The sequence below is a fragment of the Castor canadensis genome, chromosome 4 (assembly GCF_047511655.1).
Source record: "Castor canadensis chromosome 4, mCasCan1.hap1v2, whole genome shotgun sequence".
In the NCBI taxonomy this organism is placed as follows: domain Eukaryota; kingdom Metazoa; phylum Chordata; class Mammalia; order Rodentia; family Castoridae; genus Castor; species Castor canadensis.
Genome location: NC_133389.1, coordinates 68,056,802 through 68,316,045, shown reverse-complemented (window position 1 = coordinate 68,316,045; position 259,244 = coordinate 68,056,802). Strand labels below are relative to the sequence as shown.

Sequence of the window (259,244 nt, the reverse complement as noted above, 5' to 3'; positions counted from 1 at the left end):
ACATCTGTGTTTTGGGGGAGCTATGATAATTTTATGGCAAACAGTAGGTATTGTTAACTTTTTATGGTCATCAAAAGTACATAAAATGCCATTAATCACCATATTCTTCTATTTCCCTTAACTCTGGTATATACAAAAAAGAAATCTTTACTTTCCCTGTTTTGTCATTATAAAACTAATAAGAATATTTTGCTAGTATGGAAAAAAAAAGTTTTGTTTCTTTCCAATCTCTTTCTTTCTTTCTTTCTCTCTCTCTCTTCCTTTTTGATGGTACTGGAGTTTGAATTTAGGGATTATGCTTGCAAGGGAGCACTCTACTGTTTGACTCACACCTCCAGTTCCTGGCTGTCTTTTTGTTTATGTGTATTTTTATTTTATATTTTTACATTATTATGCTGGCTTAAATCTCAATATACTTGCTCAATTGCTGTGGTAAAACCATAAATTATTGTTGTATCCCTAAGCTTATGGGGAAAGAATTTAGTTTTTCATCATAGGGTATGATGCTAGCTGTAGGTTTTTGTAGCTACCCTTAGCCAGGTTTGAGAACCTTTCCTTCTGCCTTAGTTTGCTGAGTGCTTTTTAATCAGGGATGAATATATTACTACTTGAATGTAGATTGTGATAAGCTAAATATGTTAAATTGGGTGATTATATTTTTCATGTCTTCCATAACCATTGCTATTTTCTGTTTATTTGTTCTACCAATTAGGAGAGAGGTTTCAACAATCTTCTCCAACTACAGAAATTCTGTATCTGGAGTTCTATAATCAATTGTTTCTCTAACTATAATTATAGATTTGTTTATTTCTCATTGCAGTTTTCTCCATTTTTATTTGGTATTCATTAAGTTCAACTATTATACATCCAAACATTTAGAATTAGTCTGTCCTCCTTTATCATTATAAAGTAAATTATATCTGGCAGTATTCTTGCTCTGAAATCTATTTTGATATTAATTAAGTTACTCCATTTTTCTTTTGACTAGCATGGTATTGTTCTTCATTATTTTAACTTCACTCTTTGTGGTTTTATATTAAACGTGTGTATTTTATAGGCAGCATATAACTTTCAAAATTCTAATTGGAAAATCCATCTTTGAATATTCATTTTTCTTTGTTCCTATTTTCTTCTTTTATGCCTTCACTTGAATTAAGTGAGTATTTCCTATGACTCCATAAATGTAAGTGATTGTTTAAGGTTGATGGTTACGTCAATGACATTATACCACTTCAGGCACTATGTTACAATGGCACACTTACTTACATTTTTCCTTACCAGCCCTTGTAACATAGTTGTCATATGTTTTGATTTTATAAATGTTATAGTCTCTATTATACATTATTAGTTTTGTTTAAACAGTCATCTTTAAAATTTATTTACTTGACTTTTGTGTTTTGGGGGGTACTGGGTTTGAACTCAGGGCTGTGCTTGCTAGGCAAGTGCTCTACCACTTGAGCCACTCCTCCAGCCCTAAAACGTATTTAAAATATTACATATTTACCCATGCAATAAACCATATCTTGTGCTATTCAATCTTCGGTGTAGATCTAAATTTTTGCCTAGTATCAAGCATTTTTAACCTTAAAAATCTTTTTGTTATGGAAAACTGCAAAGTACAAAAAAGGGGAGAGAACAGCATAACGAACTGCCATGTATCCCCTACATAGCTTCAATAGTTACAAACGTTTTGTGCCTTTTATATTTTATACCATATGAACATAAGGAATTTAATTATGAAAGGAAATTGCACGTGCCAAAGCACACTGCAGGACTATAGGGACAAGATCTTGGAGCTGGGGTCAAAGAATGTACATTTTAGCAAACCTCTTGTCCAACTTGTATCATTTTCCTTCCTTTTGACTTCTTGTTCAATTTTATATAGTATATAGTTCCTATATGAACTTTTGCAACATTGAAAGTTCAGTTTCAATATAAATATAAAATAAGTATTAGGTAGTATCACTCATCTTACAGGATGACATGACATGACACGAAGACAAAGTACCAGGCAGTTGACAGTTGTTATTATCATGATCATTGGTTCTATTGCCTTTCTGTGTTTTCTCCTAAATCAGGGCTCATCTCCCCAGTGGAGACAATATTTGCCTTTCTCTACCCATACTTCCTTTTAAGATGACTGTTAGGTTTTGTGGCAGAATCAGTGATGTTAAATCAAAGCACAACTCTCTCGTTTGACAATGAACCCACCTTAATTAATTATCACTGTGTTCACTGGAATTCGACAGCACATGTCTTTGATGGTAGTGATCATTGTTTTTATTAGCATAAATTAATTGTACAAAGAGGATTTGTTGTGATATTGCCATACATGTATATAAAGCACTTTGATCAAATTCACCCTATTATTCTTTCTTGACTCCCCTTTTCCTCTCCCCTTAAAAACAGTTTTGGTGGGTTTCATTATACTATTTTCATATACATGTATAATGTACTTCAATCATATTCACCCCCCATCACCCTCTGCTTCTCCCTCCCCCATTTTCCATCTGCCTGAAGGACTTCTTTAATATTTCTTGTGTTGCATATGTGCTAGTGATGTCTTTCCACTTTTGTGTGTCTGAGAATGTCTTTATTTCACCTTCATTTTAAAAAGATAATATTACTGGGTATTGAATTATATAGTTCAACAATTTTTTTCTTCTTGTATGTTAAACATGGACCAGGTTGTGGCTCAGGTACCACAGAACTTCATTGTGTTTAGTGAGATTTAGGGTGTTTTTGGTTTTTTTTCATGTTTATTTGTTTGCTCTATGGCCTTAGGATAACTTTCAAAGACTTTAAGTAGTCATTGCTTTATCATTTTCACTAGGTGTTGTTGTTTTACTAAGGATTGGACCTGCAGACTGGCTAATGCCACCATTCTTGGTGTCATCCCACTTTGCTTTTTCTGTTTGTGGTACTATTGGGTTTGAACTCAGGGCTTCAAACTTGTTAGACAGATGCTCTCCCACTTGAACCATGCTTCTAGCCCTTATTTGCTTCAGTTATTTTTTCAGATAAGGTCTATAGGGTCTTGTGTTTTTGCCTGGGTCAGCCTCCTGGTTAGGTCACATTCTCCTACCTATAGCTTCCCTTTTAGCTGGGATAATAGATATGTGCCACTGTGCCTGACCGACCCTTCTATATTTTTTTTGGCAGTACTGGAGTTTGAACTTAGGGCCTCATGCTTGCTAAGCAAGCACTTTACCATTTGAACCACACCCCCAGCATCCTGCACTCTACTGATTTAAAAAATTCTTTTGTTCCTCTGGATTTCATTTTTTATGGTTTCCATTGCTATGTCTTCAAACTCAGCAATCTTTTTTTATTTGCTGTCTAATCTGTCTTTAATCCTACTTAGTGAATTTTTCATCTCAAACATTGCAATTTTCATCTGTAGAAGCTCAACTTGAGTGTTTTTGGTATCTTTTTAGTTTCTGCTTAATGTTTAGAATGCATGCAATATAGTTGTAATAACTTCTTTAATGTCTTTGTCTTCTAATGCTAACACCTGTGTCCATTCTGTGTCCAATTTAGGGTTTTTTTTTTTTTCTTCATCCTAGGTTGCATTTTCCTGATGTTTTGCTTAAGTGGTTATTTTTGATAGGATGCCAAATTTTTACAAGTTTTGGATGCTATAAATATTTTGAGCTTTGTCTAGTAACATAGTTATGTTACTTAGAAGCAATTTGACCTTTTTAGGTTTTAGTTATTTGCATTAATTCAACAAGATCAGTAAGTGTTGAGTCAAATTGTCCCCTTTACTTTATATCCTACCCAATGTCCTATGCATTAAGAGGTTTTCAAATCTGGCTAGTGGGAATAAGCAATATTCTTAGTCCTCAGAGTGCACTTCTAACCTCTAATCCTTTCAGATAGTTCTTTGCCTGGTTTCTGGTAATTCCCTCATGCGAATGTGCTGGCATGTAGGTCCTCTACGGAACAGTGGAAGGATCCTCTGCAGATCTCCAGAGGTTCTTCCCTCTCTGATCAGTCCCATGAATTCCAGCTGCTTTATCCCCCTGGACAATCATGTGTCGCTACAATCCAGGAATGAAGGCACCGGCTTTGCCTACGTTCTGCTCTGTACTATAGTCCAGAAAATGCCTCAGGACCACAGATGAGGCCACCCCTTAGGGGTCATTGTAATTGTTGCATAAATGCAATGGTTTGAAACTTTTTTCCCATTTTTATTAGAATATATTCCTTGTACAAGGGGATTCATTTTGACAATTCCGAAAAAAAACTTTACTTTGTACATTGGTTAGATCACCATCTTCCCCCACCCCATAAACCCCTCCCTACCCCACTTAAAGCTTTACAAGAGGTTTCATAGCTCTAATTCATATATGTATATGAAGCCCATCAACCAGATTCCCTCACCTTCATCTCCTCCATTTACCCTTCTCCTTAAAAGTCTCCCCCAACACAGTGTACCTTTTTCACAGTCCTGTCTTTTGTTATTAATTCCAAAGTCAATGTTGAAAGGGGTTACTCAATGTATCTCTGCTGTAAGTATACTTTGGTCAGTTCAACTCCTTCCATTGTTCTACCTTACCCCTTCCCTCCCACCCCCATTATTCAACAGATTTGATTATATATCATTATATGAGACTTCTTTTAAAATTCAGTTTTTGTTATTGTTGTTTCAGATAGGCACATAAATCTGCTTCCTGTTACTCCTTCTTGGCCAGAAGCTGAAGTTCTGAACTCCCTTTTAAATTTCTTTATTTCTCTTTGAATCCATAAAATAAAAGTATATTATATGTGCATGTTGGTAAGAAAATAAAAAGTATAGGTAGTAAGATTCTTTTTGTATATAAATAAATGCAGCATCTGGACATATATGTTATTTTAATTTTTTTATTTTTTATTTTTTGATACTGAGGTTTGAACTCAGGCCTTCATCCATGTTGTTTTAACACATCAAAATGAAACAAACAAATGCAAATAGCTGCTCTAGACAAATTCAAACTTCTCCTAGTAGTTATACTCTCTGGAAAGATCTCCACCTCCTCCTCCTCTCCCTCCCTTCCACCCCTGTCCTTTCTAAAATTGCAATATCTGGAGCTGACTTTAGAGTGAAAAAGGAGAGTAGTTACAGCATTTAAGTTAGTAGCTGAAAATTTGTTTCCACATAAGCAGTACCTCTTTAAGGCAATAACAGATTCAGTATTTCAAAATGTTCCTGTTTCAAAACTCAAGCAGCAGTCTTTGAATACTCAACTCCTGTGGCTGTTTTTTACCAGATGCTGGAAAACATTGAACCAAACCAATCCCTCAGAAATGTGTTCCTAACCACAACCCCATGTACGCAGACAACCAGAATTTATGTCAGTTCCTGGAAAAGAGAGGCTTAGGAAGCATATTTAATCATCTAAGCTTCTTAGTTCCTTTGCTCTTGGTCTGCTTCTCTCCTTTGGAAGCAGTGAAGGCCAAGCATTCAACGTGTCAGTTCTCTTCCTGTTGCTGTTCTGATGGTGTTTCTGGGTTCTCACTGGACTGCCCTGGATTTCCTACAGGGCTTTCCCTGGCTCCTTACCCCTTTCCAGCTATGTCCAGAAGGTTCTTTCCTTGATGACCTGATTCAAGCCGGGACAGAGGCTCAGCAGGATCAACACTGTTGTGAACATGAAGACATCTCTTCATGGTCTGTTTTGGGTCTCCTTTCTCATTGTTCAGAGTTCTCAGTAGCCTCACCTCTTAGTGCCCCCATTCTAGAAGGTGCCAAGATCAGTGCAGACCACATGGAGTGTCAGGAGATTTTGAGATCCAGCTTTAGTTGTATGTGGTTATAATTGTAGAACATAAATTTCAGGGCTAGGTGGGTCCTAATATTTGGACAGGAGAGGCAGGGAAGGCTGCTGGTAGACAGAAAGAAGAGCAAAAGCAAAAAAAAGTTCCAGTGGCTTTGCTCTTCTAAGGAAAGCCTCTTCCTGTTTCCTAGATGGATTGGCTACCTCGACTTTGTGAGTTACCTCTGAAGCACTCGGTGAACCTCCTTAGCTGCTGGTCTAAAGCACCAGCTGTTTCCTATTACATGGCACAAAAGTTGCTCCCAGATTGCTTCGCTTCAATGTGATCATGACTTATTTCTTTGAAATCCATACTAATTTCTCAGAAGATATTAATGATGTAGTAACCATTGGGTTTTAAAAGTTATGTGATAGAGAAGTGCTACCCAATAAAGATACCATGTGATTCATATATGTCATTCTAGCTGATATAAGCAGCTATATTTGAAAAAGTGAAAAGAAACTTGCTAAGTCCATTTTCACAGCATTTTAAACCCAATATACTCAAGATAGTATTTCAGCATGGAATCTGACTATCAATGTCACAAAAAGGTCCTTGTCTTAAAGGCTTCGTTCACAGGGTGGTACTCCTGGGAAGTGATGTGGAACTTTAGGAGTTGGGGCCTAGTGGGAGATCCTTAGGTCATTAGGTGACTGTCCTCCAAAAGGATATTGGATCCCAGTCTCTTCCTCTTTTCCTGTTTGTTTTTTTGCTTTTGAGGTGAGCAGTTTTCTCTGCTACAAGCTCCCCACCATTGCTTAAGACCCACAAAGCAAAGGGTCTTATCAACTGGAACTTTCAGAACTGTGAGTTAAATAGACCTTTTCTCTTAGAAATTATTTCTGGTATTTCATTATAGTACTGAGAAGCTGACAATACAGAATCAATGAAACAATTAATAACATATTTTGCAGTTTTTCATGCTAAATGTTATGGTTTAAATCTGAAGTGTCCTCCAAAATGGTTCATGTGTTGAAGGCTTAGTCTCCAGTTGGTGGCGCTGTTTTGGGAGGTACTAGAAACTTTAGCATGTGGGCCCTAGCTGGCGGAAGTGAGTTACTGGTGCCATGCCCTTGGGGGTGATTGTCTTGGTCTCTCTCTGTCTCTGTCTTTCTCTCTGCTTCCTGGCTACCATGAGGTGAACAGCCTCTGACACAGGCTCCTGCTGCCAATCATGTACTACCTCACCACAGGCCTGGAGACATGGAGCCAAGACACCATGGCCTGAACCCTCTGAAACTGTGAGCCAAAATAAGTTCTTCTTCTCTTAAGCTTTATCCAGATGTTTGATCACAGTAAGAAAAAGTCTAACACACTATGTCTTTAATACGTGGGATATTTATACTAAACAGCTCATCTCTATTTGGACATTTCAAGTGCTCAACAGCCACATTTCTTCATTGTGAAGTCAGCTACCAGACAGCACATTTCTAGTGGTTGGGCTTCACAACTAACAGAAAAGTCTTGAACAGTAGGAATATAAAAAAACATAGCAAACTTTAGTTAGTTTAGGACAAAGGTCAAAATTCTGAAAAAAATCTGTGTATGTACACTCCATTGCCTCGTCACCCAGGCCTCCTAGTTCCTCAGCGAGGTCATGTGCCTTACATGGGCTGTCTACCCGACAAAGCCTTCTGCATCTACCTGGAAGTCACCCATTGCCTTTCCTTTAGATCAACTGTCAATTCCTCAGCATGCATTTCCTGACCCCTCCTGACCATAACCCCCACAGCACCATTACCTTACATTTCTGGCATTTGGAGCAATTATCAGTTGCAGTTTTACATTTATTTGCATCCTTGTTGGTTTAATAATTGTCTTTGTCACTAGAATGGAAGAGTATTTTTTTTTCTTCCAAATAGACTTTACTTTGAAGAACAGTTTTAGGTTCTTAGAAAGTTGAGCAGAAAGTACAAGGAATTCCCATATGCCCCTCCCTCCACGATGCACACAATCCCTCCGACTATTAATACCCCTCCAAAATTAGTTATGATTGATGAACCAACACTGGCACATCATTATCATCCAAGGGCCACAGTTTACATTTAGGGTTCACTCTTGTGTTGTGTATTCTATGGGTTTGAACAAATGTATACTGACACGTATCCAGTATTCTAGTATCATACAGAATAACCTCACTCATTGTCTGTAAAGCCCCTGTGTTCCCCTCTTCATTCACCCCACAGTCCACACAAATCATTGATCATTTTGCCACCTCCATGGGTTTTGCCTTTCCCCAAATGTCATATGGTTGGAGTCACACAGTATGTACATGTAGTCTTTCCAGATTGGTTTCTTTCCCCTAGTGCATTTAAGTTTCTACTGTACCTTTTCATGGCTTGAAATGGATCTTTGCCTATTTTTAAATTGGATTTATAGCGTTGAGTGTTCAGGGTTCTTTGTGTATTCCAGGCTGTTTTTGTTCACTGTAGTGTACAGTGTCTAAGAATATACTTAGTGTGAACTTGATAAATGCTTACTAAGTGAAGAGGTAGATCATGGATGCTATGGGTAAAGATTAAGATCTAAACAGAGAGTATAAGAATGAGATGAGAAGAGACTACCCAGAACCAAGATATTGCGAATTTCTAATATTTAATGCTTGAGTAGATAAAACTATCCAAACATAGGGACGATACCACCAAACATAAGGAAATAGGCTCAGCCTCATTAGAGAAATGTAGACAAAAGCCACAGATCATACATCGCCACCCAATGGCTAAATTCTTGAAAAGAATGGTCAACATCAAGTGTTGATGAAGACATAGAGCAGTTGGAATGGAGGGGTGTGTGAATTCACACAACCAATTTGGTGGCATCAATGAAAACTGAAGCTATTCATGTCTTATGACCTAGCAATTCCACTAGGAGGCACATTCCAAACACTCTGCATACTTAGAACTTAAAGATTCTGTTTAAACAAAATTCAAGGGCAAGCAAAGCTACTCTATTGCATTGAGAGCCAAGATGATCATTGCTTTGGGGATGTAATGACCTGGAGGAGAACAGCGTTTCTGATATTCTGATATTTCCTGATCTGGAGTTGGCTAAATGACTGTCTTCTATTTGTGATGATTCTTCTAGCTGTTCATTTTATGATTTGTGTACTCTTCTACATGCATGCATATACCTAATTACAGATTTATTTTAAAAAGAAAAAAATAAATATATTAAGAACACTCTAACAGGAAGCAGGAAAGTTTTCTTTCTATTCTTTCATTTTCCAAAAGAGTGAGTCTATGGGCCATTATATGAGCAAAGAAAGAATGAACCAGGTATCTAAACACTGATATTTAAGTTACCTCTTTATGGAAAATTTGTCACAAATTGTGTGATTTGTTTGTTTGTTTTGGAGTGCTAGGGATAAGCCCAGGGCCTCCTGCATGCCAGGCAAGCTCTTTAACTTTGAGCTACTTCCCCAGCCCTTGCCACACATTTTAAATGCTTACTTGGAACCTAACACTGTCATCAAAAAGAACGTTAATTGATAGTTATGGAATGATATAAAAAAACCTTAGGAAAAGAATTAGGAGACCTAAGGAGTCATGACAGAAAACACATGGATGTCCAGACTGGGTTCTGCTGCCAGTTCTTATCAATATAAACCTTGTTAGCCAAGACGCTTAATTATAAGATGCAAAGGAAATTTGCTTGAACCCTTCCTTTGGTTTTGTAACGCCACCATTGTTGGTGAATATTAAAGAAACTCTTAAAGTGCTCTCAGCTGAGCCTGTTGTCACTGCTCAGAAGTGCAGTGATGGTGTTGGCAAGCACAGGTTCTGAGTTCAAACCCCAATACCACCAGAAAAATAAAAAGTGCTGTGAAGCAGGGCAGAGTGTGGAAAGTGGTCCGTAGAAGCTGGTTAGTTTCTTACAAAGGTCTCTTCTCACTCTCTGTCTGAATAGAGTGTAGGGGCCACTAGGTGAATATTAGTGCTGGGGCCAAATAAACTAATGGAATTTAATAGAGCAATATGTACACAAGAGTTCTAGTCAGAAGAAATTGCCCAATCCTGCTCCTTACAGTGTGGCATATGGGTAATTACTAAGAACACCCTCTGAACTTCAGTACTCTCAGCTAGTACCTGTGGATGACCCATTGCTTTGCTGAATGGTATAATGACCTCTCCTCATTCCTTTCATTTTAAAGGAGAAATGAGGAAAAACCATGATTCATTCTATCTATCTATACATCTATCTATCATGTATTTAATTTTTTTGTGGTCATAGGAATTAAACTTGTGCAGGCTAGGCAAGCACTCTGCTATTTGAGTTATACTTTTTGTTAACAGAGTTGGTAAGTTATATAATATATTCAGTGACATAGTCTAGTGAAAAATTACTTGACATCAGGAACCTTGGTTCAAATCCTGTCTTCCACTTATTAAATCCATTATCCCTCAGGATCCTTGGGAGTTGGCTCCAGGATTCCTGTTGACACTCAAACCTGAAGATGCTCAGGTCCCTTACATAAGGTGGCTGAATTTGCACCTGATTTGCATATAATCTACATACATCCTCCAGTATGCTTTAAATCATCTCTAGATCACTACAGATATACCTACTCTAATGTAAATTCTAGGTAAATAGGTTTTTTTTTTTTTTGGCAGAACTGGGTTTGAACTCAGGGCTCCATGCTTGCTAGGCAGGCATTCTACCACTTGAGCCACTCTGCCAGTCCTTTTTTGTGTTGGGTATTTTTGAGACAGGGTCTTTGGATCTATTTGCCTCGGCTGGCCTTGTATTGTGATCCTCCTGATCTCTGCCTCCTGAGTAGGTAGGATTACAGAAGGCATGAGTCACCTGCCTGGATGTAAATAGTATTTATATTGTTTAGGAAATAATGACAGGGGAAAAAGTCTGTACATATTTCAGGCTAAGTGCATTTTTTTCTATTTTCTGTCCACTGTTGATTGAATCCACAGATGTGGAATACATACGTGTGGAGGGCAGACTGTATTTGCTCCTAAATAAGTTACGTAAGATATGTGAAATATAATTTCCTAGTTCCCAAACGGCAACATTACTAGCTTCCTCAGGAGGTGCTGGTGTTCTATGTACTAACTGAATGGTCTTTGCAAATGGCAAAATCCAACTAGGACTAGCCTGGGCCGTAGGAGAAATTTATTGTCTCAATTAAGAAAGGGCAAAGGTGATCAGGCCTGGGGAGGGGGTACCTGTGACCTTGCCTTGTGACCTCACACATGCTTTTGTTTTCTGATCTGTCACCAAGTGTTAGCACATCCATTCTTCTGACATAGTTAGCAAAAACAGGACCAGCCTAGGTTGTCCAGATCCTAAATGAGAGTGCTGTTTCAGGTGTACATGTCAACGGGTTTTGGAGGCAGCTTTTGTAGGAATGTGTGCTGGAGGCAGACTGCTCTTCACAGCTCTACCCCCGTCTCAAAGGCAGGAACTTGAAGAGAACTTGAGCTTTCCTGGACTGACTTATACACATCAGTTCTTTCTTTCCTAAGGACAGGTTCTTTCCTACCACATGCATTGCTGAGAGAATAAGACAAGGGCACCCACGGGGAATCTTGGTGTGGGGACTGGCATTGACCCCGGTGCCTAGTCATGCTCTCTCCTAATGCAGACAAATCCAAGTCACCGTGTTCCTTCTTCCTTACATGTATCAGAGCATGCATTATATACACATTTACACGTATGTATTTATCTGTTGCTTATAAATACACAGTGGATGATTTTTTACAGGCTCACTGAAACTTTTTATTAATCTTTACTACTTTTGTTTATTGTGGTCTATCATGGTATTTTAAGGCAAAAACTTTGGATCTAGGGAAAGCATGACTTTCAATCCTGGTTTCATCACTACCCAGTGGACATTTTAGGGTAACCTCTTTCTTGGATTGGTCTTCCTATAGAAATATCTCATGTACTATCTGACTTGCTCCAAGTCCAATGATGTATTAATAACCATAATTTATTTGGAGACATCTGGTGCACATATGCCTGCTGGTTTTTGTTATTCATTTTTGTGTTCATTCTGGCTATGACCCCTCTTTTTAGAGAGGCCAAACAAAATGTAAAAGAAAACAAAATGTGAAAGAAGAAAGCAAAATAAGCAAAAAATTATACTAAATTGGATATGAACAGACACTAATAAAGCTAACTGTGTATGAAATGATGACATCAGCACACAGAAAGAGCAATCATTCAGTTAGCTTTTGAACATGGTGCTCTTATTGTACACCCTTACTAGACAGGAAATATATTTGAATTTTGAACTTACTTGGTGGGTTTGAGGTTGGAAGTAATTCTGGACTGTTTCTGTATATTGCAGAATGGATAATGCTGTGTGTTGTAGCAAACCAGGGCTCCCACCAAGTGGAAAGGGAAATACAAGTAAGTCATGAGTGAAGGCAAGAAAGAAGTAGTGCAGTTGTATTAATATGAACTAATGTTTGCTTCTTTCTAAAAATCTTCTTCATTGAAAGGCCTATATTGCCTTTCCAATATTATCTAAACACCTAGCACCAAAATCTTGATGTCTAAATCAGGTTGAGGGTTATCAACCTGATTGTGTGCCTGTAATCCCTGCACTCAGGAATCTGAGGTGGGAGGATCGTGAGTTTAAAGCCAGCCTGGGATACATAGCAACACCCTGTCTCAAAAGGAAAAAGAAAGAGAAAGAGAGAGTTAGTTACTTGGGAGACTGAGGTTAGGCCAGTCCAGGCAAAAAGTTTGTAAGATCTGCTCCCCCACAGCCATGTCAACCAATAGCTGGGTTCTGTGGTGTGCTCCTGTCATCCCAGCTACATCAGGAAGCAAAAATAAGAGGATCTCGGTTTAGGCCAGCCTGGGCAAAAAGTGAGACCCTATCTCCAAAATAACCAGAGCAAAAAGGGCTGGGGGCATGGGTCCTGGCTCAAGTGGTAGCGAGCCTGCCTAGTAAACATGAAGCCCTGACTCTAAACTCTAGTACCACTGTGGCAGAGATCTGATCTCACAGGTGTAGTGATTGCCAGAAACGTCGTGATAGAAGAATGAAAGTCATGCACAACAGGGTGAGCAAAAGAGCAGAGTTTTATCAGGCAGAGAGGAAAGGCTGAGTTTTATTTAAGCAGAGAGGAAAAGAGAGAAGAAACACTTGTACAGGTGGGATCTCAGAAAGGCTAAGCTCATGAGGCTCTTTGTCTAGCGGTTTTTATAAGTATTTTATTTCCTGGTTGCAGGGAAGCTGGTTGTGCCTCTGTGTTGTTGGTCCATTTAGGGTATGTGTGTCATCATCTCAGTATGTTCCATGGGGACACTGTATGTGCCCCTCTTTCTCTTTCCAGTGGCTACCAGGCAAACATCCTATAAATGCTCACATACCATTGGAATGTTTGAGTAGTTTCAAGGCCTGGGTGAGCAGTTCTAAGATTCCCAACTCTCCACACCTGTTTATCTTGGTTTTGTGTCCTTGATATGTTTCCATTGAGTCCCTCTGTTCCTGTCCCTGTCCCTGTTCTTTCTGACCACTTTTTATCTCCTTTTAGTCTCACCATTACCAAAAAAAAAGGAATCAGTGTTCCTCAGAAAAAAAGCTGACTACTGCAGGTCTGGGACAGGCCTAAAAGGTAAATCTGCAAACTTCATTGTGTTCAATTATCCATTAAACACAGAGAAAAGACAGCTCTAGTGGAGAAATCTCATGGATACCTCAACCAAGTCAGTGTCACCAACAGTGGGACAGACCAAGTTTTATGCCTCCTGCTGTGACTCAGTGGGAAGACACAGCTTCCCCTTTGCAATGTTCTGGCCTAAATGTTTAAGCTGAGTCTAGTTAGAAGGATGCAACCAGGCATGTTCAGACTGAGGAGTATTCTAGAAGACAACCAGCTCTTCACAAATGCCAGAGATCTTGGAAGGGAAAAAAGCCAAAACAATGGTTCTAGATTAAGAGATTCAGCGATACAACCAGTAAATGCAGCAGGCAACACTTGACTGGATCTTAGCTCAACCAAAACAAAAGCAATTTTAAAGGCAAATGTGGAGTATCTATTAGATAACATTAATATCAACATTAAGTACCTTGGAAGTGAAAATGTTATTTTAGTTTTATAAGTTCTTGGGAGACAGAAAGACATGCTGAAGGCTGAAGTACTTTAGGATGAAATGAGACATCTTTCAAATATTTCAGACAAAAACATACACATGAATGTTTTATATTTAATATAAGAGAGAGAGTGCACAAATGTGGTGAGGTTAGCAATTGGTGAATGCACGTAAAGGTGCCTGGTTGTTTCATTCTTTCAACTCTTCTGTAGCTTTGGAAATCTTCAAAATTAGGGACAAACTTCAACATGACTTCTGGTGTAACATTATCGATTACTCCTTCTGGCAGCAGGCACTTGACAAGAGTTACCCTGACCCCCTCACTTGTCCATGTACTGTTTTAAGATAGGGTATAGCCAGGCACCAGTGGCTCACACCTGTAATCCTAGCTACTCAGGAGGCGGAGATCAGGAGGATCATGGTTTGAAGCCAGCCTGGGCAAATAGCTTGTGAAACCGTATCTTGAAAAAACCCTACACAAAAAAGGGCTGGTGGAGTGGCTCAAGATGTAGGCCCTGAGTTCAAACCCCAGTACTGGAGAAAAAAAAAAAAGATAGGGTGTAAAGTTTGTTAGAAATTAATCCAGCATCCAGAATTGGAAGGAGGCTTAGAATCATACAGTTCAGTGGTTCCAGACATAGATGTCATAGACACACACACACAAACATGGGGACGGGGGTGGCAGAGAGAGAGAGAAAGAAAACTGATAAGAAAGTGGTTAAGCCTATGTTATCAAACATAGTTAATGACTGACATAAAAACTGTTTTTAAACTTCATCCATTATCCCATCTGTTATCATACTTATATAATTAAATATCATTTTTACCTCAAATAAAGAGGTAATTTATTATTGCAGTGAAGTTTTTACATAATTGGCTAAATTCAGCCTTGTGAACTCACATTCCTTCCTTCCTTCCTTCCTTCCTTCCTTCCTTCCTTCCTTCCTTCCTTCCTTCCTTCCTTTACTCCTACTTATATAAATATTTGTGGTGTACAACATGATATTTTGGAATATAGATACATTGTGGAATGGCTAAATTAAGCTAACTAACATATGTATTTCTTTTTTTGAGGACATTTGAAATCTGCTCAACAGTTTTTGGGTACTCATTGCATTGATGTTAGCTGTACTCATCATGTCGTGAGCACCTTTCCTCAAGCACCTTGTTATTGCGCAGGGCTCAAGGAAGGTGGTGGTGACCGACAAGAGCCATTATACAGGGAATGTCACAGTGTATGATCCTGAACAACGGCCCCTCGATCCCAACTACAAATCACCAAGGGAACAATAGCCAAATCCCCACTCCAGAACCTTTTCCACCCTGGCCTTCTCCATCAAGAGTAAATCTCTCCTTTAGGTGAACTGGCATGGGCTGCCAGGTGTTGCTTCCACCTTTTGGTTCTTACTTTGCCCATGGAGCACCTCAGAATTTGTAACCCTCTCAATTTCAGAGATACAAAAAGAAGTTAAGCTGGAACCAAGCTTTTCCCCTCTTTCATGAATATGCTGGCAACATCTGAAGATTGCTGTCAAGTTTTTCCTAATCATCTTTAGAGCTAACACACAAGTCTCTCAAAAGTCCTTCTTAAGCTCTTGGTTGGTTACTTGATTTTTTAACATTTTTGAAGCCACCACTAACTTCAACTAGAACTAGAATCATGGGACTAAAATCAAGACAGCATAGCTGGGAAGCTTTCCACTGCAATAACAATACCACAGCTGATGTAAGTTATGAAGTAAAAACATTGACTTTGCCTCACAGTTCTGGTCCAAGGTGGAGAGCTACATCTGGTGATGGCTTTCGTAGTGGCAGAGTCCCAAGGCAGTGCAGGGTATCACATGGCACATAGGGTGTACATGTGTTTGTGTGTCTTTCTGGTCTTTCCCTCTTCTTATAAGCCACCAGATTCAACCTTGGAGGCTCCATCCTAATGACCTTATCTTATCCTAATCACTTCTCAAAGGCACCCTCTCTAAACACCACAGCTGGATTTTTCACCCCCTAATACCTCAAAATACAGATTAAATATCAACACAGGAAACTTTGTGGACACTCAAACCTTATCCAACCATAGCATCTACAGAAGCTCCATTCTACTGTGGTCACCTATGGGAGAAGGGGAGTAGATCGGAAGTTTCTGGATAGTTCAGAGATGGGCCATGAGGACATGCGTGTGGCCCCATGAGAGGTGGGAACAGAGCTGGAAGGTTGACAGCTGTTTCCTCCCACTCTCTCCCTTCAAGACATGTTCAAATCCTGTTTCTATCTCTCCCAGGCGACATTTTACCGGTACTCTTCCTTCTTCTGTCTGGGCCTGCTCTATGACACCTGAGCTCAGACACCCTTAATTCTAGGAGTGCATTGCTGTCAACTAGACTGTCAGCATCAGTTCAAATCCCCAGGTGCAAGGGATAGACCTCAGCTGGCCTCTTTCAAACCAGACACCGAGCTGTATTTGCTGGTGGACACCATGTTCCTGCCCTTTCAATAGAAGGAGCATTCCAAGGAAACGGTCTTTTTGAACTGGGCTGAGTTTCTACAAAAGCATCTGCCATGGGACTCTTTAATTTAGGAGTATAAATAAAGCAACAGGAATACAGGGGAAAAGGTGGACTTACACTTTGGAATGAACACACAGAGTGCATCAAGCAGTTAACCCAAAGATAAACCTCTCAAGCAAGTGATTACTGTCCCTAGTTGTGGCAAGGAGAATGACACGTATCCCCATCCTGCTCATTCATCCTTTCCACCTGCTTGCTCAGTTGTGGGTGGACCTGGATATGCTGACTCCTGCTGGAAGGGCCCAGGGATCGAGAGTTCATTTAAATGAATCCCATGGACTTCCTTTCTCCAAGGCCTCTCTAGTTCTAGTTAGCTCTTGTAAGTTACATCAGAAAGCTGGGAGGCAGGAGGTTCACTGTCCTTCAAAATGGTCTCTGTTGTGCATGTTGCTGGGCCACGGCATCCCAGAGATGGTTGGTTTGTTTGTGTTCTGTCTTTCTTTCTCTCTCTCTCTCTCTCTCTCTCCCCCTTCCCTCTCCTCCCCTCCCCTCCCTTCCTCTCCTTTCCTCTCCTCTTCTTTCCTCCTCTCTCTCAGCAGTCCTTGGATTTTGAATTCAGGGCCTTGAACTTGCTAGGCAGGTGCTCTACCACTTGAGCCACACCCTCAGCACTGTTCTCTCTCTTAGCTGTGCTGCCTCTGATCTCCCCAGAGAGGCTCTAAGACAGTTCAGAGTAGGTTCTGACATTTGGGAAGAAGAGCAGTTGAATATGGCCCAATACTGGCTGCTGATCTCTGCAGAAGCCAGGAACTCCTAGATAGTCTCAGAGTGATGCCACCAAACTCTGACTGCAGCTCATCTTGAGCCAACTCTCTTTATAGGCCAGTGGGTTCCCACATGTAGAGCAGTAAATGAAGATATCTGACAATCTAACAATAGGCTTGCAAGCAACAGGAAAAAAAAGAAGAAACTATCTAAACATCTTCTCTCCTATCACTATCGCTTATAAAAGAAAGAACATTTTCCTGCCCACAAAGTAGGAAGGTTGTATTTTCAGAATAATAGAACTGGATACATTTGGTGCCAAAGAGAGTTTATTACATTATCTTTTTCTTCTCTCTGGGTTTGTTATAGGTGTGTTATAGGTTGGTGATGGCTTGTCACAGGGAAACTGAGAGCCACATTTTAGCCTGTGATGTGCTTCAGAAGGTACGAGGAGGTGCCAAGCCTGCCTTTAGGGAGCTGGAGTCAGCCATCAATGCCATCTTGTCCAACTTCCTTCTCGGCGTTCAGAGGACACGACTGACACAGCTGAAGTTTAATCGTGAGTTTGGGGTTGTGACACAGTATAAAATGTGAGAAGTCTCCTCAGGGAAGGGAAAGAAGAGAGAAGGCAGAAAGGTCAAGGAAGTAGCAGAAACTGGACTTTGAGAAGCACTGTGGTTTAGACCAGTGGCTCTCAGATTTCAGTGTGCAGGGGAATCACCAAGGGCTTGTTCACATATAGTTTTCTAATTTACTAGGCTAGAGAGGAGCCTGAGAACTTGAACTCATAACAACTTCTCAGATTATACTGCTGCTGCTTGTCGATTATGCTTTGAGAACCCCTAATTTAGTTTATTGATTTGGGATTTTGGCAAAAGCACAGAGGCAAGAAAGTAGAGTAGACTGTTGATAAGAAGGGAAGGTTGGATTTTGTAGAGCAATGAATGCCATGCTAAAGAGTTCAGACTTTATTTGGATAGGCAATGGAAGCCACACAAGATTTCTGAGCAGACGAAATAAAAAGGAACAAAGTGGTAATACATGATACGACATGGGTGAAACTTGAAATCATTATGTTCAGTGAAAGAAGCCAGACACAAAAGGACACACAGCATATGAGTGCATTTATGTGAAGTATCTGGAGTCAGCAAACCCATGCAGACAGAAACTGATCAGTGTTGCCTAGGTCTAGAAGAGGGGAGGATGGGAGGGAATGCTAATGAGTATGAAGTGTCCTTTTGGAGTGAAAATGTGCTGGAACTAGATAGTGATGATAAATGCAAGGTACTGAGTATATTAAATATCACCAATGTTATGTGTACTTTATTATAATAAAAAGTATCATATTCTTTACAAAGGTTAGGTATATCATAAGAAATTACTTGGGATACAATGTTGAGAAATAAAAGATACAAAATTGCATATGTAGAGTGGTTATAACCAGACTCAACTTTAACACACTGAAAACTGTTGAACAAACCAGGATAGCAGGAAAAGGGTGAGGAAGTACACTGGAGGAGGGTTACATTGACTTAAGCACAATAAATTTATAGGTAAAATATGAGGGCAAAAATCCCACTGAACAATGAACAGACACCTAATCAATGAAGGACGAGAATGTAAAACAGGTCACACATTGGTGAGAGGGGGAGAGTAAATGAAGAAAGTAAATGAGATGTATATGGTTGATGTATTTCCACACAAGTATGAATATGGAACATCCAAAACTGTTGAGGTACCATAAGAAGGGGACTAAGGTAGAAAGGAGAGTAATGGAGGGGATAAATAAATTCAAGGTATAATACATATGTACATACATATATGTATTTCCATAGTTTCACGATGAAACTACCTGTATAATTATCATAAACAAAAGTGTCTTTTTTTAAAAAAAAAGAAGGACAGGAAGGTAAAACAGGTCCTGTCTGGGGGTTGGCACCAGTGGGAGGGGGCATAAAGAAAGGGTGACTATGGTAGAAGCATTATGTATTCGTGTATGAAAACGGAACAATGAGACCTCTTGAAACTGTTCTAAGTCGGGGAGGGGGAAGGGAGAAAGATGGAGGGGGTGAATCTAATTAAGATATATTGTAAGCACTTTTGTAAATGTCACAATGTAACCCCTGTATAACAATAATATAATAAATATTTTATGAATAATTAAATGAATAATATGATAATAAATAAGACTCAACTTTATTCATAAAAAAAGAGCAGAAATAACGTACTATAATAAATGTTAGTTCTCTGCCCCCGTGTGTGAAAATGTGATTTCCTTCCTAACAGTTTTTCTTAATTTTCAACAAATAACCAAATATAACACAAAATTTCAAAGATATTTTAAAAGACAAAGGAAAAGGAAACCTGCCTGATCTGATAATGTCACTGAGAATAACTGGGTCTTGTCTAGAAAGGTGGTATTGAGCCTAAGCAGGGGGCAAGGTCTGTGACTTAGAGACTCCAGAAGGGACCAGCCTTGAAGGCTGAAATGGTAGCAAAGTGATGACAGGTGGAGGCCTTCAGAGCAGTAGTGACTGTCTACTGTCCCACCTGGGGCACTGTGGTTGCTCTGGAGGTCTCCTCCTGGGTATCTGGTCCTTCCTCTTTTGTCTCCTTTGGTTTTGTTCTTGGATTCATCTGTCAGCAGGGGTTTTGTTCACTTAGCCATTCATTATGAGGGAGACAGCACTCATTGAGCATCTACTTTGCCCCAGCATAGCACTGCTATCTGCCTAGCTAAGTTGCAAGCCTACAGTCTTGTTATTCTGGCCAGCAGGGCCAGACTCTGTATTCCTTCTCTTTCATTTGCTATATATGCCTGATTTCTAGTCTCCCTCAGTTCCCATGGGTAATGAAGAAGTAATGCCTTTTTGTCTTTTCTCTGGATCATGTCATTGAGGAAGGCCAGACAAGGGCCTTGGCCTACTGATATCATGGCCAGTGAAGCTTTCCTAAAGTGGGTCTTTGTACCCTGGCCCCAGCCCACTCAGGTACCTGCTGTCATGTTCTCAATGACTACTCTCAGCTCTCACATCTGTGTTTCTCCAACAGCCCTGTTCTCCAGTTCTGCCACTTCTTATGGACCATATCTTCTTTGCTCCTTACCTTGACCTATCACCTCCAGTTTTTAGTTTTAGTCATTACTGTCCTTCCTTGAAACATGAATGTGGCCCAAACCATACTCCTGACTTCTTACATTGTGGCCACAGCAACAGAAGGTTGGGAAACAGTGTGTTTCCTAAAAGGGTCATGGTCCATAGTGGGCTTAGACTTTGGGCTTCCTAATACCAGGGCTCTGTGCTGACCTTCCACACCTCTAGCTCCTGGCCTCCAGGAACAGAGTTAAAACCAGTACATGTACAACCTGAAGGGTAGATTCCAGGCAGGGAAAAATTATCTCCATATTGTATACATTAGGGTTCTCCAGAGAAACATAAACCAATAGGAGATGGATAAGTAGAGGGATAGATAGATAGATGTGTGTGTGTGTGTGTGTGTGTGTGTGTGTGTGTGTGTGTGTATGTGTGAGAGAGAGAGAGATTTTCAGGAATTAGCTCATGCTATTGTAAAATCTGGGAAATTTAATCGGGTAGGCTGGCAGGCTGGAGACCCAGGGAAAAGGTGATATTACAGCTTGAATCTGAAGATGCTAGCAGAACTCTTTCCCTGAGGGTTTCTCAAAGACTCAGCCTTTCACAGAAATATCCACAATAATGTTTCACCACATTTCTGAATATTAGAGCCTAGCCAAGTTAACACATAAAATTAACCATTATAAATATTGTTGGGTTTATTGGTTTCTCCTCTGGTCAGGGGGAGAACAGTGACATCACTGGTATCAGGTATTGGCAGGTGGACCTGGTACCTAGGTGGCAATTAAAGCCAGAGTCTGCTCTCGTGGTGACTGGAGTCGCTCTCCCCTTCAGGTTTTCATACTCAAAAGAGTATCCTGTTTTCTAGATTGAAAGCTTCTTACTCAAGTCCGTTTTCTTTCTCTGCCTTATTGTCTATATGGAAATGGGTATTTGGCAAAAAGCAGAGAGCTTTCAGATTTTTATTCCTTATATCCACCAGAACCTAGAATTAAACTTGTTAAGAAGAGAGTATAAGTTTGCTTATGGAAAGTAAAAACTAAAATGCATATTGCATCAGAGAAGAGAAAAGTGAAGGCATCCACATAACAGAGAATGTCTGTATAGCATCAGTGTGCTGACCAGCTGACCCAGCCCTCTTCCCACTCTACTTACACCAGCATGCACTTTAAGTTTTACAAGTTTGCTAATTTGATGTGGAAAATTATATCTTGATGTTTTAATGTGCGTTTTTACTTGCAAAATTGTGTATTTTCTTCATGTATGCATGTTCTACTTCTGAATTGCCTGATTGAGTCTGTTTCATTTTCCCTAATGGATTTTAGTGGTTTTACAAAAAAAATGAATTCTATTAGTTCTTTCTATTTTAAGACCATTAATAGAGTAATTGTTGTGTCAAATATTATCCTAGGTTGTAGTATTAAAATTGTGCTTATAATATTTCCTCCATAAAATAGGTGTTAACTTACATGTGGTCAAAACTGTCAGCCTTTTTCTTTGTGATTTCTGGATGAAAATCTGCATTTTCCTCTCTCTGTTTGGGAAAAATAGAGCTTGGGTTCCTCCATTCCCACACTCTTTACATAAAACTACCAGATAATCTCGGCACCTCACTTTCCAACCATCAGTGACAGTAGAGCCAAGGGTCGTTCTGTCAAGTTGGCCTCCTTACATATTTTAAGTTTGACTTAAAGGTTTCTTAGCACACAGTAAATGGTAACCTAACTTGATGTGTAAACAAGCTGTAATCTATACTTGTAGTAAGTAGCTGAGTTTTAGCCAATCAGAAATGGCCAACTGTTCCTTGAACTGTAACCAATCATTTTGTCGCTCCTTCACTTCCAGTTCTTGTAACTTCCTTTTGTCTGGCTAAAAGAAAACCTGTAGGGAGGAGGAATATTCTCAGTCGTTTTTGATCCAAGTTGCTGCTTGATTCTAGAAGCAAAAATAAAGCCAATTATGAGCCGCAATTTTTTGTCATTTTCTCTTTTTTAGCCATTCCACAGCTTGAAACTCAGGGATCATATGTGGGCTAAATGAATAATTGAAGGAAGATGAACTTCCTAGAAACGTTTACCTAAGTCCCCTGTGCTGGGTTACTACTGATTGTTGGTACTGAAAGAAAGGTTCAGTTCAGTAGAAGAATTTGACCTGGGAGACTTAAGTGTGTAAGAGCGTCAGTGGGTGGCTTAGTGAGGGAGAAAGGCAGATGGGAGTGGGGCATTGGGCAGGGCCCCATGGCCAGAGGGAAATGAAGCCATCTTTTCTTATTTCCTGTTTTTGTTCTGGTTGGTTTTTTTTTCAGACATGATATGTCTTTCAGTGAAACAATTATTTAGCTGAGGTTTTAGTTTGTGTATTATGCTTCCCATATGAACTGAGTGTGAGATGGAGAGACAGTCATGGTACTTGAATTGTTTATACTCTGTGCAAAGTACTGAAACTGTTTTCTAAATCTGAAGGCTTTTCTACATTCAGAACTGAAAAACTGAGGAAGGAAGTGAGGGTGTTTGGAAGTTAAAACTTCCTTTTTTACAGCTAACGATTCAAAAAACTGTTTTATAAGCTTAGGGAAGGGAAGAGGGTGACAATCATTACCTTTTACTTGTGGCTGTTTCCCAGGATGCAGGACTTTCAGTGCTGGAACACAGAGGTCCCATGCCAACTGCAGTTCCTCATCTAGATTTACTGTGCTGGAGTTACTGATGGTTGGTAACTAATGGCTATCCATGGATCTTATGTAATCCCCCTCACCCCCCCCCCAAAATGCATCTTTTTATGTCTACCTTTGATAGAAACTATAAGTTTCTTAAATCCACACAAAGTGGAGATAGAGAAGCCTAAATATGTACTTACTGTTGTCTGATGTCAAAGTGCCTTCTCTAGTACTACACTGGAGATTCCTTAGTCATGTCCATTAAATTACTCCTGTCCACCCACTCACTAAGGATTTTCAGAGTGCAGAATGTGAGCTGTGCTAAGGACTGATTATAGATTATTTCTAATAGTCTCTGTCAGAGTGGTAAACGGGAAGAGAGTCAAAGAAGAACAGTGAGAACAGTGCTTAGGTAATAATGCAAATAAAATTCATGGGGGGCCATTGGTTTGAACTGAGCTCCTTCACTAGGACAAGAACAAACCAGAAGGGCATTGCTCTGCCAGGTGCCACAAAATCAAACTGAATTTTTAAATGATCCACTTTTCCAAAGCACAGTAGATTCACAGTGACCAGTTGAATGGGACCCAGTGTACTTGGGCCAGTATAAGAAGTCCTCTATGTCTTGACCCTATGAGGGAAGTGGCTTTTAAATGACCTCTGTGCTTTTTTTTCTGTTTCTACATCTTTTGCCCTTTTCTGCCAATAAAGCCAATTCCCTCTGCCCAGTTCATCAGAGGGTTTTTCCTAAACCTTTAGATCATATGCTGCCTGGTTCATGAATCGATAATAAAAGTCAATTAGATCATAGGTTGGGGAGTGGTTCCAGTGGTAGAGTGCTTGCCTAAAAAGTATGAAGTTCTGAGTTCAAATTCCAGTACCACAAAAAAGAAAAGAAAAATGGCAATCAGATCTTTAAGTTAGATTTGTTGAAATTTTGTGTTATAGTTTGAATCTGAAATGTCCCTAGTCTCATGTGTTGAATCTTGGCTGCTAGCTAGGGGGCTTTTGGGAATTGTTTGGACCAAGAGGGTGCTGATCTCATCAATAGATTAATTCTTTGATGGATTCATAATAGAATGGATTTCTGGGAGGTGGTGGAAACTGTGGCAGCTGGCCCTGATTGAAGGAGGAGGTGGTGGTAGGATCACTGGGGATGCTCATTTGCAGGGTATTTCTTGTCCTGGTCTCTTCCTTTGTCTGTCTATCTCTGCTTCCCAGCTACTATGAGGTGAGCAGCTCTGCTGTACTGTATGCTCTGTGCCATGATGTTTGGTCTCATCTCTGGTCTGAAGTGATGGGATCAGGTAACCATGGAGTAAAATTTCTGAACTCATGAGCCAAAATAAATCTTTCCCCACTTTAACTTTTTTCCCTTCAGGTATTTTTCCCAGGATGAAAAATTAGCACTTTTTTTTTTTTTTAGCATTAACAATGGAAACAAAATTTTCAAGAATTCCAATGTAATTGGAGCCTTAAGGCAACTTGGTCACTCATTAAATATCCTAGTACTTTGATATTCTTGGTATAGCACAGTACTTAGATATTCTTCTTTTATTTAACAATACAGAGGCTTGAACTCAGGACATTATGCTTGCTAGGCAGGCACTCTACCACTTGAGCCATGCCTCCAGCCCTTTCTGCTTTGAGTATTTTTTAATAGGGTCCTGAAATTATGCTGGGGCCAGACTGGACCTTCTATTTATGCTTCCCACATGGCTGTAATTACAGCCAGGTACCACCATACCCAGCCTTTATGGATTGAGATGGGGGTCTCCATAAATTTTTGCCCAGGCTAACATAGAACCTTGGCTGTCCTGACCTCCACCTTCTAAGTAGCTAGGACTACAGGCATGAACCACCATGCTGCTTCCTGCCTTTTTAAAAACAGGGTCTTGGTATGTAACTCAGGATGACCTGGAACTCACTATGTATCCCAAGCTGGCCTCAAACTCACTATCCTTCTGCTTCAGCCTCCTGAGTGCTGGGATTACAGGTGTGCCCCACCACACTTAGCTCACAGTACTTAGATATTCTTAAACACATTTTAAATGAAGGAGAATTAGCATTAACTTTTTCCGCATCTAAGGCAGTCTTGGGAATTCACACAGAACAAAAATCTTTCTTACACTTGCACACACACACTCACACACATTTTCTCTCTCTCATCCCCCCACCCCAACTCATGTTGTATTTGACAAGGTTCAAACTCTAGCTGGTTGGTTATCTTAATAAACTTTACTTGGGAATGGTTTTAATTGTATTCAGCTTGTCAACTTTGGAAATTATATTAATCTTCTTCATGGGAAGAATAACAAAAATGAAACACATATGCAAAGGTTCAGACATTTAGCTGCACATTACAGTTGTAGGTTTGTCCGCTTTTTCTGCTCTAGGCTCCATGCCAGTGAGTGTCCTCTTTCTCACCTGGTTGTGGCCCAGCATCCAGCACAGTGGCATCTGTTGTTTGCTGAATGGGTAAACAGACAAAACCAGGGATTCCTGAATAAAAATTATTGGCAATAAGATATTAAATCAGCTTTTAACTTGATACCATACAATACTAAAGTATAAAAAAGTTAAATATGACCTATTTTAAGAAAAAAAAATCCTACACTCTATAGTATTACTCTGAGCAATTGCAGTAAAACTTACATGACTATTCAGAAAGAACAGCTGTTGGTGGTATTTGCCTTGACTTTTATCTGCATTATTGTATTTTAACTTCCTGATTTTAGTACAGGAATAGAATAGGACTGGCTGGGCCACATTTACTACAGCTTTCAGGAGGTGGGCACAGCTGGATCAGTCTGTCTGTCTTTCATAGAGATGTATTTTATTTTCTTTAAACCTAATACTTTCAGCTCAACCAAGGATTCAAAGAACAGCAAGGCCAATGGGCAGGAGTGACCACAAAGAGGCCACTTCGATGAAGAGGCTGTTGTAAGCTCCCCAGTGCTGGCACTAAGGCCGGAGTATCTGGAAAATTTTACCGTTATCACCTGACACCAATCCTTTGTGAGCCCTATAGAGGCCTCCCTTGTTGTGTGTGAGGGTTGGCCACTTGTTCTGAAATACTTTTGATCACTCCCGTTCAGGAGGAAGAGAAAACAGAGGATAGTTCCTACCCTCCTCTGCTCCCATGTGTCTGTCTGTCCACTTGAGTGCTTAAAAACTCCTTGGCAGCTGCTGCTGAGCCCTTTCCACATGGCAATGAAGACATCCTAACTTCGAGGGGAGGATGGCTCTTCATGGAGGGTGTTCTATTTCTGACCTTCCAGGCCCTCTTCTGAGCCACCACGTATATTCCTGAGGTTTTCTTGCCATAGATCCAGGCTCCTTCACCTCCCAGACTGCCTTAACTTTCTCTATTTTCCAGGTCTACAGATGAATTCTGGGCTTCCCTCATCTCTGCTTTTCCAAGTCCCACTCTAATTCTCTTGTGTCCAGGAATCATCTCCTCAAATTTTGTTTCAAGGATCTTTAAAAGATTTTAAAAGGATCTGTGTTTAGCAGATGGTTAAAGGAGTTACAAACAAGGCACGTATACTAGTTAGGAAGTTTCTGAAGACAAGGGAAGGAAGGAAGAAAGAAAGGGAGAGAGGGAGGGAGGGAGGAGCTATGCAAATGACAAATATTAAAAGATTATTTAACTGATACTACGGTTCCATAAGATCTAATTATTAAAACAGGGTTCATAAATGTGTTTATTTTTTCCTAACTGTCCCTTGAGCAGACCAGATGACTTACCACTTTGAGGAACTGTGACAAATGTGTGCTGTTATACTATTTAACATGTAGGATCCACTTGGGATCATATTACTTTCACAGGACCTTATTTATCACAAACTTCCCTATAAGTCTACATGGTACATACATTCCCTTTAATACCTAAGTAACATATACTAGTGTCACCATAAAATATATGTGCAGATATATGTAAAGATAGATGGCTTAGCCATTCTCCAAATGTTGAGGTCTTTGTGTTAATTTCTCCTCCTGTTTCCTCTCCTTCCTCCCCCTCCTCCTTCTTCTTTAGGCAGAATGGGGGTTTTGAATTTAGGACCTCACATTTGCTAGGCAAGTGTTCTACCACGCGAATCAAGGCCCCAGCCCCCTCTAATGTACTTCTCTATGTGCATGTATTTGTGCACAAACAGGCAGGTTTTTATTTACTTTTGTTCTATGGTCTCAAAAATAATTTCTTGAATAAAAAAATGATCAGTTTTATGATTTATTACCTTTAGCCAATTTTTAAGGAAAGAATGGGGTAGTTTTTCCAACACTTCAGTTGATGAATTGCTCTTTTCTATTGAAAGAAATTTCCATACAGAATCTTCTGAGATGAAGAATCTTCCAAGGTTGAGATTGAGAAGTGCTCCAGGCTCAATACCCCTACTATGTAAACAGCTGCTGGTGTAGGGACTCGATTCTTGGACCCTACCATGATGGCTCTGTGGTCCCCTCAGACCCTTGAGAAACAAACAAAAAAAAAACCCCAAAAAAACCCACAAAAACCAACTTTAGTCTTGTTTGAACTGTATAAAGCGGCTGAAGATTTGGCTTGAAAAAGTCCTAGGTTAGCTGCAGACAGAAAGATTCAATCCTACTTGCTAAAAATGACTAGAACATTTTTAAATGTTGGCAATGCAGAGACCATTATTGGTTAACTTCTCATACAGATAATTACAATTTTGTCTGTTTAGCTCCTGGTGTGTTATAGAAGAGATTTGGTTGCTAATGTGTCGTTCCTGTTGTGCTGTGGCTAAGAGGGTTGTGAGCAGAGTCTATATAAAGATCAGGGGAAGACTTTATGATAGGTGAAATTTGAATGAGTCCTTGAAGGATGATGGGGCTCTACAGATGGCTGGAGAAGAGGCTGGTATGGGGAGGGAATTGCAAGACATGCTGAAGAGTTTGGATTTCATCCTGTAGATGATATAGTTTTCAGTCAGCCCAGGTTCTTTTGCTGAATGTGAGGTAGAAATCACAAACTGGCAAGTAATGCCAACTCAAAGAGGGGTTTCTGGACTGGCCCTCTGAGGTGGGTCAGACAGCTCTTATAGCCTGGCTGATGTCTCTGCACAGGGCACTGGTGGTTGTTGCACATGGTTCAGATTTCTGCATACATTGTTGCCTTATTTGTGCTCAGCCCGGTGATCTGCCAAGATGTGCTTGATTGCTCAGGTTTTAGCTTATAGAAAGATGGAGGAGGGCTCACTGCTGCCACCCCAGGAAGGTCATACAGAAGTTGGTACTGGGCATTCTGTGCATATGGGCTTTGTGGGGAAAAGCTTTTGAGGAACTAGCAGTTTCTGGACCTGGTTATCTGTGAAAACAGCTAATGTCAGGGAAGAAAACAGAGAAATCTGGGCCTTCTATTCTGTTGTCCCAGTATGGTGCCCTTGGAGATGTAGAGGCAGCAGAAAAGTGGGCCTGATTTAGTGCAATGACTTTTCATTTTACAAAGTCCTCATAAGTAAAACTTACAAATTCTTTTTATTTGACAAATTGTCAGTTATATATCATTGCATTTTTATCCTGCTTAAGTTATATTAGAACATGTTCATTTTTGCAAAACATTCCAAAAGAGTCAGGTTGGGTGCTATGGTTTGGATATAGTTCTGGTATGTCCACCAAAAGTTCGTATTTTGGGAGACTTGGTCCTCAATGTGGCAGCACTGGGAGGTGGTAGAACCTTTAAGAGGTGGGGCCTATTAGGAGGTCCTTAGGTCACTGAGGTCCTTCCAAAGGGAATAAGGAAGCTCTCTCTGGAGTGAACTGTAGTAAGAGTGAGCCTGACCCTTGAATTGCTCTCTGGCTTCCTGCATCAGGAACTCTTGAGATGCAGAAAAAACTCCTCTCACATGTACTCTTGTACTCACCATCCACCCTATTGTTCTCTCTAGAGCTGGCCAGACCATGGCCTGTGCTACACAGTTTGGACTTACAACCTCCCAAACTGTGAGCTATTTATTTCTTATAAGTTAACCTGCCTTATGATAGTGAGGAAATCCTGACTAATACAATGAGTCCTTAGTAAAGTAAACATAGAGTATAAGGACAGAGAACATTATGCTTTTACAAGACCTGCCATTCCTAAAAGATGTTTCATGCAGCCATCTTGCCTTTGAGCTAGAGCTCTATGCGCTGCCATGGCTTGATCATGGGGATCTGGTTTCCATGAGACATGTGAAGTCTCTAGGGGTAACCTAGCTGCGGAGGGGATGTAAACCCATGAACATGGTCTACTTGACATACTAGAACTGCCACCTTGTAAAGCAGAGAGCAAACCTTGATCATAATGAGATGCAAGGGAGGTAATTTTTAGTGGCAGTGAGGAGAAGACAAACAGGCTAGGTGAATTTCTGGGAGGCAAGGCTTGGATAGGGAGCCCTCAGGGAAGCCTAGAAACCATGCAAGCATCTCAGACAATCAGGCAAGTGGAGAAGAGGGCAGACTGAGAGAAATGATGAAAAAGAACAAAGCAGCAGAAGTTTTTTCCTTTCTGCCTGGGTGTGGCTCTGTCCTCAAATTCCCACTCACTCCAAAGGAAGTAGAGAATGGAAAATGCTTCTTCCACCCTAGTTCCACTGGCTTTGGGGAAAGTTATTAGAAAAGCCAAAGGGACTCACTTCTGTATGGAGAGTGAAGCCCTACTTGTGCTGGAGCCAGTGAAAACCTGGGAAGGCCTTGGCCAAGCATCTCTGCAGCTGTGTAGCAGTTGTTCGGGGTTCAGCAGATCTGAGCACAGTTGGGGTGTTCTACTGGGGCAGAGCAGTGCTGGGCAGGTCTCTTCACCCTGCCCACAGAGAAGACTGTCTACTTTGGATATCGAATCAAGGATGGATATTGACAGAATGGAGAAGTTAAGTAGGACCTGTATTTGACCAGACAGGGCTACTCTTTGATTAATTTTGTCCAGATAAGTAGCTCTCCACAAACTGCACCTGCTGCTCTGGGGAATCTGTTATTTGTCTGTCTTGGGGCCTGTTTTGACTCCAGGGCCTAGGACTGTTTTCTCTGGAAGCTTTGCTTTGGATGTCTCCATTGCATCCAGCTACTCTGGTACTGTTTAACCTAGCTTCACTAGGAGCAAAGCCAGTGGGACTGCAGGGAGAATGGAAAGGCCGTGCATTAAATGTGGAGAGAGGCCTGAGAGGTGGAGATGGTGAATGAAGTGTGTTAAAACTAGGTTGTCAAAAAAAAAAAAAAAAAAAGATTTCGAATCTGATATGCCAGTGAATTGATTCAGATTACATTCAAAGGCTGACATTTCTGTTGCAGTAACCCCTGGAGTTATCTGAGCTGGTGAGGTACACCAGGCCATACATGGCTGAAGTCTCAGCCTTATGATTTTTGTAGCTCACGGGGCTGCCGAAGGATGGTGGGGAGCTCCACTTTCTAGCTTTCCTTCTGAGGGCCGGGTTCCTGCCCACACAAGTTCTATACCAAGCCAGGGAGGGTCCTCTCCAGCATACCCTGACTTGCCAGTTTTGGAGGGAAAACCAGTCCACTGCTTCAGCTGCCTACAGACATGAACTTAGGGCTGGGAGTGAGGCGCCACAGCAAGCCCCTTGCAACCCCACTATTAGGAGGGGCAACTGCAGGCTGGCTCTTCGGTGCTGCTCCTTCAGTGGCTTGACTCCCACTTAATGGGGGCACCACTCTGGGTAGTGGTGGGTAGTGGGTCGCGGGCCGGGCTCGCCCATGCCAGGTGTCGCCTCACCGGGGCATTTCGGGGTGACGCTGGGCCGGGCGGCAGGGGGGCGGCCGCCGCGCTGGCGCGGAGGGAGCGGGAGTGAGGCGGCCCCGCGTCCGGGAGGGGCCGCCGGCGCACGTGACCGACCGCGGCCGGCGCGGCCCAGAAATAGCGGCGGCGGTTCCGCCCGCGGGCCGGGCGACGCGGGGAGAGGGCGGGACGCAGGCTGGGCGCGGCGCGGACGATGCTGCTGAGCCCCGGCCCGGACCGGCCCCGAGCACATGATGGCGATAAGGGAGCTCAAAGTGTGTCTTCTCGGGGTGAGTCCTGGCCGCCATCCGCCGGGGCCCCTCGGCCGCGCGCCCCCGGTCCTGGGCGCCCCTCGGCCTGGCGCCCCTTTGTCCCCGCGCCGCCCTGGTCCTGCGGCCTTCGATCCTTCCTCCCTCCCGCCTGCTCCCGGCCTGAGGTCGGTCCCGCGGTCCCCGTCCGCAGCTGCCTGCTGCTGGCTCCCCGGGTCCCTGACCGGACACTCTTTCCTTCCGCGTCCCTCGGCCGCCCCGGCTTTGCCTGGCTGCCCGCACGGCGCGGGGACCCTCGGCCGGGACCGGGACCGGGACGGCGGCCGCGTGCCTGGTCATCGCCGCGACCCCGAGGGTGTCGTCCGCGTTTTGGTAATTTCCTTCTGGCCGAGTGTTGAAGTTACTCAGCCAAGCGCCGTTCTGACTTGCCTCCCGGGCAGTAGGTTTAGTCACTTATTATGAATATGTATATATATATATATATTTATAGTTGTATAAAAAGCCCTGCTGAGGGCGAGGAAGCCGGGGCATGGCCAGGCTGGAAGGCCAGGAAAGAAAGTACTGTGGATTGGGTAGCCCGGCAGACTTCGTGCTGAGGATAGAAAAACCTCCCCTGCCCAACCCCCGCCGCCACTTCCCCTCCAAACCCCGTCCTTCTCGGCCAGAAGAAACCATGGAGCCACCAGAAACAAAGAAGCCGGCTCCAGTCTAAGGCTAGTGGCGGATCTGCCCCTCGAGAAGTGCCCCGTATGAGTCCTAATGCCCAAAGTATGTTAGAAGTAGGGAATAATCCCTACGTAAATAAATGTCCTTTTGTTAGTTTTTAGAAAAAGTGACCTTTATTAATCCACCTCTTGGAGCCAGTGTCTTCCTGAAGTTAGTCACTGGAGGGGTGAGGGAGGGCTCTTTGCTAGTGTCTGCACATCTAGAAGATGGATCTTAATTATAACCAAAGCCCATATGTGCATTTTAGGTAAAGTACTTGTGTTTATTGTGCACAGATTTCATGGATACACAACCTCTGAGCTTTATAGATGTCCTGAGGTGACAGTGTATGGGTAAAAAGTAGAGTTAGTGAATTAGCCAACCTGTAAATAGGTTATGATCAACAGAAAAGATGCTTCTTGAACATGAAATTGTCACCACCTCTGAGCAATGTGAGTAGTACTTGTTCATTAGTCGGGCAGCAGAGTGGCCAAAGAAGCCTACATGGAGAGTTATGTGCAGGTGTGCTCAGATTTACAGTTTGATGAGAGCCACTGATGTGTATGTATGTTCTGACTGTACTATAGAGATACATTAATTCATTGGGAACATGCCATCTTGTTAATATTTTGATTGTATAGATATGATAAAGACCTGTCTTAGAAACTATGGTTAGTGTATTCTGTTGCTTTATGTCTCACTGTAAATGTAGCATTAAGGGAATGCTGTATTGTAACCCTGCCAATGATTCTGTCTAGAGAGAGGCCTGTTGCCATGTCTGTCAGTGAAATTTTTCTTCCCAAGGAAGGCAGGATTACAATTTTTTCCTAACAGATTGAGTTGGTGTAGTGTATTCTTGGTTATCAAAATATTCATGTAGCTTTGGGATTCTGAGTTGGTGAATATTCACAGTGTGTGGAAAAGCATGACACAGACCATATGATCTCAGTTACCTAAAATGGATCATTGTGTGTACCCACAGGATTTAGGACATTCCAACTGCTTGTGGCTATGGATGATTTTGTCCTTTGCTTCGTGTATTTGTTTCTTGTAATGCACATGTTAACTTAAAAAAAATAAAGGTTATTTTAAAAACCTGTAAAAAAAAAAAGAAAAAAAAAAAAAAAGAAAAGTGCCCCTGTGAATTCAGATAATATGTAGAGAGTTCCTTGGGGATGTCCACATCAAGTACCAGAGTTCTTCCAAAAGAAGAGCTGCTCTTAAGCCATGTTTTGTTCACTCAGCCTTTGGCATTGCTGCCTGGTATACCTCCAACATTGTTTTCAAGTCTGGTGTCCCCAAGAAAACCCTTTCCTGCATTAAAGAGCTGGGAAAGGGTAGATTGTGAGACAATCAAAAGGTAAGCTAACTGGTCTGTCAAGATGGATGTACACGAACTTCCTAAAGAGGAGATGGTTGTAGATTAGGATTGAATTGTATAGGGCAAAGGCATGTCTAGACTTCAGAAAGATGTTCTCCTAACTGTCTCCCACCACTGTCATCTGCCAAAATGTTGACTTACACTAACCAGTTAATCTGGTTGATTGAGATTTCCAGAGGGCCTGGCAAAGGCCCTCTCTTTCCCCAGTAGTCCCCAGCACAGGCTCCGGGGACTTGCCCAGCCTGGCCAGCATCTGGGTAGGATACAGTTCTGGGCTTTCTCTGTTGACCTTTTGGTGTTACTGGATTGGGTCTCATGTGTGCCACGCTGTTCAATATAGTCCAGACCTAAATTCCAGGAATCTCATGCTTCCTCAGAAGCCATTTCAGCTTCAGAAAGGCCTTTAAAAGCTTAGAAGAAATGCCCTGTTCTAAAGAATCAAGGGGCAGCTTTGACAGCTGTTGTGTCACAACTGGCCTTGGCAAGCAGTGAAATAGGAAACACTGTTGTTCTTTTTATTCTTTCTTTTACTTTTGGACACTTTCTCCCTCCTTATCTACTTATATGGCACAGGCTCCTACTCTAGCTTGTCTCTTTATTTTCGATTTTAATACTTAGTGACAAGTTTCTATATCTTTCTACAAGGACAGTAATCAGGAGGCAAGAAATCTGGGTCCCCTGTGCTTCCCTCTAACTAGATGTGCAGTTTTGGATGAGTAACTCTGTTGCATCATTTGTAAAATGGACATAATATCATCTTCCTTTTTAAGGCAGGGAACTATACCAGATGATCTTTTAAGATAGGTAGTACCATATCCTGCTAATCTGTGAGGCCAGGGTGACAATGAACCAACCTGGAAGATGAAGAAACTGAAGAGAATCTCTTCACTTCTTTTTCTCTTCATCGCCAAGAATGGAAGACACTCTATCAGTGGCTCCTTGGAAGTCAGGTCTCACTTTGCTTGCTCTTTGTTTGTGCTGGCTCTGTGAAGAGGAATTTGAATTTGAAGAGGGAGAACAGTGCCAAAGCCGAAAAAGAAGTGATTCCTGGGCATATGGAAGCTTTGAAATTACAGTCACATCACACCACATTTGTGGCCTCCTGGTTTTGAGGGGAGCTATATGTTTTAGTCTTACTGAGGTCAGAAGATATTTTATTTGAAAGTGCAAATGATCTTATCCATACCAAGTACTACTTGTTAAGTCACCTGGTTTGACTGTTCCTTTCCTGAGCCAGATATGTGTGACAGATTGTATTTCTGTCTGCTCATCCAGATAGACTGATTTTCTGGGCTAGATAGAATTGAGAAAGGTCAAGGCCATTTTAACTTCCCCTGTGTTCTGACTCCACTTGAGAGACCTGCGGGTCAGTGGATGGAAGAAGGAGTCAATTCTGTGTTCACAAGTCCTTTCAGATTTTTAATAGGACAGGCTCCTTTGTTCTTTCTGTAGGGAGGTCTGTCTTTTCTGGATGAAGTTCTGCATGCAGTTGACACTCAGCTGCCTGGTTTTTAGTGATGCCACACCTCCCTGAAGCCTTAGCGTGATCAAGATGCTGGCAGTTACACCTTCATTTGCCCAGAAGATGACAATGTATGAAGCAGAGTCTTTCTGTCTCACTGAGAGGCTTGGCTAGGCTTTCTGTTCCTGGTCACTTGAACAGTGATTGCTTGGGAACATGCTGCCCAGTTAAGGTCCCGGCTGTTTTAGGCTTAGGCAGTGCATACTTTTATACCAGGCTTGTTGCTGATGACTCTTCACTGCAGTTTCCTGCTCCTGCCCTGAGGTTGGAGGTTCTGTCTCCTGACATTAGGATCATTTACAGCAGGTGGAACTGATGGGGGGCCAGGTGGCATGTATATCCATCCACATTTCAGAACCCTGATGCTCCATTCTCTTGGCTTGTTAGGAATATGCAGTCTTACTTTTGGTGAGTGCTTCCAGACGGAATTGGCAGTGGCCTATGGAACATTCTGTGAATATTAGTGTTCAACAGCATGAAGCTTATTTATGTTACCTTTTATAAATTCTTTACTTGCATTTTTTCAGGTGTGGACTTTCTCAGTTTATTTCACAAGGGGACAGTGGAGCAAACTTCGTGAATGTCCTTTCTTGGGGTAACCAAGCAGACTGGAAGCTAACCATGCTGAGGGATGTGTTTGACCAGGGAAAGCACACTGGATAGGAGTCAGTGGACACTCAGGAACCCATGAGTCTCAGTCTTCCAGTCATACCACAATGGAATCTGAACTGGTATTAGTAAACATGTGACTTAAAAACAACACCCAGAAAACCAGCACAAAGTATAACTAACAGAAATAATATTGAGGCAGCAGCTGTTTCAACCTCAAAGGTGGAAACTTTCCCAGTATGCATTTTTAACACCCATCACCATGTGACAAAAGTAGGGGAGGGAAGAAGGGGGGAATGAGGAGGAGGAGGAAGGTCTTTATTATTTCCTCCACGTATGTGTGTGTGCACTTAAAAACTGCTTCTGGTTGGAATCCCAAGGCATTTATATTTGTACTTTGGTTGTCTTGACAACAATTTAGAGATTTCTGCCACTTACTCAACAGCTGAGTGAGTAAGGGACAACTGAGGGCTTCTCTGCCTCTGTAAGCAGCTTATAGAAACATCTCTTGGCCTTTTCTAGCATCTGTATGGTGGCTCATCAAAGAGTAGTCACATACTTCGGATTTAGTGAGACATCTGGGCAGGGGGGATTTCAGATTTGTGCAGGGCTGCATGTAGAAGGGCTCTGTGGTCCCAAGGACACTAGGACCTGAGAAGCAACAGGTTTCTGCTTAACATAAAGCAGAACAATCAAGGGTTGTACAACCTCAAATGAACTCCTTTGGGTGATAGGAAGCTTCTTATTATCTAGAGCATCCAATAAAGCAGTATAAATTTGTTAAAATTATTGTGTTCTAATGCATGGAATAGTGGCTTGGGCTAGGTAACTGTCTTAGTCTGTTTTCTGTTGCTGTAACAAAATACCTCAGGCTTGATACTTTAGAAAATAAGGAGGTTTATTTGATTCATGATTCTGGTGACTTGAAGGGTCAAAGAGCATGCCATTGATTCTCTGGCTGCATCAAAATTTGGTGGAGAAAACATGGAGGGACAGCAATTCACAATAAAAGGTGCCTTGCTAGAGAGGCAGTGGAAGAGGGATCAGGCAGGGAGTGGAAGACCAGAACCTGGAGTCTATACTCCCTCTCTTCTCTTGTCAGAGCCTATAGTCAGGCCCTGTTCAGATCCTTTCTATTCCAAAAGACCTTCTCAGATCCCCCCTTTCTGGCTTCCACTGTATTTCATTTAATTTTATGACCTCCCACTGCTTTGTGTGACACCTCGGCATGGTCCATGGATACCCCTTCCTGTGCACGCAGCTTTCCTTGCTGCCCAGCTAGTTCCCTCTCTACTCCAAATGGGCCAGGACCCACCTTGCCCACTTTCTATCTTCAGAAGAGTTGGCCTCAGTAGGTACTGAAAACAGACCTTGAGCAAGAACATTCTGTTCTCACGTCTAACAAGGTGGATGACAGTCAGTATCAGTCATCACACCACAGCACCAACCCTTCTGCGTGTTCCCTTCCCCTGTGCTTTATTTTGAAAAAATTTCAAACTTACAAAGTAGTTAAAAGAATTGTATAGTATTCACCCCCAACCCTTATTCACTGTTTCCTTCACTCACAGTCAACTGAGGTCTGAAAATATTAAATGGAAAATTCAAAAAATAAAGAATTCATACTGTTGTTTTAGCTTCTTGAGATAGGGTCTTGCTATGTCACCTGGGCTAGCCTTGAACTTGCTACCCTCCTACCTTATCCTCCTGAGTGCTAGATGACAGGCACGTTCCACCACACCTAGCGGAATTAGTAAGTTTTAAATTGCATGTTGTGGTGCGTGGTGGGAGGAAATCTCGCCCTGCCCCTCTTCCTTTGGGCATGAATCACTTATCTATGCTGTGAGTGCTGCTAGCCAGTTAGCCACTCAGTGGGCTTCTTGACACAGTCGTATTTTACTTACTAGTGACCCCAAAGCACAGAAGTATTAATGTGGGCAAGTCATGTATGCCAGAGAGAAGTCATGAGGCGTTTTCTTAGGTGTCATCTCACATCATCACAAGGAGAAGGGTGAGTCCAGTATTAGATATTTTGTGAGAGAGAGATTTACATAGATTTTATTACAGTGTTGTTGTAATTGTTTTATTAATGTTGATAATCTCTCGCTGTTCTTATTTATAAGTTAAACTTTATCATAGATAAAACAGGAGAAAACAGTATGTACAGTAATAAGTACTATCTGGGGTTTCAGGTATCTACTGGGACCCCCACTTACCTGTGGGGGACGACTGTGAACATCTGTATACTTTGCCTCTGCATTCAGCAGGGATAACATTTTGCCACTCCTCCTTTATGTACTCTTTCTCTCTAATGTATATAAACAATACACTTGAAAGTAAGTTGCAGACAAGAGCCTTCACTCCTAAATATTCCAGAATGTGTGTTTTTTGTGTGTGTTTTTGGCTATACTGGGGCTTGAACTCAGGGCCTAATGCTTGCTAGGTAGGCATGGCTAGAGCCATGCCCCCTACCCCGGTCCTCCAGTCTGTGTCTTTTAGGGTAAAGGGCATTTGTCTACACAATCACAGTACCATTATGTCACTCAGAAATTGAGCATAGCTACAGTTATCGTATCAAACATAGTCCATATTCAGATATTTTCAGTTATCCCTGAAATAACCTTGTACAGCTGTTTAAAAGCTTCCAGAGTCTAGTCAGAGGTCGTGGGTCACATTTAGTTGTGATGTTCTTAGGTCACTTTTCATCTAAAACAGTTCCCTCCAACACTAGCATTTTCAAAGAATCCAGAACACTTGTCTTGTAGAAAGTTCCAAGATCTATCTCTGTGTCTTTCAGTCTGTGTGTTTTGGTTGAGAATACAACATGGTGGTGTTTAGTAGTCTTAGTTTTTATTTGATCATTTATAAAATTAAAATGTTCTTCCACTTGTCTTTATGGTATTCACTCAAATAGTTCTTATTTGAGTGGTAGGCGGTGAAATAGACACAGGACTTTGGTCATGTGGAGCCTACATTTTACCAGGAAGGTGGGGAAAATAATTAGAGGCTCAGCATCCTTACCTGAAAGCTTGGGGCCAGAGGTGTTTCAGATTTTGGAGTTTTTTTTTTTTAATTTTGAAATATATGCATAGACTTTACTGATTGAGCATTCTTAATCCAAAAATATGGTATCTAAGATGCTCCAAAATCTAAAACTTGTGGAGTGTCATGATGGTGATCAAAAAGTTGCAGATTTTTAAGCATTTCAGATCTCATGCTTTTGGATTAGGGTGCTTTGCCTGCATATGGTCTGTTCAAATGTGGTATGTGCTGTATGCAAAGCACACAAGAAAATCAACTAAAGCAGGGACCTGGGAGCCCCAGGAAGGTGGGAGCAGGGTGGTGGGCAATTGGGTAAGTTCAGTTTTTGTCAGGGACCAGGGTGGAAACATTGGCCTCTCGTTTTGCTAGAGGTTAACTCTGGTTCTTTGGCTTCTGCCTGTGGCATAACTGTCAGCTGAGCTGCTGAGAGGAGTGTGTGTCCTGGGGGCGGCCACAGCTATCTTTCTCAATGTCTAACTTCGTCAGCAGGAATAAGGAAAAGAAAAGTGGAATTTAACCATTGTATCAGTGTGGAATCCTGTTTCCATGAATGTTTGTCTAAAGTATTTTCTTGCTTTTGGTGCCTGTGATGAAGCAGAGCATCATGGCTGAAGGGCATGATGGAGCAGAACTGCTTACTGAATGGTGGTCAGGAAGCAGAAAGATATACAAAGGAATCTAGAAAAAGATACATCCCTGAAGGATATAACTCCAGTGACCTCCTTCCTCTAACTAGGTCATCAGATTATGAACCCGTCAGTGGATTAATCCATTGATTAGGTCAAAGCCCTAATGACTGGGTCCTCTCAATGATCTGCATCCACCAGCGAGGCACCAAGCCTTCAATATATGAGCCTTTTTGGGGGACAATTCATATTCAAACCACAAAAGAGGGAAATGATTTCCCCTTTATTTTCTCTTCTTTGAACATGATACCAAAGAAAGCTAGATCCCTTTATATCAAAGTATTTGCTTTTCTGGAAGAAAAAGACATCTAAATTCTTCAGTATCACCCCCTTTTCTGCCTGCATGGAATCAGCATCCTACCTAGGATCTGCACAAAAGATTATCCTGAAAGCACCGGACGTGGGTGGCTCATGCCTGCAATACTAGTTACTCAGGAGACAGAGATCAGGAGGATCACGGTTCAAAGCCAGTCCCAGGCAAATTGTTTGTGAGACCCTATCTTGAAAATATCCAACACGAAAACAGGCTGGCAGAGTGGCTTAAGTGGTAGAGCACCTGCCCACCAAGAGTGAGGTCCTGAGTTCAAATTCTAGTACCACACACACGAAAGCACCTCTGTCAAGAACTTTTCTCTTTCTTTGGGAAGGAAGGCAGAGTGAGAGAGGGAAAGGGAAAGGGAGAGAAGGAGGAAGGAGCGAGGAGAGCACACGTGCATGCATGCATGCACACACAAGTGCACAGAGCACCACATAAAACTAGCCCTTTTCTGGAAAGAGTAAAGAACAGAGCATTCCTGGGTTGTTTTCATGATCAAACTATTGACAAAGGTATTTACATTTATGGCAAGTTTAATAGTCTATTTTTTTTTTTAAAGAACATCTGTCTCATAGCATCAATACTACATACTTGATAAGCTTATCCCTTATTTTAGGAGCTAAAATATTTTCTAAACTTTTTTATAATTCTAAAAAGGTAATTTTTAATTGTATCTTAGTATGTTTTGGTTTCTAGAACAGAGTAACATACCTGTGTGTTATAAACAACACATTTACTTCTCACAGCTCTGAGGCAGGAAGTGTGAGATTAGGGTGCCAGCATGAGGATTCTAGTGAGGGATCTCTTTGGTCATGTAGCAGGCTGTAGACCCCTGTCTTCTGACTGTATCTTCATATGACAGAAAGTGTTCGAGAGCTCCCTAGGGCCACTTTTATAAAAAGAACTAACTCATTTTGTGAGGGATCCACCCTCATGTCATAATGGCCTCCCAAAGCCCCTGGTGCCTAGTGCCATCACCGAGGGGCAAGGATTTCAATATAAGAATTTTGAGGAGACACGAGCATTCAGACCATAATGTAATAAAAGTAATATGTACTCGTTGTAATTAAAATTGTAAATTATGAGGTAGAGGACATGATTAAAAAGTGAAATGATAGATACCGATTGTAGCTTTAGGTTACAAGGTGAGGGAAATGGGGTAATGCCTTAGCTTCCCTTGTCTGTGATGATTTGTACTTACACTGACTTCCAGCATCCAAATGGATTTCCTCTTTCATTAGTTTGCCTCCTGAATCACAGAGAAGGTACCTTCCTGCCTTTAGCTTTTGACTCACCACCTTGTTTGCCACCTTCCTTTCCCTGTCCCTTGTTCCATGCTCAGATGACCACTTTTTATTTTTTTGACCAACATCAAACTCACCACTGCTGTCTTTCTTTTGCAGTGGGTCTGTGTTTTCCTGATATCAGGTTCATTTTCTTCCATCACTTTAACTTGTTTTCTTGTGAAGGATCATTGGTGTGTCCTCCCTGGGAGAGGCAGTGAGGGTTGAGCTCTTACAGGAAGATGGGTCTAGCCTGCTTGTCACTGTCCTTATTCTGTGGGACTGCTGATATGTCATGCCAGGGTGCTCAGCAAACAGCGGGGTGTGGCAAGATGCTGCTGGAGTTGCTGCCAGACTCGGCCAGGCTCAGCCTTAGAGAATAGCTCAGGCATTCCCTGAGTCGTGTAGAGTTTTAGTCACATACACAACAAAAAGGGATCTGAATAGAGTTGTGAGGATGAAGGGGGGAAACCCAAGCTCCCACTATATTCTCACTAATACCAGGAGTTGCTGGGGGGTTTTCCCTCACACTAAGAAAGCAGGAAATACTGCAGCAATACACACCTGCTAGGTGTCTCTGACCCAGTTTGTTACTAACACTGGTACCAGTGTCATATCCCACAGGCTGAAGGCTCAGTCCCAAAGCTGCCCCCACTCCACTTCAGATGCCAGTCACAAGGTTGTACCCATGCTTCTGACCAATCAGCTAAGATTGGGGCTCGTGCCCCCCAACTTGGGTTCACTTAATTCACTAGAGTGGCTCAGAGAACTCAGAAACACACTTGCTAGTTTATTATAAAGGATACAGCTGAAGAGATGCACAGGCAAGGGATGGGAGAAGGGGTGTAAAGTCTCTATGCCTTCTCCAGGTGCCCCACCTTCCAGGAACCTCCGTGGATTCAGCTCTTGGGGAGCCTACAACCCTGTCCTTTGGGTTTCTCTGGAGGCTTCGTTATGGGGGCATGATTGGTTACGTCATTGGCTATGAGTGATCCACTGAACCTGTAGACCCTCTCCGTTCCTCAGAGGCTGCTGGGTGGGCTGACAAGTCTTAACCCTCGAGTCCTGCCTTGGTCTTTCACACAGCCAGCCCCATCCTGAAACTACCTCACTCACACATAAAAAGACACTGTTGCTTTGGAGTGCCTGGGGGTTTTAAGCCGGAGCCAGGAAGTAGGGATGAAGACCAAATACACATTTCATAGTATCATGAAACTAAGGTAGGATTTTATTGACATGTAATGGACCAGGTGCTGTGAGGGATAAATAGAAATCTTCACCAGGGATGTGTTACATGGCTACTATGTAGTAGGCACAAGTAACAAAAGAGAAGGGACTCTGACCTTGAGGTATCCAGCTAACTAACCACTTGTTCTGATAGGCATGAGAGGAAAAAGTTAATAAAAACAATACTCCATCAATGGGATATTATGTGAGGCTTGGTTGCCAGGTGTCCCAAAGTGAGGGCTGGCAGAGTCTGGAGGTTGCCAGGGAGGGCTGTAGGTGCCTGCTGAGAGCTGGAGGAATGACTCCAGGAAAAATGAGGTTAGAGCTGAAGAAGGAAGTGTGCAGGAGTGAACCGGGTGGCTCTACTCACCTGGCATGTCTTGTGCAGGATGAAGGTTCTGAGAAGACTCCAGTGCCAAAGTGGTTGTCAGTGTGGGGTGGGCATGTTTGGGCTTGTAAATAATTTATATATATAAAATATAGATTCTATATATAGTAATATTCAGTTACTATATATTACTTGTATAATTAAATTAAAACCTAGAAAAAATGTACTGCAGGCCCAAGGAGCTGCCTGACAGATTAGTTCTTTCTAGAATAATTGCTAAGCTGAAAATAACATTAGAAAGTAAATTTGGGTCAGGTGGCCAAAGGGTCTTGAAAGTTGAATTTTGGTCTGGCAGGTGAAATGAGAGGTCTGCCACTAATAAGAGAAAGACTGAGTCACGGTGGGGTAGTAGTCTGTTTTCACCTTTGCAGGCTGTTAACTGGGCCCTGCTCCATCCTGGAGGGCACCTCTGCAGGTGCAGGCATGTGGTCTTTCTCACTGTTCTTGAAGCTCATATTCCTCAAAATGGGGTCTAGGAAAGGTTTAAGTGTGTCCATATGTTCTCAGAGTTAGGCAGGTTTTCTGTGAGTGTTCATTTCTGCTTTCAGTGTTCTTGGTTTTTTGTTTGCTTGGTCTTACACATGTGCTGTACTGCTGAGCTACGCCCCCAACCCCAATGTGCTGTCTTGTGAAAAATAAATAAATAAAATCACATCCTGTATTCTGGGTCATTGTCTGTAACAGAACTGTATGCCACAACTTTAAGGCCCATTTAAACTGGGAAATGAGAAAACGGAGAGGCAGAGTTACTAAGAAATCATCCCCTGGAGCCACACAATACTCCCAGTAGGTGGCAGACATCATTCTAGGGGTGACGAAAGGGATCATGTTTCCTGGCTTAACAGAGCTGACATTCTAGTAGCATACAGATGCCGAGTATGACAGATGGAGGAAAAGCAAGCAAGCAAGGGCCTAGGAGGGGGGATTGGGGGCATAACTTTAGGGAGGGGTCTTGGAAAAGCCTCACTGAGAAGGACCAATTAAATAAAGACCACTGAGACCATATTGACTTCCAGGCAGAAGGGATGGAGGCTGGGTTGGGGGGATTCCTGGTGAGCTTGAGGAGTGGCAGGCAGGCAGGTGGCAGGGTGGGGGATGAAAGGGGAGGGGGAGAAGCAGGTTAGATTGGTGGTTTGCTGCCTGGATCTGTGGGATCTTGTGGGCTCATGTTGGGACTTTGGCATGGGGGAGGCGATTGGAGGTTTTTGTGTAGAGCAGTGACACCTTTTATTTATTTATTTATTTGTGCAGGATGGGGGTACATTGTGGCATTTAAAAAAGTTCTTAAAATATGTCACACTTGAGCTCATCCCCTCACCAGTGACACCTCTTTATCAAGCTCACCCTAGCACCTGTGTGAGGCATGCATCACAGAAAGGTGTAGGGAACCACAGGTGATAGAGACTGCCAGAGCCTGGCAGCCATGTGGTAGGCAACACCCCTCTCTGGCTGTGTTTTGAAGGAGGAGATGCTGAATGTTGCCTGTAGGCTGTGCTGTGTGGAATATGGGGGAATTAAACTGTGACGTAGATGCACGTGGTACCAGATCCACGTAACTTTGGAATCCAGCCAGAGCACAGCATGTCATCCATCATGTTAATTGAATATCCTTGACTTTATAGCTTATTCTGTATTTAGCTAGTACATTTGTCTGTGTTATGTAGTTTTAGAATTACATAAGCAATTTATGTGTACTCTTAGTATTTGAGTATATTTGTATAATAAAGTAGTTAATGTCTGCATTAACAGTCCATGGGACTGTTTTTTCCTTTAAAAAAGTCATCTTGAAGGACCTGATAAGTCCTGCTCTGACCACTGAAACTGGCTGTGGGCTCATGGGTGCTTTTGTTCCCTCAGCGAGGGTCAGTGGACTGGCAGGACTCTGGACAGGAAAAGTAGAGGACTGTTCTGAGAACATCCCAGTGTCTGTCCAGAGGCTGTTCCTGCTGGAATAGACTCCAGCTCACCATTTCGCTACTTTTTCTGGTATCATACAACTGATAGATGACCTTGAAAATCCTAGATACACCCATTGTTCTCCGATGGTCCACAGAGACCACAGTTTGACAGTTCGACGGTGGAAAAATAAAGCAAAAAATGCATTAGACATTGTTTATGAAAGTGCTTTTTAAACTATATGAATAAAGTCTTCTAAAATAGTTCATTTTTATAAGTAGCTATTATAAGGAATATGACAAATCAATTTTTTTAAAAAGACCTCTTTAAAAAAATGAGTGGCATTATTTTTAGACTTTATCTCACTATTTTTAGTAAGACAACTTAATTTTTATGTGATGTACATTGAAACTAATGTTAACTTGAATGTCATTGGCTAAAGCCAGTCACAACAAATATTTTAAAATGCTGACATGATGGTTCATGTAATACGTAGATTTGCGTAGGCTACTTGGGTGTGACTTGTATGATACACATTTTACTTGCTTTGGGGCTTTGCTTCTGATTTGAACTGTTTTGTGCCACTAACTGAATATGGGCATCCCTGTTCATACTTATGGACAAGTAGTTACATTCTACAGGTGCCTTCTTCAGATGTCCTTTATTAAAAATATCCATGGGTGAAGGAAAAACAGTAGTATAAGCGCATAAGCACTATAATAATTTGCCTTGGCTCCTACGGTGGGTCTTGGCGAGTCCCTGGTGGTTGGGAAAGACTGGCACATAGCTGAAAGTCAAAACCAGAACTCTCTCCCTTTTTTCCACTCAAGGAAGTACTTGAGAAATCCCTGTGATTAAGAAGGATGTCATTGTACTCCTTGATGAGCTTGTAATCACTGTAGACTATTGAAATGTAACATCCTGGAACCACAGTAGTGGACATGTGCTGAGAATAACTGCTGAGAGATTCACAGGTGAACTGCTGTGTAACACCCACTCCCAGTTTCAGAGTCTTGGGTTACTGCACTCACATGGGCAATTCTCACTTGGTGTAGCTCATGCAGTTTCTGTCTGATGACAGCTGGGGCCAGGGCCACCTAAAGGCTTGCACTCACATGATTTGCCTGGGCAGCAAGTCAGGCATCTCTGTTCACGTGGCCTCCTTATCCAGTTGGCTTGTATGTCAGACTTGTTCATTGCATGATGCTGGCTCCTTCCACAAATGCCTGGGTGGGTGGTAGCTAAAAGGATTCTTAAGTCCTGCCTCATAGACCCCAGAATGTTTCTGCTACCTTATTGATCAAGAGTATCACTAAGGCCAGTCCAGAAGCAAAGGGAAGTAAATTAAACTCTGGATGGAAGAAATAGCAAGAATTTGTGGTCATTCTTTTTTTTTTTTTTTTTTTGAGACATAGTCTTGCCTTGTAGGCCTGGCTAGCCTTGAATTCACAATCCTCTTGTTTTAGGTAGGATTATAGGTGTGCATTACCACACTAGCTTGTGGTCATCTTTAACCTACTGTACTGAGTAAGTGCTTTCCATACCTCACAACACTAAAGTACTTGTAAGGGGAGTTCTGTTATCTGTCTTCCTGATGAGAAAGGTGAAGCTCAGAACTGGAAACCGCACAAGGTTTCTGCTTCAGAGCAGAGTTAGCTTTGTGTGATTCCAAAACCCAGCACTCAGAATTACTTTACTGAACAGCAAACTTTAGCTTTAATAGTTCCACGAAGTGCTCAGTGGTAAAGCGCTGCCTATTGTGCTCAAGGCCCTGGGTTTGATCCCCAGCACCACAAAAAAGAAAAAAAACAAGGGAGAAAGGCTTGTATTTAAACAATTTTAAATATAATTTAACTGAATAACTGGGCCAGGTTTGAAATTGTAGAAGGAAAAGAGGCAAATCCTCACAATGTCAGGGACCTGGTCAGGTGTTCTGAAACATAAAGATGACTGTTTCTCTCCTTAGGGCATCTGTGAGATGCAAAGAGGTGAGGTCCAGGATCAGTCTGACCTTGAGAAAGGTCAGCAGGGCCAGTCCACTGTGGTAGCCCCTACTCCTTAATTATTCTCATAGTCACCCCCAAAGGTAACTGTGGGGTTAATTAACAGGTTAATTGACTTGATTGTGGTAAGTATTTCACACTGTACACCTGTATCAACATGTGGTACATCTGAAGTAGGTACAGTTTTTGTCAGTTATACCTCAATAAACCTAGGGGGTGGGGAGACTGACCTTAGCAAAGTTTTCTTAATTAAAGATGGAAATCAAGACCATTTTATACCCCAATAACCTTGTCTTAAAGGAGTTTGTGTGTGTGTGTGTGTGTGAGAGAGAGAGAGAGAGAGAGAGAGCAAGAGAGAGACAGAGACAGAGAGAGAGAGATTTGGGTTTGAAGTTAGGGCCTTGAGCTTGACTTTGTTAGGCAGGCACTCTGCCACTTGAGCCATGCCCCCAAAATTGGCTTTACTAATTTTTCAGATATTTTTCATGATTTTGCCTTGCCTTCTGAGTAGGTGGGATTATAGATATAAACTACCATGCCTGGCTACTTATGGAGATGGGGGTCTCAAAAACTTTTTGCTGGGTCTGGCATCAAATCTTGATTGAGTGTCTGGGATTACAGACATGAACTATGTTACCCAACTTGTTTCCATTTCTGATGAAGAAAAGTTTTGCTAAGATCAGTCTCCCCCAACTCCTGTATTAGCTTTATTGAGGTATAATTGACAAATACAGCTGTATATATTTAAGATTCACACCATGATGTTTTGATGCTTGTATACAGTATGAAATGCTTACCATAATCAAATTAATTAACATACATCACTTCACATAGTTATCTTTTTTGTGCCATAAGGAGAATTAATAGCTCTTTTAGAAAATAGATCAGTCTTTTTACCTCTTTACTGCTTGAGCCATGCCTCTAGCCCTTTTGGCTTTGGCTGTTTTGGAGATTGGGACTTGCTTTTTGCCCAGGCTGGAGTGGACTGTAATCCTCCTATTTTATGCTTCCACTGTAGCTGGGATGACAGGTGTGCACCACCATGCCCAGGTTTTTCCATGGAGATGAGGTCTTGTGAACTCCCTGACCAGGCTGGTGCAGAACTGGAATCCTACCAATTTCAGCCTCCCAAGTTGCTGGGATTGCAGGTGTGAGCCACCAGCGCCTGGCTTTTGAAGTTGTTTTTAATGATGGAACTTAATTATTACTTGAAAAGAATAAAAACAGTGCAGAAAAGTAAAAAATAAAAAGAATAAAACGATTTTCCTCCGCTAATCTTGTATTGATCGCTTGTGTATATTTTAGGCATATATGTGCATTACTTTCTAGTCTTTTTCTCCTAAAGGTAATCTTGAGTGTTTTTCCTTGGTAGTAGGTATACCTTGATGTCATTTATTTATTTATTTTTTAAGTAGCTCACAATACTGTTCTATCAGCATAGTATGTCATGATTTGGTAATTGGTGCTCTAATGATAAATGTTCAGGTAATTTTCAATATTTGGCTATTATGAACAATTCTTCAGTCCAGTCCTTGTACCTGAATCTTATTGGAGCTAGGTGGAGGAAGATTGTAAAGTGTGCTTCAGGTCCTGGACTAGATGCCTTGTTTCCTTTTCCCAGGAGGACTGGCGCTTGAACACTTTTGATGAAAAGAATTTTGAGGCAGCCCACAAAGTAGGAAGGGACAGATTTTATTGGTTAATCCAGAGCAGGTGGGAGGTTGCAGGGAGTGCAGGCCCCTGTGGCTCTTCCTGGGGTTTCTGTTCTGGCTGAAGTGGGCAGGGGGAGTTCAACTTTTACTCTTCTCCAGAGAAGCTTGCTCTTAATGCTCCACCCACATAATGCTACTGTCATAAAATGTTGACGTTATGGTTATGAGTTGATCTTACTAATTAAAGGGTCTTTATAACCTGAGTGCCTGTTTCTTGACTTTTATTGGCATTCTGATTAAATGTCAAGGATGTTACTCTCACCTGGGGCAAGGTCAGAGTGACTATATCATGTGTCCTACTTAACTGGGTAATGGGGAGTGCTAAGGAAAGAAAGGAAAGTGTGTTCTGTTGATAGTGTTAAATTTTGCAGTCTTAACAACCCACCTCTAACTGTATCATATGTTTTGGAACTAATTCAGGATTCTCAAACACCTAGTCTCCTTAGTTGACATGGGTGATAGATGTTTGAGAATCTGCAAGGTACTTTCTTTTAGAATATGTTGATTTAGGGTAGAAAAGCTCACTGTTAGGAGATACTATCCTTTTAGTCCAAATGTTAACCCTGCTGCTGCAGTCTGATCAGAAGATCCTGGTTTTTGTGCTCCAAATGGAAAAATCCAAGCAGAGCACATGGATGGGGTGAAGTAGGATAATTTTATTGAGAAAAGGGGAATCACCCATTCTGTCAGGTGAGGAAAGGGAAGAAGAAGAAATGGGCATGGTGGGTGCAGGTGGAGTCTGCTGTCAGAGTGAGAAGGCTTTTCTTTTTTAGATGCCTTTAAAACCTACACTATCCCAGGGGAGGGCCAGCAAGGAGGTTCCCACCCAATAATGAATGAGTGGGGAGGGGTATGGTCAGTTCCCAGCCAGGTGAGGGTGGTCTGGTCCATCCCCAAGAAACCTGCATGAGCCCAAACTTTCCCTTCTTTCATCCCCAGGCAACCTGCATGAGCCCTAGACTGTCCCTTCTTCTAGCCTGCCTCAAACTCTCCCTGAGAGACAATATTCCAAACAATTCTGGTTTTTGGGGGTTTGCTAAAGGGGGATGATCCAACTTCAGTATCTGCTTCAAGCTGACAAGGGGTGGCAGACCCTACCTAGAAAGGGAAATTGTCTCTCCTATTTCTTTCCCTAGGTACTCATTTGGAAGGTATCTGAATTATTGTCCAGCATAGTTAAGGTTTCTCATTGAGATCTGGGTTGTTCATGGAGATCTCACTCCTTTGTAGACCTCGATAGCCTTGTTGCCTCATGATTTGAGTCCTAAAGGAATTTATTCTGGAAGAGATAAATCGGATTTAGAAGGCATGACCTGAACATTTAACACTGATAGCATCAGAAGGGGCCCTACCAGATGTGACAGGAAGGACAAAGTAATTTTGAAAAGTGACAGGGAGTCTGTTAACTTTTCCTATAGGTGTGTATACCTGTAGCTATTTTTAACCCTTAAGATGGCCCTCTGTTTGGGCTGCAGTTAAAGGCTGACTACATTAGGGGGCAGGTGTAAGTCCAGGTAGAGAGTGAGCAACGATGAGTCAGTTCCATACAGAAAGAAGACTCAAAGTCCCTAAGCGGACGTTAGATCCATTGAAAGTCATATTGCCCTTGCTTAAGCAGAAGGCCTTGGCCAGAGACATGACTTTGCCTTTTGCCAAAAGCCTAGAAGGCTTTAATAGTAGAGCACATGCAAAAGAGCCCCGTTTTAAAATCTCTCAGCTTTGGTTACTTTTAAAGATCTGGCATAATTGACTCCATTTGCATATCTGGAGAAGTCCCCTCACTGGTGCAGTCCTTGAAGTCCCCTCACTGGTGCAGTCCTTTTGAACTGTCTTGGTGGCCGAATGCCTCTTTTTCCTCTGAGAAGTTGGGGGATGCTGACTGCTTGGGGGTTGCGTCCTCTTAAACCGTTTCTCTGAATAGTCATCTCTGAAGATTTTGCCAGTTTGGTAGTTCAGTCCCTGGAAAGTTCAGAAAGTCAGATTCTGTCCCACACAGGAGGCAAGACTAACAGATCAGAAGTCAGTGCCAGTGCAACTTTTTGGCCAAATTAAGCAACAGAGAGATTAATTAAAAAGTAGCTTTTAGGCTGGGCTTAATTAATCTAATTGCTTGTTCCATAGGGGATTACTGAGACCTTTATATTGCTGTAAAGTGTTAGCAGGTAACAGTTATAAAGTTTTTACAAGGAAAATACAAAATGACTTTCTTAGGAGAGTTTGTCCTGGTTGATTGATAAGCACTTGTCAGAGTCATTTTTTCTGGACTTGCCTGTGAATGTTCTCGAAGGATCAGAACTGTAATAACAAAACTCAAAGTAACCATGGTTAATTACAATTTAAACCTTGAATTTTGGTTAGGTAAAGTAACAATTTAGTGGTTGTCATTTAAATTCTCTAAAGCATGTTTTCTAAAATTAAAAACGGTGCCATTTAAGGATTTAACATTGGTCACCATAAAGTATATCTATTAAAAAAAAAAGGATTGTAACTTATTTAAAATTCATTTGCTGTAAAGGCAAAATTAAAAGGAAAAAAATTATGAATACAATGTCATCTTTTTACACCATAATACAGTGCTAATTAATTATTATTCTAAAATGCATTTACAATAAACCTTTAAAAAATTCTAACCTTAACTGCTCTCTGCTGATAAAATTAGGCTTACAGTCAAGAGGTTAAAGAAAATGGATTTTTATATGCAGACTTTTTTTAAATAGACAATTTAGAGGTTTTATTCTTAACAATTATTTTTGTTTAAAAATTTTGTTCCCCATAGCTCAAAGTAGTATGTTAAATTCTAAACTTAAAGTCCTTTCCAAACTGTGTCTCTGTAAATGCCTGGGTTCTACAGGGTTTAGATTCTTGGCTTTCCAGGAATAACAAAGCCCATTTATAAGAAACTCCAGGCTCTAATTATAAACACCTGGAATAAACTGGGAAACTGTGCATGGATGTCATGAATTGTGGGCATGGTTACCTTGAGTGGCTAACTGAGTAACCGTGTCTGGGCATTGTAGTGAACTGTTGTTGTAGTTCCCTTGAGTGGCCAGCCGGGAAGCCGTGCAGCCTGTGCCACACTGCGCTGCGTGTACCTACTTCAAGGGGTGTCCCAGGAAGCCATGTTGCATTTCCGTCCTGAGGTGCCAGCAGCGGCCAGGACGCTGTGCTTGGAATGGAGCAGCAAGGCTCTGTTCCCTTTATTGCTGTTGTGTTCCCTGACAGTGTAAAACCTATAGTTTTTGTGTCCCCTCTGCCCTCCATCCCTGCAGGGGTGATTGCAAGCTTCCCACCCCACAGGTAGCAGTTTATTTGCTCCCTGCCCGCACAGCTCTCTCTACCATTTTTTGAGCAGCTGTGCTTTCCCAAGGCAGGTGCTTTTTTTCTTTAAAAACAAACAAACAAACAAAAAAAGTGTTGCTGGATGGGCTGACCGAGGTGTGCTTCCTATTTGTTGTTTTAAAACCACCAGTTAGGGGGAGAAAGAAAAGAAGAGAAGAATAGAAAAATGGTGGAGGAGCAGAGAAGAGTAGAAAGATGTGTGGAGAAGCTCAGCCTCTACAGCAGGGGCATTTCAAATTTTCCCTGGCCACTTCGGCCACCTTAGAGTAGTAGGTCTCCCACAGTGCAGCGAAGGAAAGGACAGGGAGGTAATTCACGGTTAGGAAAGGTAGGGTGGGGAAGGGGCCACTAGCTTTTAATGTGGTCCATTCCTTGGGGCAGGACCAGGGGAACTTGGAAATGAACCCTGTGCCTTGGGATGCTTTTGGGAGCTCGAAAGTCCTGCTGGCAAATGTAATCCTGCCAGTCAGGGTGCAGTCCATCTGCACCAGGGCTCCAAATGAGTCCTGAGCATTGGGTGAATGCCCTGGTGTGAGGGTGCCCTACCACCCAAGCTGTAAGTGGTGCTTGGTTCTGAAGCATCAGGTGGTGAGGCGTGGTACCAGAGGGAAGAGAAAGATGGGTTAAAATAAAGATTGGCAGAGATAGCATATTGGGATCTCACCTGTCAGTTTCTCCTGGCTGTCTATGCCACAAATGTTAATGGTGCTGCTGCAGTCTGAGATCAGAAGATCCTGGTTTTTGTGCTCCAAATGGAAAAATCCAAGCAGAGCGTGTAGATGGGGAGAGGGAGGATAGCTTTATTGAGAAAAGGGGAGTCACCCATTCTGCCAGGTGAGGAAAGGGAAGGAGGAGAAGAGGGCAGGTGGGCCCTGTCAGAGAGAGAGGGCTTTTCTTTTTCAGATGCCTTTAAAACCTACATTACCCCTTGGGAGGGCAGGCCCAGGAGGTTCCCACCCAATAATGAATGAGTGGGGAGGGAAATAGGTGGTTCCCAGCCAGATGAGGGTGGTCTGGCCATCCCTAGGCAACCTGCATGAGCCCCAAACTTTCCCTACTCCTAGCCTGCCTCACAAGGAGGAGTTTTGCCCGATGTTTTCTTGAGGTATTTCCTCAGGATGTGCTTACCTAGAGCAAATCATTAATGCAAGTCCAGGGTGAAAGCATGGTCACCTGCTGTAGACTTATGGGAGTGGTGGTGAGGGATTTCAACTTACTTAGTAATGTATTTCTTATTCTTAGCTACTAGCTCTTAGTTCGTTTTTTTTCCCCTTCATTCTCTGGATTCCAACTTGCTTTTTTTCTCATTCCACCCTTCCCTATGCTATGCTGTCCTGCCACACACATATGAAGTGTATTTTTGGGATAATTTCTAGACAACATTGGGTCAGAAAATTGTATCTTTAAGAAGATTTTGCAGAGTTAGCCTCCCAAATATTGCACTGGTTTACACTCCTTTTAAATGTTTAAAGAGATGTTTTCCTATGCCCTCCAGCATGGCATAGTATCAGATTTTAATAATTTGTAATATTATACAGATCTAAATTGCATTTCTTTACCAAGGACAGTGAGCATCTTTTCACATGTTTATTGAGTCATTATATTTTTCTGTTACCATCTGTGAGATTTTGAAGTAGGTATTTTGGTCTTCCTTCCTGGTTCCTGCATCCTTGGAGTCTTCAGAGTGACAAATGCCTTTTGTATGCAAATGAGTTGGCTGGTGCCTGGCAGCCTGTAGGCTGGTCATCTAGAAAACCTAAGGCGCATTAACCTCGAGGAGGGAGAGCCTTGAAGATTTAAGTTGACCTCCAGCGACTAGTGATTTAATCAGTCTTGCCTATGTGATGAAAGGATTTTCTTCTGGGTAGCTGAACACATGGATGTGTCTGGAGGTTGGGGTGCCCAGAGAGGGTGTGGAAGCTCTGCACCCTTTCTCCCATCCCTCATCCTATGCATTTCTTCATTTGTATGCTTTATAAAGTCCTTTGTGATAAACCAGTACATGTAGGCTTTTCTTGTGAGTTGCTCCAGCAAATCATTCAAGCCCCAGTAAGGCTTGGGGTTATTGATCTATAGCCCATGGTTTAGAAGCACAGGTTAAACTATTTTGGGCTTTGACTGGCATCTGAAGTGTGTGTGGGCAGCCTCGGGACTGATCTTCACCTGTGGTATCTGATGCTGCTGCAGGTGGACAATGTCAGAACTGAGTTGAATTTTAGGGTTTAGCTGGTGTCTGCTGCTGCATCTTTGCTTGCTTCCTGGGTGGGAAGGACTCCTACCCCCACCCCCTGCCCCACACACACCTGGTGTTGAAGTTTGTTGTGAGACATTGTTTTTTTTCCTACACACCTACCTATTTCATATCATTTGCCCATATTGTGATACTGATTTGTGAGTTTTTCTTCTCCTCTGCAGATTTGTGAGAAATTTTTGTATATTAATAAAAGCCAAGCCCTGTGTCATTTGTATTGAAATTGTTGGGTCTGGAGACCTAAAGGAAAGATGAGTGGGTATCCCATCCCCCATGGAGAGCACTATGAGCCCTGCACCCTGCGAAGGAGTTATAAATCTGCATTCCTGCACCCTGGGAGGAGATACAGGGTCTCATAAATCTGCCATGGGGCTGATGAACAAAATGCTCTCAAGGTTGTTCCCCTCCCCTTAATAAGGGGCAAACAGACCAGCTCATCGAAGAAAGCCCGAGCGGGCAAAACCACAGCCAATGGAAAAACCCACCTAACAAATACCCTAACCCAGAGTTAAAGCGTCCACAAGAAGCCCCAGCCTTCACCTGAGCAGCGAGCTACCGGCTTCCAGGCCCCTCTGCACTGCTCTAGCTGTAGCCTTTCCTTTCTCTCTAATAAATCCTACTTTATATACCTATTTGGCTCATCATTCAGCTGCCTCATGAGCCACTTCTCTGGCCTGTGAAGACAAGGACCCTCCTTGACACTGGCCCGCAACACTTCGACACTGGCACGTAACAAAATGTTTGTTTGATTTGCTATTTTACTTTGTTTACTACATTAAAAAATCATACCAATATTTAGAAGTTTTTATTTAGCAAGATATGTTAGTTTTTCTTTGGTGTTTTTGTTGTCTTATATATTGCTTAGAAAGACTTTGTGTGCCCCACTATAAAAAGTTTTACATATTTTTGGCTCTAGTACTTTCATATTTTCTTTTTGTTCTTTCTTACATTTTCTTATTATTTGGTTTTGTACATTTTGGGAACCAGAAAGGGATTTAGTCTTTTAATGTTTTCTCCCCCAGTCTAAATGCCTAGCTAGTTGTTCGAATGCCACTTTTGATTAATTCATCATTATCTACTGATCTGGTCTGCTGTCTTTACAGTAAATAAATTCCCATATGCATGTTGCGTCTGTTTCTGGACTGTATACTGATCTATTAGAAATCCATTTATTTCTGAATTTTAAAAAAATTGGAGAGTCATTAGAGTCTGGTTACCTTTACTCTTGAACATACCTCTTATATGGCCTTCGATTGCACAAAAGGAAAAACATAATTTGAAGGACAGATCTAAAGAAGGAGATTTCCTACACATGAAGTTCATAGTGGATTCTGGGTGGTTTCTCATCTGCTTCAGGTGAAAATCTCGGGAGAAGCAGTGAGAATCATCCTGATGAACCTTGTCTCAGTCATCTGTAGGGAGCAGGTAACGTACTTTTATGCTTAAACATAGAACTTGTGAGTTGTTTGGAAGTATTCTTTATTTAATTTCATAGCCAACCCCAAACTTAATGTGTAAATTTAAAATGTGCACATAGAATTTCAGTATTTGAGAAATATAGCCTTCTACCAAGTGCTGTGAGTTTCCCTCTTTTTGAAAACATGGCTACAGAATGTGCTGAATCTGGAGGAGCTGAAATTCTAAACATAAATCCTGTTTCCTGATGGCAACACCCTCCTAATGAAAGTGGGCACAGTGGGATGGAGAAAGGACATGAGAGCATTTGGAGTTGGGGACATTCTGTGTGCAGATGCCCAGCGAGGTGGTATTTTGCTCAGGGTAGCTGAGTTCGGGTGGAGAGAAGGATCTTAGCAGTTACCATCCCCGGGAGTTGAGTTTGCAGGATCCTGAGCCTCACAAGAAGTGAAACCAGAGCCACAGGGCAAATGGCTGCTCTTTGCCCAGTCGGCTGGCTTCTGGCACCTTTACTCATGGATATCTTCTCTTTCCACTGCGGCAGGCCTCAGCTTTTCTTAGCTGGGTCAGTGTTAGCCCTGGGCATTGTCTGCTCTTTCCTAATGCTATCCTTCTCAGGTCTTTTCTTCCATTTTGGACAGTTTTTTGGATATCAAATAATCCCTTTCCTTTACTGGGTAGTGGATGCTGTAAGTGGGAATAATTACATTGAAAAATTAACTCTTGCAAGATGATATATGTGCTGGGGCTTGCCAATCACTAGGGTGACAGGTGCCCTTCCTAGTGGATCTCAGGAGCTGCCGCCTGTGTGGCAATGTCAAGATGAGGACATTTATGGGAGTTTGTTTTTAAATCTGATGATGTGCCCTCTTCTCTCAAGTATGTGAGTCGAAATTAAACAGGTTCTCATGTAGGTGCATTTGTAAAGGTAGGCTTACAATTCTAATCCATTTCCTTTTTTCTCTGCAGATATTCTGTGACTTACAGTGGGGATACCTACTGATAAGCCCATCTTTAAGTTGAAAGTACACTTAACACGCCTAACCTGAGCATCCACATTCATTCCTAACTGAACATCCCATTTGAGTCACACAGCATGCTGTAGATGGCCCCCCTTTCACCCTCGTGATTGTGGGGCTATTAGCAGGTGCAGCTTGCTGTTATTATTCTGCTTTGGGAGATGGAATCAGACCCTACATTGCTGGATTAGGGAAAGATTCAAATTCAAACTTCCAAGTTTCTGCTGAATGTGTATGGCTTGGGACCATTGTCAAATGGAAAAACCAGAAGCTGAACCATAGCAAGTCCCACCTGTGTTTGCAGCACACATGCGCTGAGTACAGAATGAGAGTGAGCAACAGTCCTGACCCCTATCTTCCTCAGTTCCCAGAAACCCAAGTTCTGTGGCCCAGTGGGACAGGGCTGCAGCTGATGAACAAATAGATGGCAGCCCCTGGGAGTGACAGTCATGATACCAGTTGCCAGGCCCCACTCTGAGCACTCTTAGGTATGACTCTGGTGTGACAGATTTAAAACACCCATGAGCTAAACAGGGTGCCTTTAACCCCAGGAATGTGAGTCAAGGATTTATAGAGTCACTATTTTTTCTTTTCTTTTTTAACAATTAGCATATATTAACTGTACAATGGAGTTTCATTGTGATATTTCCATACAAGCATATACACACACACAGCATATATCTATGCACTATACCCCTCTTCTGCAGCTGCGATTTGGGCCCAGGACCACCAGTCAGAGGACACAGATATGCATTGGGAGCAAGCCCTGTGCTGGGTACATCTGTGTTGGGTGGGCAGTGACCACAGTGGGCATGGAGGGTTGTTACACACTGGGTAGACTTTTCTTGCAGTCTGATAGGGTGTGATTCTGGCTGTGGTTACTGGCTATTTAACCAACCTGCAATTCCAATTTCCTGAAGACCCTGTGAGTTTACTACTTACCCCCTGCCCACCTTGCTTTTGTGGTGCTGAGGACTGAGCCCAGAGCCTCACACAGGCTGGGCAAGTACTGTATACTGAGCAACACCCAACCCATATCACTCTTACTCGCCCTGCATTTGTGTCCTTCCAGTGCAGAGGCTAAATGAATCAGATTCCACAGGTCATTCTGTACCACTAGCCCAGGTCCAGGGACGTCATCTCCTTTGTTTTCTCGCTTAATAATTCATTTGTGTCTCTTTACTCCACTGCAGATCCTTGACTTAGCTTTGAGCATTCTGTTGCGCTTATTGTGTATCTTTGTGTTTCTTTGCCGTAATCTTCACAGTAAATTCCTTTCTGCTTAAAAGCACTTTTCTACCTCCAATTCTACCTACAGGATTAGGAGGTTGTCAGCCAGGTGGAAATGCAGGTACCAATGCAGTGCATCCAGCAGTGTGCCATCTGCAGAATGGAGGAGTGAGTCATGCAGCGTGAAGGCCAAGTGCGGCAGAAGGAAGAGGCAGGAGGAGATAGACCACACAGATGGCTAGGAAAAGAATGCCTAGAGAGCCTTCTCCTTCCCATGGAGAAAGCACTTGTAGAGTTCAACTGCGTGGTGCCTCCATGTGGCCTTGGGCCTCACATTGGGCCCTGCGGCTGGCCAGCCCACCTAGGATATGAATTCACCCAGCTCAAGACAACATGACCCTTCACCTGTCTAGCTCTCTAGAGAGGAGGCTTCTGGCACTTCTTATCTCTAGGACCTAATCGCTGTGTCCTTAGGCTGCTCTGGGGGAGGGACTGTCATGGGATCAGAAGGCTATCTCCTGATGCCTCAGCATTCTTTTAAAGAGGAAATTCTCCCTACTCTTTACCATCCTGACATAGAAAATAAATAACATCTTTGCCAATATGCAAATGTTTTCTTTCGATTCTAGCATCTTGTTCCCAAGCTTAGGACTGCGCCCTAGTCACACATGGCCCACTTGCTCACGCCTGTCTCCTGGTCTAGACTATTCAGGCCGAGTCAACCCCAGGTCTCCCTTCCTGCGCTACAGTCTGGACCCCTCTCTGATGACTGTGCAAGAGACCTTCCCTCCCACATTCCTTCAGTTCCTTTGTTGATTGGTAGAGCTAAAACTTCCCAATATATGTGAATTTGTTTTCGTTCACTTGTGAATCCTATGATAACTTAGTCCATCAAAGTAGCAGCATTCATCTTAGGAATTTCTGGTAATTATTTGCTGATTGTGTTAATATATCATATTTCTAAAGCCAACTCAGTTAATGTTTATAATAAGATTGGCCAAAGTCAAGAGAAGTCTTAAGTGGACTATGCTTTCAATTTCTAAAAAGGCTTCAGACTATGATGGTAATAAACTTGATTTGAAAATTGTATATAATTTGTATTGGAATACACAGATTTATTTAAAAAGTGTAATACTTGCTGGGCACCAGTGGCCCATGCCTGTAATCCTAGCTACTCAGGAGACAGAGGTCAGGAGGGTCACAGTTTGAAGCCACCCGGGCAAATAATTTGCAAGACCCTATCTTGAAAAAACCTTCACAAAAAGGGCTGGTGGAGTGGTTCAAGGTATAGGCCCTGAGTTCAAGCCTCAGTGCTCCAAAAAAAAAAAGTGTAATAGTTGTCTGTGGTAAATTTCTGAGTTTCCCCTAATACTTGAAAATATTCTGGTGCCAGTGTTTTGAGAAGTTCTTGGGTAAAAGAGGGAGGGCTCATTATTTTTGTTTAAAAATTTATATCATCTTGTGTACTCTCAAAGAGTTGTTAAAATTTATTGCATATTTCTTGTATAAATATTTTATATACCAATTTGAAGACTGGATCAATAGATTTATGTTTAGCAGAAAATCGGTTAATTAGTTTTGAATAGTAGTATGCCAAGGTGACTTTCTCAGCTTTATGACTTTCCATAGACGATGGATTCTGCTTTGTGACAAGGCCAGACTCATAAAAATTCCAATCAAATGCCATAAAAAGCATTCTTCCATATGTCAATTTAGTTTTATAGCCGTCTTTGTCAGCATGGTAGTGATTCCATCTGTTTCAGTTTAAGGCCAGCCCAGTCATGCTCTGAAGTAGATGATACACACATAGAGTTTCCTTACACAACGCATATAACGTAAATATATAGTACAGTGTTAATACATTTGTTCAGGCTGTAGTAGGGGCTTAGTGCATGGTATAATAGAACATCTGTAATTCAATCTATAGAATAGAAAGCTGTTTTTTCTTTGTCAAATGATGTGTTTTCCCATTATCTGCTTGGTTTTGGGTGGGTAAATAACGCTGTTACTTACATGTCACCACTAATGAGCAAGTTACTGTCATCTCTGCTATGGGTCTTGTATAGAAATGTTGCTGCCAAGTGAGCTGCTGGTGTTTATTATTCTGGTCATGGGTTAGCACCAGGTGTCACAGTCAATCAGTCTTGGATTGGTAATAGATTGTCATGAAGGCAGAAAATTGCAGATGAGAACAAATTGTCCTATACCTATTATACAATCTCAAGTAATGATGGCTGGTTATGCACCGAGGAGCTGAAATTCTCTGATGGAAAGAAGCCAAGCAGAGGTCGCTAAATAGGTCAGAGGGTTCTAATAGATACCCCGCCCCCTTCTGCTTCTTTTAAAAGCCCTTTTTACTGAATGGTCATAAAAAGAGTTTTGTGCAACCAACAAGACAAGATTACCAACCACGTGGTCCTGGCAGGCAGCCAGCCTGATGACATTTAAATGATGGTAGCTACCATGGCAACCCACTGATCCTTTCATGGTGAAAGTAGATGCAGCTTCCTAAGCCGGACAGGCACAACCTGCAGGGCAGCAGCAGGAGCACAGCCCTGGTCCCAGTGATGCTATTGGGAACCTTGGAAGGCATGCACACCACCTGCTGGACAGCTAAATGTGGGGTACATGGTGTGATATTATAAGATACGTGTTTGGTCTTTATCCCCGTTTCCTGATACAAAAGGAGTTTAGGGTTCCTAAAAACCCTTGTAATCTCCAGAATGATGAGAGTATCTTTTTATGCTAATGAGATGACTGGTGGCTGGTAGTCTTTTAGGATAGGGACTGGTTACAGGAGAGACCAGGGCATGATTAGAGCGTTGGGACTTTTCAGCTGGGTGAGGGGCTGAAGATTGAGGTGGTCACCAGTCTTACCAATGGCCAGTGATGTAAGCAATCATGCCTATGCAGTGAAGTCTCCATAAATATCCAAAAGGACAGGGTTGGAGAGTTTCTGGATAGCTGAACACATGGAGGTTCCTGCAGAGTGGGGCCCAGGGAAGTTCTGGAAGCTCTGCATGCCTTCACCCTTGTAATGTCTTTTATAATAGTGTGTTTCCTTGAATTCTATGAGCAAATGAATCAAACCTTAGAAGGGGTCATGGATCCCCATATATTGTAGCCATCACAAGTGTAGGTGACAACCTGCCACTTTCAACTGGCATCTAAAAAGGAGGGGCAGCCTCTGGACTGAGCTCTCAATCTTCGGAGGTCTGACATTATCTACAGGTGGATGGTGTCAGAGCTGAGATGTATTACAGGATGCCAGCTGCTTGATGTCTATGGATAAATTGCACATTTGATCACAGAAGTGGCCTCTGTTGTGACAGTGTTATTCTAGGAAAAAGAATATCTTTCTCTTCTACTCAGGTGGCAGTTTCCAAATAAGGAGATTGGGAAGAACGTTAGTTCAAAGGAATTAATTATTTAAAGGAGTGGGTGTTCAATATAGTATATAAATAAATCTTCTAAATTTGGGTTTTACTGCTTTAAGAATTTGTGAGAATTCAGATGTGGGTACAGGATGAATTTGCTCCTTGTGAATAAGCAAATAAATGTGTTAAATAAGCTTTCAAGATAATTCTTGGGCTGGTGGAGTAGTTCAAGCAGTGGAGTGCCTACCTAGCAAGCATGAGGCTTTGAGTTCAAACCCTAGTACTGACCCCCCAAAAAAGATAATTTTTAACACAAGGTGAGGAAAACACAGGTTTTAAGTTCTTAGCTACACTTTTTTTTTTTATCCAAATGAGACAAGTGTCTCACAAGTTTACCCAGGCTGGCCTTGGATTCCTGGGCTCAAGCACTTCTTGTGCCTCACCCTCCCAAGTAACTGGCACCCCAGGTACCTGGCCCGCGATACACTGACACTGTATTAAGCTGCAAGCCAAGCTGCTGAGATAAGAAATCTCAAATATAGTGCCTTCATCAGTCCTAGCAGCCTTTGTCAGTCCTAGTAGCTGGTTCAGGGCTGGCTTGGTGGCTTGTGGGGTCAGTACATTACCCATGTTTCCCTTCCTGTTTCCTAGAACCTAGTCACACCTCCACCTCTATTTGTAAGGAAGATGAGGAAATCTGATTTTTTTTCTTGGGTGAACAAGAGCCCTTCTAAAACTTGGGATTCCTTCCTAGCAGATGAAATAGAGAGTGGTGTCACAGACTCCAAACAGTATCTTTTATGAGCACCTTTTATACCTGAAGAAGCCCATTTACTGGGACAGCAATCTGCTGTTGCAGATTTAGAGTGGATTATTACCTTGGACTCTGGACTGTAAGGAAGAGAAATAAGATGAGGTCATGGGTCAGCTTTGTCATTCTTGTTAAACCATGCCAGTAGCCATGAGTCCCAACTCCACCTCATGTGCTCCTGTGCTTATGCGGCCTCAACTGGGCTGTAAACCCTTTTGAGATTCAGATTCTCCAGTTGCAAAATGCTGAAAGAATAACTTTCTCCCAGTGGCTGTAACAGTTAAATAGCACAAATCACATGAGAACATCCAGGAGAACGCCAGTTACATGGTAAGTTCTCAGTAAACATGAGCAGTTCCTTCCTCTCTGAGTTGTAGAAGTCATCTGCTTCCCAAAAACTTCTAGAACAGCAAGTTGATTTGCTCTGAAACTTGATTTAATTTGCAGTATTGCACCAGGATGACACTGATTTACAGTAAAGATATCTACTTCTCCAAATGCAAATTCAAAAATTCTACTTACAGGCTTATATTTACCCAGAGGCAACTCTTTACCGTCATCTCACGCCTTCTTCTGGCCTTATATTACCAATGCCAGATTGAACAGGTGAACAAAACAGTAGGTTTTTCTGGGAAGTGATGTTGGCAGCTGCCCTGAAGGATCTTGAGAGGCAGGGTGTGGCCTCTAGGGGGCACTGTGGTGCATATGTCCTCCTGACCGTAGCAGAGGACTCGGGGTTCTTAAACTTATAGACCCTATTGTGTTTGATGCTGAACTTAGGCAAGCCCCTGACAGGGGCTGCACTGAGGCAGGATGACTCTCATTGGGATTCGCTGTTGAGTGTGAGAGGGGATTGCTCTGGGCACTCCTGGGATGTGGCAGACATCAGAAGGGGCACCAGCACCCCACATCCAAGACAGATGGGTGGATCAAAAGGATTGAAGAACTTTACTTGAGCTGCACTGCCTTTCCATTTTGGGTAGGTGGTGGGCCGGCAGGAATGCATGTTTGACAGGGTGAAGCCAGTTTTGCCTGAGTGCCAGTGCCTCCTCCTTCCCTGTGGCCACATGGGTGTGCCCAGGTGTTCATGCATGTACAGTGAGTTCATGCTGCTGTCTGTCCTGGACCATGGAGGTCGGGGGAGGGCCAGCCTTAGTTTCCCTGGTGCTCCTCCTGCAGCCCCAGTAAGCCCCTTTAGAGGCTTGAGCTTGCTGTGGAAGGCTGGAAATCTTGTCTTGTTTTCCTACACAGCTCTTTTGCCCCTTTCATGAGTGGAACATACCCCTTGGTTGTTCTGGAAATCCTGGGAGAGAAAGGGAAAGTGAGTCAGTGGCCCCCCCCAAAGTGGCTGCCAGGCCTATAAGTGGCAAGGCTTGTACACAGCCTAGGGCAGTCCCCAGATCCTACCAGCACTGCCTGTTAGAGAACAGAGTTGCCTTGATTGTCACCACATGCAGACTACCTCCTGAAGGGCCAGCAGCTCTCAGGAGGCAAGAGGCAAGGTCAGACTTTACTGAGAATGGCAGGCTTGTTTACAGGTCTTTCTAAGCAGAGGCTTGGTTAGGATTGGGGAGACTTATCCTACTGCAGCACAATGTGGGTGGAATCGGTAAGGCCTCTGGTGCAGACTGTGCCCAGGGTTCCTGTGCACACTTGCTGGGCTTCTGGGAGGCTCCAACCATGAACAGCCATCCTGTTTGCCTGGGAAGACAGTCTCTAGAGAGCAGATGCTACTGAGAGGCGGAACAGCAGGTCCTAATAAAGTAGATAGGAAGGGGCACTGTCTCCTTTCCCTCAGGCTTTGCATGTTGACATCTCAAGGACATTTGATGTGTTTTCTCCTTCTATTAAAATGTTTTTGTTTGTAAATGTTGTAGATAGGAATACTCATTTAAGAAGCAATGTGAACTGGAGGCATGGATCAAGTGCTAGAGCTGCCTCACAAGCACAAAGCCAGTTCAAACCCCAGTACCATCAAAAAACAGCAACATGACCTGCTCTGGAATGCTGTTTTTTTCCCAGTGAAACTGAAGACTGGTAAAAACGCTTTCAAAATTCAGTTCCTAGACCTAATTTGCTTAAAATGGTTTTGCTTGAAAAACTTATTTTCCATGAATTTTGTGACTTATTTCTTCTGTCCTTTCTGGTAACTTTCCCTCTACAAGCATTGGCAGCATTTGAGGAAGAATGATTAATAGATGTACAAATAACTTTATTACACTTGAAAGCTATAAAACAATATGTATTATTGAAAATAAACAGGATAGATGTAATATCTGAATTATATATTTCGGTCACTTGAACACTTACTATCTGTGTTATTACATAAAGGTTTTATTTTTGTTGTTTTTGCTTTGCTAGAGATGGAACATAGAGCCTTGTTCAAGGCAAGCACTCTACCACTGAGCTTTACCCCCCAGGCCAATATTTTCAAGGTGGGCCCACAGGACTGCTAGTTGGTGAGGAAGGGAACTCAGGCCACACTGTTGTCACAGCTTCCTGCTGATGCTGAGATGCAGAGCCTGCCCGGATGTACTTCCTGCTTCCAAGCTTTGGGATCTGCCACCTACGAAACCAGTTCTGTTAGTCATCCCTGACACACTGTGAGTCACCACCCCCAGTGGGAAGCTGGAGGAGACCTTGGCGGCCACCAGCAGTTCTCTAGCAGCCCAGATAGGTACGTGTGCCCTGTGCCTTGGGGGCTGCCTCTTCCTGTAAAGCAGGTTTCAGTTGCAGAGATCTGATGTTAACTTTCTGATCCTTCCTGTGGCCTCCTGAAGCATGGTCCTATCCGAGGGCAGGCAGGCAGCCACCATGTCACCATGGGGCTCACCCTTCTTTCCTGTGGACTCAGGCTCCTGTCACCATGGTGGTGCATGGAGGCACAATGATCTTTAATCATAAGTTCCCATTTTTATTTAGTGGGGAACTCCTTTTTCTCATTCACACCTTTAGTTTTTGTCTCTTCTGTTTGTTTTTGGTACTGGGGTTTGAACTCAAGGCTTCACGCTTGCTAGGCAGGTGCTCTACCACTCAGGCCACTCCATGAGCCCTATATTTTTGTGTTGATTATTTTTGAGATAGTGTTGTGGGACTCTCAAGCTGAGATACAGGACACTGAGGCAGTTTAGCAGGAAGCAATATTTTATTGTGCTGGCACAGACCCAGTGGACTCGTGTCCAAAGGCTCAGCCCTGAGAACAAAGGGGTCTCACCTTTTATACCCTTGCAAGCAGGTTACAGAAGCAAAAAACAAGGTCTAATCCATATATGGTTATATTCAGTTCTATAGGCTACTTTACCCTAGTGCTACGGAATTTTCCCCTTCCCCAGTGGTATGTGACCCTCTCCATGTTCAGATTCCTCAGGTTTTATCTCTCTGCTATGCCATGCCTACCTCCCTGCTACTTTATCAGAACTCAGGCCTAGTCTGTTCTCTTTTGATCCTCCTCCCTGCTACAATAGGGTCTCTCAAACTGTTTGCTCAGACTGGGTTTGAACTGCAGTCTTCCTGATCTCTGCCTCCTGAGTAGTTAGGCTTGTAGGTGTGAGCCACTGGCGCCTGGCTAGTTTTTGCCTTTTTTTTTTTTTTTTCCCAGTGTCATATTGAGAGGAAATTCAGAATAAGCAAAAATAATGACTGAACCCTCGAGTGGAAAAGCATGTATATGTACTATTCCAAGATGGCTGATTCTAGCCTTCCTTGTCTTGGACAAATTTTTAAACCTCTAGGTTGTTAACTAGTAGCAATACAAAGTAATTATTGTCCGTATAAAAAAAACCTGTTTGCAATGGTTAAGATGCCCCACCTGAAAAGCCAGTTTAGTATTTGTAAATTTATTTCAATATTCATTCTTTTACTCCATATACATTATGTTTCCCCGACTTCTTTTAATTGGTTGTAACATCTTGTTGATTGTTTCACTAATAATGAGGGCAATAAAAATCTTCAACACCAATTTATTCTATATCTGTGTAACAGTTGATTTTGCCTTTGATAATTATTCTTTAACAGTCCTTATAAAAAATAACACAAGTTCCATGCTTCCTGGTTACCCAGTGACAAGAATGGACTTTCTTAAGAGGAAATTTGAATGCAAAAAACAACAGTGAATTAAGCCTAAGAGTTTAAGACACTGGAAATTTTTGTCTTAGTGTAAAAACAAGTGTAGATTTATAAATAACCAATTACAGTAGAAATTAGAAAATGCTTTGAGATGAATGAAAATGAAAAGATGTATTAGTACTTGTAGCTTGCTGTGAAAGCAGAGCTCAGAGACTTACAGCTGTAAATATCTACATTAAACAAGAAGAATATTTCAAATACGTAACCCAACTTCACACCAGAAAAAGAAGAGCAAATTAACTCAAGGAATGGGAAATAATAGATTAGAGTGGAGATAAATAAAACGGAATAGAAAAATGGTAGGGGAAATCAGTGATACCAAACGTTGGTTCTTTGAGCATCAGAAAAGACAAATTTTTAGCTAGATTACTAACAAAAAAAGAGAGAGGATACAAATAATTAAAATTAAAAAATGAAAATTAGGGGCTGGTGGAGTGGCTCAAGTGGTGAGACCCTAGTTCAACCCTAGTACCGCCCTCTACAAAAAAGTTAAGACATTACTACTGACCTTAGAAAGGAAAAAGGATTATATGAGAGTACTGTGAGCAATAATATGCCTTCAAGAACTGTGCAAGTCCCTAAGAATGCACAGGCTACTAACTGTCTCAGGAAGACATCTACAGTTTGAATAGACCTGCAACTAGTAAAGAGACTGAATCAGTAATTAACCCTCTTCCTACAAGAGAAGTTGAAGACCAGATAGATGGCTTAATTGGAAAGTTCCACCAAGTATTTAAAAAAGAATATCAGCTTTTCTCAGACACATTCAAAAATAGAAACGAATGCATTCAAACTCATTTTATGAGTCTGATATTACCCTGATACTAAAGCCAGACTACTATCCCTTATGATATAGGTGCAAAAATCCTCAACAAAATACTAGCCAACTTAACCTAACAGCATATTAGAAGGATTACACACCATAACCCAGTGGAATTTTCACCAGGAGTGCAAGGGTGGTTCAACATAAGGAAATTAACCCATGTAGAATACCTCAAATAATAGGATGAAGGAAAAAACAGCACATTATCATTTTGAGAGATGAAGAAAAAACATTTGATAAATTCCAACAAACACTATCAGGATACAAAACACTCAGAAAACTAGAAACTGTCTAAATACAATAAATGACAGTTATGAACAATCTATAGCAAACATACTCCATAGTGAAAGACTGAAAGCTTTTCAAGCCAAAGGTGCTCATTTCTCCACTGATAACATAATACTAGAAGGCCTGGCCAGAGAAGTTGGGCAAGAAAAAGAAGTTAAAGGAATTAAGTTGGACAGGAAAAAGTAAAACCATGTTTGAGGATGACATAATGCTAAATGTAGCATTTTGTGGTTCTCGAATAACCCACAAAAAAAAAAAAAAACTGCACTCAGCAAAGGTGCAGGGTACAGGGTAGACATACAAGTCACCAGCATTGAGCAATCTGAAATTAACAAAATGATTCCATGTACCTGGGAATAAATTTCACAAGGAAGTGAAAGAGTTTATGGAAAACTAAAAAACATTCCTGAAAGAACTAAAAAGGCAGCTAAGTAAATGGAAATACATTCCTCTTCATGAATTGGAAAATTTCTTAATTGAAGTTAATAAGTTCAGGTATTGATATTACCCAAAGTGGTCAGCAGATTAAATACAATACTGTCCAAAACCCAAAGGCCTGTTTTGCAGAAATAGAAAAATCTGCACTTAAATTTATAGATTACAAGGGGCCCACAGTAATCTAGAAAAGAACAAAGTTGGAGGACTCACATTTCCCAATTTAAAAATTTATTGCAAAGCTACAGTAATCAAAACAGAATGGCACTGGTTATGTAATTCTGATTAACTTTTTCCACAGATGCTACAACATTGTATGTGTTCATCAGCCATAGATGAGCATCCAGTTTCTCCACATCCTCACAACATTTATTATTTTCCTTTTTTTTTAATGACCCAGCAAGATATGACATGTAGATCAATGGAATGGAAAGAAGATTTCAGAAATAAACCTGTATATCTATGGCTGACTGATTTTTGACAAAAGTGCCAGAATCATTCAATAGAGAGAAATAGTATCTGCAACTAATTGTACTGGGAAAATGATGGTGCACATGTTGAATGGACACCTGCCTTCTAAAGATAAGAGCTAAATCTATAAAGCTGCTAAAGAAAACAGGGTGGACTCATCATAATTTTGGAATTGGCAATGAATTCGTAGATACGATAACAAAAACATGAATAACAACAGCCAGGTGGCTCACGCCTGTAACCCTAGCTACTCAGGAGGCAGAGATCAAGAGGAATGCGGTTCAAAGCCAGCCTGGGCAAATAGTTCATGAGATCTTATCTCGAAAATATTCATCACAAAAATAGGGCTGATGGAGTGGCTCAAGGTGAAGGCCCTGAGTTCAAGCCTCAGTACTGCAAGACAAAAAACAAAAAAAGAATAACAAAGGAAAATACAAAAAAATGCTTTTATTTTGTGTATCAAAGGGCAATATTAAAACAGTGAAAAGACAACCTATAGAATGAGAGAAAATATTTGCTGGTCAAGTGTGTCTGATAAGGGCATAGTATCCAGATACATAGAGTATACTTAGAATTCAACATAAAAGGGAAAACTACCCAATTAAAAATGAGCAAAGGATTCAAATAAGCACATAAAAACATGCCCAACATAATCAAGGATATGGGAATTACAACAATGAGATCACTTACACCCCTAGGATGGCTGTGATTTAAAAAAAAAAAAAAAGGGAAACTTGTGAGGTTGTGGAGAAATTGGAATGTTCATTTGTGGCTGGTGGATTTAAATGGAGTTACCTGTGTGGAAAACAGTGATTTTTTTTTTTGTGGTTCCCTAAGAAGCTAATCAGAATTAAACAGCCCAGTAATCCAGTCCTAGGTACATAATGCAAATAATTTAAGAGAGGTATTCAAAAAAAGGAAAAAAGTATGCGTAAACTTTCATAGTAATACTATTCGTAATAGCTAAAGTTGGAAACAACCCTAAATTGTGGTACACTGAAATATTATTCCACATAAAAAGTAATGAAAGACTGGTAACATGCCACGATGTGGATGAACCTTGGAAACTATATGTTAAACAAAAGAAACTAGACACAGAAGATTGCGTATTGTCTGATTCTATTTAAATGAAGTTTCTAGACTAGATAAATCCATGGAGATAAACATCTCCATGGGACTGTGGGAAGAGAGGAATGGAGAGTACTTAATGAGTATGGAGTTGTGAAGCAACTGTTTGGGAACTAGATAGTCTAGTTGATGACATTGTACTAAATGTGATTGAGTTGTTCACTTTCAGACAATTAATTTTGTTATGCAAATTGTACCTCCATAAAAATGATTGATATAGTTTATTTGTTCTTTGGCAGTAGAACTGAGTGCCTAAGTGTTTACAAGACAAGCGCTCTTCTACTTGAGCCAGACCTCAGGCTTGATTAATACAGTTTAAATACTTCCCTCCAAAAACATGGCACATATAAAACCTAAGACCAAAGACATCCGTACAGGAAACACACTGCCAGGAATTCCCAGGGTTAGGTACAGTTTCCAGTGAGTCTCCTGAATAGCCATTTTATTAGCTTTGGTAGGTTAACTTTGATTAATACAAGTTACAGAACTCACAGAGGTGACGGTCTCTGATATAGGTGATGGTCATTTTATTTTTATTTTCTAAATTTTATTCAAATCATAAAAGTTATACATATTAATTTGGGTATCATGTAATGCTTGATACATTGCATATATGTTGCATATTATTTTCATTGAATTAAACATTATATCCTCCAACATTTATCAATTCTTTGTGGTGAAAACTTTCAAAATCTTTTGATATTTTAAAAATAAAGATGTCTGCATAGGGTTGCATGTGGCTCCTTTCCTTTGACGTATCTTGGAGCTCCTTCCATAGTGCCTGCACCTACAGATGGGCTTTAGCTAGAAGCTACTGACTGAGCCTTTGCTGTTAATCATCACACAATCCTAGCAGACAAGGACTGCTCTCGCTTCCTTTCTACAGATGAGGGAGCCTCGTTAGAGTTTTAAATTCTGGGCATCTGATCCCAGAGCCCAGGTTCTGACTGCACAGTGGGAGAGCTGAAATTCTTTACTCACATTTTACCTTAGGATTGTTTTCTGTTCCAGTTTTGTGAAAAACATTTCCTAAGATGTGTGTCTCTGGGAACTCCTGGAATGTCTGCCTTACAAGAGTTTTCTTTATGCTGCTTTCCTTAAATTTGAAAAGATAGAAATAACATAAGGGTAAAATAATTATAATTAAAGTCTGCAAAATTATTTCCAAGCATGACCAGACCTAATAGCCTGAAACACACTATGTCTTTTTAGCTTGGAGTGTATACAAAACAGGTCTTCACAAGCTACTACTCTGTGCCATGAGGGGGACAAGTCATGGTTGTCCTATGGGATGCTATCTGAGTGAGCTTCTGAGTGAGCGACACACACAGATCACTTGGATGCCCTGCTACACAGCAAGGGAATGAGTCACGGAAGGAAGAGCAGTGGCAGGGAAGGTCCAGCTCATGACCTCTGGCCTTTTGTTCTTTCCCTTTTTCACACTGGGTTATTATCTCCCCGAACTGAGCTCCAGGCTGAAATGCAGCTGTAACCCCAGCTAATAAATGAGCTTCACTTGAACAGGTCAAAGAGGAGGGTGGGAACCTATTTTGGGATTTTGTAGAGATGAGTAGTGTGGAGATGAGTAGTGAGGCTATGGTCTATCAGGAGTCTTTTCTGGTGTTTGAAAAGGAGAGAAGCAGAAAGCTGCTAGTTTGAGGGAACATAAACTAATTGCTGGTTTGAATCTAGGATCAAGAAGAAATGCAAAAAAAAAAAAAAAAAGACAAAAGAAACTCGGGCTGTGATGTTTTTCCCCGCATGGTTGGCAGAATTGCCATTTTCTGTGCATCCCTACTAACCCTGGTTGTTTTCATGGCTGTTCAGATTGCCATTTAGATCCAGTTAGCAAAAAAAGTATTCATCTAGAAGCGTCCCGCCTTGTGAGAATGCAGGCTTGGTGTGTGCTGGGGCTCTGGTAGCTTCTTCTTAATATGCTGACAGTTACACACTATGTAGGGACTCCTAGAGCAGATTGGCCAGCAAGTGTTCATGGGCGGGAGATACTTGAGAAAGTCTTTTTCGTGTCTGTTTGGGTAGGACACCAGATTAAGGGGTAGGGAACCAAAGTTCCAAGTTTACTGCTAAAGTCATGTGGCCCATTCAGAACAGGATAGAAGTTGGCTCTGTGAATTCAGAGAAGGTCTGCAGTAGCTTTCTCAACCTCTGAAGCTGTCCAAACCACGAAATGAAGAAATATACTTGCTTTGGTTCATCTGACCAGATTATCTGTAAACTTCTGCTCAGGTTGCCTCAGTCTAACTGCAATCTTCCTGTCTGGTTGAGAGAGGACGGGTCAGGGAAGGAGCAGTGTATGGTTGCTCCCCAGAGTCAAAATTTGAACAGACAAAAAGGTCTAAATTAAAACTAGAATGACAGCTTCACTCCTGGAACAGGCCATCTTTCTTAGCACATTCATTTTTCTTTCATTGCTTCTTTTCATAAAGCCAGTAGTTGTGTTTTATAAAGCTAGAGTGTAGAAACAAACATTCTCTGACAGATGAGATGGTGAACCTAACTTTCTGTAACTTAAATTCTGTAAATTAAGTATGTGTGTAGCAGTGCCTTTGGACCATGACCTTTTCTCCCAGTGCAGGATGAACATTTGAGTATAAAATGTGGCCTGGTGAGGCTCCAGAAACTTTGGTGAGAGACAGATGGACGTTGATGTTGGCAAGTCCCAGATATCAGGCCATACTGATGGTTTCCAGGCTCTGCATGTCAGCTTTTTTTAGGCGGGAAAAGACATTATGTTGCGTTATTGCTGTCCAACCATGTGGTAGAGTACCACATTGTTATGCTGTTGTCTGGACATAATAAACTGTACTCCTGCTAGAAGCTTGAGCTAGTGCATGTAAAAAAGTGGTGTGTTTAATTACATCGTGACAAAAGGAAGGGGACAAATGCTGAGGAATGGGACCAGAGTATGTCTCTGAAATCTTGGGACATTTCCTCTTGGGAGCCGGGGTCAACCATCAGATGAAGTACTCAACTGCTGGTGACCATCAGGAGGGGTACAACATGCCTCAGGCTTCAGTGAACAAAGCAAGGTGTCCCTTGGGAATGCAAAGGCAGGAGTGCATGACTGGCAGCTCTGGAGTGCTGTCTTTGGGCTGCTTGGTCAATCTTCTCTCTGCACACCAGCTTCCTCCTTCCTCCAGACTCCTGCAGGAATTAATGGGGCCCAACTCTAGCCTTTGCTCACATAGGAGCTTCATCCCTTCATGTTTCCCAGCCTCTGTGTGAAGGGTCCTCTGAGTCCCTTCCCTTTGCTACACATTCATCTGTGACATCAAAAAGGCTCTTTTGACGGGTAGAGTTGTAAGGCCTGGAATTGTGATAGGCACTTACAGCTTATATCTGTATTTCAGCTTCATATTATAATAACAAGGGACCTGAGTTGGGCTACTAGTGATGAAAATAAGTTTTTTGTTTGTTTTAGCTTACAGTTTTGGAGGTTCAAGTCCAGTATTGTTCAGCCCCAAGGTTTTGGGCTTTTGGTGAGGAAAGTGGATGGCAATAGTGGGAACATGTTGGAGTGAGTGGTCACATCTTGAGCCAGGAAAACAGAGAAAGACAGGACTGGGGTCTCACATCCCTCTTGAAGGTATACCCCCAATAAGCTGAAGACCCCTACTAGGTCCACTTCTTAGAGGTCCACAATGCCGCCAGTAGTTCCATGCTGGGGACTGAGCCTTTGTAGTTGACCTTTGGGGAACACTGTTCATACTCAAGTATAGTGATCAGCTCCAGTTGATTTCTGAATTTTGATGTATAGCAGTGAGGAGATCCTGACTGATAAAATACTCTATCCATTACTTATTGTTGTGCTGGGTGGGGTACATTGTGGCATTTGCCAAAGTTCTTACAGTATATCAAATGTATCATACTTGAATTCACCTTCTCTACATTCTCCTTTATCCCCCTCGCCAATAAAATACTCTAATCATTTCTATATGTTTTATATATCTTGTACTATCTTAGCGTAGTAGAATGTGCATGCAATTTATAAGAAGGCACACAAGCATTTTTATGGTTAAGGATGTGCAGTCAAAGCTGTTTGGGCCTTTACTTGATAGGATGTTTACACTCTATATAGGCTGTTAATCCAAAATACCTCTGTGAATATTCAGCAACTCATACAAGGGACAGATCATATCTTGGTAAGAACATACTATATATTTTCTTTCCTCATGTTAAAATAAACTTTTTTTTTTTACACATTTTAATTAAAAAAGTATCTCATGACAGCATGGTTAAGCAAAAGTGAAAAACAAATTGATATAATAATTGATCAATGGGAAAAATCAGTAAGAGAAATACGGAATTTCATATAACAATGAGAATGAATTAATTCCGGCATGCAGCAAGAGGAACGTGCATTTTATACAATGCATTCAGTGAACGATGACAAACTAAGTACATTCTCCCTTTATATAAAATATGAAAAAATATAGTTTTTAAATTTTTATTGTTTTTATTATTTATTCATATATGTATACATTGTTTGGACTACCTCTCCCCCCTGCCCCCACCCCCTCATCGCTTCCAGGCAGAACCTATTCTGCCCTCTTGTTCTCCAGTTTTGTTGAAGAGAAAACATAAGAGATAATAAGAAAGACATAGCATTTTTGCTAGTTAGAGATAGAGATAACTATACAGAGAGATTCCTAGCATTGCTTCCATGTACAAATGTGTTACAACCCACATTGGTTCATCTCTACCAGACTGCTTCACTACTTCCTGGTCACCTTCCCAAAGTGGCCTCTGCCAGTTTAAGGTTACTGTATTTGCTTGCCTACAGTGAGCACATCAGCCACATTCAAGTTTTAGGTTTCCTTCCCTTTCCCTATTCCTCCCATACTCGTTCTGCCCTTAGCATGGGACCTATGTCCAATAATATTACTGCATTTGTTTTAGGTCTATAATCTGCATATGCGGGAGAACATGCAATTTTTGGCCTTTTGAGCCTAGCTAACTTCGCCTAAAATGATGTTCTCCAGTTCCATTCATTTTCTTGCAAATGAAAAAATTTCATTCTTCTTTGTGGCTGAATAAATTCCATTGCGTATAAATACCACATTTTCTTAATCCATTCATTGGTAGTAGGGCATCTTGGCTTAAAACAAACTTCTTAAAAGAAATTTACATCTGTAGATCTTGAGGTGTGCACAAGTGGAATTTCATGGTTCAGACATTTACTGATAATCATATCATCTTGAAAAGGAAGTGGTTGTGCTGTGGGATTGTTATCAAGTTGTCTATTCTTTAAGCATAAAAATTATTTTCTACTATCAAAATTAACCAAATTGCTCACTTGTAAGAAATGAGCAGTTGTTACTTTGAGACACCTTGGCTCTTAACTTTTCCTCCCGAGGTTTTGAAGGTGTCTCCTAGTCCGACGTGCTGAGATTCTTTAAGGTTTTGTTGACTTCTTTAGGAAGATGTGGACTGAAGGTGTTTTAGTGTTGGGGAAAAAAGTAACAGGATATGGAGGCCTAGGAATTGGTTCCTCTCCATATCTGCAAGTTGGTGTGGCTGTGAATTGTAAAATGGAAATAGTAATATGTTGATATATCAGAGTCATCATGAAGATAAATGCAATAATGAATGTGATGGTGCTGTTTGAGCTATAAAGCCTTTAAAACTAGGTTAAGATAAAGCAAGACCATTGTTCTGGTTTCTTATAAGCTTTTGATGAAGGTGTATTCTAATATATCATGCACAAGCAGTTCTTTGCCAGTTAGAGAAGAACTAGGAGGTGCCAAGTAAATCACAGCCTCACTCCAAGACAGAAGGGGTGATTGTCTCTGTGTGTGGGGCACAGCTGTGTCACTGTGCATCATGAATTCCAACCCCGGTGAAGGCCATGAGGTCTGGGCTCACAGGGTAAGGTGACACAGGGCCCAGAATGGTTTGGTTCAGGATACCTATTTAGTGAGTGGCGGAATGAGTGTATCATCTTACCTGTTTGTGTCTCTGGGACTTCTCACTGGAGTGGGGACCTGGATGATGTTTGGGAAGAGGTGGGAGTTGGTATAGTATGGAGGCCAAGAGCTGAAGTTCCTGAAGTATGGACCAGGCTCAGTTGTTTAGTCTCCCTGTGCCTGTTTTCCTAACTCTGAGGGTTCACAATAGTTTATCATGGAATTTGGTTAAAGATGAAATGAGTAAGTAACAAAATGTTACTTACTGCTGAGCATGATGGTGCACACCTGTAGTTCTAATACTTGGGAGGCTGAAGTGGGAAGTTTGCAAGTTTGAGGTCAGCCTGGGCTACATGGCTAGACCTTGTCTAAAAAAAAAATTACCTGTCATCATCATTACTAGTAACATGATTAGTGTTGAGAATAGCTCATTGATAATTGTGATTCAGAGGTTGGAAGCTCAGGGGCTCCATTTCGCCTTGATACTTTGGTCTGCCTTTTCTTTCTTTTCTCCTTGTCACCAGTTTTTGTTGCAATTCCAACTGAGCTGGCTGTGTGCTGTACACCAGTGCCCTTGTCCTAACCTCTGTCGGCAGACACTTTGTGCTCTGAAGGTTGTAGTCTGGTCTATGTTGGAGGTCATTTTTCTGAGCTGGGACTGGACTCTAGGACTGAAGTATCGTGCTAGCCTGCAGTGTGCTGTCCCATTCCTGGGAGAGAAGCTGATCACTGTCACTTGTTTTACTCTTTGGCCTAAAGCTCAGGTTCTACTGGGCAGCAATTGAGGACACTCATTGTCCAGGAAGCAGAGGGTGTATTTCCCTGGCTTTCCTGCCAAGTGTCAGCAGGACACTGACTAGGTTGTTACAGGGAAGCTTGTCCACCTCTGAGTCTACCTGTGTTTTCATCCTGAGTTCTAAGCAGCCATGCCTCACTCTCTGCTTTGCATGACCGACATAGATGCCATCTCTGCTCAGATGCTGTGGCACGGGGTGGATTCTTCTGGGAGCTGTGATTAGGCTGCCCTGAATTTCCTGGCAAGATTTCTTAAACTAAGAATAATATTTTAGCATTTATTTCCAAAGATCCATAGATTGAAGGTAAGGGCCATAGTAATTTTCCTTGATTTGGAAATTCATTGATGGTTTTTATTTGTGTTTTGTAATGTCTGTTAAATACTGGGAGAGTGCTGGGTTACCAAAAGAACTTTAGGACATGAGAAAGACACGAGCATGATAGCTTCATGGGATGTGTTAAACAGAGAGTGAGGATTTACAGCTTCTTCTTTTCTGACATACTTACTTCCTTTCTTCTAAGCTCTGTTCCTGAGGTACTGTGACAATCAAGTGTAGCTTTTGACACAGTTAACCTTCATAGGCACAGGATGATTCCTGCTTTGTCATGGGCGAAAACCATTCTTAACAGAACTAGAACAGCAATAGAAAAGGGAGGGAGGTCAGTTGTGAGCAGACCAGTTTCCCTGGCTCATAAATAATGTGAGCATGCACTGGCTGCTGCACTCCTATGAGTGCCATATCTCATTTGCTCACATCACACCTGCATGATCTATATTCTTCGTGTGTATGTGTGTGTGGCTGAGAATGGAACCCAGGACCTTGCACATGGTCTTCATTGAGCTGTACCCCAGCCTGTGCTCTAGTACTTTGATTAAGGGATTGCTCAGGACCTCAGTTTGGTAGTTTGCAAAGCTATGAGCATTAATTCATATTTGTGAATGGTCTGAAGATACTGACCTTTTAAGTCCACTATAGTTGGGATTTATGTATGTCCTGTTTGTTTTTCTACTCTATAGAATTGAACATAGAGTGTAAGCCATACTCTCATTATAGAGTCGTAGTGCTACCTCTTTTTCTGGCAGTACTGGGATTGAGTCTGGCACTTTAAAATCAGGTTACTGTCATCTGTGATAATGTTTGACACACACATAGTAGGTAGTCAATAAAAATGCAGCAAATGAACGAACAGTTCTAAATGGCCTCCTGTATTAGTTTGCATTTTCATTGATGTGACAAAATACCTGACAGAAATAACTTAAGGGAGGAAGGGTTTAATTTTGGACCATGGTTTCAGAGGTATCAGTCCATCTTGGTGAGAAGGGTCCACATCAGAGTGGCCAGGACGCAGAGGAAAAAGAGTAATACAGGAAGAGGCCAGGACAAGATACAGCCCTAAGAACATACCCTCAGTAGGGTAGGCCCCACTTCCTGCTCTTCACTGCTTCCCAGCAATGCCATCATATTGTGACTCCATCAGGGGATTAATCATTGATTAGGTGAGAGCCCTAAGCATCCGATTATTTTTCAAAAGCCCCTCAGATGGCACCCACACACTCAATGTCCTGTGAAGGACACTTCAGTTCTGATTTCTTGGTGCCTCTGCAATGGAGCAGGGGTGGGGTGTAGGCTGGGGTTGGCCTCTGTGGGCAGCCATTACTCTGTGTAGCTCCTACCTTTGTCCCCTACCTCAGGAGATCACTGTTGGGGACACAGGTGGACATGGAAGACAGGAGTTGGGACAAGTTGGGCTCTCCGGGGGGCCTTGCCTCACACATATGCCAAAGACCTTCAGAAAGTGCTGGCCGGGCTTTACCTCCAGCAATTTCCTGTGCTGGCCAACTGTAAGCCAGAACCCCACAGAAAATGGGGGGATCCTGGGAAGTGGTGTACTTAACTTTAGCCAAATTGACATTAGGATAATCAGGACAGTGCACATCACGTCTTTGTAGCAGGATTTATGGACTGTGTTCATGTGTGCACATGTGCCTGCCTGCATGCAAATGTCTGTATGTCTGCATGTGTGTATACATGTGTATATGTATGCACACACATGCACTTCAGATCCTCATTGGGGAATGTGCCTTTGGGTTAGGGGAGAGAGTAAGAGACCCTCATCCATACCAGATCTTTGTAGTCCAAATGGGGTCAGCAAGAAGGCAGTGGAATGGGTAGCAAAGTTAGGCAGCTACAGCCCTGGGCCTGCATCCTCACATGTGTTCCCAGACAGATGCTGCCATCTCTGCATCTTGGGCAGAAAAGCCTCACACCGCCAGCTAAAGTGGTCTACTTGGACAGGCATCCTTCTTTTTGGCCTTTGCTCCTCTTGCTTCCTGTACCCCCTCACTCTTCCCACCCACAACTGGCTAACACTTTCTTGTGATTTCAGATTGAATGCCCTGCTTTGATCTCTCAGATATGGGTCAGTGTCTCTGGTGTCCCTCTCACAGTGCTTGCCACAGTAATTGGCACTTTCCAGTGTACTTGTTTGTGTTCCCTGTAGACCAACAGTGCTGTGAGTGTAGAGGCAGAGGATCTGGCTGGGACTTGCCAACAGTAGCCAATGTAGTGACACATGGGTCTGCCACTTCTAAATGTGGGGAGTGGAGTAGGAGAAGCCTATGAGGACATTAGCACAGTTGTACTCAATGTTCTGTAGGCTGAGTTCAGCACAGCCCCAGCTACAGAATAAGGCTAGAGTAAGATGCAGAGCAGCTGCTTTTTCTAAGATGGTTATGTCAAATAATCTGTAGGCTGAGATTTGGCACAGCCCCAGCCACAGAAGAGAGTGAGAAGGTGAGATGCAGCTCAACTGCTTTTCCTAAGTTGTTTATGTTCAGAGAAGCAGGAACACAGGTTCCTTTTGTTATAATGCCCTGCCCCTCCATGAGAATTGCTGCTCCACCTTGTCTACCACTGGGTATAAAAGACTCACTGAAGGAGGACACGAGGCTTTTTTTGGATGAGGGAGGTTTTTTTTTTTATTCGTATGTGCATACAAGGCTTGGGTCATTTCTCCCCCCCTGCCCCCACCCCCTCCCTTACCACCTACTCTGCCCCCTCCCTCTCCCCCCCACCCCCTCAATACCCAGCAGAAACTATTTTGCCCTTATTTCTAATTTTGTTGTAGAGAGTATAAGTAATAATAGGAAGGAACAAGGGTTTTTGCTGGTTGAGATAAGGATAGCTATACAGGGAGTTGACTCACATTAATTTCCTGTGCGTGTGTGTTGCCTTCTAGGTTAATTCTTTTTGATCTACCCTTTTCTCTAGTTCCTGGTCCCCTTTTCCTATTGGCCTCAGTTGCTTTTAAGGTATCTGCTTTAGTTTCTCTGCGTTAAGGGCAACAAATGCTAGCTAATTTTTTAGGTGTCTTACCTATCCTCACCCCTCCCTTGTGTGCTCTCGCTTTTATCATGTGCTCAAAGTCCAGTCCCCTTGTTGTGTTTGCCCTTGATCTAATGTCCACATATGAGGGAGAACATACGATTTTTGGTCTTTTGGACCAGGCTAACCTCACTCAGAATGATGTTCTCTAATTCTATCCATTTACCAGTGAGGGAGGTTTTTTGATGGGGAGTTTTTGGCTAAAGGGAAATTGCTGGAGGGAGATTGCTGAAAGGGGAAAATGATTTGCGGAAGGGAGAATTGCTGAAGGGAGAATTGCTGAAGGGAGAATTGCTGAAAGGAGAATTGCTGAAGGGGAAAGAATTGCTGAAGGAGAATTGCTAAAGGGGAATTGCTAAAGCTAAAGAGAGAACATGGTCAGTACAAGTCTGGGGCAAAGACTTTAAGAGAGATTATGCTAAGAACAGCTAAGAGAGAACATGGGACAGTGAGAGTATAAGGAAAGAGACTTTAAAGAACAGAAAAGAAGACTTTAGAAGTGAGCTTTTAAAGAGTAGAAAGAAGAAAGACTTTAGAAGCAAGGTTTTAAAGAACTGTAAAGTAGTAAGGCCTTAAAAAATAAAGATAGAGAAAAGAAACAGAGTAAATGAAGAGACTAATATAGAAAAGAAGCAATGAGGCTGCTGTGTGTCTCCATCTGAATGCCCAGCACACCTGACCCCAACTTTCTGTTTGTCTATCCTGTGTCCTTTCTGCATCTTCCGTCGCCCCCAGTTAGCCCTAGCTAGGTTCAGTAATAACCAGGAGCGAGAAAACGCTTGCTTCACTAAGCTGTGTGTATGTTACATGTGGAAGACAATAACCCATGCTCCTGCCTCTGCCCATGCTCATACATGAAGATGACCACCATTGCCACGGACTCTGCTATGCAAGTACAGCATGCTGAGTAGGATTTCAAGACAGAGTCGCTGACAGCAGGATTCAGCGGATCGCTGCAGTAGATAGAACAGGAAGTGGGGAGAAGATTAAGACAGAACTGATAGTCTTTGAGACCTGCAGTATGTGGATGTGGGATGGTTATGCCATAGTAGTTGTAGTGCTTGATGTTATGTGGGACGTGGACCCAGTGTTGTTGGAACGTAGACATCCAGGGATCTGGGAAGTAGTCTGCAAACTGGAAGCCTGGCCTGATATAGTGGAAGGCCATTTGTAGGGTGCCCACCAGCCCATTTTAGCAGATCTTAAAAATATTAGGTCACAGGTTACATTGAGAATCAGATAAAGTCACTTACCCTCAGTAAGCGGGTAACTTGGAGTGGGGCATATTAGACATTTTGAGGTATATGATCTATTTTAACCCTCATCCCAGGATGTGTTGACCAGGGACCAAAGACGTATATACTTGCTCAAGGTCAAAATAGGAGAGGTGAAAGAGAGATATCTTGAGCTCTTTCAGGATGTAGCCATTCTTTGCACTTGAATGGAGAGTTTGATTTTGCCTCTTTATCATGTTGGTAGAGATAATGGTAATACCATAAAATTCTCATAATAGATAAAGCACCACACATGATCTTTGGGTACTGAGGCTGCGGTGTATTGATGTGTCAGTTACCAGGATTGTATCTACTTCAGAAACCCAGCAGCTAGAGAGATAAGAACAGGGAACACCAGGCCCATGGTCCCCATGAGCATATTTATAGGAAGAACCAGGACAGGTAAGTTCTGGGTTCATTGCTTGCCTTGCATTTAAGACTTTGCTATTTCCATTTTTCTCCAGAGTTCTTCAGGATAAGTTTAGTGAGCTGTTTTTAGAGCAATGTCAGGAGAAGGGTTAATAGTGTTACCTACAGCACTAAGATGAGGGCATGAAGTCCCAGGATATGTCCACACTTCCCTTCTTTTTCCAACTTCTCAGGTGTCCTGGCCACAGACAATCTGCTAGGTGAACATTCCGATGCCACAACCAAGGACATGTGGAGGAAGGGCAGAGGGGAGGAAACAGCCTGTCTTGGGTCAGATTCCCTGCTGAGTCACAGTGTGTGGGAGTCACATCAAATGAAGGAGAGTCTTTCTAATGAGACAAAGAGGCCTTTTATAAAATAATACAGCACTTCATAGGGAGCTGTGTTAGTGGTCACTCAAAGCAATTCTGAAATGTCTCTAAAGAGATCTTAAAAACAAATTCTGAGATCTCCAATTCTCTGCTTTCTGATCTTCATGCTGTGATCTCTTCCCTAGAGAGAAATACTGCTTAGATTGAAATACTGCTTCATATAGCTATTTATCCATGCTGACTTCATTTGCTGACTTTAGGTTTGCTACTAGTGTTTAAGTCACTACTGTTTTGTCAGATAAAGCAAAATAATAATTTTCTTTTCTCATAGTTCAGAAACTCCTGCAGAATATTCAAAATCACTGCTCTTGAGCAGAGCCTCCTGAGTCCTGTAAAATCTTACCCTTATCATCTATTGTGAACCAACCAACTGCTCTCACTCCTACCTGCTCTAAAAACCTTAATCTCTCACTCTGTACAATGGGGATAACTTTCCTTCATCAGGATTGTTGCATGGATTAAATGTTCAGCATGCATGGATGGACTCAGTGCTAATCATCTCTATTACTTATCCATCACTGTGTAACAAGTTGCCCCAAATAAAACAATACGCACTTACTACTATCTTACAGTTTTTGTGGGTCAGGATTCCGGGCTTGGCTTAGTATATCCTCCACCTCAGGGTCTCTTACAAGGTTGCAGTCAGGTGTTTCTGGGATTATGGTCATCTCACAATGAACTGGACAGGGATTGCTTCCATGCTCCCTCCATGGCTGTTGGCAGAATATGATCCCTGGTAGCCTGTAGTAGAAGCCTCTCACAGGTCCTTATCTTGAGGTCCTCTCCATGCATAGCATCTTACTTCATTAGAGCAAGCAAGAGAGAAGGCAAGGAGTATGATGAAGAGGATAGTCACAGTCCTTCATATCAGCCTCAGAAGTGGCATCCATCACTTTTGCTGGATTCTGTTTTCCAGAAACAAGTCATTAGGCCCCAGATATACATGGGAGGAGTGAGTATGAGCAGATGAGCACCACTGGGGGCCTTTTACAAGCTACCTACTGCAATTATGCTCATTCTTTATCTTTTTTTTCTGTATTTGCAACTCAGGACCAGTAATATTTTTTAGGAAGATTATAGAATATAACAATAAAAATCCAAAGTTTGGAGTTTGGTGCTTTCATAAGCCCAGTAGTCCATATAATCAGAGTTTTTCTTGCTGGGAGAGGGAGCCTGTGCCTTTGTCATTTGTTGAGTGAACCATCTTGCTCAATCAAGAACTTGTGAAGAAAGAAGAGTTCACAAAGGAACAGTTTGTTCCTTTGGCAGGAAGTGTGATTTAAGCGGATTTAAAAATCTGGTTTTTGTTTGTTTGTTTTGCTTTTTAAAACAGTTAAGGCTACTCTTTCTAAGAGTCATTAAATAAACTGAAATTTCTGCTTAGCTGCAGAGTTTGCACATTGGTATAAATTGCTCCCCAAAAATAGCAAGAAGACTAGGGGCTATTCAAAGAAAAACAGAAGCGAAGGAGTTAGGGAACTTGCTCTTCTTTCCCATTTAAACATTTCCTTGCTTGTTTCTGCCCTTCTTTAGCTTATCTCAGAAGTACAAGAGGTGAAAAAGTCATGACAGAGAGGTCTTGCCCAAGAGCTGGGCTAGGAGAGAATTGGAGCCTCTGGCCTGTCTGTCTCTCCTGAGAGTGTCTGTGACTCTGAATTTCCTAGAACTTGGTCATGAGATATCCTTTGCCATCAGCAGAGTCAGAAGTCACCCCACCATTGGAACCAGAATTCTCAGTGACTAAAAGATTGCCGAACTTGGGATCTTGCAAGCTTGCCAACTCTGGAACAATGAAAGGCAAATAAATTGAATAACAGTAGAAAGGGACAATACTTTTTTAGTGTTATAAATGTTTTCTTAAGCAGAAGTTTCTTTAGGGTAGATGATGTCACAGAACAAGATGGGATGTTCTTTCTAAACATTCCTCTAATTTCTGAAAAGATGTTGGGTGGCCTTGACACATGTCCTTGGACAGTTTGTTCTAACTTCCCCCTTTAAAATGACTATGCTGGGACTAGGACTGTAGCTCAGTAGTGTAGCAATTTCCTAGGATGAGCAAGGTTCTGGGTTCAGTCCCTAGCACTGTAAAAAAAAATAAAAAAAGATGATACTAAAGGCTAATCAGACATGACCAGAGATATGAGACAGGCAACTTCACTGAAAACCTTTAACAATAAAAACAGACCTACAGAGGACCTCAATAATGGAATTGTGTACTTTGCAATATAAGTGTTTAATATGGTCAAGGAAATGAAAGTCAAGATTGGAAAATCTGGCAAGGAATTTAAAACTATAAAATGAAGCCAGGCATGTGGCAAATACCTGAAATCCTAGCACTTGGGATGCTGATAGAGGAGGATTGCAAATTCAAGACCAGTCTGGGTTACATGGCAAGACATTATCTCAAACCTCCCTCAAAAAAACCCTATAAAATGAATAATATGAAAATTATATAACTGAAAAGTAGAATAATTGATATTAGGAAGTTAATATGTAGGTTTACCATTATATAAGATATATCTGTAGAAAGAATTAGAAGATAGGTCAAAAGAAAATCTCCAAACTGAAGCTCAGAAAGATTAAAAATAAAGAAAAAACCAGCATGTGTAATAAGGCAAAAACAAGTTTAATTTAAACACCTGTGGAGTCCCAGAAGGATAGAAGAGATTTAGGGGGGTAGAAGCAATAATTGGGGGCTGAGGGTAGCTCAGTGGTACACACATATGTGCACACACGAAGCAATACTTGAATACATAGTAGCTGATGCTTTTCCATATAAAGTGCTTAGCTTGGTGCCTGGATCTGGGTATGTAGTTAGTAAATGTCCACTTTTCTCCTTGTTGACATTATTTTGCTCATTCTTGCTTCTGTGAAGAATATATGGTATTGGCAATTTTACTGGAGTCCAAATTGACTAGGCCATTGGCTCACCAAAGACAGTCTTCTAGTTCTGGGAAATTTAGCTTGCACCAAAGGCTTGGGAGTTGGGCTCAGCTGGGAAATCATCAGTTTGAAATTAGAGTCAGTTTTCTGATGGAATCAGTGTTACAAGTGGATAGGGTTCCATTGTAGAGTGCTGTAGTTCAGAGGCACGCTTGTGAAATAGTAATTGTTTACAGCATCGTTTTCAATGGAAAAATGTATATTTGTGTTTCAAGGATCAGCTAACACATACCGTTTTGGAGTGCAGCTGTCAGCAATCCAACTGATATATGAGGATCGCCTGCGCAATTAGTTCAGCTTTTGTCACCCCAACCCCCTTCGGCTCCTTTGTAAAACTGAAGTCTTATTTGTTAGTGTCTTCACTGCGGGAAGCAAGAGTTAGTCTTTTCATTCCCTGTCCTTGTGTGAATTGATGAATGAATTTGTGACTGTGCCTTCTGGAGAGAGGTAGTTAGGCTAGTGACTACAGCCCTGAGTGTGGGGAGTGTAAAGTCTGGATCTGGACTTGATTGTAAAGTGTTAGGACCATGACAACCCATGTAAATTTTAGAGCCCTTTACACAGGCTACTCTGCCTCCTGAGTGAGATGAAGCGTGTTTAGGGAACTTAAACTTTTGTAGGTTGTGTGTGGTTGGGGGCTTGTTGGTTGATATGTAACAAACCCAGTGTAGAGGATCAGCTGTGTTCTCTTCCCATAGCCAAAGCTTTAAAAAGGGCTAGTGAGTTAGTGTGGAATTTGTGCTGTGTTGCTATGGGGTTTCTTTGAGATCTGTAAGAGCAGCAGCAGTATTGAGCTTCCTGAACCTGTTTTGTTTTCTTTTCTGAGTGGACCCAGGTTTTTGGGCTATGGAAAGAGCAGGTGCCATGGAGTAGCAGTAGCCTGGATTGCTCGGACCTGGGCTGGGAGGATGAGCCTGGCTGTCTCCACAGCACTCACAGCTCTAGGACGTGGTCATGCTTTCTCTCATGACGTCATTTCTTCCTTGGCAAGTCAGAGATTTCTCCCTTTTTCTTGCCGTAGCCAGGTAAGTGAGGTGCTACCTAGTCAGAACATACTTCTGTAGCTGTGGCTCATCTCCATATATGGCCATATATATGTGTGGCCATATATATGTGTGTGAGGCTGAGGTGGGGTGTGCAGGTATCCTTTGTGCCTTGACAGTACCTTCACTGTTCCTGTCCAGATTCTTATGGCACACCTGGCTTCCCTCACCTTTGGGGTCAGAGAATCCAAAACATTAACTCACCCATGTTTTTGCCTGTTTCTCTCCTCATTTCACCTCTCTCTGCCCACAAGGTCCAGCTGCCCTGTACAGTCCTAAATTTGCTAACTTAACTCCTTATCAATCCTTTAAACATTAAGACTTTCAAGAAGTATGTAAGCTTAAACTCTATACATTTAACTAAATGGATGACTGAATAAAACAAATGCAGAATTCCTTTCTGTATGATTCTAAGACGAGAGAGGGGTCTTAGAATTGGGATACCAGGCACACCTAATGGGATGTGATACTCAGGATCATTTCTGTGGTATACAGATGTCCCAGCTTATGATGGGTTGACCATGATGTGAAAGTGTAATCATCTGGTTTTCTGTTTTTCACTTTCAGCACAGTACTCAATAAATCACATGAGATTTATTCAATACTTTATTATAAAATAGGCTTTCTGTTACATAGTTTGTTTTGGCCATTATAGGCTTATGTAAGTGTTCTGAACATATTTAAGGTGAGGCAGAATAAGCTGTGATGTTCAGTAGGTTAAGTGTATTCAACTAATCATAATTATAAATTATGCATTAATTATTAATACATTCATGCATTTTCCACTTAAGATGTTCTTAACCTATGATGGGTTTATCAGGATGTGACACCATCTGTATCAAGATGGTACCTTTACATGGACAAATTATATTCTGCCTTTAAACATTTTCATAGGCCTGAAATTGATGTTTAAAAGATCATTGTGTATGCTACAATTTATTTGATTTATAGTTAATATAGGCAATTTCTCATTTTTATAAATTATACTGCAATGAATATTTTCTTATTTTTAATTATAATTCTTAGTTAAAGAATCTTGAAATGGGATTCCTGAGTCTCTGAGTCTTACTATAGTCTAATTTCCTTTCTGTAAGAAGCATGTTGATTTATAATGTTAGCAACAATACTTTATTATTTCCTGAAGCCGTGTACCACCTGTGAAGATTTCTAAAATATCTGTAGAGTGGTTCTTTTTGAGTTTGGAGTAGAGGAGTCAGTGGAAGTGTGTTGAACATTGTAAAGGTTAGAGGCCCAAGAGGACAGCTGTTTCTTCTCATTGCTCACCTGATCAAGCCAAATTGATTTCCTGCAGAACTGACTCAAAAAGATTTCAAGTCCTTTCTAGGTTCAATAAGCAAAGGTCTGCACAATTGATTAGTGATGTCTGCCATGAAAATATTGGTGATATATTTGCCTAGGGGTTGCCATTCTTTATCTGGAGGAGTAAGAAATTTGAAGGTCATGGCCAGAGTCCAGGGGGGAATCAAGTATTTCAGCTTGCTTTCCATGGAAAAGCCTAGGTGGTGCCTAGAGTTTTACAAAATAGCAGCTAATCCTTTGTGGTTCCTCACTTCGCAATCATAGATTTACATGTGAATGCAGAGATCGTTGGCACTAGAGGCTTGTATTATGGACAGAATATCCTATGAAGGGTCCACTTCCCAGTCAGTAGAGGGAACCAGTTGCTAGGCGCTAGCACACATTTGATGTCACCCATACAAAGAAGGAGGCAGTGATGCCTTGACAACCCACAGAGGACCTCACTGAACTTTCCTTCTGGTTTGTGGAAGCAGCATTGGTTTTTATTCTGAAGCTTCCTCAACAATCAGCAGTATGTGCCTATTCGTTATTGTCAAGGTAACAGCAGTGATAGCTTCAGAACATGAGGCTGTTGAACAGGGTGAGCAGTGCAAGGTGAAACTAGAAAGCAATGGAAAGTTCCCCTTGTGAGTTCCAGGAATTAGGCTTTTTTTTTTTTTTCTCTAAACAAATTCATGCTTGGCAGGGAGGTTGACTTTACCTGGCAAAAGCTTTAGGAGGATTTGACAAGGGCTCAGAATAATGGTTCTGATTTTACCAACCTTTTGGGTGACTTGAGGACATCACACAGCTACCTCTTTTGCAAAAGCAGAGGATTGAACAAGATGAGCTATGATATCCTCAGAATATAAAATGAAAAACTTACACATAGACGAGTTACCATCAGTGTAAGTCCACCAGAAATAAAGCTAATGGGCAGCTGGGACCCTCCTCTCTCAGCCAGCTTAAAAAAAAAAAAAAGATGTTTTTATTAACATATATTGGTTGGATGGGATTTTATTGTGACATTTCTGAATAGGGGAGTTTCATTGTGGTGTTTCCATATGCTTGCAATGTACCTTGGTTAGGCTCACCCCCATCATCATTCTCCCTCCTCCTACTCCTCCCTACTTAAAATGTTTTCCACAGGTTTCATGTATCTATTTTCATACAAGTATATAAAATACATTGACCATATTTACTCCCTTTATCCTCCCCATTCACCCCTCCCCTCCTGTTAATATCCTCCCCTTTCTAGGATCTTTTTTACATCCCTGTCCTTCATTTGTTCAGAGACCTTGCCATGGTATTTCATTTGTGAATATATTGTACTTTAATCACCCCCTGTATTATTCTCTCTTACCCTTTTCCCCTAACCCTATTATTCAACAGCTTTTAGTGTGTTTCATTATGCCTTCTTCCTACACAGATGCAATGTATTTCAATATTGTTTATTCTCTCTCATTTTCTTTTCCTCTCCCTCTTCTCCTAGCTCCCTCATACAGACCCACTATTGCAAATGTGTTCCATACATATGTATGTATGATCATGTTTGTATTTGTGTATACATTCATCCTTTGACTCTGTCTTCCACATATGAGTGAAAACGGGTATCCATTTTCTTTCTGCACTTGGCTTACTTTGCTTAACATGATGATCTCCGGTTCCATATACTATATCTTCTTAATCCATTCGTCAGTTGTAAGACATCTGACTGCTTCTATAGCTTGGCTATAGTGAATAGTAATCCAGTAGATATGGGTATGCAAGTGTCTCTATTGTATCCTGACTTACATTTCTTCAGATATATGGTTAGGAGTAAGTAGTATTGCTGGATCATATGGTACTTCTATTTCTAGTTTTTTGAGGAAGCTCCACTGTTTTCTGCAGTGGTTGTACTAATTTACATTCCCACCAACAGTGTGTGAGGGTTCTTTTTTCCCACATCCTGGCCAGCATTTTTAGTTGGTGGTGTTCTTGATGGTAGCCATTCTAAGGCAGAACCTTAATGTTGTGTTGATTAGCATTTCCTTTATGGCCAGGGATGTTGAGCATTTCTTTGTGTATTTTATTGCCACTTGTACTTTTTCCTTTGAAAAATTCTGTTCAGTTCATTTGCCCATTTCTTCATTGCATTGTTGATTCTTTGGGAGTTTAGTTTTTTTGAGTTCCCTGTAAATTCTGGTTATTAATCCCTTGTCAGATAACTGGCAAAGATTTTCTCCCATTCTGTGGGCAGTCTCTTCAGTCTGGTGGCCATTTCTTTTGCTGTGCAGAAGTTTTTAGTTTGATGTAGTCCCTTTTGTCAATCCCTTTCTCTTAATTGCTGAGCTATTGGAGTTCTATTCGAGAAGTTACTCTCTATACCTATATGTTCCAGTGTTTTCCTGTTTTCTTCCTGCAGAGGTTTCAGAGTTTTAGGTCTTACATTGAGATCTTTGATCCACTTTGAATTGGTAGTAGTACAGGGTGAAAGACAGAGATCTGGTTTCAGTTTCAGTGCATGTGGATATCCAGTTTTCCCAGCACCATTTGTTGAAGACAGCCTGCCTCTTTAAATGCACTCTGTCTTCACTCGGTTAGTTTTGTTCTCTTTCCTGCTTTCCACCTCTTTGTTTTCATGTGTGATAGTTGTGACTTTGTGGACCTCTCCCTCTTTGTGTGTCATAGTACACAGTGCAATTGTTTCTATGGGATGCAGTCTCAGTCAGGTTCTAGCAGGAAATGGAAGTCACAGTGCAGAGGGCCTCCTGGCTCTCCACCCAAGCTTAGGCAGGTCTTCCCCTAGTGGCCTGCAGAGGAGCAGCAGCTGTCCTGGAAAAGGACAGCACACAGGTCCCAGCATTGCAGTTAGTCTCTCTACCTGTTGCAAAGTCACCAGCCAGAGAGATGACTTGTAAATTATTCCCTTTTCCAAGACAAACTAAAATTATCAAACATATGAGAGAAATGTTTAGAGTTGTATTGTTAAAAGAAAAAGGAAAGAAACACTGTGGGCGTTTGACTGACAAATCAGTGGTTACAGCTAAAATTTGAGTAGGCTTGCTGCACAAAAGTTGGTGTTTTTAGCCTTAGCCATTGCAGAAGGCAAGGAATAGAGTTAATAATTGTAAGATGGCTTTTTAGTTTTCATCATGAAGGGTATTTTAGGGACTGCGGTCAATTGTTTGAAACAGAGCCTTTGGGTAGATGGACTCTTAAGATGGTGCTTCCCAGAGCAGCATCCCAGCTAAGACGATGCAGCACCTGTCAAGGCTCCATGCACCAAGGCCACATGAGCCCACTGTGATCTGTGCTGAGAGCTTCAGGGCAGAAGGGCCTTGACAGTGGGAACTAGAGGCTTCGCAGTTCTGGGCTCAGAAGGAGGGTGAACCTGGTTGTGAAAGGAAAGGATAAGAGGAGGACAAAGCAGGAGCAAAGCATGGCAGGCAAGAGCTGGCCTCAGTGTCCTGGGTGCCTGAGCTGGTTACAAGAGAGTAGCCCATCCCACCTCTGCTTGCTGGGATGACCCTCTGTCAAGCACCTAGCTCTGCTCTGGGACTCCTGCAGGCCAAGGAGGTGGCCGCCATCTTCCACAGAGGGCTCCAGCAGAGTGTTGACCTGGGGAAGGCAGAGTGTGACAAATGCTTGTTGGGTGAGTGAAGAATGAGCAAGTGCATAAATGATGGATGGAAGAGCCCTAAGAAAGAATTCCTAAACTGTGGTGGAGGAAAAAAGAAAGGAGTGTGTCAATGGGAGGTGAGGTCCCCACCCTGCTATGTGGCAGTCGTAGAAAACAGTTGACTTCCTGGCAGAATGGTGGTAGCAGGGGATATTTGCCTTGTTTGCAGGGGCAGCTTCTTATTCTTTGGGATGGAAGAGGGCAAGTGTGTGCCTGTCCGTGGGGAATGAGCCTAAGAGCATCTGGAAGGACCAGAACCATGCTGGTTTGAGGGAGGGCAAGGAAACCTGGGCCAGGATGCACAGGAAGATAGGGATTGAGCAGGGGCACTGACTGGAGTCTTTTGCCCTGCTGTCTTCCTGCTGCTGCCACCTCTTTGAGCTCTGTACTTGGATTGGCACACTGCGGAGGGATAGCTTTGGTGTGTGTGTTGTTGGGGCCCAGAGACAATACAGACTGCACTCATGGTGGGGAGGCCTGGGTTGGACTGTCCTGATGAGTGTCACAAGCCCAGGTGCCTCCTGCCCCAGGTTTGTGGGAATTGTTGTCCAAACATAGAAGTGAAAAGGGATATGAATAATTCACCTTGCTGATTGGCATTTCAAATCTCATTGCGGATTTCAGTGTCTGAAGAAAGACACACTTCTTTGAGTTATAACATTTTCTCCTTGATCATTTGCTTTTAAAGTCAAACTTTTCATATAGGAGACCTATGCCACGGTTCCTTCTTAAGTCTTCTAAAACTTTTTACCATACTTTTCCTTCTGTGGAAGCAGTATATTTGCATTATAGAAAATGCTGATCACGACAAGCAGAGAAGCAGCCACTGTGTCCTCTGGTTGCATGCTCCTGTGGGGCAGACTTGGTGCCCTATGGTACTCATGGCTGTCTTCATTCTTTTCCAGGACACCGGGGTTGGGAAGTCAAGCATTGTGTGCCGCTTTGTCCAGGATCACTTTGACCACAACATCAGCCCCACCATTGGGTAAGTTCTGTGTGTTCCTACCCTTTCAGGGCACACAGGTCACTCTGTCTGCGGCTAAGTCTTCAGCAGGGCCATGGTTTCCATCCCCACCAGTGAGAATAAATTCCAATAGAAGACTGCAGAAATTCAGGGATTTCCAACCCTGTGTCCAGGCTATTGTCCCTGTCATTTTTTTTTAAACCAACCCTCCTCTTGCTGCAGCCCAAGACCATTTCCTTGTTCTCTAAGAGCATAAATTCCAGATGGGAGATAACACACAGGACCAATCCTGATGGCTGCCAGCTTGCCTGGTATTTATCCCTGACATGTCCTCACACATCAGGGCAGTAGGACAGTTTTTGAATCGGATTAAGTTTCCCTTTCTGGATGAATCTAATGCCAGTATTTCTGCACTTACGCTTGGAGGACAGGGTAGCAGTGGGTTGTTCAGGTCTGAGACCTGAACCTTGGGGCGTACAGTTTTTTTCTCCCATCTTCCCTTTCCCGTGAGCTCTGTGACCTAATGTGTGTTTTTTTCAGGTGCTTGCTTTTCACCCTCTTAGAATTTTGCCTTCCTTATTTTTCATACTGAAGATACTGTATTCTCTATGAGATCAAAGGGAAACAACAAGTCTGTGTATTTGGGGGAACTGGCCAGATTAATGAGCAGAGAGGGGGTGGTCTCTGTGAATGGGAGGTGGAGAGAATTCATGGTAGGGAATAAATAGGTGCTCACAAGCAGTGGGTGACGAGACTGATGGTTGGAGCTATGTAGGTTAGAAAATCCACCTCCTGTTGGAACTAAAGAATGCTTAAAGAAACAAGTTCATGAAAGCATGTGTCAAGGGTTATGAAGGTGGCTGGGTGTGGTGGTGCACACTGTAATCCCAGCTCCTCAGGAGGCAGGGGGAGAGTCTCACGTTTGAGGCCAGCCTGTTAAATTACATTTTTAAAATAAAAAGGCAGTGCCTGCTTATACACAAATAGTGGTCAGTGCATGCAGATGGCAAGCATGAGTGTTGAGCACTATTGTACAATAGGTACGTTATCTGCATCAAAGCAAGTCATCATGTCAGTCTGCATTCAAGGACAGAGAAACACACCCCACCTCATGGTGGGAGGGGTGATGTGTGTGTGGGGAGAGTGGTTGGGTGTTAGTAGCCATTCTGGAGGTGATCACCAGCTGACAGTTTTTTGTCCAGCAAATTCATTCAGGTTTAAAAAAACGGTAACATGGAAACTCTCTGTCCTTTCTGGTCAATTTTTCTGCAAATCTAAAACACCTCTAAAAGTATTAATTTAAAATTTTATAATAGTTTTTAAAATTATAATATTTATTATGAAATTCAGACCCTGCAGAAATACATAAAATAAAAAATGAAGTCAATATTTTGTACTAGCTGTCCAATCCTGTATTCTTCCATTTACATAACATTATTTAAAGTCCAAAGTGCATGCTTAGTGTACTAAGCATTTTCCATGTATATGTAGGCATACAAATAATTTCTAAAAATGAGAATATATTGCATTATTCCTAATATACTACAGCATGAAACCCATGTAGGTTTTCTTATTCTTTTTCATGACTGAGCATTTCCCTGATTTCCAGAGCCACGATTGAAGTATAAATTTTCTGATTATAAAAGTTCATGTTAGCTAGGGGCTGGTGGCTCATGCCTATAATCCTAGCTACTTGGAGGCTGAGATTGGGAGGATCATGGTTCAGGGCCAGCCTGAGCACTGGACATTTTCTCTCCAAAATGGGCTCGGAGGTGTGGCTCAAGCAGTAGGGTGCCTTCTTTGCAAGTTTAAAGCCTTGAATTCAAATCCCAGTCACACCAAACAAAATGTGAACAAAAATGTTCACATTGAACTGGGTATGTAGCACAGTGGTAGAGCCTGTGATTTGCATGCAAGAGGCCTGAGTTCCATCCCAAACCCTAGAACAAAAAGTTCATGTTCACTTTAGAAATCCCAAAATACACAGAGCTTCTAAAAATAGAAACCATAGTATGTATACACACATATTTATTTAGTTTTTAATCTATTTTCTACTTAATATATTTTGAAATTTTCTGATGTTATAATGACATTATCTTCAAAAATACGTGAAAGTAATATTTTTGGTGACTATTAACTGAAAATGAAGAAAATCATAAGTGAAAATATAGAAATTGCCCATAATCTACCTTTCAGAGGTAACTACTGTACACATTTGCTATTTTTTTCCAATCTTTTTTCTCTGTGTGTATGTCTAATTTTTTTAAATGGCCTTTAAAAACAATGGTTTTTAATGACTGTATTTTCTATTTAAGACATTTCAGTTGCTTAAATATTTTTTTAGTATAAATAAACTTAATGTGTGCCTCCAATTCTTTCTTTAGGTTAAATTCATGACAATGGAATAATTAGTTCAAGAATAAGAACATACTTTAGAATCATGGTGAATATTGCTTTTTAGGAAGGGTCCTTATTGTTTTACATATTCACCAGCTTCAGGTATTATTTTTTAATTGACACATATGATCTTAAGCTCTGTTTCTTCCTGTAAGCATCACACAGGTTTTGGAAGCCGCAGCTCTGTGAGGGGGCTGCTCCACTTTTGCTGTCCTGCCCCTCGCTGTTCCTCTAGAGTCAACAAGGCTCAACTCCCCAAACTTTAGCCATTGACTTTTCCTGACATAGTTTAATTTTCCAAAGTGTAAATTGCCAAAAATTCCTCTTCTGGAACTTTTAAGAAAATGTTTCCAAACTCTGGTTTCAGAAAAATAAAGCCAGCAGGAACATATTTTGAAACGTATGGATTGTTGGAAGTTACTATAAATGGAATGCTTAGTTTTAGAAGACTTGAGTACTTATCCCACAGCTAGTAGATTCAGTGGTCGGGGAATCTGGCTTGTAGATTTGCTACACTTGGAAGCATAGGTACTGGCCCCATTCCGCAGATGAGGAAATTGAGTAGCTTCTCTAAGGCTGGCAACAAGGACTGTGGACTCCAGTCCTGCTGTGCCATTAGATCTGACCAGCGACCAGGCCTTCTTTTGGTTCTTAGGAACTTCTCCTCTTTAAAGGGGTGGAATGAGTATTTCACGTGGTTTATTTTTTCAGCCCTAAAAGTTTATGATGTTAGGTTTTAAAGGCATGAGCTTTGTTTTCTAAGCCTGAGAAGAACTTTGAAAGGGCAAGGTTGATATATTGTTTATCTCAGTACCTAGGCTATATAGAAGAATGAGCGAAAATCTGGCTTGCGTAAAAGTAAAAAAAACAAAGCCCCACAATATTGATATACTTGTATCCATAAAGTTTTCCAATGCCTTTAGGGAAAAAAATCCATGAATAAAGTTAAAGGGCAAATATTTAACTGTACAGTATTATTTAAAAATATATTATTACAAAAGGTTAGTATAAAGTTTTTACTTAGAAAATGAGTAAGAAAAGAATGACTATCTCAACTGGAACATGAGTAAAGGTCATGGGCTAGAGATTTAAAAAGGAAAACACAAGGAAACAGAAAACTCAAAAAATGATGCTCAGACCTGTAATGAGCATAATGAAAACACAGCCATCATACACGCTGTAACAGGAACTGCCTGAGTTTGGCATCTGTCAAAAATGGATCATAGCTGCATTTAAGAACTAAGTCTAAGGGGAAGTGGAGATGTAGCTCAGAGGTAGAGCAAATGCTTAGCTTGTGCTGTTGAAGCCATGGATGTAATTCCCAGCACTACCACTGCCCCCAAAAAATGAAAGCAAGAAAAACAAAAGAGTTAATGCTAAGAAAATAGTTGTACAATGACACAGAGATGTAAATACAAGTATATTTATTGAGTTATTAGTGAAAAATAGGTACCCTAAATGTCCACCAATGGGGTATCGAATAAACCCATAATGTGATGTATAATATTTCAGTCACTTTAAATAAGGATACTGATCTCTATTCATAGAAATAGAAAGATATCCATGAAATATAAAGTGAGGGGAACTAAAATTTAGTAGAGTGTGATTCATTTTCTTGGTAAAGTTGTATAAGTGTAATTGGGGAAGACACCAACTTACTAGCAGTGACTGTGGCTAGATGATAAAATGATGGTTGATATTTATTTCCTTTATTTTCATTTTTTGGATGTGTGCATAATGCTTTTTTATGGGAAAAATTAAAGACCTGTTTTTGGAATATATTTGCTCTGATCAGTAGTCTGGAATATCTATTTTAAGCACTTTTAAAGAAATAAAGGAATAGATGTGGTTTTTATAATGGTGGGTCATATCACTTAGACAAATTGCACTTAGTGCAATTGTATGTTGGTAACTAGAACTGTCTGTTAATCTGTGATATGTGTATGTGTGTTGCTGGGGTGTGGGATGTATACTTTTCTACTTGGAACTTAATGTAGTTTGCCTCTTATTCCTTGGAGAGTTAGAGGCTGAGAAAACAGTGCTGTGATGAGTCCCAAGTTGAGAGCAACACTGAGCTGGACTGAGTGGAACAGGGTCGGCCATTGAAACATATCTTGCTCTGTGCCCCTCCAAACCACAGTCTGTGTCTTCTAGGATTAAGAACATGGGAGGACATCAATATCACACCTCAAAAATTAACTTGACCCCATGATAATACCTCACATGTAGTCCAAATTAAATTTCTCTGTTTGTCCTTATTCTTCTTTTTCCCCCTCCTTTTTTGAAGCTGGGAGTTGACTCAGGACCTCACCCATGCTACGTAAAAGTTCCACCTCTGAACCACACTCCCAGTCCCTCTCCAACTGTCCTTAAAGTAGCCTTTAGAGCTGTTTTCCCCTAAGTCAGAATTCAAGGCCCATGTGTCGCATTTGTTTGTTTAATTTCCTTCCTCTTAGTCTAGATTCTTGAAATATCTCGCTGCTGTTTGTGGGGTTTTTGTTTGTTTGTTTTGTTTTGTTCCTTTTGCTTTCGTGACATGAGCTTATGTGAAGCATCCAGGCTGGCTGACTTGTAGAATGTACCTCATTCTGTATTTGCCTGATTGTTTTCTTACGTGTTTTTCCTCAGAATGCCACATAGGTTGGTGACTGTATTTTTATTCCATTGTTTTAGGAGGCTTGTCTTGCTTTTTCTGGGGAGGGCGGAGGGAAGAGTTTGTGCATGCTAGCCAAGTACTCTACCACTTTGAGCCATGCCCCTAGTTCTGTTTTTTAATGAATGAAAAACTAGCTCATAGAAGAAGAAAGACAAGCCTATGAAATATTCCTTGTATTGGATTTTTATGCCTTTTATGAGCACAAAGAAAATGCTTATTAAGAGGAAATCTGCAGTTGTTTTCATGATCCACTGAGGCTTTAAAAATTCTCCCTTTTTAATGAGAAAGCATAGATTTTTGTTATGTTCAGTCTTTATCCTTACATTTCTGCAAACAAATTGAGATTTAGCTATAATTTTATTAGTTCCTCCGTGGGTTGGGTTCATATTAGCATAGATAAATATGGAAGGCAGCTTTTTTTTTGGCATTGAGGATTCAAAGCCATAACATGATAAAATGCCATGTTGTTGTAATAATAAGCTTCTAGTATCTAAGGTCAAATATTTAATACCACCTTGAGCTCTGGGGAGTATTATCTTAGAACAACTGAAGCTAACTGGTTTTGGTGTCTTGTGAGTATGTTCTTTTTGTTTCATTTGGAAACCTCCAGTTGGATTAATAGAAAATGCAGAATATTTTCTTTTGGGTGGGATGACTCTAATAGCTCTTCTCTTCTGTTACTGGTTCTTGAAGGACAAGAACTCTTGGAGTCCTATTGAGGTGTAATGTTAACTCATTTGACCCATGAATCTTTTTTTGGTGGGAGTGGGGTTTGAACTCTGGGCTTTATGCTTGCAAAGCTGGCGCTGTCCCACTTGAGCCACATCTGTAATCCATTTTGGCCTGGTCATTTTGCAGATGGGGGTCTCATGAATTATTTGCTCAGGGTGACTTCAAGCTGCAATCTTCCTGATCTCAGCCTCCCAAGTAGCTAGTATTAACAGAGCTGAGCCACCAGCACCCTGCTTGGCCTGTGGAACTTAGTGACGAATTAGTAATGTGGAGGTGTTGTTAACTCTCTTTTCAGGGCGTCTTTCATGACCAAAACTGTGTCTTGTGGAAATGAGCTTCACAAGTTTCTCATCTGGGACACTGCTGGTCAGGAACGGGTGAGTGTACACTTCTGTTGGCTTTCTAGGAAAATGAAGACCAGCTTTGAAGGTCTCTTTGTATTAGGCAAGATGGTATTGGTTGCAGGTGGTGGAAGCCTTGATTGGGATAACTTCAGTGGAAAGGACCTGTACTTTAATGAGGTGTATGAAAATCTAAGTGAGTTGCTATGGTGGGGTAAGGTTCCCAAACGTTGCCAGGGGTGCTCATCTGCCTTTATTCCCATTTCTTTCCACTTAGTGCAGTTGTGGCTGAACCATTCATTGGCTTCCTCTTCAGGCAGACCTTCTTCACTCCTTTCCCCAGTGATGGCAAGGATGACCCCACAAACCACTCTGGACCTATATTCTGCTGCTTTATCAACCCAGGAAAGGGAGCATGACTGTGCTAGGGGGATCATGTGTCTTTTTAAATTTAATTTAATTTTTTAAAATTAGGATATATTCATTGTACAGGGGAGGTTCCGAGTGACAGTTCCAAATGAGTTTTTATTGTACATTGGTTAGATCACCCCCACCGTCTCTCCCCCTTAGCCCCCTTTCATCCCACTTCAAGCATGTTCTATTTCATGTAGGTATATGAAGCCCATCAACCACATACCCTCACCTTAATCTCCTTCATTCACCCTCCTCCCTCCCACAAGTTTTCCCCCTTTACCTATTTTACAGTCCTACCTTTTGTTATTAATATTTAAGTCAATGTTCAAAGGGATTTCTCAGCATATCCCTCGTGTCAGTATATTTTAATTTGGTCTGGAACCTGTGTCTTGTTGCCTGTGGGTTCTCATTGGCTGGCTTTGGGTACAGCTTACAGGTGGATTTGGTGCCCCTACTGGTGGGGCCAGGTAATACACTTCACCCCTGGAGAGGGATGTGAGGTATCCTCCCTCCCCTGGCCCCATTGACTAGAAGTAAGGTAGGCTTGGCTCCCCAAGGAAAAATTGGGTTTTCTTCTAGAAAAGTGGGGGAATGGATGTTGGGTTGACTGAAACAGCAGATTTCTCTCTTCTTCTAAATTCTCTTTATTTGCTAAAAACATGTATGTGGAAGATTATATAGGAAGCTCATGCCTAGAGCTTCAAGATTTAATAAGGGGAAATAAACCAACATGGGGTCTGTGTCATAACTATCGTGTATACTATCAGCTCTGAAAGCAGTGACCAGGACAAATAAAGCGCAGAGATAGACAGCACCTCGGCTCAGCCAGAGCTTTCAGCCCACTCAAAACTTAAGCAGAACTGGTAATTACAGAGTGAAACTAGCTCAGCTGTCTCTTGTCTATCCAAGCTCAAATATCACCTGTACCTACCCTATTTACACCGCAACACTTCCTGCCCATACGCCTCCACTCGCTTCCTGCTCTCATTGTCTCCATAACTCTTGCTGTCTTGTAATACACAATTTAATTCACAGTGATACTGTTTACTGTCTGTCTGAGAGGATCTTGTTTATTGTCTTTCTCTCTCTGAAAGAAACCCAGCATTCAGGACAATCCATAACCTATTATCTAATCTTTATTAATCAAGTATTAGTTTATATAATTTTCATTTTATATAAATCCCCTTTAAAAACTAAAGTTCCAGTATTTGTAGGTTAAGGCATTTTTAAAAACTTAAAACAAAAATGGGATGAATCTTCTGGCCTACAAAAGCTAACCTCATTGGAATGTCTTCTGCTGCTAAATTGAGAGCACAGACTTGTGCACATAGGAAATGCCAACCTGGGGCCCCTCTTTAACTCACTTTTAGCTGTGCCTGCTGACGCCCCAAATGAAGTAACCAACTCAAGGGAAAATGTCTTTTTAGGACTCTTACTTCTTTACCTACCTGTGTGTGCCTTGCAGTTGATCTGTGAGTTTTTTGTTTTATTTCTGGGTTGTTACATAACCTAAACAGAAAGGTTTTCTTGTTCCCCCTTTTCCCATTGGTTGCTTTTGCAACTGCTTTTACCTAGCATAATAAGTCAACTTTACAAGTAACTGGTTTAGCATTAGCCACACCACTGCTTCCACTACTGGTTGCTGCTTTCTGGAGACTTACTGTGCTCCCTGCACTGTTCCCAGTGCCTTTTCTGTGTATACGCGCATTAAGCCCTGTGAGGGATGGACACCCATCCCCATTTACAAGTGAGGTCATCAGGGTATCGCACAGCTAATAATGCATAAAGCTGAAATTTGAATTTGGCAATCCAGGTCCTAAGCTTTATAGTTTTGTTTTGATTGAAAAATCACACAAAAGCCATGCAATTGAAAGCAATTATCCACCCAGATATTTCCACCATTAACATTAGATGATTATTCTTCAGCCATCTCTCTTTGTACATGATACTTTTACATCAATGGGATCATGAGTCTTTCTAAATTTTTGTTTATTTTTTGGTGGTACTGGGGTTTGAACCAGGGTCTTCACTTGCTGGGTAGGCACTCTGCTGCTTGAGTCACTCCTCCAGACCTTTTTTGCTTCAGGTTATTTTTCAGGTATTGCTCAGACTGCTCTTCCTGCCTGTGTCTCCCACATAGCTGGGATCCTGGGCATGAACCACCACACTCATCAGGATCGTGTTCTTCACAACCTGCCGTTTCCATCTGATAGTACAGTCTCATTAAGGAGAGATTTCTGTCCGATCTGAACAGAATCCTGGGCACTTACTTACCTATTCTAATAGGTTGACTGCTTTTCATGAGATTTACTGTTTCTGGCTTAATGATTATGCTGAAGAAAAAGAGCAAGGGAAAATCCTCAGCTGATTGTATTTCTAGCTATTATAAGTACTTTTCTAAAAATTTGACTATTAGTAGTAGTAGACACTTGTGACTATATTAATATATTCATAATTTGTTTTGTTTTGTTTTGCAGTGCTGGGAATGGCTCCCAGGGCCTTGTGCATGCTAGGCAGTTACTCTACCACTGAGCTACATCCCCAGCCCTATTCCACAATTCTTAGAAACGCTAGTATTTTATGTACAAGGCATTGCTCCATGGTAGTGATATTCTTCCTCTATACTTCTGGAAGGGGGCTTTAGTTTGGGATAACAATTCAGGTGAGTGGTTTTAGAATCTAGACTTGTGGAGAGTGGGTATGTGAGCAACAGCCACAAGACCATGGTTGTTTTTCCCGCTCACCTCAAGCCCTGACTTGGTTCCCAGGGTCAGCCTTGTCTGCTGTCCTTTGATGGAGTCTAGCATCTCTCCAGCCATGGCAGTTTTTCAGTTGTCTTTGGTAGCTTGTTGAGACTTTAATTGTGCTTGTAATGACGTTGCCTAGTGTTGAGCTAAAAATAAATTCCCTGCTATTGCTTGTGCCTATTGCTATTTGTTCTGTTTCATTAATTATTGAGCCCAGTGAATTTTATTATCCCTCCTTGTCTTTGTAGAAATCTGCTGCTGTTCTCCTTCCTTTCATAATTTTAAACAAGCGTTTTCTTTGGATGTATGATGATATAAAGACAAAGATTTCTGTGTCCTCCAAGGGTTAGTGCTCTGCCCAGTGCTTAATATGTTAATAACTCAGTATTTTTTTACCTGTGAGGTGATGGCACCAACGCCTGCCAAGCATGCACAGCATCCTGCTCAGTGCCCTACTTACTGCCCGGTACTAATCTCCTCTAGTATTTGTAACACAAATTTATCTACTCATGAAAAATTACTTTCTCTCTGAGCTCTGAAATGTAAAAGCGATCCTCCTCCTCCATTCCTTCTTTGATTCGGAGGGCATCCAGCCTTGACACTGTGCCTGCATCTTGCTTTCTTCATTCATCCATGTAGCATGGGCTTCCTGTCTCATTCTTTTGGTGGCTACAGGGAAATCCCCAGAGTGTCTCCATAAACATGGTTGTGAAAATGTATTTTCCAGTTGACCACTTGTCCAATTTGTTAGCAGCTTAACATTGTCAGGATTTGTGCATTCAGTGTGCTGCTCCCACAGGAACTAGGGAGAGGGTGAGGCTTCTGTTGCCATTTTTGTGGGTTGTGGAGGTTCGGTCTTGACCCTTCTGGATGGTTATTGTGCTGTCTTCTGTGTTTCATCAAGCTGTGAAGAGAACAGGGTAGGAGGCCAGCAAATGTCTTGGGGAGGCTGATACAGAACTCACACCTCACAGTGGTCTACAGGAGGGAGAAGGGGATTTATTTGCCCACTGCCCTTTTGTGCTGTTGGTATGTGGAACATTACCAATCTCTTTTCTTTTCTCTTCTCCCCTCCCTCCCTCCCTCCCTTTCTTTTTTTCTTCCTTCCTCCCTCCCTCCCTCTCTTCCTTCTTTCCTTCCCTCCCTCCCTTTTTTCTTTCCTTCCTCCCTCCTTCCTTCCTTCCTTCCCTCTTTCTCTCCCTCCCTTCCTTCCTCCCTCCCTTCCTTCCTTCCTCCCTTCCTTTCTTCCTCCCTCCCTCCCTTCCTTCCTTCCTTCCTTCCTTCCTTCCCTCCTTCCCTTTCTTCCTTCCTTTTTTCCTTCCCTTCCTCCCTCCACTTTTTTTTCAGGCTAAGTGTGTTTTTCTAAGATATCCTTGCTCATTCCCAGAGCAAGGGGCAAGTGGGCAGCGTCAGAGGGAGGGAGTCCCCCCTTTTCTCCTTTTTACTAAATGCTGCAGCTTATTGGGGGTGGGGGGTGTAAGGCTTCAAGCAAAGAAGTAGTGCCTGTGTGCCTTTAATCAAGTCATTCATAAATACAGTGTTCATCTCTGAATTCCTGGCTGCCATTTCCCATGCCTCATTTTCCCTGCTCTATCCTGCCTCAGAACCATAAACAAAATTTTGTTCCTGAAACTATCACTTAAAATTTATCAAGCCGTTAGGCTTGAAATTCATGATATTTGACTAAGTTAATCCTCCCTCCCTTCCTCTCTTCCTTCCTTCAGTACTGGTTTTGAACTCAGGGCCTCCTGCTTGCTAGGCAGATGCTGTACCACTTAAGCTACACTCCCAGCCCTTTTTGCTTTGGTTATTTTTGAGATAGGGTCTTCTGTTTATGCCCAAGCAGCCTGGACCTTGGTCTTCCTATTTACAGGTCCCACATAGCTGGGATGACAGGTGCACATCACCACACCCAGCTTTTATTAGCTGAGATGGGGTCTCACTAACTTTTTGCCTGGGCTGGTCCTGAACTTTGATCCTCCCTATCTCTGTCTCTCCAGTAGCTGGAATTATATAGGCTTGAGTGGCATGCAGTCCTTAATTATATTCCTTAAATGAATGAATATATCATCAAGGTAGTATTATTTGCACCATATTTGATTTTTTTCAGAATATTGTGTAACCTGGGACCAGACTTTGTCACTTAACACATAATGCTGAGGAGAATGTGCTCATTTGCATTCACTGACTCCTGAGGCTTGCACCTTTTTCCTGGTACCATTCATACTCTTTTAACCATGCAATATTCCAAGCATTCCAAAAAAATCTTAGAAAATAATACAATAAACATCTATATTTGTACTATCTGAGTTTATGTAATATGTTTTATGTGGTGCTGGGAATGGAACCCAGGGCCTCACTGAATATGCTAGGCAAGCACTCTACTACTGAGCTCCACCTCCAGCACTGTTTAATCTTTACTTGTTCCTTCTGTCATGACTTGCCTTTGAACTCTTAGTACCCAAGAAGGAGAGAAAGCCATGGTTACCTTCTGTAGGACCTGATAGTTGAAGCAATCAGGAAAATTGGGGACTCTGTGCTGTTTAGCCAGGCTGAGTTCATCAATGAGGGGGGACTTTTGCAAGTAATGGGTCAGCTGATGTGCGAGTGTGTGCTCAGAGTGTCAGGAAACGCACAACTGAAGGGTAAATGCTGGGTGGGTCTGAGTGGGTCCCTCAAGAAGGCACATGACACTGGAGGCAAGCACATGTCTGAGAGCAAACTCAGGCTTTCTAAACATTAAAAGAAATCCTTTTGCTCTCTTTCTTTCTTCCTTCAGGACCTCAAAATCTATGGAAAGAAAGTGGTTCACTACTCATAGGCTGTTGCCAGTCAGAGTAAATCTTCATTTTGCCAAATTTTGAAGAATGGGGCCTATTAGGAGCTTAGGAACAGCAGCTCCTGCTTTGGTCTCTGCTTGGCCTGCAAGTGGGCAGTGCAGGTCCTGCTGGACACCACCAGCACACACTATACCCCAGGGCTCTGCTCCTAGCCTACTGTAGGGGAGAGAGTTTTGCCCTCTGGCACTTTCCCCAGAGGAGGATTCCCCTGTGGAGGGGTGAACACACTCTCTGCTTTTCCCCCGGTCCCTTTTACAGGGATGGCGATGGTGACCAGGTTACCCTTTCCCTAACTTGTAGCTGAGGGTGAGCAGGAACTGAAGACAGACCCTGCCCAGCTCTTCTAAGGGCTGTGGGCTTTATGGCAGCAGCAGCAGCATTGATCATAATCCTGGGAAGTTGTTTGTGAAGACCAAGACAGGAAGACTAGTCTGGCTGACCCAGGATTGTGGTGCTCCATGGGTAACTGTCTAGGAAAGTGGGCCTGGCCATCAGGATGCCAGTGCAGGAGAGTAAGGATGGCTTGGAGGCTGCCCTATGGGAAGGAAGCTCCCAGGCTCAGCACAGGATCATGCCAGCCCTGTCCTGACCTCTTTCGGGTCTGCTCACTGCTTCGCTCTGTACTCCACTGGAAGTCCCTACACCTCATTCCCATCCCCTCTCAGGTCAGTTGACAACTTTTTGCTGTGTGTGTTTTGGTCTGGGACATGATAAGGAGCTTCTGGTGATGAGGTCCTTGTTTTTCCTCTGCCAGCCTTTGGAGGAACAGGCTGTACTGCCCTAGAGATACCCTTGAGATGAGGACCCTGTGGGAGTGGGGAGGCTGGGTGCATTTGTTAGGAATGCAAGTACTTTACCTATTGTGGCTTTCTCTCCTTGTCCTCTTTCCCTCCTCTCCTGTCCTTTTTCTTTTGTGCGGTCATTTCCTAAGTCTGGTTAAATGACAGGACAAAGGGCCTATGGCTCCATGGTGAATGGGATTCTTAAGTAGGAAATGAGACAAGTGGCTTTCTTCAGTAAGGAAAGAAACCATTCTGGAGGGGTGCTGAGGCCTGTCCTAACCTGAATTGCGGAGCAGGTGGGAAGGCAGCCTTCCTCCTCCCTGGACTCCAAGAAAAAAAGAAAAATGGAGTGCAGAGACTCCCTTACCTTCTTCACTCTGTCTGTTCCCTATTGTCATGTAATAGACACAAACTTAGTGTCTTCACACCATCCAAAGTCCAAAATAGGTGTCATTGGGCTAAAAAAAACAAATATCCGCGGGACATTCTGTGATCTTTCTGGAGGCACAAAATAGGGTCCCTTCCTTGGCTTTTTTTCAGACAACCACGTTCCTTGATTTAGCCCCTCCTCCCTCCACTATGAACCCTGGGATTATGTTGGGCCCACTCAGGTAATCTCAGACAGTCTTCCCATCCAAAGGGCAGTTGATTAGCAACTTTAAACCCACTTGCCACAGGTTCCAGGGACTAGGAAGTGGACATCTTTGGAGTCCGTTATTCTGCCTACCACACTCCAGTTTCCTCACTTATTTATAAATGAATATATTTAATGTAAACAATGTCTGCTTTACATCAACATAAACAATGTTTCATTTCAACCAAGCAACTTGGGAGTGGGAAAAAAAAGCATGAGATCTGGGGTCAAAAGACCCTGAACTCAAGATCTCATTACACTTTTTAAGAGCTGAGTGTCTTTGGGCAATTCACTTGACATTCCAAGCCTTGACTTTTTCATCTGAAAAGTGGGAGCAATCCTATCTTCCCGACCTGCACTGTGTGATGAGACAAAAGGACAGTGCAGTGGGCTGGGGTATCGTACTGGACTTTAGGAAAGTCCCCTTACTTGCCAGCAGACAGGAATATGAACCAAGCCTCACTGCCCTTGGATAATTCATGGGAGGAAAAATGCATTTCTGCAGCATATCAATAATGTTTTACACATTATTCTAGGGATTGGAATAGTCCAGTTCATTAAACTCTTTTAAAAAACATCTTTTTTAATGGGAAGATGTTCGGATTCATGTTTTATCATTTTCTGTTGAAGAAGGTTTGCACTATACCTGTCAGAAAAGGGGCCGTGGTCATCAGGTCACCACCAAATCTCAGCTTCCTTCTGGTACTTTGTTTCTACCCATGGACCCCTGCATGCTGAGGAGGTTCTTTGGCTTTAGTAACACATTGAGAGAAAAGAAAAGACGTCTTTTGTTATTACAGAAATTATGTATCAACTATTGTTTTTAATAATTCAGAAATTGTAAAATAAATGTTGGCCTGCCTTCCAGTGCCATTATTTAGAAATAACCATTGTTTGTAGCTTGGTGTGTCGTCTCCCAGCCCCTTTTTTATTCAGCTGTCCACGCTGTCAGGTTTCAGGATGTCTGTGCAGGCGTATTAACTAGCTCTCTGCTTTTTTGTGGAGAGAGAGGGTCTATGTGAAGATGGGAAGTTCTTCTGAATGGCATAGAAAGAACCTTTAGTGAAGGGTTTTTCCATTCAGCTCTGCCAGCTGAGTGTTGAGAATGTCAGGAATTTTCATCTACCACTTCTCTCTTTGTTGGAATCCTTTTGGACCTATGAGGGGGCTCCATTTGGTTTCTGCTCTTGACTCTCCCTGGCCTTGGTGGGGCCTGCATTCCTGGGGAGGGGGACAGAATTTCTGATTGGGAGCTGGTAAAGGAGGCAGATTGTAGACTGGTCTCAGATGAGCATTGCCTCCCCTGCTGGTCTGACTCACTAAGGACAGAGAGTTCTCTGCATATCATGCTTCAGAACCCATCCTTCAATTGCTAGGACCTGGTGCCAGGCATTCTGGCTTAGGAAGTCCTCATCTGGGGAAGCAGAGCCCAGCGCACGCACACACATACACACTCACAGGCTAGTGTGAGATGGGAAGAAGAAAGGCCTTGTGTGATCGGTAAGGCACTCTAAAGAATCCAGAGCAGGAAAGGGAAGTAAATCCCCAGTGATCTCAAGACTTCCCACTAGGCCCCCACCTCATACAAGCTCCACCAGGGGACCAAATCTTTAACACATGGGATTTTGGGGGATACTCAAGGTCCAGACTATATCAGATGCTAAACTTGCCTCTTCCCATCCACAGGTGACAGAAGGACAGACAAGCATAATCTTCCTCTAAAGCAACTGGACAATGTATTTCTAGAGCCTTACAATTATTCATACACATTGATTCAACAATTAAACCTCATAAGAGAATAATCAGAGATAGAGCCCATAACCTGTCATGGATGTTGTCACAGAGCTGTCATTACTGACACCATCCCTACCTCTATTCCCATTTCACAAAATATGAAAACCAGGATAGACCCAGGCCAAGCCTCAGGACTCTGAGTTAATTTCTCTTCATACTTTGCCCCTAACATGGGTTCTGATCACACTACGTTCCTAAATGTTAATTTAAAAAAAAACAAAAGGGAAATTCTGAGTTAAATCAAATAAATAGGTTTCTTTACTATTTCAGAGTCTGTCATGTACAGTGTTTCTCAAACTTATTTTAGCAGGAATTTTTTTTTTTGCTAAACATCATCTTGTGGGCCTACTGTTCTGCCAAAAACATTGGATTATGCTATCTTGCCCTGTGCACCATTTGATAGTTTTCAAAATCTTGAGATTAGTTGCCCAGTATTGTATCTGGCTAAGCCAAAATTTATACTTCCATTCCATGGTGGCTAGACATTGAGATTGTTTCTAGTTTTTTGGCATAACCAGCAATTCTAGAATTAATTCTGGTGACCGTCTCTGATTATTCTCTTAAGAAGTAGAATTGTTGAGTCAGAGTGTATGAGCATTTGAGCATTTGTAAAACTCTAGAAATACATTGTCCAGTTGCTTTCCAGAAAAATATGCTTGTCTGTCCTTCTGCCACTTGCTGGTGTTGGGGGACAGACTTAGCATCTGCTATAGTTTGGATCTTGAATATCCTCCATCTAGTATAGTGATGCTACTGGGAGGTGGAAGGGCCTTGTAGGAGAACCTTATATCACTGGGGACATGCCCTTGAAGGGGTGTGTAGAACCCTGCTCCCTTCCTCCTTCTGTTTTTTGTTTCCTGACCCCTAATGAGGTGGGAAAATTTGTCCAGCCCCATACTCCTGCCATGATGTGCTGCCTCAAAGCATCAGGGCTAAATTGCTCGTGGTCTGGGGCCTCAAAAACTATAAGCCAAAATAAACCTTTTTTTTTTAAAGCTGATTATCTCAGGTATTTTCTTATTGCAGTGGTAAGTGGACTAGCCCAGCATTCATCCACGAAAGCTGAGAAGTCCTAGAAGCATGAAATGCTTGAACGCCATTCCCTTCTCTCTTACGGTGAAGGCGTTCAGCAATTGAAATTCAGAGTCATACCCAAAGGACATAAATAGCCATTTCTTTTGAAGAGACAAAATTGACTTTTTACAATTCTCTGTGTTGCCTCTAAATAATTAAATGATATCTGAAAGTTATCTGAACACTCAAATTTGGAGTCTATTTTGTTGGATAGAGAAAAGATTTTGAATTGGCATCTGTTGTGCTGATTTCCAAGTAACCTTTCAAGGTGAGATATAAAAATAAATATCACCTCCTGTGAGTGTGAACTTTTTTCTAGAAGAGTCTTTTTTTCTGTGGGCATCCCATCAGTCTTAATTCTGACCCCATGAAAATTGAATTCTGTCATGTTGGTTGGAGACTGACTGTGATATATATGTATATATATATATATATGGAAAAGTAGGCTGTAACTGATTTATCTTTTTGTTCTGTACAAATACTATCCTTTGGTCAAATACATTATTGAATTTTGGAGCTAAGACAAGAACTTTTAACTCATTAAAACCCCCAAGTCTCCAGCAATAAAGTCCTCTAAGTGGCTTCACCAACAGATTTATTTCAAAGTGATTCCATTGAGAGGAAGGAAGAATGGGTAATGCATCATGTCCTGAGATCTTTTCAATAATTCATGAGACCTGTGCACCACCAGTGGTTTGAGATGCAGCCCATGGCATCAGAGCCTGAAAGGAACTCTGTCTCAGTGACATTCACAGTTTGTTCTTCCTGTGTTGGAGTCACAGTGCCTTGACTTGTGAGAAATGAAGTTTGTGCTGATTCTCTTCCTTAGGTGAAATTTACTTTAAAAGAAATGGGCATTTTGTATAAATGGATTGAAAGGACACTTTCTATGCATTCCCTACCATTAGCAAAGCAGCAGTGTTTCAGAGAACATTGCTTTTTCTTCTTTTTGGGCAGGAATTCTAATTATAAGTTACCAATAAATATTTTAAAACATGCTCATTTAGCATAAAGGAATAAAAACAATGATGAGACACTTACTAATTTATTAAATATTAAGAGCTTTCAAGTCCAGTGTTGGTGTGGGTTTGGGAAGGGAGGACTCCCTCTTTAAGGCCTTCTTTCAAAGCCACTGTTCCTAATACATATCAGAAGTTGGAAAGTACACACCTTTTAACCCAACAATCCACTTACAGGAATAAATACTGGAGTGACCATTCCACACAGAAACATATGTCCTTCTGTTGTGTATGGGAGTAAAAATCTGAAAATAATCTAAAGGTTCATCATATAACAAACTGATTAATGGCACTGTATGAGGTTATGGGTGGAAAGTTTGTCCTCCAAATTCATATGTTGAAATCCTAATTCCCAATGTGATCGCAATTTATAACTTTTCCTTAGTGATTTTCTATGTAAATCCTTTGTCCATTTCTCTATTGAGTTGTCTTTTTCTTACTGATTTTAAAACCCTTTCAAGATATTTTAAATTAACAGAACAAGTGAATATTTTGAGTGATATTTTAAATTAACAGAACACATGCATGAAGTGTGTGTGTTCTGAGAAGAATCATCTGTCCTATTTTGAGGTTTCTAATGGGTAACCATTGACGCTTGCATTGCTCACTGTTCAAATGCGTGTAACACCTCACCATGGCAGACTGTAGTAGGCCCAAGGGTGAGGTGGGGCTGCTCTGCTGCCTGCCTCTTCTTGGTGGTTCTGCAAGGCTTTTGTGAGCCTTGCTGGCGTTTTATTTCCACCTCCACCCCTTGGAAACAGTCTTTTTCTTACTGTTGTATAACTCTAATGAGATTGTCCTGACTCAGTCATGTTAGAAAAGTGATGAGCAGTACAGATAAGAAAATTCACAGGGTGGGAATATTTAAAATCAAATATATTTTTGGCTTTTGCCCAAGAAGAGATTTCATGGTCTCACAAGCATATGCATAGTTGAGGAGCAAAATTTATTATTTATTTATTTATTTTTCTTTTTTGTTATATTCATATGTGCATACAATGTTTGGGTCATTTCTTCCCCCCTACCTGCCCCCACTCCCTCCCTTACTCACCCTAACTCCTCGCTACCCAGCAGAAACTATTTTGCCCTTATCTCTAGTTTTGTTGAAGAGAGTATAAGCAATAATAGGAAGGACCAAGGGTTTTTGCTAGTTGAGATAAGGACAACTATACACGGAGTTGACTAGCATTGATTTCCTGTGCATGTGTGTTACCTTCTAGGTTAATTCTTCTTGGTGTAACCTTTTCTCTAGTTCCTGGTCCCCTTCTCCTATTGGCCTCAGATGCTTTAAAGTATCTGCTTTAGTTTCTCTGCGTTGAGGGCAACAAATGCTATCTAGTTTTTTAGGTGTCTTACCTATCCTCACCCCTCCCTTGTGTGCTCTCGCTTTTATCATGTGCTCATAGTCCAATCCTATTGTTGTGTTTGTCCTTGAACTAATGTCTGCATATCAGGGAGAACATACGATTTTTGGTTTTTTGGGCCAGGCTAACCTCATTCGGAATGATGTTCTCCAATTCCATCCATTTACCAGTGAATGATAATATTTCATTCATCTTCATGGCTGCATAAAATTCTATTGTGTATAAATACCACATTTTCTTTTTTTTTTCTTTTATTATTCATATGTGCATACAAGGCTTGGGTCATTTCTCCCCTCTGCCCCCACCCCCTCCCTTACAACCCACCCCACCCCCTCCTTCTCCCCCCATCCCCTCAATACCCAGCAGAAACTATTTTGCCCTTATTTCTAATTTTGTTGTAGAGAGAGTATAAGCAATAATAGGAAGGAACAAGGGTTTTTGCTGGTTGAGATAAGGATAGCTATACAGGGCATTGACTCACATTGATTTCCTGTGCGTGGGTGTTACCTTCAAGGTTAATTCTTTTTGATCTAACCTTTTCTCTAGTTCCTGGTCCCCTTTTCCTATTGGCCTCAGTTGCTTTTAAGGTATCTGCTCTAGTTTCTCTGCGTTAAGGGCAACAAATGCTAGCTAATTTTTCAGGTGTCTTACCTATCCTCACCCCTCCCTTGTGTGCTCTCGCTTTTATCATGTGCTCATAGTCCAATCCCATTGTTGTGTTTGCCCTTGATCTAATGTCCACATATGAGGGAGAACATACGATTTTTGGTCTTTTGGGCCAGGCTAACCTCACTCAGAATGATGTTCTCCAATTCCATCCATTTACCAGCGAATGATAACATTTCGTTCTTCTTCATGGCTGCATAAAATTCCATTGTGTATAGATACCACATTTTCTTAATCCATTCGTCAGTGGTGGGGCATCTTAGCTGTTTCCATAACTTGGCTATTGTGAATAGTGCCGCAATAAACATGGATGTGCAGGTGCCTCTGGAGTAACCTGTGTCACAGTCTTTTGGGTATATCCCCAAGAGTGGTATTGCTGGATCAAATGGTAGATCGATGTCTAGCTTTTTAAGTAGCCTCCAAATTTTTTTCCAGAGTGGTTGTACTAGTTTACATTCCCACCAACAGTGTAAGAGGGTTCCTTTTTCCCCCGCATCCTCGCCAACACCTGTTGTTAGTGGTGTTGCTGATGATGGCTATTCTAACAGGGGTGAGGTGGAATCTTAAAGTGGTTTTAATTTGCATTTCCTTTATTGCTAGAGATGGTGAGCATTTTTTCATGTGTTTTTTGGCCATTTGAATTTCTTCTTTTGAGAAAGTTCTGTTTAGTTCACTTGTCCATTTCTTTATTGGTTCATTAGTTTTGGGAGAATTTAGTTTTTTAAGTTCCCTATATATTCTGGTTATCAGTCCTTTGTCTGATGTGTAGCTGGGAAATATTTTCTCCCACTCTATGGGTGGTCTCTTCAGTGTAGAGACCATTTCTTTTGATGAGCAGAAGCTTTTTAGTTTTATGAAGTCCCATTTATCTATGCTATCTCTTAGTTGCTGTGCTGCTGGCGTTCCATTGAAAAAGTTCTTACAGTATTTCCTACTCTTTCCTGTACCAGCTTTAGAGTTTGGGGTCTGATATTAAGATCCTTGATCCATTTTGAGTTAATGTTGGTATAGGGTGATATACATGGATCTAGTTTCAGTTTTTTGCAGACTCCTAACCAGTTTTCCCCAGCAGTTTTTGTTGAAGAGGCTGTCTTTTCTCCATCACATATTTTTAGCGCCTGTGTGGGTTCATATCTGGGTCCTCTATTCTGTTCCACCGGTCTTCATGTCTGTTTTTGTGCCAGTGCCATGCTGTTTTTATTGTTATTGCTTTGTAATATAGTTTGAAGTCAGGTATTGTGATACCTCCTGCATTGTTCTTTTGACTGAGTATTGCCTTGGCTATTCGTGGCCTTTTGTATTTCCATATAAATTTAACAGTAGATTTTTCAATCTCTTTAACGAATGTCATTGGAATTTTGATGGGAATTGCATTAAACATGTAGATTACTTTTGGGAGTATAGAGAATTTTACTATGTGATTCTACCAATCCATGAGCATGGGAGATCTCTCCACTTTCTGTAGTCTTCCTCAGTTTCTTTCTTCAGAATTTTATAGTTTTCCTTGTCAAGGTCGTTCACATCCTTTGTTAGGTTTACACCTAGGTATTTGATTTTTTTGAGGCTACTGTAAATGGAATTGTTTTCATATATTCTTTCTCAGTTTGTTCATTATTAGTGTATAGAAGTGCTAATGATTTTTCTGTTTTGAATTTATATCCTGCTACCTTGGTATAGCTATTGATGGTGTCTAGGAGCTTTTGAGTAGAGTTTTTTGGGTTTTAAGGTATAAGATCATGTCATCTGCAAATAGGGATATTTTGACAGTTTCTTTACCTGTTTGTATTGCTTTTATTCCTCCTTCTTGCCTAATTGCTCTGGCTAGGAATTCCAGTACTATGTTGAATAGGAGTGGAGATAGTGGGCATCCTTGTCTAGTTCCTGATTTTAGAGGGAATTGTTTCAGTTTTTCACCATTAAGTATAATGCTGGCTGTAGGTTTTTGGGGAGACTCTTGATTGCTGCTTCAATTTCATTTTGTGTTATAGATCTGTTCAGTTTATTAATATCCTATTGGTTCAGTTTTGGATGATCATATGCATCTAGAAATCTGTCCATTTCTTTAAAATTTTCAAATTTATTTGAATATAGGTTCTCAAAGTAGTCTCTGATGATTTCCTGGACTTCCATGGTGTTTGTTGTTATCTCCCCTTTTGCTTTCCTTATTCTACTAGTTTGGGTTTTTTCTCTCCTCATTTTAGTCAGGTTTGCCAGGGGTCTGTTGATTTTGTTTATTTTTTCAAAGAACCAACTTTTTGTTTCATTAATTCTTTGTATGTTTTTTTTGGTTTCTATTTCATTGATTTCAGCTCTTGTTTTTATTATTTCTCTCCTTCTATTTGTTTTGGGATTTGCTTGTTCTTGTTTTTCTAGGAGTTTGTGATGTATCATTAGGTCATCGATTTGGGATCTTTCAGTCTTTGTAATATATGCACTCATGGCTATAAACTTTCCTCTCAGGACTGCCTTTGCTGTGTCCCATAGGTTCCGGTAGGTTGTGTGTTCATTTTTATTGACTTCCAGGAACTTTTTAATTTCCTCTTTTATTTCATCAATGACCCATTGTTCGTTAAGCAATGAGTTATTCAGTTTCCAGCTGTTTGCATGTTTTTTCTCTTTACTTTTGTTGCTGAGTTCTACTTTTATTGCATTGTGATGAGATAGAATGCATGGTATAATTTCCATTTTCTTATATTTGCTGAGGCTTGCTTTGTGCCCTAGGATATGATCTATTTTGGAGAAGGTTCCATGGGCTGCTAAGAAGAATGTATATTGTGTAGAAGTTGGATGAAATGTTCTGTAGACATCAAGTAGGTCCATTTGATCTAAGGTATATTTTAGATCTAGGATTTCTTCATTGATTTTTTGTTTGGATGACCTATGTATTGATGATAATGGGGCATTAAAGTCTTCCACAACTACTGTTTTGGAGATAATACATGCTTTTAGGTCCTTCAGGGTATGTTTGATGAAATTGAGTGCATATAGGTTGATAATTGTGATTTCCTTTTGGTCTATTGTCCCTTTTATTTGTATGGAATGTCCTTCTTTATCTTGTTTGATCAATGTAGGTTTGAAGTCTACTTTGTCAGAGATAAGTATTGCTACTCCTGCCTGTTTTGGGGGGCCATTGGCTTGGTAAATCTTCTTCCAGCCTTTCATCCTAAGCCTATGCTTATTTCTGTCGGTGAGATGAGTCTCCTGTAAGCAACAAATTGTTGGATCTTCCTTTTTAATCCCTTTCATCAAACGGTGCCTTTTGATGGGGGAATTAAGTCCGTTAATGTTAAGCGTTAGTACTGATAGGTCTGTGGTGATTCCTGTGATTTATATGTCTTAGTTGTTTGAAGGTTTGATTGTGTGTACCTAAGTTGAGGTTACTCTCTACTTTCTTGCTTTTTCTTTTCCTGTAGTTTGGTGCTGCCTGCCCTTTCATGGTTATGTTGGGTTTCACTTTCTGTGTGTAGAATCCCTTGCAGAATCTTTTGTCGTGGTGGCTTTGTGGTCACATATTGTTTTAGTTTCTGCTTATCATGGAAGACTTTTATTGCTCCATTTATTTTGAATGATAGTTTTGCTGGGTAGAGTATCTTGGGGTTGAAATTATTTTCAATCAGTGCCCAGAAGATTTTACCCCAAGCTCTTCTTGCTTTTAATGTTTCTGTTGAGAAATCTGCTGTGATTTTGATGGGTTTACCTTTGTATGTTATTTGTTTTTCTCTCTTTCAGCCTTCAGTATTCTTTCTTGGCTGTCTGTATTTGTTGTTTTAATGATAATAAGCCGTGGGTATATCTAGTTTGGTCTGGTCTATTTGGTGTTCTGGAGGCCTCTTGCATCTGTATGGGAATAGATTTCTCTAGATTTGGGAAATTTTCCGTTATTATTTTGTTGAATATATTATGCATTCCCTTCGCTTGTACCTCTTCTCCTCCTTCAGTGCCCATGATTCTCAGGTTTGGTCTTTTGATGGAGTCGGTGAGTTCTTGCATTTTCTTTTCACAGGTCTTGAGTTGTTTAACTAATGGTTCTTTGGTTTTTCCTTTAATTACCATTTCATCTTCGAGTTCTGAGTTTCTGTCTTCTGTTTATTCTGTTCTGCTGGGTTGGCCTTCCATTTTGTTTTGCAATTGTGTTTCGTTCTTTTTTCTGAGGTTTTCCATATCCTGAGTCCTTTCCTCTTTAATGTTGTCTACTTTTGTCCTGAGTTCATTTATCTCTTTATTAATCGTGTTCGGTGTTTCACTTTGGTGTTTATACAGTGCTTCTGTGGTTTCCTTTATTTCTTGTTGTGCTTTTTCAAATTCTCTATTTTTGTTGTCTTGGAATTTCTTGAGTGTCTCCTGTACATTTTGGTTGGCCATATCCAGTATCATCTCTATAAAATTGTCATTGATTACCTGTAGTATTTCTTCTTTTAGATTGTTCTTGTGGGCTTCAATGGGTTCTTTGGCATAGTTTATCTTCATTTTGTTGGAGTCTCGATCTGAGTATCTGTTTTCTTCATTTCCCTCTGGTTCCTGTACTAATTTTTTGCTGTGGGGAAAGTGGTTTCCCTGTTTTTTCTGTCTTCCCATCATTGCCCTTGGTGTTGTTATTGTCCCTGTACTATGTGCGATTAAGTATTTTCTAGCTTGTAATAATAACAATGGTGATATTTAGAATGGAAGAGTGAGAGGAGACTGAAAGCAAAGAAGTTAAAGAAAAAGGGAGAAACAAATAAACAAGTAGAAAAAACAATGTTTCAAAGATATAAATGGGAGAGATAGTGCACTAATCAACAGTAAGCTGAACAGGCATTAGAGAGACAGAGAGAGGATTGAAAAATAAATAAATAAAAAATAAAAAATAGATAAATGAAAAAAGAAATCTCCAAGTTCAAATGCAATAAAGTTTCAGTTTTAATAATTTTAGTGTTATTCCCTCAGCCTCCAATCCTGGAGATGGTGTCTCAGAAGTAGTTTTGTTGTTGTCTCATCAAAGGGGAAAAATACCAAAAAGACCAAACCAAAACAAAAGAACACAAAACAAAAAAAACACCACAAAGTGTCCTAAGTTCAAATGCAATACAGTTTCAGTAAGTTTTTCAGCATGCAGGTGTAGTTTGGTTGTTGTCTCATCAAAGGAAGAAAGAAAAAAAAAAGAGTCTGGAGACAGTTCTGTGAATGTCTATCTGAGGCTGTGGTTCACCTGCCTGCTGCTGTCAGCCTGCTGTTGCTGGAGGCTTTATTTATGCAGATCTCAGGAGTAAGCTTAACACTCACCTAGCCCCTCAGGCTTTGTTTACTTAGAGTTCTCCTGGGAGCTTTCCCCTTTTCAAGCACACTGGGGGAGGTGACACTGCACCAGCTTTCTCAGGCCTGCGTGTTTATTTGCAGTTCACATGGGAAGTGGGTCTTGCCCCCTCTCCTGTGGAGTTTTCCTCCCACCGGCACTTTTACAAGCTTTCCCGCTCCTGGTTGCTGGACATGTGCCGCTGCTCCTGCCTTCCCCAGCTGGCTTCTTGTGAGGGATTTCCCCTACCCCCCTCTTCGGTGCTCAGGGCGCCCCGCCCTCTTTGCTACGTGTCTTTTTTTGTTGTTATTGCCTATTATTCAGTTTTTTTTTCTTTTTTCCCTGGATGGGGGTCCATCTATCCAGGGGGCTATGCTGATCTGGCCCAGGGTTGTCTGTGGGAGTACCGCATGCCGCTTAGCTCACCTTGTGGTCCGCGTCTTCCCAAGCTGTCTGGGTGCTGCAGTCTGGAGGTGGCGCGGGAGCCCTCCTGGTTTCTCTGTTTAACATGAAATGGAGATGCTATGTGCATGTTGGAGGTGTGGAGGAGTCAAAGTTTTGCCTCTTCTTGGTGGTTTTTCCTGTAAGGTGTATCTCCAGCATCTCTCCAAGATTTTACTTTAGGAGGCACGCTTTCTGCTTTCTCCCTCTAGCCACCATCTTGGAATCTCCTACCTTCTAAGTTAATTCTTCTCAAACTAACCTTTTCTCTAGTTCCTGGTCCCCTTCTCCTATTGGCCTCAGTTGCTTTAAATTATCTGCTTTAGTTTCTCTGCATTGAGGGCAACAAATGCTATCTAGTTTTTTGGGTGTTTTGCCTATCCTCATTCCTTCCTTGTGTGTTCTCACTTAATCATGTGATCAAAGTCCGATCCCCTTGTTGTGTTTGCCCTTGATCTAATGTCCACATATGAGGGAGAACATACGATTTTTAGTCTTTTGGGCCAGGCTAACCTCAGTCAAAATAATGTTCTCCAATTCCATCCATTTACCAGCGAATGATAACATTTCGTTCTTCTTCATGGCTGTATAAAATTCCATTGTGTATAAATACCACATTTTCTTGATCCATTCGTCAGTAGTGAGTCATCTTGGCTGTTTCCATAACTTGGCTATTGTGAATAGTGCCGCAATAAACATGGGTGTGCAGGTGCCTCTGGAGTAACCTGTGTCACAGTCTTTTGGGTATATCCCCAAGAGTGGTATTGCTGGATCATATGGTAGATCAATATTTAGATTTTTAAGAAGCCTCCAAATCAAAATTTATTATTTAATATGGGCCCTGGAAGAACCCTAAGAGGAATGTAGAGATCCTATAGGGATGATATAGAATAAAAATTTAATATTTAGTTTGGGATTGCTTAAAATCTGTTTATTTATTGTATCCTAAAACTGTTCGTTGTTTTAAACAGTTTCATTCACTGGCTCCCATGTACTACCGAGGGTCTGCCGCGGCTGTCATAGTGTATGACATTACCAAACAGGTAAGGTGTCTCCCTTAGAATTTTGATGCCATTTATGGTGACTGTCTTAGAAAGACTAAAACGGGCTTATCACTGCTTGAGTCTCTCTTGTAGCCTGGAATGAGATTTCCCAATATGGTGGGAAAGGATAATGAGCATTGTATTGAGTACATTTCACCCACACATGACACAACATCTCAGATATATCTGCGCAGTTAAGAACACAGCAATGAGCACTCACTTTTGAAGTTGACTGTTTATAGGGGCAAGGTCACACCTGCTAGTGCTGTTCTTTAAAACATCAGCTTTTCATGAAAAAATTACTGTGAGTTCTGCATGTTTTTAATCATCATAAAGGTACTTATTTTCTGTTAATCGTTTAGTGGCACCACTTAGAAGGCCAAGGACAATACTTATGTGTCTAAAGGTAAAACTGTGTGTGTGTTGTCATCTCCTTTTTGTCTGTTTTCACTTTCTGTGGCCTTAGTTACTGAGGTCAACTGCCATTCAAAAATAATAAACCAGAAGTTCCAGCAATAAGCAAGTAATAATTTTAAGTAACTTTTATTACAATATGTTGTTATAATTAGTCAATTTTATTATTATTAATCTCTTAATTTATAAATTAAACCTTGTTATAGGTATGTATTCAGAGGAAAAAAACATAGTTTGTGTAGGGTTGTGTAATATCTGCAGTTTTGGGTCCCAGCAAGGACCGTGGAAAATATGCTGTGCAGATGGGACCAGTGAGTATGTAATTTAATGTATTTTCAGTTTTAATAGTGCGGTGGTTCAATGATATTTTCCCCATCTCTGCATATTGAATCGCTTACTTTTTCCCTGGAGCACTGACCCAGTGCCCAGTGTCCATGACCATTGGTGCAGTGACCCATTGTTGTTGCATTCTGTGAGTCATGACCACTTCTGTCCTGGAGGAGGCTAGGCCAAAATGAAATTAGGGCTCTAAAGGGCTGTATTCCCTTTCTGAAATAAGCACAAACATTCATGTAATCCCGCTATCCTTATTTATGTGGAGTCAAGGCTGTAGTTTTCAGTCAGTGTTACTTATAGGAAAAATTACTAATGCAGTTTTCTTACTAATCAAATTTTAATTTTTAGAAAGAAATTTTCATAGGCTAAATATAACTTAGCTAAGGTTAACTACATGTGTCTCCTAAAAATACTTTCTCCATTAAATTATATAGGGCTTGTATTTCTACTTGGTCTTTTCAATGTTCATCTTCACTTTCGGTTTAGGATTCATTTCATACCTTGAAGAAATGGGTTAAAGAACTGAAAGAGCATGGCCCGGAAAACATCGTAATGGCTATTGCTGGTAACAAATGTGACCTCTCGGATATTAGGTAAGATGCATGTAAAAATGGTTGTGTCTGACCTGTATCCTGAATGTCTGTGGGCTGAAAGGTGTTGTGCCTTGGGTGTTACTTGTGTGCTGGAAGTAGTAAATTTAATTGACGGCCGTCACCTGTGTAGTCAGTGTGTCGTTATTCACTGATAGTGGATAATTGGCAGGCAGGCCAGTCAATGATGGATATTGAAATCACTTTCATACATAGTACATCATGTCCCCAACTTTAGATATCTTTGGGCCAGGTTGTTTTGTTATTTTTATTGTTACTACTTTTTCCATTATTATTAGTAGCATTGTTACTACTTACACAATTTTAGTAACAGTATCATATGGCAAATGACCGTTAGAATTCTTGATATTTTCCATAGCATCCCTGTTTGTTTTAGAACTAGATTTTAATATAAGGACATAGGCTAGTCTGCATAATGTTACTATTTTGTTCTAAGATCTGAATATGATTCGTTTTATAGGAATACTTTTACGCGACCACACTTCTATTGAGAGTGGGTCATGGAACTTCTTTTACCTGATACCTTAGTCCATTTTCTATTGTTATATCAGAATGCCTAAGGCTAGGTATTATATAAAGAAAAGAGGTTTATTTAGTTTTGCCTGGAAGTTTAAGAACATAACACTGATGTCCTGGCAAGGGTCCTTTGGGAGTGAGCTGTGTGCAAGAGAGATCACTTGGCAAGACAGGAAGCCAAAGAGATTCGGGGCCAGGTTTCTCTCTCTTTTTTGTTTAACAACTCATTTCTTGCAGGAACTAACTATAGTCTCATAAGAACTACATTAGTCCCTTCCAAAGGTGGTACCCTTCATAACCTAATCACCATCCACTAGGCCTCACTTCTTAGAGGGTCCACCGCCTAGCACTTACCACACTGAGGACCAGGCTTCCAGCACATGGACGATGGGGACAAACTCAAACCTTATCTAAATCACAGCACCTGAGAGTGGATTAGAGAGTTGATGACAACTTCATCCAGCCTGTTGAGCTGGCTGTTTTATGAAAAAAATCTTACATTAGAAGGGAAGATAGTAGTCCTCCCTGACCCATGGCAAATAAGTTTCAAGATCCCAGTGGTGCCTGAAAGTGCAGATAGTTCTGAACGCCATTTATACTATGTTTTTGTCTATATGTACAATACTATGATGAAGTTTAATTGATACATTAGGCACAGTAAAAGATTAATAAGAGCAACTAATATTAAAATAGAACACTTATCACAATATACTCTAATAAAAGGTATTTTAAACTCCCAAATTGTTTTATTTCTGGAATTTTTATTTGGTATTTTTGGACTCAATTGACTGTCAGCAACTGAAGCTGTGGAAAGTGAAACCACTGCTAAGTGGTCTACTGTAGCAGATTTGTGTTGTCTCTGTTCTGCTGGCTAATTTAGTTCTCAGGAATTCCAGCAGTTGATTTTCATGAAGACAACTGTACCATGCTCTGATTCTGCTAATCCAAATATGATTAAACCAAAGATAAATAAGCAATGAAAATGGATCTTGCAAAAGTATTTAACATGGCATTTGACAAACTGCTCTGTTTCTTTGGGATTACAAAAGGTTTATATAGCATTGCATCATGTTGGTTTATAATAACAGCCATAAACACCACTTAATCACTTGTTTTTCCTAGGGTTGGACAAACCTTTCAACTCCCCAGACTTAGTTCGGATATCTACCTTCTTTAATCTTAAAGCACTTGCTCTGTTAATCTTTCCTGCATTTGGGGCAGTGGTGAGGAGAGTGAGCCTTTGCTGAGTGAGGCAGTATCATCTGACACCATCACATGTGGGAAAAGAAGACTTTGGGTAGAAACAAAGCTCATGTGTGGGAATGCTGATGGGCTAGAATTTAAGAAGAAAATACTTTCAAACTGAATGGTGTGTTAATTAGCACTCTTGGTTACATGTAACTGAGCTCCAACTGACATTAATTTTATGAAAAAGGAGGTTTTATTAAAAGGTACTGATATCCACATGGTAAAAAACAAAAAACAGGGCTGCCCTTAGTTGTGGTATGTGATATAGTCCAGCATTTACCTTTGAATATTTATTGGCCTGGCATTCAGTGTTTCAAATCTAAAATGCCATGGATGGGTTTCCCCACATCGTGTGTTTAGCAGAGGAGATTTGGCTAGTAGAAGATGAAATTTCTTATTGTCACCATGGGAACAGGCGAGTAGGGGTCCTGAACAGGGGCATCCCTTAGATAAATGTGGCCTCCACACAGAACATGCCTGAACCATGCTGCTTTGCTACCAGTACCTAACACACACCATTCCCAGGGTGGAAGTCGCCTTTTATGCACTGGCTCCACATTCTCCTCTATGTATGTATCTTTAAGATGCCCTAGCAAACACAATCCGTTCACCTCACGTCCAGCTTCAAATTCACCCAGAACTCCCCCATCCTCAGTGGGTGATAATCTAAGGCCATCCACCCACTGCTTCCAGTGGTGATATCAGGGCCCAGGGTCTTAGGAGTCCAGGCCGTCTGGTCATTTTCCTTTTTTCCCCATAAGTTTGGCCTCAGCAAGGTCCGAATGTGGCTCTTCAACATCCCATAGTTGTAGTTTCAAGTGCAAAATATGTACCTTTCATTATACACAAAAGTAGTCTAGATGGGACTTACTTTTTAATTATGGTACAAGAAGATGACTCTGCAATTCTTTAAACCTCTGAACAGGTCAGTGAAAAAAAAGTAGTTTGATGCTACTGAGTTTTTTTAAAATTTTAAACGTGATACATTTTATTGAGATCTCAGAATGAGATCCTCCTGTCTGTGCCTCCCATGTAGCTGGGATCACAGGTGTATACTGCCACATCCAGTCCCTGTCTTTTGAAAACATTGTATCTATCCTAATGGATGTGAAGTTGCATCTTTGTATTTTTGTTTGCATTTTCCTAATGACTAATGATGTTATGTATCTTTGCATATGTTTATTGGCCATTTCTTTGGAGAAATGAGTTCAAATACTTTGCCCAACTTTAATTAGATAATGTGTGCAACTTACCATTTTCCCTTTTGTTTCTTGCACCCAAGTGACTGGCTAATTAAACATCATGGAGATTTACACTTACATTTTCTTCTGAGAATTTTACGGGTTTAGTGCTTACATGAAGGTCTGCCATCCATTTTGTTAACTTTTGTGTTTGATGTGAGATAGGGGTCCAAGTTCAGCTTTTCCATGTGGATATATAATTTTCCCAGCATCATTTGTTGAAAAGACTGCTCGTTTCCCATTGTATTTTGGGCTCTTTTGTCAAAACTTCGTGTATTTTAACTGTTGACTTATTTTTGTGCTCTTCATTTCATTCAGTTGATCTGTCTGTCTTTATGCCAGTGCCACACTGTTTTAATTGCTGTAGGTCTGAAATCAGTTTGAAATTAGAAATTATTACTCCTTCAACCTCATTCTTTCTTTTCAAGATTGTTTGGCTATTCTGGGTCATTTATATTTCCTTATGAATTTTGGAATCCACTTATAATTTCTGCAAAAAAAAAAGCTGTATTTTAATAGGGAGTATGTTGACTCTTTAGACTAATTTGGGTATTATTGCCTTCTTAATAGTATTAAGTTTTTCAATCCATGAACATGAAATGTCTTTCCATTTTATTTAGCTTTTTAATCTCTTTTAGCATTGTTTTACATTTTTAATGCATAGGTTGAAGTTTTTGTGTGTTTTGGAGGTGCTAAGGAAGGAACCCAGGGCTTTACTTGTGCTAGGCAAGCACTTTAGCACTGAGCTATAGCCTCAGTGCCTCAGAAGTACAAGTGTTGTACTTTTTTTTGTTATATTTATTCCTAAGTATTTGATTTTGCTTGGTGATATCGTCAATGGAATTGTCCATTAGTTTTGGTATATTCTGTTTTTAATCATTTCAAAGTATTTTCTGACTCATTGTTTATTTAGTAGTGTGTTGTTGAGTTTCCACAGATTTGTGAATTTCCCAGATTTCTGACTGTCAAGATTTCTAATTTAATACAACTGTAATCTGAAACATAATTTGTATTATTTTGATTATTTGAATTTTTGAGGTTTGTTTTATGGCTTAGCACATGTTCTATCTTTGGGAATGTTACATGTGAGCCTGAGACCAGTAAGAGATTTTTTGTTTTGTCGGTCTTGGTTGCTGGGAGCCGATAAATTTTAACACCTATTTTTATACTTACCATTCTCTCTTTGGGAGGAAGATGGGGAGAAGACACTAACTAGAATTTAGTTTTGTTCTTACTTTTTAGGACTATATTCTTTTTATGACAATTAATACCTGTGCTTCATTTATGACAGTGATATAAAATTTCATTTAAAATGTTTTTAAAAGATTGATTTATGTTCATGATATTATTGTCTGCATAGAAAATTTCAAGGAATATATCAAAATCCTAAATCTACTAAGTGGATTCAGCAAAGTTGTGGTATACAAGGTCAATCCAGGGAAATCAATGACATTTCTATATACTGAGTTTGCAAAAGCTAAAACTAAAAATACAGAACTCTTGGACTAGGAAAGTGGCTTAAGTGGTAGAGTCCTCGCCTAACAATTGCAAGATCCTGAACTCAAATTCCAGTACTGCCAAAAGAAGGAAAAGGAGAATAAAAAGAGAAAACAAAAAGCAGTATTCTTTACAACTGTTTCAAAGAAATGAAATACTTAGATAGATATGTATTTACCAAAACATGTATAGGATCTGTGACTGAAAAATACCACTACATATGGAAGAAATCAAAGAAGATGTGAATAACTGAAGAGACATGTGTGTTGCATAGATTGATAGTCTTGGCATAGTAAAGATGTCTGTTCTCTTCAAATTAATCTATCGGCTTACACACAATTCCTTCAAGCTCTTAGCAAAGCTTTTTGTAAACATAAGCCAATTCTGTAATTTATATGGACAGTCATGGGTGCTAGAATAGTAAAATGATGATATTGGCAAAGAAGCATATAATGGAAGGAGTAGCTCTGTCGAATGTTAAGGCTTACTATTTATGTAGCTGTAATAATCAAGACAGAATGTATGATGGACAAAGATAGTGGAGCAGAATTGAGAACCCAGAAGTAAATCTATACAAATATACTCAACTGATTTTTTTCCAAATTGCATGAATTTTTATTTTTAGTTCTTTTTTTATTGGCATGTATTAATTGTATGAGGGGGTTTTGCTGTGATATTTCCATACATGCATATAATACATTTTGATCAAATGTAGTCTTCTAATTTGAACAAGTTTCATTTTTCTGTTTTATACATGTGTATGGGATTCTTCGATGATGTTGCCCAGCCTTTTACCTCTCCTTTCACCTTCCTCCCATCCTGTTGGTTCCTACCCCCACTCAACTGATCTTTGACAAAAGATGTAGAAGCAATTCAATGAAAGAAAAATAGTCTTTTTAATAGTGGTGCTGCAGAAATTGGACATACATTAACCTTTTATAAAAATTAATCTAAAATGAATCATTTTAATGTAAATGCAAAGCAATGAAACTTTTAGAAAAACTCATAACAGCAAATCTTTAGGATTTGAGGGTAGGCAAAGAATTTTTAGACTTGATACCAAAAATAATAATCATATAAGAAGAAATTGATAAATTGGACCTCATCAAAATTAAAAATACATGTTCTGTGAAAGCCCATTTGAAGTGGTTGAAATACAAGCTACAGATTGGAAGGAAATATTTGCAAACCATGTATCTATAGGGGTAGGATGGTTAATGTTGATTGTCAGCTTGATTGGATTAAAACATACCTAGGAGATTAGTACAGCCCACCTCTGGGTATGTCTATGAGGTGTTTCCAGAGAGGATTCACTAAGGGGGGGAGACCCTCCCTGAATGTGGGTGGTACCATCTAACAGGCTGAAGGCCTACATGAAATAAAAGGAAAAGAAGGCCTAAGCCTGATAGCATAGGCATCCTCTTTCTCTGCTTCTTAGCCACCATGATGTGAACTGCTCTGCTCTGCCATGCCTTCCCTGCCATGATGAACTGAAACTTCTGAAACTATAAGCCAAAATAAATCATTCCTCCCTTAAGTTGTTTTGCTCAGGCATTGTCTCATGGCAATACAAAACTGATTAATACAAAGAGGACTAATACATAGACTGTAAAAAACTCTCAGAGCATAACACGTGAAAAAGAAAGCTCCAAATTGAAAATGGGCAAAGATGAACACACATTTCATTCAAGAGAATATGAAGATGTAAAGATGCTCAGCATCTTAGCTGTCGGAACAGTTAAAATAAAGGCAATGGCAATACCTAATGTTGGAGAGGATATGGCAAGGTAGGGCCATTCATACATTGCTGGTGTGAGTGGAAAACATTCTAGTGTGCACAGCCACTCTGGAAAGCAATTCAACAGTTTCTTACACAACTGAACATGCAATTACTGTATGGCCAAGCAATCACTGTCTTGGGAATTTATCCCAGAAAAATAAAACTTAAGTCTATACAAAACCTTCACATGAATATTCATAGATACTTTATTTGTAATAACCCCAAACTAGAATCAGCCCAGATGTCATTCAGCAAGTGAACAGTTAAACCATGTTGTGTCCATACCACGGACTAGTGCTCAAAAATAAAAGGAAACGAACTGCTGATACCTGTCTGGAGGTATGTTAGGTAGCTTTCCATTGCTCTGACGAATACCTGACATAAATCAACTTATAGAGAGAACAGTTTATTTTGGCTCACAGTTTTGGAGATTTCAGTCCATAATTGGTTGGCTCTTCTTTTTTTTGGGGGGGGGGGACTGTAGTGGTTCATCATGGTAGGAGCATGGTGCAGAGTGACCCATTCACCTCATAACCAGGAATGAAAGTGAGAGGAAGAAGAAACAGTCCTCTTCAAAGGCATGCTCACAGTGTCCTACACTCTCCCACTCACTGGGCCTTATTTCTTAAAGTTGCCAATGCCTACAACACCACCAAACTGGGGTCCTAACCTTTAACACACAGTGCTCCACATCCAAATTATAATGGAAGCCAACCCCAATGTTTCACGGTGTAAGATTCCTTTTATGTAAGATTTTTAAATAAAAACATTTCAGAAATAGAAGATAGATTATTGAGTGGCGGCCAGGGGTTATTATTGAGGGTGATAGTGTGGGGAGAAGGGGTAAGTTGCCATAGTTATAAGAGGGCAACATAATGGATCCTTGTGATACTGGAATTGTTCTGTGTCTTGTCAGTGGTGGTGAACACCACTACACAGGTGATAAGACTATGGAACTTAATACAGCACATATGCACAAGTGAGTACAAATAGACCTGGGGAATCTAAATAAGACAGAGTGTATTGGTGATAAATCCTCTTTGTGATACTACGCTATAGTGTTGGAAACTGTGACCATTTGGGGAAACTGAGCAAAGTGTATGAGGGGTCTCTGTATTATTTGTTAAAACTGCATATGACTCTATAATTATCTCAATAAAAAATTTATTGAAAAGTTGACTTAGATAAAAATAATAAATAATTAGAATAGTGGTGAATGTACATATCCACATATGTACATTATGTACTTAAATATACATATGGCAGAAATTGTAAAGGGAGTTATGTTTGACTAAAGTTTTGTAAAGAATACTGGGCCAAATGATGAACCATTCCCAACACACACAGTGTTACAGAAGAAACACAGGATAACTCTTAAAGACTCCTACTTAAGACCAGAGACATGACTCAAATCAGTAGAGCACCTGCCCAACCCTGAATTCAAACCCCAATATTGCCAAACAAAACAAAGCAAAGCAAAACTCTCATTTAGAGGCTGGGCTGTAGCTCAGTGATCGAATAATTGCCTATTACATGCAAGGTCCTTGGTTTGATGCTTAGTGCTACAAAAAACCAAAACCAAACCCAACCTCAACAATAAAACAACTCCTATTTAGGAAAGAGGGAAGGGAAAGTCTGCTGTAATGTGTCTCTCTGACACAGGAATAGGCCTGGGAAGCCTTTGGCCATCAGCTTGTTAGGCCTTTCCATGACAGAGAATCAGGTTCTTGGTCAGCCAGTCTGACTGCTCCAGATTCTGCCTGCTGGCATGAATTTTCTGGGGAGGTAGCCAGATCTCTAAGCCCAGGCCTTACTCAGCACTTGATCTTCTTACTCTGATCTCAAAGTACTTTGCTGTCCTGTAATTCCCAGAAAATTGTATTTTCATGGGGGTAGGGACATGGGGGTTTGGGGGGTACATATGTATGTGTGTGGGGGGGTGCATGCAGGTGGAACAGATTTCATCTGACAGACTTTGGTACTATAAGCTTGCTGGTCCTTAAGAGAAGCTGAGCCTGCTATATTTTGAGAGTGGGCTGAGATGGAAGAGAATTTGGCTCAGCCCACATGAGGCATCTGAATGCAGAAGTGCTTGGCAGAGATGGTGCCTGTTTGCTTGTCCTTGTGTTTCCTGTCTATACATAGCACAGATTGATTATCCCCTTATCTGGAATGCTAGAACCAAAAGTGTTTTGGATTTCAGACTTTGGAGTTATTTCTAATTAATTTATTTTTATTTATTTGTTTAGACTTTGGATGGAACCCAAGTCTAAACATGCAGTTCTATTTCTTATGAAATAGCCTAAAGGTAGTTTTATATAGTATTCTAAATAATTTTAGGGCATGAAATGAAGTTTTGTGGTATAGAATTTTCAACTGGTGGGGTCTTGTGGTGCTCAAACAGTTTCAGACGTTGGAGCATTTGGGATTTGGGATTTTTGGATTAGGGCTACTCAGCCTGAATAAATGTCTTCCATGCTCCTCAGAGTGAAAGGCATCGAGAGACTTCTGGTCAGGTAAATTCAAGATGTATAGCTTGGATTTGTTTTAGACTCTTGATCTGGATGAGAGATTTTCCTGACTTATCTTGAACAACACAAACCAAACTCTCCCTCTGCTGAAATGATTGTGAAATTGGAGTATCATGTGACCTCTGTATCTGCAGCTTGGAGCAGATTGGGTGTGGGAGCTGTCCTGGGATTACACAGAGCAGGTTCTGTGCCACCACTTCCCTTCCTGTGGCTCCTGGTGGATTGCTGATGGGACCTGGCTACTTCCTTCTCCTCATCACCTGATACTAGGGTAAAGATGGCATAGTTGAGTAAAGTTAAGGGGCATGCCTGTATTGAAAGAAAATAAGAAACTTGCTGGGCCTGGTGGTACACGTCTGTAATCCCAGCACTCAGGAAGTAGGGGGCAGGAGAATACCAAGTTGGGGGCCAGCTTGAATTGCATAGTGAGACCCTATCTCAAAAAAGAAAATAAATGTCTCAAATGCACTTATCTTGTGGGATCTGGGTACCAGCTGCTTACTGTGCCTCAGCAATGCAGAGGTGAGGGGAAACTCATGACTTGCCTGCTCAGAATGACAGGAGAAGCTGACACATGTGCAGAGCAAGTGACACATGTCCTGGGGCTCATTCCAGGCTTCCCTGGCTCCCAGGAGGGCAGATAAAAAGGGAATCTCCTCAAAAAGTCTGGGGAGCCCAGCAGGATACCACACAGCTTTGACCTTGGCCTCATGGAAAAGTGAATAACTTTGCCTCAGTGGTTTTAGAAATTTCAGGAGCATAAGAATCCATAAGGCACTTGTTAAAATTTTTTATTCTGCTAGGCATGATAGCTCATGCCTATAATCCCAGCTACTCAGGAGGTAGAGATCCAGAGGATCAAAGTCTGAGGCCAGCCTAGACAAAAAGTTAGTGAAACTTTTTCTGAACAAACAACCTGGTGTGGTGGTATGCACCTGTGATTCTAGCTACTGGAAGGCATGGGTAGGAGGATCACGGTCTGAGGCAGGCCCTGGGCAAAAATGGGAGACCATGTCCAAAAGAATATTTGGATCAAAAAAGAATTGGGGCATGGCTCAAGTGGTAGGGCACCTGCCTAGCAAGTGTGAGGCCTTGAGTCAAACCCTAGTGCTGTCAAAAAAAATTTTTTTGACTCCAGAGCTGGGTGTGGTGTCACATGCCTGTGATCCTAGCTATGTGGCAGGATGCAGATAGGAGGACTGTGGTCCAAGATCAGCCCCAGACAAACACACCAGATCCTATCTGAAAAAATAACTAAAGTAAAAAGGGCTAGGGACTCAAGTGGTATAGTGCTTGCTTAGGCCCTAAGTTCAAACCCCAGTGCTGTAAAAAAAAAGTTTTTTGATCTTCAGGTCCAGTCCAGAGATTCTGATTCTATAGGAAGAGGAGGGTAAGGATAAAAGTGATACTTTTACAAGTGGTCCAAGACTCATGCCTGGAAAAGTATTGCCTTGGCTGATGGGGAGTTTATGGAAGAAAAGAGCAAGAAACCCAGAATCTATCCCAGGTATGTCCAGGTCTCTGACTGCAGGCCACATCTGTCTAGGCTTGTCCTGTGATTCCAGGGCCTTAGGGAAATCAGAGCGGGAAGCACATCACATTCAGGATCCCATCCTGGTGCCCTCCCTGCAGAGGCAGTGTCGGGAGTGCTCTGCCCCTCCTCTTGTGCATCTCATTGGACATTCACCAGGAGAAAATGTGTGATGAGGTCAGTTTGCCTGTATCTCATCACTCGAGGCCTCCTCCTGGAATGCTGGCTCCCTTATCTCCAGCCTATATTTGATTGCCTTTGACTTGGGCGGGAATTGGGATCACCTGGCTGTGGCACTTTCATGAGAGGAAGCCATCTGCTTCAACTGGCAATGGAGCCTTTGTCCGCCAGTGTCAAGGCCAGAGGAAGAAGAGTCTAGATTATTCCACCTCAGAAAGCCAGAATTCCCTCACAGTTTCTCTACAGGTGCCTTGACCTGTAGCCATCCTAATAAGTAATTTCTTGGGAGAAACTATTCCCCCACACTCCTTCCCCACTGAGGAATCAGTTCCTGATTTCCTTTGCTTTCCTGATTTCTAACTCTTGACTCTACGGGAGCCCCTTTTGGTCTCTTATAAATTTGGAAGTCTTCCTGTCATTGGATGTTGGCCATTATCTAAAAGATTCCGTCTAATGTGAGCTGCTCTTCAAACTCAGGGTCTCCTGTTGGCATTTCTGTGGATTTCCACCTTTCCTGTAGCATTATTAGGGCTGTGAATGAACCAGAAGGAGTGAGGCAGGGACTGTGAGGAAGTGCTGATAGAAGGCCATCCAGCCTTGTTTATTTCATTTTACAAGTGATAGCAGTGAAAAGTTACCCAACAACAATGACAGTGGTGACTTGTGACTGGGAAATAAACTGAGGAACTTCTCAGGTGGTAAGTAATGCACTTGAGGGGCACCCCTGTCACTGGCCTCGTATGCCTAGGATTCCTCCCATTCCATCAGGGCCACTCAGGAGAGACATGGGGATGATTTGCATGCATGCTGCCTCTTCTGGAGAATGGGGTGTGGTTTTTGAGATCTTACAGCAAGGCTCTGGTCTCTCTTAGAGGCACACTTGAAGAGACTGGTGAGGCTATGGCCAGTGAGTCAAGGACTTTTGTCCTGGAGTAGAAGTTGTTGACCCTCCAGGGCAGAAGCAAAAAGTGGGTTGGGTGGGAAGAAGGAAATTTGTCTTACCAGTTCTGTTATTCAATTAGCAAATGAGTTTTGGTGATTCTTTTGCATGCAGCAAAGTCCTGTGGAAAGTACAAGAAAGGTTTTCCTGGAGTCTTGTACTGCTATTTGGATCTCAAGAACTTGTTTGAGGTTCTAGCAAGGGAGCACAGCTACTTCTATACCCTTGACCTAAGAATGGTTCTCCTCTATTGGTATAGTCATTTTCTTTGACTGAGCATGCAGCTTTGGGAGGGATGCACGTGGAACAGTGAGGGAGGAAGGGGACACCCACCTAGCTAGCCAGATCAGCCAAATCAACCCTGGCAATCAATGGGGTGATAGATGTTGCAGCCAGATCGCCCTCACATCATGTTCTGCTATTTGGGGAGCCAAGACAGGGCAGAGAAATAACCCAGGAGCAATAGGAGGCTGTGTTTAATAATGTCCTAAACGTCACAATGCCATCAAGAAAGGACAAAGAAATTCAGGCAAGAAGTCCAGAATCATCTAGAATGATTAGGAAAAGCTGTGGAGGACATGTATTATGGTCAGGGCTGTGGTGGATGATGTGTATCATGGAAGGGACTGTGGGAGTGGCATATGTCATAGAGACTGTGGGGATGATGTGTGATGGGAGGGGCTGTGGGGATGACATGTGTTGTGAGGCTAAGGATGACTGGGGTAGGAGCAAATTTTAAGGAATAAGCTTCTGGACAAATGCCTAAGGTGGGAGTTTGGCCCATGTGATGGAAAAGGGTCACCCGAGGTGTCCTTGGCAGCCTGCTGAGTGGTAGGACTGCAGTGCGGGGCCACCTGGCCCCCACCTCCCACTTCATTCTCTCACATCCGCAGCTCCTGTCTGGCAGCAGGCCTTGCCTCCTGGCCTGCATTGGCCGAGCCTCCTTCTAGTCCAAGGTTTCAACAGGCATTGTCAGTTCAACATAAGAATGATTGTGAGCTGGCTTGTTGAGTAAGAATGATGCTTGTGGTTTCCTGAGCCATCTGGAGCTGTAAGCCCAGGCGCCTGCACTCCTACCACTGCCTGCACAGCCACCAGCCAGGGTGGCAAAGCCACCCACAGCTCCTCAGCCAGTTCAGGTTTTTTAATAAAGTTGACATTTTTAGAGGATTAAAACTATATTTGGAAATATTTTACCAAGAATATGTGAATTAAATTGCTTTCATTTCTTATATGTGACTTCAAAATTTATTCTAGTCTTGAGTAGACCAAAAATGGGTATAGGAGTTTCTTTAAAATTACGTAAACCAAATAACAGAATTTGAGATGCTAGATAATAAAAACCCAACATATTCCAACTACTAAAAACATAACGCCGATGAATGTCAAAAGCTACCCAAAGGTCTGGAGGTATCATGGCAAGTATTAAATGTACACAGCACCTTCTTTACATGAGGCAGCAAGGCAGGATAGAGTTTGTGCTGTTGTGTGGTGTGTTTTGTGCCCTGAGAGAAGTTGCCTCCCATGTTCCTGCCTTCAACTGATGCGGTGTGTGGGATGGGATCAGGGAAGAGTTACTATCAAAGCAGGAGGAAAGAGCTGAAGACAATCTCCCCAGAGAGTCCAGCAAAGGCATCTTGAATCTCTCTCTCTTTCTCTAGTCGTAAAGTGTTCTTAAGAAGAATCTGTAAAACACTAATGCGTGTTTTAGAATTACATGGTAACTGTGTCCAGGAGCATAGCCGTATTCCTTCTCTTTACCTAGAAGTAACCGCTTTCCTGACTTTTGTGAAAATAATTTCTTTGTTTTCCTTACACTTTTATGTCCATGTTTGCATTTCTAAACAATAGATGTTTTGATTTACCTGCTTCTGAACATCATATAAATGGAACAGTACTGTATATATTGTGTGATGACACTTTTCTTATACTCAACCAACTTATGAGATCCATCCCAATGAATGCTAGCAATACCATATTTCATTTGTGGTATAAGGTTCTATTTTACGTGTCTACCCGTTCTATTTCTGATGGGTATTTGGGTTATTTCTGATTTGGTGTCATCATATCTATATCTCACAGTGCTTCATCTAAGTGTTTCTCTCCACCATAGTATGTGAGAGTTTAATTGCTGAGTCATAAGGTGAGCTTGTGCTCATTTTTATTAGGTAATCCCATGTTTTCCAGAGTGGATGTCAATGATATGTGAGATGTCCTGTTGTCTGAATCCTTACCACATCTTGGTATTCGATACTTCATGGTGTGTAGTGCTATCTGACAGCAATTTCAGTTCACATTTCCCTAGTCATCAATAAAGTTGGCACCTTTCTATGTATCTGTTAGTCATGTTTCCTCTTACATGAAGTGCCATTCAAATCTTTACTAGGTCTTCTACTGGTTTGTTCATCTTAATCTTGTTTGTTCTTAGGATTTTAAAAATAAATGTATTTGATGCTATTCTTTTGTTATCTGTACATGTTGGAAATACCCTCTTCCAATCTATGTTTTTTTGCTCTCTTTATGTTGTCTCTTCAGCATCACAGGTCCTTAAGTCTTATGTAATATGATTGATCATATTTTTCCTTTATGATTTGTTTATTTAGTGGTTGGGGGGGGTTATAAGAAGTCTTTCCATAACCCCAAAATCAAGATTATAGCCTCTTGTATTAATTATTTTTTACAAGTTTTACAGTTTTGTAATTACCTGTCTTTAAATCAATTGGCATTGATTTTTATATATTGATTTTCCCCCACACTGCTATCTAGCTGACTCAGCATTGTTAATTGTAAAGTACCATCTCAGGCTTGTATCATGTTTCATGTATACAGGTCTGTTTCTGGGGCTCTCTGTATATTCTGCTGGCTTACTTATCCATCCTATAACAATACTACACTAAATTAATTAGTACAGCTTTATCATAAGTCTCAGTAAAAGATTGGACTTACACTGTACTCTGTAATCTTTATCCAGTATTCGTTGGCCACAGAGAAGATTTTATGAGAGGGTATAGTGTGCATGAGGATCTATTGTGGTCTGGTGAAAGTTGAGTTTCTTTTATACTTTGAGTTAGAATGCAGTGGTATGTTACTTATTTTGTTGCTCCAACTGCTCCAGTTTTGGCCACTAAGAGCTCTTTCTGTTGACTCCTGTATCCCTGTGACATATGCATATCATTTTGGTTTTTGAGCATTTCCTTACTTCCAGTCTCATCTTGCATATTTTTAGCACCAACTCTAGAGTGAGCCATTACTCCAAGGAGCCCTGGTTTCTTTGTATTGTAAAATGGTATTAAAAAAGAAGGCCTGGGTGCCGGGTGTGCTCATTGCTACTGGGATGTTACTGCTTCTCAGCCCTCTCAGTGAACATGTTACTGGTGGGCAGTTTTAGAAGATTTCAGTTTCTTTGGCATCCTGAACAAAGAATTGGACAGAGATACGCAGATTGCAAAGTTTTATTGAAAGTGAAAGTGGAGAACAAAATGAAGGCATGGAAGAAAACCTCAAGAGAGCAGCAGACTCTGGCAAGATGTCTCAAGAGCACTGATCTTTGGGCAATTTGTCAGTTGTAGAGGTAAAAATCTGGGCGGCATTTTCAGAAGGCGCTAGGGTAATTGACAGATGTGGTTGGCAAGGTCTTGTTATATAACATGGGTCATTCTGCATATGCACTGATTATCCTAGATTTTTAATTGTATGTGTGAGATGCAACCAGTATTCCTAAGATCTTAAGTAGAGGGCTTTACTGGAAAGATCAGATTGAGGACAGAGTTCCCTTTACCAAGCATGCACTATTTTCCTGTCTAAACCAGTCAAGAGACTTTCTCCTCTTTTGAGGAATTTACAACTGTAGTTCTGACCATAAAATGACCACAGAGGGAATATCCAAGGGCAGTACTGGGTGGGGACAAGGAGGAGCCCCGCATGAAGGTGACCTCTTGTTGAGGAGGGTTGACTTAAATGGAAATTTTTTTCATTCCCTATTACTAGTTTGCTTCAAAGAGAACTAGGAGATATGTGTATGTATGATGTGGTATACATATCTATCTCTATTTCTGTGTTTATCTGTATATGTTAAGAGTCTTGGGTATCAACATATGTACACATGTAGAGTACCCCAGACTCTAATCCAGAACCACAAGCTCATTGTAACCATCCTTGGGGACTGCTAGAGGGCAGTTTTAAAAAGTCATCGTCAGCAACAGTATTATTAAGCTTTTGTTCCTGAAAATTTTCTTAGAAGACAGAGTCCTATCGTCAGTTTCACTTCACATACTGCTCAGGAGTTATAGAGTTTTAGAATGCAACTCTTATTAAGAACTACAGTTGTCTCTGTGATAACTTCCAAAGGATACAATTTTTACTTGTATTGACTCTGTCTGCTGCTCACTTGTCAGTGAGTCAAAAACAAATTCATCATCATCACTGAGCTGAGTACTTACTGGGTGCCAGACTTTATTGCAAGTAGTTTACGGAACCCTTACAATCCCACATTTCTTGTGCCTGGTTTCTCACAGAGAAGCTGAGACTCAGTGGCTAAGAGCTTGTTCCAGGCCCTGTGGCTGGCAGAGGTAGGGTATAGCCTTTAAACCCCTGCTGCCTGTTCCAGAGCCTGTGATCTTGGCCTTCATGCTATATCCCATCTTATAAGAAGTCAAGTACAAACAGCATCCATGACTTGATCCGTCTCAGGAATTCAGCTCAAAATTCTTCACAGTGGTGTTCTGGGACCGCTTCAGGACTAGCCTAGATTTCTTTTTGGAGAAGAGGTCTTAGGAGGCAAACTCCCCTAGAGAACTCATGTTTTCTGCTCAGTCCTTCGATTCTAAATTCTGATGTTTTTCATGAGAAACAAGCCATTTATGTGTGGCTGAGAACCCAACACTACCTGCTTGAACTTGACACCAGGAATTTGGCCCCAGGAGAGCAGCAGTTCCCAGTATACATTATTAAGCAGGGAACAGAAATTCTTCCCAGGATACCACGTCCTTTAACTGGAAGGGCTTAGATAATTGTTACAAGTCATTGTCCAGTTAGATGCTTACTGTGAGGGTGGTAATTATCTTTTCTTTTTAAAAAAGGAAGACTGGCTTTGGTTTTAATTCCACCCTACAGGTAAATCAATCCAAGTGTTCATAAGAACTAGCATTCAAAACAGAGATTTTCTGCTTTTAGTATTATTTTTAAATGGTTGCCTGTCTGTGTGTTGCACAGACGGTTTGGCTATTTGGAGAAAACAGTTGCTAAAGGGAGAATAACAAACTGATTATTCATATCATTCCATGCTTGGGGGAATGGGAAATCTGCTCAGGCACTCGTAGCCTCTGCACACACATCCGGCAGCTTCCTCCGCTTGATTTTGATAGAATGTTGTGAATGATTTCCATCACTTTTGGCTAGAGTTCCTTAAACATGTGGGATGTTTTGACTAAAAATAGTTCCACTAGATGTTTAACAGCCATCTCCTGCTCACTGTTGCTGCATTACTGATGGTTGGTTTAGTTGGTCTTTTAAACCTGATCTTAGAATTTGCTCCATGCAAATTTTTTAATGAAATATTAAATTTTATATTCTGGGAGTATGGCAGAATATGAAATGCTTAGCTGCTTCTGTCACAGAAGTTTACAAATGCAATGTCTATGGTAGAAATTCCCAAATTTGTTTTATGAAGAGATCATGTCTGTTGTTTTTTTGTCTCACTGTAAAAAGGTACCTGAGCAGTGGATCTTTTATGGTGCCCTGCATATATGGTCATCTCAACATAGACTTCCAAACTCAGGGCTTTGTAGTGTCAGGTCACAGATCGATAGAGTACAAAAACATCAAACTCAGCATTTTATAGTCTACCCTAAAATAATTAGTCTTAAGCTTTCAACTGCAAAAGAAATTGCTAGGAAGCTTGCTAACATGCAAAATTCTCACTGGCCTAGAAATTCTGGTTTAGTGGGTCTGGGATACAGGGCTATCCATGTCTAACAACCTCCAAATGATCACTGGTGAGATGGCTCTTAGGACTTGCCACTGTCCTGGGAGGATGTCTTAAGTAGGCTTAGCCATGATTGTGAAGCAACAGTAAGGAAGACAGGGGTCTTGGTGCTCCTCACTCCATCCCCTTGTTTCTTCCTATCAAAGTGTTTTTTTTTTTAACTTAGTTTTTAATTCTCTGGAAAATGAAGACTTTTGTGCACCTGCCCCAAAGTGCCTGAGCACCTTAGCAGATAAGGAGCTCTGTGGGCTCTGTGGAATCATGCAGTCATCCTGCCGACAGTACATGTGTGCTGTTCTCTCACAAGAACTGCCTGTTAGTGAGCGCATTCATCTTGGCCAGTCTGATGTATGAACACTGTGATCCTTGTTTTCTTGTGAACTTTTTTAATTGTTAGCAAGATTTGGAAACCCATGATCATCTCCTAAATAACTATTAGAATAGAGTATCTGCTCTTTACTTAGACACAAATAATGATCAATTAGACAACAAAGTAGAAGATAAACCCTTCATTATAATAACAACGCAAATTCAAAATGCCTAGTGGTCAACTTTTTGTGTATATGTAATTTTTTAATTTTTGAAAAATTTTAATCTTAGGAATGAATTTAGCAAGAAATGAACAAGACTAAATGACAAAACATTATAACTCTGTTATAGGACACAAAAGAAGACTTGAATGAAAATGAATACTTTTTTTTAGTGGTACTGGGGGTTTGAACTCAGGGCCTTGGGCTTAATAGGCAGATGCTCTACCACATGACAGCCACACCTCCCCCCTTTTTGCTTTAGGTATTTTTTCAGATAGGGTCTTAGTATTTGTCCAGGCTGGCCTGGACTGCAATACTCATAAGTATGCCTCCCACCAAGCTGGGATTACAGGAGTGTACCACCACATCTGGCTTATTTGTTCAGATGAGGTCTTGATAACTTTTTGCCAGGCCTGGCCTTGAACTATGATCCTCCTAATCTCTGCCTCCTGAATATCTGGAATTACAGGTGTGAGCCACCACACCTAGCAATAATGTATATTTTTCCTTGGATAGGATGACTCAGTTTTCCTTGGATAGGATGTAAATTAATCTACAGCTCTACAAAGGTATTAGTTAAATTACTAAAATACATTTATAAAAGAAATTTTACAGAATGATTCTAAAGTTATCTAGAAAAACAAACAGGCAAAAATTTTATCAAGTAGGGGATTAAGGATGAGTAATCGCAGCAGATATTGAATATATTTTAATGATTCAGTAATAAAGCAATCTGGCATTGGCACAGAGCTAGACAAAAAGGTCAGTGAACACCACAAGGAGTCAAGAAATAGGAAGAAGCATCAAGGATTTTGCCTACGACACAGATGATCCTGGGAATGCCATTAAAAAGGGGTAGTTCAGTAAACTGTTGGGATAATTAGCTAGTTGTAGGAAAATGAGAGAAGATATACACAAGATGGAAAACGACTTAAATGTAAAGTAATCTTGGAAGTGAAATAAATTGATTATGACATAAAAACTCAGAAGCCAAAGGGGTAAAAGATTAATAAGCCTGACTATATAAAAATGTCTTTGTGGCAAAAATGCTGCAAGCAGGATCTAAATACAAATGACAAGGTGACAGAGTGTGGAAAGTGTTTTACAAAAGGTTAGATATGGCCAGGCAAGGTGGCTTACACTTATAATCCCAGCAATACATGAGGAGATCATGAAGGTGATGGTTTGAGGCCAGTGCTGGGCAGAATGGGAGAGCCTGTCTGAAAAATAACTGGAGCAAAAACAAAAAGAAAAGAAAAAGGACTGGGGCATGTGGCTCAAGGGGTAGAGCATGTGCCTGGCAAATGTAAGGCCCTGAGTTCAAACCCCAGTGCTAACCAAAAAAAAGAGCTCCATTCCCTAATATGCAAAGAGCACTACAAACCAATAAGGGAAAAAACACCAAATAACATCAAAATCAAACTAGATGGAATGTGCATAGGAACATCATGGAGAAAGACACATCCGTGGCTTATGAAAAGCCATTTACCGTCCTTGAATAGAAATTACTCAGAATTAATATTGAGGTTTTTAATAAGAAAAAAAAGCACTTCACCGTATGATGCAGTTTTACTCTTGGGACCAATCTGGAGAATTAATGTACTTAGCAAGTACATGAACATGCTTAGCTAATGCAGTTGTACTCCCTACTTGTCTATGGACTATTGATGAGGATAGGAGCCCCGGGGCCATAAAGTGAAGGGGTTGCATCTGACAACCCTCGAAGGGCTTCTCTTAGTTTCTTCCACATGCAATATCCTCCATCTTTTGGGCATTCTGTAAGAAAATAGTGCCATGCCATCATTGCTGAGACAGCTTTGTCTGGCTTTATGTAAGAGACACTGATATAGGACTTACTGTGTGCCAGGCATTGCTCCCAGCATTTTATTCCAACTTACTTAGCACCTAACAATGTAAAGTGCTCACTTCATCTATATAATGAGTGGAGGATAACCTCAGAGAAGTGGACATCCAGGGCATTCACTCCTTTGCTCCTGTGAGCAGTGCTTCATGCCTGAGCCTGTTTACCTTCTCACCAGGGTATTTTAGGCCACCTCTGAATGCTTCTTGTCTCAAACCCTGGCTAGAATACTGCCTGCCCCTCAGGGAAATAGAGGGGAGAAAGCATTATTCTGCTGGTAGCCCACTGATTTGATTCCCCTCCGTCACAGGCAGGGCATCAGGATTCCCTTGTGTACCTGTCTTCCTTTCTCCCTGCCATTGGTGAAGTCGGACCTTGGAAACAGAAACGTGGAGCTAGCCCTCAAATTAGAGTTGAGTCAGCTGCCATGTTGCCGGGTAACACCCATGAACAACAAAACAAGGACCCGTATTGGTAGCACAGCCTGCTGAACATCCTGGAGCCCAAAAGAATGCTGTGTCCTGACCTCCTCCCCTGCTGAGAAGCCTGAGTGCAAGTGACCAGCTGCAGGCTTCTGCCCCTGGCCAAGGGACACACGCAACTGCTATAGTCAGGACCTTGAAGAGACACAGCTGAGACCAGAGCTTCTCCATGAGGATCTCCCTTTTGGGTTGCTTTTGCCTCCAAAGCTCCTCTTGGCCCTTGTGGAAGAGTTGGGCGAGACTCTGCTCCCAGGACTCGTCAGTGGACCTTCTCGGCACTGGCCACACTTCCTCTTAAGTCTGTGTGCCCCACCATGCCTTCCTTTTCTTCCTGAGGATGGTGGTGGGAAATTTGTCATCCAGCCATTCAGTAGGTGTTTACTCGCTACCTCTCTAGGGCCAGGTGCTGTGAGGATGCCTGCACACTACAACAAAAGCCACGGTCCTGGTTTTGTATCACTCACTGTAGGTAGAACAGTCTGAGAACATGTCTTAAAATGGACAACTGATGTTGTCTTCAAATCATTTAAAAGGAGCATCTGTATCTCAGATTTACCCTTTCTCTAGGTGTCTTGGAATGCGGAGTGTCCTGCAGATCTAGTCTCCTGAGAAAACAGACTCGGGAATGCAAGGGACTCTCCACTCAAACTCTTTTTCAGAGGGAACTAGAAGTCTCCCTTCCCCTGCCATTTACAAAAGGCCTGTTACTCTGTGCCAAGCATTGCGCTAAGCACTGGTATTGCCCAAAAAGGACACTGAACTGGGCAGAGAATGGGTAGGCGATTACAAGGCAGGGAAGTAACTTCCTCTCAACTGGAAGGTTCATTTGAGAATGTTAAAAAAAACAGGAATCACATTGTCACTAGCCTTTGTAGTTCAGCAGTTCAGGCTTGCCATTTAAAGTTCAATGAGAAGATAATTTCATTGCAGTCTCAAAGAATAGTGTACCTCTCCTGCAGGTCAAGAATGAACAAATGTGAATTATGCCAGGACCTTTGCTATCTGGAATGGGTTCAGCCCCACCACACCCCACCAACATAGTTCTGCCCTTGCCCTGTAGAAGAAGAGGCTGGAGTTGAATGGTGGTGGGTCCTAGATTCTCTTCACCCAAGGTAATAGCTATTCTGCTTGGCAGTGGGCAAGGCAAGCTCCTGACACACACTATTTGATAATCCCAAGTGATCCACATCACAGACACCTAGAGGCATCCCAGTAAGCTACAACTCTCTGAGTGCTAGGTGTGCCGGACTCCGTTCTCAGAGGCTCCATGAATTACTTCATTTTCGTGAGGCTGCAGGTAAGGAGTAGGTAAGGCCTTGTCATGATCTGGTGGCAAGCAGTTTTAGAAGCCTGTGTCATGACCAGTGACGAGATAGCCTGTGCTAAAATATCAGATCAGAAGATGCATGGAGGCCAGGCATGGTGTCACCAAACCAAGAGGCAGAGTAGTGATTGAGGTAGAAATGACACAGTAGCTGTCATTTCTTATACCTGTGTGTCCCTGGGCAGGTCATGTGACCTTTGGGAGCCACAATTGCCTACTTTGTAAAACAAGCAAAAACACATCTTACATGGTGGTTATGAGAAGGTAAGGAAATGCAGAGTGCAGCGCTGTGACTGGCAGAGTACTGCCCAACTTCCGTTACTAGCCTGAAGCATCCTCATGTTCCCAAGAATCTAATTTTGGAGGTGACCTCTCCTGACATGGCATATTTAGATGCACAACCTGACCCCAAACCATAACAAGAATATGCTCAAAGCAGCAAGTCTAGTTAATGGCCAAATCAGGATTCAAACTCAAGACATCATCTGCCCTTAGCTACTAGGATTGATGATTACAGCTGGGAGCCAAATTCAGAGTTCTTGATATTTTGCTAAAAAGGTGATCCTGTTGGTCCTTTGATGATTTTCTCTTCTGGGAAAGCTGATTTCCTGGCTTTCACTTCAGGTCACTTCTTAAGCTTGTTCAGTTGCTTCCTTGGGTGTATTAGTCTGCTAACATCGCCAGAACAAAACAACACATACTGTGCTTAAGCAAAAGAAATTTCTTTCTCACAGCCTCCAGGCTGGAAAGTCAAGATTAGGGAGGCTGGAAATCCAAGGTGGATTTCGTTCTAAGGCCTCTGTTCTTAACTTGCTGGTGGTCACCACCTTGCTGTGTGCTCACATGGCCTTTTTGTGTGCATAAAGAGAGGGTATGAGCTCTCATGCATCTTTTCCTATAAGGACGCTGATCCTATTGGATCGAGACCCTGCCCTATGACCTCATTTAAGCTTAATTACCTCCTTGTAGAGCCCATCTCCAAACACAACCACATTAGAGATTAAGACTTCATCATGTGGATTTTGACAGGGACATGATTTAATCCTCCTGAGCCATTCCACACAGGACTGTTTCAAGTAGGAGTTATGTGGATAATGGAGTATATGAACTATTAAGTGCCTAAACATGAGGCAATGTGTTCCATTTTCCTGGTCACCCATTAGCCAAATCCAAGACATGGCAAAAGCCAAAGTTCAGATCATTCAATATATTAAGTGTGAGAATGAGAATTGGTGAGTTAAACTGAGATATATAAGTGGATTCATTCAGAAAGAAAACCTGAACACAAGGAAAGTTTCTTTGAAGATCTGCTGTATCTTTGAATGACAGGCAAAAGCAGTTGAAGTTTTGACATTTATTTCAATATTCCTAAGGGGGGAGGACTATAAAAGTAACATTTTTGAGGAAAATTGTTTCTTTAAAAGATTAAGGAAAAATATTTGTAAAGTATGTAGGGAACTCAGACAAGTAAATATGAAAGTGATGCAGGTTGATTTCTTTGACATCAGGAGTCCGTCCATTCAGAAGTTACCTTAAGTGAAAGGTGAAAGGGCTGCTCAGCCCAGTTGCACAGAGGTTTTGCAATACATGAGAGGTTCTTGTAAGAGCAAGAGTAGACAGACCAGTCTCTGGTTCTTTTGTAAGGATGAGCCCAGCATATCCTTGCAAAAATGATATCACCTATCTTTGTTTGCTAGGTGTGTCTCCAAATAACTGAGGTTTAAGGCATATTTGCTTCAAATTATAAAATAATACATGAAAAATACAGGCTTGTGGAAAAACCCAATTCAGAAGAATATGGAATAGAAAGTAGAAGTTCCTCTTTATTACATCTTCCCAACAACCTATTTCCTTTCCCATTTGTATTGTTTGTAACAGTTTGGTGAGGTTTCTTTCAGGAAATTATGCATTTACTTATAGACAGCTGGAATGTTGCCTTTGAGTAAATAATGCACAGCATTGTTATTTCATTTTCTCCTACTTGTGATCATGTACTGTCTTCCCAATTTTTGTAATTATGAAATTGAAATAAATATTTCAAAAAAAACAACATGGTTCTAACCTTAAGATATACATAGCCTCCTTGGGAAGACAGGTTCAGAAGGATGGTAGGGCTGTATCATGAGAGCAGTGTGCTCGGGCTGCTAAGGAGCAAGGGGTAGAGCAGCTACTTTGGAGGACACAGGACCAAGCTCTTGAAGAGGCAGAGTGGAAAGTCACCACATGAACAGGGAGGACACACAGAGGGAGGAGCAGGTGCAGGCCCCAGAGACACACCTGAGCACGTGTCCAGCTGCAGTGGCTGTCACTTTGGGGTAAACAGAAGAAAGGTAAGACACCAAGCCTCCTCTTTTAAGGCATTGGTTTGATCTTTGATCTTGAAGCAATCAGAAAACATGGAAGAATTCTATTCACAGGAAGATTTGATGATTTGAGCTTTGAAAGGTTTCTCTCTCATGCATGTGGACATTGGACTGGCTACAGGAACTGGTAGAGGCCACTGCAGGAATCTGTGTAAAGAGAGATAAAACCAGACGGAGGCAGAGGCAGGGCAGTAGAGGCTGGTGGGGGGAATAATATGTAGGCTTTATCACTTAGCCTGGAGCGGTTTGGGATGGAAGCTGTACAAGATGACTCAGCAGTTTCTGGATTAGAAAATTAGGCAGACTCATGGGAAGAGTGGTGCATTGTGGGTGAAAGGTGATCAATAAGGCTTTGACAAGTTATGTCTGTGAAGTTCACCTGCCATTCAAGTAGAGATAGTCAGTGGTCAGCTACATCAGGAAGGAGATGTGTCCAGACAAAAGAGAAAGGCTGGAATCTCTGGCTCTCAGAGGCCACATCCCTTGTACAGGTGGGCCGTAATACGCTCTGCTGGACACCCAGTGTTGTGTGAGGCATCCCCCATTCTCAGTCCTGGCCCTAATTGTTTTCATTCTTCATCTCTCAGTTCTTCACTCTGACCCTGGCTGTGGGATCCGCTACAGACCCTTGAATCTAGCATTTCCTGATAATGGGATGAAAGCCTCTTTAAGGTCTCCAGCTTTCCCACTGCTCCAGCCTTCCTGTCTCCCACTGGCCCAAGATGGAAACAGGTCCTGGTTCTGAAGTCCAGTCTCCATCCTGACCACTTGCCAGCCTATAGATGGCTGGCACCAGCTGCTTCGTCGAGGGGGGGGGGTGTCACCTTAGATAGTTAAAACAGAACCTTGAGTAATGTCCACACGAAAGGGTCATGCAGAATACAATTGGCCTCAGCAAGAGGGTGAAGGAAGGGTGATCCTCCGAGTCTACACTTCACAGCTAATTGTAGTAACTCTTCTTGGAGATTTTTGTATGTAGCATGGTCTAGAAATTCTTTTTAAAAATAGTCTTTACCATCAAAATTGACTAACTTTGTGTTTATACCTTCACTTGAGTGAACTAGTTTGAGTTTTCCTGTTTTAATGCCTTGCACAATATCCAGCAGATAGCAGACACTCAATAGTTACTGAAAAAAGTGACCCAAAGTCACTGGATACCATAGTCCCACATAGCCATAATTCCAGAAGGCCAGTGGTGACAGCCTTCCAGCCTGTGGGTCTGTTGCTGTGGGCTTTTCCTGAAGTAGAATAGCAGCTATGTGTCTGCTATTGTGCATCACCACAGGAAGTTTCCACCAAGTACATTTTCACCTCTGCAAGACTCCTCTCAGAATGTGGTCACACCATTCTTTGTGACACCAACCAAGTACCCTGTAATCCAAATCCATTCTGAAAGTACCCAGAGTTAATGCAAGTCCCACAGGCTGAGAGTTCAGTACCACAAGACTGCCCCTATTTCAGACTTGAGCTGTGTTTCTAGTATACCCAACATACCCACACTTTTGCCCAGCAGACTGCAAATTTTAGGGCTCCCACTACAACTGAATCCAATAGATTTGCATCTTGGTGAGTGCAAAGCCATAACAATCACAGCCAAGACATAACAGGGGAGAGAAAGACTTATGACGTGCAGAAAGTAAGGAGAGCACAAGAGTTTTTTCAAATCAATGCCCTCGCAGAACAAAAGGAAGCATGGGATTTTTTGGGGGGCGGTGAGGGGAAAGCCTATGCATTTTCATATAGGAAAACACTTAAGGGGTGAGCACATCCTGAGCATGCTCAGTTTAAGGTCCTGTTTTAAGAAGATGGCAGACACATTTTGGCATGATTAGCTCAAGGCCATGAATCACATGTTTCAAAGGTTAAAAATGTTAAGACAGGAATACCTCTGGGCATGCTTAGTTTGGGTAAAAAAATTTTAGCTGAAAATAAAGGAAAGGACCTTTGAAGGCACATTAATTTAGGAGTGTGCCCCTAAAGGTGCATGTATCACTTAGCAGCTAACACCATAACTTCCCCTCAGATTTAATAATTGGGTAGAATTAAGTCAATAATTCAGGAAAGCACTAATTTTATGACTATGGATCTGTTACAAAGGATCTAACTCAAGAACAGCCACATGGAGAGATGTGCAAGACATAGTATGGAGCTTCCAGCCCCTTTGGGTGCACATCTCTCAAATGGTTGAGAATGCTCCACCCCATCCCACTTCACCCCACCCCACAGGAGGGTTATAGTCAAGGAGAGGAAGCTATATACTGAAAGGAAATGAGGTAGAGACCAGCTGATAGGCTATAACTCCGTCTGTCTTACTTAACTGGTTTGAACAGTTGTGATTGGCTGAGACTCAGCTACTTGTTGTGAGAGAAGTCTATTGACACATCAAGTTAAAGTATAGTTCACTGTGTACTGAGAAATCCTTAGGCCAAACTTACAATATTTATGGAGACAGTCAGGAGCCAGTGGCTCACACCTATAATCCTAGCTTCTTGGGCAACTGAGATTGGAAAGACTGCAGTTCAGGCAAGCCTTGGCAAAAAGTTTGCAAGACCCCTTCTCAACAGAAAAAGCTTGACATGGTGGTGTGTGCCTGACATCCTAGTGATGGAGGGAGGTTTAAAATAGGATCATGGTCCAGGCTAACCTGGGTAAAAAGCAAGAATCTTATCTCCAAAATAACCAGAGCAAAAAGGGTGTGGCTCAAATGGTACGGTGCAGCTTTTTTCAGGGGGAGAGGGGACTCTTTTCAGTTTATTGCATGAAGGAGTTATACAGGTTGAGTTAAAAATAGTCCCCAAGTGGTTATAAGTTTTTAAATTTGTGACAAGAGACAGAAGAGAAATTCTGCTAATTGTAAGGAAATCCTTAAGCTTCACAGAGCCACACACACTTAAAACCCATGAACCCTCAGCTGATCATCCTTAGCCAGTCTAATCTCTACCAGGAGCTGGCACATGTTTTTGCACTAGTCACCCTGCAGCTGAGTTACTTCTCCATATTCTGAATGCTTGAGTACAGTACCATCACAGGCTAATTTCTTCTTAGACACCTTCACTGATTTCTTTTTTTCGTAATCATCTGTGACCCCTTGAACAGTAGTAAGGGTCTTTCTGCATATTCTCTGTTGAATTCTTATATGGATATAATCCTTGGTGCCAGCAGAAAGCAGGTCAGTAAAGGAGGCAAAAGAGTGGAGGTTCTTAATGGCAGACATGTGATATTCCTTTTGCTTTGAGGAGGTGTCCTGTGGAAGGTGGCTAAGAGAGAAGAGGGCTGGGGACAGCGCTTCGGGAAGCAAAGGACGTCAAGGGGGAGGCAGTTGAGTCCCAGCAGCAGCTGAGTGACTGGACTCCTGCTTTTTTTTTTTTTTTTTTTTTTTTTGGTGGCACTGGGGTTTGAACTCAGGGCCTCATGCTTGCTAGGCAGGCGCTCTACCACTTGAGCCACTCCACCGGCCCTACAGTGCCACTTTAAGCCAAATTTGATTCAGTTTAACAGATGGATGGATTCTGATTCTCCCTCCTTCCACTCTACCCTGACTCCAATGTATTTAACAGTATGAAAATATGTTGAGCTCCACATATCACTTTTCTATGGTCTAGTGTGGATGCCAGTGTTGTTAGGGTCTGACAGAAGCAATGTGGGCCAATTAGAGCGACCAGGATGACACTCTGCTTCTCCCTCTCATTAGCAGTATCATCTGGGGCAAGTCATTTATTTAATGAGACCCATTCTGTACATGGAAAAAGTCTAAAGTGTACTTCTCTGTCCATTTCAAGGTCTGACATTGTAGAGTACAAAAGAATTGGCCCTACAAAGTAGTCACAGTGACTACTTTATTCTAATCTTAATCCTGGCAAAACCTGTAACTACCCTTTTACCCACAGTTGGACTATTCTAAGAGGAATCTGAGGAGCCATTATAACTGTAATTTTGCATCCCCTGGGCTCCCCAAGGCTTGCTAGGATGCCAGCTGCTGCTCCACCCCATGCCCAGGGAGGGGGTAGCAGGTAGCAGCTTACCTTATCTAGCTCACATTGGGGTAGACATAAGCCCTACTCTCTTATCTGTGGTTTGATAAAGACTTCCAGGAAGAAAATTTTAGAATAGGGTAACATGCTAAACTGAACAGAGAAAAGCCTTGTTGTTGTTGTTGGTGTTGTTTTTTGGAATCTTTCAAATGTGAAGGTTATTGCCACCAAAAAAAAAAAAAAACTCAAGAATAATCCTTGCAACAGGGCTGGGGCTGGTTAGGAGCATACTTTTTCTTACAGTGTCTTCCATAAAGAACACTGGGACACACTGATTCCCACCAAAAGGTCCAGGAGGCTTGTTTGCTCTGGCTTAGAGTTGTGGGACAACCACCTTTGTGGTCGACTCTAGTTGGACCCTTTTCTGGCTAGGACCGTGAGGTCCTCCTTCACATGATTTGAATGCCAAGATAAACTTTTCTGGTAACTTCACAGACCAGTCAAAACCATTTATGAGGCATTTGAAGAGAGAGAAGGAAAGGGAAAGGGATAGATACAGTCTCCCCTCTCTCCTTTCCAGTTTCAATTTTGTGTCTGCCCCTTTTTTCTTTTCCTATAGCCAATTTTCTTATCAACTGTATTAGCTCTCACTTCCAGCATGATAAAAGCTTCCAGATCCATCTCCTCACTTCCCCTCTCCTCTTTAGTTCATCTTGTGTTTCCTTTATCATGGAGATGCCTGTCACATCCTATCCTTCAGGGGTCGTTGGGTATAAGGCTGGTTGTGCCTCTCTGCCCACCTGCCACCATTCCACTGGAGCCTCCTGTTTGCAGCACCAGTCATTCTGGTCTTCTGTCCATTCATAACCTTATGATTCATATATAAAGCCACCATAACACCCAGCAAAGTTGGGTGCAGAATCTACCTTTAATAGCATCAGGGAAGGAGTATACTCTCCCTCCTCTCGGCCTTTGCTTGGGCTCCTCCCTCACAAATTCTCACCTGTGTTCTACTTAGTATTCATGGTCGTACTTAAGGTGACCTCCCCCTCCAAGACATTTGATCAAAACACAACACTTTCTACTGCTCTACTCCTGAACCGCTTTGAGTCCAGTGTTGCGGATTCCAGTGACCATGATGTGTTTTGTTTGTCTCTGCTCTAAAGTGTAGATTCCAGAAGGTGGGGACCAGTGTTTGCCCTAGACCCAGAGGAGGACTAGCATGCAATGACTGCTCAATAAATATTCATTGAATAAATACTCAAAGTTCTGGAGAATAAGAACTGCATCTTTTTTATCTTTGGATTCACAACAGCATTATTTTTTAGGTTGTTTATATAGAGTTCATGTCCTAAAACCTTTGTGAGAACTGCCCTTGAAAGGTGAAAGTCCAGATATGCTATACTGCATCATTTTTATTTCCAAATAGTCGTATCTCCTCACAATCACATAGTTTTCTCTGGTTTGTGAAAGATGATACAGTTGTCTCTCAGTATCTTGGGGACTTGGTTCTAGGATCCACCATAGATAGCAAAATCTGCAAGGTGCTCAAGCCCTTTACAGAAAATGGTGCAGTATTTGCATAGAACCAACACACATCCTCCTGGATACTTTAAATTATCTCTAAGTCACTCATAATACCTAATACAATGTCAATGCTATGTAAATAGTTGTTTTTACTGCATTACTTAGGGAATTATGTCAAGGGAAAAGTCTGCACATGTTCAGTATAGGCACAATTTTTTCAAATATATTTAATCCACAGTTGATTGAATCTGTGGATGCAGAACCTGTGGATATGGAGGGAGTGCTGCATATGAAATTTCTCAGGAGAGCTTGTGCATGCATACACGCTAAAAATGTAGCTGCTGGTTTTTTGGTTTTGGGGTTTTTTTGGTGGTATTGGGGTTTGAACTCAGAGACTCATGCTTGCTAGGCAAGGGCTCTACCACTTGAGCCTCTCCACCAGCCTGTTGCTGCTGTTTTTTGAGTCTGTTATTAAAAGGGAAAATTGAAGCCAGCCTGCCTTAGTTTGTTTTGTGCTGCTATAGCAATATACCACAGATTAGTTAATTTAGCAGAAATTTATTGGCTCACAGTTCTGGAGGCTGGGAAGTTCAATATCAAGGCATCAGCAAGTTTGGTGGTTTTGATTCCAAGATGGTGCCTTGAACACTTTGTCCTCTGGAAGAGAGAGGCACATTGTTTTCACAGGTGGAAGAGAAAACAGGCAAAGGAGGGGGGCTGAACTCATTTTATAAAAGCATTAATCTCACCTATGAGGGTGGAGCCCTTTGTGTAGTCTCTTAAAAGTCACATTTCTTAATACTTTTATAATGACAATTAAATTTCAACGTGATTTTTTTTTAATTTTTATTTTTTTATTATTCATATGTGCATACAATGCTTGGGTCATTTCTCACCTGTGCCCCTACCCCCTCCTTTACCACCCACTCCGCCCCCTCCCTCTACCCCCACCCCCTTGCTAACCGGCAGAAACTATTTTGCCCTTATCTCTAATTTTGTTGTAGAGAGAGTATAAACAATAATAGGAAGGAACAAGGGTTTTTGCTAGTTGAGATAAGGATAGCTGTACAGGGAGTTGACTCACATTGATTTCCTGTGAGTGTGTGTTGCCTTCTAGGTTAATTCTTTTTGATCTAACCTTTTCTCTAGTTCCTGGTCCCCTTCTCCTATTGGCCTCAGTTGCTTTTAAGGTATCTGCTTTAGTTTCTCTGCATTAAGGGCAACAAATGCTAGCTAATTTTTTAGGTGTCTTACCTATCCTCATATCTCCCTTGTGTGCACTCGCTTTTATCTTGTGATCAAAGTTCAATCCCCTTGTTGTGTTTGCCCTTGATCTCATGTCCACATATGAGGGAGAACATATGATTTTTGGTCTTTTGGGCCAGGCTAACCTCACTCAGAATGATGTTCTCCAATTCCATCCATTTACCGGCAAATAATAACATTTTGTTCTTCTTCATGGCTGCATAAAATTCCATTGTGTATAGATACCACATTTTCTTTATCCATTCATCAGTGGTGGGGCATCTTGGCTGTTTCCATAACTTGGCTATTGTGAATAGTGCCGCAATAAACATGGATGTGCAGGTGCCTCTGGAGTAACCTGTGTCATAAGTCTTTTGGGTATATCCCCAAGAGTGGTATTGCTGGATCAAATGGTAGATCAATGTTTAGCTTTTTGAGTAGCCTCCAAATTTTTTTCCAGAGTGGTTGTACTAGTTTACATTCCCACCAACAGTGTAAGAGGGTTCCTTTTTCCCCGCATCCTCGCCAAAACCTGTTGTTGGTGGTGTTGCTGATGATGGCTATTCTAACGGGTGAGGTGGAATCTTAGTGTGGTTTTAGTTTGCATTTCCTTTATTGCTAGAGATGGTGAGCATTTTTTCATGTGTTTTTTGGCCATTTGAATTTCTTCTTTTGAGAAAGTTCTGTTTAGTTCACTTGCCCATTTCTTTATTGGTTTCAATAGTTTTGGGAGAATTTAGTTTTTTAAGTTTCCTATATATTCTGGTTATCAGTCCTTTGATGTGTAGCTGGCAAATATTTTCTCCCACTCTGTGGGTGGTCTCTTCAGTGTAGAGACCATTTCTTTTGATGAGCAGATGCTTTTTAGTTTTATGAAGTCCCATTTATCTATGCTATCTCTTAGTTGTTGTGCTGCTGGGGTTTCATTGAGAAAGTTCTTACCTATACCTACTAACTCCAGAGTATTTCCTACTCTTTCCTGTATCAACTTTAGAGTTTGGGGTCTGATATTAAGATCCTTGGTCCATTTTGAGTTAATGTTGGTATAGGGTGATATACATGGATCTAGTTTCAGTTTTTTGCAGACTGCTAACCAGTTTTGCCAGCAGTTTTTGTTGAAGAGGCTGCTATTTCTCCATCGTATATTTTTAGCTCCTTTGTCAAAGACAAGTTGGTTATAGTTGTGTGCCTTCATATCTGGGTCCTCTGTTCTGTTCCACTGGTCTTCATGTCTGTTTTTGTGCCAGTACCATGCTGTTTTTATTGTTATTGCTTTGTAATATAGTTTGAAGTCAGGTATTGTGATACCTCCTGCATTGTTCTTTTGACTGAGTATTGCCTGGCTATTCATGGCCTCTTGTGTTTTCATATAAATTTCACGGTAGATTTTTCAATCTCTTTAATGAATGTCATTGGAATTTTGATGGGAATTGCATTAAACATGTAGATTACTTTTGGGAGTATAGACATTTTTACTATGTTGATTCTACCAATCCATGAGCATGGGAGAGCTCACTTTCTATAGTCTTCCTCAGTCTCTTTCTTCAGAAGTTTATAGTTTTCCTTGTACAGGTCATTCACATCTTTTGTTAAGTTTACACTTAGGTATTTGATTGTTTTTGAGGCTATTGTAAATGGAATTATTTTCCTATATTCTTTTTCAGTTTGTTCATTATTAGTGTATAGAAATGCTAATGATTTTTCTATGTCGATTTCATATCCTGCTATCTTGCTGTAGCTATTGATGGTGTCTAAGAGCTTCTGAGTAGAGTTTTTTGGGTCTTTACAGTATAGGATCATGTCATCTGCAAATAGGAATATTTTGACAGTTTCTTTACCTATTTGTATTCCTTTTATTCCTTCTTCTTGCCTAATTGCTCTGGCTAGGAATTCCAGTACTATGTTGAATAGAAGTGGAGATAATGGGCATCCTTGTCTAGTTCCTGATTTTAGAGGGAATGGTTTCAACATGATTTTTGAAGGGGACAAGAAAAACCATAGCATACCCTGTCTTAAGAACTAGAACGTGGTGTCATAATCACTTATTCTCTTGTCTTAGAATTTATTCCTTCTGTGGGATGGGGAGCACTGTTTATGTATGCACATCTTGTCTCCATGGTTGCAAGAAATCATGTTTTAATACTCACCTATATTAGGTTTTCAATACCAATAAATAATAAGTTATTATTTATAAGGGGGGAAAAAGAGTTGCTTTTCATGAGCTGTTGGGACCTTTAGGGATATTTCTGTTTTACAAATGAACATTCATTTCCTCTGGGTTTGACCTCTTTTCCAGGGAAGTTCCCCTGAAGGATGCTAAGGAATATGCTGAATCCATAGGTGCCATCGTAGTTGAAACAAGTGCCAAGAATGCTATTAATATCGAGGAGCTCTTTCAAGGAATCAGTAAGTATCTGCAATTCTGTTTTCAGCCTAGCTTGCATTTTTTATGCTTCAGAGAGTCAAAGGATAAAATTGTAGAGCTCCAAAGTAGAATCTCCCGTGTGAATTTATCTGATGCTATGAATATAAAACCTGCAACTATGCATGTGTTAATACTCACCTCTATTATGCCTTTCAGTTCTAAATTTCCATAATTCTGTTTTGTGAGCTAAAGTGAATTAATCCAGTTACAAAAATAAAATTTATTTTTATAGTTATATTTATAATTATATTTATTTACAACTTTTGTGTTCTACAGCATTTCATGTTCGTATGTTGAGGGGAGGAGAGATGAAATAGACAACGATGTGGTATAGAAGTTCAAAGACACTCATTAAACTGAGTAGGCAAGTAAAATAAGGGAAGCTTTTAGCAATTTCTTTTGCCAGATGACCATCACAAAAAGTAATGTCTGTCTCTCACGTGACCTGAAATTGGAAATTGGGCAGAGAGTCCAGTTTTAAAGACATTCCTTTATTTCTGATAAGCTAATTCATGGAAGGGGACAGCTCTCTGAGTACCCAGCTCTGAGTCATGTTATGCTTCACTTTCTTACAATGGTTTTCAATAAATGACCTTATCAACAAGACATTTCCCCACTGATGTCCACACTATCATATCTGTCTGTGTATGAGACTTTAAACTCACCAGATTTCACCTACATAAACTCCAGTTGTAACATTCTATTCCGTCTCCTGCCAGAGAAGTTCTAGCTGATAGCTGTCTGGAGCTGCTCCTAGGTCCTAAAGTACGTTAGAGTGTAATCAGAGAGGTCGAGAGATGCTGGTAGTACAGGTCTTGGGTACTCCTCATCAGTTAGCAGCTGTCCTCAGATATCTTAGCACCGAACAGTTCCAGAAGGGAGACTAAGGCTTGCTCTCTTCCACCTGAGGTCATGGTTGATAAGCTCTCTAAGGCCAGGGGGTCTTCCCTCTTGGAACAGATCTGATTTCCATTTTACTGGTTCATGTCTGTTACTTTGGATTCTGAAAACCCACAGCAGAGAATTTTTTTTGTTTGCTGACTTGACAGAGAATTCACTGGACATGGGGAACACAACTCAGAACCTGTGTTATGTCTACTTTGCAAATGTATGCAAAAGAAATGTGCAAAAGAATACCACTGAGCCTCACTCCATAGCCACAGGGACCTCACTGCCTTGCCTTCTACTTCCAGAAGTTCTTTCTGTTCCTATTTCACACTTGTACAGAAAAATGTCCTCAAGTTTGCTGACCAGAGTGATTGACCTCTAGCTTGTTAAGGCTGTAATTTGGATCCCCTCATGTAGTCATGCTTGGTCCTTCTGGGATGGACCGTGAGAGCAGGTACTCTCTGTACCAGTGAAACTCTGGGGATGTCTCAGAGTTTGCTTGAGCTCATTACATGTGCTCCATTATTTCCCCATATCAGATTCTATTCTGATAGCATTAGGCTTTTCCGGTGTGTTCAACTATTAAACATTTTGTTTTAGAAAAATGTCGATACTCCCAAAAGTAATCTACATGTTTAATGCAATTCCCATCAAAATTCCAATGACATTCAATTAAAGAGATTGAAAAATCTACTGTGAAATATATATGGAAACACAAGAGGCCACGAATAGCCAGGCAATACTCAGTCAAAAGAACAATGCAGGAGGTATCACAATACCTGACTTCAAACTATATTACAAAGCAATAACAATAAAAACAGCATGGTACTGGCACAAAAACAGACATGAAGACCAGTGGAACAGAACAGAGGACCCAGATATGAAGGCACACAACTATAACCAACTTGTCTTTGACAAAGGAGCTAAAAATATACGATGGAGAAATAGCAGCCTCTTCAACAAAAACTGCTGGCAAAACTGGTTAGCAGTCTGCAAAAAACTGAAACTAGATCCATGTATATCACCCTATACCAACATTAACTCAAAATGGATCAAGGATCTTAATATCAGACCCCAAACTCTAAAGTTGATACAGGAAAGAGTAGGAAATACTCTGGAGTTAGTAGGTATAGGTAAGAACTTTCTCAACAAAACCCCAGCAGCACAACAACTAAGAGATAGCATAGATAAATGGGACCTCATAAAGCTAAAAAGCGTCTGTTCATCAAAAGAAATGGTGTCTAAACTGAAGAGAACACCCACAGAGTGGGAGAAAATATTTGCCAACTATACATCAGACAAAGGACTGATAACCAGAATATATAGGGAACTTAAAAAACTAAATTCTCCCAAAACTAATGAACCAATAAAGAAATGGGCAAGTGAACTAAACAGAACTTTCTCAAAAGAAGAAATTCAAATGGCCAAAAAACACATGAAAAAATGCTCACCATCTCTAGCAATAAAGGAAATGCAAACTAAAACCACACTAAGATTCCACCTCACCCCTGTTAGAATAGCCATCATCAGCAACACCACCAACAACAGGTTTTGGCGAGGATGCGGGGAAAAAGGAACCCTCTTACACTGTTGGTGGGAATGTAAACTAGTACAACCACTCTGGAAAAAAATTTGGAGGCTACTTAAAAAGCTAGACATCGATCTACCATTTGATCCAGCAATACCACTCTTGGGGATATACCCAAAAGACTTATGACACAGGTTACTCCAGAGGCACCTGCACACCCATGTTTATTGCGGCACTATTCACAATAGCCAAGTTATGGAAACAGCTAAGATGCCCCACCACTGACAAATGGATAAAGAAAATGTGGTATCTATACACAATGGAATTTTATGCAGCCATGAAGAAGAACAAAATGTTATTATTTGCTGGTAAATGGATGGAATTGGAGAACATCATTCTGAGTGAGGTTAGCCTGGCCCAAAAGACCAAAAATCATATGTTCTCCCTCATATGTGGACATGAGATCAAGGGCAAACACAACAATGGGATTGGACTATGAGCACATGATAAAAGCAAGAGCACACAAGGGAGGGGTGAGGATAGGTAAGACACCTAAAAAATTAGCTAGCATTTGTTGCCCTTAATGCAGAGAAACTAAAGCAGATACCTTAAAAGCAACTGAGGCCAATAGGAAAAGGGAAACAGGAACTAAAGAAAAGGTTAGATCAAAAAGAATTAACCTAGAAGGTAACACACATGCACAGGAAATCAATGTGAGTCAATGCCCTGTATAGCTATCCTTATCTCAACCAGCAAAAACCCTTGTTCCTTCCTATTATTGCTTATACTCTCTCTACAACAAAATTAGAAATAAGGGCAAAATAGTTTCTGCTGGGTATTGAGGGGGTGAGGGGGTGAGGGAGGGGGCGGAGTGGTGGTAAAGGAGTGGGTAGGGGCACAGGTGAGAAATGACCCAAGCCTTGTAGGCACATATGAATAATAAAAGGAAAAAAAACAAAAAACAAAGTACTGAAAAAAATGAAAAAAAAAAACATTTTGTTTTTATAAGAAGTTTTAATGAACAACCTGATACTGATTATATTAATGCCTCTCATTTGTATAGCTACTTAACATTTTGTAGAGCCCATTCCCCAGCATGAGCTCTCTGGCCTGAGCAGAAGGCAGACCACAGAGATCAGCCAAAGGAAAGCTTAGTGCTTTGTGTGCCTTAAATTCACCTTAGATTCCTGAATGAGCTAGGGGCCTCCAAGGTTGATGAAAGTCAGTATTAAAATAGAAAGTCAAGTAAGAACTTCAAAAACAATAAGCCTAAGAAGCAAGTATTAATATCTTAACTTGAAAGATTTCTTTGTATGGTTGAGCCAGCATAAATCCTTCCCATATATGAGGCCTTTGTGGCTCACAGTGGTAGAGATTTTGAATAATTAATTCCTCAGATCCTGGTAGTCAGCTTCATTTAGGAAAAGAAATGTTTTACTTAAAGCATGAGGTAAGAATGTCTTCAAAGTAACTCCTATACAAATCTTAGGGTACCTGTATCACCTCATCTTCACATAAAAAAATATTATTTCTTTGTGTTGTTACAGTTATTAGTGCTGTAAAGAAAGCTTGCAAATGCTTAACCTAAGGCAGAATCTCTTATCCATCCATCTCTCCATCCATCATTTCTATTTATCCATCTACCCATCTCTCTTCATCTATCCACCTACCATTTCTCTATATCCATCTATCTTTGTCAATCCATTTGTAGTCTATCTATATATCTTTATCTACCAACCTATCTTTCTCCTTCCCTCCCTACTTAACCTTCCTGTATTTGTGAGCTCTGGTGCTTTCCTCTTGCCTCTTTACTCCTTTGGGTAAATTTCTTCATAATTAGGTTTTGTAACCTAATTACAAGTTAATTTAGAAAAGAATTCCAAGTACACCTGAATACATTACAGCATTCTTTTCATTTATTTCCTTTTCTCCATTCCTACTTGTATTATACATGCTCCTCCCCAAGCTTAAAATAGAGCTAGATGTTGCTGACTCCTCTGCTCCCCAAAGCAATGTTCCAGAGACAAATATGCCTGGGAGAAAAGATAGAGTTAAAAAAAAAATAATCAAGAACAAGTAGTGAAAATAAAAGGTGTGCTTAAACAAAATTAATTCACATTGACTTGGGTGAAGACAGTTTCTCTTTTATATCCCTAGAGTGTTCATAAATCAGAAGTGAGACAAATGTGTTTTCTAAACATGAGTGAATACATTACAAGTTATTTACTAAAATGCTTTATCTTTTGATGACTGGAGCTCCCCTGTACTCTGTCCTAGGTGGTCTAATACAATCTGTCCACTCCTCTGATTGATTGCTGCTTCTCCAGGCACCCTTTTCTAAGTCACATTTTTTGACCTTCTTTATCCTGCTACAGGTGACTAATTCTCTTCTGTACATTTCTACCCAGGTTTGTTCTCTTTTCTTTCTTGGGTTCTTTATTTGGGTTGAAATATGAGAACATTCCTGACCATAAAAATGATTTTACATTTGAAGTTTTAACTTGGTATATGAAAAAGCAATGAATATTCAGTTGCCGTTTAACCCACTGCAGTGTTAAAAACCTCAAACAAAAAAATCTTGATGGTCTTCCATAAATACTACTCTTTCTGCTCCTCCCTGTAGATCAGAACCAGGGAGACCAGGTTGTAGAGTTGTGAGAGCTCCTGTTCCTTGGCAAGGTTTGTCCTTATTTGCTCCTCTGTACATTTGGTCACTCTGGCTCTATACTAGGTACTCCTTTCTCTCTCCTTGCAAACCTCATTCATTCCAGGTCCAGTTCAAATCTTCGTTCTTCATGGAGTCTTCCTGGTGGTGTCTGCCTTTAATGTGAACTTGCTAATGGTTTGTTCTATCATTTTGACACGTGTGTACTTGCTCTCTTTGCAGCCCCAGCAGAAAGAGATCTGGCTTGGGGCAGAAGGCAGGCAAATTAATCTTTGTTCTGGTAAATTTCAATGTTGATTGTAGAGAAGATGAAAGCAAGACTTTCTCCTGAAAATTACAATTGGAGATATTGAAAGCATTAGACTAGGTTTTTGGTTTGTTTCTTGTTAATTTGAGAATAGATGAGAACTAATTCTTTCTTTAGAGTCAATACAATTATCCAAGCATATGGGCTTGGAAGAATTAGAATAAGGCGTTATATGAAAGACAAGAAGTGGAAACTCAGACCTTGACGGGTTCTTGTTCTCTAATCATTTGTTATATAGTGGGTTGGCTATTTTAAGTCCACTGAATTCTTATAATTCCTTAGGTAGTTGCTGGGCTTAGGCATGTTAAAAAATGTAAAAGTAAAATAAAAACCTTTGAAAATTTTATAATAGTACTATGAGCTGTCTAATGGAGTTATCATGTAAGGAGCAAGGGAAGGACAGAGACTGTCCACTTCCTTGCTGCCAGAAAGCCTAATTCAGCAAATTCAATCATAGGACATGTCTGTGAAATAAGGTCATTGTAGAAAATAAGCAAATTGGATACCAAAAGCTCTAAATGAACCTGTCTTTTACCCAAGCAGTTCTAAAGAATGATTGGTTAGGTGTGCAAAACGCAACAGTCATTCCCCAATATCCATGGGGAATTTGTTTCAGGACCCCCAAGGATACCACATCTACAGATGCTCAAGCCCCCTATATAAAATGCCATAATATTTGCATATCATCTACATATATCCTTCTGTATAGTTTACATCATCTCTAGATTGCTTATATCCAATGCAAAGTAAGTGTTACATAAACAGTTATTATACTGTATTGTTTAGGAAATAATGACAAGAAGGAGTCTGTGTATGTTCAGTACAGACACAACCAGCATAAGCCTAACTAAATTTTTGACCTGTGAATTTAACCAACTGTAACTCAAAACTTGGGGAACAGGTAGATACAGTGGACCAACTGTAATAACGATGTTTAACATATATGAAGCTATTACTTTGTGCCACTGTTGTAACAATTATAATGTGTGTTACCTCATAGCTGCACCATTCATCCTATGAAAAAGGCACTGTTGTGGTCTTGTGAGGAAACTGAGGCCTGGGGAGGCTTGTAGCTGAGGCCAGTGTGAGAAGGCAGACATACTCTTGGCAATAAGTCTGTGTCATGCCATTGCATACAGTAGTTTATAGTAGCATTATTCATGGTCATGGAAAACAGGAAATGACTAAACTGTCCAAAAATTGGGAAATAGTTTTTAAAAAATCATGGTGTACCACATAAACTTTAAGTGATTAAAGACAATGATGTAAATATCTATTTATTGACATGTGACACAAAAGTTATAGAGCAGTTTCTTTAAGACCCTTATTTCATGTAATACAAATCATATAGTATATTTAATATAGTGCATTCCTTCAAGACTTTCCTTGGATAGTAAATGTTAACAGTGGTTGTTATTTCATGATGGTGAAATTACAGAAGTCTTTGCAGAAAAGCCTTTTTTATGGAAAATGTCAAACACTGTTCACAAGCTTGTTCCATCTCTATTCTGCCTTTTCCTACCCTATATTATTTTGAAGCAGTCTCAGACATTTAGATAATTTCATCTGAACATATTTTCAATCTGTAGTGTTTTACATAATGACAATTGTATTATCAGATTAGCCACTGATACTGTTGTTCTATCAATTACTTAATATTATCAAATATCCAGTCAGTGGACAAATTTCCAGAGGGCTTGTAATTGTTATAAATGGTCTGATTACATTTTACACTTTGTTTAAATCAAGATGCAAATAAATTCTGCATGCTGTGATTAGCTACTTTTTTTTTAGTTTAAGCAATAAATCAATAAATTCCTTGTCCATCCTTCTTTCTTATTCCTTTATGTGCTTTCTTCATTCAAGATATTAGATCAATTGTTTTGTAGAGTTTAATACAATGTAGGTTTTGCTAAGTTCTTGGTTTTTGTTTTTGTTGAGTAGCATTCTGTTTCATGTGTAAACCACAATGTGTTGATCTGTTTGCCTAAACTATGGGTTGTTTTCTGGTTTTGGTAATAACCAGTAAGGTTGTTGTTAGTATTCTTATACAAGTTTTTGTGTGGGTAAATGCCAGCAAGAGGAATGACTGACTTATCTGGTAGGAATATGTATAACTTTCCAAAAGACTCCCAAACAGTTTTCCAAATAGTTTACCATTTTGTATCACCACTACCAATGCATGAGAGCTCCAGTTGCTCCATTTCCTTCTCAGCACTTGGTACAGTCCATTTATAGATCTGAACCATTCTAATGGCATTAATAACAGTATAGTGGAATCTCATTGTGGTTTTACTTTGCATTTTCCTGAAGTCTAGCAATGTTGAATATGTTCTCATGGACTTATTTGCAATCCATATTACTTGATGAATTGTCTGTTCAAATTTAGCCATTTTGTACTATTGTTGAATTCTAAAGTTTGCATGTATTATATATTCTTTATCAAATATCTGGTTTTCAAATATTGTCTCCCAAGCTTGCCTTTTCAAGAGCAAAAGTTTGGAGATTGGGGGGGTGGAGGGGGGTCTCACTTTGTTGCCTGACCTGGTCTTGATTCTGTGCTCAAGTGGTCCACCTGTCTCAGCCTACCAAATGCTAGGACTTAAGATAAATGCCATAAGGCCTGGCAGAAGTTTTTAATTTTTTAAAACATTTTTATTAGTATACCATAGTTAGAAGTTTTTAATTTTTGATGAAGTATAGTTAGTGGATTGTTCTTTTTTTAAACTTGTGCTTTTGTGTCTTTTAAATGTTAAAATAAAAAATTAGAAGGATACATCCATATAGTGAAGTATTATTCAAGAATAAAAAGAAATATCTTTCAAACCACAAAAAACGATGCAGAATAACCTTAAATCATATTGGTAAATGAAAGAAGCTGATCTAAAAGGCCATATATAGTACCATTCCAACTATTTAACATTCTGGAAAAGTCAAGACAATGGAGACAGTGAAAAGATCAGTGGTTGCTAGGCAGGGGGTGGGGGAAGGGAGAAATGGATATGGTATCACGGGATTTTTAGGGCCCTACTCCGTATGACACTACAGTGGTGAATGCATGTCATTAAACATTTATCAATGCCCATATAACACAAAGAGAGAACCCTATGTGAGCTATGGATTTTGTTGATGGGAATGTGTTAGTATTGGCTTGATTGTAACATTCTATATTAGGGCAAAATGTTAAAAATAGGGGAAATTGGATATGAAGAGGTACAGGTATGTGGGAGCTGAATTTTTCACTCATTTTTTGTAAACCACAAATTGTTCTTTTTTTAAAGTCTATCCATAAAAAGAAAGAAAGGAAATGATGCCTTCGAGTGTTAAGGAAGCCTCATGATTTCAAAGTAAAGTTCCTCCCATTGAAGTCATTGACATTTGGGGTTAACAGCCAATAGTGACCTCCCCTCACTTCCTCTTGATTTTTGTCCCCACATTGGCCTTCCCATTTCCAGTCAGTTGTCACATCCTGGCAGTGTCTTCCTACAGTTTCTCTTTGCATCTTTGCTTCCTACTTTCTGTAGTTCTTGTAATCTCTGACCTAGACTTTCTCTAAACCTTCTGACCAAATACATTTCCTTCCTCCTAATCCATTCTGGTCCTTTACAGAAATAATTAGCTCATTCCTCACATCCAGACTCTTTATCCTAATATTTAAGGTCTTCTAGAAATTCTGATATTGTCTCCAATATGGCAGTGAGAGGACAGTTTCAGAGTGTGACCTTGTGTCATGCATGCCCTGCCCCCTATTCTGTAGGCTTAGGGCCCTGTTCCTCTGAGCCACCTTAGTGTTTTACAGAGACCCCTTTTCTAAATGCAGACTCTGGTCATTATCAAGAGTTAGTACTGTTATGCACTAACAAACTTGATCAGTTTGTCAATCTGAATGATTCAGAAAACCAGGGTCAAGAATGGAAGTCATCCTAGCAGTACTAGGATGGAACAAAAGAGAACCATGCCAGGCCAGCATGGAATGGAATGAAGGGGAGTGGTACAGACAGCAAAACTGTTCCAGAGGAATCAGAACTAGGGCGGGAAGTGGCTGGTCTACCATATAAGCAAAGAGAACAGCTACAGCCAAGCAGGCTGTTTTATTCTTAAATGCATTATAGCCTTAATTGAGAACCATGGTGAAATTGATAGACTAGGAATTTGTTTTCACATATTGCATTCCCCAGGAAGCATGTATAAAATCTGATGTTCCTCGACTATCAATGTTCAGAAGAATGGACTTTAAAAAAAAGTCTTACTGATAGAATCTTACACAGTCCACACAGTATTAAAATAAATATTCTGCCCTAGAATTTGTTTGAGGACAACTTGTTATGTTACATTCTTGGAGGACATTTTGTGTGAGAGTAGAAATATCCAGAGGATGCTCAGAGCCTTTCCAGATGTTTGTGTTTTAGCCCAACCCTGTGCCCAAGTAAATAAAACTGGTGAGCATGTTCCAAGGAGGTCACCTTGGTGCAAAATGCCATGGCCATGTTCCAAAGCCATTCTTTTGTTTAAGTCTATTTAACCACTCAGTAAGGTCTAAATATCTTGGATCACAAAATTGAAGCTGGGTTGTGTTCGCCCAGTGCTGTTCACTGCCTCCTTTTTTTACTGGTGCCTGCCTCATGTTACTATCTGGCTTTCCTCTGTTCTGCTTTAAAATGTGAGTGTTTCCTTTCTTACTCTGTTCAAAGTTGGAATATATACAACTCATCACAGGCAGCATGTTTCATAGACAAGTAGGGTGGTGCCCATCCTAACTGAACCCTGAGAAGTGACCATGACCCTGGCCATGAAACAATAAGCGTTTCTCTACATGCAAAGGCCAGTGAACCCTTGCCTAGGTCCTGTGGCTTCTGGGGGCTCCTTTCATTGCCTACAATCCCTTCCATGTTAGCAGTAGTCATATATATGGTGTTATGTTACTTTCTCATATTCTTTTTAAAGGTGAGGAAAGGAAGGTTTGGAGATATTAAGTAACTGGTCTAGGTACATTTTAAGTAGAGTACTCACTAACTCTTAAATCTCAAAGCTCTTTTACCCAAGGAGAAAAATAAATTATGAGAAAACTACAGTAATTCTGTCTGTGAGAAATATAGCAGTACCCCCTTATTTGCTGTTTCAATTACTGTCAGCTATACTCTGAAAATAACTAAATGGAAAGTATAAACAATTTATAAGTTTTAATTACTTTTAATACAATATATTGTTATAATCTATTCATTATTATTAATCTCTTACTGTATCTAATTTATAAATTAAACCTTACCAAAGTTGTGTATATATAGGGAAAAAACATACTGTCAATAGAATTTGGTACTATCCATGGTTTCAGACATCCACTGGAGTTCTTAGAACATATCCCCTGAAGATAGGGGGGTGAGGAAACTATAGTATTTTATTCTCATAAGTGAGATTTTGAGTATTATGAAGATAAAAAAACCTAGCACCTCTAAGATGTCAATTTCAAGAACTGGTTCAAAACTGGACAGTTTAAAACATGAGAGGGACACCCTGAAGACACTTTGCATCTGAAACATTGTTGCTCATTTTCTACTTGAGAAAGAAAAGAGAGCCAGAAAGAGGGAGGAGGAAGAGGAAGAGCTAGGGAAGGGTGGACAGCCTCCCTGGCATTCCTGGTTTGTTCTTGAAATGTTCTTTGTTTTCACTATACCTTTCCCATTTATATATTTATATTGGGTATCTTCATAGGAAACAGTTATGAAAATGTAAGATAGGAGTTACTCAAGTAAGTCATGTAAAGGAGGACTGAATAGCTACTGCTGTTTTGCTAGCTACAGTTCACATAACAACAGCACAAGTTGATCTTGATATGGATATTGATTTTGTTATTGTCACAAATGCTAAAATTTCAGCTCCCAGTACTGCTTAGTAAACAGTTCTTGGCTTTTAAGTTAAGTCTTGCAATGACTTATACTAATTAGAGCTATAACTCTATCCAAAATTCTTTCACTCACAAAAAGTAAGGTCCATGTTGCAGTGCACCTCAGATCGTATTAATTTAAATAAAGCTTGACACTGTTGCCCCTGACTACTGTTGCCACGTAGTGATGTGTTAAAATCCTCTTTCTAAAACTAATGTTTCATACACTTTCAGGACAATAGGAAACTGGAGCGAATGTGAGACAGTGGGAAGGACACAGTCTTGGGGATCCCATCAGAAAGTCAAGATGTGGTTATAATCCGCAAACCATCTGTCCCATTTATTGTTGACGTGCTGTTTAGCATAACCCAACCTCTGAGTCACAGTAGTAGTGGTGGTAGTAAAGGCCCTCACCCAGCCTGTGGGGGACTAAGGTGAGGATGGGATCTGTGAAAATCTTTGCAAGCTGTGGGCTGTCTAAGGCTGCTATTTCTAGATTCCACTACCATTAAAACAGTGGCTTTACAGCAGTGAAATTCACATACCATGCATTCCACCCACTTCAGGGGTGTGATTTGGTGGTTTTTAGTATATTCACAGCTATGTGCAACCATCAGCACAGGCCATTTAAAATAGTTTTTTTATTTCAAAAAGAACATCCTTAAACTATCACTATCATCCCTTTTCTTTCCTTTTTTTTTTTTTTTGTAGTATTGTGGTTTGAACTTAGGGCCTACACCTTGAGCTACTCCACCAGCCCTTTTTTTGAAGGGTTCTTCATAGATAGGGTCTCTGGAACTATTTCCCTGGGCTGGCTTCAAACTGCGATCCTTCTGATCTCTGCCTCCTGAGCAGCTAGGATTATAGGCGTGAGCCTCTGGCTCCCTGCTCCCGTGTGTGTGTGTGTGTGTGTGTATGTGTGTGTGTGTGTGTGTGTGTATGTGTGTGTGTGTGTGTGTGTGTGTGTGTTATTTTTTTTAAACTTTACTTTTATTTATAAAGTATAATTTTAGTGAAATTAAGTAAAAATAAAATTACTTGTACATGGCATTTAAATACTGCTTCCTTTGAAACCTCTGGAGAGGACTTTCTGGTTAATGAGGCAGGATAAAGATGGTGAACTGTGTGGTAGTGAATGGTATCCCTGAGATTACGATTCCAGCCTGTTTCTATTTTGAGAAGCAGAAAAGATGAATGAATACTAGCTGATACTGTTGAAGTTGGGTCATACACATGGCACAGCTCTGTGGGAAGGCTGAGGGGGAGAAGTGCACTAATGGGCAGACTTAATGTCCTGCCACCCAGGAGCAAATCTGCTCACTCCTAGGAAATCTGTATTGTTAGGAAGCTGCTGGCATGCTTCTTTAACTTTCTAGACATGAATTTGACTTCATATGGCAGAGAAAGGAATTAAGGGAGGGAGGGAGAAAGGAAGGAGCCTCTGTTTTCTGCAAAACCCAAACATTGTCACTATGTTGAATTGGGGTGAAAATCTGTGTGTGCAGTGTTGACTGGGGGAAAAGAAACTCATCCTTGGTCTCCTTTTTGTTCCAGGCCGTCAGATCCCACCCTTGGACCCCCATGAAAATGGAAGCAGTGGAACAATCAAGATTGGAAACCAGAGCTTACAAGGCAGCCGGCGATGCTGCTGACCCGAGAGCTGTGGCACCTGGAACTTGAAGAGGCTGGAGCCCTCACCCATGCCCTGCTGAAGGCACCAGCTTTCAGGGACTGGCACTGACCACACTCCTGGAAGACCTGCAGAGAGTGAAGAAGAAATGTCTCTGAAAAGGGATTTTAGAAAACTCTGGAAAAAAATCAACTGTGTCACCACAAATGGCCTTTAGTGCGTGAAGTGCACGTGGAGGCATTATACTTATTAGGCAATAGGTATAGTTGCCTTTTTTTGTTAAAAACATTAGAAAAATTTCAATTTGTACATAGATCCTAAAGTACTGTTCTCCTCTGACTTCTGGTGTCACCTACTTACCCAGGTTCCAATAATTTCTCCAGGGCTGTTGCCTGTGTTACCTGACCAGCCTTCACCAAAAGGCAAAGTCAATGTAGATGATTAGTTTTTAACTGGCTTTGGAAGTAAGCCTTTATTTATTACTTTTCTGAGGAAAATCAGAGAAGTGTAACTGGACCATCATTCAAGCTAAGACTTGGGCTTCTCTCAAAGAGAAGAAAGATGCACTAGAAACTCACCTGCATCTCTTTTCATTTAATTGATGAACATTCTTCTAAGTTTTGGTCATATGTAAACAAGGAAACCAACTCAGACACATTGCATATAATTTGGGGATTGGGAGTCCTAGTTTAAAAGAGTCAGTTAAGTAGTTACTATGTAAGCAGTGATAGATGGAGGGTATCAGTATTATTCAGGAGTCATCTGGCATGCATCACCTCCACAATAACAATTCTTATACTCTTAGAGGTGCTTAATGCACAGAATATGTCATGGTGTCAAAGCTATGGCAAAAATTGATTGGAGGATGTTTGAGGTTAGATTGTAGGGCAAACTTCTAATAATATAGCAATTAATCATAGGTCACTGCAAAGTCAGCAAGTAGAAGTATTACTGCCATAAAGTTCTAGACCCCAAAACTGTAAAATCAGAGGTAGCATTTTAAGCCTTGCCAGGCTTGAGAAGAGGGGACAAGGCCAACCAGAGGTCCAACCCAGGAATGCTGATGAGCTAAGAACAGGCTCTGGTGAATGCAAGGGAAGTAAAGAGAGGGAAAGTGTGGAAAAGAAGAAAGCTATTTCACTGAAAATTCAAATCCTGTTCCACTCTAATGTTCATAAAAACCTGGGATCAAAAAGCAATTGGCTTCTTAACAGGGCTTGTATTGGGAGGTGATTCTAAAAAGGATTAGAGCATTAGTGCCTTTTGTGGGGCCCAGGAAGCCATGCAGGCGCAGCCTCAGAAGTGGGTCATTATGCAGCATGCCCGTAATGGCCAGCTGATATCTTTCCATGGACACCCAAGGACCACGAACCTTTATTGACAACCCGTGTAAAAGTCAGGAAGGGAACCCTAAGCTGATTCAAAGCTGTGAGCTTCAGTAGCTCAGTACCTGACATAGAGACCTGTCATGGGTATGTCACCAAGCTCTTGATAGGCAAGACACTGAGTCATGTCATCTGCAGAAAGGAAGGGATCTGGAGATCTTATACTTGTTTTCTTTTTTGAAATGCAGTCTTGCTATATTGCCCAGGCTGGCCTTGAACTCTAGGATTCAAGTAGTCCTCCCAGCTCAGCCTCCCAAGTAGCTAGGACTTCAGGTGTGCACCACTGCTGTCATCTTACATTTTCTTTATGTTGATTGTAATCAAGGAAACAGCCAGGTTCCAATCAGAGACTTATACTTCCAACTCAAGAATGTGCTTCAATGTGGCTGACTTTCTATTGCTTCACCCAACTTTGGAGAGTTGAATGACAGTCTTAGGCTGGAAGACATTTCTTTGGTTTAAGAGGGTCACTTGGCTTCCAGAAATAGGGACCTCCAAAGTGTTAGCAAGTAGAATCTGGATCTCTCAGTGTTGCCTTTGCAAGGCTTATAGGGCTTGTTACCATGTTGCCGACATCACTGGCTGATTCTGCTAGCAGGCCAAGGAATTATCACACTGCTTGCCAAAGGTGAAAAATTAAACATTGAAATGACATTTGTCGGGATGTCAAGCAAGCTTATTCCTAAGCAACTTTCCCTGAAAGCCTTGGTTTCTCTGCCAAGATATGTGAACTAAGATGGTACCATTCGCAGCTGAGAGTGTCGCAGCTTTAGGCTGAGTTTACAGTGGTTGTATTTTGCATAAAATGTCTGGTTTTAACCCATGTATTGTACTACCCACTAATGAGGCCCTGGTTTTATTTCAGAAGCACATGAGGGTTTGAAAGCACTCTCACCATTCTGTATTGCCTTAGTGATTGAAGTCAGTCAGAGGGCAAATGTGTGTGTGTGTGTATGAAATCACCACAAAGAGAGTGGATGGCACTTGGGCACACAAGTATTCCATGCTATCTTGAGTCTTCTCTCAAGATAGATGCTTCAGCCTTGTTCACGATGGCACTTGCCTACGCTTCTTTATTTTGACTTGGGATTATTTTCTGGCTCTTCTAAAAATAGAACCATAACCACATAATAGTATGTAAAGGCCTGGAAACTTACTGTTGCCCCAGAATGCAAAGTAGTTTCATGGGCTATACATCTTGGCATCATCACCCAAAATTTGACAACTCCACCCATTTTTCTTTCATATGTGGTATGTATGTATATATGTGTAAACATGATTTTATATTGGTTACACCAGCATGCAATCCATTCCAAACTGTGAGTTTGGCATATGGCCGTGTGTTCTGTGAGATAGTATGGATTCTCAGAGGGATTCCTTGCCACTGCAAATCCCTGAGAAGGGTTGTGGAGTCACGCAAACATTTTATGTAGGTACAGAATTGACTTGCCATTTTCTAGTTAAAAATGGTACATTAGGGTGCTGAATATGATGTTACCATGCAGACCAAAAGGTTGAAGACCTAAAGCTAAGTTTTAACCAACAATAAGGGCAGGGCCCAATGGAAACCAAGTTCATTTTCCAAGGGAGGTTTGGATGACAGATGTTTCGTCTAAGGTCAAGGCTAAGGCCTTTGTGCGGGCTTCACTTCTCGCTGCTCTGCAAGACTTGTGGCAGTGGAGTGATGAGCCAGCTCATAAACTAAGGGGCTCTGGGTTGCATTCCCTTTACCACCACTGCGAAGCCACACCCTGTGATCCAGTGGTAGTGCTGTTGCCAACTGCTGCCTCTCCTGGTGTATCTGTAAGGGGCTTCTGGCGGGCTGGACCCGGTTCTTGCATCTGGAAGATGCCTCTGCAGAGGACCTTGTACCTTGTACTCTGTTCTGTAGTCACATGCTTCCCTCAACAATGCCCATTTGTATCAATTACTTCTGGTTTTAACACTGATTCATACTAATAAATATTTTAAATTTTACCAAGTTTGTATTTTTTCTTATAATTCAATAGAATCTTTAAAAATTGCACTCAGCTCAGAATAAAGAGTGGCAATTCCCCAGAGAAGCATGTGCATCTGTACATATGAAGACATGTAAAAGGATATCATGGGCACTGCAGGCAATAGCAAATGGTTTTTCACTAAGGAAGTATGTAAATAAAATGTGGCACAGTCATGATGAAAGCTATGCAATAGTTACTAAGAATGTTGTTACGTGCCAGTGTGAAATGTTGTGGGCTGGTGTCGAGGATTCTTGCCCTCGCAGGCCAAAGAACTCGTGAGACAAGCCGGTACACGAAGTAGGATTTATTAGAAAGGAAAGGCTGCAGCTAGAGCAGTGCAACCATGGATTCACGCACACAGGTCCTCTTCCATTAGCTGGTCTGTTCGCCCCTTATTGGGGGCGGGTGGAACAACCTTGAGAGCATTCTGTTTATCAGCCCCGTGTCAGATTTATGAGACCCTGTATCTCCTCCTTGGTGCAGGAATGCAGATTTATGAGACCATGTGTCTCCTCAGGGTGCAGGGCTCATAGTGCTGTCCGTGAGGATGTGATACTCACTCATCTGTCCTTTAGGCTCCCAAAGCCAACAGTGTGTTACGTGTGCTGCATCAGCATACATCTCAAAAGCAGAATGTGGAAGGCAAGACTGCCGCCCTGCACTCCCCCAACGGAGCCTCTCTCAGTGATCTGTGTAACAGAGCTCTCAGGAGCTGGACAGTGCACAATCTAAGTAACAAAACTGTGGCCCTGGCAACATGAATAAGTGAAAATTGAAGTACAAATGTACTTCAAATTTTATTTATGCATGTATATGAAAATAAAAGAATTAGAAGAGAAAACAACAGCTTTATGATGTGGAGAGGGGAGTAAACAGGATATTTAACCTCATGATATAAAATCTGAAGGCAACATGACAAAATGATAGCATTTCATAAATTCAAATGTGTTTTATTAGTCTCTGTATTTCTCCAAAGATGTAGGGGTGTGGAGATAAGAAACAGTGAAGGATTAAGCTAAGTTTTTAATACTTTAGAAATACTGTGTAAGTGTAACTGTCGACTTAATTGAGGTGTGCTCCACGTCCCTCCCCTCAACTGCTTACCATGTGTTCTGGTGGAGCTTGCACTTTCCATCATGGGCTTTACAGATGGATGTGAAAGCCAGTGTGAAGTGGTCCCTTATGCTCTCTACATTTGTGACACTGCCCAAGGGCATGCTGGGATGCTGCCCAGAACAAGAACAAGAAACAACCCACCGTGACCAACAAGAGACCTGGGGTTCTGAGTTTGTGAAAAAACAAATTCTTCACATTTCCTGAGAAGTTACCTGTTTGTGGCAACTTTGCGGAGTTGCTTTAGGGAGTTATCCCACGATCGGATTCAGGCAGCAAGCTTTGTGCAGCACAGCCTTCTTGGTTAGTAGCATTCTGTACAGCGATCATGCCTCTCTTCCATCCCTCAGACTGGTTTCAGGTGCCTTCAGTAGGCACCAGTGTCTGGGTTGTCATGCCCTGGAGGCCTTCTTGGAAACTTGGCAGTTGTTGCAAAACAGCTCTCTTTTGGTGGAGTGGATTGGAGGTCAAGAACACACTGCTCAGGGCTGTGCTCATCTTGACTCCATTAGCATTCCCTGCTATTGCTCAGTCTAAATATTTCCAATCCAAGCAGGTATTGTCCAAAGTGCAAAACCTGTGGGTTAGACAAGGAGGAAGACTACCCCAGTTGCGTGAGCATTCATCTCCAGTACTGGCTTCATGGAAGTTTCTAGACATACCAAGGCTGAAATGACCTTTTGTACACATCTGAAGCTTTTCCCCTCTGTTCCATTGTTCTGTTAAGAAACCAAAAGGAATGCCACATCTTGGCAGGTCTACTGAAAATAGGTAGTCTCATACATGCCAGTCAGGGTGTGAATCGGCATGGCCTTTCTAGAAAAGCAGTTTGGCAATCTAAGTCTAAAATATTTGAAATGATCATGTCCCTGTGATCTTCTGTCAATCCGTTTTCTGTCACTGGGACAAAGTTCCCAGGATAATCAACTAAGAAGAAGGAAAGGTGTATTTTGTCCATGGCTTCAGAGGTTTCAGTCCATAGTCTCTTGGCCCTGTTGCTTTGGGTTTGTGGCATGGTACATCATGGCAGGAATGCATGTTGGAGGAGGCCTGTTCACCTCATGGTAGTGGAGAAGCAGAGAAGGAAGAGGCTGGGATTCCAATATTACCTTCAAGGACACACTCCCAATGATACAACTTCGTTCCACTAAACTCCGCCTCCCAAAGATTCCAGCACTTTCCAATAGCACCACATATTGGGAACCAGGCGTTCAATACATGGGGACTTTGGGAGACATTTCAGATCCAAATTATAGCAGCCCTTAACTCTAAGAATTAATTTCCAGGAATTAATTCTAAGTATGTATTATTACTTACATAAATATTTTATCTATCACTACAGAACACATTTACCCCAAACTTAAGTTGGTATGAAATAATAAACACTTTACCATCTTTCAGTTTCAGAGGGTGGCTTAGCTGGGGGTTTCTAGTATGACAGAGTTGAGATGTTTCCTGGTAAAGACTCAGCAAGCTGGGATTCTTCACCAGCTTTGGGCAGGAGGCCTGTTTCTTGCCAAGAGAGCCTCTCCATGGGCTGCTTGAGTGATCTCATGACATGAAAGGAGCCTCCTTTGTGTCTGATGCAGAAAGCTGAATTTAACCAACCTAGTTTTCCTAAGTAGCTTACGGTGGCTTCTAGCATTTTAGGTGTAAATCCTGATCCATGTTATCAGGATTTAACCTCATGCCATCTCTCCCTGGTGTGGGGATGGCTACATGGACATTTCTGGAGAACTTCTGTGGTGTTCTTGCTCCAGTGAAAGGGATGTCTCTGTCACCCTTCCTTTGATCTTCATACTGCCTGGAGATCTGACTCATCCTCTCTAGTCTGTGGTTACTGGCCCACTGTCCACACTCCCCACTTTGGTCTCTCTGTTCCATGTATTGTACACCTGACTCCCTCAGGCCACTTCCATACCCCACTCAGAGTACCTGGAGAGATATGGGATACAAGCTAGACCTCCATCCATCTATCCATCCATATGCCAACCCATTCATTCATCCATCCATCCAGTCATCCACCCACCCAATCACCCTCCCATCTATCTGTCACCCACCCATACATTCATGACTCACCCATCCATCCATCCAACCACCCACTCACCCAGTCATCCATCTACCTATCTGTCCACCCACCTACCCACTCATGCATCCACCTAACCACCCTCTAATCTATCCACTCACCCATTCATCCACCCATCAAGGAAGTATTTACTGAGGGCTACTGTGAATTAGGTGCCCCGTCAGAACTATGCATTTACCAGGCTTATAAATGAGGGTATGAAAAAGAAATGACAGAAGAACCAAGTATGGCAGGAATGAGAAGGAGCAGCTTACCTGGCGGAGGCACTCTGACCATGTGGGTAGGAACCCAGGGCTCAATCCCTTACTTCTCAAATGCCGCTGAGCAAGTTACATGATCTCTCTGCACCTCCGTTTCCTCCTGTAAAATGAGAATAGTACCACATTCCAGGGTTGGCGTCAAAATGAAGTGAAATCATGTACACATGACTTAGGACAGGGAACTTAGTGCCTGTGATGACACCATAAGCTTTGCCCTTTGCCCTGGAGCTGGGAAGGGTTCTGTTTTCCTGTCCTTTTTGTTCTTTTTTCATTCTCGGGAGTAAATGTAGTGTAGAGTTTAAGAAATTCACAGTCCAACCACCTAAGTCCTGCTCCCAACTCTAGTATTTGCTAGTGGTGGGGCCTTTAGCAGTTTAATCTCCCAGAGCCTCAGTTTCCCCATAGGAAAAATGTATAGTCATTCACATGCACAGAGCCATACTTCTAGAACCCAGAAAGCTTCAAATGGAAAGATTTTTCCTAAACTGGGTTTTGCAGCAAAACCAGACCTGAACTGATTGATGCTATTTGTAATCATTATTGTTCCATCAGGGTGAGTATTTGGTCATTTACCTGCAGAAATACTATTGTGGGTGATTGTAGGGCTCTTCCATTGACTGGGATGTTCTGTGATCAATATTTTACTTTTATAAAATCCAAGCAAAATTCTGGATTCTGGAAAATATATGCCACAAAGATATAGTGTACTGAGACCTATGTCATGACTGAGTCGGGAGTATTGAGTGGACAATGCCAGCTCATGGGGCACTCCAGGCAGCTTCAGGAATGCTTTCCACATGGAAGGTAATGCTCTCAGTGCCTCCTGAGTGTAGCTGCTGGGTTTTATCCTAGAGAAAGCCCTTCCTGTGGCCCTGGCACCAAGCAAGAGCTCAAAAGAAATCAGACACACAGACAGAGCAGCCTGCTATGCCAGACACTGCTCTAGGTGTTTGACACGACACTACTTCCCTTTATTTTCATAACCCTTATGAGGGTGAAACTTTTATTATCTCCATCTTACAGATGAGTAGACAGAGGCACAAGAGTTTATGTAAGTTTCCCAAGATCATAGACCACTAAATCAGAGTTTGAAGTCAAATATCTACTGTTATTTTCTCCTTTCTTTACTCTCATCACTACTGCAAATGATAAAGGGCTAGAGAAGAGGAAATCGTGTGTACTGAAAACCTCCATGAAGTACTTTCAAATCATATTTCACCTTGTCCACAAAACAAATGAGAAGGATGCACCACTGTTCTTATTTGTCAGGCTTTTGTTTTCTTTCCTTGTGGTATTGGGCATAGAACCCAAGGCCTTGCACATGCTAGGCAAGCACTCTCCCACTGAGGTACATCCCCAGCCCAGATGTTGTTAATTGTAAGGAAGGATCATGGAGAGCTCAAGGAATGATCTCGGTGAGAAAGTAGGGCAAGCTGTATCCATGTCAAGGCCTGTCCTACTTCCAAACCTATTCTCATATCTCAGGAGGAAGTTTTGACTGGGGAGTTAAGGGTTAATACCTCAGGCTAGAAGAGCTGAATCATGCAATTAATAGATTCCTTGGTTTGACTCCACTGTCATCTGATCCCAAACTGCTGACCTGACTTTCCTGAACTCCACCACTCAGGCAGCTTGATGTATCTTTTCCATGTCCCTGACCTTGATGTTGAAACCACTGCTCAGCCCTCGGAGTTCTTAACTGGCTTTTTGAAATAACTCATGCACTGGATTCTGAGAACCCAGTGCCCAAATAGGTGTCTGGATGGCTCAAGGACAGCTGCTTTCTCTGCTTACCTTGCTTCATGTTCTCCTTAGAGTTGCACGCACTAGTCTCTCCTTTCCTGCTTCTTTGGGAAAAGACCCCAACTCATTTCCAAGGCACATCTCAAAAGTTGTTTTGGTTTGTTTCCATCTTAAAATTTACCTGCACTCTCTCCCCTCCTGTCAACTTGTATGTATACACATTTTCTAGTTTTGACCAGCTGCCGTGTATATGCTTTCTCCATCAAGCTACCCCCTTTTTCTCACGAATGAAATTCTTAAAAGATAATCTTGATGTCCTATTTACTTGATCTTCTACTCACTCCTCACCTAAGTTTGTCCCCTATCCCTCATCCTGTGCTTTCAAACACTGCCAGGGATTTATCTAATGACCAGCTTCTCTCTTCTTACTCTACTTCTCTTCTGGACACTCCTGCTCTAGTTCCTCCCACTGCCATTTTTATTTTCCTTTGCTGGCGCCTCTTAAACATCCTACCTGCCTAAATGCAGGTACTTCTTACAAACTTGTTGTGATGATTAATCTTTTGTTTTGTTTTGGGACAGTGTCTCACTATGTAGCCCAGGCTGGCCACAAACTCTCTGTCCTCCTACCTCAGCCTGCCAAGTGTGGGAATTACAAGTGTGTGCCACCACTTCCAGGCTATAATAGTCAATCTCGATTATCTACTTGATTGGGCTGAGAGACATGTAGGAGATTAGTAAAGCACATCTCTGGGAATGTTTATGAGGGTGTTTCAAGAGGTGAGTGGGTCATGAGGGCTCTGACCCAATCAACAGTTTAATCCATTACTGGATTTAAAATTTGAATAGACTATGGGAAAGTGGTGGAAACTGTGGAAAGTGGGGCCCGGTTGGAGGAAGTAGGTCACTAGGACGTGTCATTTTTGAAAAGTTTGTCTTGCCATGGCCCCTTCCTGTTTTTGCTTCCTGTCTGCCATAAGATGAACTGTTCCTCCCACCACACCATGATGGACTGAAACCTCTGAAACTGCAAGCTAAAAGAAATCCTTCCACCCTTAAATTGTCTTTTTCAGATATTTGGTCATAACAATGAGAAACCGATTGACACAGAAAATTGGTCCCAGAGAAGTGGGATTATTGCTTTGACTACCTGACCATGTGGTTCCTAAGCCTCTGGAGCTGGTTTATGGGAGGAGTTTGGGAATTTTTGGAAATGTGGGGTAAAGAAGCCATGGGATGCTGTCAGCAGAGCTTAATGGGTGATTTTGGTGGGAGCTGAGAAGACCAGAATGCTGACAGAAAAGTGGATAGTAAAGACTTTGCTCATGAGGTTTTGTTGCAGGAGTTTGCTAGCTGAGACTTGGGACTCTGAGGCAATTTAGCAGGAAGCAATGTTTATTGTGCCAGCAATGACTCAGCAGACTCGTGTCCAAAGGCTTAGCCCCGAGAACAAAGGGGTCTCACCTTATATACCCTTGCAAGCAGGCTACAGAAGCAAAAAGCAAGGTCTAATCCATATATGGTTATATTTAATTTTATTGGCTACTTTACCCTAGTGCTATGTGACTTTCCCTTCCCTGGTGCTACGTGACCTTCCTCATGTTCAGATTCCTCAGGTTTTATCTCTCTGCTATGCCATCCCTACCTCCCTGCTACTTTCTCAGGACCTAGGCCTAGTCTGTTTTTTTTCTTATCCTCCTCCCTACTACAGTTTCAGATGGGAATAAGGACCCCATTGGAAACCAGACTAGGTTACATTCCAGTAAAGAACTTGGCTATATTTTGTCCATGCTCTGGGACTTTGAGTGATGCTGAATTTAAAAGTAATGGACTAATTATCTGGCAAAGGAAATTTCAAGGCAGCCCAGCATTCAGGCTGTGGCATGGTTACATAGTTTCTGAAGAGATTTGTGCCATTAAAAAGCCAAGTACTTTGTATCAGCACAATAGGAAAGATGCTTTGAGTCCATCTCAGGAATTCGTGAGACAACACCCATCCTGCCCTCAAGGGTGTAAATTAATCTAAAAGATTTTCCCTTTAGAAGAGAGTCACTGGGCACCGTGCTCATACAGGGCTGCTTAGGAAGTTTCTTTCCCAGAATTCATTTCACCATGCTCAGTCACCCAGGTAATCAGAGGCTACTGTAGTCATGGTCTAACAGCTTGGCTACTACTCGAGCTGGCGGCAGACATTGGTGTCTGTCCTCCTTGTGATGCTGGTTTTTCAGACATGCAGAATGCAAGAGGCGTGGAGTTTTCCACTTAGATTTGCAAAGAACGCCTAGGAGGCCAGGCCACATGTAGCGGGATTGGAGTTCTTGCAGGCAGCCCAGAAAGAGCCATGCATGAAACTGTGCTGGTGAAGTCAAAGATGCAGTGGAGACAAGAAGTTAAAGATGCTGGGAATGTGGAACATTTGCTGAAGCCACAGGCCACAGTGGAGCCAGCCCAAGAGAGAAGCCACATGTGCTACATATGACAAGGCCATAGAAGTAGGGCTGCTGGGGAGATTCCAAGATGGTGGCTACAGGGAGGAAGCAGAAAGCGTGCCTCTTAAAGTAAAATCTTGGAGAGATGTGCTGGAGATACACCTTACAGGAAAAACCACTGAGAAGAGACAAAACTTTGACTCCTCCACACCCCCACCCACGCATAGTATCTCCACTCCACGTTAAACGGAGAAACCAGGAGGGCTCCCGTGCCTCCAGACGCCAGCGCCCAGACTGCTTGGGAAGATGCAGACCACAAGGTGAGCTTAGTGGTACGCAGTACTCTCACAGACAACCCTGGGCCAGACCAGCATAGCCCCCTGGACAGACTGACCCCCACCCAGGGAAAAAGAGAAACTGAATAATAAGCAATAACAACAAAAAAGACATGTAACAAAGAGGGCAGACTGCCCTGAGTGCCGAAGAGGGGGGGAGGGGAAATCCCTCACAAGAAGCCAGCTTGGAGAAGGCAGGAGCAGCGGCACATGCCCAGCAACCAGGAGCGGGAAAGCTTGTAAAAGTGGCGATGGGAGGAAAACTCCACAGGAGAGGGGGGAAGACCCACTTCCCATGTGAACTGTAAACAAACACGCAGGCCTGAGAAAGCTGGTACAGTGTCACCTCCCCAGTGTGCTTGGAAAGGGGAAAGCTTGTAACAGCGGCTCACTGCACAAGAGAACTCTAAGTAAACAAAGCCTGTGGGCCCAGGTGAGTGTTAAGCTTACTCCTGAGATCTGCATAAATAAAGCCTCCAGCAACAGCAGGCTGACAGCAGCAGGCAGGTGAACCACAGCCTCAGATAGCCATTCACAGAACTGTCTCCAGACTCTTTTTTTTTCTCCCTACTTTTGATGAGACAACAACCGAACTACACCTGCATGCTGAAAAATTTACTGAAACTCTATTGCATTTGAACTTGGGACATTTTATGCTGTTTTTTTGTTTGGTTTGGTTTGGTTTGGTTTTTTTCCCCTTTGATGAGACAATGACAGAACTACTTCTGAGACACCATCTCCAGGATTGGAGGCTGAGGGACTAACACCAAAATTATTAAGACTGAAACTTTATTGCATTTGAACTTGGAGATTTTTTAATTTTTTAATTTTAATTTTTATTTATTTTCTTTTCTCAATCCTCTCTCTGTCTCTCTAATGCCTGTTCAGCTTACTGTTGATTAGTACACTATCTCTCCCTGTTTATATCTTTGAAACATTTTTGTTTGTTTTTTACTTGTTTATATGTTTTTCCCTCTTTCTTTAACTTCTTTGCTTTCCCTCTCCTCTCACCCTTCCATTCTAAATATCACCACTGTTATTATTACAAGCTAGATAACACTTAATTGCACACAGTACAGGGCTGCTTATATCATGCTACCGTGTGCTCCAGACACTGGATATAGAGCTCCAAGATTACATGTTTACTCTGCTAGATTTCCATCTTACTTTGTTTTTGGAATGGGAATGTTTACTCTGTGCCTTGTGTCTTAGGAGTATATAACTTTTTTTTTTAACAGGAGCTTCTAGCTAAGAGTTTGTCTGAGTCTCAGAAGAAAATTTGGACTTAAACTTTTGAACAACAATGGAACAATAAAGATTATGGGAGCCAGGTATCTGTGGCTCATGCCTGTAATCCTAGCCACTTGGGAGGCTGAGATCAGGAGGATAAAGGTTCAAGGCCAGCTCAGACAAATATTTCTCAAGACCCCACCTCCAAAATGATCAGAGCAAAATGGACTATAGAGGTGGCTCAAGAGAGTGCCTGCCTTGCAAGTGCGAAGCCCTGAGTTCAAACTCCAGTCCCCCCTCCCACACACAAAAAGACTATGGAGATGATTGAAAATGGACTGAATACATTTTGCATTATGAGTTGCACATGAGCCTTGTTGGGGCCAGATGTAGAATGTTATGGTTCAAGGAGATCTCTTGGGTGACAAGTTAACAAGACATGTTGGTTGCTTTTGACTTGACTGGATTGAAAGACACCTATGAGATTAGGGAAACACACTTCTACATGTGTCTATGAGAATGTTTCCAGAGGCAATTAGGTCCTAAAGGTTCTGACCTAATCAACAGTTTAACCCATTAATATATTCAAAATTTGAGTAGACTATGGGGAGGTGATAGAATTGTGGAAGGTGGATCTGGTTGGAAGAGGTAGGTCACTAGGAGCATGTCTTTAAAGGACATATCTCACCCTGACTCCTTACTATCTTTGCTCTGCTTTCTGGCTGCCATGAGTTGAACAGTTCTGCTTTACCAAGCCCTAATGGCCGTGATGGACTGAAACCATGAGAAAAAAAAAATCTTTCCTCCCTCAAAGTGTTCTGCTAGGTATTTTGTCACAGTGAGTGAAAATCTGACTAACACATTTGTGTTCTTGAGCCTGCTTAATATATTATCTTTCTTATGTTGTCATTAAATTTTACGGCTTCAACTGTTGCCTCTAAGTGTTTGGCTTTCAAATTGTGGTCTGTACTAACTTCTTTCCAGAGATGACACCTTGATGGTTGTGCCCCACGAGTGTCCTGGTTCAGGTGCCCTTCCCCAGTGTGCAAACCCCGCTCTGTCTTGTTAGCAACACAATTTGTGCAAAGCATTTTGTCAGGGGCTAAGGGTTCATAAAAGTCAATTCAGCTCTTTCCATGCAGTGAACAAATCATGTAAATTCTATCTCTGTAATTTCCCAAATTTCATGGCTGGAGATTTAATACCCAATGAAACAGTGTTGAGAGGTGGGACCTTTACAGGGTGATAAGTTCATTAGGGGGTCTGCACTCATGAGTGGATTAATGCTATTATTGTGAAAGTGGGTTAGTTATCACAAGAGTGAATTTGGAGTCCTCTTCCTCACTCACTCTCACCCTTTGCCTTCTGCCAGACACAGCACAAAAGCTCTCCCACCTGCCAGTGCCATGCTCGTGAACTTTCCAGACTTGAGAACTATGAGAAATATATTTCTTTTCTTCATAATGTACCCAGTCTGTAATATTCTGTTATGACAGCCCAGAGCAGACTAACACAGACCTATTACTGAATTGCTAAATGTGAATACTTTAAAAGTTGGTTGGCTAAAGTACAGATCAAATGTCATTTTCTCAAAACTTTTTTTTGACATTGCATCTTCAAGTGAGGTAAAATTCCAACTCTGTAACTGGTGGTGGAGTGTCCCTTTCATCCACACCAGCCTCCATCTCTACCCCATCACTGACTGAGACCTCTGCTCCTGCCCCCTCCACAACCTGCTTGCTCCCTCCTCCACTAGGAGCCTGTCCTCATTTGCTCCTTTCTGGATGGAAGCATATCACTGGCTTTAGAGGGCTGGGAAGTGATTCTAGGAGGCTTTCCCAGAGCTCCCCAGGGGGAATAATAGTCTACTTTTCTAATCATTGTAGAGTTGGGACAGGAAGTTTGACCTATAAGGTCAAACTTATCAGAGATAGTACATATTTTTGCACTAAATACAATGAGTCTTACATTACATTAAAATGTTATTTTTATTCTTTACCTTCAGGTTTGTAGCAGAAGACCAGGAAGTTAATCAGGTGTTACCTTGGAAGATCAAAAAAGAAGAGACACTGCCTTGACACAGGCACTTCAGTCCTGTTGTACAAGTTTTCATTGAATGTCTGTTGTATGACCTGGGGAAGAGACTGGAGCCACCAAGGCATACCTGCTATCCTCAAGAACTTCTGTTTGGGCTAGGGGAGATAGATGCCATGTGTCATCATTTCATTAAATGAGGGAGTAGGACTAAGTCTTACTCTTAGATATTTTATTCTTCTTTGGTTAAACATTTATTTTTCAATATTCTGATTTTGTACTTAGTATGGAGTGGTTTTGAAAAGTCTTATGGGAACAGTTTCTTTCATCTGTCTCCAATTTATTCAGAGGTCAAGGCAAAGATGCTACCTTCTAGTTTTTATGAAGATCTCTTCAGCAAAAATAAATTTTAAATAAGGTTTAGAAGTTATCATATAAACCTTCTTCTAAGAGCTAACCTTCTTCTAACATCTAAGAGATATTTAATGAGCCTGTTGCTTTATTCTGTTTTCCTGTAGGTTCCATTGTTCTGAAAGCAGGCACAGCCTGAGTGATCTGCTAATTCATTTGTCTGAGTGAGCATTGGTGTAGAAACAATGTCCTTGTACTATGATCTATGGAAGGAGTCATGTGCATTTGTCACCTTTTAAACACTCTGTCTGTATGAAAACATCAGTGAACTTACAACTAACCTGAACCTTACCAAAGCCACTCAAAACAGATTTTTCCAATAGATATTCATACAGGAGATCTTTAAACATCATACTAGAAATCAGAAATGTTCAGATTAGGACCACTGCTTCCATCTCTGTCCTGGCAGGGTACCCAGGGATCTTCAGTAAGGTTTTAAGACTCCTTTCGAGTAGATAATTCAGAAGTCAAATAAAGGTTTCCTCTTCTAGTATTGATTCCCTTCTGTCATAGATATTGCTGGTATCCTCTCTGTGCACAGCCTGTCAGCATCCACCTCTATTCTCAGAGTACTGCTTACTGCAAACCTTTGATTCTAGGCTGTGTGCACATACAGGACATACAGATGTGCCAGCCTTAATGCCCCTGACAAAACGCTGAATTGAACGTCATGGAGTCAAGACAATTCTCTCCCTAGCTTGCCCTGGCATGAGCCACAGTTGCTCAAAAAGGCAGTTGGTTTGATTACCTCTCCTACTCACCCACCAACAGGTCCAAGGAGCATCTTCCAAATAAACTACTTGCACTCAAATTCTTAGGATCTGCTTTTCATAGTTTAACTAAAATGCATTATTATCTACTCAGTGGTAAAAAGAAACAGAGTATATAATCCAACATGGGGAAGTTCAAATGCATATTGCTTAAATGAGAGAAATCAATCTGAGAATGCTGCATGCTGTGTGATTTCCGGTTGTATGACATTTTCAGAAAGGGAAAACTGTAGCAACACTAAGCAAATAAATGGTTGTCATGGGTTTACAAAGGGTGAGGGTCGACTAGATGAAGCACAGATGTTTTAGGGCTGTGAAACTATTTTGTATGGTACTGTTGTGGCAGATAGTAATACTATCCATTTGTCAAAACCCATAGAATGAATCTTAATGTACACAAATTTGAGACAATTCCACTAGGAAGTCAGGGAATCCAAAGAGGGCATGTAGAACAAGATAGGAAAACATAACTGCCTCACAAATGTTTGGTGTAATTCCACCCAAGGGCAGGGGAAAGAAGCGCTGGCCTAAGTGGCTCTGGGAATGACTAGAAACACAGAAGGACCTGTACATAAGTACTGTGTTCTGGTTGTTAAAGTTTTTAAACATGGAGCTACAGGTTAGCTATTCTGAAACCACTCCACATGTCTACTGCCATTGGATCAATATGTAAAGGGATGGCAGATGATGGGGACCCAGTCATTTTTGGGATAGAAGGTTACAGATGAGCAAGGGGAAAATACTACAATGAGCCATGGGACACTAGATTAGAATTGAGGACAATATGAACACATGTTCATATATCAGTTATATAGATACTGATTTTACATATATAAATAAATATTTATGCTGATATAGCTAAATATTTATATTACTTATTTATCTAACTATAAATTTGTGTGTATGTATACATGTGTTAGTAAACATCAATATATTTACTAGTTATGTCCATTGAAAGGATACAGAGATGATGACACCTGGTATCAATGAGCCTACATCTCAGTTTCTGAATATCATCCCCCAATAAAAGGAACCTAGAAATGCCTTATTCTAGACCTAGGGCAGTAAATACACAAGATGGACCTGGAGCATCTCGTAGTGCCAGAAAGAAAGGAAGGAAGTACTCAAAAGGCAAAATGACAGTTGTATGTTAAAGGGACACAGAAGCCACCTTAAAAAAAAAAAAGCTTTCAAATGGCTAGAGCTGGGACAGTTTGAGCAATAAAATAACATCATATTGAATTACAAACCAAAGTATAAAAAAATCCATAAGTCCACATTGGTATAAGCTAATGAATGAATAAATAATTTGGGGAGGTGGAGGGAGACAAATTTTATAATCAGAAGAATTTCAAATGATTTACATAGGATACAACTCCCTCAAGAAGGGGCATAATCCCCATTCTTTGACATGGGTGTGTATAGCGACTTCCTTCCAACGTGTGCAGTAAGGAAAGGAGGGGAAGAGAATAACTTTACACTGGGGAAATCTGACACTATCACTGCCAAGTCCTTAAGATTAACACCATCAGTGATGTCTAGTTGGTAGCATGACCCCAGATAGATTTAATTCACAATAAAGGGATGAAAATGGCACTTTGCCTCTGTTCTTCCTCCCAAAACTCACAACCTTGATCCTATCGTGAGAAACACATCAGATAAATCCTAATTGAGGGGCAATTTTCCAATAATTTTGAAGCCAATAGGTTAAGCCTAGGAAGTTTAGGAATAAAATCCCATAATAAAACAAGCATTGAGGTCTCTGTGCAAGCACCAAACAGAAATCCTAAATGGGCAAGGGAGGAAAACTTGAGGGAGGACCAAGAAACAAAGGCACTATCCCTGGGACTCCTTGCTGGGAGGAACACTGGACTACATTCTTGAGTAAATAGGATTATAAAATACAACTTTCTCTTTGGGAAAGTTCTCACTTGGAAATATCTACATGTGAATATAAAAAAGACAAAGAACATGAATCATGCTACTAGTAATAGTGATCCATGAAAATGGGCTTAATAATTTTTGTTTTCTAATTTTTCTTTCTTTTTTGTGGTACTGAGATTTAAACTCAGAGCCTTGGGCTTGCTAGGCAGGCACTGTACCAGTTGAGCCATATCCCCAGCTCTTTTTGCTTTAGGTAGTTTTCGAATAAAGTCCCACATTTATGCCTGGGCTGGCCTGGACTGCGATCCTCCTATTTAAGCTTTCTACTAGCCGGGATGACAGGCATATAATACCACATCCAGCTTTTTACTGGTTGAGATGTGGGGGTGGGGTCTCATTAATTTTTTTGCCAGGGCTGGCCTTGAACCATGATTCTCCCAATCTCTGTCTTCTGAGTAGCTAGGATTACAGGCATAATTTTTCTATTATGTATATGTATTGTTAAAGTAATTATAAAACCTCAAACTTATGTCAGCATAATGTATAAAAACCACTCTATCATCCTTGTAAGTGTGGAAATGAATTCTCACTTAGTTTTAATTCCAGCTGTAGAGCATAGTATGCCAGTGTTCACCTCTTTTAGGGTATTTTTTTGGATGGCAGAGGCTGGGGTAGAAAAGTCACATCCTCCTGACTCCCTTGCAGATGGAATTCTAGATGCAAATTGATTTCACCAACAGATGAACCTGATTGAGAAGGAGCCCATCACTGGCCCTTTGCTCTGCCCTCACCTACAGGGACCCACTGAGCAGGCTGTAGGAGCAGAATGCAATGTTCTCCTCTAGTTCTGAGCTGAAAGGAGGCCTAGGTTATGTTAAGTTCACTCTGATGCAGCTCTAGGAGAAATTTCTTGCAGCCAGCTTTGGCAGTGGTGGCTTCCTGCCTCCCTACCTTTCTGAGGTTCTAGAGGCTACAGCAGCCCTGAGGTCTGTTCTGTAGCAGTGTGCAGCATTCTGGGAGTCGTTCTCATCTAGGCTGAAAGGAACTTTTCTGTCTTTTTCACAATTGCCTAAACCATTCAATGCCTAAAATAGCTGGTTGTTTCTGTTTCCTGAGACACAGTCCTGACTGACATAAGGGCTGCTGAGCAACTTGGAGGCACACTTGTGATGAAGGAAAACACACATTGTATGACAAGTCAAATGGAAATTATTCAGAGCCATCAATATTTTAAATGACTTTGAATCCAGAATTACAGAAGGAACGGCTTTGCCAAACCTATAACACAACAAAATCTCCAACTGTAATTTCCTCACTTTGACTAAGATGTACCTTAAAATGTTTTCTAAAATGGATTTAATCTTCTCCCTGAGCCTTATCTTATTGGGTTTTAGGGAAGGTTGCGGAGGAGCAGAGATTCCAAATCAAATGTGCCTGTCTGTGGAATTCCAGCATAAAGAACTCTTTGTCATTGTTAGTATCAGCTCAGAGTTTCAATTTCTCCCCTTTCCCCATAACATGTGAGTTCATAGGGCTGTGCGGATCAGCTGGGCCAAGTGCTCTGTTCTCTTGCTGGTCTCCCATGTGAAGCAGCTGGCCTTGCCTGGCCCCAGACTGAAAACTATGAGGACTCACCAACCCCACTGAGGAGGGAGCATCCTGTTCTTACTCACTGGTGCAGTCTGTAATTCTACACCTTGCTGCTGGTCACAAGGGCCCTACATCATGGTTGCTCTGTTCTTTCTTTAGGCCTCCATGGTTCACTGATCTAAGAGCATTTCCAGCCCCCCATAAGGTGTGTAGGATTGCCAGATCCTTGCCATGGTCCCTTGCAGTCTGTGGGACAGAGCTTGCCCAGGCCTGTCTTCACTCACTTTCTGCTGTGCTGTGTTTGCACAGGTGTTGTGCTGGATGTGGGTTCTTCCTGGCTTTCCAGATGGCACATGAGGCAAATACCCACTCTGCCCTAGCTTTCCTCTAAGCACATCTAACCAATCTTTGCTGATGTTTCAATCTGAAGAGGAGTGACTGGACACATGTGTCTGTCTCCTTGCCTCCCCAGTTATGGGATAGAAAAGAGGACATTCTCATTTCTTTCTCTCAGCTAGGGGATTTCCATTCCCTCCCCAAAGCCAGGGACCAGCTTTATAAGACAAGATAGGATCGAAGGAGAGAAGATAATTTACCAATGAGCAAGGCTCAAAGATGTTGGCCCCCCCCCTTTTTTTCTTTTTGCTAATAAAGTCTACTCATAAGAAATGCTATGGTTTGGATAAGTGTCCCACAAATATTCATGTGTAAAATGTTTGATCCGCAGCCTATGGCACTTTTGGGATGTCGTAGAACCTTTAAGAGATGGGGCCTAATGGGAGGTCTTCTGGTCACTGGAGACTGTGCTCTTGAAGGGGATAGTGGGATCCTCAACCCTTCCTCTTTCTCTCCTTGCTTCCCAGCTATCACTAGGTGAATTGTTTCCTCTACTGCCATAAAGTGCTGTCTCACCACAGGCCTGAAAACAACAGGGCCAACTGACCATGGACTAGGGTCTCTAAATTGTGAGCCCAAATAAGCCTTTCCTTTCTCAAGTTGATTATTTCAGGTATTTGTTACATAATGGAAAGCCACCTAACACAAGGACTTATTGTTATATAATGGAAAGCCACCTAACACAAGGACTTATTGTTATATAATGGAAAGCCACCTAACACAAGGACTTACATGACTTATGTCCAATCTTGTTGTTTTGGTTCCTTTTTCCTAAGACTTACTAAGGAGAAAGATATGGACAGATAAGTGCCTAATGTTTATCCCCATCCTCTTCTTTAAAATTAAGGTGCATGAAAAAGGAATTTGCTGTGACCAGAAACTTTAGTTCTAGGTATAGGCCTAAAGAAACCCATGCATGTACATACAGAGATCTAAAAATGTATTCACTGAAAATGAATTTTTGTAAAAAGCAAAAATAGAGAAAGAATTAATAAACCATAACATATATATATATATATATATATATATATATATATAAATCAAGGTGCATATTGTTGTAGAAGCCCTCTGCAGTTTAAATATATCCTCGCATCCTTTAAATATCACAACAGAAACGTTTGTAAGTCTTTACCCAAAGCTAGCCAGCCAGGAAGGGCAGAGCTTTCCTTGACAGAAAGCAGAGTGGAAAGGCATGAATTCTTTTCTGGAAAAGAATTAACATCAAGAAATATGAATTTGCTAAGGTCAAAGTCCCTTTCCACCATCTCCATTTCCTCTTAATAGAATATGCTTTGGTATAAGAGTCCAGGAATTGAATAACAGCCATTATAGGTTTTGAAGCTTCTATAGACAATGTGGACATTTTACTACTTAGACAGCCCTCTTAATTTCAACTCTGATATTGCTGTGGTGAGACAGATGAGAGTTTGTACCGAGCATGTATTAAGAGGGCAAAACTTCACTATGATCCATATCTTGGATGGATGTGCCATGCAGAGTGAGTAGAGACCATGCAAGTGATACCAAACTGATAAAAGAGGTCTTCCTGGAGGAAAAGTATTGTGTGTGTAGTGTTGAGGCTTGCATGCTAGGCACACTCTCTACCACTGATATATACCCCCAACCTTGAGGAAAGATATTTGGATTGTGATTTCTTAGAATGGGGTATATGTAGCCGATTGAGCTAGTAACTAGCCACAGAAGGCTGCTCCCTTCCAGGGAAAGGTTGGGAGAATGATGAACTTGGATGTGCCTGGGTAGGAGTGCAGGTAAGTCTGGTGGATCTGGAAGATGGAAGACAGGCTGTCTGCCAGGAGTTGAATATTTGCCATTGAGTGGCACTTTTCAGAAGCTGCTAACATGGTCATGATGAGATACTTGGGAGATAGTTACAGTGAATACTGTGGTTTGGGATGTGGTTTGTCTCCAAAAGGTTTATGTGTTGGAAGTTTGGTTCCCAGTATGGCAATGCTGAAAAGTAGTGGGACCTTTTAGAGATGGGGTCTAATGGGAGGTCACTGGGTGCTGCCTTCTGAAGGGATTAAGGTTGTTCTCATGGAAACTTGAATTATTTTTTGTGAGAAGCTTGTTTAAAAAAAAAAAAAGCAAGTCTGTCTCCTTCACATGCTCTGGCTTCCTGTCTCATCATTTGATTTCTCCCTCTTGTATTTGCTTTCAACATTGTGGGACCTCATATCCACCACCATGAGGCCTTTACCAGGGCATGGTTGATGCTGGTGCCATGCCCTTGAATCTCCAGAACTGTCATCTAATTTCTTTTCTTTATGCCAATCTCAGGTACCATGGACTAATATAATGATGAAGCCATTAAGAGAAAACTGAGTCTTAGAGAATCCTGGAGGGAGATTATAGGAAAGTTAGTTCATACTACCCAGCCTGGATAGGATATTGGGCAAAGATCAGAGTCCCTGCCCTCATCCTAGCTTTGTGACCTACAGTGAGCTACATAACTTCTCTGGGGCTTACTTTTCACATTTGTAAAGTGGTGATCATAATGGGACTTACCTCAGTGATTTGTTGTACCTTAGGAAATAATGCCTGTGAATGCATATCCACAGCCTCCCACAGTGTAGCCACCAACTCTGAGGCTGTTGTGAAGCTCTCAAAAATCACTGTGGGATTATGATAGGGAAAATCACTATAAAGTGCTACCTGAATATAAGTTGACACTCACATTTTGTTGTTAGTTTAGATAGGTTGGAAAATGTTTGGGGTACAAAAACCTTCACTATGAGCCATCTATGGAAGGATCAGAGGTGGATGTAGACAAGGAGCCAGAAATGGAAAATGTTCAAGCTGGAGCCCCAGAACCACCAGAAATGAAACTGAACAATCAAGAAGAAACAAAGGAAGGTGACACCAACGGTAAGGAGGGAAGGAAGAAGGTTGCCTTGGGGACCTATGCTTTGGGGAGTAGGTGTCAGGATTGAGCCAAGAAGGGAAAGTTTTCATTAAGACAAAAAAGTGCCTAAAAAATACATGTAATCATCTGCTGCTTGGCCTTCTGCTAAATAGAGTTATCCAGTTAATATGTCATCATTCATCAGACTTCATTCATGATTAATGTTGTATCAGACTTCCTTGGATTAGATGATCAAAGAGATTGTTTTTTGTTTGTTTGTTGTTGGTTTCTTCTGTGTTTTTTATTTGTTTACTTTTTTTGTTCAGAAAGTTCATTACAGGTTCTTTCCAGAAGTAAGACTCTTCTGGTCCCAGAGTTCTTGGACACAGCCCATGCCAAAGAGAAGGCCTCTGTCCTTGTGGTCAGCAACACACTCCTCATGTCCACAAAGGAGCCTGAGCTCCCACAACAGGGTAATGACATCCCCAACTTCTCAGCAAACACCATTCATCCCAAGCAAGGTGATGTCACCAAATCCTCAGCAAAACCCACTCAGTTTAAACAGGGTAACATCTCTAAAACCTCAGCAAAAACTACGCAGCCCAAACAGGAGAATGTCCCCAAGCCCTCAGTAAACACCATCCAGCCCAAGTATATCAACAGCCCCAAGTACTTGGCAAAAACTATCTATTCCAAACAGGGGAACATCCCCAAGTCCTCAAAAAACATCATTCAGACTGAGTCCAACAACATCCCCAAGTCCTTAGAGGAAACATTCCAGTCCAAGGAGGGTGAAATCCCCAAGTCCTTAGAGGACACCATCCAGTCCAAGGAGGGTGAAATCCCCAAATCCTTAGAGGACACCATCCAGTCCAAGGAGAGTGAAATTCCCAAGTCCTTAGAGGATACCATCCAGTCCAAGGAGAGTGAAATCCCCAAGTCCTTAGAGGACACCATTCAGTCCAAGGAGGGTGAAATCCCCAAATCCTTAGAAGATGCCATCCCACCCAGGGATGGTGACATCCCCAAGTCCTTAGAAGACACCATCCAGTCCAGTGAGGAAGACATCCCCAAGTTCTCAGGGGAAACCATTCAGCCCGAGGAATGCACCATCTCAAAGCTCGGAGAGGAAATGGAGTCCCCAGAGGTGGACATGGTAAAAGTGATCATGAGCAATGAGGACTTCAAGGAGGTCCTCAAGGAGGCTGGGGAGAGGCTGGTGGCAGTGGAATTCTCAGCCTCTTGGTGCGGCCCTTGCAGGATCATCAAGCCATTCTTCCACTCTCTGTCTGTGAAGCACGATGATGTGGTGTTCCTGGAAGTGAATATTGACAACTGTGAGGAGCTCGTGAGAGACTGTGAGGTCGTTTGTCTCCCAACCTTTCAGTTTTATAAAAAAGAAGAAAAAGTGGGTGAGTTTTCTGGTGCCCTTAAGGAAAAACTCGAAGCAAGCATTGCAGAATTAAAGTAATCCTATATTCTGAGAACATTGTAAACAGTCAGTGGTTTATAACTTGTGATTTTTTTAACTAGCAAAAAATGCCAGGTAAAACAAAAGTGTATATCCGATTGGCACTGTTTCCACTCTTTTCAAAACACAAAGCATGTTCTGACCATGTTTTTGTTGGTTAGAGAGAATGAAATTAGAAATTCCTTGGGTGTAGATTTGGAGCCCCACTGTCCCCTCTTTTTCAATACTGTTTTTCCCCCTTTGCCTTTGAAAATTCTGCTCATTGAGTGTTTTCAGCACCATTGGAAATGTCATCCTTCTGTAGAAGTTCATGACTAGAAGATGAGTGGAAAGAGCTTATCTCATGCTCACTGGTCTTTGGGGGTTCTGGTAAGATAGTTTTAGAAATAAAAAGTCTGTCTTAGCTCACCTCCTTCTTGTCCTAGGACTACTGTGGGGAGGCACTCATAGACCGACGCTGCTTCCAGATTTCTGGTCCAGGGCTCTTTTTACTAATTCCTGCTCACAAAATCAGAGCTAGAGCTCAAAACTGGGTTTCTCAGAGACTTGGTGCCATTGTGACATCAGTACCCTGGTGCCAAAGTATCTGCTTTGTCCCTGGGTAACTGGATTCTTGATTCCTAACCCAGCTGTCTGCAAGAACAATGGCCCAAGTCTGGTGGGTAGTGGCTTGGTGAAGAGTGGTTTGCTATTTTTTAAATAGCTTTGTGTAGGTATAGTTCATAGCAAAAGAACTACACACATTTAATATGGACAAGTGGATGAGTTTGACGAAGTGCATTCATCTGTGATACCCATCGTTTTCCAGAAGTTGCCTTGTGATCTTTTGTTTTTACTGTTGTCATAATAAGAACAGCTCACCTGAGAGATTACCTCTTGATAAAGTTTTACAAGCCAACACCACACTGTTAACTCTAGGCACTATATGTACCGGAGAGTTCTAGAACTTATTCATCCTGTGTGACTGAAATTTTGTAACTGTTAAACAACTCCCATTCCCCTTAGCCCATTATGGCAGACTTCATTCTATTTCCTGGTGACCCAGAATATTTTTAAAAATAGAAATTCTTGAAGGACCTTTCAAAAACAAATATTCCCTTTAAAATCTACATTTTTATATGCCCAGAATTTAATGAATTAGCCCAGCCTTTCTGCTACTTCAGTCCTATCTGGATGACTTAGTGAACCCCCTGACACTTGGAACTGTGCAATTTGAAGGATTAGAGATGTAAAAATATAACATTAATGACTGACAACAACCAACTGCTTTTTCTGAGACTGTAGTATCAAAGACATTTCTGTTAATTGTCTTTGTAGTATTTGGTTTACTGTTACGGTTTGAGTATAAAATGTTCCCCAAAGGTTCATGTTCCTCCGTCAGTGGAGCTATTTGGGGAGGTAGATGGAAATTTTAAGAGGTAGGGGCCTGGATGGAGGAAGCAGGTCACTAGGGGTGGCCTTTGAAGGACGTCTTTTGTCTTCTGCCCCTTCTTCTCCACGTCTCTCTGCTTGCTGTTCACCACAAGATGAACTGCTCTGCTCCACTCTCCACTCCCCACCATGATATTCACCTTCCTCAGGCCCACAGCAATGAAGGGCGCCAGCCAGGGACTGAAACCTCTGAAACCATGAGCCAAAATAAATCCTCTCTCCCTTTAAGTTGTTCCAGGTCCTTGTCACAGCAGCGAAAAGTCCGACTAACACAGTTACTAAGTGTGTCATGGACAATGTCCTCAAAAAATCCTTAAAAATTATTCCGATGGTAAGTATTTAATGTGACCTAAGAATATTCTTAATGTAAGTTAAGGGGCTAGGCAAAGCTCAACTCTATGGAGGAATTCTGTAGGACCAAGACAATGCACACAGGGTGTGGTTCTCTCACTGTCTAGTTTGATCCAGGGATAAGATCTAAGCTACCAATTTAAGTCCTTCAAACTATCCACTTTGAGTACCATTTCTCTTGACTGTGGGTAATAGTTGAACAGTAGCCTGTCAAAGTTATGCTCTTTGACAGAAAGCTTGAGTATGGATATTCTTTGTTGCTGAGTAAGAATGAAGCATGAAATTTAAAAAAAAATCAACTAGGCAATGGTTTTTACCTCTGATATTTAACATGAAGGAGAGTAAGAAGCATTTATAATGAGAAGGCAGATTTCAGATAATGAGACTGGCTATGGATGGTGAAAATGTAACTAGAGCCTGAAGAATCAGTGGATGACTGGGTGTGTGGTTCAACTAGTAAAGCACCTGTCTGGTGAGCACAAGGCCCTGAGTTCAAACCTCAGTACTGTTGAAGAAGGAGAAGGAGAAGGGAAGGAGAAGAAGAAGAAAGAGTCAGTAGAGATCAGCAGCCAGGCACTAGGGACTCATACCTCTAATCCTAGCTCCTTGGGAGGCTAAGATCTAGAGGATCATGGTTCAAGGCCAGCTTAGGTAAAAAGTTTGCAAGATTCCCCCCTTCTCAACCAATAGCTGGACTGGGAGGATCACAGTTTGAGGACTGTCTGGGCAAAAAAGTTTGCAAGAGCCCATCTCAACAGAAAAAAAGCAGGGTGCCACCTGCCTGTCATTCCAGCAACGGGAAGCATAAAATAGGAGGATCTTGGTCCAAGCCAGCCTGGGTAAAAAGAGAGACTCTATGTCCAAAATAACTAAGGCAAGTGTGAAGCTCTGAGTTCAAACCCCAGTATCACCAAAAAACAAATGAGGAAATCCTGTTAGGATTAATAAGAAAACTCAACAAAGTGGTGGCAATATTTAATTGGTACAGCAATTATGAGAGAAAAGAGCAACAAAAATCACCGAGAATCAGACCCTGCATGGAAGTAGAACTGTGAAAAACGAAACATTTCAGTGTAATGAAGTATGAGTGGGTTTCTTTTTTTTAAAATTGTATCGTGAAATTTTGATATTTGAAGGAAAAAAATCAATTTATATCTCATTCCCATGCCAGCATCAATATAAATATAAGTTGGATTAAGGAATTTAAAAAAATGTGAAATCATAAAAAACAGAGGAAAATTAGTGAAGCATTTATATGATTCATGGATGGAAAAGGGATTTTCAAAACACAAATGTTAGAAAAGGACTTAACAATTGCTGCAACCCTTTTGGAATACAGAGCAACAAAGGTATAGACTCCTTGTGAATTTTAGTTTACATAATAATATGTTTAGACAGCTAAATACCACAGAATGTGGGGTTAAACACCAGACATTTATTTCTCACTGTTCCATAGCCTGTATGTGTGGGTTTGTCTCACAAGCTTTCTTGAAAGCTCCTGTTCTCCTGATCTAACTAGCAGTGACTGGAGATGCAGAAAGGACAAAGGATAGAAGACAGACATGCAGAAAGCTGGGGCCGGGTGTGCTGGGTGCTCAGATGGAGACGCACAACAGCCTCGTTGCTTTTTTACTTCTCTTCTTTTACTTTGCTTCTTTTCTCTAATAATTCGTTTTTTACTTTGCTTTTCTCTATCCTTTAAAACCTTCCTTCTAAAGTCTTTCTTCTTCTCTATTCTTTAAAGTCTCAGTCCTTAGACTCGCACTGTCCCATGTTTTTTTTAATCTCTCTTAAAGTCTTTGCCCTCAGACTTGCACTGTCCCATGTTTCCTCTAACCTTTAGCATAACTCAGCAGCAGCAGTGTCATTCTGCAGCAGTCCCCTCGCAAGCCACCAACCAATCAATCCATCCCCAAACAAAGAAACCCTCCATCAATCCCCCATTAAAAAAAACAAAACCCTAGCATCTTCCTTCAGTGAGTCTTTTATATCTAGTACAAAACAAGGAGGTGGAACAACAGTTCTCAGGGAGAGGTGTGTCATTATAACAAGAGAAACCTGAGTTTCTACTTCTCTGAAAGTAAACAACTTAGGAAAAGCAACTGTGCTGCATTTTGTCTTCTCACTTTCTTATGCAGCTGGGGCCGTGCCAAACTCAGCCTGTAGATCATTGCACAACTGTGCTTATGTCAAGTTCTCATAGGCTTCTTATAATCCGCTCCCCACAGGTTTGGTGTCTGATTAGGCCTTTCTCTGAGTTTGTGGACAGCCACCTTTTTGATGCCTTGCCCTCACATGGCCACCCTCTTTGCACCTGCTCACCACTGGTGTCTCTTTACATGCCCAAACTTCTTATAAAGACACTGGTCAGACTGGATTAGGACCCAGCCTCATTTTGGTTTAAACACCTATTTAACAGCCTTATGCAAATAAAGTCACATTCCAAGGTACTGAGGATTGGGGCTTTGACATATGAATTTTGGGAAAGCATAATTCAGCCCATAACTGCTTAAGAGGAGGCTCGAGATTAGGACTAAAGATCCCTCTGGGGGTGCATGACATAAAAATATCTCTAAATAAGGCTTGGGAGTCTGTCACTCATGCTGATGTTGAATTTTGGAGAAGAGGGTAGGAACATGCTAGGAATCTCTCCCTCAGAATATTGTGCAGTAAGCCCCCAATGTGAAAATGGGGCTTCTCCAAAGGCAAGGGGAAGTTTCCCCAGAATAGCCAGACTGTGGCCTCCCTTGAGCATAGACCTTGAAGTCAGAGTGTAGGCCTCAGATGGTACCCAGGCCATTGGGATGTTTCGCCAAGTGATTCTTCCATCCTGAAAGAAGTCTGGGAGTTCATGAATCACCAAGCTCAGTACCTCAAAGCACCCAGCATCTCCTTGATTTTTCATTCTTTTCCAGCTTGTTGGATAGGAATACAGGTCTGTTGAATTCTCTTCTGCTTCCCCTTCCGTGCATGAAAGGGATGAACAACTAAAGGTAGCTCAGGATTCGTGTTAAATCAAGGATGTCAAATGAATTATTAAAAATCCAGATTTAAACCTCTTAACTGAAAAAAATCTGATTCAGTAGTTGTGGGCTGGGACCAAGGAATCTTTCCCCATTGTCCAGAAGAACATCATCCAGTAAGTTAGCCCTGCACAATGTCCCTCTCCTGTGGACTCTACTACAGTTCCTACCCATAATTCCTACTCTAGGACAGTCTTTGGGAGAGCTTCACCTTTATTTAATCTCCACTTACTTTTCCAGAAACTCAGAACCCTGCCTAGTGCTACAATTTGAATCTGTGGTAACCCCCAAGGGCCCCTGTGTTAAAGTTGTTATTGGGAGGTGGGGCCCAATAGGAGGAAATTAGGTCATTAGGGGAGTGCCCTTGAAGGAGATTGTGGGATCCCACCTCCTTCTCTTCCTTTCTTTGCTTTCTTGCTGCCATGAGGGGAGCAGTTCACTCTGCTATGTTTTCTTGCCATGATGTACTGCTTCCCTATAGTCCCAAAACAACAGACCAAGCAACCATGGACTGAACCCTCTGAAACTCTGAGCCCAAATAAACCTTCCTCTTTTAGGTTGATTGTCTCAGATATTCTTTTTTCACAGTTATGGAAGCTAGCATACCTAGAATTGATCAATTTCTCAGTGGCCTTTTCTTCTTAAGTCTTTTACCCCTTCTGGAATACCACTGCCAGAAGGGGTGCTACCCAGCCTTTTGGGAGTCTCTGTAGTCCAAGTTTCATACAAAAGACTGAGGCTGGTCTAGTCTCTTTTAAGATGTCTCAGCCAGTATGACTTGCAGATATTCCCCTGTGTTTTTCTGGTAATTCACAGCATAATGGCTGAAGCAGACACACTTTGCAACAGAATCACTTCTCAGTGACTGAACTGCCCAACCCCTACAGAGCTTCCTCCTTCAGGGAAGTCTAACAAGCCCAGAATCTTCAAGACTGCATCTTCTCCTGTAGAGTTAGGACTTTATATTATTACTAACACTGAGATAAGGCCTGGTGGCTCAATATGCCTTTGCAAAAAGGAAGTTTTGTTGAAGGTCAACAGGCAAGGAGACAGGAAGCACACTCAAAACTCCCTGACTGGCAAGAGAAGAGGGTGTTTTAGGACTTTAGGGAATTACTAGGTCTGGTCATGTCTTAGGTCTCAATTGGATACAGTTGCATCCTTCCTGGCTTTACTGTTTTAGTCCTGTTGCAATCTTATGCTCAGCACCACTTGCTCTTTATCGTCCATGTAGCTCCCTGCCCTGAATGAATGTAAGGTTCTATTTGTCTTGAGGCCGGTCTATATCAAGTCATTCTTAATTCAGATTTGAAGCAGCCTTGCAGGACGGCATGCTCTGTAAAACCTCTTACACAGCAGTTAGAAATGAAGACATTGTGTTTTAAATGCCTGGCAGGAGGAGAAAAAGTAGAGCTCCATTCTAACTTGGGCTTTGGGAGAGATGGGAGGAGGAGGCTCTGCAGAGAAAAGTGAAAGAACAAAGGGTTGATTAGTGTAAATGGGACTAGGCCAGCTGTGTTGTGGGCTAGTGATTGCCAGAGTGAGGATTCTGCAATCCCATGGAATTTTGGAGCTAATACTCTTGGAAATGGCTCTGGGTCCTTGAGAGAGACTCCTGTGTTGTAAGAGATAGATGGTTACAATTGTAAGCCCTTTCTCTTATAAGCCTAGCTGGAGTTTGTGGCCTAGCAAGCAAGGACTCCTCCTTTCATGATTAGAAACATTCCTATTTCCTCCGCTTTCTCCCAATTGGTTCCAGTAGGCCCCTCAGGAATAAAAACACAGGTTCACTGATCACAGGTTTTCCTTTGCTGAGTTCTAGTGAGATTTCTCCTTGCTAACTCCTGGAGCAGGATGGAGCAAGGGTCTGGCTAGAGACTAAACTTAATTTATTAGACTGAATACCTTCCTCTTCCCTGGTGATGCTGAGAGGGGATGGCAGCTGGGAGAGGAGTGGTTTCCCCCACATTCACTGAGAAATGAAGCCAGATGTGATGGTGCATACCTATAATCCCAGTACTTGGAAAGCTGAGTTAGGAGAATTGAAAGCAAGGCCAGCCTGGGCTACATAGCAAGACTGTCTCAAAAACAGAAATTCACCTAGATATGGAAAAAAAAACAAGAAAAGAAAAGAAAGAAAAAGCAGGTCAAAATACTAAAAACAGAAAAATTCTATTTTATTTAAATTGAACAAAAGAAATGGGAGTTATCTCTGTGTATGGATTTTTTTTTCACTCTAAAATTTTTTTTTGCTTAGTTATATAATGATAAGAAAAAACTATTTATTAATGGAGTGTTTTGGAGATCCTGTTGATAGGATGCTGCTAAGGAATATAAACAACTGCTAGAAAATACCACATCCATGAGGACAAAGGTAAGGGGGAGTAAGCATTCTGGCCCAAGGTCAAGGATGTCCTAGCTGACCTACAGTTCTGTGTTGTAATTATGTTTTCTGGCTTCAGAATAGAAACTGTCTAAGAAGAAATGAAATCAGTAGACATTCTTCTGTTTGGAGATGAAATACCTAACTGGTTGCAGGTGTTATGGAGTAGGTGATAAACTCATTTTTTTGGTCACCAGTGACAGAAACCCAGCTCAAATCTGGTACAGGATATTGGAGACTGCATTCAATCCTGAAACTGGGAATTGTAAGGTGGGAGTCAGCTTGATTCTTGAAAGTGAGAATCTGCTTCAGGTGGGTGCAGCCCTGTAACTCATCTTGATTTTATCACCAATTGCTTCTGTGGCTCATGATCACAGATTTTAAAAAAAGTCTATTTCTTAATAATCCCAGTAAAAGTTCTAGCAGAGATGGGTTGGCTGGGTCATGTGCCAGTCCCTGAGCCACTGTTTTGGGGAGGGCTGAGGGATTCTGATTGGTCAAGGTTCATCACTTGTGCATGCCTGGAGCATGGTCAACCCCACTGAGCCAGAGGAGATGATGGGGTTACTCTGGGAAGTGGGAGTGGGGAAGAGCTGCCATGAATACAAACATGTCAACTGCAGGAAATAGCATTTGAGCACTTTTGCTTTAGACTAAGAAGCCACACTAAGAATATGATTGGACTCCTTTTTCCCCACTTATAAATCTCCATTAAAACCCAAATCCATTTAAGGGACTGTATATTTATCAAATTCCTTTTAAACTTACCTTCTCATTTCACCTTGATCCAATCTGATTTCCTGGAGCCTATACTATACAGCCTTAGAACTAAATAATTTTATGTGCCTTCTTCAAATGACAAATTATGGTAAGTATATCATAATTCACTAAAATTGTCATATGGGATATGAATCCAAAGAGAATGTGAAATAAATCATTAGTCTGTTTTGTGTTGCTATAATAGGGTACCTGACGCTGGGTACTTTATAATGAAAATAAGTCAATTTGGCTCACAGTTTTAGAGGCTAAAAGTCCAAAATCAAAGGGCCTCATCTGTTCAGCCTCTGGTGCCTCACAACATGGTGAAGAAGCAGAAAAGGAAACAGCCTCATGTGGAAGGGACCAAGCACGTGGGTGGTCTTGCTTTATAACGACCTGCTCTCTTGAGAACTGAGTCACTTCACGAGACCAACATTAATCCCTTCTGAGTGCAGTGTGCTTAACCACCTTCCACTAGGCCCCACATCTTAAATGTTCTGCCATCACAACACTGCCACACTAGGGAATAAGCTTCTGGACTGGGGAGTGCTGTCTCACCATCAGCAACTGCTGAACAACTGGAGTCTAAGCAGCTTCTGAGTAGGACAACTCAACCCTAACAGGTCATCATGAGCTCTTCCCTGTATTCACTTCCATAGCTAATTTGATTGCTCTCTGCCAGCTTGAAATTACTATATGATAAAGATCTTCCCTCCCTCCCTTCTTTCCTTTTTTGTTTTTTAATATGGTCTCGATATGTAACCCAGGCTGGCCTGGAACTTATGATCCTTCTGGTCAGCCTCCCAAGTGCTGGGGTTACAGGGTTCCCCACTTTCTTTCTTTCTTAAATGTTGGCAGTTTGTAAGTTAGAACCAGCTGCCACCATCCATCTTCCTCAGGCCCACCCATGGGCCTTACTCTTTCCTTGTGTGCTTAAAGAAAGGACCAGGATTTATTACTTGTGGTTTATTACTGATGATCAGGAGGAAGGCAGAGAGATAGGTGCATGTCAGGAGATGTGATGCCCTATTCACAGCCAAAAGATACACTGTTTTGAATGCAGAGTTCATAGGCTGTTCTCTAGGAAACCTATTTGCAGGTGCGAATGAACCTGAAAACTATTTTCACTAAAGTCAACAAATTGAGCTCTATTTCTTAGGATTCTATACTGTATTGATTTGCTTAAAAATGAGATCTTGAGAGCCCTAATCTTCCCCTTGGATGAAGATAGGATTCTTTCCAACAATTCAGGCAGAGAATGCCTGCATTCGCCCACTCCAGGAGGAACAGGGGTTACACTGAGCAGCAGGGAATGCAGAACCTCTGACATCAGAGCTGAGAGCCCAGGTTGCCACAGCAGAGGGAGCCATCAAAACTGAAAGGGCACAGAGTGGTATGGAGGCCCAGGACACCAGGAGGGGCAGAACAGTGAGGAGGCACAGGACACCAGGAGAGGCAGAAGAGTGAGGAGGCCCAGGATGACAGGAGCGGTTGAGAATGTTACCAGGGTGGTGTGGGTGAGAAGTATGTATTACAAGTTAGAATTTAGCTTTAGTACAGCACATGAGATGGTGGGTATGAGATGATAAGAGGAAGATGTAGCAGAGGAGAAGGGACAACCATGATGAATGGGAATGAGTTCTGGTAAAGAGCTGGGTTATCCTGAATTCAGGGAGTTCTGATGGATAAGGTTTTCCTTTTCCCAAATCTCAGCATCTGAGTGCCAGCTTAGCACACTTGCTGAGTCTTTTCCACGTAGAACTTTGTTATATTGTATATATGTGTGTGTACGTGTGTATTTCATCCATGATTCCTGGCTCATAATACTCCAAAGCAGGCATTGGGAGTCAGATGATAGGTCATAATACCCTCGTCATTCCATAGGGGTCTTGCTCCTTACCCTGAGAAAGTAAGGCTGAAGAATCTGTTTTCCTGACTGTTTATTTCATTCATTCATTTATTTTTGGCAGCACTAGGGTTTGAACTCAGAACCTCACACTTGCTAGGCAGGTACTCTTAGCACTTGAGACACTAGGCTAGAAGACTGAAGAATCTGGACAGGCCTTGATGGGTCTCCCCACCAGTCCATCAGCAATCACATTGTGCAATGAAGTCTCCATAGAAACCAAAAGGACAGAGTTGGAGGTTTCTAGAGAGCTGAACTGTGGATGTTCCTGGAGGGTGGGGCACCTGGGGAGGACTGGAAGCTCTGCACCCTTCTCCCATCTCTCACCCTATATGTCTTTTCATCTGTATCCTTTGTAATGTTCTGTATAATAAGCCAGCAAATGTAAGTTTTTCCGAGTTCTGTGAGTCACTCACTCAAGCAAATTAATCAGAGCCAAGCAGGGAATTGTGGGAACTTCAGTTTATAGCTGGTCAGTTAGAAGCACAGGTAAACAACCTGTGGCTTGTGACTGGAATCTAAAGTATGTGTGTGTGGGTGGTGGGGGGAATCTTGGGGATGGAGCTTTAACCTGTGGGAACTGACAGGAGACTGTCAGAAGCCATTGCAATTACAGGACCTCCAGTGGGTGGTCCAGTTGCTACAAGATTGACGCTGGCTTGCTAGTGTGGAGGAACCCCACACCTTTGTGGGTGACAGGTGCCACCTGTGTTGATTGTAGTTTGAGAGCACAAGAAAAAAATAGCTTGTTTTTCCTACAGTTGGACTATACCAGAATCTAAAATCATAGTGCTCATGGAATTGTTTTGTTTGTTTCACTATGTAGTCCAGCCTGGCCTTGATCTCATGATCCTCCTGATTTAGCCTCCCAAGTGCTGGGATTGCAGATATGTACTACCATATCCACCTCACATATGGAATTTTTAGAAACTGAATAGCTGTAATTAGATTACGCTTATCAATATCATTGTAAAGTAGATAATACGATGGGTGGTCAAAAGATGCATTGGAAATACAGACACTTAATCCCATAAAGGGGTTTATTGACCCTTGATAAAAGACAAAACTCAGTTTACGAATAAGTAGGAGGAAAAGGAGCACTTGGGAATGAGTCTGCCTGTGGTATCTTTGCACTTCAACTTTTAATAATTTTCAGAAAAGAAAAGATGCCCTGAGTTGTATTATATGTGGCAATAGAATGTTATTTTCACAATAGTATTTTTAGAATGGTAGAAGATTTTTTTTTTATAATACCTCAGTCCTTTTCATAAAAGAATTGGGAACAGGAAATAATTTTCACTTCATATATAAAAAAGCAACATTGATTAAATGGTTTTAAAATATTTTCAACTAATGAGAATCACATCACATAGACCTATTTTCTTTCATTCCTGTGCCTTGGGTCAGAGATAACTAACCAAATTCTCAAGTTGATGTGAAAATAAGCAGCACCACCTGTAGTGGGTGAATGGCGCTTTCAGGTGCTAATCCTAGGGACCTATAAATGTTACTTTATTTGGAAAAAGGGTTTTTGAATAGATGATTAAGTTAAGGATCTTGAGATGAAGGGATAATCCTGGATTGTCTAGGTAAACCCTAACTGCCACCACACGTGAGTTACACAAGAGAGGAGATTCAGCACACACAGAGAAGGCAGTGGGGACACAGGAGCAGGCTAGAGACATATGACCACAAGACCAAGGACACTTGCAGACACCAGAGGTTGAGGCCCCAGTGCCCTGCCAACACTTTGATTTTGGACTTTTGGCCTCCACAGCTGTGAGAAAATAAATATTTGTTGTTTTAAGCCACACCTATATTTTGGATAATTTGTTATAGTAGCCATTAGGAAATGAATAGACCAGTGAAGAAAATATTTTTTCAAAACATTTTGCATACACACAATAGGAGTAATGGTGAGTGTTAGAAAATCTTTACAGGGTAGTGTGTTCTTGCATATGGAATACACTTTTCTTATAGGATGTTTTCTTTATGCGTCGAAGATGTTTGTAATTCTGCCCAATTATGAGAATATTTGTGTACACAATATTTTAATTATTTTCATTCATTATAGGATCAGGTAGTATGGAAATGTTGATTACTTACTTCATTATAATCCATACACCAGTGCATCAAAAACCCAGATGTTGTATGCTTTACTGTCTGTCTCTTTCTTTAGCTCCTACCCACATTGTTCTGAACGGAGGTTTGTCAGTATCATCAGACACACCTGAAAGATGGTCCGCTGGTACTGATTAGCGAGTTCACTGGGAGGGAACAAAGGCTTCAGGAGAAGAAATTGTAAGGCAGAGTATAAACAGAGGCCACTTCTGAGGATTTGGAGCTTCTCTGGGGTCAGTGAAAGAGGGTGCACAGGGGCTGGAGGAGGTGGAGGCCAGGGTAATGGCTCCAATAAAAGGCCCACTTTCTTGCCCAGTTTCCAGACCTAAGCCAATTTTCACATTCTGAATTCTGACTGAAGAGATGGCCAGGTCCCCAGAAGGAAGGTTGCAGCAATACTGTGGCAAGTATACACAAAGGTGATTCCTTCAGGACGGTGCCAAAGATGCCAATGTCCATTTATTTGGGTCACTACACACTGGGCAAAGGGAATGCCTAGACTTTTCAAGGATTGTTGGACACCTGGAGGTCTGGAATGTCATCTGCATGTCCTTCCCTCACTCCTCACCTTAAAGTCCCGGCCATATAAAGAGATCTGCTTTATATGCTTATGGGGGGGCCCTGTAGCCAGGCAACCACTTCATGGTCATGTTTTTGGGCCCAAGTGTATAACTGGCTGCTGGAGTAACATTCTCTTTAGCTCCTCTGCCTGTGGGGTAGAAGCTACCACAGTGAGGAAGCCTAGAGGGAAGATTCTGACACTGCCCCATCCACTTGGCCATCAAAGGATCAAAACAACGTTACACTGCAGAGATCAGCACCTCTATGAAAGCCCAGAAGGATACAGGGTGGTGGTTCCTAGCACGTGCCTGGTGCCTGCAGATGGTAGAGTGCTGTGTGCTCAATCAAGCCGCATCCCTGGACTGGAGGTTTGACTCAAGCCATTGAGTGCCTGCTTTGCAAGCACAAAGCCCTGAGTTCAAATCCCGTCCCACCAAAAAGAAAAACAAAAAACAAAAAATAAAGACAATCAAGCTGCATTTCCACGGCAGCTGTGAACAGAGCAGCACAGTGATCCACTGAAGCAGACTAAAAGGCTGTAGGTACCTGTTACGTGCGCACAATGCCTGGGCCAGTGTGTTCTTTCTACTCTAAAGCTAAACCGTTTTCATGTGGAATGGACAATATTCACTTACTGTCTTCCCCAAGGCATTGTGAGCTTTTCCAGTCTTGGTTGTAATTCAACACAAAGAAACCTGGACCTCCTGTGGAGCCTCACAGTGATGCATCCCATTGGTGGTATCACACTTACCAGGCAGGACAAGCCAGCAGTGGCAGGCACACTGGAGGCTTGGCGGGAGGGCAGAGATTCAAGGTCGGCCCCTTTAGAAATATTTTTGGGTCTCAGAGGTGTGCTGAGATAACTCCTCCAAATTCAAAAGTAAATTTTTTCTCTTGATTCCCCACCACAAAGGACAATATCCAGTAGGTCATTAAGCCAAAGCAGTGTCTCAGTGTGGAGTGTGGTGAGTAAAGACAGATGGGAAAAATGACAGAGGGACCTTAGATAAGCTCACTCCATCTGAAATAGTCCAACAGTGCTGAGGAGGGCAGAGGATGAGTGTAGACAAGAGAAAGAAGGGCGTACTTGTTTTGATGGGCACTATTGGCAAGTGTAAAGCGTAGTTTCTGTGGGAGGAAAGCAAAGTGCTAGAACATTATCAGAAGCAAAAATTACATTTGCACTTGCCTATTGATCTACAAATCCCACTTCTAGGAATCTTCCCTGCAGACAAGAAAATACACATATACAAGGCTATTCATTGCTGCCACAAAGACTTGCTGTGGGGTGGCCGTGAGACAAGATGGGACCATTTTTACCTTGTATTTATATTCTGAGCTGATTAATCTGTAAACCAAGCTTGAGCTCTTTCAACTTCTTCCAACTGGTTGTACAGACCCTCCAAGTGGCATGGGTGTGAGCAGGTGATAGGGTACAGTGACAGTCACTGTGGGTGACTTGTGGTTTGAGCAACCTATTCATTGGTTGTTAATTGTAGAATATTGGAAACAGCCTAAATGTCCATACATAGAAAAGCAGTTGATTAATATCCATACCATGGAATACTATGCAGCTGTAAGAAAAGAATAGGGAAATGCATTATGAACTGATTTGAAGTGATTTCCAGGATACATAAAGTGGAAAAATTTCCAGTGCAAAGATAATATAATATTCTATCTTTCAAGAAAAAGAAAACATACATATATCTGCTCATTTATGACAAAGGAATATTAGACTGGTAGATTAGAAACAGATGAGACTTGTCACCTGCTGTGTTGGGTGGCAGCAGAGGGGAATGAATGATATCAATGAGAGTATGATGGAGGAATGGGCTAAACTGTGCCTATGCTTAGAACCATGGTAATGCTTCACAAACCCCCACACAATGGAGAAAGGATGAGATAGAAAAAATGTAACAAGTGAACTGATTTGCACTACAAATGAACACCATCACTAAATTGAAGAGGGTGAGAAAGATAAGCACTAACTAAAGTAACCCTGGAAACTGTTATTTTGATCACAGACTATAAAATAAAAGACACACTGAGCTGCACTCTCGTCAGTAAATCTGTTTCCACAGGGGCAGGGCTAGTTATTCTGAAACTTCTTTATATGCATATTATGATTGAGCAAATAAGTACATTTCCTGAGGGCAATGAGAATCAGATCTCTTATTGTTGGAGAAAGGGAATAGAGACATGAACTCGTGCTTTTTAACATGTACACAGATGGGAACATGTGTGTAGTAGGCGTTAGCATACAGTTCTGAGATTTGTCCACAGAAAGAGCAAAGGCACTCTAGTTGCAATAAGCATTCCTTGTGGCCGGGTCTTGGTTTCTAAATACCACTGTCCAATGAAAGGAATCAGCCCCTCAGGATGTGATAGGAAAAATACAGGATGATCCTGAAATGTCTTGTGGTACCATAAAGTAAGCACTCAAAAAAAAAAAATAATGGTAGCACACTAAAGACCACCAGCCCTAACCCAAGAGGGAGAAATTGATCAATGTCATAAACAAGGATAGAGTGGAGCATAAGAAGATAAATATTCATGAGTTCATACATACATAAAATGTGATTAGAAAGCAAGAAGGAGAGGAGGGACAGTAGATTCCAATTAATAAATGCAGAAGAAATGGTGGAAATAGAAAATCTCTATTAGGCAAATGCCTCAGTAATAATTGTCACAAGCAAGGATCATTGATGGATGTCACAATTAGCAAGTAACAGTTTGATTAGAAATGGGGCATGATCTTTAAGTGTCTTTCCAGACAATATTTAACGCCAAAGGAAAGACAGTAACTTCACAGCAAAGAAGCCTGGCAGACATCTCCATAGCCACACGATCAAAGTTCCCATCATCAGTAGCAAACTGATGTCATGTGCTGTCTCCCAGGATACACTGAGAAGGACCTCACATCACTACTGTGGCATACTTGTCTAAGCAGATGACATCAGATAGACCCAAATGTGGGCCATCATATGTATGATACCTTGATACAGGCCATGAAAGATGAAAAAGGTGAAGGTGCTATCATGGAATGGAGGACACTAAGGATACATGATAACTCTATGAGAATTTCATCCTCAACAAATCAAAGGACATTAAGCAGTAAAACTGGAGAAGTTCTAAAGAGGTATATAGCTTTGTTGATCATATGGAACCAATACTATTTTCCTGCTTTTGATGGGTGTTCCATGGTTACATCAGTGTCACTTGAGGAAAAGCTGGGGGAAGGGACTAGGGAAACTCTGAATTCTTTTCATGTTACAGCTTTTCTGTAAGTCTAAAATTATTTCAAAATAAAAATAAGAAGATAACAAGACCTGATCTAGATGCTAGAGACATAGCAAAAAGCAGCATTCAGTATTGTTCTCCTGAGGTTCACAGTGGGTTATCAGATTCGTGCAACTCACTGGCTATTTGTAATGAAGACTGGGGAGAATATTATCCTTTGCAGACTGAATTATTCTGATTCAAGGTTTACATAATTTATAGGGACAGTTTGCTTACTCCATGTCAATGATTTCTCCAAAGACAATGTACAATCAGGAGCCAAGATATTGTTGACTACGTTGCCAGACAGTTTGGGGATTTATCTGCTCATTTCCCAAATTGCATGGTCACTTAAGTCTTCCTGGAGAGCATTGTCTAATTTCATTTTAATGTATTTCTTCTGAAATTGAACCATGCTAGTAAGATTGATGTGTGATAAGTCACACATTATCTGAATTGCAATTTATATGTAACTCTAGAAATTCAAAGAACAATTCATATCTTTTAAACCTATAACTCCTTTTCGAATGGTGACTTAATTTCTAGTACTTAATAATTCTTCAAAGTCCATGATTCTATTGATCTTTGACTAGCATGCTCTGGTATTGGCAAGCCAGTCATTTAAAGGGAGCTGAGAGGAATTAAACAGAATGTTGGAGAAAGTAGGCAATGTGTTTGTATTTCAAGGGTTTGAGAATTTTTATCACCCTTCTGAGGAAGTATAATCATGTGAACCAATGCAGTTGATACATGAAGTCTCTCAGATGATTTTTGTTGTTGTTTTGTTTGTTTGAGACAGGGTCTTGCTATGTAGCCCAAACTTGAGATCTTCCTGCTTCAGTCTCCCAAGTGCTGGGATTATAGGTGTGGGCCACCAAACCCAGCTTTCTCAGAGTTGTTTAATTCCAAAGAAAGGCCTCAAACTGAGGAGGAGCTTAATGAATTTCTTTGGCAAGTTTCCTTGACATGGCCATTTAATTGCATGAAAATAAAATTTAATCTACATACTTGAACTCAATGTTTTTTAAACCTATTATAAGCCAGTGATGGGTAAAGCCATTGTACCAGGTATTAAGAACACTGTGTGAAGTACATATTAAGTAAAGTACTAAAAACATTAGCAATAGTGAACATTTCCTCTATCATATGGTGCTGTGATTTACATATTTCATGGCACAAACTTCTAGACAATTGAGTCATTGGGATTTGGTCACCCTCCGGATTGACTTGAAAGACCCATTGACTCCATGCCTCCACCCACCTCTCCCGATAGGTATTCCAGTTGTGGTGAACTCATTATTTCTGCTTGTAAAGTGAACTTTTTAGGCTCCTGACTGATGATAGTCAGGCCTCACTAGATATTTAGGTTGGGTGTCTCTCTAACTATAGTGTCACACCATCATCATTTGGGCCCAAATCATTGGTTTAGGACTGTGGATACTTACTTGCCTGTACAGTAAAAAAGTGATTCCCCACGTGGATTCATATTCCTGTTTTAATGGATAATCAAGAATTTACTTAATATGCTTAAGAAATTATGGCCCACACTTACGTGGTAGAACCAACATCAAATTCAACAGTGTCTAAAGACAATTCCTTTGGAAATAATTATGTCAGGCTGTTCCCAATGGTAGCAATCCACTTTTCAGAGTGCCATTTTCTCCAGATAAATTCATAGTACTAGTTATCATAGGGACAAAATCTATACTGTTGCTTGAGTCTTTCCTTCTAAAGTTCATGTGTTGAGATCTTCATTCCTCAGTGTGGCAGGCTTGAGAAGTGGGACCTAGTACGAAGTGTCTGGGTCATGGGGGAGGAGCCCTCACCAATGAACTAATGCCTTTTTCTGGGAATAGGCTGTCTATGATGGGAGCTCATCCTCTTTGCGCTCATCTACACGCTCTACTTCCCCTTCCCCTTTCCACCATTGTTGCCACAATCCAAGGCCCTTACCATGTGTGCTTGGCAGGTCTTGGACTTCCCAGCCTCCCTAACTGTGAGCCAAAGAAAATCTCTTTTCTTTATAAATTACTCAGCCCAGATATTCTGTTACAGCAAAGAAGACAAAGTCACCTCTTTAAAAAGAAACAAAAAATAGACATGCCCATGTGCCTATGAATGAGCAATTACAAAGTAAATGTTACCACTTTTATTGAGCATCTACAAGTGCCAAATATTTTGCTCAGATATTGGAAGTATGACTTAATTTTCACAACTTGGTGGAGCAAGAGTTTTATAGTCCCTATTTTAATGACAGAATTGAACTTAGCCTGGACTCTTGGTCTTTAGGCTATTGCTTAAGACCACTGAGATAAGTGAGTTAGAAGAGTACTAAAGATGGAAGGAGCCAGCAAGGACACGGGTATAGAATTAAATGATTAACATTTGTGCAAAAAACCAAATGTTTTTGTTCTTTTATTGTGGTAAAATACGGATAACATTAAAGTTACCATCCTAAGCATTTTTAAGTGTACAGGCCAGTAGTGTTAAGAACATTCATTGCTGCTGTGCACTAATCTCTTTTCATCCTGCAAAACTGAAACTTGACCCATTTAACAAAAATTCCCCATTCCTTCCTCCCTCAGGCCCTGGCAAGCACTATTCTACTGTCTCTATGAATTTGACTATTCAAGGTACCTCACATGAGTAGAATCATATTTGCCTTTTTGTGACTTGTCTTGTTTCACTTAGCATAACGTTCTCAAGGCTCTAGTAGAAAATTTTAGAAAAGTGACATACTCTCTCTCTCCCTACACATTACAAAATGCCATGATCTTGAAATGGTCAGATATTTGTGACAGCTTTCTTAATTCTCTGAATCACTTCTTCATATTTTCTTCCATAATTCTTTTCATTCCTTCTCTTATAGTAAATTCGCACATTGGATGATGTTTATGCAAATTCATTTCGATCATCAATACTTTCAGGACTGAAACTAAGTATTAGTCTAACACAAAGAGTGTCTCCCCTAGTCTGAACCTAGCCTGACCTTGGCCCCAAACAGATCATCAACCATGTTTTGAAAAGGTAGTACGAAAAGTCCCCATTATTTTCAGAAAACCTTGCAAATTATCTTCTGTTTAAGAAGAATCTTAAGTGCTGGGCATTGGTGGCTCATGCCTGTAATCCTAGCTACTGAGGAGGCAGAGATCAGGAGGATCATGGTTCGAAGCTAGCCTAGGAAAATAAGTTCGAGAGACCCTATCTTGAAAATACCTAACATAAAAGGGCTGTTGGAGTGGCTCAAGGTGTAGGCTCTGAGTTCAAGCCCCAGTATCACAAAAAAAAGAAGAATAATCTTAGGAGACAAAATCTAATTATAGATAGATGATTTAAGGGACTAGCAAACTGAATTCCAAAGGACATAATAAAAATACCAAAATATTTTGGTCATGGATTTAAGTATCTAACAAATTATTTCTCAAAAGAGGAATTAAATTTTGTGAAATATCATATACCAGCCATTTATTAAAAGCTCCATGTGCCAAGCACTCTATATGTATTATACCACATAGTATTTGCAGGCAATAATAAGTATAGGTTAAATTGTTGCCATTTTATTGACCAAGCCATTAAAAAACAAAAAAAAAGTGATGGGGCCTGCATTCCACTCTGTCTGATGCCCAAACTGCTCAGCCAGCGTATCAGAGACGGTGACAGCTAAATAAGATGCCAAATAAGCAGTCAATATTCACAGGCAGTTTTTGGTTTCTTCTTGCTGAGTCTCTGCTAAGAACAACTGTACTTGTAGGAGAAACATCAGCAGCAGTAGAGAGTGTCTGGTTGTTTACAGGTGTCTTATCTTTGCAGTAGAGACCTGCCTGGCAAGCCCTGAGTTCAAACCCCAGTATTGCCAAAAACCAAAAAACAAAAAACAAAAAAAAAGAGGAAAGAGAAGGGAAGGGAAGGGGAAGAAGAAGGAAGGAAGGAAGGAGAGAGGGAGGGAGGGAAGGGTATATATATCCTGCACTTGCCTAGGATGGAGGGGATGGCACTCTCACACATTTCTGACAGAAGTGTAGTTTGCTATAACCCTTTGAATAAACAGAGTGTAGTCTGTATTGAAATAGGAAATAATCCTTTTCTCCTCTTTTTTTTTTTTTTTTTTGGCAGTACTGGGGTTTGAACTCAGTGTCTTGAGCTTTCTAGGCAGGCCTCTACCTGCCTGCCTAGAAAAAAGCCCCAGCCCTTTTTGCTTTTCACCTTATTTTTCAGGTAGGGTCTTGCTTTTGCCTGGGGCTGGCCTTTGACCTTGATCTTCCTTCTTGATATGCCTTCTGCAGAGCTGGGATGACAGGCATGCACCACCATGCTTGGCTTATTGAGTGAGATGGAGTCCTGATAACTTTTTGCTTGGGATGGCCTCTAACTGCGATCCTCCTGATCTCTGCCTCTTGAATAGCTGGGATTACAGATGTGAACCCTGGCACCAGGATTGAAATAGAAAATATTCTTGATCCAGGGTCTTACCACTGGGATTCTTCCTGTGGAAATTAAAGCATTCTATAGTAAAGATAAGTGCATAAGGACCTTTATTGGAGTACTATTTGTTGTAAAAAAAAAAAAAAAACCCCAAAAACCCTGTATCACTTTACATGTTCATCTATAAGGGAACTAATGGCTCCTCAGTAAGGTAATCTATTCTATGGATTCAGTTGTTAAAAAACTTAAGTTGTATCTATGCCAATGGACCATGTCAGATAGCTCTAACATACTGTTAGGTTAAAGAAAAAAAAGCAACTAGGCTGGAGGTATGGCTAAAGTGGTAGGCCTTGAGTTCAAACCCCAGTACTGAGAAAAACAAAAACAAAAAGCAAACAACTGTGCATTGCAACGATGTGTTGGAATTCTTGTAAACAATAGCAATAACAACAAAAGCTATGTTTTCACAGGTATGGATAAGGTTGGGGAATGACACATAACCTGGCAGTTGACATTGGCTACACTGGTAGAGTGGGAAGCAGGAGTTGTAGAGGAATTCTTATTTATATGTCTTTGGATTGTGTGACTTTTTACCATAAGTACACATTGTTTTTGCAGTAGAAAAGATTAATAAAGAGAACATACATTCTTCAAATTATTTTTTAAATGAAGATTATTAATTTACACTTTTAACTTCTTTACCTGGTCATACCAAGAAAAGTCCTCAGGATAAATTTTCTCCCACATCTTCTTTTCCAGCCTTGATTTTACTTGGTGACACTTCCGTCTACCTTCTCTTGGACTCTATAGCCCTCACAGAAGTCTGACAAATATGCTACAATAAATACGCCAACACTTCCACAATTACACAGTATTGCATCCCTGTAATTCTTCTGACCTTGTTCATATTTCAGCTAATTGTCACTACCACCTGAATCTGTTTCATAAAGAGCTCCCTGTGGGCCATGACTCAGTTTCATTCATTTTCACCTTCAGTGTCCCTGTCACTCTGCAAGTGAATGCTTTCAGTCCTGTCCTTGTGGTGGGACAAGTTAGCACTGTTGGGTCCCTAACAATTTACTCTCTGTACCATTCAGATATAATGATGGGAAGTAGGTGCTCACAAAATTGTTGGGAGGGCTGGAGGAACAGGATGTAAACTAGGCTCTCAGGACAAGACTAAGCTGCTCTACTAGGGCACCTCCCACCTTCCAGGCTGCTCTGGAACTGGGACTTTAAGACACACCCCTTACCTTTGATCCAGGGATCAGGAAGCTGGGCCACTGCTTCTTGAGTCACAGCTTCTGTTGTCCCTGCAACACCTAATTGCCTCTTGGTATCCAGGAAGTGGGCATTGGAATGCTGTTGAGAAAACCTCAAGTCCCTGTGCTCTTGCCTGGAATGTCTAGTCATCCTTCAGAATATACTTATCACTTTCTAGAGGAGATTTTCTCCAAACCTGCAATACTGGCCACTCTCACACTACCCTAGACTTCTTGCTCCTTATGTTTACCTCAATTCAAATAAAATAACTGTATAGTTAATTACTCCACATTTGTCTCCTGGTTTGAATATAAGCCTAGAAGGACAGGAACCAGGTCTTAGCAGTAGGAACCGGGTCTCAGCACTAGTCACCAGCACCTAGCACAGTGCCAGGCACACAGCAATAATTTAAAACCTAATACTATGAGGTAACAGTATTGGATCCAGGTATTATTCCAAGCTGTTCGTATGTAGTAACTCATTTAGTTCTAGTAACAAACCTAGGAGATAGGCATTATTTTCCTCATTTTAAACACATAAGAAAAGCATAGAGAGGTGAAGTAAGTTGCTAAGATCACATAGTGGAAACCATGACTTAAACCCAGGAGTTCAGATCCAAAGCCAATACTTTTATTGACAATACTTTATTGCTGCTTCAGTATTTATTGGAAGCAAACTTATTTAAATGTTCCCTGACTTGAATTATTTAGGGGATTTCTCGTAAGGAAAATCACTTATAAAGCACTTCTATAGCAAAGTTTAACTGATCTAACTATGGAGAAGATGGGTATACTTTCTTTTTTCTTGTTCTCTCTCTTTTTTTTTTTTTGAGACAGGGACTTACTATGCAGCCCAGGTTGGACTCAAACTCGAGATCCTCCTGTCTTAGCCTCCCAAGTGCTGAAATTATAGGTGTTTACCAGCACACCTGGCTAAGACTGGTAATGCTTTGGTATTATCTCTACTGGAAACTTAAAAATATGTTGGTAAACCCACAAAAGATAATCTGTCCAGAGTTGAATACTATTAGTGATTTGAGTAAGTTGCAATAATATTTTAGGCCTCCATATCACTTAGAAAAATATGCCTAAGAGTGTGTGTGTGTGTGTGTGTGTGTGTGTGTGTATTTGTTAGTCCTTTAAGAGGCTTTTTGGTGTTGCATTAATCAATCTAAAAAGAGAAAATACAATGAACATTAGCGCCATATTACACCATTCCTAGTTTAACTGCTAACCAAAATGAAAGTCAAATACATTTTAAAGTGTTGATCATTGTGGGTGTCATTTTTATGGTAGCATTGGGAGGAGCAAAAATACACAGAATGTAAAACTGGGCAACATCCCCCATAGTTCAGCTCTGTAACTGATGTGAATGCTCTTACATGTTTTCATTTCCATGTTTTAAAACAAAAGTAATACTTGCCAACTGTTGTAAAGTTGTTGAGTAGTATGTGATGATGTTCGTGAAGTTCTTTGTACTGAATACAAACTGCTAGAAAGTGCACTCCTTGGTGAAGGGTAGATGATTCAGGACACTGAGTCATTGTTAATGGACTAAAATAGTAATAGGGAGATTAATCCCAAGAGGTTTCATACATTCTTAGAATATTCGTTCTTACCGAGTTTAAGGGTATACCTACATGATTTTTTGGAGCAGTGTTGAGGAGAAACAGGTGAATCTAATGGTAAATGACCCAAATGGGCAGAAATTTCTTAATGATATAGACTGAAAACTGTAATCCATGCAATTCTGACTTTCCATGAAATCACAGTGAATTCGAATGGACACCGATTGACCCACAGGACAGTGACCAGGAACTTCAACTTCACACTATACTGTTAATTGGCCATTTTCACACTGACAATTCCCAAATGCTTTCTTGGCATGGGAGGTTACCTATCCAGTTCTGAACAGGCCAGTGTAACCAAGGTTAGCTTGCCTATGAAAGAGTTCTTAGGCAGGCAAAAAGTTGTAGTGAGGAATTTTAGGGTTGTCAGATCACAACTAAGTATAGGAGGCTCACTATCCCACGAGGCTTATTATCAATTGCAACCTTTTAAGAAAAAAAAAAGAATAACCTTGAACCCCTCTCACTAAGTGTACTATAGATACATAATCAGTACTGGGGACTGAGCTCAGGGCCTTGCACTTGCTACACAGGTGCTCTACCACTCGAGCAGCCCCATTAGTTTTAGGCTATTTTTCGGATAGAGGCTCAACGTTTTTTGCACTGGCCTCTGACCTTGATTCTCCTACCTATGCTTCCTGCATAGCTGGGAATACAGCTGTGTACCACCACATCCCACTTATTTGTCAACATGGGGTCTTTTTGCCCAAGTTGGTCTAGAACCAAGATCTTCCTGATCTCTGCCTCCTGAGTAGCTGGGATCAGAGGTGAACACCACAAGCCCTCCTTTAACAATAAACTGACATCTCAAGGTAAATTTCTTGAATAAAAAGAATTTAAAGTAAATTTGCTTTTTAAACTTAAGCTCTTTTTTCCAGACTGAAGAGACATTCCTTCCGTGTGGCACCATCTTCTGAGAATGCTAATTTTCTAGAGAAGTAGTCCTGGATGGGCTCTGATACCTGGATTGCACACGAAAGCATGGACTTTGCCTAATTACTACTTCATTTGTGTCATTTATTTTCTAAGCATTGTGGGCTGCAACTTGGTGGCAGTTGCATCAATATGACCTTTGCTTCCTGGTGCTTCCTAGGGATTTAAATTCAAGCAGTACTATAAAATACAATAACAGGTTTATTTACAGGACATTCATTTGTTACATTTTCTGCCCCTAAATATCTTGGCAAGCGGTTGAAGATTTGTCAGCAACCTTGCTGCCGGGATATTTCACATTTGGTTCAGTCTACTGCAGGCTATCAAAACGGAAGCAGATGGAGCTGATCTCTAATCTGAGAACGTGACAACTGTTTTGGTGTGGGTATGTCACGAATTAAACTGAAATACAGACTCCAGCAAATGGATTCCAGGCAGTAGAATGGGACTTTCATTTCTAGCCTGATTCCATGTGCCCCTAAGACGCACTTGCAGTTAAACGAGTTGTGTTTCCTTGTCTGACTTTGCATTCCTGGAGCGAATTCGGGAAGGACAGGCTGCCTCGCCTTGGGACACGAGGGAGAACTCGGCGCCGCCAGTAGAGGGTGGAGGAATCACGCGGCAGACGGACACGCCCTGTTTTCTACACGCTCGACTTCACTTTCTAGCAAGGGGCCTCCTGGTCGTCTTCAAGAGCGTTTTCTTTTTCCGTGCAGAGGAGAGGCGCTCAGAGAGCCAAAACGAGAACCAGCGGTCTCACCCACTCGCCTTCAACGGACTTAGCCCTCCTTCCCGCCCACGAACTGCCGCCACTACAGCTCCCAGCAGGCAGCGCGCAGGGCCGCCACGCACAGAGGCTCCGCCTGCACGGAGCATGCTGGGAGTCGTGGTGCAGGGCGCCTGCCGACTGCTTCCTTCCGTTAGGATCCCCACTTGGAACACCGTGATGCGCCACGGTAGTAGGGTTTCCACGTTCGCGCTCGGAGCTCGTCGTGACGGAAGACCACGCCTTTTGCCCGGCGCTGTTCACCGCACCGGTCACACGGAACTCTGTTCCGCCCCCTGTTCACGCCCGTTCCCTTCACAGCAAAACTGCATTCTGAGTGGTGGCTAGCCCGGCAGTGCGCAGGCGCACAAGGGACGCGTCGCGCAGGTCAGGCCTCGCGGGCGGGGGCTCCCGGCCGCAGGGGCGCGCACGTACACACGCAGAGCCCGTCACGTGGGACGCCGAGGATCGCAGTGCGCGTGGCCGCAGCGGCTGGTGTTGGGTTGAGTCAGTTGTGACACTCGGAGCTGCTGACCCGCTGGCGGCCCACTGAACCCGCGGCAGAGCGGAGGCGTGGAGGCCCGGGAGCCGCGAGCCTGGCCCCGTCCTAGAGTTCGGCCGTGTTGACGCCGCTGCCATCGTCCGCCCCCGCCAGCGAACCGCCGCCGCGGGCGCGCCCCCGCTCTGCGCTGTCTCAGATGGCGTCCGCCTCCGGGGCCATGGCGAAGTACGAGCAGATCTTGGTCCTCGACCCGCCCACAGACCTCAAATTCAAAGGTAGGCCGGCGGAGGAAGCCTTCCGAGCGGGCGGGAGAACGGCGGTCTAGAGGGCCGGTCGGGTCCCGCGGCAGCCCCTCCCCCACGCCGGCGCTTTGCGTCCGGGTGGCGGCCTTGCTGCTTCCCTCGGTCGGCGCGCCCTCGCCGCCAGCGCCTCTGTGCCCGGGTGCGCGCCGGCCCGGGCGAGGCGGAGAGGAGGGCACCGGCCCAGCGCGGCGGGAGGTTCGGCCCGGCGCCGCCGCCGCCATTTTGCGGCCCGCGGGGGCGCCGTGGGGGCCCGCCCGCCTGCGCCCCGTCCTTGCTCTGAGCCGCAGCGTGTCCGGGACGCGGCGGGCGGTGGCTGGGAGCGTGGCTCCGGGATGCGGCGCAAAGGGGTCTGCAAGTGGCGCGCTCCTGTTTGGGAGTGTCGGCTGTGGGGAGGCCCGACCCGCGCGGAGTGGAGGGTTTGGGTCGGGTGTGGTGGCCTCGGCCCTCTTTTAGGGAGTCCTGCGTAGTGTCCGGCCGCGAGTGACCCGGTATCCTGGCAGGGCCCCAGGCGCGCGGCCGGAAGCCTGCGTCAGTCTGAGGATGGGTGACTGTGGTCAGTAGCCCCGCTGTCCCCGGCTCGCTGTCCGTATACTGGGACTGGCGGCCGCTCGGGCTCCCCCTGGCTCCCTGGGCGATTCCTGCTCTAGGGTTGCGCTTTCCCAGCGCGCTTGAGAAAGCCGATACGGTGTCACCTAGCTCTGCAACTCTGTTGATTTTGGAGCGCTGCCTGTGATAAACGATAAGGGTGGCTTCGTGATCCTTGTTGAATACAGGCTACTTCGGGGAAGAAACTTAAACGGAGCCGCTTTTAAAGGAATAGTCGTAGAGTGTGAAATCTTCAGTGAGAAGGAGCCAGCCTCTCACTTCGCACAGTTCAAAGTGAACCTCCTTTCGAAAGCCAGTATCTTGGATCTTAATTTCAGGAACTATGAGTAGGAACAATTTTTGTGAGTTTCACAGCAATCCCAGAGCTAAAAGAAAAAGAACAGTTTTATTGTGTAAGGCTGAGTTCAAAAGAAAAACAGCTAGATTGTTTTCCGTAGGAAAAAACTTAAATAGCTTTAGGAATTTAAGAAACACTGTGTTTGGTATTAAGAGAGTAATATTTGCTTTGCAGGCATTTTAGTGCAGTGGTTTCTCTGAATGGAAACATAAAGTGAATTGCTTGTTGGATAAGGATTTGGCTTTAAGGCAGTATTTTGAAATATTTTTAGGTGCATTAAGTGCGTTTTCTTGCAGCAAATTTTACATATTTTTGATTGAGGATGGGACAGACCCTCACAGAATCATGAAATTATTTGTACCGAAGTAGCTATTATCTTAGCGAAGGAATTTAAAGTAAACGTTTATGGGTTTTTTTTTTTTCCAGGAATTGTTTGGCTCTACCTTTTGATAGGCAGACTTTACAGACTCAATTTTTCTCTGCTGCATAACCACATGTGAATTGCCATTAGGGACTTAGAAATCTTTGAAAGTAGGTTTTTAAAATGTAATTTTAGCCCAGGAAATGCCCACAGAGTTTGAAGGATTTCTTCCTAGGGAAATTGTATTGTTGTCATAGTAAGAGACTAATAATAGTGGAGATGTAAGTTTAGGAAAAAAAAAAAAAAACAGACAAGAATCTTGTTTCATAGATTTGGAGACAGGCTTAAAAAAACCAACCCCAAAACTACACAGTAATTTGTACGTGTTTTTTCCCTATGTTGGGTATTGAATTATAGCAATAATTATTCATCAGGTGGTTCTTATGTTATTAATAAAAGTAATAATTCCAAGACCAGTGAGGGAGGCAGAAAAGGCATGTAAATGATGTAATGGAGGCACAACCATGTCTGAGGAAGGAAGCCGCTGTCCCCTCAACTCCCCTTTTAGAAAACCTTCAGGGAAGAGTTTCTTTTCAATTGCTGGGGAAAGTTGGGCAATGTGAAGTGAGAGCATGCCTGGCTTATAAATGCCCGATACTTTGTTTAAAGGCTTGTGCTTAGAGGTGGGGTAAGTGGGGAGGATTAGGGGAGAAGGGGTAGGATGAGGGAGTTGACATTTGGTGTTTGGCTTCTCCTTCCTTTCTTTTAATGTTACTCTTTTAAGAGTAAATAGCTGTGGTGGAAACTTCTGTATTTAAATGCATAGCTCCAACACTTAAGTGATGTAGAATCTGCAGTTAGGTCAAAGATACCAAAATCATGACTTTTCTTAAATCACTCCTAAAGTGAAGGTCTGTTACAAGTTAGTTTTTCAGAATTCTTCTGTCATCTAGTAGGTTTATTTCAATTACTTTGATGCTACGTTTGAATAAGATGGTGGTTCCAGGAGGGAATGGTTAAGTAATCATTCTGAGATTGGATGATTTTTTTTTTTTAATATGTGCACAGTATTATCCTAGTATGAATTTTCAGCACTTTGCACGATTTTGAAGATACTAGAATTTAGTATGTTTTTTGCATACCTCAGCGTTTTATTAAACAAATTCTTTCTAGTAATAATTAGCATACAGTATACAAAAGTGTCTTTATAATTATATAAACATTTTTGACAGTATTGATACAGGGCCACCTTTTTGCTAGGCAGGTGCTCTACCACTTGAGCACCTCAGCTCTTTTTTGTTTTAGTTTTTTTTTTGGGGGGCTAGGTCTCACCTTTTTGCCCTGACCAGCCTTAGACTGATCTTTCTACCTCTGTCTCTTCACAGCAGGGATTATCATGCCCCACCCAGAAATGAAGAACTCTTAAGTAGTTCTTTTGCTGCTTTAGCTAATTTTCTTTAAATTCTGTTTAAATCATGGCAGTAACTTGATCTAGAATTCAGATTTGAAATTTGCTATTTTATGTGAATTTTTTGTCTTTAAAGTATTTTTATATTACAGAGTTTCTTTGTATTAGGCAACCATTTATTTTTCCAGTTTTGGAGGAGAGCTGGAAGAAGAAAGCCTAGAAAATGAATTCTAATAATAACAGGAGGAAAATAGACAAAAATGATTGTGTTGGAGGTAATAAAGGAAAAACGGAGGAATCAACCATACCTGTGGTGTCACTGTCAACCAGCCCAAGATTGAATAGCAGCTCATTACTAAGAAACACAAGGGAGGGTGTAGAATACTCCTGCTCTTCCAGATATTTAGGATGTTTTCAGGTGGTTCCAGAAGCTCTCTTATCAAGCTTCTGGGACTCCTCCTCCCCCCCCCCCCCCAAGAAAAAAAACCAAAACAATTTCCTTTATTACTTCATTCCTTATAAGTTGTCAGGTATCTGGTGCCCACAGGATAAAAGTTTTTTTTTTTTTTTTTTTTTTAAAAGAAAGTATACAAGCCTTTCCTATGAGCTTCCTTCTCTGTCTGCACACATCCATGCTTCCTTTCCTGAGAAAGAAAGCCTCTTTTCAAATCTAAGGTTCTTTGTTCCTTTGTTTTTTTTTTTTTTTTTTTGCTGGTTAAGATAAAAATCCCTCATGACTCATTTAGACCATGCTCGGTCAGATTTTTCCCTCCTCTCATGTTTTTCATTCTAAAAATTTTGCTTATTTAGCAAGCAATGCTTCCTGTCTCCCAACTCCTAGTCTGTGTCCCTCCTACTCCTTCATTTCATTTACATTCAGACTTCGTGGGAAAATAGTCCTTTTTTTCAGTTCCTTCCCTTCTGTCACTTATCACTCCACCATAGTTACATTTTTGTCACTACTTAACTGATTGCTACCTGCACTGATCAGTTCCAATTTTTATGTCATTTGACCTGTCTTCCGCAGTTAACATTACTGACACTTCTCTTTTTATACTCAGTTCTTTCGACTTCTGTAGAATCATTGTCTTCTGATAGAGTATACTCTATTTGGATTTGAATGTTTCTTAGACATCGTAAACGTCCCAAGATGATTTTTTTAAAACCTACTGGAGCCTACGTTTCATATATATGTGTGTATATACTTAGTGGGCTTATGTTTACTCATACTGGAAACATTCTGCACACCTAACAATTAAAATTCAGGTTTCTACTGCTGAGATAACCTCTTAATTATCCCCTTTATGTATCTGCTTCTAAACTCATTATTTTAAAAATTCAGTTATGAATCTAATATAATTACATTAGGTTTGAGTAGCTGCAATAGGTCAGGTATGAGGAATCAATATAGGAATTACAATTGTGAGTAAAACACGGTCCTTGTTTTAATGGGTCAGTTCCAAAGGAGGGATAGATATTAACTCATTATTCAGATGAATGAAATGTAGCCATGTGCTATGAGAATCTAAAGTAGGGAAGGCTGGGGCAGTTGAGCTAAGAGTCCAAGAATAAGTAGAAGTTACCTAAGGGAAAGAAGAAAGGAAATTCAAATATAAAGATCCTGTGGTAGGAAGGAGCATGAAATATTTACAAGGCTGTAAGGAGTCAATGTGGCAGTAATAGGAATGACCAAGATGGATATAGTACTGGTTTAGTAGTCAGGTTAAGAGTTACTTTTCTCCTAAGCCACTGAGGGATTTTAAGTGGGTGTGTGGGGGCTGTAAAGGTAGAGGGAATGGAATAATACTACTTTGAGTTTAAAAAAATACTTCTGGTGCAATGTAAATTAAGATTAGAAATAAGAGTAGGCAACTGCAACAGCCCTAGTAAGAGGAGACCAGTTGGACTGAGGTGTGCTGGAGATGATCAGAAGTTTGAAGGTCGGATCATTGAGATTTGATGGTCTGTTAGCTATGTGCACTGAGAGAGAAGGATGGTTTCATGGGTGGCTCGAGATTTCTGCTTACATAATGTGGAAGAGTGGTAGTGCTATTCATTGAGCTAACACTGGATGTTTTGATGAGGGCCAGTTGAATTTTTGAGGAAGATCATGATCACATTAGGTGTGCTAGGTGTGTTTGGATCTTATCAAGGTATTGAGAAGGTTCCACATTAGGCACTTGATTATATGGGTATGTTTACTCAAAGATGGGCCTATACTTTGGATAGTTTGCTTACTTCAGGTGTGATTTTTTTTTTAATCTTTCCTAATCATACTGATCTCCTTTTCTGTAGTGTCATCTCTCTTCAGCCTGACTTGCACACTGCTGTTCTAATTATGCTTCGAAAAAGATATTTTGCTCTGTAGGTTAAAGAACCTGCAGTATTTTCCCTTGATGTACTTGGAGACATACCAAATCCCTTGCCTATCTTTCAAACCTTAGTGCCTGCTGTTTCTCTTCTACCCGTAGTTTTGGCTATATGAAACCATTTTCCCAAACACTGTGAGCTGTTGCAATACTTTGCACATGCTCTGCTTGGAATCTTGTTGTCCCTCCTATCTTTCAGTTCAAAAATCACTTGTCTTCACTCATATCTCCAGTTCAGGAATCACTTTATCTTGTGCCACTATTGAAGCTGTGCTTATGTGTAATAACAATGCATGTCACATTATATGGTATTTATCTTAGTTATTTTTCTCTATCAAACTGTACTGAGAACTACTTGGGGATATACCCATTTTTTTGACCTTTGTATCCATAGTTACAAGATCTGGCAGTGTAGGATACTCAGTAACATTAACTGGATTAATAAGATTAAGATGATTTCACCTATAATTCCCATTTTTTAAGTCTTAGATTTCTTTGCAATTGGGTTTTTAATCTATCTCTTGCAACTTGTTTTTAAAAAAGAAAATGGGAATTGGGGTATGTTGGAAAGAGTTAACTAACCCCATAGGTAGATTTTTATTTTTTTGTAAAGTGAGAGAAAAGACTGGGAAACTTTTTGGTGTTCTGGCTTTAAAGTTTGTGATTATTTGACAGTTGAGTATAAACAATGGTGTTTTTAAAAAAATGAAGTGGAAAAGTATGCTGCAGTCCTCCCTCTCCACAATCTGTGTGTTTTGCTTTCTGTGATTTGTTACTCATAGTCAGCTGTGGTCCCAGAATAGTAAATGGAAAATTTTAGAAATAATCTATAAATTTAAATTTTTATGCCATACTGAGTAGCAGGATGAAATCTTGTGCATTCTTGCTCCCTGCTGCCTTGTACCTAACTATCCTTGGCCAACATCTCCAACGCTTACCTGCTGCCCGCCTATCAGTCACTTAGTAGACATTGCTATCAGATTGTTGGTATCACAGTGCTTGTGTACAGGTAATCCTTATTTTACTTTATGATGGCCCCAACGAACAAGAGAAGTGGTAATTTGGATGTGCGTGGATAAGCCAATGGGAAGTCATAAAGTCCTTCCTTTAAGTGAAATTGTGAGAGTTCTCAATCAGGAAAAAAAATATGCTGAAGCTGCCAAGCTGTACCATGAAACAAAAATCTGTCCATGAAATTGTGAAGAAGAATAAAGAAATTAGTGCTGGTTTTGCTGTTGCACCTCAATCTAAGTGCTAAGGACACTGTGTGTGGTAAGTGCTTAGTTAAGTTGGAAAAGACATTAAGAGTTTGATCATGTTTTTTGTCTGGTAGAATGTCCCATATTCTGAATGTCTTACGTATTTTCCGTAAGTTTTGAGTTAGTTTTAAGGGCTTGATTAGATTCAAGTTTTGATATTTTGTAGTAAAGATACTTCACAGGTGGTACTGTGTCACACATGGTGGAGATAGTCTTGTCCTACTTTTACTGATAAGCTCATCACTGGTGACAGCCTATTCCTCTATTGAAAAGTTGCATGAATATGGACCATTTATTGTAATGCATGAAGAAAAAAGGTTAGAAAAAAATGTTAGCGATGTACAGATCTATTTTACTTTTCTATGTTTTCTAGGATTTCTACAATGAATATGTAGTGCTTATAATATGAAAAAATCAAAATAATTTAGTAATTAAAGTTGATACATTTGGGAGATTAAATAAAAGATTTCATTTGTCCCCATTTCCCCCACATTTGTGATAAAGATGAATGGAAAGAAGTTTAATGTTTATAACGAGCCATCTGTGAAAGTTATCCAAATCGAAAATGGAGTCATTTTTGTCAAACCTAACAAGAAAATAAAAATAAAAGCCAACAGGTTATGAAGAAAGGGATCTCATGTTTAATGCTTTATAGCAGGAACTACAATAGCCAGAACCACAACTTTGCACAAAGGCCACTGCAGTCTTATGCAGAAAGCACATCTGCCAGGGTGTCCACTTATCAGCCACCTGTCCACCCTTGTACCGATCCTGTTGTTGTTCTTGATCTTTGTAGGCAAGGATTATTCATTTCAAAATAATTTGTGCAGTCTTCATTTTGCCGTTTAAGCTTCCCCTTGCCTCAGTCTCCTTGAATGTACACAGTGTATACTGTGGTGGGAGTGTTCCCATTGCAGTACTACTACAAATACATTCACAGTCTTGGGAGAGATCTCTGTTCTTTACATTGACACATCTAATAGTAATTCACCAATAAAGGTCTAGTTGAAAAAAATGGAATTCTTGTAACAGCCAAATAATAACTATACACGAATGTGGTAAGTGTCATTGACTTCTTACTGTTTCCATCAGTTGGTGGTCCCTTTTGAGAATTTTAGTAGATATATTTGGGGATATTTATTTTTTTAAGTGGGTCCAAAGTGCAAGCTAAGATTATGGGCTCCCTCTTACCCTGGACAGTGTTGATTGGTTCAGTGGGCCACTATTCCAGATTTTTTTTTTTATTATGAAGAATAAAATCACACTGAAGAGTTTAATACAAAGAAACAAAGATGACTCTGTATCCATAGATTCCACACGTGTGAATTCAAACAAGTTCTTGAAGATACATTTTTAAAAATTAAATCTATTGAACATATACAGACTTACCATTATTCCCTAGTACAGTATAACAACTATTTACATTGCATTTATATTGTGTTTGGTATTATAAACTAGACATAATTTTTTTTTTTAATGGTACTGGGGTTTGAACTTGGGCTTACTAAGTTTTCTTAGTTCAAGGGCTCTGCCACTCAAGGGCTCTGCCATTTGAACCACATCTCCAGCCTTTATTTTTTTAAGGTAAGGCCTTCCTTTTTGTCTGTGCTGGCCTGGGATTTTGATCCTTCTACTTAAACTGCCTGCATAGCTGGAATTATAGGGTTGTACCACCATGCCAGTTTATTTGAGACAGGGACCAGCTAACTTTTTGCCTGGGCTGGGCCTCAGGATTATAGACATGCACCATCTTGCCCAGCCCTAGACATAATTTAAAGAATTGGGAGGATGTGAATATGTACATACTTGGCCATTTTATATAAGGGACTTGAATATCCACAGATTTTGGTACCTTTGGGGGACTCTAGAACCGGTCTCCTACACAGATACTGAAGGAGGACTACATACGCAGTGTGAATGGCAAATAAAGAAGAATGAGGCCCCACAGAAAAGGCCAGCCAATATATGTACTGGTGACTGACCAGGCAAAATTTTAAATGTCTTAGTCTGGATTTGGTGGCTTATACCTGTAAGGAAGTGGTGGTCGGGAGGATTGTGACTTGAGGCCAGCCTGGGCAAAACGTTGGCAAGACTCACCTCAACCAGTAAGTCAGGCATGGTGGTAGGTGCTTGTGATTCCAGCTGTGTAGGAGTACATACATGGGAGGATCACTGCCTGAGGTCTGCCTTCTATTTAAACACAGCTATAGTTAGATGGTGATAGGCTTTCAACTCTGAGGCCCCCTAGAGTTGGAGACAGTGACTGATTTGGGCCAGTGCAAGCAGTAGCACCTAGTTGAGAACAGGTAAAGAAAAGTAGGCAAAGAGAGATTGTGGTTTCAGGAGTTTTCTCTTGAATGCAGTCTCTGGGCTGGCCTCAAACCTTGCCAGACCCTCAAATAATTTTTTATGTATGTGTACATCTTACTTTTCTTTTATAAGCTACAGAATGGAAAGACATGTAACTTATATGAAAACGTTAGAAATAAAAATCCTTGATTTTTTTTTTTTTTTTTTTGCAGTATTGGTGATTGAACTCAGCCTCTTACCTCAAGTCACAGCTCCCAGTCCTTTTGTATTTTGTTTGTTTTTGAGCTAGTTTCCTTCTAACTTTTCTTGCTGGTCTTGAATCATGATCTTCCTCCCTCAGCTTTCTGAGTAGCTGGGATTATAGGCATTCACCACCATGCCCAGCAAAAATGTTCCACTTCTGTGTAAAGATAGTTTTTTTTTACCCCCTTGTTTAAAAAATTTCATCACTAGCTTTAGAGCCTGTAAAAAATGTGTGTATGAGAATGTGTTAAGAGCAATTCTAAAATGTCAGTAAGGCCATGATGGATGGTTCAGGAGTAAATTATCTCCCATCTTTACCATTGGGTAGGAGACATCTTTAAGGTAGCAAGTAAAGTTGATCATATTGTCACATAATTTTAGAGTTGGGAGGAACCTTACAGATCAGTTTGTATATTTTAAGATGAAAGAAAGTGGCTTGGTCTAGAGAAGTTAAAAGTGCCTAACAGTCATTGTACATCAATAATAAAAACTTTGATGTCCCCCTTCCCAAGAGGTTTTCCAAAGGAATGAAGAGAATAATTGTTTTCACTTTTAAGTACATGCTTTATATGAAGGCCATGGATGTATATGTGTGTGTATGAGAATAATACCACACTATATGAGAGTGGTACAAAAGAAATAAAAGACACAGCCTTTGCTGTTGGGTAACTTCTAACAGTAACTTTAATTTCATAAAGTGGGAAAACTTACTATTTTGTTTTGAAATGACTACACACTGGTGCATTTAAGTGCATTGTGAAGGTTCTTTCATTATACATTCTGAAACTTTATCGACTGTAATGCAGTGTGAATAAACAGGAGCAATAAACAGTTTAAATAGTTAAAGTTTTTAAGTATTAGTGGTGTAAGTAAAATAATGAAATTTTGCTTTTGCATTAATCTGAGAATCCATACTTTATTGTAATTAGTGAAACTTTACAGTTCTTTGTGCTTTAATCATAATCTTTTTGAATAGAAATAGAACTCATTTGTCTTGCCAGAAAGTGGTACATTTGTTCAATATTTGTTCAGTAATACCTATCAGTACCTACTATGCCAGGCATTGTTCTAGCTGCTGGAGACCTAACAGTGAACAAAATAAAAACTAAGTCTTTAGGTGGCTTACTTACATCAAGTCTGATATTTCTGTGTGAAAAAGAAAAGGTAGGCGACTTCATTTTTAAAATTTGTTATGAAAGGGTTGTAGAACTTTCTTGGATGTAGAATGTTTGAAAATATTTTCTCAGTATTATATATTTGACCTGTGGGAACAAGGGAAATACAATATCCATTTAAAGTTATTTTTCATATCTTGCTAATTTGGTGACACATGCTTTATTGCTCCAGAAGTCTACCTGGTATGCTTATGAGTTAGAAAATAAATATAGCCTTAGGTAAAACATAAAGAATTTGTGAGAGTTCATTCCTCAAAGTCAGAACTGGTTTGACTTCCCACTTCTATTGCCATGTAGTTAGTTATATGTCTTTGAACTAATGGCTAGCTTCTCTGGGTTTTGAGTTAAATCATCTGTAAAGTGGAGTTTAATAAAGTACTTCAGGGGTGAAATGCTTCATGGGTAAAATGACATAATTCAGAGTTATTGATACATGATGAGTGTCCAATAAACACTATTGTAAAACCTTAGCACTACTGTCAATCATAGCTATTATTGCTACAGAAATTCTATTCATGTGTGCGTTGAAGGTAGCATAACACATACTCAGTAACATAATACATTTGGCAGTATAAGCCTTACACAACTGGGAACTATTTAATCAGTGATACAACTTAATTTGCCAAGACCTATGCAAACATTTTAAGTAGTCACAACCTGTATTACTATAGCTACATTGTTCATGTATTTGAATGGAGCAGTGAGCCTTCTTCATTAGGATTTTTATTTTTTCTATTTCAGCAAAAGGGTCAAAAAGTAAAAAAATTAGTAGTTGGAATAAATTATCATTTGAAAGAAAAATATGCATACTTGTAATTTTTTTGTTGCATATTGATTAAAAATTTCAAGTGACCAGGTAATAGGAATTCACTGAACAAATGTGTATTGTGTGCCTAGTAAGATTTAAATTTTGTGTAAATTACTCCAGTTTGTTTAGTAAATAAACTGAGTTAAATGTTGCCTAAGGAGCTTGAAGTGTAGTAGAATAGGATAAGCCATCTGCCATGAGATAGGTATATAGATATATTCCATGTGAAACCTGGTTATTCATGTTTTTCCTCACAGATTTATTCTTTGGTTCATACTCTACTACTTCAAAATTAAACTCACATAAAATTACCTACCAACATACACAATTGAAAATTTAACACAATACTCTAACTAACATAGGGAGAGACAGAAAGGAAGGATTTTTGTAGTTAAATATGCATTTTAATGTGTAAATGTTTGAGCATGGCTACAATAGTAGACATAATGAAGTAGTCACATTCTTGTATCTACGTATAGTAAGTTTGGGTTTAAGAGAAATAAGAATTACTGAACTGTGTGCTTAGTATGTATATTGGTAGAATCATGGGACTCAACCTGTGAATATTTGCTGACTAAGACAAAATTGTTGTATTGTGACTTAAGTATCATGAGTGATACTGCTTTTGGTGCAGTAATTTTCTGTAATGGTGAACTTAGCTTTTAAAGTTTTGGGAAAAGGGAACAAAATTTTCCTGTTTTGACATTAGATGCATTCCTGGAAAAGAGATTTTTCGCCAGTGTGGTTTGAAGATGTGTTAGCTTTCTGTCACTTTAACAGATAACTGAGATAATCAGCTTACAAAAAGACAAGATTTATTTAGACTCACAGTTTTGGAGGTTCCAGCCTTAAATTGGCTGGCTGTTTACTTTGGGCCTGTGGTAAGGAAACACATCATGGCTGGAAAGTGTGGCAAAGCAAAACCTCTCACCTCTTGCCAGGAAACAAAAAGGAGCTGGGAGAAGGCTGGAACCCTGTAATCCCATGCAGGGGCACGCCTCCAGTGACTAATTTCCTCTCACTAGGCTCTACCTCTTAAAGGTTCTACCATCTCCCAGAAGAGTCACTTTGGGGACTAAGCCTTCAACACATTGGGGAATGCTCAAGCCTCACACAATAGCAGGAGTGGTATTTGAAAATTAGGTAGGATGGAGGCATAATATTGTGTGGAGCTGTCCTGACACTGCAGAGTGCATGACATCCTGTGTTCCCTACTTCCCTTTCTTACTACCCAGTCATAATGTCAAGCACAAATACCATGAGTCATTATGTAAAGGATTGTTTGTAGCACTTTCAGTGAGTTATGTAACTTCCCTTTTTAAGTTAAATTTTATCAGTCTTTTAAACTAGTTTCTGGTGTGATATAATAACTTCCCTCTAGACTAACTCAGTCTCTTAACTCCCATAAAATTCAGTGTCAGAGTCTTGTGGGTACATGTCTGTGTGTGTTTTTCTGGGGTAGGACGTAATGTTCATTAGATTCTCAAAAAGGTTCTGTGACTAATAAATGTGGACCAGCTGTTTTTTCCCAGCACCCTTTTGAGTTATGCATTCTGTTTATTCTTATGCTCATGGTCATTAGTACTTGCTAATTTTCCATTTCAGCTAGGAAAATGGGTCTAGAATCTGGACTGTTCCATGGGAGTAACTCATTGAGAGCCTTGTTGAGGGGCACAGTGGAGCAGAGAGTGTGAGATTGACTTGTTAGGTGGGTTTATTGTAGGTAATTTTACTTTTTACTTGTAAGTTTAACCTGTTCAGTTAAGCACTTTGTTTTGGTAAGATTTTTTTTTCTTTTGACATATTATTTCATCATTAGCTTACACTTTAATGTCTAGAAAGACCACAGTCTATTATTGAAGACTAGTAATCCCTGCTGGGCAATATCATATTAAAGTGTACTACTGGTTCACAATACATAGAATACTTAAAGAGTTTGTTGAGAAAAATTAAAAAATCACTTATTTTGTGTCAGGGATGGTGGCTCATGGCTGTAATCGTAGCTACTTGGGAGGTGGAGATCAAGAGAATTATGGTTTGAGACTAGCCCAGGCAAACAGTTTGAGGGACCCCCATCTCAACCAATGAAAGCTGGGCATAGTGGCATGTAGCTGTCATTCCAACTGCACGAGAAGCATAAATAGGAGGGTTGTGGTCCAGGCCAGTTCTTGCATAAATGGAGTACTCAAAAATAACCAAAGCAGGAAGGGCTTGAGGGCGTAAAGTGGTAGAGCACCTGCCTGAGAAGTTCAGGACTCTGGGTTCAGAACTCACTTAACTTGGGTAATTGGTATTTTCCTCTTAGATGAGGGAGAATTTAAGAAATCACATTAAAACTTAAAAATTTAGGGCTAAGGATATAGCTCAGTGGTAGAACTCTTGCCTAGTATGCAGAAGTCTTTGGGTTCAATCCCAGTAACCACAAAAACAAGCAAACATAAATTTTAAATATAAAATTTACATAATGTTAGGAAAATATAGGGGGGTTCAAAATTTTTTGAAATGTTTCTCTTGTCATGTTACTAAGAAATTGCTAATGCTTTAACATTAGCAAAATAGTCTTAACAAAATTTTATACTCTCTATTTCCTGTAGTGATTCTGTGGGCTTCAAAAACAGTAAGGAGCAGAATTTAAAACTGCTTGTTTTATGGGTTTCCGATGTGTTTTCAGCCACCCATGTTGTGGGTACATACAGGTAGTTTAGTGGAATAGTTGGGGCTTTCTCCTTTACTAGCCTTACGCTAATTGTATGGTGGAGTTAGACTACTTTTCAAAAAATGCAAGCAGTTGGGAACCAACAAAGGGTGTGTGATGTTTATAGAATGAATGATTAGCTTGACATATAAGCAAGCTAATTATTTTACTTTTTAGGGCTTGAACTAAATACTTTTAATGACCTTACCTTTGTGAAATCAGTATCTTTTTCTCTTGTTGCACAAGGCAAATCTGTTTATTTTCATCTCAGGCACTTTGCTGAAGGCCTCTTTTGTCTTCCTTTCAATATTTTAGATAACTTTCCAGTATTCTACAAAATGAGAAACTTTATTTGGCATAGTTAATTGGAAATTTTTCTCAATTTGGACTTCTACAGTGTAAATATTTCAGAATTTTAAAAGACATGCTTAGTATTAAGATTTAAATTAAGAAAAGATAGCCATTATAAGGGTTGTCATTTATTTCAGCCTTCTTGCCATTATTTTTTTTTTCTTTCAGTGCTGGGAATCTAACCCAGGACTTGGCAAGCGCTCTTATTACTGAGCTACAACCCCATCCTACCCCCCTTCTTCTTCTTTTTTTTTTTTTAAGAGATAAGATCGATTCTTTATAAAAAAGCACTTAGCATTTTTGGAATTGTTAATAATAGTAAAGGGTATTATTTTCCATTAGAACATAGTTTTAAGTTTTAGCTTCTGCCTTTAAACAAACAATTCTTTCGCTACCTAAACTAATGTGCAATAACACAAAAGATTACTATTTTAGGCTTTACCACTGTTTTAGGCCAAGAGGATAGCTGTGATCTTTATATCTTGCTTCAAAAAAGTGAGAATATACTGGTTTGATTTAGGCAGTGCTGGATCTGCTTTTGGGTTCTTTGTTTTGTAGTTTTGTGTTGTTTGGGTGCAGAATAAAGCTTAAAACCTTAAAAGCTTTGTATTTAGATAGAGCATATGACATTGTATGCATAAATAACAAATACATGAATGAATGGATTGAATGAATGAGTAAATCCACAGAACCACATTGAGGCGGAGAAGAATGAGCACTGTTGTCATGGGGTGTAGTTTGTAGATATGTTTTGCACTTGGCCTTGCAATGTGAACTTGGCACTGGCTTGAAGACCATTGAGAAATTCTGATATTTTCCATATTGTGGTAAGAGAATACTAAAAGAATGTAATTGCAAACTTACTTGATAGATTGGAACTTCAGAATGACTTAAAAATAGAAATAATTCTTGTTCTTAATAGAAATTTTGTGAAATTGTTCAGAATGAAGGAAAAAATACCTCATTTGTCAGTATACCTCAGAGAAAGGAGGCACTGTTCACATTTGGTAATATTTATATGCATACAGATGTTAGTACGTAAGTAGGTTGAGTGTTGTATTCATTCAGTTTTGAATTCAGCTTTTGTTTTGTGAATCCAAGTAAATTTTTTCTTTTTCTTTTTAAACCTTACAGGCCCCTTCACAGATGTAGTCACTACAAATCTTAAGTTGCGAAATCCATCAGATAGGAAAGTGTGTTTCAAAGTGAAGACTACAGCACCTCGCCGATACTGTGTGAGGCCCAACAGTGGAATTATTGACCCAGGGTCCACCGTGACTGTTTCAGGTAGCAAATCATGTTCTGAGTTTATGCAGTTTTGAATTATGACATTTTATGATTTGTGTTAACTTGACTTATTTAATAGTGTTTCGTCTAAAGAGAGGGAAATAGTTTTTATTATATTCTGGCTTTTGAGGCTGTTCTCTTCAGTTATCACACCAAATGCAAACTATTATAGAAAACTTCTCACATTGATTTTTGTGTGTGAGGGTGTGTGGGAATAATTTTGAATAATTACTGTGAATTTAAAACTTTGTATCTAGTCTTTATTTCTGTAACTCACCACTTCATTGTTTGTCCTTACTATTTTTATCTTTGGAAAAGACACCATTTTTGTGACTATCTCTAGTGTATTACATATTATATGTACTTACAGAGTGTTCTAATTATTTCATATAAAAATGTACAATGCCTCTTTTTGCCTATTGCATCAAATCAGACGAGTCTTTATGCCTTTCCTTATAAATGCTCACAGTGTCTTGGACTTGAAAACTTCATTTTGTTACTCTCGTGTTTACTTGTAGTTAAAATGTACTTGGTTCCTTCTGTATCTGAATTGCTTACTCCTGTTATGGAATCTGTGCTGGTGCCATCATGTTCTCCATAAGCTGTTCTTTTCCTTCCTCAGACTTGCAAAGACAGAACTGCTTAGCAATTTAACATAGCTGAGAAATAGGAAGCAAGCATAAGAATGTGTGTGGCTCCAGTGTCTTAATCATGGGAGAACCCCCAGGCCTCATGTGCAGACCATTCACTCTTTTTTTATAGCAGTAGTCCTCAACCCACTGTGTTCTTTAATAATATGGGGGCCTTGACACACATGGATTCACCATGATTCAGGTCAGAATCTCTGGGAACATGGCTTAGAAATGTGTATAATTTTAAAAGAAAAACTTGATGACTCCTAATGCAATAATTCTGTATCCTTTTTTTTGGTTTTTAAGCCAAAAAGAAGCATATTGAAAATGGCAAATTATACAAAGTGTGAGAGACTAGAGCAGGAACACTGAGAGTATTTAGAAGTAGAACTTGACTTCAAAGGAAGAAATGAACAGAGTTCTTCGTGATACTGTGTCCTCCCATAGAGGTATCCTAAACTTGAGAGCTAGGAGGCTCTACAAAAGGTGTTTTCAGGGCTAGAGGTATGGCTCAAGTGGTAGAACACCTGCCTAGCAAGCAGAAGACTCTTGAGTTTAAACCCCAGTACTACCCCTCCCCCCAAGAAAACGTTTTTAGTTAGTCTTTGTGCTGAGGTAGCCTGGGAGGAATGCTTTCATATTTGCTTGCTTTGTGTAGTTCATTAGGGCTTGAGAAAGATGGATGGGAAATAAGATAAAGTAATAGTACATAGCTGGGTATGGTGGTGCATGCCTGTAATCCCACCTATTTAGGAGTGGGAGGTTTGGCCTGGGCAAAAGTCAGTGAGACCCCATCTCAAACAAGTTGGGCATGCTGGTCAGTCTTGTAATCCCAACTATGCAGGAAGCATATGTAGGAGGATAGTGTTGGAGACTGGCCTGAGCAAAAACTGTGAGGTCCCATCTGGAAAATAACTAAAAACAAAGAGGGCTGGGGCTGTGGGTCATGTGGTACAGTGTCTGCCTAACAAGTGTGAGGCCCTGAATTCAAACCTCAGTGCTACCAAAAAAAATTAAATTAAAAAAAGAGAAAGGAATGCATTCTGGATGTTTTCTATTTACATCTTTAAGCCTTTGGTTAAATGTGAAGAAGATGGGATTTTTTCATTCCATATGGTTAAAAACAGGGACATGGTGTGGTTATGTCCCTAGGCATCCATAAAACTGTTCAGGATGTGACCTTTTCTTGAGGGTTCAGGATTCCCGAAGTCCCATAATATATTAATACTTCCAGAGTGCTTTTTTTCACATAAAAACACCTGGTTTATTAAAAACTTTAAACTAGTTCCCAATTATCTCAGTTACCAATTCTTCTCTTCCAGTTGGAATTTAGTTTTTCCAGTATTTAATGCAGTCTTTCTACTCAGTTACAACTGTAGTTACACTAACAACCTTCTCTGATTGATTCTTTGTACTGTATACCTGTTTGTTTCTTCTTCTTTCAGTGTTCCTTTAGCATTTAGTTTTGTGAATTTGTTCTTTTATTTTTTTGGTGGTACTGGAGTTTGAATGTAGGACCTTGCACTTGATAGGCAGGTGCTCTACCACATGAACTATGCCCCCAGTCTTGCCCTTTTAATTTGTACATACATGTATTCTTTGTGATTACCTTTGCTAAATAAGATTTTCTTATTATTTTATATTTTTATTTGCTGAATTGACATTTGTCTTTGAAAATATTTGTAGGTTTTAGAAATAATGTTAGAGAATAATTCACTATTTTTGGAATTGCTGATTTATTCTTTGTAGTCTCTTACTGGATTTTTACTACATAAATTTAGCATTACTTGTCACTACATGGAGCCTTAAAAAATGCCTTTATAGGCTAGTGAAAATTATAGAGGAAAAAATTGAATGTTAGAACTTTAGGATAAATTCTAGACATCAAAAGATTTTATGGTTTCCTTTTATACTTTGCTTTTTAGAATTAGGTTTAAACAAATGGGTAAAATGTTCATGAATTATTTACTTAAAATTCATTTTAGAAAAATTAGTTATTAAACTATAACAGTGAAAAAATTTTTGGCAATACTGGGATTTGGACTCAGGGCCTCATGCTTGCTAGACAGGTGTTCTACCTCTTGAGCTACGTCTTCAGCCCTTTTTTGCTTTAGTTATTTTTCTGATAGGGTCTCACATTTTTGCTTGGGATTATAGACATGCACCACTACCATGCCTGGCTTGTTGGTTGAGATTCGGTCTCACTTATTCCCAGGTTGGCCTCGAATCTTGTTACTAGTATTTGCCTCCTGAGTAGCTGGGATTTACAAGTGTGTGCCATCACACCTGCCTTACGATAGTGAATTTTTTAAAAGTCACTGAACCTTTATTCTGTATATGTCTCATCATCACTAAATAAAAAAGTGAAGCATTCACATTATAACTAGTTTTAACAAGCAGTTTACTAGATTTAATTTGAGTTTATGACATTGTATTAGTGGATATTGGTGAAAATTTTAAATTTATAAACTAAGTTTAGAGGGGGCAGTTACACATTCATATTTTTAAGTAATTAATTTGTTGGGTTGTTACAGACTTAGGAAATAAAGGTAGGCAATCTGAAAATAATTGATGTGGATCCCGAATATAAGTAATCCATGTTTATTTTCTTGGGCCCATCTTGGTTTACTTTAAATTTGTTATTACTGAGGTGTGATAGGAATGATAAACAAATGCAGAAGACCATATGACGTGTCCTTTCTTTTTCTTTAGTAATGCTACAGCCCTTTGACTATGATCCTAATGAAAAGAGTAAACACAAGTTTATGGTACAGACAATTTTTGCTCCACCAAACTTTTCAGATATGGAAGCTGTGGTAAGTATAGAAGTTGAATAGAATGTACTTTTGAGGAATGTTATTTAAACAGTGGGTTTTGTTTAGTGCTCAGCAAATCTAACTTTTAAAATTAAAAAATCTGTCCATTGGAGGTAATCCTAATTTAAAGAATGAAAAAATTTTGAAATATTATCTCTTAGACATTATTTAGAATGCTGCTGTGGAGAAGAAAGTCCTGTAATGGCTGGTGATATTGGCATAATTTTAATGGGTTGTGGTGAAAGTCTAGGATTATGTAAAGGTTAGGTGACATTAGGAGTGGTGATGCATAGTGGTCAACAAATACTCCACAGGGTGTCCTGCCTCAGCCATGTACTCTTCACTTGTGTCTTGTGTTTGGTTTTGTTTATTTTTAGTGGAAAGAAGCAAAACCTGACGAATTGATGGATTCTAAATTGAGATGTGTATTTGAAATGCCGAATGAAAATGATAAACTGGTAAGTAGGAAAATGTAAAAATTTGGAAGTTGTTGAACTTGTAGGTATTTTTATTATGGCTTCTATTTTTGGACTTTAGTATGTATATAACATGGCTGTTTTACTTAATGAGATGTGGTGCTTAAGTAAAAAATAATTGGTAGACTTTTTTCATTTTATAATATTTTGTTTGCTCAAGAAGAAAGAAAGAATTTACATCTTAGGTCCAAGTTGTAGGATGGCGAAGAATTATTTAATTCTCCCAGATTTTGGCTGTTTAAACTACTTTTTCGAATAAGATGTATAAACATAAATATGATTAAAGAACGGATTAAAGATTGCTTTTTAGCAACTACGTATCTGCATTCTGAGGATAAAAGATTTAAATAACATGGATAAACAGTTTATTCCAAGTTTGGCCTTTTCTAAGTATTTTGCTCACTTTTGTTTTGGGTCAAAAATCCATGTGATTTTATTCTTTAGTAAATAATTTGTTGTTTATTGATTAGTACGAGGATATACAATTTAGGGGATTGAGGGATAGATGTGTTTAATTAAAACAAAGCCAGTAGTCTGGAAATGTATAGAGTGGGTTATAGCTACTTTGCTTGTTTCCTTTCTGGATTATAAATTTGAATTTTTTCTTACAGTTTGTAGAAAGGACTGGAGAGGTTTGTAGAAAGTTTTTGTTTTTGTTTCTCTGTGTGACTTAATGTATATGATAGTATGGATAAATATAATTGATTGGCATAATTTAGTTATAATCTGAATGACTCTTGCTTTGATCTGAGGACCATTTGGCTTGTTGTAAATGTACAGAGTAAATTCCTGGTCTCCCATTACTGTGTTACTCTTTTAGAAAAGTTGAAATGGAAAAAGTTGCTGAATGCTAATTAGGTGTTAACCATATTACTTGTTGAATTTTTAAAATGTCTTTTTTAAGTTATTTGCCAGAAATAAAAATATGTGGTGTATTTATGCTTCCCATTTGGAAATTACTTTCTCTTTTGTGTGGGTTGCCAGAAAGATAAAAGCTTGCATAGCTTTTCTTATAAGACCCACTTAAGACAAACAAAAACCCCCTTTGGATGTTTTCTCACTTAAAGTTTTATATCTTTTTCAGAATAATAATTTAATAAACGTAGACTTGATTCTGATTTGTCTCTCATCTGGGCTTCTGTTATGCTCTGGATGTTAGACAATTTGAGATTATGGTCTGAGAAGGGCAGGAAGTCAGGTGTCGGATATTGGTGATTTAGGGATGCTCTCACTGCTTTTAGCATCCAGCCAGAAGTTGATGGAAATGATACAGTAGGCATTTGAGTCTAGCCGTTTCCCACCTCATGAAAGAGAAAAGCAGGTGTGCCTACAAAAAGGCATAACCTAAAGTCATTCAAGAGAGCTTTAATGCTTGAACAAATACTGAATAGAGTTCCTACCTTGAAGCAGGAGCAGTAGTTTGGGGTTGGAGATTTTTCAGAGCAGGTATTATTCATAACCCAAAGGCTCTTCAATAACTAAATCAAAATGCTTCTGAGAATATCTGATCCTCAGCCTTTTAAAAAAATTGATTCTGAGCCTTTTTTATTATTGTTGTACTGGGGGTGCAATGTGACATTCACAAAAGTGCTTACAGTATATCTTAGTTAAATTCACTCCCCCATCATTCTTTTATCTCCCCCTTAGAATAGTTTCAACAGGTCCCATTTTTCCATTTTCTTAGTATTTCCACCACATTCACTCTCCTTCACCCTTTCCTTATATTCTCCCCTCCTCCCTCTGGTACAAATACCCAGACAGGACCTGATCCTCAGTCTTGATAATCTAGCAGCAGAATGGGTTTCCACTAATTGAACTACTTGGATTTGAAGTATATTAAATTATAGGGTATATGCTAAAGGTCATACTTTGAAAAACATAGGCAGGAGGAGTGTAAGTAACATGATCCCTTACGGACCTATGATCATCCTTAATAATTACTAGTTTATGGTTACTCGTATTTCATGAGACCCACTATTTTCCTTCTCGTGGATAATTTAAAGCAACTTCTAGATATCATTTAATTTATCTGTAATTATTTTTATATATATTATTTCTAAGGACTTTAAAAAGAGTAGTTTTAACATTAGTACAATTACTGTTTCTTTAAATTTTTTGATGTATCATTAATATCAAACTATCCAAGTTGTAGCATTCAAATTTGTCCCACAGATGTAAGTAATTTCTTCTTCTGTTTGAATTGAGATTATCCATATCCTTTGGATTATGTTTGATTTCTTAAATCTCTTAATTTAGGTTCCCTTTCTTTTTTTCCTCTTGAAAAACTGATAAATGATCTAGGTTTGCCTGTTACATGTCCACATTCTGGATTTTGCTGATTATATGCTTGTGGTATCATTGAACTTTTTCTTTTTCCTTAGTATTTCCTACAGTTGGAAGTTGGATGGAGAAGCTTGATTAAATTTAGATTTGTTTTTGCTGAGAGTGGGCATGGAGTCCTGACTGCTTTTATAGATGTTAGTCTCTCAAGGAGGTCCATAAATGTCTGGGTTTTTTTGTTGGTGGTGCTAAAGTGAGCAGCCACTGATGTTCAGTGTCTGGATGAATGATCCTTATCTAGGAGAAATTGGTTGTCCCCTGGGGCAGTATCTGAAGGCATTCTTGGTTGTTACCCTGAGCGATGGGGAGGAACACTGCAAGCATCTATCTATTTTGTAAGCATCTATCTACTTTGGTAGAGGCCAGGGATGTGGCTCAGTTTCCTATAATGCAAAGGACAGCCTCTACCAGAAGCATCAAGCTCAAAATGTCAATGAAGTTGAGATTGAGAAAATTGAAAAAGTATGATTTTGGCCTGTTAATTCATTTAAGGTTATATAGTGGTGGTATTCTCTCATTTCAATTTGATATACTAAGACTACTTCTGTGAAGAGATATAAGTGTTCTAACATTTGATTATTCAACGACAGTTTATAAAGGTAGGATAAATGCCTGAATATTTCTTTAGATAGGTTTTTTAAAAATGAGTTGATTCACAAGCATCCCTCTGATGTACAACCTCCTTCCCTCCTACAGCTACCACCACCACCACTACTACATTCTTTTGTGGGGGGCGGGCAGTACTAGGGATTTTGTTTTTGAGATGGGCTTTCTAACTTTGCCTGGACAAGGCTCCAACTTTTGATCCTCTTACCTCCTGAGTACCTGCAATTACAGGCCTGTACTCCCCCACCTGGCTTCTTCCTCTACATAGGGTTAGAGTTAGACTCATAGGTTTAAATAAGCATCTTGATTCCAACTCCTTGCAGTTATTATTGTTGCTCAGATTGGCTGGGAGAAAGTTCTTCAAGTTGATCCAAATAATCATTAGTAGTGTTCTTGATGTCTAATGTGGCAAGATTGTTGCAGGCCCAGACCTGGAACAACCTATTTCTTAAGAAACTCTGGACCCTTTCAGTCAGAGATGGTATTTCAGGACCATAATGTTGACCTTGGGGTAAGACAGTTTTATTTAGTTTTTGAGACAGAGTTTGTTTGTAGCTCAGGCTGGCTTTGAATTTATGAACATCCTGCCTTACTTACCTTCCTGAGTACTGGGTTATGTGTACCACCATGCCTGACTTGATTTTTGATTTTGTTAGGATTTCTATCAGACGAGTCTTTTGGACACGATTAGAGTGGAGACCTGTTTGTCATTTGAAGGTGCTTTTCCAAAGGCAAAATATGAATTATGGGTTATGTCAGCACCACATATGATGATGTCGAATCCTTTCATTTTGGCTCCATTTTATGACTTGGATATGATTTTGAAAATCTTGGATAATTTACAGTGTGCCAAATCTGAGATGAGGGCACAGGTACTTCTATGGACCAGCTGAAGTAATGTTTCAATGAATCAGTTTTTTTACAAAAAAAAGTTTATGATTTATGGTTCCTTAATCTTGCCATTGTGATTTCTCAGGGATTTTTTTCTTCAGTGTTCGGAATTCATATTTCAACTTGTTCATATAAAATGGCCTTTTAAGACCTCACTGTGTTCATTATTTCAAGTTTGTATAATTTACACGTATTTATACAATGTATAGGTGGCTAACTGATAAATTCACATGCTAAGTAGAAGGAGGAACTTCTGGACTTGGTGGTACATGTCTGTAATCCCAGGACTAAGGAGATTTAAGGCAGGAAAATCATAAATTTGAGGGCAGCCTGAGCTATATATAGCAAGACCCTGTCTTAAAAAAAAAGAAAAAAAGAAAAATGAGCTAAAACACAGCTGGGTTTTTATAAGGCAGTATTGCTTAAAGTGTATTAGGTTGGAAGAGTTCTGTGATCAGACGAGTTTGGAAAAATATGCAAATGCTATGTCTTCCAAAACAATTGCATCATGTATTTGCATCTTAAAGGATCTGTGAAGAAACGTGTAATTCAGCATTTAAAAATTTAATATGACATAATTTCTCCTGGAATATTTAGCATTCTAAGAAATACTTTTGGAAGTATGATTCTTCCTTAAACTCATTTTTGTAGGGCTGGTGACCTGCAGCTTCTTCACTAAATGTTAATCACTGAGAAATGTATTTAAATTCAATGCAACCTGACAGGGACCCAGTACTATCTGGTTGTTACTTGGTTATATGTCTTTCTGTCAAGTATTCAGTTTAATGTTGCATCTCAGCCCTTACAGAAAATATGAAATGTCAAGTCACCAAATCTGAAGTATATGATAGCATAAAATATGAGAAAGTTTGTTTTACTTGTTTACAATAAGGATGAAAATTATTATAGCTATAAAAAATATATAAAACCCTTCCTATTACTTATGTTGATAATTTCTAGTTCAGTATTCTCTAGGTGAAATTGGTAATACTGTGTAAAACTCATAATATATTTGGCATTACTGTTTTCTTTTTAGCATTCATAGATGAAATTACTTAATATCCCCTTTATATTTACCTTAGTCTAGTATGAATTAATCTTCTTGGAAATTTGGGCATTATTGGATAGTATGATGCCGAGATAGTTTGTCAGTTTAGTTCATATAAATTGGCAAAATGTTCTCTAAATCCTGTCTTACACAAAGTAAAGATGACACTCCCTCACTCAAAGCACATTGATTTCCAAATATGCAGGATTAACAAAAATATTATGAAAAACTGTGCAGATAATGCATATTTTGTATAGAGTCAAAAATAGTTTATAGTTTTGAGATACAGCAAATTGAGATGTTTTGACCCTTTTTTCATTTTTTTAGTTTATTTAGCACTACTTGAGTTGGAATCCATGATAGGCAGGTGATCTACCACTGGGCCATACCTCCAGCCGGGATTATTTATTAATGAGTATGTTAAATAACGTTTAGTTTTTACCAAAGTTGCTGGTGACGACTTGTGGTTTAGCATATGACTCTGGATGGCACATGCACTTTGTAGTCATTCTTAAGTAGCCTTTGGAGCAGTGAGGGAAGTCTGTGTTCAGTTATGTATAATATACATTGTGAAATAGTTGCCACAGTCAAGTTAATTAAAATGTCTATTACTTCACATAGTTAACCAATTTTGTCACATTTACATGTTAATCATCAGAATTCGATCTTTATGTCCACTAGGAAAAATTTGATTATTCAAAGCAGATAGCTTTCACAGTGGCTGTCATAGTGCTGGATGCTTTCTTCTCAAGAATGGTAGAGATAGCAGGTCTCAGGTGATTTTCGTATACTCCCTACCCCATTTCCTCACTTTCCTACCCCACTGCATCTTCCTGCACCCCAATAAAGAAATGCAGGCATTTAATTTAAGTATGTTATTTAAATTAAGTATGTTAAATAGACCACACTTGTTGGAGGACCTTGATCTTTTTAAATATGCTGTTAGTGCTTGGGCATTTACACGTCTGGAACGCTGGGAAAATGGTGATACTATTTTGTTGATTTCTTAGAATTTTTAGGACCTTGACAGTGAATATACAAATAAGGAAATGTTTGAAGTTTTGGGGTGATCATATTGTAATAAAAGGAGCCAACTTTAGAAGTATAATAATTGAGTCCATGTTTTTCTTTTTTTTTTTTACAAAGTTTTTTTTTGTGATAAGACAGTTGTAATTTATTTGAGTCATCCATTACTAGAGTGCAGGTTTCTTTTTGGGAAACAGCTCTCTGATTTGGATTATACCCAGGGTGTATAATCCAAGGAAACCCAGGACCCCTTTTATTTTAGAGACCGGGTAGCCAAGGAAACCCAGGACTCCTTTTATTTTAAAATAAGAGTAGGCACTGTTAATAATTTTCTTTGGACAATAGGAATAACATAGTATTGTTATGTAAGTACAATAAGTTGTGTAGTCACCCTAGTATTAGGGAACAGTGGGTATGTGACTGGGTATATTTCAGTTCATTAGGGGCTATAGTGCTTTTAGTAGGGTCGTCAGTGCCTGTACGGGAGAGCCATTCAGGCATATGATAGTATAAAGTGTTGACTGTTTTATAAAATGGGATTCTCTAAATTATTAGCTGTATTTACTGTTAGCACTGTATTATGAAATACTTAATGTCCAATTAATGATAGTGGTGTTTTTGTTTGTTTTAGGATTGAATGTGGTTGCTTTTGAAATTCATGACTTGCTTAGTCGAGAGTTCAATTTAAAAAAATTTTTGAAGCCTTTCCTTGACATTTTCCGTATTTATTAATGAAGATTGTAAAGCTGTATAGAACAGGGATTTTAGGTGTCTTTTTATAAAGACATTTTATTGCTCATATACATTTTTTTCTTCTGGTAAAGAACAGATTGAATTTCTACAAGTATTCTTCCAGTCTGATCCAGCCTTTTTATATATAAATTTTATCTATAGTGAAGGAATTTGAGAAGAGAGGAGGAGGACTGTGGTATCTTTACCAGAATGTTATGTGAGTCTTTGTTTATTGGCTTGGTTGTGTGTATGTGTGTGTGCACGTGTTCGCGTGTGCTTGTTGACATGGGGAATTTTTAGTAGAAAAGAGGCTTACAAATTACTGCGCTTTTGAACTTCAGAAGGAAAAATGTTCAAGTTGAGTGTTATCAAAGGTAAGAAAACATGAAAGTATTTTTTCAAATAACAGCAAATAGTAGTAAAAAAAATAATTAAGAGCCATAAAGTTACAGGAAGATGTTTTCATTTTAGGACAATATGAAGTTAACATAAATTAAATAAAGTATATGCATTTAGTAAGTGAACATACACAAATAGATCATAGCTAATTTTATTTGGGAAATAATGAAAAGTAGGTCAGAAACTTCTGTATTTTTTACTTTAGCATAGCTACTTTTTATTAGTACTGTTTCTTATGCATAACACATTTTTATAGACTAAAAATGTCAATGTTTTAGAGTCTAATGCTGTCTGTTAGTCATTCCCAGTATCATGCAGGAGAATCAGAATTTGGTGAATCTGAGAATATGTTTCCCATGCCATCTCAGGGTAAAACTCCACCAGGGACTGCTCCGACTGTCACTTCAATGAGCAGCATCAACAACACAGTTGCAACACCTGCCAATTATCACACGAAGAATGATCCCAGGGGACTCAATGTATTCAAACAGGAGAAGCAGAAGGTTTGTCATAGGGAGTTAACAGACTTAGCTAAGTTAATGTAGATACTTAAGAAAATAAGTGTTATTGTGAGTGTATTGAATTTTTAAACTGTTTAAAATTGCAGTAGAGCCACAAGCACTTAAAATATGCACTGAAATGATTGTGTTCTAAAAAAAATTATCACTTAATAGCACAGTAGTGAGCAGGACAAAAGTGTGAACGTTAAGTTGCTATAATTTTTCCTGTGAATGAAATTTGGTGAGCATATACTAAAAAATGAGTTTGTAGCTTGTGGGTATCATAGTGAAGGTAGGCAAACACTGCTTTTCAGACAAGCATTTGTTTTTATTAAAAAAAATAAATAAAATTGTAGTTTGTATTTTCTTGATACATAAGAGTATAGTAACCTTTCCATAACTGTCCTAACTCCCCAGGGTAGGAGAGTTTGTATCCAAAGACCTTAAAGACCTTATGTCATAATTTAACTGATTAATATGTGTGTGCATGTGTACCTCCACTCAAATAAAATGCCACCTCATCAGTAAATGACATTGATTTTGGTGTTCATATGGGTGTTGTATGATTCCCTTTACCATTTCTCACTTACTTGGAAACTTTAGAAACTATCCATTTTATTTTAATAGATTGCATATACTTTGATTTCACCCAGGTGATACACATATGGATAAGGCTTTAAAAATATCTAAATGTCTTCATCGTTTCTTGATTTTTGTAATTTGGAGTTACTTACTTCTGGGGATCATGGTTCTATAGAAAGAGTAAATTGACTATTTAGAGTGGAAAAGAATTTTCACATAACTTTGTTACTCAAATATTGTCTCAATTCTGAGATTAAGTATTAAATCTGACAATAAATGCCATAGTTCTTGCGTTTAGCCTTACTCCCTTACATGTATTGATGCCCTTTACTCATAATAGTCACACGAATGTAGCCCCCTGTTTATGTCCTTTAGGTCCTCTGTTCTTTCCAGAGTTTCATTGCAAACACTTCTTTGACTTAGGCTTTATCTTTCCCTCTGTGTCCAATCTCTGCCCCCTCTTTTTGTAATTGCCTTCTATAGAATTACTTGGAATACTGGAATTGAAATTCTAATGGTTGAAAAGGAATATAGACACGAAACTCATGGATGGAGGGGGGAGTACTGCAGATAGACTAAATACAAAATGTACAACATGGTATGATGTCTTAATTGATACACAGCCGTGACCTTTCACCTTATTCCAAGTTGCAGTATTAAAGTATACTGCTGATGTAATGTTTCTATTTGTTATTAATAGTCAACAGCATGTTGAATCCTTTTAGTTTGCTTGTTTCATGGTTCTCAGAATAACCAGTTCTCTCTCACTTGGACCAGTCTGAAACACCTCTCAAGAAACAAGCTGCCTTCCTATAGTCAAACCTCATTAATAGAGCTCCTAAGTGGAAGCATTTACTTAAAGTCTCACCTTAGTGTTTCCTTCCCATCAGGCTCTTTAGATTGTCACTGCACAAATGGCCGAATCTTCCCCCATTTAATGTCAGTTATGTTAGGTTACATGTGCTTATACATTAAATATACATACATAGATTAGATTCCTTTGCATATGCTATGTATTTTGACTAACTTGTAGAAGACTTTAAATAGTATGTGATATAACTTGTGTTTTATGACTTTATTTGGCTTCACTATAGATCCTTTCTTTCTACTCTGAATGTTTGTGCCACACATTGGGTTATGAGGTACCTTCTCCTTTTTGTTATAAAAATTATATAGCATTCAGAAAAATTTCAGTACAAAAGGAAAAATCTAATTCCATCACCATAAGAAGATACTCATTGATTTATTTAAATCCCAAACAATGGGAAGCTCCCCATCAAACTTATAACAAGAATGAAATGTAAACTAATTTTGGCAAGGAAGGCATAGAATAGAATATTTAATGACATAATGTGTCACTTAAAATGACATCTAAAAACATGCATATAAATCAGTGAAGTGAAATAGGATTATATTTATGCTGACTTTGTATTTGTTTTGTGGTACCAGGGGTTGGAAACCAGGGCCTTGTATTATTGTTTAAAATGTGTGTGTAAAAAGTAATGGGAGCTAATATAAATAAATAAATAATAGTCATGTCAGGCTAATGATTTAACAAGGATGATTTCCTTTTCTCATGATTTAAAGTTTTTGCAAATTTAAAAAATTTTTTAAATAACAAAAAATATTTTTGAAGACATTGATGACTCTTCATTTTGTTTTCTCTTTATTGTTGGCCTCATGTGTATCCTCTTAATTTCTTACTACTTTCAGGTATAAATATGAACCTCCTCCAATTCTTAACTAAAACCTGAAGGTTCTTATAATTGCTTCATTATTGAACATTGCTGTCGTTACAGAGGGAGTGCAATGTGCCTTGTCTTTATCAGAAGTTGACTTTGGACTAGGGTGGAATTGGCACACACTTGAAAAATCATTTTTAACTGAATTAATTACTATTCAGGAAAATAATAGAAAAAATACAGGCAGAGAGCAACATGTATCTGAAACAGATTTCTAATAGTAGAGGTGGAATGTTGAGCATGAGGGAGATTAGGATGAAGAACAAGAAAGCAAAGAGAAGGACTCAAGAAACTGAAGTAGGGCTACAAATACCTTCTCAACAGTGAAGCCTGAACAAAAATGGAAAAGTCTGCTCATAGGTCAAACCTATAGAATTATACATTAGAACCTTGTTATAACAGGATTAATTTTTACATGGATTTAGGCAAACTGGACAGATCACATGTTTTTCATAAGAGCTAGTTTTGCCCTTAAACAATTATTTTTTACATTTCATAAATTTTCCAGCTAGGATGGTATAATCTCTAATGAATCTTACTCTGAATGAGTATTATAGAATGCCATAAACATCTTGGTTAGCAGTTTATATGTAAATAAAGGAGGTTTAGGTCTATCTCAGTTTTTCTGGGTGTTGGACGTGGAACCCTGGATATCCTGAATGCTTAGGACTGAATGAGTTGTAGAATGAAGGGCTACATTTCAAGCCCTTCAAAATTTTTTTAACAATTAAAATTTTAATTAGAATGAAAAGAAAACTTGTTACACTGATGTTGTGGTGTGTCATGGTATGAATGATGTTTGAATGAAAGAGGCAATTTAGGCCACAGGCTCAGAAATACATACAGCCATAGATATTTATCTCCAGGTCTTTTTCAGTAAGGTCAAATGGTTATGATATTTCTAAGAGTGAAGATTTTGGGTTTCATACTTTTCAAAGTGGCTTAAGTCCTACTTAGGGTAGTATTCCATAGTGAATCATATGAATGAAACAGTACTAAATTTGAAAGAATCACTTAGGATTAAGATCATAGACTATTTAACTCCCTCTCTCCTCTTTTGTTTATTACCTACCTTTCATTATATCCTTCAGTTACTTTTTCTCATTAATCAATGTTAGGTTTTCTTTTGAATGCTTTTTTTAAGGTAGTTCCTAATTTCATTGGTGTGATTTTGATAACCATAACTCCTACTGTGGGGCTCCCCCTCCCCCAACCTCACTTGAATTGCAGAATCAGAGCATTGAAAATGACTTTCATACTTGGATTTTGGTTGGCATCAGTCATTCAGCATGCTTTCATTGAGTAACCACTGTTGGCCAAAGTGCTGGGTTTATTGGTAAATACAAAGAGAAGTGGTTCTTCCTCTTCCAGGCTTTCATGTTCTGTAGGAAAGAACTTGAAAGATAAATTGTTATGATGCATGCTAAGTGCTATGGTCAGGTAAGTGACAAGGGTTATGGAAGTAGAGGAGGAAGTGGGCTGCTTATTTTGATTACCTAACTACTAACATCTTGATTAAGTCCATGTAAAATTGTTCACAGATGACCATAATATTTGGTGTAAAAAAAATTTACTAACAAAGCTGGAATTTTGTCAAAACTTCCAAATAATTTTTTGGAAAAGAAAGATGTAGCGTTTGCATTTTTATTTGCTTAAAATAGATAAGGAAATTTGGTTAAAGATTTCCACTATCTTTGTAATACAGAATGACATGGAACCTAGCAAAGCTGTTCCACTGAATGCATCTAAACAAGATGGACCCATGCCAAAACCGCATAGTGTTTCACTCAATGATACTGAAACAAGGAAACTAATGGAAGAGTGTAAAAGACTTCAGGGAGAAATGATGAAGCTATCAGAAGAAAATCGGCACCTGAGAGTAAGTTCTGTTGGTTGAAAATAAGTCAATAAAAATTAAAGTATACGAAATGTATTATACCCCTTTACCAGTCATTTTTAATTTAATGTTTAATCTGTGGTGAGTTCTTTTTGCTTTATAACAGTTTATGTCCTGGCTTTGGGCTTTATTTCTATCTTCTTTCAGCACCAGCATCATGGCTTCAAATTCCTTTCTTTACCATACATCCCAGTTCCTTGTGAGCTGGCCTGTGGCATTACTAATTTCCTCTTTTGTTTCTACTGTCCATTACTTTGTGTGTCTCAAAGTCATACTGAGCCCCCTAGAACTATACCATCCTTTAGTCACTTAGTCGTCACGGAGCTTCTGAGCACTTGAAATATGGTTAGTTCAAAGAGAGACTTTGTGGGTATAAAATGTGGACCACAGCACTATGTTAAAGACTTAGTACCAAAAAAAGGTAAAATCTCATTTTTATTTTTACATATTCAAATAATATTTTGGATATACTTTATTGAGTAAAACATTAACCAGTTTTCTTTTTACTTATCTCTGTGACCACACACAGTTCTGTTTAGAAAATGTACTCTTTAGAATGCTTGGTTAATTTTAAAGGCCATCATTTATCTTTTGGCAGGGAGAAAAGTGGAAATAGTAAGAATGGCATAGATAGCGGAGGGCTGGAAAATATGCAAAGGGAACAGGGAAGTCAGTGAGTGAGTCTTCCTTTCCTAGTCTCTCTCTTTTATATGCTGACATTCTGTTTAAGACTTTATTTGAATGACGATTCCATTTAAAAAAATGAGAGAACCCGAGAGACCACTGGCTTGTAGAGTCATTTTCAGGTTCCTATAACATGTCATATACAGGCCCATCGTAATTTGTTGTCAGGTTAACTTGGTCATGTCCAGAAACTGCCCTTTTTAGTCCTTCTACTACTGTTGACACTTAATCTTTCCTGCGCTTCTGAATCACACAGTGAGGTTTTTAGGTCCTTCCCACCCCTAGTAAGTAACTCAGAATCACTAGGAACATTTTTAAAGTTCTTCACATGTTTGTAGTGTGTAGCTGGGATTGAGAATCATTGCTGTTTTTACCAGGAGCTAATTAGTATGAGACAACAAAAACCCAATGCCAGAAAATCCAATAATGGAAATAAAAGTAAATATACTGTTAGGTACATTTTAGTTAGTGTTTATGGATACTCCTTGACTTTTGATGGTTACATTCCATAAGGTGAAAATGCATTTTAATACACTTAGCCCGTCAAGCAGCCTAGCTTAGCCACACAGCACACTAATAAGGGATTGGTTGTTTTCCCTTGTGATTGCGGGGTTGAGTGGGAGTTTCTGCTGCTGCTGCTCGTGAGCACCACAGTAGCACATCATACTGCGTGCTGCTTGACTTGGAAAAAGATCAGAGTTAAAAGTACAGTTTGTACTGGTGGATACCACTTTTATACTACCCTAAAGTCAAAAATTGTAAGTTGAACTGTCAAAAAGTTGGAGACTGCATTTGTAAGTCTGCCATTCATCAGATTGTATAACAGGTAAAGATTAAGCTAGCTGCCGCATAGTTAGCAGGTATAAGCATTATTCCAGAGGCCACAACTGCTTACTTTGAGACACTCCTGCTTTCTTATGAGAAAACGTGGCCCCTAAAAACATAGACTGTCAGAAACTTGGTATCCTTGTGTGAGACCATTTCATTAAGAAGGGAGCAGCCTGATCTTGACTGGGAGGACTTAAGTCACTTTGACACAGAGAAGGGATTCCTGTATACAATATTCCACTGCTATATTAATTTGAAGTTTTTAAAGAATTAGGATTCTGTCTACTTTGCAGTCCAGACCTAATATTGACCTGTTTTACACATACCTTTTCTTGCTTTGCTTTGAGCATATTAAAACACTGTTACAGAAATTTCAACTTGAAATTATCCCCTTTCCCCAAAACCTGTAATATCCTCCTCCTCTATCTCTTTCTCCTGCAAGATAACCCCTCTGTTCCTCTGCTGTGTGGGTTCCTAAGTTGTAATGAATCAGTGAACCTGTCAGACTACAGTTACTGGTAGTGTTTGGCTAACAGGTGTAACCAATTTAAAATAACCATGGGCCAACTTGAAAATACACATATGCACAGAATTAGTTTTAGGAATATATTTCTCAGTTCCGGTTTTAGTATTAGTGTTATTTAGGTATAATTTACATGCTATGAAGATATTCAGTGATCTTTAGTAATTTATAGAATTATGCAGCCATCACTACAATCCAGTTTGTAATGTTTTCTTTCACTCCACACAGTTTCCTGAAGTGTTTAGCTATTAATCCTTGTTCCCCTCACTAGCCATAGGCAACCACTTGATCTGCTTCCTGTCTCTGTAGACTTGTAACTCCTGTAGACTCACTTGTATATTTGTGTTTAAAATGTGCATTTTCTCTCCTAGGATGAAGGCCTAAGGCTCAGAAAGGTAGCTCATTCAGATAAACCTGGATCAACATCAACTGCAACCTTCAGAGATAATGTCACCAGTCCCCTTCCTTCTCTTCTGGTTGTAATTGCAGCCATTTTCATTGGATTCTTTCTAGGGAAATTCATCTTGTAGAGTAAGGCATGCAGAGTGCTATTTCTTTTTTTTTCTCTTGACCAGAAAAAGATTTGTTTACCTACCATTTCATTGGTAGTACGGCCCGCAGTGACCATTTTTTTTGTGTGTGTGTACAGCGTCATATAGGCTTTGCCTTTAATGATCTCTTACGGTTAGAAAACACAATAAAAACAAACTGTTCGGCTACTGGACAAATTGTGTATTACCAGATCATCACTAGCAGGTGTCAGTTGCACATTCAGTCCTTTATGAAATTCATAAATAAAGAATTGTTCTTTCTTTGTGGTTTTAATAAGAGTTCAAGAATTGTTCAGAGTCTTGTAAATGTTATTTTAATAATCCCTTTAAATTTTATCTGTTGCTGTTACCTCTTGAAAATATGATTTATTTAGATTGCTAATCCCACTCATTCAGGAAATGCCAAGAGGTGTTCTGTGGGGAAATGGTGCCTCTTACCATGTAAATTTTTTCCTTTACCTTTGCTAATATCATGGCAGAATTTTTCTTATCCCTTGTGAGGCAGTTGTTGACTGAGTTTTTCATCCTTACAATCCTGTCCCATGGTATTTAACATTAAAAAAAAAAATAAAACTGTTAACAGATTCTTGCTCGATAGCTTGTGTCTGTCTTGTCATTGGCCGGGGGTGGGGAGGGGATCAGAAAGTCCTGTACTATATGGGAATTTTTTTTCTTTTGCATTGAAACCTTTCCAGATACTTTTATTATTTGTAATTAAAAGTCCTCAGTCTATTAAGGAAAGGAACTGACAGTTTCAAGGTACTTTAGGTAATTTGAAATAACATAATTGGTTTGTTTTTAAGAAATATAAAGTTCCATGGAAATAAAGTGCTGTAATTTTAGTGAATTTATGTATATGCAACATGGCTGTATTGTGTTTATGCTGTTTTTCCAGGTTCTTTCACTGTTTTCTCAAGATTTATTCCCCTTGAATTTAATGTACTTTTAAACTAGCCTATAATTCTATTTGTAACATATTAAATAATAATAGTTAAAAGTAAGTCTTCTTCCTCCCTGCCCAATTTAACACTCAAAATAAATTTTCATTATGGATATTTAGTATTACTGAGCAAGGCTTGGGAATTTTCTTTGTGAAAAATGACTTTGTAAGTCACTCTGTGAACCAGTTTCAGTATAAATACTCTTTACAGGGTCTGATACGTGCCTGTACTTAGCCTTATGTCTTTATTTTACTTGTACTAAGATAGAAAATTTTGGAACCAGAGAAAATACTGAGTATAGTCTAATACAGTGAATTTTTATTCTTGAAAATAGGTGTTGGTTTTATAGAAGATGCAGTCTGCCTGAAAGAGAAACTTAATCTTGGGACTTGATGTGGTGCTGTGAAGTATGTTAGGCCCAGGTTTGTGTACACATCTTATTAAACAGTAAAACGTTCTCAAGTATTTTTATTATTACATGCAAATGTATTTTGAATTTGTCAGATGACATGTAGTGTGTATTGTGCTCAGTGGTATCTTTTGTAAAACCTCTTGCTTGTGTGCAAAAGTTAACTAAAAATAAGCAGAAGTGATGCCTAGCCATTACTAGCATGCTACTACTGCAGGTAATGTTCCCATTGCTGTGTGCTTTATTGTAATTATATCTGGAAAAGCATGACAACAAAGCCTCACATTTTCATTCCGTAAATGAAGAATCAGTAATCCCTTGGCCTAAAGCTCTCTATATAGTCAACATCAGTGATGGTAAGTATCATGCTTGATATTTTGTAAATATCTTTTTTAAAGATGTAAGTTTTCAGAAGTTTAGCAAAGTCCCGTTTTATGGGAATGCTTTTCAGAATTCAGTTTGTTTGGCTCCTTTGTTTATGGTTGAAGAATGTGAGGCTTAAGAGAACATTACCCATGTCTCATAGGAAGTCTTAGAAGCAGAACTGAAACCAGAAATCTGGTCTCCTGATTCTAGCTCTGTCTTTTTCTGGTAATTTTGTAGGGGAAAATAAATTAATCTACATTTGATAAACAACTGAAATAATGAAGATGAGATGTTATTTAATAAGTGTATGTGAGATTTCCTGTCAAATCTTTACTACAAAGGCTACTGTTGAATAGTATCATGTATATTTTTTAGTGTTAAGTCTAGTAATGCTTCCCATATTGATAATAAATGTTACACAATACTGTGTATTTTTAAATAGATGATTTACAAAATACATGATGCAGTGTTTGGTTTTGAGATAGGTTGCAGTCTGGATAGCAGTTTTGGAAGTATATGTGAGCTTCTTAACTGCTTTATGCAGCAGAATATGCTCTAACTGTAGGAGATTTCATTTCCGTTCTTTTTAATTGTTCTATAAAATACCGTCAGATTTTCCCAGCAATAGTTAATACTTTCAAAACAGTCCAGCTGTTTTGACAGATAGCAGATTAAATTGTCTCATCCTTACATATTTAGAAAATTTGCTTTGTCTACCAGCTTGCTTGTGTATGTAAGCATGAGGGAAAAACACTTGCTAATACTGAAATTGCAATCCAGTAACTAAGGTCTTAAGTTCACATGTGACATTGAATACACTGCTTTCCCTCATTCTTTCTGTAACTAATGTACCTTAACTTTCCCCGTTCTTGTGTTTACCAGAAGCAAATTTAAGAATTGTGTTTTAAGTTTGTGGTGTGTACCTTTAAAGACAAGAAATAACATTTGGAGGAAGATAGGCATCAAATTCAGAAATTCTGATCAAAGAAATAATCTTAATTTCTCTTTCAAGTATTTTAGCTCAGAAGTTCTGAAATTGATAATATATGGCCCAGGAAGATTTTTGGCTGTAGCTTTTGGAAATACCCCAGTCTGAAAACAAGTTTTAACTGTAAGGTAAAAAACAAAATAGGTCTTATAGGCTATATCCCTAAATTGTGATTTGGCACTTTAGAAACATTCATATAAGAGTTTTCCTGGAACTTCGTGCATTCCTGTTCAGTGACTTTGGTGCGTGCATAGGTCTTTAAAAGTTGATCTTTGTGAGAGTTAGGGAATGATCAAAGCTTGTAGTTGGAAATATAACAAAGTCAGAAGTGATCGTTATTTTGTAACTTTCAAGGGCAATTAAAGTGTTGCGTGAATAAATAATGTGAAGTGTCAGTTTTCCTTTCCACAATAAAAACAGAAAAATTACTTCGTGGTATGGTTTGTATATTCATATTTTGTTAACCATTAGTTGCCAGTTGATGACCACGACTTGAGTTGAGAGAGCTTAGTGACCTACAGTTAGTTTTTCATGGGAAATGAGGGCGGAGTTTGGTTTTCTCCGTCAGTCTTGTGTGTGATAGCCCCCTGTGGGGAGAAGCTGTGCTTCTGCAGCGTTCTGTGGTAATAGTGGCATCTTGAGAATGCTCACCTGGCTGGGGTTGATGAGAGAAGCTTGAACATGTGCTCCTAAGAAAATGCTTTCATTGTCTTCTGCATTTCTATCACAGAAGTAATGACTTTAAGCAGTTTAAACTTAACTTAACTTCCCTGGATATTAGTATTCTTTAAGCAGAAATCATTATATAAAACTTTATTTTTTATTCACCTTAATCACTTCTGTTTTACTGAAGATAGGTGTGAAGTAATGGCAGAATATTTTTACAATCAGTTTCTTGCTTAAGCTTGTGGACATTTTATGTCACACCTGATTGGCCTGGCCTAGTTCTATATCTCCCCTCCCCATTACCACAATTCTTTTTAGAACACTCATTTTAGACTCCTGTTTTCCAGTTGTTTGTATGTGTAACACTTACCTAAAGACAAGTCTTACAGTGTAGGGAAACCTTTCAGAAATGTTTTTTAAAAGGACTTTGGAAGAGTCACCTTTAGGTATTTCTTAATGGAAAAGTTATCTTTGTAAAGTCAAGATTGCTAGGACTTCAGTAAAGGCTTTTAATTTGTAAATGTGAGCTGTCAGTGCAAAAATAAAAAGCAGTTTGAGAAAATCTTAATTTGTAAATACATGTGAGCTGTCAGTGCAAAAAATAAACAATTTGAGAAGTTTTGTGAGCCTGTTTTAATTACTATTTTATTATCCACATGGGAAATGTGGTTTTGCACATTTTTATTTTCAGAACCACAGGTGGTTTTCAATTATAAGATGGTTTTCAAGGTGCTTGTCACTATGTGCCCGTCTCAGTATCGTGTCAGTTCAGTCCTCACAGATCCAAGGGACCTTATCGGTAGCAGGAGATGGGCTCAGGGAGACTAAACTTGCTTAGTTAACAAAAAGGGGTTGTTATTTAGGTGATCTGGCTATAGAGCCATGCTCTTGACCTTTGCCATACATCATGGGAAGGAAATTGTGCCTTGATCCAAGCTGCAGATACTGTTTTGAGTGTGATAATTTTGTGATGCCTTTGATTCTATCTAAAGTATATGCTTTTACTTCTAGACTTCAGATCTTAAATTTTCAGACTCTTCCCTTGGCCTTTATTTCCCAAAGTATGAAGAAACACACACTATCCTTTTAAGAATCTCAGCTCCTGAATAAAACCTTAACATAAACATTTGGTCCTTCAAGATTTAATGATGACTTAAACCAAGTGTTTTTTTTGTGTGTGGGGGGTGACTTTGTGGTCAACATTATTGATACTGTTTATAATTCTACAAAAAATGTTAAGTAATATGGAACACTAAATGTAACATTTTTGGGGATGTATACTTAAAGGTTCTCAACATGAATTTTATAAAGTGCTAAAAATTGTGTGCATAATGTTTGTAAGAGGAGAAGGACAACTACCATTATTCAGTATTTAAAGAACCTTAATAGCATCTATGCATTTGGTCAAGGAAGTAGATAGTGCATATGTTTCCAGCAAATAAATATTAAGTTCCACAAAGAGGTAAACTGTTCTTTTCATCCTATGCTTTGCTTTTCGACCTCCAGAAGCATTCATTGCAATCCCAAAAGTTTTGCATTTGAATAATGCGTGTCTCATTCCACATACGGGAATAAGATGGTCTAGTGGCTAGAGAGTAATTGTTCCTTCCTGATTTGCTTTGGATTTTTTTCCTGATGTTTTCTCCAGCTTTAACGTTCATTTTCATACTTGCTTTGGAGCTCTTATTTTCTTTCAGAGAAAAAACCGATCAAAGGTATAATTGGAGGAAGCACTCTTACAGCTTCTAACCTGAGTTGTGTATCGTCCATGTTGCAATGTCTTATTATTACACATGTATGGAATCATAGTCAGTAAATGTATTTGTATGTTTTGAAATGCCACATAAATGTGTCTCCTATTCATAATACTGTCTAACTTTACCTTTCCCTAAAAATTTTTGCACCCCAAACTTGCAAGTAATTCTCTTGAGATGTCTCTCATGTCTACCATGAACTGATAACACCATTTTCTCCTGTGCTGTAGTGCTGCTACTGCTGTTGAAGCCTATTAATCCAACCAGTACAGTCACTGCATGATGTCAGCATAGGTTTCTTAGTGCCATCTCCCAGTATTTCTGGCACAGATACAGTTGGTGCTGCACTGAACATCTCAGCTCTTCCCTTTCTTGTGTCTGTCAGATATGTAAGCTGGCCAGAGAATATTTGGATTGTTTCAAAAGACACCTGCTAATGTGTGTGTCTATGTCATATATACATGTGATTTTAGAAGTAAGACAAGTCTAAGGGAAAGAGATGAATGCACAAGTACATATATGAATTACTGCATGTCCTTTCTCCATGCATGTGCTGCAGAGGGTATGGGTGGGTGTGGAGGTAGTTTTTCTTGCCTGTTTCAAAAATGGTGCAATGACTATAAGCTGAAATTCCTGTTACCTACAATTCCCATCACTTCATGTTTGATACTGTTATTACCTGTACCATCCCTATGTTCACCTGAATTTGTGGTGCCTAATTTAGAAATTCAAGTATTAGCAAATCCTGAGTACTTGCCCCCCCCCCCCCCCCCCCCCCCGTGTAGATATGGATGGTATGAATGGAGTTTGGGGTAGGTTAAGATTATACCAGGTTGAAATAGTGGGATCTTGGGGGATCTTGTTGCCATAAGGCAAAAAATAGGCATGTATACCTAGTCAACAGATAACTGGATTTAGAATGTCCAAAAGGCAAAATGGACAAGGTTGAAGTCCAATAAATTACTTTTACAGAGTACCGATTGGATATCTATTTCGTACACAGATTTATGCTGAGAACCTTTTAAACTTTAACACAGATGAGAAGTTGGAGAAGGTAACTTGATCAAACTTAACCATGGAGGAGCCAAGGCTCGATCCCAAGCTTGCTCTACCACACACAGCCTTTTGAAAAAAGGTGGAGGGGTAGGAGTGACATGGTAGAATTTGTTTAATGGTGTTCAATTCTGCAAAAGAGAGCTAGTTTTAGTCTCAGTTGCTGAATACGAAGTGGATAGAATTAAAGATTGTTTCTGGTTTCAAAATTCTAAGGTCAAAGAGTAATGTAACTAAAGCTTACTGCATAAGGCTTCAGTCTGGAGACAGCAATCTATGACTGTGCAACAAGCTTTATTGAACACCTGGAGAAAAGCAGCAGGAAAATCCATGTGGGTTTCAGAGAATGGTCAAACTTAGGTTTGGATTTTGACTGCCCCGTGACTAGACAAAATCCCCTGAACCAATTATGGATCCTCTCCAGAGCACAGGTTCCTCATCAGTGAGGCCCGATTTTCACACTGCTCTTTGCTAAACTTGTTGGATTGTGAAGACCTAATTATTTCAAAAATTTTATGCTATTAATCATATAGAGCAGGAAATCAGAATTAAAACATTTTAGTAGTTTAATGGTAAGGGATGACTTGGTAGAAAATGTAAAATATTTTAAAGGTGGAGACATAAGTAAACACTGCCTGTGAATGTCAGGAATATGTATTTTTGCTTTTGAGTTTTAATGAATGTGAAGGTAGTACCAGTAGATGACAATATTTCCCTCTTATCCAAGGTTTAACAAGTAACTGAGATCTGAAAAATTCAATGGGAAATTACTGAAAAAGATGTAAGTTTTAAAATGTATAAAGTTCTGTCTAGTGCGATGAGATCTTGTGCAGTCCCATTCTGCCCCACCTGGGCTGTGACTCACCCCCTTTGTCCAACATGCCTGTCAACACTACTTATCCATTAGAGTCATTTAGTCAGCATCTTGGTTTTAACATCAACTGCTGTATTCTAGTACTTGTTCAGGTTACCCTTATTTTACTTAGTAATGGCCCCAAAGAGCAAGAGAAGGTAGTAGGGTATAAAACACGGACTGACAGATTAATTCTGGTCTTGTGTGGTAATGATGCAAGGCATGTAGGAAAAAAATGGTCAAGACAGTTCTCAATTTAGAATGGCTCAGCTACCGACAGTTCACCTACATGATGATGCATAAGTGGACCTATACAACTCTACAGTATTCAGTAAATTACATGAGGCACTTGCCACTGTTACAAAAGTAGCCTTTGTGGTAGATGATTTTGCACAACTGCAGGTTATTTCAAGTGTTCTGTGCATATTTAAAGTAGGCCAGACTATGTATGAAATGCATTTTAAACTTAAGTTTTCAGCTTTTGATAGGTTTATCAGGATGTAACCCTACTGTAAGTTGAGGAACAACTGTATGTTTAGGATTTAATACTGCCTATGGTTTCAGGACTTCACTGGGAGTCTGGGAATTATCCTCCATGGATAAGAGAAGGACTACTGTGTGGAAGTTTGGAAATAATAATAGCAGGAAAAATTGCAATATTCCACTTCCCAGAAATAATTTATAGGCATTTGATATGCTTAGGTACATACCAAATACATAATTCCTACTAGTGTCAATATTAATGGTATAAAAACAGGGTTGATTTTAGAGACCAATTTATGTTAAAGTCATTTTGACTTGAAAAACAAGTTTGGAAATTTTAAGAAAAGGTGCTAGAGATACAGATTGTGAACATTGAGACACTTCCACTGCCTAACATTTTGCCTCATTTGTACTTTCTGCTTGCACACATAAATATAGTCGCATGCATCTGTAATGTATAATATGTACACATGCATCTGTACACTTTCACACTAGTGTATTTATACCTGTATCCATGCCCACATTTTATTTTATTGAAACCAAGAGTAAGTTGCATAGGCCAAGATAACATGGATCCTTAACTATTTCAGTGTATGTTTTCTATGAATGAGAATACTTCCTTACATAACCATGGTATGTATTAGCCTCAAATTGAAGATAGATTAGGTACTTTTCTCCCAAAATATCCAAATAGACAAAAATGACTGTCATACACAGCATTTTCCCCTTCTGGTATAAGAACCATTCTGGGGTCACATGTTGCATTAGTTGTTAAGTCTTTCTTAATCTGAAATAGTTCTGAATAGTTCCTTATTCTTTGTGTTTTATTACATTGATATATTTTAAGACATGTTCTTGCTACATATCCCACGTTGATTATGAACTTGAGATCCTCCTGCCTCTGCCTTCCTAGGGCTGGGATTACAGTGTGCACCACTTCACCTGGCTACATTTATGTTTTTGAAGAATATAGTCACTCACTACTCTCACCTTTTAAAAGAGAGTGTTTCTCATGTAGGCTTTCTTTGATTTTTCCTCATGATTAAAGAATTGTTTCTTGGCTGGAGACCTTCAAAACTGAGTCTATAGGCACTTGGTGCTCATCGGACCCTCATTTGTAGGAGAGAGGAGGTTAAAACTTGAATCATACTGCGTGGGTTTGATGCTGGCTTTGCCATAGTTTAGGGCAAAGGGCAAATGTGCAATGTTATTGCCTTAGATTCCTTGTGTGTGGAAAAAGTATTTAAAAATTTCAGTGTTGTAGAGTGCTGGAAATTGTGACGGGCACAAAGTTAACTTTATAAATGCTCGTTACTATTGACCTTAATTCTCCTAACAATAATTATTACCATTCTTGTTGAAAATTGTCTCCAAAATGCTGAAATGTAAGTGTTCTCATTCCCAAAATTCTTTTTTCTTTTTTGGCAAGATCTGCTGTATGCATGTTTAATTTTTACAGAGTAGACATGAAAGCCAGCTGAGGTGGTTCTTCCCACCCTCCTGCTGTTCACATGGCGCTGTAGTGACTTTGAGAAATAGCAGCAGTGGTTCATTTAGAACCCAGTGATCATTGTTAAAATCATCAACATTAGATACAAAACAGATTAGTTTTATTTGGATAAATATTTGAATATTGGCAGAAAGTATTTGGAGCTTTTTTTTCATGTGTGTGTAAAAATGGTGTCCAAATCTTGTAGTCGACTCTCAGGTCTTTGGATAAAATTTGTTTTCTGTGTTTTGTAAATTAATTTTACAAGTACTTTTGCTTAGGACCATGACAACTGAGGACCTGCATAATTTTTTTCCTTTTTTATTTTTGGACTAGGCCTCCTTTCTGTTTATTTGAACAGGTACAGGAAGTTTGTCAAAAGCAATCAAGTTCTACTCTTTTCTCATTTGTGGAGATGCTCACTTACAACTGATCTTATTTGGAGAAAGGACTTGAAGTTGCACTGATTTGATTCAATTGATTTGCTGGGTGGAACCCCAGCAAGCTGGAAAACTTGATTCTGAAACTAATATATGTTAATAGAAACAAGCTTTCTGAAGGTGACAGTCCATCAGGTTGTAGTGAGCACTTGATAGCATTCTTCCCCAGACTAGGCGAATACTGCTCTCATAGCCCTTAGAGTCATTAGTGAGGACAGGAAGGGTGGAGAGTGACAAGGGGAGCTTGCTCAGGGTGCCTGTAGGACATTTGTTTGTGCAACCAGACCTCATTCCCTCTTCCTTCTTTATTCTCTGGATTTCCTCTGGGAAACTCTATTAGTTTCCTATTGTGGCTATAAAAGATTAGCACAAATTTAATGATTAGAAGAACACATATTTATTATCTTAAAATCTATTTCAGAGGCTCAAAGATCTTCCTTTTGGAGGCTCCCGGGAGACACCATCCTTTCCTTTTCCAGCTGCTAGAGGCCACTGGTGTCTTACTGCTCCTGTCTCATTTCCGCATCATATTACTCCAATTCCACCAGCACACTAAGCAAGGCTTGGCATTCTCTCTGTTCATGAACTACTGGCTATTGAGCTAAATCACTTTTTCTTAAAAAATTCGTATTTTAAGTGTGATAGGTTTGAAATGGATACCTAAAGCATTTATTAGATTCCAGAATTACCTATGCTTGGAACTTTTAGGTTTCAAAAATAGTACATCCAGTAAACCCCCTTATCTTCTGGGGATATTTCCATGATCTTAGTGGGTATCTGAAACCTCACTATCAAATCACTTGATTTGTGTATGTGTGTATATGTTTATGGTTTTTCTGATGATAATGTTTAATTTACAAATTAGGCACAATAAGATATTATCTACAATATAACAACTAATAAAAGTTATGTGAATAATTCTCTTTCTAAATATACCTTATTGTACTTTGACCTGTTCACTTATGGCTTCTCTTTGGCATATCCAAATTGCCAGCATCACTATGCTTGAGCTTTGGAGCTACTTTAACACAACACTGCCATACTGGGGCAGAAGTTTGGATAACTGAGATGGCTGCTAAGCAACTGATAGACTGCCCAAATGGTTGATGTATATCCTAGAATAGATTTTGCAGGACATTGTGAGATTTCATCACACTACTCAAAATGATGCACAGCTTAAAACATGGATTATAGGGCTGGACCTAGTGGCTCACTCCTGTGATCCCACAAGGATCACAGTCTGAGATTGGCCTTGGCAAAAAAACAAAACAACAATAAAAAAAAACCCAAGAGAAAAATACCTGAAAAATAAATAAAGCAAAAAGGGTTTGCAGGTGTGGCTCCAGTGGTAGAGCACTTGTCTAGCAAGCATAAGGTCCTGAGTTCAAACCCCAATTCTGCCAAAACCAAAAACCAACCAAACAGAAAAATCCATGAATATTTGGAAATTTCATTTAACATTTTCAGAATGTAGTTGATTGCCAGGAACTGAAACTTGGAAAGCATAAGCACCTGTTAGGGGATCACTATTTGGTTTCCTAATCTTTGGGACTTTACTAGTTTTATTTTGACTGACTGTCACTGGTCTTTCCATCCAGGGGCTCCTTTTTCATTGCGTTTTAGGTTGAGCAGAAAGAATGAGGTTTGTGAATTTTCTAAGAAGCCACAGAAATATTTGGTGCTCAAAAAGTGTTTTTATTTTAATTAGGCATCTCCCAACACCCTGCCCGTTAGTATCATTTCATTTTTCCTGAAGTTAAACCATTATGTACCAAAAAACACATTCTTTTCACTTTTTAATAAGTTAAATCCATCAAAATCAGTTGTAAAACTTGATCCTTCCACCAGGTGGCAATGTGGACTTGTTTCTGGAGGCTCTCTGGACCCTGGGGAACCCAAGGACGGATATGTAAGGTCCTTCCAAAACCTAACATCTCAAACAAAATCAAAGTATATATTTCTTTCAATCTGTAATTAAAGACGAAAGGAAACTTTCATCTTGATTCTAAAGATAGATATAAAGCTCCTCCTTCCTTTGAAGATATCAAATATTAAGTTGAAATAAAGTTTGTTTTTCCAATATAAAGTTGTACTAATTATAGTGATAATGTGGGTAAACCTTTGTGATGAAAAGATACAGTGGAATAATATCCTTAATTACTAACTTTCATCTATGTAATTTATTTCTTACAGTGGTTTATAATTACATAAGGCATTACATACTTATCTTTACTTGGGCCTTCTCTCAGATGTTGAATAACTTTTTGATTGAATAATTGAAATGGTTAAATTCTGAGTTCTTGATGCACATGGTCTGTCTTGTCCATCAGTTGTTAAGTGGAACGTCTGGCCAAGAAGAGAGCAAAGCTTAAATAACATCTTAGAAATAACAGTAATTAAAAAAACCCTGCATATTTTATTGATAAAATATTGTATGTAATTGTCTTTGAATTTACTGTTTTGGAATTCTAATGAGAGTAATTTCACTAACCTTATTATTTTGGAAACTCAGTAAACTTTCTCTGCTCTCAGGCAGGTAGGCCAAGCCTAATCATTTTGTGCACACCTGTTGGGAATGGCTCTGTCTTCA

General features: G+C 40.5%; 3 protein-coding genes, 1 non-coding gene and 1 pseudogene across 6 annotated transcripts; 3 read left to right on the top strand and 2 right to left on the bottom strand.

Moving 5' to 3' along the window:
• Positions 1-30,740: 30,740 nt before the first annotated feature.
• Positions 30,741-167,463, top strand: Rab31 (RAB31, member RAS oncogene family). 2 transcript variants are annotated; one of them, XM_020186817.2, is made up of 7 exons: positions 30,741-30,899; positions 90,392-90,471; positions 96,531-96,612; positions 116,595-116,666; positions 117,903-118,009; positions 151,074-151,183; positions 164,026-167,463. In XM_020186817.2, exons 1-7 carry the CDS (start codon positions 30,861-30,863, stop codon positions 164,121-164,123), a joined length of 588 nt encoding a protein of 195 aa, XP_020042406.1. In that variant the 5' UTR covers positions 30,741-30,860; the 3' UTR covers positions 164,124-167,463. The 2 variants fall into 2 exon arrangements, with proteins under 2 accessions (XP_020042406.1, XP_020042408.1); XM_020186819.2 differs by lacking the exon at positions 164,026-167,463 and adding an exon at positions 151,479-154,405.
• Positions 144,849-145,383, bottom strand: LOC141422540 (eukaryotic translation initiation factor 1 pseudogene; annotated as a pseudogene).
• Positions 145,415-145,487, bottom strand: Trnaa-agc (transfer RNA alanine (anticodon AGC)). Its single transcript has one exon. It is a non-coding gene; the product is annotated as a tRNA-Ala (tRNA).
• Positions 167,464-186,529: 19,066 nt separating the features above from the next.
• Txndc2 (thioredoxin domain containing 2) lies at positions 186,530-188,101 on the top strand. The gene is made up of 2 exons (XM_020186816.2): positions 186,530-186,653; positions 186,957-188,101. Exons 1-2 carry the CDS (start codon positions 186,530-186,532, stop codon positions 188,099-188,101), a joined length of 1,269 nt encoding a protein of 422 aa, XP_020042405.2.
• A 25,467-nt stretch (positions 188,102-213,568) lies between these two features.
• On the top strand, positions 213,569-247,807 carry Vapa (VAMP associated protein A). Of its 2 annotated transcripts, XM_020186814.2 has the most exons (7): positions 213,569-213,703; positions 228,787-228,939; positions 232,284-232,387; positions 232,765-232,845; positions 240,274-240,408; positions 244,435-244,608; positions 247,033-247,807. In XM_020186814.2, exons 1-7 carry the CDS (start codon positions 213,625-213,627, stop codon positions 247,189-247,191), a joined length of 885 nt encoding a protein of 294 aa, XP_020042403.1. In that variant the 5' UTR covers positions 213,569-213,624; the 3' UTR covers positions 247,192-247,807. The 2 variants fall into 2 exon arrangements, with proteins under 2 accessions (XP_020042403.1, XP_020042404.1); XM_020186815.2 differs by lacking the exon at positions 240,274-240,408.
• Positions 247,808-259,244: the final 11,437 nt, after the last annotated feature.

Coding starts and splice junctions, on each gene's coding strand:
- Rab31 (XM_020186817.2), top strand. CDS start 30,861: ATGATGGCGATAAGGGAGCTCAAAGTGTGTCTTCTCGGG. Junction 90,472..96,530: donor AACATCAGCCCCACCATTGG/GTAAGTTCTGTG, acceptor CTCTCTTTTCAG/GGCGTCTTTCATGACCAAAA. Junction 116,667..117,902: donor TGTATGACATTACCAAACAG/GTAAGGTGTCTC, acceptor CTTTCGGTTTAG/GATTCATTTCATACCTTGAA.
- Txndc2 (XM_020186816.2), top strand. CDS start 186,530: ATGGAAGGATCAGAGGTGGATGTAGACAAGGAGCCAGAAATGGAAAAT. Junction 186,654..186,956: donor AAAGGAAGGTGACACCAACG/GTAAGGAGGGAA, acceptor TTTTTTGTTCAG/AAAGTTCATTACAGGTTCTT.
- Vapa (XM_020186814.2), top strand. CDS start 213,625: ATGGCGTCCGCCTCCGGGGCCATGGCGAAGTACGAGCAGATCTTGGTC. Junction 213,704..228,786: donor CACAGACCTCAAATTCAAAG/GTAGGCCGGCGG, acceptor TAAACCTTACAG/GCCCCTTCACAGATGTAGTC. Junction 244,609..247,032: donor AAGAAAATCGGCACCTGAGA/GTAAGTTCTGTT, acceptor TTTCTCTCCTAG/GATGAAGGCCTAAGGCTCAG.